Source organism: Mobula birostris, chromosome 8 (assembly GCF_030028105.1).
Source record: "Mobula birostris isolate sMobBir1 chromosome 8, sMobBir1.hap1, whole genome shotgun sequence".
Classification (NCBI taxonomy): Eukaryota; Metazoa; Chordata; class Chondrichthyes; order Myliobatiformes; family Myliobatidae; genus Mobula; species Mobula birostris.
In genome coordinates this window covers 18578916-18867273 of record NC_092377.1, presented here as the reverse complement: position 1 = coordinate 18867273, position 288358 = coordinate 18578916, and the positions used below count along the sequence as shown (strand labels likewise).

Here is a 288358-nt window from a genome sequence, read left to right as displayed (position 1 = left end):
CTAATGCCTCTTCTTTCCTTTTCAACGTGGCTGGGGTCCTGCTGGAGTCCAAGATCTGCAGCTGCGCTCAAACTGCGGTTCATCACGGCAGTGAGTTCCTGCTCCCAGAGCTTGCCAAGCAGCTTAACATTTTCCATAACACCAGGAGCGGCCTGGAAGACATGCTCCCTCAGGGTGTGGCCCTGCAGCCTTGTGGACGACCCGATTCCTCGCTGGTGTCGCCAACTGAAACTTCATGCGAGGTCAGAAAATCAAGAGAGCGACGCATGCTGCTGTCAAAATAAGTGATGCTGCTGACTGTAACAGTGTTTTTTTTTAAGATCGTAGTCTTTTGGGGGCTTTGGTATTGCTTTCGTGTGGGTTCTGATGTTTTTGCTGAGGCAGGTAGGGGAGGGGAGGGGAAGGTTGATGCTTTGCTGCTGCTTGTGTATGGGGGAATGGGGGCTTCGGGGTTCTAACTTTTCGGTCATTCATTCTTTGGGGTTTTTCTTCTGTTTCATCGATGTCTGTGACAAGTAAGAATTTCAGGTTGTATACTGTATACATTCTCTGATACTAAACTGAACCATTGAACCATAGGTTACAGCAGGACCACCACAAGCAGTCTGGGTAGCCTTAGTTCTGAACAGAGATGTCTGCCTTGGAGAAAGCGCAAGGAAGATTTACTGAATTGACTTTTGCTGAAAGGCATGAGGAACAGGACACTCCTCCATTCAGAAGTTTATGAATCTTTGCAAGTTGCTCTGCCAGAGGGCTCCAGTGTTGAATCATTGAGTAAATTCATTCTGACTATTGAGAGGTTTTTGGATTCCAGGATACAGGAGGGATATTCGGATCAGCAGGGGAATTATAGTTTATATAGGTAAGTTCTAGGGGCGTAGGTAGTGTAGCAGTCAGCAGAATGCTATTACAACACCAGCGACCTGGGTTTCAGTTCCATTTCCACTGCTGTCTGCAAGGAGTTTGTGCATTGACTGTGTGAGTTTCCTCTGCCTGCTCCAGGTTCTTCCCACATTTCAAAGATGGAATGGTTAGTAGCTTAACTGGTCACACGGGTGTAATTGGGTGCCGCAGGTTGGGAAGGCCTTTTATCATGCTCTATCTCTAAATAACTAAAGTAAAAGGATAATTCGGACGTCAAAGTGTCCCTATTGGACATCAGCGATTCAGGAACAGCTTCTTCCCCTCTGCCATCCGATTCCTAAATGGACACTGAACCCATGAACACTACCTCACCTTTTCAATATATATTATTTCTGGTTTTGCACAATTTTTAATCATATACAGTAATTTATTTATTGATTTATTTTTCTCTATTATATATTGCATGGAACTGCTGCTGCTAAGTTAGCAAATTTCACAACACAAGCCGATGATAATAAGCCTGATTCTGATTCCAATTGTCTCTATTGGACGTCAATGTGTGTCCTATTTTTGCTTCTCATTTTTGGGTTCTAGAACCAGCTTTCCTGCTCCAGTTGGTGCCCTGGATAAGGGGCTGGTCCAGGATTAACTACTTCTACCTTAAAATAGTCCCAGGATGGGCGGACACTAGGTAATTTAATATTGTTAGGATGGGCACAAACTGTAAAGACTAACATACTGTGTCCTGAATTACAAAGTGCTAACTGCACAGACAGACCACTCAGCCCAACATTAACATAGATGACATAACATTAATCGACATTCATTTCCATCTGCCATATTCTCTCCCACTCACTTGTTCCCTTGAATCATCTTTATACCCTTCTTCCTGCTTACCACTCCATCTAGTTCTGTATCATCAAAAAATTTTGATATATTACATTGCTTTCCCTTAGACAAATCATTAATATTGATTGTGAAAAGCTGAAGCCCAAGTCACTGCCTACCATTCTGAAAACGACAGTTATTCCCACTCTCGGCTTTCCGTCTGTGAACTGTCTCACAGTCCACACCAATTCAGGCTCCTGAACTTGTGGACTTGCTTTCAAGGACTCTACAACTCATGTTCTCAGTATTATTTATTTATTATTATATATTTTTTTTCTATTTACACAGTTTGTTTCTTTTGCACATTAGTTGTTTGTCAGTCTTTGTGTTTAGTTTTTCATTTATTCTATTGTGTTTCTTTGTATTCACTGCAAGTGCCCACGATAAAGTGAATCTCAGGATAATATACATGTACTTTGATAATAAATTTACTTTGAACTTTATTTTGAATCTATCTTCCCCAGTTCCATGTGATTTAATCTTGTTGACCAGCCTCCTGCATGGAGCTTTATCATGGGCTAACACAGTACAGAAAGACGCCCTCCAACCCAAATCACCCACGTTGACTAAAATGTCTGTCTGAGCTCGTTCCATTTGCCCATGTTTGATTGACATGCCTCCAAGCCTTTCCTATCTGTCCAAAGGTCTTTCAATGTTGTTATCAAAAGCCTTCTGAAAATATAAATATATCAAATGTACATCAAATAATTTCCCTTCAACTATTCCCCCTCACCACATCCTCAAAGAGCTGTAATAGATTAGTCAAACATGATTTCACTTTCAAAGCTACATCCTGTTTTCTTTTTCTGGATGTTCTATTCTAATATTCCTCCAGTTTTTTCCGTACTGTATTAGGCTGACAAGTCAGTAGTTCCCTGTCTTTCTCTCTCTCTCTCTCTCCTTTAAATAGTAGGCTCACATTTGCTACCTTCCACTCTGCAGGGTGGCTCTTGACGTGAGTGGGCAACAGCACATGGCGAACGTCCACCTCTATGACAACCTACCAGTGCTCTCCACTAAAATCGAGGCGAGAAGACTGCAACTAGCGGGGCACTGTCTATGCCACCCCGAGCTACCTGCCAGCCTAGTCATCATATGGGAGCCCAAGCATGGAAGGGTGAACCCTGGGCGCCCTCCCAAGACTATGGTCAACACGCTCCTAGAAGACAGCGGCGCGGCTAATGTAGATGAACTGAACACACCGATGAGGGAGAGGGAGAAGTGGAGAGTCCATCATCGTGCCCGACGCTGGCCGCCCAGGCCTGAGTCAACATAGTAGTAGTACTCTGCAGGGAAAATTCCAGAATTTACTGTATTTTGGGAGATGATAAATTACAAAGACTGACCAGCAAACAATTGTTTGCACAATTGGTTATTTGCCAGCCTTTGCTATATGTAGTTTTTTTTGATAAGTTCTATTGTATTGCTTTATTTTCCTGTAAATGCCTGCAAGAAAATGAATCTTAAGTTAGGATATGGTGACATATATGTACTTTGAAAATAAATTTGCTTTGAACTTTGATGACAACCAAGGTACATGTTTTCTCAGTAGCCCATTCATAAACTCTGGGGTGTAGATAAACAAATCCCTGATGTTTTCCTGATTTATTGAGAGACAGCACTGAGTAGGCCATTCTGGCCCTTTGACTCATGCCACCCAGCAACCCCCTCAATTGAATCTGAGCCGAATCGCAGGACAATGTACATTGACCAATTAACTTACCAACTGGTTTATCTGTGGGCTGTGGGAGGAAACCCATGTGGTCACGGGGAGAACGTACAAACTTCTGACAGGCAGTGACGGGAATTGAACCTGGGTTGCTTGTACTATGAAGCGTTGTGCTATCCACTACACTAGCAACAAGACTCTCCAGCTCGTCCAACACTGTACTGTCTTTTTACAAATACTCATTCTGTTCTTTTCTCATTTGATCCTTGAGTTTTGTATTTCTGCAAGTCTTATTACATCTTTCGTGAAGGCAGACATAAAATCCTTGAAAGGCTCGATGCAGGATTTCAACCCAAAACGCCAACAATCCGCTCCCCACTGATGCTGCTTGATCACTGTGCTCCTCCAGCAGATTGTTTGCTGCACAAAATCTTTGTCTGCTCTGCCATTTCCTATTCCAACTAGTCCAGGGCAGTTTACACTCCCCACAAGCCCCCTACCACCCTGCATCATTCAACTCCATCTGCAAAACCATCTGTCCTATATCCCCCCCATACTCTGTTAAATATACTGATACACCATAACCACTCCACGTGGGAGTGAGTTCCATATTCAAAGTGTTCTCTGGACAAACAGCTTTCTCCAGAGCTCTGAGATGGATTTAATAAACCATCTGAAAACACATTTTCGAAGGTTATTAGATTGTTTTTGGCACCTGTGTGAATGGAAGCTAGCAAACCAACAGATTGCTTGGGAGAGTTGCTTGGGAAGGAAATTTATTATTGAAAGTCCTGCAGTTTTTGCCGCAAGCCATTGATCATTTGCTTTTCGGAGACCAGAAGTGAAAATTAACTGACAGAATGATAGAAATTGGATATTACTGTAGAATGTTATCCAACCTGACAGCAGTGGTGACCCATCTGCTGTTATTTATATGGCCCTTCTGATTAGTCTAGGGACTATTCCAGGGCATGAATATAACACTGCCTGTCCTGTGTCCTTGCTAAATCCAAATACCTCTTGGTCACAGAGTGTGTGCATTCTTGGCCAGAGCAGCAACATTTCCAAAAAACAAGTGGACACATCAGAGGATAATAGGGCTTTAAATCACCAGAATGGGTGTGCGCAGCAGTTTCCCTTCACTGAAGGACATCGGTGAACCAGATGGGTTTTTATCACAATCAAGCAATTTCATAGTCCGATACTAGTTAATTTTCATTCCAGATTTATTTAATTAGCTGCATTTCAACTCCCCAGCTGCCGTTTTAGGATTCAAACTTGTGTCTTTGAATGCTTATCACTAGTCCTGTATATTAGTTTCTGTGCCATCGTCATCATCGTGTGCCTTGTTGTATGACGTGGGCGACCATGGCCTTTCTATGACTGTGATTGTTCTTGGCAAATTTTTCTACAGAAGTCCGAGGCAGAGTCTTCACAAGATGGGTGACCCTAGCCATTATCGATACTCTTCAGAGATTGTCTGCCTGGCATCAGCTGTCGCATCACCAGGACTTGTGACGTGCACCAGCTGCTCGTACGACCATCCACCACCTGCTCCCCTGGCTTCACATGATGCTGATCAGGAGGAGAGGAGCTAAGCAGGTGCTACACCTTGCCCAAGGGTGACCTGCAGGATGACAGAGGGAAGCAGGCCTTACACTTCCTTTGGTGGAGACGTATCTCCAACCTGCCATCCATCTCTGTGTCAACACATCCAATAAGCCACTGCCACTTCCATTTTGCCAGCCTGGGGTGGTATTCCAGTGCTGTCTTCCTGTTCTTCTGTTTTAACCTGGTCAAATAAAGGTAAGGAATAAAGGTCAGACATGGAATTCTGCAGTAACCTCGCGGAAATGTTGAATGAAGGGCAAACCAAGAAATGAGATCTGCTTACAACCAGAGGCAGCAGAAAAGGTCTCGATACCAACAAAGGAGTTGATTGCGGACTTCAGGAAGGGGAAGTCAGGAGAACACTCAGCAGTCCTCAGTGAGGGTATCAGCAGTGGAAAATGTGAGTAGCTTCAAGTTCCTGGGTGTTGACATCTCGGAAGATATTCCCTGGGCCCAGCATATTGATGCAAGCATGAAAAAGGCACACCAGCAACTTCATTCGGAGTTTGAGGAGATTTGGTATGACACCAAAGACTCTAGCAAATTTCTGCAGATGTACTGTGGAGAGCATTCTGACCGGTTGCATCACCGTCTGGCTCCAATCCATAGGATCACAAGGAAACGAAGAGAACTGTGGACTCATCCAATTCCACTGAATGATTATAAATTTATAATGTTATAATGTTATAAATTTATGATGTTATTTATAGTGTTATAAATTTGGACTGGCCAACATGAAAAATTTTGCACGTTAGGTTTTTCTGTCAAGTCAATTACAAGTCGACAAAAATCCACACAACGGCCTGAGTTGCTTTGTCACTTAATAATACAAAAATTAAAACAACAAGAATTCTGAGTATACACTCAGTGGCTACTTTTTTAGGTACACCTGCACACCTGCTTGTTAATGCAAATATCTAATCAGCCAATCATGTGGCAGCAACTCCATTCATAAGGGGATGCAGACATGGTCAAGAGGTTCAGTTGTTGTTCAGATCAGACATCAGAATGGGGAAAGAATGTAATCTAAGTGACTAAGTGGAATGAGCATTGATGTCAGATTGGGTGGTATGAGTATCACAGAAATTGCTGAGCTCCCAGGATTTTCTTGCGCAATTGTCTCTAGAGTTTACAGAAAATGCTGCGAGAAACAGAAAAAAATATTTGAGTGAGCGGCAGTCCTGAGGGTGAAAATGCCCTTATTGAAGGAGGTCAGAGGAGAATGGCCAGACTGGTTCAAGCTAACAGGAAGGCGACAGTGACTCATAACCACTCATTACAACAGTGGTGTGCAGAAGAGCATCCCTGAATGCACAACATGTTGAACCTTTAAGTGGACGGGCTACAGCAGCAGAAGACCATGAACATACGCTCAGTCGCCACTTTATTAGGTACAATCTTAAAGTGCAATGGCTAGCCCAACCGACTTCCCCGATCTTGTAGGTTTTTATATAACTCTTTCAAGAGGGCTTTGGGATAATTAATGTTTGTAATCCCTGGTAGATTATGTAATCAGGGCACTGACACAAGGGGTTGAATGTGAAAGTACTTCCTCATCTTTTGAAAAACAAATCATTCAGGAAAAAATTTTTGTTCATTTCATCCAGCTCATCTTCAGTGCCTCATCGATCATGTGTGGTAACATAACAGTTAATTTGCTAGACTAAAGGCTAAGGCCTGAGTTCAAATCCCATGATGGCTGTTGTGGAATTTATAATTCAAGTAATTGAATAAATCAGGAGCAATAAAACCTATCAGTAGCAATAGGGGCCATGAAATTATTTGATTGTCATAATACTGTATATGGCTCATTAATATCCTTCAAAGAAGAGAATTTGCTGTCCTAACCTAGTCTGACCTATATGCAAGTTATGTGATTCTAGACTCAGAAACATGGTTGAATTTCAACTCCTGCATTAATTCAGGGGTTTGAGAGATGTGCATAACAGATGCTGGCATTGTCTGTACTGTTTGCATTCTGTAAGCTCATAGGTCATTGGTTACTAGCTGCCTTATTATTGTCTCACATAGTGAGATACTGTACAATGAAAATCTTCGACTGGCAGATCATTCCACATCGAGGTGAAACAACGGAAGACAATGCAGAGCACCATGTTACCAACACAGAGAAAGTACAGCACAGATAGTCGATCAAGGAGACTGAGAGACCAAGATTTCTTCTGGGTAAGTGGACAGAGGGGAAGAAAGAATAATCAGCTTCTCTCTCCCCCTCCTTCTTTCACACTACCTTTCTCTATCTCTATACCACACTATATCTCTCTCACTTCATCTTTCTCAATCTCTCCATCTATATCTCACCATCTCTATCTCCCCCTCTCTATCTCTTTCCTCTTCCTCTGTACAGTATCTCTTTCTATCTCTCACTCTTTCTCCTTTTCTATCTCTCCAGCTCTCCCTACCTCTCCCTCTTACACTACCTTTCTCTATCTCTCTGCCACGCTATATCTCTCTCATTTCATCTTTTTCAATCTCTCCCTCTACATCTCACCATCTCTATCTCCCCCTCTATCCCTTTCTTCTCCCCCTATACAGTATCTCCTTCTATCTCTCACTCTTTCTCCTGTTCTATCTCTCCATCTCTCCCTCTCTATATCACTCTATTTCACTTTCTCCATCTCTCCCTCACCCTACCTCTCCTTCTCTCTCTTTCACTCCCTACAGTATCCCTCTCTCTCTCTCTCTCTGTCTCGCTCTCTCTCCTTTCTAGGACTTTGGGTTATCAGCTCATCAATGACTTGGGTTTTATAGGTTTGGTGTTGCTTCTCCGGAGTGCAGGAGAATGAGGGATCTTCTAGGATTATACAAAATGATGAGGGCTATGGTTAGGATGAATGCATGCAGACTCTTCCCTTCAGATGGGTGGCACGTACTTTCAGGGGTTTGTGTCGTCTGCCTGATGGAAGGGGCGAGGAGAAAGTCCATCCAGACTGGGTGGGGCAGTTGATTATGTTGGTACCTTGACCAAGGCAGAGGGAATTGTAGACAGGGGAGAGGCTGGTTTCTGTGATGTGCTGAGCTGTGCTCACAAGTCTCTACAGTTTCTAATGGCCCTGGGCAGAGTACTCACTGTAACAAGCTGTGATGCATCTGGATATGAGCTTTTGATGATGCACTGATAAACATTGGTGGGGGTCAATGGGAACATGCCACATTCCTTTAGCCTTCTGAGTCAGTAGAGGTTAGTTAGTGCACTTCCTTCGTCATGGCATCTCTGTGGCTCCTGTTGTTGATGAGTACTTGGACAAGCACTCACAGCAAACAATTGCCAGGAGGGTGGGGAGAGTTCCTGAAGGATGTTCTCACAGTCTCCGTGGATAAATGTAACCTACTCACCCAGTCATAGCCTGTGCCTGATCAAATTCAGAATGGAACTGAGCACCTTGAGCCCCTGCTTGTAGTGGAAGGAACACATGACCTATCCCAGTCCATCCACCGACCCAGACTCTACCATATTGGTCTGATCAGCCAGAGAGTGAGAGTGGAAGCAACACTCCCTTCATCCTGAGGGACTGGGTTGCAAAGGACGGGAGGGCTTAGGGATACAAAAATGCTAGTAAGACTGGCTGGAGTGAATGGCAGCTCCTGGGTCATGTAACGGGACATAATTCTCTGCATTGTCACCCTAAGAGACAGGCATCATTGTTTACTGTACACATTTGATTGGCAGTAGCTCAGTAGCTAGATGGGTATATGATTTTGACCAATAAAACACACATTACTATTAACAGGAGAACAGTGTGGTAAGGGGTAGGAGAGAGAGCACACAGTCAGCCAGGATACAGGTCACATCCGACACACACAGACCGTAACCTTGCTCTCCAAACGGCAAGGAGATGGAAGTGCATGTGAGTGATTTCCAGGGGTTGAATATGCGTACAGTGGGGCAGCTTGGGATTCCCCAGAATTCTGTAGTTGTGATGTAACTTGCTGCATCTGACACATCTCTGTCAATCACAAGGCTCGGCAGGAGCATTCAGTTCCAGATGTCGGGGCTGTCATTCTCTGCAATGAGTCACGGTTTCCAGTTCATTGCAATTCACAGCACTAGTACAATGCCTACACCAGCAAGCCGTGCCTTGAATGTGCACTTGCAGCTTTTTAAGCAATGGGAGAGAGATATAAAAAATTGCAACTTTCACAAATGCATTTGATCACAAAATCCTCACAGCTAATTAACGATTTCTTATGTGTGGTCACTGCTTCGTGTAGGAATTACATTACTAAATCTGTCAACTGCAAGCTCCCATTAGAGTAATAGTGACCATATCATGTGCTTGCTCTAGTGAAGATAATTGAGGGGTAAATGTTAGGGAAACTCTTGCTGCCCGATGAGCTGAATGCCTTTTATACACACTTTGAAAAGGCAAATATACTGTACCTACAACTGTGTGAATCCCTGCAGCATCTGGTGATCCTGAATAAATATCTAAGGCATCCGTTAGTCTTGCGAGACCATGGATCTGTGCCTGGAAAGTCCTCACTCACCAGGACGCAGGCCTGGGCAAGGTTATATGGAAGACAGGCAGTTGCCCATGCTGCAGGTCTCCCCTCTCCATGACACCGATGTTGTCCAAGGGAAGGGCAGGGGCCGATACAGCTTGGCACCAGCGTTGTCGCAGAGCACTGTGTGGTTAAGTGCCTTGCTCAAGGACACAACATGTTGCCTCAGCTGGGGCTTGAACTCACAACCTTCAGATCGCTAGTCGAATGCCTTAACCACTTGGCCACGTGCCCACAGTATGAATTAATATACATACTGTATATCTATATATTCACCATCAACGTTGGTAAGATGGAGGGGCGTTACGCCGCAGTGGCATCTCTGGGATGAACAAAAGTGTTTTTGTCTTTTTAAATGTCATTTTTATGACCTCAAGACAATGCTGAGCATTAAGAACGTCAAGTACCGCAGGTCTACCCAGTCTGTAAGCTGCTCTGTGGCGCAAGAGCTGGACTTGGTGCCTGCTACAGAAAGGTATCAGAGTCGACGATGGGTAAAGTGAGATGGAAGTCAATTGTTTTGATAATGGAAATTTCACATGATTTAAAGCTCAATTAATTCATTAAGAGAACAAATATGTTTAAGGATTGGTCATATTGGTAATTACATCAATAAACTCCATATGGTTAGATGGTGTTGCAGATGCAATGGGACAAATGGTCTAATTGTGATCTGATGGTCTTAAGGATTAATTCACTAAATAAGAAAGAGAAACAGGAACTCGCCACTCAGAGCCTCAGTAGCACCTGCGGTACGGTGAATTCCAAAGATTTATCAGTCCTTCAGTGAGGGAATTTTTCCATATTTTTGCCTTACGTAGTCTATTCCTTATTTTTAGACAGAGATCCTGAATTCTAGATTCCCAGACCAGGGAAAAAATCCTTCCTGCATCTACCCTGTTGAGCAAAATGAGTATACTCCTCTCCTACACATGAGAGAACAGAAGCTGGGCTGATCAATCTCTACTCGTGAAGGATCTCCCATCCCAGGAACCAGTCTGTTAAAGCTTTGCAACACTTCCTTTGAGCTATGTACAGTATGTCCTCTTCTAAGAAATTTTCAAAGGGAAGAAGGATACTATTGCGGCTGACAAGTGAAGTCAGAGCCAAAGTAAAAGCAAAGGAGAGGGCATACCAGGAAGCCAGCGCTAGTGGGAAGATAGAGGATTGGGAAGCTTTTCAAAACTTGCAGAAGGAAACTAAGAAGGTCATTCGGAAGGAAAAGATGAATTATGAGAGGAAGCTGGCGACCAACATCAAAGGAGATACTAAGAGCTTTTTTAAGTATATAAAGGGTAAAAGAGAGTCGAGGGTAGATATAGGACCAATACAAAATGACGCTGGAGATATTGTAATGATAGATGCAGAGACGGCAGAGGAACTGAATGCATATTTTGCATCAGTCTTCACAGTGGAGGACATCTCCAGTATACCGGACATTCAAGAGTGTCAGGGGAGTGAAGTTTGTGCCGTGAAAATTATGACTGAGAAGCTGCTCAGGAAGCTTAATGGTCTGAGGGTGGATAAATCTCCTGGACCTGATGGAATACACCCTCTGGTTCTGAAGGAAATAGCTGGAGAGATTGTGGAGGCGTTAACGACGACCTTTCAAGAATCGATAGATTCTGGCATTGTACCGGATGACTGGAATATTGCAAATGCTACTCCGCTATTTCAGAAGGGTGGGAGGCAGCAGAAAGAAAACTATAGATCTGTTAGCCTGACATCAGTAGTTGGGAAGTTATTGGAATCGATTGTTAGGGATGAGATTACGGAATACCTGGAGGCACATGACAAGATAAGCCAAAGCCAGCATGGTTTCTAGAAAGGAAAATCCTGCCTGACATACCTACTGCAATTCTTTGAGGAAATTACAAGCAGGGTAGACAAAGGAGATGCAGTAGACATGGTGTACTTGGATTTTCAGAAGGCCTTCGACAAGGTGCCACACAAGAGGCTGCTTAGCAAGATAAGAGCCCATGGAATTACAGGGGAGTTACTAGCATGGGTGGAGCATTGGCTGGTCAGCAGAAAACAGAGAGTGGGAATAAAGGGATCCTATTCTGGCTGGCTGACGGTTACCAGTGGAGTTTCACAGGGGTCGGTGTTGGGACCATTATTTTTTACGATGTATGTCAATGATTTGGACTATGGTATTAAGGGATTTGTGGCTAAATTTGCCGATGATACAAAATAGGTGGAGGAGCGGGTAGTGTTGAGGAAACAGAGAGCCTGCAGAAAGACTTAGATAGTTTAGGGGAATGGGCAAAGAAGTGGCAAATGAAACAAAATGTTGTAAAGTGTATGGTCATGCACTTTGGTGGAAGAAATAAATGGACAGACTATTATTTAGATGGGGAGAGAATTCAAAATGCAGAGATGCAAAGGGAGTTGGGAGTCCTTGTGCCGAATAACCTAAAGGTTAACTTGCAGGTTGAGTCGGTTGTGAAGAAGGAGATTGTAATGTTGGCATTTATTTTTAGACGTAGAATATAAGCACTGGGATGTGATGTTGAAGCTCTATAAGGCACTTGTGAGACCACACTTGGAGTATTGTGTGCAGTTTTGGACTCCTTATTTTAGAAAGGATATACCGACATTGGAGAGGGTTCAGAGAAGATTCACGAGAATGATTCTAGGAATGAGAGGGTTACTGTATGAGGAACGTCTGGCAGCTCTTGGGCTGTATTCCCTGGAGTTCAGGAGAATGAGGGGGGATCTCATAGAAACATTCCAAATGTTAAAAGAGCTGAACAGATTAGATATGGCAAAGTTATTTGCTATGGTAGGGGATTCTCGGACAAGAGGGCATGACTTCAGGAATTGAAGGATGTCCATTTAGAACAGAGATGTGGAGAAATTACTTAAGTCAGAGGGTGGTAAATCTGTGGAATTTGTTACCACGGCTGTGGAGGCCAAGTCATTGGGTGTATTCAAGGCAGAGATAGATAGGTTCTTGATTAACCAGGGCATCAAAGGGTATGAGGTGAAAGCAGGGGAGTGGGGATGACTGGATGAAGTGGATCAACACATGACTGAATGGCAGAGAAGACTCGATGGGCCAAATGGCCTACTTCTGCTCCTAAATCTTACGGTCTTATGGTCTTATGATCTTTTAAATAAAGAGGCCAGGATATTACATGATGCTCTGGGTGTGGACTCTCCAAGGCCCTAAGAGATTGTAGTTAGATATCTCCTGCACTAAAATCTTCTTGCAATAAAGGTTAATATATCATTTTTTTCCTAATCACTTTCTGCACCTGTATGTTAGCCTTCAGGAAACACAGCTCCCTTTGAACATCAACATTTCTCAGTCACTCACCATTTAAGTACACTCAGTGGCCATTTTATTAGATACCTTCTGTACATAAGAACATAAGAAATAGGAGCAGGAGTTGGCCATCTGGCCCATCGAGCCTGCCCTGCCATTCAATAAGGTCATGGCTGATCTGTCCGTAACTCAGCTCTATCTACCCACATTTTCCCCATAACCCTTAATTCCCCTACTATGTAAAAACTAATCTAACTGTTTCTTAAATATATTTAGTGAAGAAGCCTCAACTGCTCCCCTGGGCAGAGAATTCCACAGATTCGCCACTCTCTGGGAAAAACAGTTTCTCCTCAACTCCATCCTAAATCTTCTCCTCTGAATCTTGAGGCGATGTCCCATAATAAAGTGACCACTGAATGTATGTTTGGGGACTTCTACTGCTGTAGCCCAATGGATGACAATCATTCCATGGTCAAAGTAACTTGGATCACATTTATTCCCCAATGGTTGTTTGGTCTTTTATGCATTGAATTCTATAGATGTGTGTTGGAGAGTTTACTGACTGGTATGGAAACACCAATGCCCTTGACTGAAAAAGCCGACAAAATGTCAAGGTTACAGCCCAGTCGATCACAGGCAAAGCCCTTCCCACCATTGAGCACATCTACATGGAGCACTGTTGCAGGAAAGCAGCATCCATCATCAGGGACTTCCGCCACCCAAGTCATGCTCTCTTCTCGCTGCTGCCATCAGGAAGAAGGTACAGGAGCCTCAGGACCCACACCATCAGGTTGAGGAATAATTATTATCCTTTGATCATCAAGCTCTTGAACCAGAGGGGATAACTTCATTTAACTTCACTTGCCCTATCACTGAACTGTTCCCACAACCTATGGACTCACTTTCAAGGACTCTTCATCTCATGTACTATATATTTATTGCTTATAAAAAAATTATTATTATTATAATTTCTTTTTCTTTCTTTTTGTATTTGCACAGTTTGTTTTCTTTTGCAATTTGGTTGTTTGTCCGACCTGTTGGGTGTGGTCTTTTATTGATTCTATCATGTTTCTTGTACTTATAATGAATGCCCGCGAGAAGGTAAATCTCAAGGTTGCATATGGTGACATACAAGCACTTTGATAATAAATTTACTTTGAATTTTGAGTTGCTGCTACGTGATCGGCTGATTAGATATTTTTGCATTAATGAGCAGGTGTACTTAATAAAGTGGCCGCTGATTTTAATCATCAGTGCCCCAGACTCTCTGCTATCACAGCATAAGATAAACACAGAATGAAAACTTGCTGTCACAAGCCCGTTTGTTATCACCTTCTTCACTGGGTTTGCCTTGTAGCCTGGGCCGTGATTGCATCAATCTTGGGATGAAATGAAAGTTACACGCTACGCTGCATGTTTTCCTTGCCGGTTGGAAAGGTGAACATCAAGGAACTGTGAGAAGTAGGTATTTGAATAATTTATAATGAGAGGATTTTGCACACACCCAGTTATCATCTGCTGCTGGAAACAGACCTTCAGGCTATAATCAAACTCCATGAGCACAGAAGCTGAGGTCTTATTTACATTTATGTCAGAAATTTATTCTTCATTTTTACTAGAAATGTTTGTTTTGGCAATTGTCTCTGGCTGATTGCTTGGGGGCAGATGCTTTCAGCTTAGTTCAATTGTATTTTTGCTTCATCACGATCACCTTGCGTGGGGCTCAGGCCTACAAGGTCCTTGCTGATTATCATTTCTAGTGAGTGCCTTGTCACCAAGAGCCGGTCTCTCTGTGGATCTTAGCAATCTCTTTGTACACGAAGTCCAATAAGTGACGATCACTGGGTAACGCAGTTACCCCTGTTTAGGGTTGGGGGCTTTCCCCACTCCAAAGACTCTAAGACCAAAAATTTAAGCAGCTGCTGCCGTGAAATATGGCTGCAGAGGTGTGCTGTCAGATTTCAAAATCCGGCCCTGTCTGCCCGATCTACTGAATGCTCGTTCACTATCTTTGTCCATTGTTTTTCACACACTGACCAGATCAGGAATGTCTCCTTACCCTCCATCATCGGATTACTGAACGGATAATGAACCCATGAACAATACCTCAGTAGTTTTGTTCTCTTTATACAAAAATAAATCACTTTGTTCGAACTGTATTTCTAACTGTAATTTGTAGTATTTTTTATGTACTGCAGCCACAAAACAACATATTTCGTGACATCTGTCATCGAAAATAAACGTGATTCTCATTCTGTCATGGACTGCATGGTAACATTTCAAAGGAAAAAGCAGGAGAGCTATTCTCAGTGCCTTACCTAACGACACAACAATGTCAAGCACGATGAGGAGACGGAATATATGGAGGAAGTGGAGCGGCTGGTAGATTGGTGTGAGAAGAACAACCTAAGCCTGAACATGGAAAAGACAGAGGAAATCGATCTGGGCCTCAGGAAGGTGCAGATGAACCACCACCCCTCCCCCCCCGGCAGAAACATGGCTCGTCTGTAGAGAGAGTTATATTCCATAGGTTCAATGGGTACATTTAATGTCAGGTACATTCTGAGATTTTTATTCTTCACAAACATCGACGAAAACAGAGGAATGCCCCAAAGAATGAATGACAGTTAAACTTTAGAACCCCAAAGCCCCCCCCAGCTCCCCCCTCCCATGCACAAGCAGCCAGCAAAAAAAAGCATCAGCGCCCTCCACCGAGCACTCAAGCATGCAGCAAAGCATTAATAAAGACACAGACTTTCAGTACCCAAAAGACTACTCGTTCACCCAGTAATTCAACATACCACAGGCTCTCTCGCTGCCAAATGAGGGAAAAAGAGATGTCCACATTACACAGTGAGAGAGGAGACATAACAAACAACTCACTGATTTATGATGTTAAAAGTCTGTTTCGTCGCTTTTTCCAGGCTCTGTGCCCAGAGAATGGGCCCCAGAAAGGCTCAAGTCTCTGGACACATGGCCTGCAGCCAAGTCGCTGCTCCTGATGTTCCGTGTCTTCCCGCAATGCCTCAGTCAGGGGCAGCGGCCTTGAATTAGCCCGTCTCCAGAGCCACGAGTATCCGACACCCTGAAGGTGCCCTAGTCTTCCAGGCCGCGTCCTTGGGAAATCAAAAAGTGGCCGGTCGTGAGGCCCTGAGAGTGGGTCCCATTGCTGCAAAGAACCAAAGTCAGAATGTAACTCCAGATCAGGGTCTTCAAAAGAAGCTTGAAAAGAAAAAAAAAAGATATCAAAGATAGAAAAGGATCTGTTGCTGAAGATACAAGCAAAGGAGTCGCCATTTAGCGCCATCTTGACCTTACTCCACCCTCCCTCCACACCAGGTTCCTGAGATGTCACATCACAGATGACCTCACCTGGTCCCTTAATATCATCTCCCTGAACAAGAAGGTACAGCTGCACCTCCACTTCCTAAGAAGATTGAGGCAAGCAGGGCTCCCCCCTTCTTCATCTTAACTGCATTTTGCCGGAACACCATTGAGAACGACGTGACAAGTTGCATCTCCATCTGGTACAGAAGCAGCTGAGCATCGGACCAGAAGTGCCTACAAAGGACTGTGAGAACAGCGGAGAGGATCATAGGGGTCTCCCCACCATCCATCGGAAACATTTATCAGGCTCTTAGTATTATTAAGGATCCCACACATCCATCCAGCATCCTCTTTGTCTTTCCACCATCAGGCAGGAGACTCTATGAGAAACAGTTTCTGCCCTCAGGTCATAAGGTTTCTGAACCCCCTGCCACTTCACAGTGTCATTGGTTAATCTGTTCTGTATCTTACAATATTTAATTTATGCACTTTAGTTTGTTTATTGATGTGTAATCAATCTGTAGATTTTATCCTACTTTATAAGTTACTGTGTGTAATGTGTGCTACTGAACTTTACACCCTGGTTCGGAGAAAAGTTGTGTTGTTTGATGGTATGCGTGGATGTAGTTAAATGACAATGAACTTGACTTGACTTGACTTGAGTCAGCACCACTAAACTAATAGAACATCTTGTCTGATAAGGCTCCTTTGGAGAACCCAGGAGACTCTACAGGAGCAGAGCCCTTTACTGCATTAAAGATCTGTCGTTAGTTGAATCTGAACAATGCATTTCCTTATACTCAGTGATTCACGCTGAAACTGCATTGCACTGTGCCATTTCTGTAAGAATTGGATAGAAATCTGGTAACAAAGTGAGAGATAGGGTAGGCCAAGGAAAGCTTCACAATCATGGGGATTACCATAGGACATAGGAGCAGAATGAAGCCATTCAGACCATCAAATCTGCTCTCCCATTTGATCATAGCTGACTATTTTTCCTCTCAGTCCCATTCGCCTGCCTTCTCCCCACAATCTTGCCATCCTTGCTAATTAAGTACCCTTCAACCTCCACTTTAGATGTGCCCAGTGACTTGGTCTCCACAGCCGTCTGTGTCAATGAACTCCGCAGGTTCACCTCCCTCTCTCTAAAGATAATCACAGGAAAGTTTATGGGAACATGCTTGTGGACAAAGCCAAATTGAAGTTTATTGTCACCTACACAGATGCAATGAAAAATATATTTACAGTAGTGTCACGGAGACATAGCCTCGTATAAGCAGCGTTCACAAAAAAAATGCAAGTTTAACGCAACGTTTACAAGAAAACACATTTAGAACAAGAAGTCCATTTTGGTGCAAAGTAGTCTAAATGGCCATGGTGTTGTAAAACTGTCGTGATTGTTGAAGGGAAGTTGCTGTTCTTGAACATATCTGTCTGGGATTTCAGGCTTCTGTACCTTCTGTCTGATGGTAGCTATGAGAAGCTGGCCTTGTTTTATGAAGTACACTAGAGAATGCACATAGTTACTTCAGAGGCTTTGGTATATTTTGAAGTACCCAGGTGAAACCTTAGTATTTTGTTTCTCGTTATTCTTCAGTGTCTGTTCAGTAATAGTGTAAAAATCAAACAGTATCCCACCTATTTTCTTGTTCAAATTGCCTGCCTCTAATTCCCAGGAATGCTAAGGAGAGAAGGACCCCCAAGAACACGGGGAGAAGTGACGATATTCCTCGTAATTCCCAGCTTTGTTTGGAAACAGCACAATGTAGTGCACTGGAAGTGTGAAGCACAACCAGGTAGCAGTCAGCACGTTGCTTAGATCTCACCCTGCCTGACAACAGGACCCCAACGCAGGATCAGAGCAGCGTCTCCTCTTGTAGTACACAGAACTCCCCAAGGTGTATCGCAGGAGTCATATCAAACAAAATGGGAGCATTATAGAGCAAAACAAGGAGCATATTGCACTCCAAAACCTCAAGTATTAGGATAAGCAGAGAAATCCTGGATGAGGCCACAGGCACAGAGAAATTAGAATGGGATGCAAATCTGAATCAGTTTCACTATCACTGAAATGAAGAGACTGAAGAGAAAAGTAAAACAAAATCTTTGATTTTCTCCAGTGCACCTCAAAACATCTCAAGACCACTGAAATAATTCTGTGCAGTCTCTGGTGTACTTTAGAAAACAAGGCCATCTTCTCACAGCTACCATCAGACTCCACAGTTTCACCACTCTGGCGAAAGAAATTCCTCCGCATCTCATACTAAAAGGACACCTCTTTATTCTGAGGTTGTGTCCTCTGGCCTTAGACTCTCCCACCATAGGAAACATCCTCTCCACATCCACTCTATCAAGGCCTTCCACCATTCGATAGGAGTCAATGAGGTCACCCCTCATTCTGCTGAATTACAGTGAGTACAGGCCCAGAGCCATCAAATGCTCTTCATATGACAAGCCATTTAATCCTGGAATCATCTTCATGATCCTCCTTTGAACTATCTCCAGTTTCAGCACATCCTTTCTAAGATAAGGACCAAAAACTGCTCACCGTACTCCAAGTGAGGCCTCACCAGAACTTTATAAATTCTCAACATTACATCCTTGCTTTTATATTCTAATCCTCTTGAAATGAATGCCTTCCTCACCATTGTGGTGATATCACGTGCAATGACGTTCCAGTACGTGATTGGACAGAGCACTGCGTATGCGCGAGATTGCTAGAATGTTCCGGCATGTGGCTGGGTTAAGACGTGTTTGTTTATTACTGTAAATAAAAGTTCTCTAATTCTTCCAGAATATGATTCATTACTGTTAACCCACAGTACGTTTAAACAGATGTAACATAACAACCATAGACTCAACCTGCAAATTAACCTTTAGTAAATCCTGCACAAGGACTCACAAGTCCCTTTGCACCTTAGTTTTTTCTATTTTCTCTCGAATTAAAAATAGTCAGCTCTTTCATTTCTTCTACCAAAGTGCATGACAGTACACTTTCCAACAAGGTATTTCATCTGTTACTTCTTTGCCCATTCTCCTAATCTGTCTAACTGCATCTATAGCCTCTCTACTTCCTTAAAACTACCTGCCCCTCCACCTATCTTCATATGTTCTGCAAACTATGCAACAAAGCCATCAATTCCATCATCCAAATCATTATCATATAACATAAAAAGAATCGGTCCCAATACAAACCCCTCTGGAACACCACTAGTCATTGGTAGCCAGCCAGAAAAGGCTCCCTTTATTCCCACTCTTTCCCTCCTGCCAGTCAGCCACTGTTTTATCCATGCTAAACTCCTCCCAGCAATACCATGGGCTCGCAGCTTATTCAGCAGCCTCATGTGTGGCACCTTGTCAAAGGCCTTCTGAAAATCCAAGTACACAGCCTCAATCAATTCTCCTTTGTCTATCCTGCTTGTTATTTCTTCAACGAATTCCAACAGGTTTGTCAGGTGAGTTTTCCCTTGAGGCCTATTTTATCATGTACCTCCAAATACCCTGAGACCTCATCCTCAGTAATTGAATCCAACCACTTCTCAACCGTTGAGGTCAGACTAACTGCTTTAGAGAATCCTGCACAAGGACTGCCAGGAACCTTTATAACTCTGATATTTAAATTTTCTCCCATTTAGAAAATAGTCTACACCTTTATTCCTTCTACCAAAGTGCATGACCTATACTCTATTCCATCCTGCACCTTTTTGCCCATTCTCCCAATCTGTCAAAGTCCTTCTACAGACTCTGTGCTTCCTCACCACTACCTGTCCCTCCACCTATCTTTAAATCTTCTGCAAACTTGGCCACAAAGCCATCAATTCTGTTATCGAAATCATTGATATAAAACAAGAAAAGAAGCCATCTTAATACCATCCCCTGCGGAGCATTACTCATTATCAGCAGCCAACCAGAAAAGGACTCCTTTATTCCCGTTCTTCACCTCCTACCAGACGGCCAGCCTTCTATCCATGCTGGTATCTTCCTGTAGCACCATGTTCTTTTATCTTGTTAACCAGCCTCATGTGCGGCATTTGTCAAAGGTCTTCTGAAAATCCAGGTAAGCATCTACTGACTCAATTTTGTCTATCCTGCTTGCTAGCTCTGGAAGGAATTCCAACAGATTTCTCATGCAAGATTTCTCCTTAAGAAAACCACGCTAACTTTGGCCTGCTTTATCATGTGCCTCCAAGTACCCCAAAACTTCATCCTTAATAATGGCTTCCTACATCTTCCCAACCACTGAAGTCAGGCTAACTGGCATATAAATTTCATTCTTCTGCCTCCCCCTCTTCTTAAAAAGTGGAGTAACATGTGCAATTTTCCAGTCCTCCAAAACCATTCCACAGTCTAGTGATTCTTGAAAGATCATTACTAATGCCTTTACAATCTTTTCAGCCACCTCTTTCAGAACCCTGGGGTGTAGCCCATCTGGTACAGGTGGCTTATGTACCTTCAGAACATTCAGCTTCCCAACCACCTTCTTCTTAGTAATAACAACTACACACGCTTCTCCCCACGACACTCATGAATTTCTGGCATACTATTGGAGTCTTCCTCAGAGAAGACTGATGCAAAATACTTATTAACTTCTTCTGTCATTTCTTTGTCCCCTATTTCTACCTCTCCAGTGGTCTAATATCCACTCTCACCTCTCTATTACTCATTATACATCTGGGGGGGTTTACTGGGTGTCAGGGAGGAGTAGCACCTCTGATGAGTCAGGCATGTCGTGATCCCTTGGACGTAGCTCGCCCACCATTGCTCCATTGGCATTCAGCTCTCACCTGTGGCTCCGAGCAGACGGGGTGAAGCAGGTCTATTTCATGGCCCATGACTTCAGAGAGGGCAATGTAGTAATCCCTTCAACCTCAGGAGACTCCAAGCAAAAACTAAGGCTACTTCCCACTCCACTTTACCCCTGAGAAACATGGATAACCATCCTATTAAAAGGAAAGAAGTTTTTAAAGTGTTCTGGAGACTTAAAGCACAAATTCTATTTTTACAACAGACCCATGTGCGGAGGGGGGACAGACTACGTTTTTTAAATTCTGGAAGGAACAGCAGTTTCATTCGAACTCTAACGCTAAGATTCGAGGCGTCTCTATTTTTATAGACTCCTCAGTTACTTTTATACAACATGATATTATCTCTGATCCAAATGGTAGATTTCTACTGGTTAGTGGTCTACTATTTAATAAAAAGGTAGTTTTGGTTAATGTTTATGCTCCCAATATGGACTGTCCGGAATTTTATAAATCATTATTCAATCAGTTCCCGAATTTGAATGAGTTTTCATTGATCTGGGGCGGAGATCTTAATACCTGTTTATCTCCAGCTTTGGACCGTTCGGCTCCTCTACGGACCTTACCTAATAAATCTGCAACTTTGATTAATTCATTCCTCTCTGATTCTGGGTCAATGGACATTTGGCGTTTTTTGCCTCCTCAGGAAAAAGATTTTTCTTTTTTTTTCACATGTTCACCATTCCTATTCAAGAATTGATTATTTCTTTATTGACTCTCGTCTTATTTCTTCAGTGATTAAATGTGATTATGACTCTATAACCATTTCGGATCATGCTCCACTTAAGCTTTCTATTAAAATTCAGGCCAATACACAAAATAATAGACAATGGCGTTTTAATTCGCTGTTGCTTCAGGACTCGGACTTTGTTAACTTTATGAATGAACAGATTGATCTTTTTTTTACAATCAACTATACAGAGGATATTTCTGTGAACATTCTTTGGGATACTTTTAAAGCTTATATTCGTGGTCAGATTATCTCGTATTCTGCTGCTTTGAGGAAGAAGCTGAAGCAGGAGGAGTTGTTAATTGTGGACAAGATTAAGGAAATTGATAAGAAATATGTTACAGCTCCCTCTGAGGAGTTATATAAACAAAGAACTGAACTTCAAATGGAACACAGTTTATTACTTTCGTCCTCGATTGTAAACCAATTAAAGAAAACAAGAAATGAATTTTATGTACACAGTGACAAAATTGGCAAACCGTTGGCTAACCAATTGAAGTCTAATTATGCTAAATCTCAAATTAATCGGATTTATAATCAAAATGATCGACTGATACTTGATCATACGGGGATTAATCAAACCTTCTTTGATTTTTATTCTTCCTTATATCAATCAGAGTCTTCTCGAGACTCTAAGTATATGAATGATTTTTTAGATAACCTAGACTTCCCTGAGATTTCACAGGATATGTCTTCTATGCTAGATACTCCCATTACCACTGATGAGATTAAGAATGTTATTTCCTCTATGAACCTGGGGAAAGCTCCTGGCCCTGATGGGTTTACCGCAGAATTTTATAAATGTTTTGCACCTTCATTAATCCCTTGGTTCTGTAAGGTTTTCGAGGTTTCATTAAAACTTGGTAAACTTCCCGAATCTTTCAATAGAGTGTCAATCTCTCTAATATTAAAGAAGGATAAAGATCCTGCTCAATGTGCATCTTATAGACCAATATCTTTATTAAATGTTGATTCTAAAATTTTTTCTAAATTATTAGCAAACAGATTAGAAAAAGTACTTCCTTTTATTATTTCGGAAGACCAAACAGGTTTTATTAAAGGTCGTTACTCTTTTTATAACATTTGCACACTGTTAAATATTGTTTATACCCCCTCACAAAATGTTCCTGAGTGTGTTATCTCTTTAGATGCTGAGAAAGCTTTTGATAGAGTAGAATGGCCTTACTTATTTAAGGTGCTTGAAATGTTTAATTTTAGCTCGAAATTTATATCCTGGATCAAACTGTTATATCATTCTCCTGTGGCCTCGGTCCGTACTAACTCTTTAAGCTCACCTTTTTTCCCTCTTTTTCGAGGTACTCGACAAGGTTGTCCTCTTAGTCCTTTATTATTTGATATTGCATTAGAACCTCTTGCAATTGCCATTCGAGAATCTCCAAATATTACTGGGATAACTCAGGGCTTAAAATCCCATAAAATATCACTCTATGCTGATGACTTACTTTTATATATTTCTAATCCTCAAAAATCCATCCCTGCTGTTTTAGATCTATTAGCACAACTTAGTCTTTTTTCAAGTTATAAATTAAATCTTAGTAAGAGTGAACTTTTCCCGATTAATAAACAACTTCCCTTATACCATAACTTTCCGTTTAAATTGATCAATAATTATTTTTCATATCTCGGGATTAAAATTACTTGTAAACACAAATATTTATTTAAGATTAATTTTTTACCCTTAATTGACCATATTATTCAACTTTCGTCTAAATGGTTTCCATTATATTTAACTTTTATTGGTCGTATTAATGCAGTTAAGATGTTTTTTCTGCCAAAATTTTTATATATATTTCAGGCATTACCGATTTTTGTTCCAAAATCTTTTTTTGATAAAGTTGACTCAAAAATTCCTTCATTTATTTGGCAAAATAAAAACCCGAGACTGGGTAAAATACATTTACAGAAAGCTAAGAGAGATGGAGGTTTAGCATTACCTAACTTTAGATTCTATTATTGGGCAATTAATATTCGACATATGAAATTTTGGTTATTTGACCAGGATATACTATCCATTCCTAAGATATCCATCTAAATTTTTAGATGGTTCCCTTATGTCTTTTGAACAATTATCTAATAAATATAATTTATCAAGAATACATTTTTTTAGATATCTACAAGTTAGAAATTTCCTAAGTACTATACTTTCTTCCTTTCCTATGCTTCCTCCTACATATATTTTAGATAGTATAATTAACCTTAATCCATGTCAGAAAGGTGCATCGGCTATGATTTATAATATTATTATGAAACTTAGGAAAGCTCCATTTGATAAGATTAGGGTAGATTGGGAACAGGAATTGGGTTCTATCATTTCCGTGGATGACTGGGGGCAGATTTTACAATCAGTCAATACTTCCTCTATCTGTGCTAAACATTCCCTAATTCAATTTAAAGTTGTTCATAGAGCACATTTTGGACATATGGATAAATTAGCTCATTTTTATTCTCATATTAATCCTTTTTGTGATAGATGTCTGGGACAGATAGCCTCTTTAACTCATATGTTTTGGTCTTGTCCTACTCTGGAAACTTTTTGGAGAGACATTTTTAATATTATCTCAAAGGTATTGAATATGGATATCGTTCCTCACCCTATTACTGCTATCTTTGGATTACCTAAAATTTCCCGTAATCTTTCTCCTTCAGCCTGTAGAATGATTGCATTTCTTACTTTAATGGTGAAAAGATGTATCTTACAACATTGGAAAGAGCTTAATGCTCCAACTACTTTTTTTTTGGTTTTCTCAGACGATAGTATGCTTGAATTTGGAGAAAATTAGAAGCAATCTCTATGAGTCCTCACTTAAATTTGAACAGACCTGGAGATCTTTTATTCAACATTTTCATTTAATGTAATTTTTTTTTCTTCTCTTTTTTGCTCCATATTTATATTCCCTTCTTGTTTTTTTTTACTGTTTTTAATGGAGGTCGGGTTTGAGGACGTGATTTTAAGTTCTTTAACTCTACTTGGTTCCAAGTTAGCCCATTGCTTTGCTTTGCTTTTAGTTTGGTTGCACGGTGGGTTTTTTTGGGGGGTTTTTTTGGGGTTTTTTTTTCCTTTTCTCTATTGATTAATTTTATATAAAAATTAGTATACTATTATGTTACCTTATTATGTTATGTTTAAATTACATTGTATCATTTTTTTATCTCTATTAATATCTCCTGTAATTTTAATATATTCTAACAGTGTATTAGTGCCTATATGGCTTACCTTTTTGTATACTTATTCAATAAAAAGATTTAAAAAGAAAGAGAAACATGGACAGTGTGCCAACAGCGTGTCAAGAAACTAAACCACTTCCATACAGTCTGCCTCAGAAAGTTCCTCAACATTAAGTGGCAAGACAGAATCCTTGACATTGATGTATGTACCAAGGCTAGTCTGCCCAGCATCTACACCATCCTAAAGCAGTCCCAGTTACGCTGGGCAGGCCGCTTAGCTCTAATGCTAGACCATCAGAGACTATTTTTCAGTGAACTACAGGAAGGAAAGAAAAGCATTCCTGTAGAGGGTGAAGTAAATTCTATAAAGATACCCTGAAATCTTAACTAAAAGCCTTTGGCATCAATCTAGACACTTGGCAACATATCATCCAGGATAAGGCTGAATGGCTCTCCACCCTCTATATGGGTGCAGTGACACATGAGGCAGAACGAACAATAGCAGCAGAGTCATGAGCTGACCAGGAAATCCAATGTGGCTGCCATCTTTTGTCCACACTGCCAAAAGACTTTTCCAGCCACCTGCATACCCATAGACAAGTCCAACCCGTAATAAATGCAGATGACTACAGTGGCTCTCATCTTTGCACAATGGATGAATGAATGAATGAATACCTTTATATCTGAAAAATCTTTTGGTATCCTCTTTTATATTATTGGCTAACTTACTTTCATATTTCATTTTTTCTTTCCTTATGTTTATTTTTAGTTGCCTTCTGTTGGTTTTTAAAAGCTTCCCAATCCTCCCAACTTTCCACCAAATTTTTGCTCTATTACATGCCCTCTCTTTTGCTTTTATACTGTCTTTGACTTCCTTTGTCAACCACAGTTGTCTCATCCTCCCTTTAAAATGCTTCTTCGTCTTTGAGATGTATTTCTCCTATGCCTCCTGAACTCCCCCCACCCCCAGAAACTCCAATCATTGCTGTTCAGCTGTCATCCCTGCTAGTGTTCCCTTCCAATCAACTTTGGCCAACTTCTCTATCATTCCTCTGTACTTACTTTACTATAATACTGATATGTCTGACTTTACCTTCTCCCTCTCAAACTGCATGGTCAATTCTATTATATAATGATCACTGTCTCCTAAGGGTTCCTTTGCCTTAAGCTCCCTGATCAAATCTTGTTAATTACACAACACTCAATCAAGGATTGCCTTTCCCCTAGTGAGCTCAACCACAAGCTGCTCTGAAAAGTCATCTCATAGGCATTCTACAAATTCCCTCTTTTGGGATCCAGATCCAACCTGATTTTCCCAATCTACCTATATATTGAAATCCCCCATGATTATCATGACATTGCCACTTTGACACGTCCTTTCTATCTCCCATTGTAACTTGTATCTCACATCCCAGGCTACTGATCAGAGGACTATATATAACTCACATCAGGGTCTTTTTACTCTTGCAGTTTCTTTACTCTACCCACAATGATTCTACATCTTCCGATCCTATGTCACCTCTCTCGAAGGATTTGATTTGATTTTTTACCAACAGAGCCTGCCCACCCCCCCCCACCCCACCTACCTGCCTGTCCTTTCGATACGATGAGCACCCTTTGATATTAAGCTCCCAATTCCGATCTTCTGTCAGGCATGACTCAAAGATGCCATAGCATCATATCTGTCAATCTCTAACTGTGCTACAAAAATCATCCACCTTGTTCCATATACTGCATGCATTCAAATGTAACGCTTTCAGTCCTGTATTCATTGACCTTTTCGATTTTGTCCTCTTGTTACACTTCACCTCATTCCATTGATTGCAATTTTGCCCTATCGTCTGCCTGTCCATCCTTACTATTTTACTACAAGTCCTTTACAAGTTACAAGTTCAAGTTTAATTATCATTCAACCATACACGAATACCCGTGAATACAGCCAAATGAAACAGCGTTACTCTGGGGCCAAGGTGCAAAACACTTTACCAACGGTCGCACACAGTGCAGAGACCATATAAGATGGCAAGATACAAGATACAAGATACAAGATATCAGTAAAATACAGTCACATTAAAAAAAACACAGTGTATCGACTCGTATAGCAACTGCTCCATCCTCAGCCATGTCACTCTGGTTCCCATCCCTCTGCCAACTTAGTTTAAGTCCTCCCCAACAGCTCTAGCAAAGGTCTACAAAGTCAAAGTAAATTTTATTATCAAAGTACATAAATGTCATCATATATGTCAACCTGAGATTCAGTCTTTCTGTGGGCACGCTCAACAAGTCGATAGAATCGTAACTATAACAGAATCAATGAAAGATCAACCGGAGTGCTGAAGACAACAAACTGTGTAAATGCAAATATAAATAAATAGCAATAAATAATGAGAACAGGAGACAATGAGATAAAGAGTCTTTGAAAGTGAGATCACTGGTTGTGGGAAACGTCTTAATGATGGGCGAGTGAGTGTAGTTATCCCCTTTTATTCTGAACCTGATAGTGACTGTTCCTGAACCTGGTGATGTGAGTCCCAAGGCTCCCTTACCTTCAACCTGTTGGCAGCAGTGAGAAGAGAGCATGACCTGTGTAGCAGGGATCTCCAATGAAGGGCACCGTTTTCCTAAGGCAGCACTTCATGTAGATGGTCTCAATGGTTGGGAAGGTTTTTCCCTTGATGTACTGGGCTGAATCCACTACCGAATCCACAATCTGAATTCAGTGACAGCGATATCAGTTGGTAATTTTGGGTCAGGCCTGTGGTATAAATCCCACCACAGCAATGTCAGCACAAAAACCTCCAATGCAGAGCTGAGCCTACGTCCACACTAGACTGGATAAATCCATAGCCAAAGCTTCTTCTCTTCGTTTTGACTCTCCATCCACAATGAAACGGTGTTTTCCTCCCCCGAAAATGGAGCTTTTCTAAAAACCTCTCCAGAGTGTTTAAATCTGAAAATGCCGGTTGGCCATTGTAGTGTGTACAGGGTAACTGGCTTATTTTTAAAACTGCTGTCATGACGTGCCGGAACGAACGGTGGCGGCAGCGCAGCATTTCATTGTTTTCTTGAACGCAACCTCCAACACAACAATATCTGACAATAGATGTGTAACAGCCTAATGTAACATTGTATGGAAATACAAGATAACACTGATGCAGACATGTTTTATACATTTAACAAGGTGCTTTATTAATGTATTGCTTGTACAAACATTCAATAGATGCAATTGTCACCTTTGCCCAGTAACTCGTTTTGTTGCACATTTTAAATACAGCAAAATAATACACAAAGACATGGCAAAAGTAAAGGCAAACAAATGAGGTAACAGCAAATTTCACTTTTGCCCAGTAACAAGCCTTACTGCATTTAGTTGTAGCTGTCGTCCCTTTCATCGGTGAAGAGACTATGGCTCTAGGAAATGTTTCTGGACAAACGCACACCAAGTCTTTCGTTTGGCAATTTCCTTTTAAGTTTTTCTAGTCTGTAACTGGGCAAACGCACACCAAGTATACTGTTCCATCTTCGCTTGTTTTCTGTGTGTCCTGCGCATGCCCAGTAGGAGGAGATTTCGCCAAAATATCCATTTTAATGTGGACGGAGATATTTTCAAAAACGCCTGGTATGGACACCTATCGTTTTTACATGAAACCAACGTTTTCAAAATTATCCGGTCTCGTGTGGACGTAGCCTGAGAAAGGATTAATATTTATCCTACCATCAACATAATTAAAAACTGATTATCAGGTTATCATCACATCGTCCTCCACATTATAACATTGACTAAGCTTTAATAGTCAGGATATACATGAACACAACCCTTTATATCTCCTTTGAAGTATTAATTAGATGTAAAGTTTGACCCTTTGACCTTGTGTATCGTTTCTTCCTCCAACATGCCATGGGTGTGCTTTCTTGAAATAGAGAGTCAATCATGAGGAGTACAATGATAAGAGACACAAGAAATTCTGAAAATGCTCGAAACCTTGAGCGACACACAAAATGCTGAAGGAACGCAGCACTTCAGGCAGCGCTTGTGGAGAGAAATCTAGTTCCCTGCATAGATGCTGCTGTATCTCCAGCAATTTGTGTGTTCTCCTCTACATAGCTTTATAATATTTCAATTGCCTGTGTGCAGATGAAATTTATCCAATGATCCTCCTCTTCTAAAAGCTCGTGACTCAGACTTTTATGCAAAAGAAATTAATCGGATTTGATTAATTAGTCTAACCTGCTCTCTTAGATCCTGCTTTAGAAAAACAAGGCTGCTCTCTTTGGTCCTGGTCAATAAGTCATGAAAGAGAAACAGATTATCTGGTCATTACTACAGAGCTGCTGGTGCAGTCTTGCTGTGTGCCAACAGCATGCTGCATGTTTGATATTACAACAAAGATTGAGCCTGAAAAGTATTCATTGACCATGAACGGTATTCTGAATGTGTTTTATGAAGAAGCAGAGCGTAAATATCAATGCACTTTGACTGTGAATGTCACTCTAATCACGCTCATTTGAATTCTCTTTCTGCACATAGATCATTTTAACTTGCTGGTTAAGAAGAGCCAGGGCAATTCCAACCCAGTTTACTCTTCACTGTCAGCTAAGTGGCAGAAGATGCCATGGACGGTGTAATCTAGCGATTAAACATTAGCTTTATTTGTCACGTGTACATTGACACATTAAAACCTACAGTGAAAACGCGTCACTTGCATCAGCCACCAACACAGTCTGTGGATTGTGCTGGGGGAAACCCACACTAACTCTCACCTGTACACCTTTGAAATGTGGACGAAAGTCAGGCATCCAAAGGAAACCCACCCAGTCACAGAAAGACTATACAAACACCTTACAGACAGCAGCAGGAAATGAGCCCAATTAGTAACTGCTGACACTGTAAAAAATTGCACTTACCAGTATGCTACTGCGGCCATCCTAACAACCATGGCTCATCAGAAGTTATTTTACTAACTCTTAGTCTGGATTTCTTCAGAACCACACAATTCAAAGATTCAAAGTACATTTATTATCAAAATATGTATGCAGTATTCAACTCTGAGATTCGTCTTTCCACAGACAGCCACAAAATAAAAAAACATGGAACCTGTTTACAGAAAAAGTCAACACCCCCACTCCCCCCTCCAAGCAAAAAAACATGCAAATGGCAAAAAAACAAGTGAGAAGCACAGAATATTCTTTCTTTCTTTTTAAATCTTTTTATTAATTTTCAAAGTTATAAACAAAATAACAATGTTGATGCAAAGAGATTGGAATCATCTTATTGTTAATAAACATATACAAAAAAGACTTCAAATAACACAGGTATAATGGACTTCCAAATTCATGATGTAATTAATCATAAAGAAAAAAAGAAATAAAAAGAAAAAAATATACAAAGAAAAACCCCCCAAAAAAAGAGAAAAAAAGAACTAAATACTAAACCCAAAAAAAGCAAACGGAACAAAATAGGGCTAGACCAATATCTTAATTCGAACACATTCAGTAATGTTGTCAACTATGCTCCTCTATTCAAATATTTTAAGTTAATAAGAAAGATTCAGAAAGGTCAAATTACATCATATGAAAATGTTGAATAAATAGTGTGACAAGAATACACATAGATTAAGATGTAGCTGTCCTGTGCTGGCACCAGTGGAATCAGCAGTTGGTCTGCCACCTGTCTTCAGGAGAGAGAGAGATAAGGAAAACAATGGAGCAGCATTTGGAGATGTTAATGAAGGAAGGAGAGCTGTCAAGAGCGGCTCCCCCTTTGAACCCTGAACTGTTTGAAGTGATGGACAGGCGATACCCCAGCAGGGGGATAAAAAGGGACAGGTTCGCTAAGGCAGGACACACACGACACCCGAGGTAACGAGACCCTGGAAGCGGTGCGTCTCTCACAAGTCGGTGGGAAGTTTTGAAAGGCACGATCGGCAGGAACCTGGTGTGTGTCCACCCTTGCCTGGGTGCCAGGTTCACCGCAGGGAAACGATTCGTATCTGGAAACGGAGGGGTCACGGTCAGTGACCTCAGATGACATCACAAAGGACTCGCCCGAAAGCTGACTGCGAAGGTCTGTGTGGAAGTCGTTTTGAATATTCATTCGTTTTGCTCTCTCTCTCCTTCCCCCCACTGTCCATCGCCACGGCAGCGGTTACTGCGAACTGAACTGAACTAAATTGAACTGAACTTTGCGTCACTTTGAAACTGGTCACTTACCCCTAGACAACGATAGAGCTTGATTGATCCTGTTATCTTAATTCTGTGTACATGTATGTTTATCATTGCTGAACTGTTGCATTCATTACCCTTTTGATTAGAGTACTGTGTTGCTTGTTTCTTTAATAAAACCTTCTTAGTTCTAGTAATCCAGACTCCAACTGAGTGATCCATTTCTGCTGGTTTGGCAACCCAGTTACAGGGTACATAACAATGGTTTCCAAGTTTCTTCAAATTTAACCAAAGGATCAAAAATATCACTTCTGATTTTTTCCAAATTTAAACATAATATAGTTTGGGAAAACCATTGGAATGTTGTAGGAGGATTGGTCTCCTTCCAGTTCAATAAAATGGATCTTCTGGCCATTAAAGTAACAAATGCAATCATCCGACAGGCTGAAGAAGACAAAGATCTATGTTCTACCATAGGCAATCCAAAAATTGCTGTAATAGGATGGGGTTGTAAATCAAAATAGTACTGTTGAGATAATATCAAAAATATCTTTCCAATATTTTTCCAGGAGAGAACAGGACCAAAACATATGAGTTAAAGAAGCCACCTCAGAGTGACATCTGCCACAGATAGGGTTTATATGGGAATAAAAACGGGCTAATTTATCTTTGGACATATGGGCCCTATGCACTACTTTAAATTGTATTAATGTATGTTTAGCACATATAGAGGAAGTACTGACTAATTGAAAAATTTTATCCCATTTCTCTATAGGTAGGCAAAGTTGAAGTTCTCTTTCCCATTCATTTTTAATTTTATAAGATATACCTGGCTGTAATTTTATAATTATATCACAAATAGATACTATTAATCCCTTCTGATGAAGATTTAAACCTAAAATTTTATCAATGATATCAGTAGGGTATGAGGTCGGAAAGGTAGGCAACATAGTATTTAAAAAAAAATGTTATTTGTAAATATCTAAAAAAATGGGATCTAGTCAAATCAAATTTCTTAGATAACTGTTCAAAAGACATGAAACAATTATCCAGAAATAAGTCACGAAAACATGTTATACCTTTCGTTTTCCATATCAAAAAGGCTTGGTACATAACCGAGGGTTGAAAAAAAATAGATGTAATAGGCTTGATAATATAAATTTGTTCAAACCAAAAAATTTGCGAAATTGAAACCATATTCGCAATGTATGTTTAACTATTGGATTAACCATATGTTTATTCAATTTAGATAGTACAAAAGGAAGTGAAGTTCCTAAAATGGAAGCTAATGAGAACCCTTGTACAGAGTAGCCTTCAAGGTTTACCCAATATGGGTTTGGAGTTATATTCCAATCTTGTGTCCAAAATATTAAATATCAAATATTGATTGCCAATAATAAAATCTTAGGTTAGGCAGTGCTAAACCAGCACAAAATCAAAGGAGTCCAGGCATATTCGGTTCAGCTCAGTTCTAGTTCAACCTAGTGGAACGTAGTTCATTATCTACAAACCCAGAACTCTGACAACATTGAAGGAGAGAAAGAGAGACCATTCAAGCACAAGGACTTTCCTCTGGGAGCAACAAGCTAGAGGGAAAGAGACAGACCATCACACCCAGCACGCTCCTCCAACAGCTGGTAGACAGCGCTGAACACCCATTCACCTTCTGCTCAAGCTTTGATGATTTCAGTCATTTTTGACACTTTAATCAGGGAGAAATGGTGTTGATCATGAATGGCCCCACCTCCAAGCTTCTTGGCTTTGAGGCTGCATGCCTCACGGAACACCCACGGAGACAGCGAAGTGCCAGATCAACCAGCCGGAAAATAAACCACCAAAATGTAGATCATGGTCTCCACATTTCATCACAGGTCTACCATTGAGCACATCTACACAGAGCGCTGTAGCAGGAAAGCGGCATCCATCGTCAAGGAGCCTCACCACCCAAACCATGCTGTATTATCACTGGTTCCATCAAGGGGAAGGTACAGGAGCCTTAGGAACCTCAGGACCCACACCTTCAGGTTCAGGAACAGCTTTTACCTCTCAACCATCGGGCTCTTGAACTATTGGGGATAACTGCACTCTCTCCATCACAGAACTGTTCCCACAATCTGTGGACTCATTTTCAAGGACTCTTCATCTCATGTTCTCAATATTTATTGCTTATTTATTTATTATTATTAGACCTTTTTTTGTATTTGAACAGATTTTTGTCTTTTGCACTTTAGTTGCCTTTCCATTCTGTTGGGTATGGTCTTTCATTTGTTACATGTCAACGTTGTTTTGATTAACCGTAAGCGTCATTTCGGTGCACCTGGACGAGGCGTGTGGATGGCGTCATATAACAAAGGAGTAGAGGCTTTTTTTTCCTATTCAATTCAGGAGGTTTCTGGAAATTTCAGCAGCTAAGCGATGCAACGGACTGTGAGTTGCCAGCGAGAGAGTGAGTTGAGTTGAGTTAACTGAAGAGTTCATTACAGCAGTGGGCATTCCCAATATTTCTCCGTGTCCAGAAGATTGTGATAATTCGCGGCACACAGTGTATATTGGATACATGACTGTCACCTTGTATGATCCATACTTGGATTTCTGGAGTATTCTGTGGCGAGCACTTTTTGTTAATCCATACATGGATTCGGGTGTGTTCCGTGGCGACCACTTGTGTTAAGGAATATTCCGTGACTGTCACCTTGTGATATCCTTACGTGGATTTTGGAACTTGGGCAGCACTTCGTTATCCCTGCGTGGTCTCTAGTATTTAAGTAGTGACCACTCGACTTCTGGAATCATCTGAGACTGTTACCTTGTTTTCCCTGCATGAATCCAGTGTGCTACGTGACAATCACTTGTCCTCTGGAACCTTTCGTGATCGTCACCTTGTGTCATCTTAATGTGGATTTATGAACCCTTCCTCACAGACACTGTGCCTGTTCCCGTGGATTCCAGAACCTTCTGGATTGCCATCCTAGGACTCTGTTTGAGTAGGACTTGGGAAGGACTGTTTCCAGACCTCCACAGTTTGTGAGCTAAGATGCATTGCACTATTAATTTTTGGTTAGGGGAGCAATTGTTTTAATTGTCTATATTATGGGTAGATATTGAAAATATATTTCTTTAACATTAAAATCTGTGTCAGTGGTTTATTGCTGCTGGCACGTAACACATTGATTCTATTATTTTTTGGATTTACTGTATATACCCATAAGAAAATGGATCCCAGGGTTTTGTACGATGGCATATATGTATATAAATAATAAATTTACTTTGAAATTTGACCGAAACATAAAATTCCATAGATGAAGTGAGACTGACTATCGCTTTTGGGATTGGCTTATTATTGTCATTTGTACCAATACAGAGTGAAAATCCTGTCTTTTATACTGTTCATACAGATAAAATCATTACACAGTGCTTTGAGCTAGACAAGATAAAGCAATAACAATTCATAATGAAGTGTTACTGCTACAGAAAAAGTGCTCTTTGCGTAAACAATAGCATGCAAGATCATAATATAGCAGATTGTGAGGCCAAGGGTCCATCTTGGTATGCTCAGGAACCATTTATTCATCTAATAACTGCAGGGTAGAAGCTACTCCTGGTGTGGGCTTTCAGGCTTTTGGAAGAAGGGAGAAGGGAGAATGTCTGGGGTAGGAGAGGTCTTTGATTATGCTGATTGCTTACCGAGGCAGTAAAAAGTATTGACCGAATCCATAGAGAGGAGGTTGGTTTCCTTGATGGGTTGAGCTATGGCCACAACTCTCAGCAGTTTCTTGTGGTCACACACTTTCTATGGAGCATCTATAAAAATTGGTGAGGGTCAACGGGAACATGCCAAATTTCTGTAGCCTCCCAAGGAAGTAGTGGTGTTATTGAATTGAATTGATTTGAGTTTATTTCTTGCATCCTTCACATACATGAGGAGTAAAAATCTTTATGTTACATCTCCGTCTAAATGTGCAATATGCAATCATAGTAATTTACGATAATTTATAATAAATAGAACAGTCAATGTAACATAGAAATACACTCAAATCAGCGTGAATGAATCAGTCTGATGGCCTGGTGGAAGAGGTTGTCCCGGAGCCTGTTGGTCCTGGCTTTTATGCTGCAATACAGTTTCCCGGATAGTAGCAGCTGGAATAGATTGTGGTTGGGGTGACTTGGGTCCCCAATGATCCTACAGGCCCTTTTTACACACCTGTCTTTGTAAATGTGCTGAATCATGGGAAGTTCACAACTGCAGATGCGCTGGGCTGCCCACACCACTCTCTGCAGAGTCCTGCGATTGAGGGAAGTACAGTTCCCATACCAGGCAGTGATGCAGCCAGTCAGGATGCCCTCAATTGTGCACCTGTAGAAAGTTCTTAGGATTTGGGTGCCCATACCAAACTTCCTCAACCATCTGAGGTGAGACACTGTTGTGCCTTTTTCACCACACGGCTGGTGTATATAGACCATGTGAAGTCCTCGGTGAGCTTTCTTAGTCAAGACATCAATATTGCTGGCACTATTGTGGTGGGCCATATCTCAAATAACAATGAACTGGAGTACAGAAAGGAGATAGAGAGTCTAGCAACATGGTGTCATGACAACAACCTTATCCTGAATGTCAACAAAAGAGCTGGTTATTGACCTCACATATTCCTGTCTGCAACTGTTAACAAATTTCACACCATATGTCAGTGATATTAAACCTGATTCTGATTCTGGATTTTCTTGTTTGTCTTATCGACTACACAAAAGCACTTGATAAAGTGAAGCACAATAAGTTATTTGAAATATTACAGAAAACTCTAGATCTAGATTCGAAAGACCTCTGCCTAATCAGAAATCTGTACTGGGAACAAACTGCCACTGTAAGAATAGTTGGAGAAGTGAGTCAGTTTACGAAAATCAAGAGAGGCGTTAGACAAGGGTGTGTTTTCTCCCCTGATTTATTTAATGTGTACAGTGAAACAATATTACAAAAAATAAGAGACAATTTGGGAATCAAAGTTGGCACAGTGAAAACCTCAATAATTTCAGATATGCAGATGACACTGGGTTAATTGCAAGTACGGAGGAAGAACTACAAAACTTAGTTGATATATTTGTTGAACAAAGTGTAAAAATGGGTCTATCTATCAATTGCAAAAAGACAGAATGTATGCTGATATCCAAAAGAAGGAGAATCCTATCTGCAGGCTGAGAATAAACAGGGAAGACATAAAACAAGTACAGAACTTTTGCTACTTAGGAAGCTGGGTGACATCAGATGGCAGGTGCGACATGGACATCAAAAGAAGAATAGGGATGGCAAAAGACACCTTTACGAGAAGAGTATACCGACCAATACGAAACTAGGCATGACAACCCGCCTCAGAATACTGAAATGTTTCATTTATCCAGTTATCCAGTTATGTTATATGGCTCAGAATGTTGGACACTATCTAGTAACACGAGGAAACGAATTGTAGCAGCAGAAATGTGGTTTTTGAGGAGGATGCAAAGAATATCATGGACAAAATGAATATCTAACGGGGATGTCATGAACAGAGCAAACACAAAAAGGGAAATAATGTATGAGATCATGAAAAGGCAACGTAACTTCATTGGACGTGTGATTAGGAAAGAGGAGTTAGAATGCACGGTAATTATGGGAAAGATTGAAGGGAAGAAAGGAAAAGGAAGGCAAGGACAAATGATGATGGAAACAGCAGCCAGAGAACTGGAAATGAATACCAATGAATTGATCCACTTGACCCGAAACAGGAGTATGTGGACCATGACAGTCAGAGCTCAAACTGGGCATGGCATCTGATGATGATGATGACCATTTGCCAGACAGAATTAGCCCAGACGGTTTATGATTGGGGTGATTGGTGTACCCGATGATCTTCCGGGTCTTCTTTTGAACCTACAGCTATAAAGGTCCTCAACAGAGGAAAGTTCAGATCCACAGATGTGATGGACTGTCTGTACCGACCTCTGCAGTGCCCAACGATCAAGGTTGGTGCAGTTCCTGTACCAGGTACTGATACAGCCAGTCAGGATGCTCACAATGGTGCCCCTGCAGAAGGTCTTAAACATTTAGGGGCTTATGCCAAATCTTATCAGTCACCTGAGGTGGAAGAGATACTGTTGTGTTTTTTTTTGCCACAAAGCCATTGTGTTTAAAGTCCAGGTTGGATCTTCATTGATGTGTACACCGAGGAACTTGAATTTACTCACCCTCTCAACCCCAGACCCATTGATGTTAATCGGTGCGAGCCTGTCTCCATTCCTCCTATCTAATCCACAATCAGCTCTGTTGCTTTTTGGATACTAAGGGGGAGGTTGTTATCTTGGCACCACTATGTCAGGGTGTCAACCACTCCTCTGAGAATGAGTGGCTAAGGAACTGCTTCAGGGAGCAGGGTATCAGGTTATAAACATAGAAGCAAAGAAAACCCACAGCACAATACAGGCCCTTCAGTCCACAATGCTGTGCCAAACATGTGCTTACTTTAGAAATTACCTAGGGTTACCCATAACACACTATTTTTCTAAGATCCATGTACCTATCCAGGAGTCTCTTAAAAGACTCTATTGTATCTGCCTCCACCACTGTCGACGGCAGTCCATTCCATGCACTCACCACTCTCTGCTTAAGAAACTTACCCCTGATATCTCCTCTGTACCTACTTCCAAGCACCTTAAAACTGTTCCCTCTTGTGTTAGCTGCTTCAGCCCTGGGAAAATGCCTCTGACTATCCACACAATCAATGCCTCTCATCACCTTATAACATCACTATCAGGTCACCTCTCATCCTCTGTCTCTCCAAGGTGAAAAGGCCAAGTTCACTCAACCTATTCTCATAAGGCATGCTCCCCAATCCAGGCAACATCCTTGAAATCTCCTCTGCACCCTTTCTAGAGTTTCCACATCCTTCCTGTAGTTAGGTGACCAGAACTGAGCACAGTACTCCAAGTGGGGTCTGACCAGGGTCCTATACAGATGTAACATTGCCTCTCAGCTCTTGAACTCAATCCCATGATTGATGAAGGCCAATACACCATATGCCTTCTTAACCACACAATCAATCTGCCCAGCAGCCTTGAGTGTCCTATGGACTCAGACCCCAAGATCCCTCTGATCCTTCACATTGCCAAGAGTCTTACCATTAATTCTATATCCTGCCATCATATTTGGCCTACCAAAATGAATCACTTCACACTTATCTAGGTTGAACTCCATCTGCCACTCCTCAGCCCAGTTTTGCATCCTATTAACGTCCCGCTGTAACCTCTGACAGCCCTCCACCCTATCCACAAAACCCCCAACCTTTAGCAAACTTACTAACCCATCCCTCCACTTGCTCATCCAGGTCATTTATAAAAATCATGAAGAAAAGGGGTCCCAGAACAGAACCCTGAGGCATACCACTGGCCCCCGGCCTCCATACAGAATATGACCTGTCTACAACCATTCTTTGCCTTCTGTGGGCAAGCCAGTTCTGGAGCCACAAAGCAATGTCCCCTTGGTTCCCATGCCTCCTTACTTTCTCAAGAAACCTTGCATTGGGTACCTTATCAAATGCCTTGCTGAAATCCATGTACACTACATCTACTGCTCTACCTTCATCAATATGTTTAGTCACATCCTCAAAAAATTCAATCAGGCTCGTAAGACTTGACCTGCTTTTGACAAAACCTTACTGACTATTCCTAATCATATTATGCCTCTCCAAATGTTCATGAATCCTGCCTCTCAGGATCTTCTCCATCAAATTATCATCCACTGAAGTAAGACTCACTGGTCTATAATTTCCTGGGCTATCTCTACTCCCTTTCTTGAATAAGGGAACAACATCTGCATCCCTCCAATCCTCCAGAACCTCTCCCATCCCTATTGATGATGCAAAGATTATTGCTCAGCAATCTCCTCCCTAGCCTCCCACAGTAGCCTGGGGTACATTTCGACCGGTCCCGGAGACTTATCCAACTTGATGCTTTCCAAAAGCTCCAGCACATCTTCTTTCTTAATGTCTATATGTTCAAGCATATCAGTCCGCTGTAAGTCATCCCTACAATCGCTAAGGTCCTTTTCCATAGTGAATACTGAAGCAAAGTATTCATTTAGTACCTCTGCTATCTCCTCCAGTTCCATACACACTTTTCCACTGTCACACTTGATTGGTCCTATTCTCTCACATCTTATCCTCTTGCTCTTCACACACTTGTAGAATGCCTTGGGGTTTTCTTTAATCCTGCCCACCAAGGTCTTCTCAGATCTGCTTCTGGCTCTCCTAATTTCATTCTTAAGCTCCTTCCTGCTAGCCTTATAATTTTCTAGATAGCTATCACTACCTAGTTTTTTGAACCTTTTGCAAGCTTTTCTTATCTTCTTGACTAGATTTTTGACTGTCTTTGTATACCACGATTCCTGTACCCTACCATCCTTTCCCTATCTCATTGGAATGTAACTATGCAGAACGTTACACAAATATCCCCTGAAAATTTGCCACATTTCTGCCGTACATTTCCCTGAGAACATCTGTTCCCTATTTATGCTTCCAAGTTCCTGCCTGATAGCTTCATATTTCCCCTTACTCCAATTAAATGCTTTCCTAACTTGTCTGTTCCTGTCTCTTTCCAATGTCATGGTAAAGGAGATAGAATTGTGATCACTATCTCCAAAATGCTCTCCCACTGAGAGAACTGCCACCTGACCAGGTTCATTTCCCTATACCAGATCAAAGACTGCCTCTCCTCTTCTAGGATTATCTACATATTGTGTCAGGAAACCTTCCTGAACTCACTGAACAAACTCCACCCCATCTAATAGTCCATGAGCCAGTAGGGTTGGTTGGTACCATCTGAGGGGAGTAATGCTCATAGTGGTTTTTGGGAAGGTATACATCTCTGGAGTTAGAAAATGTGTGATAGCATTGCACCAGTGGTAGCTTTTTTTAATCATGCCTTTTATAAAGCTACCCTGAAATAAGCATTTCTGAAAAATGGCCAATATAAAGTACAACATATATATATTCAACCTAGTGGTATTTTGTCATCAGTGATCCCTCAACATTGAAATTTGTCACAATGATAGCTGAGTTCAAGCACTTTTCATCAAATGTTGTTATAAAATTCGACATTGAAAACTATGTCATTGGTAGCACTCGCAGTACAGTGTCCAATTTCAGTAGAGTGTATCATTTCATTTTTTGAAAAAATATTTGTCTGTTGTTTATTTTGGAAAAGTCAATAAAAACCTTAGGACACATATAATCACATGGATTTGTGGAGAATTTATTCAGGAATTCAAATAAGTAATCACTTTTTGTATATATTCCATATTAACATCAGTACAGCAGAAGATGTTACCTCACCGCCCCCACCCCCAAAAAAAAAAGTAAATAACCTCATTTGGAGAGATTTCTGGAGTTTTATCAATGGCATGATATTTTCCATATTGTTGTATAAAATCAAAACAATCTTAAGATTTTGTCGTAGCATATAGAATTACAGTACAATAATTCAAATGTGGGGTTCCACACGGCCATAACCAAGGCCCCATTTGGTTGTAAAATGAATATATTTAATCAAAGACTGCTTTCCATACTTTCATAACCTATCAATAATCTTAATAATTTTCCAAGTCTTCCACATCTTCCACATCTTCACCTGAACTTTCCACACTCTCTGAGGTGGATGCCTGGTTCTCACAGTCTGCCAGTCTACACATGTCAGTACACCTGAGGCCATTTCCAACACACATACATCTTGGGACTGAACATTTTCTTTGACAGTTACAGGCCAGTAGATCCAGGAGGACGGCATCAGGTGCTGGCTGGCCTTCGATCCAGTGCACCACCAACTGTTCAGCTTCCTCTTCTCTCTCCATCTTCCATCCTCTGCCAACAGGGCTTGGCACTTGTGGGTCCTTCTCCAAACATCTTCTCCATATACCAGCCTGGTAGTTGGCTCGCTGTGCATGTTTTGTTAAGCAGTCCTTGCATGGTGGGAGTTGATGACTTTCGATTTCACCTTTTCTGGCACAGAAAAGGTGATACCTGAGCTCATTAACCTTGGTGGTCAATGCTTTTGGGGCATACAGGAGACCTGTAAATACCTCCAGTTTGTCCATCAGTTCTGGGGAGAGGTCCTGTTCCTGACCCAACTCTAAGAATGTGTCCTGAGTTTCTCTGTTGCTGGTCAGAAGTTTTAGGGCACTTGTCTTCCCTTTGCCTGCAAAAGCGCTCACAGTGTCACATCCTGTATATGCGTGCAACTCGATGAGAGCCCTACAAACCTCTATGCCAACAGTGGCAGCAACCTTCCTGATGTTTACTAGCCTTGTACGGGTTCTAGTGCTACACTTCTGGAACAATGGGGCCTCAATCTTGTCACAAAATGCTAAAGATATGATAAAGTCACCTGTGTCTCCTGAGCAGATCACGACAGATTGGTATCCCTCTCTTGCGGCAGCATGGAGAAGTAGGCGGCCATCTGCTTCTTCTTGTTGACACTGAAGAGCTGACACCTCCTCACTATCTTGAGATGTGATTCTGTAACATTTATCATTCACAGTTGCATACAGAATCTTTTCCTGTAGCTTTGCTCTGTACTCTGCCTTCCTCCATTCATGGACTATGAAGCTAATGAGAGCTACCACCGCTGCAATGCTATCACATATTTTCTAGAACTAGAGGTGTATACCTTGCCAAAAATCACTATAAGAATTATTCCCCCCAGATGGTACTGGTGGCCCAAATTTGGGGTCCCGGCTCACGGACTATAAACTCTTCACTCTAGGGAGATGCCAATCAATATTGGGGAAATTAAAATCTCCCATCACAACAACCCTGTTATTATTGCATCATTCCAAAATCTGTCTCCCGATCTGCTCCTCGATGTCCCTGTCACTATTGGGTGGTCTATAAAAAAAAACCAGTAGAGTTATTGACTGCTTCCTGTCTGTGGAATTCTCTGCCACAGGAAACAGTTGAGGCCAGTTCATTGGCTATATTTAAGAGGGAGTTAGATATGGCCCTTATGGCTGTGGGGATCAGGGGGTATGGAGGGAAGGCTGGGGCAGGGTTCTGAGTTGGATGATCAGCCATGATCATAATAAATGGCGGTGCAGGCTCGAAGGGCCGAATGGCCTACTCCTGCACCTATTTTCTATGTTCCTATGTTTCCTGTTTCTAACTTCCACTCACAGAAACTCCATAGACAATCCCTTCATGACTTCCTCCTTTTCTGCAGCCGTGACACCATCTCTGATCAACAGTGCCACACCCCACCTGTTTTGCCTCCCTCCCTGTCCTTTCTGAAATATCTAAAGCCTGGCACTCTAAGTAGCCACTCCTGCCCCTGAGCCATCCAAGTCTCTGTAATGGCCACAACATCATTGCTCCAAGTACTGATCCACACTCTAAACTCATCCGCTTTGTTCATCATACTCCTTGCATTAAAATAGACACATCTTAAGCCATCAGTCTGAGCACATCCCTTCTCTATCATCTGCCTATCTTCCCTCTCACGCTGTCTACAAGCTTTCTCTATCTGTGAGCCAACCGCCCCTTCCTCTGTCTCATCAGTTTGTTTCCCACCCCCCAGAATTTCTTGTTTAAACTCTCCCCAATAGCCTTAGCTAACCTCCCAGCCAGGATATTGGATCCCTGGGATTCAAGTGCAACCCGTCCTTTTTGTACAGGTCACACCTGCCCCAAAAGAGGTCCCAATGATCCAGAAATCTAAATTGCTGCCCCTGCTCCAACCCCTCAGCCACACACTCATTCTCCACCTCACTCTATTCCTATACTCAGCGTTGCGTGGCACAGGCGGTAATCCCGAGATTACTACCTTTGCGATCCTGCTTCTCAACTTCCTTCCTAACTCCCTGTAGACTGTTTTCAGGACCTCCTCCCTTTTCCAACCTATGTCGTTGGTACCAATATGTACCACAGCCTCTGGCTGTTCAACCTCCCACTTCAGGATATCGTGGATGCAATCAGAAACATCCCAGACCCTGGCATCTGGGAGGCAAACTACCATCCGTGGTTCTTTCCTGCGTCCACAGAATTGCCTGTCTGACTCCCTAACTATAGAGTCTCCTATCACTGCTGCCGTCCTCTTCCTTTCCCTACCCTTCTGAGGCACAGGGCCAGACTCTGTTGCTTCCCCCAGGTAGGTCGCCGCCCCCCCACCCCCTCCCCCAACAGTACTCAAACAGGAGTACTTACTGTTAAGGGGGACAGCCATTGGGGTACTCTCTAGTATCTAACTCTTGCCCTTCGCTCTCCTGACTGTTACCCACTTATCTGTCTCCCGAGGCCCCATTGTGACTACTTGCCTATAGCTCTCCTCTATCACCTCTTCACTTTCCCTGACCAGACGAAGGTCATTGAGCTGCATCTCCAGTTCCCTAATGCGGTCCCTAAGGAGCTGCAGCTCAACGCACCTGGCATAGATGCGGCCCTCCGTAAGGCAGGGAGTCTCTTGGACATCCTACATCTGATACTCAGTACAGAACACTGGCCTTACAGACATACTTCCTATTCCTACTCTTCTCAAATAACTTACCTCGCCTCGACCCATTGAGCCAAAGCCCTACTACTCTGACTCCCTCTCCTCCATCACCCACTGGCGCCCGTTCTATAGAGCTGTCTTCTTTTTAAATTCTTCCTGCCGGTCTAACTCGTTGACATCCATATGCCTGCGCATTCATGCCTAGATCTTGGATCATTAGAGATTTTTCTGGGGCAGGAGTGACCTGTACAAGAGGGACGGGTTGTGCCTGAACTGAAAGGGAACCAATATTCTGCCAGGGGGGTTGCTAGTGTAACTGGAAGGTTTAAACTAATTTGGCAGGCGGATGGAAACCAAAGCACCAGGTCAGAAAGTGGAGGGATGGAGAGGAATGTAGATGCCGGGACCAGTAAAAACGGAGAAGCAAAGTTATAGATACAGTGGGATGGATAGTTAGAAGTTTGTGTATTTTAATGTTAAGAGTATTACGGATAAAGGCGCTGAACTTAGAGCATGGATCAGTACATGGATCAATGATGTTGTGGCCATTACAGTCACACTGATGGGATTGTACTACAAAACCCCCTAATAGCCACCAGGATATTGACGAACAGGTGTGTAATCAGATCAAAGAAATGTGTAAAAATAATAGGGTTGTTGTCATGGGGGATTTCACTTTCCCTAATAAAAACTGGGACCTTCTGAGTGCAAGAGATTTAGATGGGACAGAATGTGTTAGGTGCATCTAGGAGGGTTTCTTAAATCAAAATCTTGATAGTCCAACAAGAGGAGGGGCTATTTTGGACCTGACATTAGATAATGAGCCTGGTCAGGTAACCGGCCTCTCAGTGGGTGAGCAGCTACAAAACAGTGAACCCTATCTCTTCACTTTTTGAGTTAGCTATAGATAAGGTTAAGTATGGACCTTGTGGGAGAGCATTAAATTGGAGAAGGGCAAATTGAGAGAGTTTTAGGCAGGAACTAGGGAGAATTAATTGGGAATAGCTGGTTTTGAGCAAGTGCACATTTTACATGTGGATAGTGTTCAAAAACCAGCTGCACAGATTACAGGACAGGCATGTTCCAGCCTGAAGGTAGGACAAGGATGACAATGTAAGAGAACTTTGGATGTCGAGAGAGGTGATGAATTGAGAATCTGGTGCTTTCCCGGTGTGTATGATGAATAAACTCTTCTCAGGCTTCAAGCCGGGTACAGGTACTAATTTTAACCAATGTTTCGATGACAAACTCTGCCATCTTCATCAGGGATGATGCCTAGATATATTTGGTCTGGTGGTATTTATAACCCCATCATCCCTAATATGCTCAGGCGTCATCCCTGATGAAGATGCAAACACACTGCCACCTTAGAGGGGAGCAGTCTATGGGGAAAGCCATCACCCAGGTTTCCAAGTCTCAGGTCACTCTGACTTGGAAATAAATGGTTGTTACTTCACTGATGGGTCTGATCACCACCCAGTCAACACTGTGGGAGAAGGCTACAGTGATTCAAGAAGCCAGCTCATGGTGATCTACTTAGGGGCAATTAGTGACAGCTAATAAATTTGACCTTGGCAGTGAAATCCCCATCTTGCAAAATGAATAAAACATCTCTGAAGCCCACAGGTTCACTGGTTGATTATAGCATCTCCTCACTGCTCTTGCTAACAGAACAGACCCTCCTCTTCCCTATACTTCCTACCCTGTGCCCGCCACCCGGTACAAACTGGCACAGCTTGGTTTTGTGTTTAGTGCTAAAATATATAAAGGCACTGTTTCACTAAATATTTCCACACATTTAGCATTACCAAGCATTCCTGCGGGTACATTCACATTTATTTATTGAGGAAGAGTGTGGAATAGGTCCTTCTGGCACTTCAAGCCGTGCCACCCAGCAATCCTCCAATGTAATTCTAACCTAACCACGGGACAATTTGCAATGACCAACTAACCTACTAACCGGTGAGCTATGGGTGGAGACCGCAGCACCGGGAGGAAACCCGCGCAGTCACGGGGAGGACGTACAGAATCCTTACAGGCAGCAGCAGGAATTGAACCCAGGTCACTGGAACTGTAAAGCTTTGTGCCCATGATGTTAACATCCCGCCCTTGACATCTGGAACAAAGAAGGCTCTGCAGATGCTGAAAATCCAAAACAGCACACGCAAAATCGTAGAGAAACTCAGCAAGTTGAGTAGCATATATGGAGAAGAATAAAAACTTGATGTTTCATGCCAAGACCCTTAATTAGGTGTCACCAGGACTTGGAATCTGTAATATTTCTTTCACTCCCCAGTAAATGATACCACAACTCCAGAAACAATCCAAGGGCCCTTCACACTTTACCACAACCTGCTGGAATCCATTACATAAACAAATTTCTCCGTTTAGCTTTGAATTAACAAATAGTTTCAGTTACATCACTTACAACCCGCGTTTTTGTACTGGGCAAATACACTTAGTGGCTACTTCATTGAGTACAGGACTGAAACCTGGTATGGTCTTCTGCAGCTCTAGCATGTCAGCTTCAAAGTTCACTGTGTGAGCATTTGGAGATGCTCTTCTACACAGCACTGTTGTAACACGTGGTTATTTAGTTACTGCCTCCTTCCTGTCTGCTTGATCCAGTCTGGCCATTCTTCTCTGACTTCCCTCATTAACAAGGCACTTTTAACCACCAAACTGCTGCTCACTCAATGTTCTTCTTGTTTCTCACACCATTCTCTGTAAACTCTAGAGACTGTTGTGCATGAAAAATCCAGGCGATCAGCAGTTTCTGACATACTCAAAGCACCCTATCTGTCACCAGCAAACATTCCATAATCGAAGTCACTTCAATGACATTTCTTCCCCATTTTGATGTTGGCCTGAACTTTAACTGATCCTCTTGGCCATGTCTGCATGATATTATGCATTGAGTTGCTGCCACATGATTGGTTGATTAGATATTTGCATTAACGTGCGGGCAAACAGACATGTCTAAAAAAGTGGACGCTGAGTGTATATTTTCCATTACATTTCTTGGTCTGTGGAAAAAAAATAAAAATCAGCTTTCTTTCTTTATGAACATGAGTCCAGAAGGAGAAGTCCACCTGCTTGTATAATACTTTCTGATTAAGTTAGATTAGCATTTAAGTGTAGGACAATCTTTTGGCTGGTGGCTGTACATTTCACCTACCTCATGCCTCCCATTGTTTGAGCTGATAATTTCTGCTGGCAGACTTCTTTGTGTGACCTAAAGTGTTAACCCTTCCCATCCTGGTTCCAGCAACGAGTAAAATCCAATGCCAATTTTTTTTTAAATCAACATGGGCAAGAATCCATAATAGCTCAAGGCTGTAATGTTTTGAATTTAGGAACGATATTTGTTTTAGAAAGTATTTTTTCCATTCACAAAGGCATTTACTGCCGTGCCCATCTGCAGCTAGTTGGGACATTTCATAGGGCAGTGAGCATTCAGAAATTGGACCAGATGATAACAGTTGTTTTCCTTCCTTTATGAGATTCTGGATTTTTTTATTTGTCACACATACTGAGGTAGAGACTTGCATACTGTTCATACAGATCAATTCATTACACAGTGCATTGTGGGAGCGCGAGTTAAAACAGTAACAGATGCCGAATAAAGTTCACAGCTACAGTGGAAGTTCAGTACAGATAGACAATAAGGTGCAAGATAATAACAAGGTGGATTGTGAAGTTCAAACTCCATTTTATCATACTAGGGAATCATTTAATAGTTTTATAACACTGGTGTGCAAGTTGTTTTTGAGCCTGGTCTGACCTGCTTTCAGACTTTTTTTATCTTCTGCCTCGGGGAAGGGGCAGAAAGAAAATGTCCAGGGTGGGTGGAGTCTTTGATTATGCTGGCAGCTGTACTGAAACAGCAGGAAGTATTAACAGTGTCCATATGACGATATGACACAGGAGCAGAATCAGGCCATTTTGCCTGTCGAGTCTGCTCTGCCATTCAATCATGGCTGATTTATTTTCCCTCTCGATCCCGTTCTCCTGCCCCTCCCTGTACCATTTGACACCCTTACTAATCAAGAAACTATCGACCTCCGCTTTGAATACAGCCAATCATCTGGTCTCCACAGCCGGCTGTAGCAATGAATACTATGGATTTACTACCCTCTGACTGAATAAATTCCTCCTCACCTCTGTACTTCTATTCTGGGCTTTGCCCGCTGATCATTGACTCTCCCGCTATTGGAAAGATATTTTTTACTTCCCAGGCACCTTGAAGGTGATCTTGTGCAGCACAGCTTGATGGATACAATTAAATATTCCCATTTCAACCTGATACAGCTGAGAATAGTCATAGTCATACTTTATTGATCCGGGGGAAATTGGTTTTCGTTACAGTTGCATTCGAATCACAACTGTTTCCAAGGTCTGTACAGTTAATAAGGATGTCTTAAAGCAACTGGATAATCTATCACTGCTTAAAAATGATGGAAACAATGTGACCGTACTTCTCACTGTCTCCTCATATGAAAGGTGGCCGCCAGTCTGGGATATGGGATCATTTAAGAAAATGGGGTTTTCAACTCCCAATACTGGCTAACTTGCTGGCAAACATACAGTCTCTAGTAAATAAAATTGATGATCTCAGAGCTAGGGTGCTGTATCAGAGGGACATTAGGACTGTGTGCATCCTTTGTTTCACGGAATCCTGGTTAACCTCTTCCATACCGGATGCAGCGGTTCAGTTTGATGGTTTCACTGTACACCATCAGGATCCGACTGTCAAGGCTCTCGGAAACAGAGATGGAGGTGTATGCCTCGATCAACTCCTCTTGGTGCACAAATGTATCAGTGTTGTCCCATTTCCGCTCACCTGACCTGGAATATGTCACAATTAAGTGCTGTCCATCTTACCCTCCATGGGAGATTTCAGCAATCATTTTGGTAGTGGTGTACATTCCACCTCAGGCCAATGTCAAGCAGACTTTAGATGATCCAAGCAATGGGATCAATATGCATGAAACAGCGCGCCCTAACACCTTCACCATCATTCTGGGAGATTTTAACCAGGCCAGCTTGAAAACAGTCACTAAACAATTACCATCAACAAGTCACTTGTTGATTTGTTGATGGTAATCAACAAATTACCACTTTAGGAAACAACACACTGGACCACTGTTACACCACCATCAACAGTGCTTATCGTGCTATTCCAAACGCACACTTCAGAAGGTCTGATCACCTGGCAATACTTCTCCCTGAGTACAGGCAGAGACTGACGACTGCAGCACCAGTAGTGAGGACCAAGAAGGTATGGACAAGGGAAACACAGGAGTGCCTACAGGACTGCTTTGAATTGGTGGACTGGACTGTATTCAGGGATTCATCTTCAAATCTGGATGAGTATGCTGCAGTTGTTACTGACTTCATTAAAACCTGTGTGGATGACTGCGTGCCCATGAAAACTTGCTGTACATTCCCAAACCAAAAGCCATGGATGAACCAGGATGTTCGTTGTCAGCTGAGGGCTAGATCAGTGGCATTCAAGTCTGGTGAGCCAGATCTGTACAAGAAAACTAGGTATAATTTGTGGAGGGCTATTTCAAGAGTGAAGAGACAATTCCGAGTGAGGTTGGAGGCGACATCGGATGCACAACTCTGGCAGGGTTTGCAAGACATTACTTCCTGCAAAGTGAAACCCAATAGCATGAATGGCAGCGATGCTTTGCTACCAGATGAACTCAACGTCTTCTATGCCCACTTTGAAAGGGAGAATATATCTACAGCTGTGAAGATTCCTGCCACACCCAGTGACCCTGTGACTTCTGTCTCAGAGGCTGATGCCAGGCTGTCTTTCGGGAGAGTGAACCCTTGCAAGGCGGCAGGCCCCAGTGGAGTGCTTGGTAAGGCCCTGAAAACTTGTGTCAACCAACTGGCAGGATTATTCAAGGACATTTTCAGCCTCTCACTGCTACTGTCAGAAGTTCCCACCTGCTTTAAAAAGGCAACAATTATACCAGTGTCTAAGAAGAGGAGTGTGAGCTGCCTTAATGACTATCACCCAGTAGCACTCATATCTACAGTGATGAAATGCTTTGAGAGGCTGGTCTGGCCAGAATCAACTCCTGCCTCAGCAAGGACCTGGACACACCGCAACTTGCCTATCACCACAATAGTTCTACAGCAGATGCAATCTCGTTGGATCCTCGACTTCCTAACCAGAAGACCACAATCTGTACAGTTTGGTGATAATACCTCCTCCTCGCTAACGACCAACACTGCCACATCTCAGGGGTGTGTGCTTAGCCCTCTGCTTTTCTCCCTCTATACCCATGACTGTGTGGCTAGGTATAGCTCAAATACCATCTATAAATTTGCTGATGATACAACCACTGATGGCAGAATCTCAGATGGAGATGAAAGGGTGTAACCTTGTATTCAATGTCTAAGGCAAAAGAGCTGACTGTGGACTTCAGGAACGGTAAGACGAAGGAACACATACCAATCCTCATAGAGGGATCAGAAGTGGAGAGAGTGAGCAATTCAAGTTCCTGCTGTCAAGATCTCTGAGGATCTAACCTGGTCCCAACATATCGATCCAGCTATAAAGAAGGCAAGACAGTGGCTATATTTCATTAGGAGTTTGAGGAGATTTGGTTTGTCACCTAAAGCACTGGAAAACTTCTATAGACATACCATGGAGAGAATTCTGACAGGCTGATTCAGCGCCTGGTATGGGGGGAGGGGGGCACTACTGCACAAGACTGAAAGAAGCTACAGAAAATTGTAAAATTATTCAGATCCATCTTGGGTACTAGCCTCCGTAGTATCCAAGACACCTTCAAGGAGCAGTCTCTCAAAAAGGCAGCATCCATTATTAAGGACCCCCATCACCCAGGACATGCCCCTTTTCACACTGTTACCATCGGGAAGTGAGTACAGAAGCCTGAAGGCACACACTCAGCGATTCAGGAACAGCTTCTTCCCCTCTGCCATCCGATTCCTAAATGGACATTGAACCCGTGACCACAACCTCATTTTATATACAGTATATATATAATTTCTCATTTTGCACTATTATTAATCTATTTTGTACATATATATACTTACAGTAATTGATTTAGTTTTTTTTTCCTGTATTATTTTGTATTGCATTATACTGCTGCAACTAAGTTAACAAATTTCACAACACATGCTAGTGAAAATAAACCTGATTCTGATTCTGATCCTCTCTACATCAGCTCTATCGAGGCCTTCCAATATTTGGTCCTGACAATTGTAGTAGTTTCCCAGCTACTACGATGATCCTAATTTTTATTTTCAGGTTTTATTTATTTGAAGTTAAATTTCTCAACTGTTATGCTGGATTATAACTCAGATCCTCGACAATCAGGCTTCAGGATCCAGAGTGAAGTAACACAGCTGTTGCCCTCTTCTTTAAAAGCCTCCACAGTTCACATACCCAGCCTTTGACGAGGCATTGCGATCTCACCTACACTGCTTCCTTCCCGGCAACTGAGATTGGCCTCACATTCCCCCGCCCCTCCGGTATGATTTTCAATTGGTAAAACAGCTTGATAAACGAATTGGTTGCTGACATGTATCGATTGTCCTGTTGCCCCTCCAGAGGCTAAGATTTGACAATAACAGGTACATTTCTGCAGATTATAATGGATTCTCCAGCAGCAAACAGAGAGCAGCTTCAGTTGAGAAATTACTCAGGGAATCACAGATTATGAAAGAGGGGATGCAGACCCAGAGTGGTACTTATCATATCAGCAATCATGAGAGCAGTTTTTTTAAAGTTTCGTTGTATGCACCCTAACCTTGGGCATTAGAGTGCTGTGCTCCAAGACTACAAAGCTGGCAAGAACTTACGATAATAAAATCACAAAGCCTTTTGCTGTCAAATGGCCTGTGCCGAAGTCTGTAATGTCGCCCACTATCTGATGGTTGAAAAAGGGACCTGGTTTGTCAAAGCACCTCCACTCCATTTCCATGTTTGCCTCAAGCACTGTGATTCTGTGGCCAAAGCAATGGTTTTAAACAATGGATATAATAAATAGTTCTCAGTCACTCTTACTTGTAGTGTTATGAAAATGCAACCATCAGACTCCTGAACGAGCATGGAAAGTCTCACTCATCTCAACTCAGAAATGATTCCACAACCTATGGGCTCATTTTCAAGAATTCCACAACTCGTGTTCTCGGTATTATTTACCTACTTAGTTATTTTTATTTGTACAGTTTGTCTTCTTTTGCAGATTGCTTGTTTGTCAGTCTTTGTGTGTACTTTTTCAGTGATTCTATATTCTTTCTTTGTTTTACTGAGAATGCCTGCACAAAGATGAATTTCAGGGTAGTGTCTGGTGACATCTACGTACCTTGATAATAAATTTACTTTGAACTTTGAGTTATTTGGAGCTTTTCAGCACTGAGACAGCCCAATTAGTTCACCTGCAAATGCCAGAATTCATAGTGGCTATTCTCCTCCTCCCATCTTTGCTGAGATCTGAAAAGCTTTCACTCTTTCTCCTGCATTCCTCTGGTTCCCTGACATTCGATGTCCACCCCGCAGTGAAATGCTGGCTCACAATGGATTGCTTGTTGGAGAATGCTGCTCCTCATTTTGCTTCAGCTTCTCCCTACATCCCAGCATCATGCTGTTAGGTTAAATCGTCATCATTATCATAATTGCCGTGTCGTATGATGTAGGTGATCATGGTCATTGACCAAGATTGTTCTTGGCAAGTTTTTCTACAGGAGTGGCTCGCCATTGCCTTCTTCTGGGCAGTGTCTTTACAAGACAGGTGACCCCAGCCATTATCAATACGCTTTAGAGATTGTCTGCCTGGCGTCAGTGGTTGCATAACCAAGATTTGCGGTGCACACTAGCTGCTCATACGACCATCCACCACCTGCTCCCTTGGCTTCACATGATCCTGATTGAGCTAAGCAGGTGCTACTCCATACCCAAGGTGACCCGCAGGTTAGCAGAGGGAACGAGTGCCTTCCACCTCCTTTGGTGGAGATGTATCACCCCCACCCCCATCCCGCCACTTAGGTAGGTTAAATGGCTATCACAAAGTACCCCTTGGTGGATAAGTCCAAAGGCAAGCCGATAGACAGCTGTAAGAGGGAGTAAGATGCAGGGATGTGCAGGACTAGATTGATCTTAGAGTAGGTTGAAAGGTCAACACAACATTGTCGGCCAAAGGGCCTGTACTGTGCTGTAATGTTCCCTGTTCTATGAAATAAGATGAGAGAATGGGTGGAGTGGTATTGGTCTCAGGAGACAGCTCGGACTTGCTGGGTTGAGTGAGCTCCTGTATTGTTATGAAATAAGGTTTACATGTTACTTTTGAGTGAGTGACAATTTACAATCAAACCTACTGACACCAAGCATGTTGTCCTTCCAGACAAAAGGGTTCCTTGCTCAAATTTTCTTGCAAGTTGTCGGTAGAATCTTTCCAGCCATTCGAAGAAAGGTTCATTTTGTAACCCCCTCATACAAACACTTTCAACCTCCACTACCCCCAGGATCTGGGCTAGATTTAGACAGATGTCCCTAAAGAGAATAAGTTTACCGTGTCCCAGGAATCTAAAATAATCACTTGTGTTCCCTGTTCATTCCCTGCACACTCAGTTTTCTAGTATTTGCAGATTTGTTTTCCTTTGATCAAGGGCATATTTTAATCCTTTAATAAAGCATGTATTTTTAGCATTAACTGAAGTGTCAGCACTATTTTGATGGAGGACCTCGACTGTTTATTTCCCTCCATAGATGCACTCTGACCCGCTGAGCTCCTCCATCTTTTTGTGTGTGTTGACCTGTCAAAGGTTGTGGATTCAACATGAATTACAGAACAGTAACACTTTAATCAGTGTTAAGGTTATGGAGTACAGTTTTCAGATAACAGATTGAACTGAGGTCTCACTATCCCTCCAGATAGAATGACTTGTGACATGATTTCAAAGCAAAGCAGAGGAATTCTTCTTGGTGTCCTGGTCTAAAAATAAAAATTAGCTTCATTTGTCACATATACATTGAAACATACAGTGATATGCGTTCTTTTGCGTCAATGACCAACACAGTCCAAGATGTGCTGGAGCAGCCCGCAAATGTTGCCATGCTTCTGGCATGAATATAGCATGCCCACAACTCATTAACCTAACCCATAGGTTTTTGGTATGTTGCGGGAAACTAGAGCACCCAGAGGAAACTCATGTGGTTGCAAACTCCTTACAGATCAAGATATTAAGGATATTAAAACTGTTAGTCTTTTAGAGCAACCCACCTATTTAACACTAGCCTAATCACAGGACAATTTACAATGACCAGTTAACCAACTAACTGCTACCATAAGACCATAAGACCTTAAGATATGGGAGCAGAAGTCAGTCTGCTCTGCCATTTCATCATGGCTGAATGACATCCCTCTCAGCCCCAATCTCCTGCCTTCTCCCCATGTCCCTTCACGTCCCGACTAATCAAGAATCTATCAACCTCTGCCTTAAATATACATAGAACATAGAATAGTACAGCACAGTACAGGCCTTCGGCCCACAATGTTGTGCCGACCCTCAAACCCTGCCTCCCATATAAGCCCCCACCTTAAATTCCTCCATATACCTGTCTAGTAGTCTCTTAAACTTCACTAGTGTGCCTGCCTCCACCACTGACTCAGGCAGTGCATTCCACACACCAACCACTCTCTGAGTAAAAAACCTTCCTCTAATATCCCCCTTGAACTTCCCACCCCTTACCTTAAAGTCATGTCCTCTTGTATTGAGCAGTGGTGCCCTAGGGAAGAGGCGCTGGCTATCCACTCTATCTATTCCTCTTATTATCTTGTACACATCTATCATGTCTCCTCTCATCCTCCTTCTCTCCAAAGAGTAAAGACTTGGCCTCCACTGCTGGCTATGGCACTGAATTTCACACATTCATCACTCTCTGCCTAAAGAAATTACATCTTTGGAGGAAACTGGAGCACCCAGAGGAAACCCACATGACCACCATAAGACCATAAGATACAGGAGCAGGATTAGGACCTTTGGCCCATTGAGGCTTCTTTGCCATTTCATCATGGCTGAACCAATTTTCCTCCCAGCCCCAATCTCCTGCCTTTTCCCTGTATCCCTTCATGCCCTGACCAATCAAGAATCTACCAACTCTGCCTTAAAAATACAAACTACTTAAAGAGGATCCAGAATTGAACATTGAAATCCAGCGCTCCAAGCGGTAATAGCATTGTGCTAACTGCTACTCTTCTTAATCAATGGAGAAAAAAAATACCAGCGACCTGGAAAATATATGAACTGTGAAAGTGTTTGCAATGCCTCAGCAAGGTGAACAACCCAGTAGAGCAATTCTAAATATTTGGTGTTATCCATGTTTAGACCAATGCTAATACTTGAATAGATAAAGTGTGACAGCTGAAAGAATAATTGTTATTTGATTTCCCATGTACCTTTGAAAGGACTAATTATGCAACATAAGTAAAAATGCATGAATCCCAGATACACCAGACAGACATGAACAGACTCATTTCACATATAATCTTCATTTACAGTACAACCATTCAAAACAGTATAAAGCAAATGTGTCTTTTTAACAGGCACAATGATTCTGGGTGCAAACTTCAAAAAACAATAATATCTCAGCAGGGGGATTAAGTTTCTCAAACCAAATTGGAAATGTGTGGCTCGAAGTGCAGATTCTTACTGATGCAGTAGCTGTTTCAAGTCTCAATTTGTATGGGAAATGTGCCATTAAAAAGGTTCCGAGGAACTAATCCAACAGCATGAATTTTTTGAATAGAATTTTATGGGCTCTTTTGACAATTTCATTGCTTGTGTCGATTTTTTTTCAACATGACTCCTTTTTGCCAGCTTTATTTTCTCTGTCAATGGAAGTGAAGAATATCAGTTCCAGGAAATTAATGTTTCCCAGTTTAAGCCCCATGTGTCGCTAACAGATCAAGAGACTCTCCTCAGGTGTTGAATTTTCTTTGACATCCCTCTCTCTGACAACACTGGGCAGTTGCTGTTGGATTGCTTCCAGCTTGTACTGCACTATTGCCTTGCAGAGACTTGAAGCTTCAGTCAACTGGCCCTGTCTCAATGGAAGACCCTTACAAATCAGTTTCAGATTTGGAAGAAAAGCTGGACATATGAGAAGGGACTGGACATTAACCCAATGCACCACACACTTGGAGAGTGTTGTTGCTTTCTATATTGTAAAATTATTGAAGGGTTAAACAATTGATGTCATTGGAGCCTGTGCCAAGGAGACATGATAATGCAGTGCTTACTGAGCTAGTAATCCAGAGACTTGGAATAATCATCTCCAAACCAGGTTTAAATCCCACTAGAGCAGTTAATTGGATAAATCTTGTATTAAAAATGCAAGCCATGTTTCTTTCTCATTGAAGATCAGCAGTGTTAAAATGAGAACAGGTTGGGGAAATGGAAACAGTAAATTTTGTTTGCTTTGACATCTCTTCGGTGTAGAAGGTTATCATAGGTTACAACAGGGCATAGATTGGATGCAGATCTGGGCCGAGATGCGGCGGATGGAGTTCAATCTGGAAAAGTATAAAGTGATACACTTAGGAATATCAAACTTGAAGGTGGAGTTCAAGGTTAATAGGAGGACTCTTAGCAGTGCAGAGGAACAGAAGGATCTAGGGGTCCAAGTACATGGGTCACTCAAAGTTCCTGCGGAACTTGATAGGTGGTTATGAAGGCGTATGGTGTTTTGATTTTCATAGTTGGGGAACTGAGTTCAAGTCTCACGAGGTAATATTGCAGCTCTGGTTCGACCACACTTGGAGTATTGTGCTCAGTTCTGATTGGCTCATTATAGGATGAATATGGAAGCTTTATATAGGATGAAGAGAAGATTTACCAGGATGCTGTTTGTATTAGAGTGCATGCCTAATTAAGAAAGGTTGAGTGAGCTGGGGCTTTTCTCACTTTTCCCCTTGTAGTGAAGTGAAGGAGGATGAGAAGAAACTTAATGTAGATGTATATGATCAAAAGAGGCACAGATAGAGTGGACAGCCAGTGCCTTTTTCCCAAGGTGGTAATGGCTAATAGACGTAACTGTAAGCTGGAACATGAGTGCAGGTGCCCGTGGTATAAGAACCATTGTTTCGTTGGAATATGAGTGTGGGTGCCTGTGTTCTGTGAACAATTGTTTCGCTGGAATATGAGTGTGGGTGCCTGTGGTCTGTGAACAATTGTTTCGCTGGAATATGAGTGTGGGTGCCTGTGTTCTGTGAACAATTGTTTCGCTGGAATATGAGTGTGGGTGCCTGTGCTCTGTGAACAATTGTTTCGCTGGAATATGAGTGTGGGTGCCTGTGGTCTGTGAACAATTGTTTCGCTGGAATATGAGTGTGGGTGCCTGTGGTCAGTGAACAACTGTTTCGCTGGAATATGAGTGTGGGTGCCTGTGGTCTGTGAACAATTGTTTCGCTGGAATATGAGTGTGGGTGCCCGTGAGAGTGATAGATCTTTCTAAGCTGTTATGGACCATGAATCAGAAACCATAGGTGAACTGGGAGATCCAATCCCTACTGAAGTGACTTGGACTGCAGTGTTCAAATTGGGTGACCCTGACCGTTACAAGAAAACAAGATGTGATCACCATCAAGATACCAGGGATTCCAAGAGACAATACCAATCCAAAACTGGGTTCCAGAACAGCTGACAGTTCTGGCAGGGGGATGGGAACCGAAGTAATAGGGCCGAGGATGGGCTATTTGCTTTACAAACGGAGGCCATGTGTAGTGAGATTGTCAGCAAGGACAGGCTGATGATAGGGCAAAATTACAGTCAATAGGAGGAGCTGCAATGTAAAAAACATGGACAAAGTCGCAAAGGGTGATGAATACAGGACTGAAGGTATTGTATTTGAATACAGGCAGTATACAGAATAAGGTTGATGAACTTGTTACATATTAATGTGTATGAGGTTGTGGGCATCAAAAACCATGGTTTGAACCATGGTTGAAAGAAGATTATAGCTGGGAGCTTAACGTCCAAGAATACACGTTGTATCAAAAGGACAAACAGGTGGGCAGAGGGGGTGGCGTGGCCTCTGTTGGTAAAAAATGAAATCAAATCATTAGAAAGAGGTGATATAGGATCAGAAGGTGTAGAATCATTGTCAGTCGAACTAAGAAACTGCAAGGGAGTTATATACAGACCCCCAAACAGTAGCCAAGATGTAAATTATAACAGGAGATAGAAAAAGCACATCAAAAGAGCAATGTTACGATAGTCATGGGGGATTTCAATATACAGGTAGATTGGGAAGATCAGGTTGGTGCTGGATGCCAAGAAAGGTAATTTGTAGAGTGCCTGTGAGTGATGTTCCCTCTAAGGTGAGTGTATGCGCATGCACACACCTCTTTTGCTACTAGCTCACAAAAGAATTTAAACTGCATACAAAAGGTTGTCACCCACTATCTCGTTGGCTTGTTAACAATATATCACGATCATACACAATCACATTTCCTTTTCCGGTTTCTGATGTGAATGGTGTTGATAACGTGGAGTTTGCAATGAGTTGTCTGTAAATTTTAGAACTGGCTTATTCATACTGTTTTTATTGAACAAATTATTGATTCACTATGTCAAATTCCAAAGAAGCAAGGAGTGTGAAGCGCATAAGAACAGCGAGTTCATTTAAAGTGGAATGGCTTAATGTAACAGTAGAAACTGCTACACTGAAAGCTCACAGTTTTGCTAGCTGTTAAAATGGGTACTCCTATATATAAAATTCAGTGGACCCATGTTTTTGTTACTAGACAAAAAAATTGCACAGCCCAAGATTTTTTGAGCACACCGAGGTCAGGAATGTGTGGCTACAAGAAATATTTATCTACAATACAGAAACTGGTGTTACCTGTATGTATTGTCATGATGCAAAAGTTGCTGGAGAATTTGCAAATGGGAAGAAGTGGATTGAGATTTGGAAACTGGACTTTTTAATGTGTCATTTAGCAAGCAAATCACATATGAACAGGGTATAAAAGCTCTGACGAGAAAATCCTTCATTACCTGCTATGTATGTTTTGTGAGCGTGCAGATGAATGAGAATGAAAATGATCAATCCCAGAGGAGATCAAAGTTCTTATTGACAGTGTTTTGCTACCTGTTATAATGGATACTTCTATATATAAAATTCAGTGCTCACATATTTTTGTCACTGTGCAATAAAATTGCTCAGCACAAGATTTTTGCACACACTGGTCATTACAAATTAGAGGGAACATTGCTTATGATATAGAAACATAGAAACATAGAAAATAGGTGCAGGAGTAGGCCATTCGGCCCTTCGAGCCTGCACCACAATTTATTATGATCATGGCTGATCATCCAACTCAGAACCCCGCCCCAGCTTTCCCTCCATACCCCCTGACCCCCGTAGCCACAAGGGCCATATCTAACTCCCTCTTAAATATAGCCAATGAACTGGCCTCAACTGTTTCCTGTGGCAGAGAATTCCACAGATTCACCACTCTCTGTGTGAAGAAGTTTTTCCTAATCTCGGTCCTAAAAGGCTTCCCCTCTATCCTCAAACTGTGGCCCCTCATTCTGGACTTCCCCAACATCGGGAAAAATCTTCCTGCATCTAGCCTGTCCAATCCTTTTAGGATCTTATACGTTTCAATCAGATCCCCCCTCAATCTTCTAAATTCCAACGAGTACAAGCCCAGTTCATCCAGTCTTTCTCCATATGAAAGTCCTGCCATCCCAGGAATCAATCTGGTGAGCCTTCTTTGTACTCCCTCTATGGCAAGGATGTCTTTCCTCAGATTAGGGGACCAAAACTGCACACAATACTCCAGGTGTGGTCTCACCAAGGCCTTGTACAACTGCAGTAGTACCTCCCTGCTCCTGTACTCGAATCCTCTCGCTATAAATGCCAGCATACCATTCGCCTTTTTCACCGCCTGCTGTACCTGCATGCCCACTTTCAATGACTGGTGTATAACGACACCCAGGTCTCGTTGCACCTCCCCTTTTCCTAATCGGCCACCATTCAGATAATAATCTGTTTTCCTATTTTTGCCACCAAAGTGGATAACTTCACATTTATCCACATTAAATTGCATCTGCTATGAATTTGCCCACTCATCCAACCTATCCAAGTCACCCTGCATCCTCTTAGCATCCTCCTCACAGCTAACACTGCCGCCCAGCTTCGTGTCATCCGCAAACTTGGAGATGCTGCATTTAATTCCCTCATCCAAGTCATTAATATATATTGTAAACAACTGGGGTCCCAGCACTGAGCCTTGCGGTACCCCACTAGTCACCGCCTGCCATTCTGAAAAGGTTTTTAGAGCAGCTCATGGTTGAGCCCTCCAATGGATCAGCTATTCTGGATTGGGTGTTGTGCAATGAACCAGAATTGATTAAAGAGCTAAAGGTAAAGGAACGGTATGGGGAGAGTGATCATAACCTGATAGAATTCACTATGCAATTTCAGAAGGAGAAGGTATTACACTGGAGTAAAGGGAATTACAGAGGCATGAGATAAGAGCTGGCCTAAGTGAACTGGAAGGGGACATTAGCAGGTATGATGGCAAAGCAGCAGTGGCTGGAGTTTCTGGGAACAATCTGGAAGGCGCAGGATAAATACATCCCAAAGAAGAAAACATTCTAAAGGCAGCATGAAGCAACTATGGCTAACAAGGGAAGACAAAACAACGTAAAAGGGCATATAACAGAACAAACATTAGTGGGAAGTTAGGAGTTTGGGAAGCTTTTAAAAACTAACAGAAGGCAATTTTAAAAAATCATGAAGATGGAATATGAAGGTAAGTTTGCCAATAATATTAAAGAGGATACCAAAAGTTTCTTCATATATATAACAAGTAAAAGAGAGCCAGGAGTGGATATCGGACTGCTGAAAAATGATGCTAGAGAGGTAGTAACTGGGGATGAAAAGTGTCAGGGGGCAGAAGTGAGCCAACAAGAAAAGGCTCCTTTTATTCCCACTCTTTGCCTCTTGCCAGTTAACCAATGTTCTATCCATGTGTAATGTTCAATCAAGCTTGCGGGTCTGGCAAGTGAGATACCACATGCACCGTCTTCAAATATGTATATTAATAATTAATTTACAAATAGTAAAAATTTGACCAAGCATTCATGTTTCCCAGGTTACAGAAACGACAAAGCTGACTCAACAAACATACCAACATTCAATAAACATACTTCGTTAAAAGTGTGCACAGAACATACCTTCCCAATGGTCCTGCCTTAAACAAAGGAAGAAGAGAGCAGGCCCCTTCCACGTGCTATTTTATATGCCCAGGATATTTGAAGCGGGACACCTGGCCTCTATCCAATGGGAAAAACAGCTGCAGCTTCTAAACTAACCAATCATAATGGACGCGACTTTCAACTATCAGAAAAAGGCATGCCCCCACAGGACACCAGGATAGTATCTTTCCTGTAATACAATGGGCTCTTAACTTGATAAGCAGCCTCATGTGTGGCACCTTGTCAAAGGCCTTCTGAAAATCCAAGTACACAATATTCACCGATTCTCCTTTGTCTATCCTGCTTGTTATTTCTTCAAAAAATTCCAACAGATTTGTCAGGCAAGAATTTTCTTTAAGGAAACCATGTTGACTTCAGCCTATTTTATCATGTCCTGCCAAGTACCATGAGATGTCATCCTTAACAATCAATTCCAACATCTTCTTAATCACTGACATCAACTAACTGGCCTATAATTTCCTTTCTTCTGCCTCTCTTCCTTCTTGTAGAGTGGAGTGCTGTGTAATTATGAAGAGAGCACAGCAGTGCCTCTACTTCCTTAAGAGTTTGGAGATTTGGCATGGCATCTAAAACTGTGACTAATTTCTACAGATGTGTAGTGGAGAGTATGTTGACTGGTTGCATCATAGCCTGGTATGGAAACACCAATGCCCTTGAATGAAGAAATCCGACAAGAAGTAGTGGATATGGCCCAGTCCATCACAGGTAAAGCCCTCCCAACCACTGAGCACACCTACATGCATCGTTGTCGCAGGAAACCAGTATCCATCATAGTAGTCATAGTCATGGTAGTCATACTTCATTGATCCCGGGGGAAATTGATTTTCGTTACAGTGGCACCATAATTAATAAATAGTAATAGAATCATAAATAGTTAAATAGTGATATGTAAATTATACCAGTAAATTATGAAGTAAGTCCAGGACCAGCCTATTGGCTCAGGGTGTCTGACCCTCCAAGGGAGGAGTTGTGAAGTTTGATGGCCACAGGCAGGAATGACTTGCTATGACGCTCTTTGCTGGATCTCGGTGGAATGAGTCTCTGGCTGAATGTACTCCTGTGCCCACCCAGTACATTATGTAGTGGATGGGAGACACTGACCAAGATGCCATGCAACTTAGACAGCATTCTCTTTTCAGACACCACCGTGAGAGAGTCCAGTTCCATCCCCAAAACATCATCGGGGACTCCCACCATATGGGACATGCTCTTTTCTTACTGCTGCCATCAGGAAGGAGGTACAAGAACTTCAGGACTCACACTACCAGATACAAGAACAGTTATTACCTCTCTACCATTAGGTTCTTGAACCAAAGCGTATAACATCACTCAACTTTGCTTGCTCCATCATTGAAATGTTCCCACAAAAATTAGACTCACCTTCAAGGACTCTTCATCTCATGTTCCTGTTATTTATTGTTTACTTACTTATTATTATTATTATTATTTCTTATTTTTATATTTGCACAGTTTGTTGTCTTCTGCCCTCCAGCTGATTGCCCTAGTTGGGCAGTCTTTCAGTGATTCTTTTATGGTTATGGTTCTGTAGATTTACTGAGTATACCCACAAGAAAAGGAATCTCAGGGTTGTATATTGTGACATATATGTACTTTGATAATAAATTTAATTTGAACTTTAATTGCACTTACATGCTGGGCGCAGGACAAGTTCTCCAAAATTATAACACTGAGGAATTTAAAGATGCTGATCTTCTCCACCTCTGATGCCCCGATGAGGACTGTCTCATTGACCTCTGTTTTCCTCCTCCTGAAGTCCTTGGTCTTGCCAACGTTCAGTAAGAGATCATTGCTGCGGTACCACTCAGTCAGATTGTCAATCTCCCTCCTATATGCTTATTTGTTACCAGCTTTGAATCAGTCTACAACAGTGGTGCCATCAGCAAACTTGAATATGGCACTGGAGCTGTGCTTAGCCACATAATCAAAAATGTACTGCGAGTAGAGCATGAGGTGAAGCACACAGTCTTGTGGTGCACCTGTGCTAATGAAGGTTGTGGAGGAGATATTGTTGCCAATCCAGACTGACTGGGGACTGCAAGTAAAGAAATAAAGGGTCCAATTGCACAATGAGGTATTGAAGTCAAGGTCTTGAAGCTTGGTCAGAAGAGCTGGTCATCTTCTTCAGAAAGAGACCATAAGACCATAAGATATAGGAGCAGAAGTAGGTTATTCGGTCCATTGAGTCTGCTTCACCATTCAATCATGGGCTGATCCAATTCTTCCAGTCATCTCCGCTCCCCTGCCTTCTCCCCATACCCTTTGATGCCCTGGCTAACCAAGAACTTATCTATCTCTGCCTTAAATGCACCCAATGACTTGGCCTCCACAGCTGCTCGTGGCAACAAAATCCACAGATTTACCACACTCTGACTAAAGTAATTTCTCCGCATCTGTTCTAAATGGACAATCTTCAATCCTGAAGTTGTGCCCTCTTGTCCTAGACTCCCCTACCATAGGAAATAACTCTGCTATATCTAATCTGTTCAGGCCTTTTAACATTTGGAATGTTTCTATGAGATCTCCCCTCATTCTCCTGAACTCCAGGTAGTACAGCCCAAGAGCTGTAAGACGTTCCTCATATGGTAACCCTTTCATTCCTGGAATCATTCTCGTGAATCTTCTCTGAACCCTCTCCAATGTCAGTATATCCTTTCTAAAATAAGGTGCCCAAAACTGCACACAATACTCCAAGTGTGGTCTCACAAGTGCCTAATAGAGCCTCAACATCACATCCTTGCTTTTGTATTCTATACTTCTAGAAATGAATGCCAACATTGCATTTTCCTTCTTCACCACCAACTCAACTTGGTTAACCTTTAGGTTATCCTGCAAATGGACTCTCAAGTCTCTTTGCATCTCTGCATTTTGAATTCCCTCCCCATCTAAATAATAGCCTGCCATTTATTTCTTCCACCAGCTAGCCGCCTGTCACCTAAGAAGCGAATCTGTCATCTAAGCAATTGTTACCAGCAGTAAATCACGGACACTAAACCAAGAACAACATGGCCTGCGCAAAAAAGCACAAGGTCGACCAGAAAAACCGTCAGTTCAAATCTGACTGGACTGATCAGTTTTCTTTTATTTTACCGGACCATGCCAATGCTAAGCCAACATGCTTAATATGCATGCAGTCCATAGCTGTCTGCAAATCAGAAAATCTAAAGCGGCATTTCAACACTATGCATGCTGCCAGTTTTAATGCCAACTACCCTGCAAAATCAGATCAACACAAACAAAAAATTGTAAATATGATAACATCATACAAGCACTCCATTTCTACTATCTGTAAGTCAACATCTGTACAAGAGAGCACAACAGCATGTGTCATGGAATCTTGCCAAAGCTAAGAAGCCATTCGCTGATGCTGAGTTGATTAAAACGTGTGCGATTGATATGGTTGGCGAAGTTTTAAGTCATGATGAGAAAACCAAGAAAACGGTTGTGGAGCTATTAAAGATGGTGCCATTGTCGGCTAACACGGCAGCAAGAAGAGTAGAAGTTTTAGCGGAGGAGTGTTTTTCCAATCTACTCACCGATTTGGAGAAAGCAGAAGCCATATCACCAGCCATAGACTTGTTCTGTGACCAAACCGATATGGAAGAGCAATTGCGTTCGCAAGATTTTTTGATGGGAAGACCTTTCAGGACGAGCTTCTTTGTTTTCTTCCTCTGCCTGGCGCACAACTGGGGAAATACTTTTTTAACAAATTGACACAGTTCTTTGAGAAGAATGACTTGGATGTGAGCAAAATTGTGTCCGTTGTCACCGATGGGGCTCTGTCCATGGTGGAACAACGCAAGGGCTTGGTAAGCAGGTTTGTCGTTGTTAACCCAGCACTCTTGGCATTTCATTGCATTATTCACAAATCAGTGTTGTGCGTTAAACTGTGTGGGGAAATGAAAGAGGCGATGGATACTGTGACCAGACTGGTAAATTTCGTTTGTGAGAGTTCTAGTCTGCAACATCGTCTTTTCAGAGCATTGCTGGAGGAAATTCAGCGGAACACAAAGATCTTTTGCTGCATAATGATGTTCGCTGGCTGAGAAAAGGCCGTGTGTTGGAGAGGGTGTGCGATCTGCACGATGAGGTTGTGTCATTTTTATCCAGCTTGCAGAGCAAAAAAGCCCAAGGATTTAAGAGGTTTTTAAGTGACAACAAGGTGATGGCACATTTTTTTTTGTGTGACATCATGTCTCACCTAAATCAACTTAATCTGCAATTACAAGGCAACAACCACAATGTTACGGACATGTACAAGGCGATTGAAGCATTCCAGTCAAAGCTGAACCTTTTGGAGCGAAACATTCATGGGAGAAAGTTGCATTTTCCACATCTGCAGGAGCATTGCGAGAAGAACGAAATGCGGGAGGATCTAGCGATGAAGGATTTCGTGACAAGCCTGGCAGAAAACTTCAGGGAACGATTTGAAAGTTCCCCTAAACTCTCAGGTGACATCCTCCTCTTCCTGAGACAGCCGTTCTTCATTTCAGCTGACGGCCAGTGGACTGCAGAGGCCAAAAGGCTGGTGCCTTCCATAGGTGAGGCAACTCTTCAGATGGAGGACTCGGAAATGGGAGCATCTGATTTGCTCAAAACCAGGGCCGGATTTAGTGGGGCCGGGGCAGCTGCCGACAACGTAAAATGCTGCTGTACCAGGCCAAAAAAGGCAAAAACAAGAGCAAAGGTCGTACTGGTCTAAATATCAAAGCTGTGGACCAAGACATTGATTTAGTACAATACGTAGGCTATAAACATACAGGCCTTAAGAGGGAGGACAGAAAGTAATGCAGTTGAAGGACAGCACCTAAAGCACTCAAAAATTGACCTAGGCTTAGTTGGCTTAGTAAAGTTATGAGGGAGACGAAGTATGATGTACCCAATCCTAAATCTTCATTTAGCTATTGCTGCACATACCATAAGCCTTATTTCTCAACGATGCCAAAGCATTTTTATCTAGGTATTTTTCTCAACCGTGTGTTCTGAGAAAGCAAAATGGAAATGAGAGACAAAAAGGCCAAGAGAGATGGCACTATGGCAAACTGGGAAGCTTGACAATGCTCCAACAATCATTTTGAAAAATGAGATCTAGCACATACTAACCTATTGCTGTGCTGTGTGGCTTGCAGAGTAAAGACCACTTATTACTTACTAAACAGTCAACTATTAGCCTATTGCCACAAAAACAGGAACAGCACTGACACACAAGCCTAGATATTTACAAAGTCAGGCGCTTGTTTTTCAAAATTAAAGCCTAGTTCTTCTGGATCTCTTCACAGCAAAGTCCTTGATCAGTTCACTAAAATCCAGTTTCTGAACAAGATCACTTTCAAGTGATATCAGAGGAAGATGATTCAGCCTGTCCTGTCCCATTGTGGATCTGAGCCTATGTAGTTGCCGTTATCCGGTCTGCCAAATATGTCACTGGAGCCTCGGACAGCCAGTCCCCTCTCGACCAAAAACTTCACAACCACCAACACTCTTCTCAATACGTAGACACACTCTGACTCGAAATGTTTTTGCAGTTCTGTATCTATTCTTCCGCTGTCAGACGCTAGTGTAACGTAGGTCAGTATCGTTTTCCTGCGTGTTCGCTATTTTCATGCTCTCCTATGCTCTCATCGGCATGTTTCCAGTCGCTAAAGCCAGTTTCGAAGATGGACTGACAGTTACCATCATTGAAGATGCGGCATGCAAAACAAAACACACAGCCGGTGGGAGGGGAATATAAGAGCCATTGCCTTGATATGTACTCACCATTTACCAGCTTGCACTTGAAGTGAAATTTGGAGAAAAAACATCTCTGCTGTTTGTATACTCGTTCTGAAGTTTTGATATCCACATCCTTATTCTGGCAGGACTCCGGCCTTTTCTTAGCCTAGTATACGCGGACTGAATCATCTAACGTTTCCTTTCCCCAGCGAGCAGGATCAGTGCTGTAAGGATCCTCAGTAGCGGTAACGTTAACATCAATGGTGGCCCGACTTGGTTGTTCGGAGACCTCTGTGGTCGGGAATCCGAAAGTCATGCTCTCTGCCTCTTCAACGTTAGCTGCTGACTGTGGCAAGGACGGTGGTCCTGTGCTAACGCTGGTGCTAGCGCTAGCTGTTGAACAAGTGTCCACTTGTCCACCGGTCTCAGACTGTGACAAGAGCGATGGTGCTGCTGCATCATCGAGAACAGGTTTAAAAAATTCTGTCAATTTCAATGTCTTTTTTAATGCTTCTTTCTCACGGTCCTCTTTTTCTTGTTTCTTTTTTCTTTTCTCTGCTCCACTCTCGTATTTTTTTTGACCGCCATAGCTACCTATTTTGGGCTCCTCTGCAGCTTGGGCCCCTGGGCTGCAGCTCAGCCTAGCCCTGCTTAAGGTCCAGTCCTGCTCAAAGCACAACACAAGGATGTTGGGGTGAGTGACTTTTGGATTAATGTGGTTCCCCAAGCTCAATTCAAAAACACGAGAGCTATTGCAATGCTTCTACTCGCACTGTTCCCCTCCGCGTACATATGTGAGTCATCGTTTTCTTCAATGAACTCTATCAAGAACCAGGACAGAAACAGACTCTCCGATGCACATCTGGGCCAGTGCCTCAGGATTGCCACAACAGAATACAGGCCCGACATCAGAACGGTTGCCTCATCCCGTCGCTGTCACTTCTCTCACTGATTGGTAGAGTGAATCAATTTATTTTTGTCCACTTGTCAATCTTATTGTGGTATAATAATATTATAACAACAATAATACTGATAATTTCATTTATAGCTACACTTCATACTTCAAATGCTACATAGCTTAATTAAAAAGAACAAATAGATTAAATGAGGGAACAGAGACAGTGGAAAAGGCAGTACTACTAAAACACTTTGTGTGGAAGAGAAGTAGTGAAGACTACCATGTTTACTGTGTGTGTGTGTGTGTGTGTGTGTGTGTGTGTGTATGTATTTTAAGTCCCAGATGAGTTCTCAATGTGACAGCTGACAGTTGTGATAGCTAGAGTCATAATTAAATGGTTGGTTTTGGACTTATTTTCTCAAGAGTGCATTTTTTTTTCTTGTGTGACCCATAACACAGGCTTTGAGAATCTCAGGCCTAATCTACTACTACTACTACTACTAATAATAATAATAATGGTAATAGCAGCAACAACAACACCTGCCATAAAACAATTTACTGGGCAATGAAAAAAAACCCTGGACGTTTTGGCCTTTGGCTTGGCATGCTTGACATAATTTGGCCCTTGTGGAAAACTAATTGGGGAACCCTGCTTTATATACTTAAAAAAGCTTTTAGTATCTCCTTTGATATTAGTCGCCAGCTTCCTTCTCCCAGTCCTCTATCTTCCCACTAGCTTTGGTTTCCTTGTATGCTCTCTCTCTTGATTTTACTTTGGCCTTGACTTCACTTGTCAGCCACGGTAGTGTCCTTCTTCTATTCGAAAATTTCTCCTTATTTGGAATATATCTGTCTTGCACTTTCCTCATTTTTCGCAGAAACTCCAGCCATTGCTGCTCTGCCAGTTTCCCTCTCACGCCAGTGCAATTTCCCTTATTCCACTGAAATACCAACACATTGGAATTTAGTTTCTCCTTCTCAAATTTCAGTGTGAACTCAATCATATTGTGAGCACTGTTCCCTAAGGGTTCCTTAACCTTAAGCTCTCTGATCACCTCCAGATCATTGCACAACACCCAATCCAGCACAGCTGATCCCCTAGTGGGCTCAACAACAAGCTGTTCTAAACAGCCATCCCTTAGACATTTTACAAATTCTCTCTCATGAGGTTCAGTACTGGCCTGGTTTCCCCAGTCCACTTTCATTTTAAAATCCCCAGCGATTATCATGACATTACCCTTCTGACATGCCTTTCTAATCCACACCCTGACTGCTGTTTGGAGGTCTGTACACAACTGCCAGTAGGGTCCTTTTACCCTTGCCATTTCTTAACTCAACCCATAGAGACTCTACACCTTCTAATCCTATGTCTTCCCTTCCTAATGATTTAATATTATTTCTTACACTCAGGGCCACACCACCCTCTCTGCCTACTAACCTATCTTTCCAATACACCATATATCCTTGGACATTCAACTCCCAATGGCAGCCATCCTTTAGCCATAACATCATACTTGCCAATCTGTAGCTGAATTTCCAAGATTGTCCATTTTATTTCTCATGCTGAGTGCATTCAAATACAACACTTTCAGTCCAGTATTTGTTGCTTTCTGTTTTAACTGCACCACACCTCTATTGCCCTGTAACTCATCCCACTGGCTGTGATTATGCTTTATCTCCTGTGTGTCCTTTGTATCATCTCTGTTGCATGCTACCTTTGATTTATTTCTGTTTTCTCCTTCCTCAGCCCTATCACTCTGGTTCCCATCCCCCTGCCAAATTAGATTAAACCTTCCCTAACAGCTCTATTAAACCTGCCTGCTAGGATATTGGGTTCAGGTGTTACCCATACTTTTTGTACAGGTCGTACCTCCCCCAGAAGATGCCCCAATGATCCTGGAACCTGAAGACCTGCCCCCTACACCAGTCTCTCAGCCACGCATTAATATGCCTAATCATGCTATTCTTGCGCTGGTTAGCATATGACACAGGCAGCAATCCCGAGATTACAACCCTGAAGGTTCTGCTTTTCAGCTTCCTACCCAACTCCCTGAATCCTCTCTTCAGACCTTCTCCTTTTTTTCTATCTATGTCACTGGTACCTACGTGTCCGCGAGGCAGTGTCTCCCTTTGATGCTTGAACCTTCCTTACTATCTAACTCACGATTGGTGCTCTGGTTATAGCCGCTGATAGGCCACGTACAATGGACAAACGGTCTCGAAGCTCCCTTTTTAAGTAAGTGCCTCTGGCTTGCGAGAAATCCCTCTTGGTAAAGCTTGGTAAAGAGGTCAATGCACATTCTCCTGTTTGCTGGTATTAAGAGGGTTGAGAGCTGCAAGTTCTTAGGAGGAAACATCACCAACAGACGGTCCTGGTCTTTTGTCGCTGACAGTAAATAACAGAGGGCCAAATAGCCTAATCCTTCTTCCATTCTTATGGTCCAGACATGTAGATGCCACAAGCAAGAAAGCTCACCAGTGTCTCTATTTCCTCTTGGGATGTCCCCTTTGACCCTTATTGATGCACCACAGAAATCGGCCAATCTGGAGACACTGCTCTGGCCACACAAAACTGCAGAGAGTAGTGGACACAACTCAGCACTTCACAGGAACCATCTTCCCCTCCGTGGACTCTGTAATTCTTGCTGCCTCAGTGAAGCAGCCAGCACAATCAAAGACCCCACCCATACTGGACGTTCTCTTTTCTGCCTCCTCCCTGCACTTTCTTTGTAACTGTAGCACTCTATTCTGCAATCTGCATTGTTGTACCTTACACTACCTCACTGCACTGTTGGAATGCAATGATCAATCTGAACCGGATGTAGGACAGGTTTTTCACTGTACTTCATCCTTGTGACAATGATAAACCAATTTAGCAGTTTACCAACCCAACGTGCTCGAGAAACTCAACAGGCCAACTAACCTACAACCAACACATCTTCAAAGTCAAAGTAAATATTATTATTAAAGAATGTATATGCTACTCTATACTATATACTTGGGAATGGTGCCATTGAACAATGCAGCCAGAGGCGACGTCCTTCAGACAGTTCACAAAACTACTTCTTTTAATTCTTTAACATATGATTCTGCTACTATTGGAACCAGTGGTTTACATTTCGATTGGTGTGCTTTTTAGGCTGATTGAACAATTTGGTGCTTTGCTGTCCCTAAGGGATTTCCATTAGACCATAAGACATAAGAGCAGAATTAGGCCATTTGGCCCATTGAGTTTGCCCCACTATTTCATCATGGCTGATCCATCAGCCCCAATCTCCAGCCTTCTCCCTGTATCCCTTCATCCCTGACCAACCGAGAACCTATCAACCTCTGCTTTAAATATTCATAGTCTTGGCCTCCACAGCTGCCTGTGGCAACAAATCCCACAGATTCACCACTCCCTGGCTAAAGAAATTCTTCCTCATCTCCATTCTAAAAGAACGTCCGTCTATTCTGAGCCTGTGTCTTCTGGTCTTAAACTCTTCCTTCATCGGAAACGTCATTTCCACATCCGCTCAATCAAGGCCTTTCACCATGTGATAGGTTTCAATGAGGTCACCGCTCATTCTTCTGAATTTCAAATGAATACAGGCCCAGAGCCATCAACTGCTCTTCATACGACAAGCAGTTCAAAATTGAAATCATTTCTGTGAATCTCCTTTAAACCCTCTCCAGTTTCAGTGCATCTTTTCTAAGATAAGGGGCAAAAAATTGCTTACAGTACTCTAAGTGAGGCCTTACCAATACTTTATAAAGTCTTAATATTACATCCTTGCTTTTATATTCTAGTCCTCTTGAAAAGGATGCTAACATCATATTTGCCTTCCTGATGACAGACTCAACCTGCAAATTAACTTTCAGGGAATCCTGCACATGGACTCCCAAGTGCCTTTGCACCTCTGTTTTTTTTAGTATTTTTTATCCATTTACAATATAGTCAACCCTTTAATTTCTTCCACCAAAGTGCATGGCCATACACTTCCTGTGCCATTTGTAGCCAATCTTCCATTTCTTTGCCCATCCTCCTAATCAGTCTAGGCCCTTCTGTAGCTTCTCTACTTCCTCAAAACTACCTGCCCCTCCACATATTTTCATATCATTCACAAGCATTGCAACAAAACCATTAATTCCATCGTCCAAATCATTGACCTATAACAGACAACCCCAGTAGGTGGACTGCTGGCCAGGTCTGGACCGCGAGAACCAAGTGTCTGGACCACGCCAACCCATTGGCACTTACGTGAACGCACCTGTCATAACATGTAAATAAAGCACGTGCTGCTCTAATTTATTTTAACCTCATCTCACACCGTACACTTGACCTACGCCCCTGTAAAGCGCGCTGCCTACAGTCCTTGACCAGACAGCGGCACGCACCAGCTACCTGTCTGCTATCTAAGAAGCGAATCTGTCATCTAAGCGAATTGTTACCAGCAGTAACTCACGGACCCTAAACTAAGAACAACATGGCCTGCGCGAAAGAGCACAAAGTCGACCGGAAAACCGTCAGTTCAAACCTGACTGGACTGATCAGTTTTCTTTTATTTTACCGGACCATGCCAATGCTAAACCGACATGCTTAAAATGCATGCAGTCCGTAACTGTCTGCAAATCAGAAAATCTAAAGTGGCATTTCAACGCTATGCATGCCGCCAGTTTTAATGCCAACTACTCTGCAAAATCAGATCAACGCAAGCAAAAAATTGTAAATATGATAACATCATGCAAGCACTCCGTTTCTACTATCTGTAAGTCAACATCTGTACAAGAGAGCACAACAGCATGTGTCATGGAATCTTGCCAAAGCTAAGAAGCCATTCGCTGATGCTGAGTTGATTAAAACGTGTGCGATTGATATGGTTGGCGAAGTTTTAAGTCATGGTGAGAAAACCAAGAAAACGGTTGTGGAGCTATTAAAGATGGTGCCATTGTCGGCTAACACGGCAGCAAGAAGAGTAGAAGTTTTAGCGGACTGTTTTTCCAATCTACTCACTGATTTGGAGAAAGCAGAAGCCATATCACCAGCCATAGACTTGTTCTGTGACCGAACTGATATGGAAGAGCTACCTGTGTTCGCAAGTTTTTTTGATGGGAAGACCTTTCGGGAAGAGCTACTTTGTTTGCTTCCTCTGCCTGTGCGCACAACTGGGGAAATAATATTTAACGAACTGACACGGTTCTTTGAGAAGAATGGCTTGGATGTGAGCAAAATTGTGTCCGTTGTCACCGATGGGGCTCTGTCCATGGTGGAACAACGCAAGGGCTTGGTAAGCAGGTTTGTTGCTGTTAATCCAGCACTCTTGGCATTTTATTGCATTATTCACATATCAATGTTGTGCGCTAAACTGTGTGGGGAAATGAAAGAGGCGATGGATACTGTGACGAGACTGGTAAATTTCGTTTGTGAGAGTTCTAGTCTGCAACATCGCCTTTTCAGAGCATTGCTGGAGGAAATTCAGCGGAACACAAAGATCTTTTGCTGCATAATGATGTTCGTTGGCTGAGCAAAGGCCGTGTGTTGGAGAGGGTGTGCGATCTGCACGATGAGGTCGTGTCATTTTTATCCAGCTTGCAGAGCGAAAAAGCCCAAGGATTTAAGAGGTTTTTAAGTGACAGCAAGGTGATGGCACATGTTCTTTTTTTGTGTGACATCATGTCTCACCTAAATCAACTTAATCTGCAATTACAAGGCAACAACCACAATGTTACGGACATGTACAAGGCGATTGAAGCTTTCTGGTCAAAGCTGAACCTTTTGGAGAGAGACATTCATGGGAGAAAGTTGCACTTTCCACGTCTGTGGGAGCATTGCGAGAAGAACGAAATGCGGGAGGATCCGGTGATGAAGGATTTCGTGGCAAGCCTGGCAGAAAACTTCAGGGAACGATTTGAAAGTTCCCCTAAACTCTCAGGTGACATCCTCCTCTTCCTGAGACAGCTGTTCTCCATTTCAGCTGACGGCCAGTGGACTGCAGAGGCCAAAAGGCTGGTGCCTTCCATAGGTGAGGCAGCTCTTCAGATGGAGGTCTTGGAAATGGGAGCATCTGATTTGCTCAAAGCACAACACAAGGATGTTGGGGTGAGTGACTTTTGGATTAATGTGGTTCCCCAAGCTCAATTCAAAAACACGAGAGCTATTGCAATGCTTCTACTCGCACTGTTCCCCTCCGCGTACATATGTGAGTCATCATTTTCTTCAATGAACTCTATCAAGAACCAGGACAGAAACAGACTCTCCAATGCACATCTGGGCCAGTGCCTCAGGATTGCCACAACAGAATACAGGCCCGACATCAGAACGGTTGTCTCATCCCGTCGCTGTCACTTCTCTCACTGATTGGTAGAGTGAATCAATTTATTTTTGTCCACTTGTCAATCTTATTGTGGTATAATAGTATTATAACAACAATAATACTGATAATTTCATTTATAGCTACACTTCATACTTCAAATGCTACATAGCTTAATTAAAAAGAACAAATAGATTAAATGAGGGAACAGAAACAGTGGAAAAGGCAGTACTACTAAAACTCTTTGTGTGGAAGAGAAGTAGTGAAGACTACCATCTTTACAATGTGTGTGTGTGTGTATTTTAAATCCCAGATGAGTTCTCAATGTGACAGCTGACAGTTGTGATAGCAAGAGCCATAATTAAGTGGTTGGTTTTAGACTTATTTTGTTTCAAGAGTGCATTTTTTTTTCTTCTGTGACCAATAACACAGGCTTTTAGAATCCCAGGCCTAAATTATTACTGCTATTACTACTACTACTACTACTAATAATAATAATGGTAATAGCAGCAACAACATCTGCCCATAAAACAACTTACTGGCGCAATGGAAAAAAACCCTGGACGTTTTGGCCCTTGGCTTGGCATGCTTGACATAACTTGGCCCTTGTGGAAAACTAATTGGGGAACCCTGACCTATAAGGTAAAAAGAATCGATCCCAACACAGACCCCTATGGAACACCACTAGTCACTGGTAGCCAGCCAGAAAGGCTCCCTTTATTCCCACTCTTTGCCTCTTGCCTATCAGCTACAGCTTTATCCATGCTAGAATCTTCCCTGTATTATCTTGGGCTCTAAACAGCTTAAGCAGCCTCATGTGTGACACCTTGTCAAAATGTCCTTCTGAAAACTCAAATACTGAAAATCAACCAATTCTCCTTATTTCTATCCTTCTTGTTATTTCTTCAAAGAATTCCAACAGATTTGTCAAACAAGACATGGTTTTCTTGAGGAAACCATGCAGACTATGGCCTATTCTATCATGTGCCTCGAAGTATCCCAAAACCACATCCTTAGCAATTAGCTCCAACATCTTCCCAACCACTGAGGTCAGACTAATTGGCCTATAATATCCTATCTTATGCCTCCGTACCTTCTTGAAGTGACATTTGCAATTTTCCAGTCTTCTGGAAACATTCCAGAGTCTAGTGGGTCTTGAAAAATTAGTACTAACGCCTCCGCAATCTCTGCAGCCACCACTGGGGTCAACATTTACTTGTTCAATAGACTGTGAACTTCCTCCAAGTGCATCACAAGTTTGAAAGAGAGATATGTTCTTTGGTCAGAAGATAATCAGAAAGCTTTACGCTGCTTTGCTGAGTCACTGCAGCTCTCTTCTGCTTTTCATTGCCTGTAGAATGGTGAAATTATTAAAAGTTACTCATTGTTAGGGCAGGTGGAGGAAGTGTTGATCTTCTGAACTCCTTGAAGGTTTGGACTGTATAGTCGGACTAAAAGCACTGGAGAGACACCATGAACAATGCCTCCATGAAATTCTGCAAATTCATTGACTCAATAACTGAACCAACAGCACAGAAACTGTTTCAAGGATTTTCTCTTTGAAGCGACGGAGGATGAGAGGTGACCTGACAGAGGTATGCAAGATAATGAGAGGCATTGATTGTGTGGATTGTCAGAGGCTTTTTCCCAGGGCTGAAATGGCTAGCATGAGAGGGCATAGTTTTAAGGTGCTTGGAAGAAGGTACAGAGGAGATGTCAAGGGTAAGTTTTTTATGCAGACAGTGGTGAGTGAGTGGAATGGGCTGCCAGCGGCAGCGGTGGAGGCAGAAACGGTAGAGTCTTTTAAGAGACTCCTGGATGGATACATGGAGCTTAGAAAAATAGAGGGCTATGGGCAAGCCTAGGTAGTTCTAAGGTAAGGACATGTTTGGCACAGCCTTGTGGGCTGAAGGGCCTGTATCATGCTGTAGGTTTTCTATGTTTCTATGTTTCTGTGTTCTCAAAACCTACGTGAAAAACTGTAATATTCTGAGAGGCGTGCAAACCCCTGACCTGGAGTCAATCAGAGTGCAGAGCAGCTTCTAGGAGGGCACTGCGAATATTGGGTTTCCATGTCAGGAGAATGGAGATGTCCAGTGAAAATGGTGGAAGGACCAAGACAACACCCGCACATCCTTGGACTCTGTTGGTCGTTGAAGCAAACAATGCACTCACTATACGTTTCAATGTACACTTGACAAATAATCTTCTTCACCTTCACATAGCATGCCACACTGCTCGGCAGAAAACACAGAGCACAACAAAACAGAACGCAACAAGCAATAAAGCAATAACAGCGAAACAAGCCCCATCCCTCCCACACATGGACACACACAGCCCTCCCACCCCAGGTGTACTGTGCACCTTGTGAAGTAGGAAGTACACAATTCAGCAGTTAACCAAACCTAGCTCACCAGAACACAGGAGACAGGATAGAACATCCAAGATCCAGGTGTTTTATTTGGCAGCATGCACACATACAATTAAGTCCAAGTAAAACTGAGAACGCCTCTCAAGGTCCAACCCTACGTCCCCGTTGTTAGAGGTGGAAACAGATAAGGCCAGCCAACAAGACTCTGGTGAAGCTGTACAGGCCAATCTCCTGCACGGTGAATACAATGAATTACAGAAACTTTGATGAACTCCAACCACGCCATCGACTTTGGACAATTGAGTTGGGACATCAACAATGGTCTTTGCTCCACTGGGAGCTAAGTGCCCAAGAAGAAGAAGAAAACTGAGAGCAAACCAGAAAAATAGTGCAAGTACTTAATGCAGCAAACTTATGATGATTAAATCACACATTCATCAGAGTTAGGAATATGAAAGTAGACACATGTAAAATATCCATAACTATACACAACATGATTAAGCAAAGTTTTAAAGATTGCAAGAAGATTAATATCATGTAAGCATTCATTACCTTACCAAGGCTGGTCGATCACAATACCGATAATCGGGAATAAACTTTCACAGAACATCAACACTCAACATTGCTCAGGTAGCATTCCCCTTTACGAACTAAGCCAACACTTACAAATGATGGCTTGTGATGGTGCAGACAAGGGAAAGATGACACAGGGCTGTGTAAATGTGCTTTAGTCTGACTCAGAAAACTCCGCCACAACAAAATGACTACCCTCACGTGATCCAACTGAATTTCAAATTTAAAGGCGGTCTTGCAATCAGAATAAAAGTCAGCAGCACTATATTACATCAGCATAGAGCATCTTCAGCCTCCGGCTGACTCACTCGCAGACACTGGGCTTCGATTTCTCCAGGGGCCCCGCAGACCCAGGCATCCACAGACTTCCAGACTGCCGATTGACCTTCGGGCTTTGATCTTCAGTATCGACCCCAGGACTTGCCGATACGACGGATGAATGAGTGTAAAGAAGTCACCTCTGTCCTCTTAAGAGACACCGTGACACTATTTGACAAAGAGTAGGGGAATTTTCTGCTGTGGCTAAGATTAATCCCCCTATCAATAGTACTTCAAGAATAGTCTGACCATTAATCGATTTCTGTTTGAATGCTAAGACTCATAGATATAAGAAAAATGGAGGGTTATAGGCTGTGTTGGAGGGATTACATTGATCATGCAGTAGGCTCATATTGGTCAACACAAGATTATGGGCTGAAGGGCCTGTACTGGGCTGTACTAGTCTAAGTCTAACTCATACTGGCTGCTCAGTCACCTCCTAAGGCAGCAGAGTACTTAACTGCCTGGAAGATATTTTATAGTGTGCTAAGGTTATTAAAGACATGGTATAAATTATTTCTTCCTTTAAGATGATGGTAAACATTCAAACATTATTTCCCTACAACATAGGAGTGGCTATTTGGTTCATTGGCATATACGATCTCTCAGAAGATTCTCATCAGTCCCATTCACCCATTCCTGTGGACCCTATTCTTCCTCACACGCCCATCAACACTCAGTTCTCCTGCCATCAATCTTCATCAGGGATAACTGACAATGGTCAGTTTATCTCCAAAGACAAAGTAAAATTAAGGTATGCATATGTTACCATATACTACATACTTGGAGATGTTGCCGGTGAACAATGCAACAAAAGACAACATCCTTCAGACAGTTCACAAAACTACTTTGTTTACTTTTTCTTTTAAATATGATTCTGCTACTACTGAACCCTTTAATTTACATTTTGATGGTGTGCTTTTGGGCCAATTGAGCAATCTGGCACTTTGCTGTCTCTGAGGGAGTTCGGTGAGCTTTGGAGCGGAGGTTAAAAACCCTGGAGATGGGGCGCAACCCCATGATCGACTCCATTTCTTGCCGGTCTCACCGATTAAAGAGCCGAGCAAGATTGAAATCAACTAGAGTGGAAGGTGGGCGGGTGTCCAATAGTTTCTCACTGCATTTGACCAATCCCTTTCTCTCTCTCACACACTCACTGCAGCCGGGAGAAGGTACCTGCATTTGACCAGTCTCTCTCTCTCTCTCGGTCTCGCTTGATGCTGCCGGGGGATGATGCTGGAGTCTTGGGTCTTGGGCAAGATTTTATTAATGCAGTTTGTGGATTAGCTCTGCATTTCATATGACATGTGTTTCTGATTTCTGGTTACTCCTTTTTATTGCTATTTGATGTGATTTCGATTGGGACTGACTGGCTCTGCGGCCTGTAGTGAACAAATGACAAATCACTGAATTGAACTGAGCTGAACTAAACAGAATATATCTAGACTGATTTTGATGTTTATATTCTTTGTGTTTTTCGCTCGTTTTTTGCTGTTTGCAGAATTTGTTCTTTTTTTTTGCGTGTTGCACGTTTGATGTTTTCCTTGAATGGGTTCCAATGGTGTTTCTTTGTTTTGTGGCTGTCTGTGAGAAGAAGAAACTTAGGGTTGTATACTGCACACGCACTTTGATAATAAATGTACAGCTGAAGTCAAAAGTTTACATACACCTGAGCAAAATACATTTAAACTCAGTTCTTCATAATTCCTGACATTTAATCCTAGAAAACATTCCCTGTCTTAGGTCAGTTAGGATCACTACGTTATTTTAAGAATGTGAAATGTCAGAATAATAATTGAGAGAATGATTTATTTCAGCTTTTATTTCTATCATCAGTGGGTCAGAAGTTTACATGCACTTTGTTAGTATTTGGTGGCCTTGCCCTTAAATTGTTTAACTTGGGACAACCATTTTGGGTAGTCTTCCACAAGTTTCTCACAGTAAGTTGCTGGAATTTTGTTCCATTCCTCCAGACAGAACTGGTGTAACTGAGTCAGGTTTGTAGGCCTCTTTGCTCGCACATGCTTTTTCAGTTCTGCCCACAAATTTTCTATCAGATTGAGGCCAGGGCTTTGTGATGGCCACTCCAATACCTCGACTTTGTTGTCCTTAAGCAATTTTACCACAACTTTGGAGGTATGCTTGGGGTCATTGTCCATTGGAAGACCCATTTGCGATGAAGCTTTAACTTCCTGGCTGATGTCTTGAGATGTTGCTTCAATATATCCACATAATTTTCCTTCCTCATGATGCCATCTATTTTGTGAAGTGCACTAGTCCCTCCTGCAGCAAAGCACCCCTAGAACATGATGCTGCCACCCCCATGCTTCACAGCTGGCATGGTGTTCTTCGGCTTGCAAGTCTCACCCTTTTTCCTCCAAACATACGATGGTCATTATGGCCAAACAGTTCAATATTTGTTTCATCAGACCAGAGGACATTCCTCCAGAAAGTAAGATCTTTGTCCCCATGTGCACTTGCAAACTGTAGTCTGTTTTTTTTATGGCAGTTTTGGAGCAGTGACTTCTTCCTTGCTGAGCAGCCTTTCAGGTTATGTCGATATAGGACTATTTATACTGTGGATAGAGATACTTGTCTACCTGTTTCCTCCAGCATCTTCACAAAGTCCTTTGTTGTTGTTCAGGGATTGATCTGCACTTTTCACGCCAAAGTACGTTCATCTCTCGGAGACAGAATGCATCTCCTTCCTGAGCGGTATAACGGCTGCGTGGTCCCATGGTGTTTATACTTGTGTACTATTGTTCGTTCAAATGAACGTGGTACCTTCAGGCGTTTGAAAATTGCTCCCAAGGATGAACCAGAATTGACATCATTTTCTGACCTCAATCCGATAGGAAATTTGTGGGCAGAACTGAAAAAGTGTGTGCGAGCAAGGAGGCCTACAAACCTGACTCAGTTACAACCAGTTCTGTCTGGAGAAATGGAACAAAATTCCAGCAACTCACTGTGAGAAGCTTGCGAAAGGCAATCCAAAATGTTTGACCTAAGTTAAACAATTTAAAGTCAATGCTACCAAATATTAACAAAGTGTATGTAAACTTCTGACCCACTGGAAAAGTAATGAAAGAAATAAAAGCTAAAAAAAAATCATTCTTTCTACTATTATTCTGACATTTCACATTCTTAAAGTAAAGTAGTGATCCTAACTGACCTAAGACAGGGAATGTTTTCTAGGATTAAATGTCAGGAATTGTAGAAAAACGGAGTTTAAATGTATTTGGCTAAGGTGACTATAAACTTCTGACTTCAACTGTACCTTGAATCTTTGAATCATTGAATCTATACCATCTTGAGATTTATTTTCTGGTAATCAAGAAAATAAAGAAATACAATTGTATTTATGAAAAGCTTTGCATAAACAAAGACTGATAACCAATGTGCAAAAGTATATAAATTGTCCAAATAACAAGAAAATAATATTGAGAACATGAGTTGTAAAGAGTTCTAAAAGTGAATCTGTTGGTTGGGGATTGATTCATCTTGCAATGAGAGGAAAATGGAGAACCCAGCAGAAACTCAGCCAGTCACCGGGGTGGGAGTTGGGGGAGGGGGTGATGTGCCAACTCCATATACAGTTCCATGTAAAAATCTTAGGTACATATATATAGCAAGGGTGCCTAAGACTTTTGCACAGTACTGTAGTAATTTTAAGTATTGCACTGTACTGCTGCAAAAAAATAACAAATTTCATGATGGTGATAAATCTAATTTTGATAAGAGTCTCTATTGTGGTCTGAGAGTTGGAAGGGACAGGGAGAGGGGAATCATGGATAAGGAAAGGGAAAGGGAGAAGGGAGGAACCATCTCTTTGGAATTAGATGACATTCCCTGGTGTCTCTGAGCTGGGTGTGTCTGCATCTACGCCACCCCCCACCCCGTCACTTCTTCTCTGCCACCTGTCCCACACCCCTTCTGCGGTGCTCCACCTCACCATTCCCGACGTCCTTTGCTTCCACCAGATTTACAAACTCACTCTCTGCTCCATATTGACAAACACAGTACTGTGCAAAAGGCTTAGTCACCCTATGTCATGGTCCGGTCCGGTCCGGTCCGTGTAGTCCGCATTCCAGTTCACGGTCCAGTCCACCAACCCTTGCTCCAGGTTTTCCTGTCTACCTTGTTTCTGTTCCTGTTGAGCACTAATTGAGGCAGCTGATTCTCGTTGGGGCTGGCTGCATAAATACCTCCAGAGACCAGGGCATGGCTGCTGGATTGTTCTTGTCCTTATCCCTTCCCCTGCCTTCTGCTTCCTCGCCTTGCATTGCCTGAAGCTTTGCCTTGTCTTGCAGGTAACTCTCGCCTCGTCTGAAGTTCTTATCTCGCCTTGCATTGCCTGAAGCCTTGCCTTGTTTTGCTGGTAACTCTCGCCTTGTCTTACTGGTAACTCTCGCCTCGTCTCGCCTGCAGTCTTGTCCTGAAGCCACCCTGTACCTAGCCCCCTTCCTTTCCCTTGCCTCCGTCAGGTAAGCCAGGCCGTCTTGCCGTTACCCTACGGTTGGTTCTGTCCCTTCCTGTCCCTTGTCTCCGTTGGGTAAGCCAGGCCAGATTGCCGTTACCCTGCGGTGGGTCCTGTCCCTTCCTGTCCCTTGCCTCCGTCGGGTAAGCCAGGCCATCTTGCCATTATCCTACGGTTGGTTCTGTCCCTTCCTGTCCCTTGCCTCCATCAGGTAAGCCAGGCCAGATTACCGTTACCCTGCCGTGGGTTCTGTCCCTTCCTGTCTCTTGCCTTGGTCGAGTGGAGATCCGCGCCCTGCCCAGGTGATCTGCGCCCTGCCCAGGAGGAGCTTCAAGACCCCAAGCCTCTAGCCAAGCCTCGCCTCAAGCCTCTGGTCTCAAGCCTCAAGCCTCTGGTCTCAAGCCTCAAGCCTCTAGTCTCAAGGCTCGCCTCAAGTCTCAAGCCTTGCCTCAAGTCTCTGGTCTCCAGCCTCTCATCAAGCCTGAAGACTCCAGCCTAGTCTTGCCTGCCAGCCAAGTCACATCCTTGCCTAGTTCTGGGGTCTGAGCCAAAGGCAAAACCCAGGTTCTGGGTCCTTGTCCAGTCTCTGGCTCGGAGTCCAAGCCCTGGCTCCTAGCTCTCTTGTCCAGTCCTGTTCTGGATTCCCGGTTTTCTTGTCCATGTCCTAGCCCTCACCCTGTATCCTAGTCCTGTCCCTAGTACTTTAGTGTCTGTGTCTTGCACTTGGGTCCATTCCCAGCCACCTCCCTATGACACCCTAGCTATATACGAGGGGTGATTGATAAGTTTGTGGCCTAAAGTAGAAGGAGTCAATTTTAGAAAACCTAGCACATTTATTTTTCAACATATTCCCCTTCTACATTTACACACTTAGTCCAACGGTCGTGGAGCATACCGATCTTGGGCCTCCAGAAAGTGTCCACAGATGGGTGATTGATAAGTTTGTGGCCTAAGGTAGAAGGAGATGAGTTATACAGCTCTCGTTACATGCACATGCAGTTCAACTCTTTGAGTGATTATGTAGAAAGTTTGAAGTTAATAACTATCAGTTAATAACTCAACAGGAGTGATTGATAAGTTCGTGGCCTAAGGTAGAAGGAGATGAGGTACTAACTTCAAACTTTCTACATAATCACTCAAAGCATTGACCTATATGTGCATGTAATGAAAGCTGTATAACTCATCTCCTTCTACCTTAGGCCACAAACTTATCAATCACCCATCTGTGGACACTTCCTGGAGGTCCAAGATCGGTATACTCCACGACCACTGGATGAAGTGTGTAAATGTAGGAGGGGACTATGTTGAAAAATAAATGTGCTAGGTTTTCCAAAATTGACTCCTTCTACCTTAGGCCACAAACTTACCAATCACCCTTCATATATTTGCCTATAACTTTTGCACATTACTGTGGACAGCAGGCAAGGTTGTGATTAAGCTTGGGCCACAGGGGAGGTGCGGCAGCAGCACTACCTGCTGGGTTGAAACACCGCGCTCAGTAACTGTTGATTGCAGGAAGAGATAATCCATAGAATCAGTTCAAAGTTTTTTATTAAAGCCAAGGATCATTTTTATCTGCCTTTAGTAAACAGTTGTGTGAGGAAAGCAACACAGTACTCGCGATAGTTCTTGAGACGTTATCAGTTGGGTATCAATATTAATGGTATTTATTGAGATCAGAGGTCTCTAAGTTCTATGGTAACAAGTTAACCCTAGAGAAGATTAAACAAAAAAAGGAGAGTAACTGATGGGCAAGCTTTGCATTCTCAGTAGTGCAAGGAATATGTCATTTCACTTGCTTCTCTCCTGCTAGGTCATCCAGCTGAGAGGAATGCTTTATTAAAGAGAGGTTTGTTTCGTCCTCACTTTTCTACACAACATCAATGTAAATTTAAAAAAATGAATGTTTAGGCTCAGTTTTCCAACCTTAGGTTTTCTTATTCAAATATTATTGATCCTATTCAACATCCAAAGCAGAGGCAGGTGGACTAATTCTTGTATTTCCAAGGACATTTGTGGCTGATATTTCAGATATTTGTTAATAGAAAAGAAATACATTCTCATCCATTATGTGAAGAGAATAGAGCTGTCCCATTCATTCCCCACTTCTTAGCAAGAATTGCATGCTGCCATTGTGAAAAATTGCAGCCTTTTACAAATATTCTGTTCTTTTCAATTCAGTTCAAGCCACCCAGCCTACTTTATTGAAGACAGATAGGTAGAACAATGCTCTATCTCTCTTGGATGGGTTCCAGGAGAAAGATAGACTTGTTAAGTTCCATTGGTTTGAACCTGAGGCAAACAGAGATTAACCCACATTTACCTGAATGGATGTTCCATGCCTAAAAAATCTAAAGGCCTCCAGTAACAATTTAGCAAGTAAACTTCAAATCACATCAATGATCCCTGTGGAATTTAAATCTGGAACATTAAAAAATGTCAGTCATCATCTGCAATCACCAAGTTCATCTGGTTTACTAATGTCCTCCAAGGAAAGTCATTTATTGAGGCTTTATGAGGGATTGGTTAGATTGCCTTTAGGCATTGTGAGCAGCTTTGGGCCCCGTATCTAAGATAGGCTTTCTTTGGAGAGGGTCTGGAGGAGGTTTATGAGAATGATCCCAAGAATGAAAAGGTTAATGTATGAAGAATGTTTGATGGCTCTGGGCTTGTACTTGCTGGAGTTTAGAAGAATAGGTGTGGGGATTCTCTTTAAAACCTACTAAGAATTGAAAGGCCTTAATAACGTTGACATGGAGAGGATGTTTTGTAGTGGGAGAGTCTACGACCAAAGAGCACAGCCACAGAATAAAGGGACATCCCTTACAACAGAGATAAGGAAGAATTTCTTAAACCAGAGGGTGATGAAGCTGTGGAATTGACTAGGCCTCCACAGCCATCTGGATGGAGGAGTTGCCCCTCAGGGTCCTGTTAAATTTCTCACCTCTTATGTTAAGCCTATGCCTTCTAGTTCTTAATTGTCCAGTCTTGGGGAAGAGACAGTGTGCGTTGACCCTCCCTAAGTGGTGGAAGAAACAGTAACAACATTTCAGAGATATCCTGACTGTACTGGAGCAACCAGGGCACAGAAGGGTGGGGAGTTAATGCAGGCAGGCAGGATTAGCATGATGGGTGCATTGATGTTGGGCTGTAGAGCCTGTATAACTCTACCGATCACTATCAGCAGTTGTAACAGTTGTATTAGCAGTGCGATGATTATTCTAAGCACAAGAGATTTTGCAGATGCTGGAAATCCCAAGCAACATATACAAAATGCTGGAGGAACTCAGCAGGTTAGGCAGCTTCTATGAAGGGGAATAAACAGTCAAAGATTTGGGCCAAGACCCTTCATCAGGATCTGCATAATCACACATGATCCATACCAGCATTTTGTATGATAATTATTGTTTCAGTTTTGAACACCCTGCTGTGAATCTCAGAAAGGGCACTGTACATTTTCATTGATGAAGATATGCTGGTCCAGGACCAGGAGGTGGGTGTGGTGTGATGGGGAAAAGAGAGGGCAAGGGGCGAGGGATCAGGGTCAGGGTCAGCGACTAAGCAAGGTAACTGGTAGTCAGTCAGAGGTTGGAGACCGGATTAATAGTGGGAGAGTTGGGTAAGGTGCAGAGGCCAAGATCTTACCTGTGGGCTGATGTCAGATATTCAGAAAATGGGCAGGTAGCAAGGGGACTGCTTGAAGGATATTTATCTTTCACGAGCCCCAGAGCAGGAGTCCACTGTGAAGATCCAATTGCCAAGGAAGTTCTCAATGGTGATCACTCCCAAATGGATGGAGGCTAAGTCATGACATCATAAGGAAGGAAACCTGTCACCTTTACCTGGAAAACACAAGAGATTCTGCAGGTGCAGGAAATCCAGAGTAATATACACAAAATGCTGGAGGAACTCAGCAGGACAGGCAGCATCTATGGAGAGGAATAAAGAGTCAATGTTTCAGGCTGAGAGCCTTCATTAGGACTGGAAAGGAATGAGGAAGAAGACTGATTAAGAAGGTGATTAGTTGAAAAGAATGGGTAAGAGTGGAGCTAGAATGGGGAATGAAAGACGAGAGCAGAGAGAGAGAGGACAGAAATTTCTGAACATTGAAGGAATCGATGTTTATGCCTCTAGGTGAGATCAAGGCCAATTAGGGATGGACCAAATCATTGCCGGAAATATCCACATCCGTAAAAGAATAAATAAAAAGAAACTTCTGCCAGCAATAAACAAAGAACAGCAACGTCCCATGGAAATCCTGTCAGCCACACTGTAGTGAACCGCCCTGGGAGAGAACCTCTGAACTTCAAGAGAAGTGCAGGACAGTTTGATACCTGAGATTCCCTCTGATTAAAATTGGTTTAATCGCATAATGTTAAAAGTGCATTATGCAATTGAATTTCTCAGCTAATCTGATGAGTGATAATGGTCAGGATACAGTACATAAAGAATTTACTTGCAAACACATCAGAATTTTTGTATCCAAATTGAAGGGCAAAACCTTTCCTATCCATATACCTGTCCAAAATATTGTTCATGTATTTGCCTCCAACAATGTAGCACTTCCTCAAGGATGTGCTCACCAGAATTAAATTTCAGCAGAGCACGAACAGGAGCGAGATATACCAGCTGGTAGAGTGGTGTCACAGCAACAACCTTGCACTCAGTGTCAGTAAGACCAAAGAACTGATTGTAGACTTCAGAAAGGGTAAGATGAGGGAACACATACCAATCTTCATAGCGGGATCAGAAGTGGAGAGAGTGAGTAATTTCAAGTTCCTGGGTATCAACATCTCTGAGGATCTAACCTGGTCCCAACATATCAATGCAGCTATAAAGAAAGCAAGACAGTGGCTATACTTCAACAGGAGTCTGAGGAGATTTGGTATGTCACCTTGAATACTTGAAAAATTCTACAAATGTACTGTTGAAACCATTCCGACTAGCTGGTATTGGGGGGGTGGGGGGGCTACTGCACAGGATCAAAGAAAGCTGCAGAGAGTTGTTAAATTAGTCAGCTCCATCATGGGCACTAGCCTCCGTAGTATCCAGGACATCTCCAAGTATCAGTGCCTCTAAAAGGTGATATCCATCATTAAGGACCCACACCCGCCAGTCAGAATCAGAATCCGGTTTATTATCACTGGCATGTGACTTGAAATTTGTTAACTTAGCAGCAGCAGTTCAATGCAATACATAATCTAGCAGAGTGAAAAAAATAATAATAAAGAAAATTTTAAACTAACGATAAATAAACAAGTAAATCAATTATATTAGATTAGATTAGATTATGAAGACTCTTTTATTGTCATTTAGCAATGCATGCATTAAGAAATGATACAATGTTCCTCCAGAATGATATCACAGAAACACAAGATAAACCAAGACTAAAAAAACTGACAAAAACCACATAATTATAACATATAGTTACAACAGTGCAAAGCAATACCGTAATTTGATTAAAAAAAACAGACCCTGGGCACTGTAAAAAAAAGTCTCAAAAACTCTCGAAAGTCCCGTCATCTCACGCAGACGGTAGAAGGAAGAGAAACTCCCCCTGCCATGAGCTTCCAGCGCTGCAAACTTGCCGATGCAGCACCCTGGAAGCACCCGACCACAGCTGACTGGAGTCCATCCGAAAACTCCAAGCCTACGACCTGCCCTCCGAGATCGAGCACCGAGCACCATCTCTGCCGAGCGCTTCGACCCCAGCCCCGGCAACAGGCAATAGGCAAAGCAGAGGATTTGGGGCCTTCCCCTCTGGAGATTCTCAATCGCACAGTAGCAATGGCAGTGAAGCAGGCATTTCAGAATTTTCTCCAGATGTTCCCCTGTGCTTCTCACGTCTGTCTCCATCAAATCAGGATTGTGCATGGTACGTACTTAACAAATACGATATCATTCCGGAGCGGCCGCACGCACTGCGTCGCACCGCCATCTTCTCCTCTCCTCTTTTACATTGAATAGATTAAAAAATATGCAAAAACAAATAGTGCATATTAAAAAAAAAGTGAGGTAGTGACTGAAGCTTCAAAGTCCATTTAGGAATCGGATGGCAGAGGGGAAGAAGCTGTTCTTGAATCGCTGAGTGTGTGCCTTCAGGCTTCTGTACCTCCTACCTGATGGTAACAGTGAGAAAAGGGCATACCCTGGGTGCTGGAGGTCCTTAATAATGGACACTGCCTTTCTGAGACACCACTCCCTAAAGATGTCCTGGGTACTTGGTAGGCTAGTGCCCAAGATGGAGCTGACTAGATTTATGACCTTCTGCAGCTTCTTTTGGTCCTGTGCCCTCCATACGAGACAGTGATGCAGCCTGTCAGAATGCTCTCCACGGAACAACTATAGAAGTTTTTGAGTATATTTGTTGACATGCCAAATCTCTTCAAACTCCTAATAAAGTATAGCCACTGTCTTGCCTTCTTTATAAATACATCAATATGTTGGGACCAGGTTAGATCCTCAGAGATGGAACTAAACTGAACTGCACTTGCACCTGAACTGGAGGGGAACTAACATCCTTGCGGGAAGGTTTGCTAGTGCTGCTCCGTGGGGTTTAAACTAGATTTGCAGGGGAAGGGGAACCAGAGTGTTAGAGCAGATAGTGAGGTGGAGGAGGAGAAAGGTCATGCGAGAACTGCAAGTATAGTGCATGGAGTAAAGCCAGATCTAACATATAAAGAGGCTTTGAGGAAAGAGAAGCAGAATAAAGGGTGTAAAGACAATAAGGTAGAAGGGCTAAAGTGTGTGTACCTCAATGCAAGAAGCATCAGGAACAAAGGTGATGAACTGAGAGCTTGGATACCTACATGGAATTATGATGTAGTGGCCATTACAGAGACTTGGCTGGCACCAGGGCAGGAATGGATTCTCAATATTCCTGGATTTCAGTGCTTTAAAAGGGATAGAGGGGGCGGAAAAAGGGGAGGAAGGGTGGCATTACTGGTCAGGGATACTATTACAGCTACAGAAAGGGTGGGTAATGTAGCAGGATCCTCTTTTGAGTCAGTATGAGTGGAAGTCAGGAACAGGAAGGGAGCAGTTACTCTATTGGGGGTATTCTATAGGCCCCCTGGTAGCAGCAGAGATACCAAGAAGCAGATTGGGAGGCAGATTTTGGAAAGGTGCAAAAATAACAGGGTTATCATGGGTGACTTTAACTTCCCTAATATTGATTGGCACCTGATTAGTTCCAATGGTTTAGACGGGACAAAGTTTGTTAAGTGTGTCCAGGACAGATTCCTGTCACAGTATTCTGCAGGGTTCTGAGTTGGATGATCAGCCATGATCATACTGAATGGCGGTGCAGGCTCGAAGGGCCGAATGGCCTACTCCTGCACCTATTTTCTATGTTTCTATGTTTCTATGTATGTTGACAGGCCAGCTAGGGGGAATGCCATACTAGATCTAGTACTGTATTAGGTAACGAACCGGGTCAGGTCACAGATCTCTCAGAGAGTGAACATCTGGGGGACAGTGACCACTGCTCCCTGGCCTTTAGCATTATCATGGAAAAGGATAGAATCAGAGAGGACAGGAAATTTTTTAATTGGGGAAGGGAAAATTTTGAGACTATAAGGCTAGAACTTGCGATGTGAATCGGGATGATGTTTTTTGCAGGGAACTGTACTAAGGACATGTGGTCGATGTTCAGGGATCTCTTGCAGGATGTTAGGGATAAATTTGTCCCAATGAGGAAGATAAAGAATGGTAGAGTGAGGGAACCATGGGTGACAAGTGAAGTGGAAAATCTAGTCAGGTGGAAGAAGGCAGCATAAATGAGGTTTAGGAAGCAAGGATCAGATGGGTCTATTGAGAAATATAGGGTAGCAAGAAAGGAGCTTAAGAAGGGGCTGAGAAGAGCAAGAAGGGGGCATGAGAAGGCCTTGGCGAGTAGGGTAAAGGAAAACCCCAAGGCATTCTTCAATTATGTGAAGAACAAAAGGATGACAGGAGTGAAGGTAGGACCGATTAGAGATAAAGGTGGAAAGATGCGCCTGGAGGCTGTGGAAGTGAGTGAAGTCCTCAATGATTACTTCTCTTCGGTACTCGCCATTGAGAGGGAACTTGATGATGGTGAGGGCAATATGAGTGAGGTTGATGTTCTGGAGCATGTTGCTATTAAGGGAGACGAGGCGTTGGAGTTGTTAAAATACATTAGGACGGATAAGTCCCCGGGGCCTGACGGAATATTCCCTAGGCTGCTCCATGAGGCGAGGGAAGAGATTGCTGAGTCTCTGGCTAAGATCTTCATGTACTCGTTGTCCATGGGAATGGTACCGGAGGATTGGAGGGAGGCAAATGTTGTCCCCTTGTTCACAAAAGGTAGTAGGGATAGTCTGAGTAATTATAGACTAGTGAGCCTTATGTCTGTGGTGGGAAAGCTGTTAGAAAAGATTCTTAGAGATTGGATCTATGGGCATTTAGAGAATTGTGGTCTGATCAGGGACAGTCAGCATGGCTCTGTGAAGGTCGGATCATGTCTAACAAGCCTGATAGAGTACTTTGAGGAGGTGACCAGGCATATAGATGAGGGTAGTCCAGTGGATGTGATCTACATGGATTTTAGTAAGGCATTTGACAAGGTTCCACAAGGTAGGCTTATTTAGGAAGTCAGAAGGCATGGGATCCAGGGAAGTTTGGCCAGGTGGATTCAGAATTGGCTGCCTACAGAAAGCAGAGGGTCGTGGTGGAGGGAGTGCATTCGGATTGGAGGGATGTGACTAGTGGTGTCTCACAAGTATCGGTTCTGGTACCTCTACTTTTCGTGATTTTTATTAACGACCTGGATGTGGCGGTAGAAGGGTGGGTTGGCAACTTTGCAGAAGACACAAAGGTTGGTGGTGTTGTGGATAGTGCAGAGGATTGTCAAAGATTGCAGAGAGACATTGATAGGATGCAGAAGTGGGCTGAGAAGTGGCAGATGGAGTTCAATTCGGAGAAGTGTGAGGTGGTACACTTTGGAAGGACGAACTCCAAGGCAGAGTACAAAGTAAATGGCAGGATACTTGGTAGTGTGGAGGAGCAGAGGGATCTGGGGGTACATGTGTACAGATCCCTGAAAGTTGCCTCACAGTTAGATAGGGTAGTTAAGAAAGCTTATGGGGTGTTAGCCTTCATAAGTCGAGGGATGGAGTTTAAGAGTCGCGAGCTAGTGATGCAGCTCTATAAAACTCTGGTTAGGCCACACTTGGAGTACTATGTCCAGTTCTGGTCGCCTCACTATAGGAAGGATGTGGAAGCATTGGAAAGGGTACAGAGGAGATTTACCAGGATGCTGCCTGGTTTAGAGAATATGCATTATGATCAGAGATTAAGGGAGCTAGGGCTTTATTCTTTGGAGAGAAGGACGATGAGAAGAGGCATGATAGAGGTGTACAAGATATTAAGAGGAATAGATAGAGTGGAAAGCCAGCACCTCTTCCCCAGGGCACCACTGCTCAATACAAGAAGGCGTGGCTTTAAGGTAAGGGGTGGGAAGTTCAAGGGGGATATTAGAGGAAGGTTTTTCACTCAGAGAGTGGTTGGTGCGTGGAATGCACTGCCTTAGTCAGTGGTGGAGGCAGATACACTAGTGAAATTTAAGAGACTATTAGACAGGTATATGGAGGAATTTAAAGTGGGGGGTTATATGGGAGGCAGGGTTTGAGGGTCGGCACAACATTGTTGACCGAAGGGCCTGTACTGTGCTGTACTATTCTATGTTCCATGTTCTATGTAGATACCAGGAACAGTTCTATGTTGACACCAGGAACTTGAAGCTGCGCACTCTCTCCACTTCTGATCCTGCTATGAGGATTCCTTCGTCTTACCCTTGCTGAAGTCCACAATCAGCTCTTCCGTCTTACTGACGTTGAGTGCCAGGTTGTTGCTGCGGCACCATTCCACTAGTTGGCATATCTCACTGCTGTACGCCCTCTCGTCACCATCTGAGATTCTACCAACAATGCCTTCTTCTCATGCTACCATCAGGAAGGAGGTACAGAAGCCTAAAGCCACACACTCAATGACTTAGGAACAGCTTCTTCCCCTCTGCCTTCTGATTGCTGAATGGTCATTGAACCCATGAACACTACCTCATTGCTTCTCTTTTCTTCGTGCACTACTTAGTTAATTTTACTATTTAATATACATATATATACTTACTGTAACTTACAGTTTTTCCTCTATATTATCATGTATTGCATTGCACTGCTGCCACAAAGTTAATAAATTTCCTGACATACGACAGTGATATTAAATCTGATTCTGACAACGGTACCAAGGAAGATGCCTTACCTCTGCAAAAACTGTAAGTACATGCAGAACATTGTAAATGCGGCTGCTTATTTGATTCACTAGTTGACTTGGTAAACTATATTTCCATTGATACATTTTTCACCCAGCAAACTTTTTAAAAACTCATGCCCCATTTAAAATGTCATCAACAAAACACATTTTATTAAGGACCTCTTTTCTTAATTTATGAAGGAATTGCCAGGGGCAACACATTACAGTACTCAGTCCATCAGTTGATTTAACACACATTAAGATGAAATGACACCCAATAAATCTACCAATAAAGTGTCACTGAATGCAGAAAAAGCAGTTTCAAGTAGATGTTCATCAGAAATTGTGTCTGGAATACCGAAAATTACAAACCCACTTCTTAATAACTAATTGCTTTTGTACAATCATATATGTTATGGTTTTTCATTTAGTCAATGGGATTGATTTTCCCCTGCAAATTTAGCTGTCTGTTTGTGCTATCCTTCTGCAGTGACAGAAAACAGCAACTTGCATTGCATTACACGGACGCCACACCACGCAAACAGTTCTCTGGCCCCTCTGCTCGTGTTCCCCAAGAGCATCCTCTCAGTATATTCCTGTCACCTTTCTCACTTATGTATCCATCTAGCTTCCCCTACGTGTATTTGTGCAATTTATCCTAATCACCTCTGAAAATTGTAATATCATAGTTTAAACACAAGAGATTCTGTAGATGCTGGAAATTCAGAACAACATACATAAAATGTCAGAGGAACTCAGCCCGTTGTCACTTTATTCCTCTCCACAGATGCTGCCTGGCCTCCTGAATTCCTCTAGCGCTTTGTATGTGTTACTTAGAAACTCAGCTGGTCAGGTAGCATCTATGGAGGGGAATGAACAGTTGACATTTCAGGCAGAGACGTTTCAGAAGTTCTGATGAAAGGTCTCGGCTCAGAAAGTTGACTGAGTTCCTCCAGCCTTTTCTGAATGTAGTTCTATATTTACTCCATTATCTCAAATCTGCAAATTCCGCCCCCTCCCCAAATGCTTTAAATTATTCCCATTAATTCATATGGAAAGAATTTTGATGTTGAAATTTATCCAGTGATTTCCATTGTTCCTTCTTTCCCTGCAACCATGACTCAGCATATGTGGCTCACTGGGGGGCAGAAGGGCTCCAGCCTCTCACCCCAGTGGTCATTCGACACACGATGTGGATCGGGAAAATGTCATCAGACCCTTCAGTCACAGTAAACAGTGCTTCGAAACCAATTCCGTCTGCACATCACACACTTACACTGTCCAGAAGGAAGGTTAGAAACCATCAGACTGCTTTCCCATTCTGAAGCCACGAAAGATTTAGTTTTCTTGTATATAAGCTGGACTGGAATTATAATGCAGTGCTGGAGTAGTGACACGTCACTGGAGAAGCTGTCAAGCTCAGTACCTCTCAGGGAGTAAGGCTCCCACATTCTTTAAACAACAGGGTCGCTTTCTCTAGTTTATTCCTCAACCTCAACAGGATATCCGGTGACGTATTCAGTTGTGGTATGCAGAAGATATGGGAGCAGAATTAGGCCATTCTGCCCATCTAGTCTGCTCTGGTACTCAATCATAGTTGATTATTTTCTCAACTCTGTTCTCCTGCTTTCTTGCCATTATTCTTAACTCCTTTAACAATCAAGAAGCTATCAATCTCTATCTTAAATACACTCAATGACTTGACCTCCACAGTCCGCTGTGACAACAAATTCCACAGAATCACCATCCTCATCATAGTTCTGTCAGGCTGTGTCCTCAGATCCTAGACCCTCCTACTAATGGAAGCTTCCTGTGCATGTCCACTCTATACCAGCCTTTTCTTCTCCGTGGATTGTCACCTTGTCGCGGTGGAGAAGCTTGTGTAGTCCTGTGATCCTGAGAGCGATGCTGTCTGGAGCTATGCTCCTGGTAGGGTCATCCATGGCGCTAAGGTCGAGGATGAGGTCCCTGACAGAGAACAATCCAACCAAGACCTCAACGGTGGAACAGGTGGATGAAGTTACTTTAAACTCAATGGCTGTGAAGGCGGATGAAGGCTGCAACAAATCCATCAGCTCTAGTCATCGTGGTTTCCATGCCATTGGAATCAGTTAGTTGATTTGTGAAATATCGTGTGCTTCTTTGAGTGCAACATCAAGTACACGTTAAACAAATACACGCACAGGCGTCTTTGCTCTGTGGTCACTGCTTCAGAACGAAGACCATCATCCTCGACCTCGAAGGATAGCCACGACGACAATGACCATACCAGCCTTTAAGTTTTCAACAAGAACCCATTCTCATTCTCTCTCTCTATATATAAATACACATCCTTGTACATCATTCTTGAGATTATTCTTGTGAACCCCCTCTGGACTCTGGACTCTTTCCAGGCCCAGCATACCTTTCTTCTGATACAGGGTTCAAAATTGTTTCCAATATCTCGAATGCAATCTGAAAAATTCTGTGATATTACTGTATGCAAATTAAAACTTTTGTTAGGCTCAGAGCCCTCCTTTGGTCAGAGTCAAGCGTGGATGTGGCATCCTAGCTATCTAAATAGACAAGCCTGGGCTGTACAATATGAAGAGTGAGCTGTTGCCCATGTAGCAAGCTCTCCCTCTCCATAAATCTGATGGACCCCGAGGAACTGCAGAGACCGATGCAGTCTGGCGCCAACAGTGTCACAGGGGTTGCCAGTTGAACACAACGTAGGCCTGCCTTAGCTACTCCAGCTCCAGACTTTTCCCTCAGGGTTTACTCCGGAAGCTTTCCCCGTGAGTGGTATAGCCACAATGCAGTGGAGGTTTGAGATCGGAGTTTTCCTTCTCCTAGATGAGCTGCAAACCATGGTTGGTGAGCCCCATCCGCCCGAAGTGATTGGTTAGGCTGCATCTGGCCTACTGCATTAAGTTCTGGTTTTCCCACTGTGAGAAAAATATGAGGTGATGCAAAGGGTTCAGGAGAGGTTGACCGAGATACTGCCTGGATTAGAGAGCCTGTGCTACATAGACATTGAGCATACTAGAGTTGGTGTCTCTGGAGTGGTGGAGGCTGAAGATGGGGGGGAAGGGATGGTATGATCAAAATTAATAAAATAATAAAAGACATAAATAGAGTAGGTCCCTCACGGCCGCTCCAAATTGATATCATATTTGTTAAATAGGGGCCGTGCACAATCCTGATTTGATGGAGACGGACGTGAGAAGCACGGAGGAACATCTGGAGGAACTTCTGATATGCCTGCGTGGCTGCCACTGCTACTGTGCGATCGAGAATCTCCAGAGGGGAAGGCCCCAGATCCTTGGATTTGCCTATTGCCAGGGCCGGGGTCGAAGCGCTCGGCAGAGATGGTGCTCAGTGCTCGGTGTCAGAGGGCTGGTCGGAGGCTCGAAGTTTTCAGACGGACTCAGAGTCGGCTGTGGTCGGGTGCTTCCAGGATGCTGCATTGGCAAGTTTGCGGCGCTGGAAGCTCATGGCAGGGAGAGTTTCTCCCTTCAACCGTCTACATGTGATGATGGGACTTTCAAGAGACTTTGAGACTTTTTTTTACCGTGCCCATGGTCTGTTAGAAACATAGAAACATAGAAAATAGGTGCAGGAGTAGGCCATTCGGCCCTTCGAGCCTGCACCGCCATTTATTATGATCATGGCTGATCATCCAACTCAGAACCCCGCCCCAGCCTTCCCTCCATACCCCCTGACCCCCATAGCCACAAGGGCCATATCTAACTCCCTCTTAAATATAGCCAATGAACTGGCCTCAACTGTTTCCTGTGGCAGAGAATTCCACAGACTCACCACTCTGTGTGAAGTAGTTTTTCCTAATCTCGGTCCTAAAAGGCTTCCCCTCTATCCTCAAACTGTGGCCCCTCGTTCTGGACTTCCCCAACATCGGGAACAATCTTCCTGCATCTAGCCTGTCCAATCCCTTTAGGATCTTATACGTTTCAATCAGATCCCCCCTCAATCTTCTAAATTCCAACGAGTACAAGCCCAGTTCATCCAGTCTTTCATCATATGTTCTTCATCAAATTACGGTATTGCTTTGCACTGTTGTAACTATATGTTATAATTATGTGGTTTCGTCAGTTTTTTTTAGTCTTGGTTTGTCTTGTGTTTCTGTGATATCATTCTGGAGGAACAAATTGTATCATTTCTTTATGCATGCATTACTAAATGACAATAAAAGAGGACTGTGTGTCCTCATAATCTAATCTAAATCTAATCTAGACAGAGAGTATCCATTTCCTAAGGTCAAAATTTCCAGAGGGCATGCACTGAAGTTGAGAGGGGCTAAGTTCAAAGAGATGTGTGTGGTAAGATTTTTTTTGCACAGAGATGCTTGGGATGGCGGTGGAGGCAAGTACAATAGAAGCATTTAAGAGGCTCTTAGAAAGACAAATGATTGTGAGAGAATGGAAAGATATGGACCATTGTGCTGGCAGAACAGTATTAGGCATCATTCGCTTCATTAATTTGACATAGCATTGTGGGCTGAAGGTTCTGTTCCTATTGCATATTGTTCAGTGTTCTCTGTTCTAAGTAGACCACACTTGTTCCCAGGTCAGTGACTACATTTGGCAGGGAGATGTAACTGCTAAAAGTCAAAGTAAAATTTATTATCAAAGTGCATGGATGTTGCCACATTCTACCTCAAGATTCATTTTCTTACACGAAAGTAAAGAAATACAATAAAATTTTACAAAAATCAATACATAAAGACTGACAAAAACACAATGTACAAAAGATAAATTGTACAAATAATAATAAAATTATCATCCGCCAATTTTTCATGAACCCATGAAAACCACTTCATTATTCCGTTCTTTCACGCTATTAATTTATTTTGTAATTTATAGTAATTTTATGTCTGCAGTGCACTGCTGCCACAAAGCAACAAATTGCACATTATATAAGACAGTGGTAATAAAGATGACTCTGAATCTGTCCGAAAGAACACCACAAAAGAGGGTCCAGAGGTTCACAAAAATGATTCCAGGAACCATTGCAGAAATGGTTAACCTGAGGGCCTGTACTAACTGGAGGCTAGAAGAATGAAAGGGGATCTTGCTGAAACCTGTTGAATACTGAAAGGCCAAAATAGAGTGTATGTGGAGAGGATATTTCCCATAGTTGGAGAGTCTAGGACCAGAGGGCACAGCCTCGGAAGAGAGGGACATCCCTTTAGAACAGCGATGAGGAGGAATTTGTTTAGCCAGAGGGTGGTAAATCTGTGGAATTCATTTCCACAGATGGCTGTGGAGGCCGAGTTATTGGGAATATCGAAAGCGGAGGTTGATATGCTCTTGATTAGTATGGATGACAAAGATTACAGGAAGAATGCAGGGGAATGAGGTTGAGAGTGATTATAAATCAGCCATGATGGAATGGCAGAACAGACTCAATAGACCAAATGGCCGAATTCTCCTCCTATGGCCTTTTGGCCTTACTCCAAGCCATTCTCTCATACACTTCCAGGGAGCCAGTTTAAATTTCACCAAGTCTAAGAATGGAATTCACAAACCTACTACCAGAGGAGATTTTCCCCAAGCTAAGCATGGCTGAAGGTACATCTCGCGCCCTATACAAAAATAAATAGACTATTAAAGTCAATCCTAAACCTGTTTATGTGAAATCTGCTCAGGATTAGCATAATTCCCCATTGAATAGTGCAGGTTAAGAGTGCTGAATGAGCATTATGTGGAACAAGTCAACTTAACATTACTTTTCCATCTACAATGTGCAATATTTACTGAAATAATCTTGTATTTCAATAAAATTGAAAGTGAACATACAAAACACATGAAATCTTAAAGGTTAAGAATAGAGAACTCCTCCTTAATTACCAGCTCCTCGTGGTTGCTTTTTTGCAGTATTATAAGCCATTCGATTGAGATATAAAACCAGTACAAAATTTTCTGTCCTTTGAGTCTTGAATTACATGCACACAATGTGCTTTATGATGTGTACAAGTTAGCTGACCTCAAAGAATATATTCCAAATCTTTGGAGTGACATGGAATGCAAATTGGGTTTACATCTTCAGTTTGAGATCTTAGCTTGAAATATTTAAAACTCCTGTAACATATTACAATTTTCTCATATAAATTAGCTTACTGGCATATTGAATCTTCTTTGCAGATCAAGTTCTGATTCATATCAGAAATGAAATTTTATCATAAATACAAGAGATTCTGCAGATGCTGAAAATCCAGAGTAACACACACAAAACGCTGGAGGAGCTCAGCAGGTCAGGCAGCATCAATGAAATGGAATAAACAGTCAATATTTCAGGCCAAGACTTTTCATCAGGACTGTAAAGAAAGAGAGGAGATGTCAGAATAAAAAGGTGTGGGGGGAGGAAGGGTGGGAAGAAGAACAAGCCATAAGGAGCAACACACATCAAAGTTGCTGGTGAACGCAGCAGGCCAGGCAGCATCTCTAGGAAGAGGTACAGTCGACGTTTCAGGCCGAGACCCTTCGTCAGGACTAACTGAAGGAAGAGTTAGTAAGAGATTTGAAAGTGGGAGGGGGAGAGGGAGATCCAAAATGATAGGAGAAGACAGGAGGGGGAGGGATGGAGCCAAGAGCTGGACAGGTGATTGGCAAAGGGGATGTGAGAGGATCATGGGACAGGAGGCCTAGGGAGAAAGATAAGGGGAGGGGGACCCAGAAAATGGGCAAGGGGTATAGTCAAAGGGACAGAGGGAGAAAAAGGAGAGTGAGAGAAAGAATGTGTGTATAAAAATAAATAACTGATGGGGTACGAGGGGGAGGTGGGGCATTAGCGGAAGTTAGAGAAGTCGATGTTCATGCCATCAGGTTGGAGGCTACCCAGACAGAATATAAGGTGTTGTTCCTCCAACCTGAGTGTGGCTTCATCTTTACAGTAGAGGAGGCCGTGGATATGTGGCCACTTTGATGTGTGTTGCTTGAATTTCCAGCATCTGCAGAATTCCTGTTGTTTGCGTTTTTTAAAAGCCATAAGGAGATAGGTAAAGCCAGGTGGGTGGGCAAGGTGGAAGGTTGGAAAAGAAAGAATCTGATAGGAGAGGAGAGTGGGCCATGGAAGAAAGGGAAAAGGAGGGGGAGGTGATAGTTAAGAGGCAAGAGTGGAGAGTAGAGGAAGAGGGAAGGGGGAGGGAAGAGGAAAAAAATACCATAAGGGGAAATCGATGTCCAAGCCATCAGTTTGGAGGTTACCTAGATGGAATATGGAGTGTTGCTTTCCATCCTAAGAGTGGCCTCATCATTGCAAAAGCAGAGGTCATGGGCCCACATGACGAAATGGGAATGGGGATAGGAATTAAAATGGTTGGCCACTGGGTAATTGTGCTTTTGGCAGATGAAGTGGAGGTGCTCAACAAAGCGGTCAAAACTTTATCAGTATTTTAGAAAAAGATGTGAAGGTGAGAACAAAACATTGCACACATAGACTGCATAACTAATACCACAGTTCCCATATGCAGCAAAACTGTCAAGTCAAGTTTGTTGTCAAGGCAAAAGAAATATTGACCAAGGAACCCTGGAGTCTGTTAAAGCAGTGGAAGGCTTGAGAAGAATCAATAATGTTGGCCAAAATGTTAAGGAAAAGTACTGAGACTGGTGAAATCAGGCCCTTGGGGCAAGAACACGGTGAAATAATATCGTTAGAAGGGTAATCTATTTGCAGCTCTTGAGAAGGGCGAATGGTCTTGCAGGTAAATGCAAGCAAGCTTCTTCCACTGAGGTTGGTTGGGACTACAACTAGAAGTCATGGGATAAGTGCGAAAGGTGAAAATAATAAGAGGAACATTAGGGGAAGCGTTTTCACTCAAAGAGTCGTGAGAGTGTGGAACAAGCTGCCAGCACAAGTGATGCATGCAAGCTCGGTTTCACAATAAAGAGAAGTTTGGATAGGCACGTGGATGTAGGGGTATGGAGGGTTGTGATCCTGGTGCAGGGCGATGGGAGTAGGCAGTTTAAATGGTTCAGCATGGACTAGAAGGGCTGAAGGTCCTGTTTCCGTGCTGTACTTTCCAAAGACTCTATGACTCAGTGTTGGAGACAACGGCTGATTGGACACAATGGAATATCCTGCTTTATCAGTCCAGGATATAAGAACGTAAGAAATAGGAGCAGGGGAAGTCTATTTGGCTCATCAATCTGCTCTACCGTTCAATAAGGTCATGACACATCTGGACTTGGACTCCACCTACTTACCTTTTCCCCATAACCTTTAATTCCCTTGTAACACAAGATTCTATCTAATTGTGGGCTTAAGTATACTTAATGAGCTCATCGCTATTTCTTCCCTGGGCAGAGAATTCTACAGGTTTACACCCCCCTGAGGAAAGCAGTTTCTCCTTATCTCCAACCTAAATCTGCTTCCCTAGGTTATGCCCCAGTTTTATACTCACCTACCAGTGGAAACTATGTTCCTTCCTCTATCTTACCTATCCCGTTCATAATTCTATGTAAGCATTCCCAAATTCCTCTGCACAATGGCATGCTGCAATCTTTCAATAACAAAGTGACTTCCAGTTTTCCTTCTAAAGTGGAGTAGATTAGATTATGAGGACACTCAGTCCTCGTTTATTGTCATTGAGAAATGCATGCATTAAAAAATGATACAATGTTCCTCCAGTATGATATCACAGAAACACAAGACAGACCAAGACTAAAACTGACAAAAACCACATAATTGTAACATATAGTTACAACAGTGCAAAGCAATACCGTAATTTGATAAGAGCAGACCATGGGCACGGTAAAAAAAAAGTCTCAAAGTCTCTTGAAAGTCCCATCATCTCACGCAGACGGTTGAAGGGTGAATCTCTCCCTGCCATGAGCTTCCAGCGCCGCAAACTTGCCGATGCAGCACCCTGGAAGCACCCGACCACAGTCTGACTCTGAGTCCATCCGAGAACTTCGAGCCTCCAACCGGTCCCCCGACACCAAGCACTGAGCACCATCTCTGCCGAGCGCTTCAACTCCACCCCAGCCATCGAGCAACAAGCAAAGCCGAGGATTCCGGGCCTTCCCCTCCGGAAATTTCGGATCACACAGTAGCAGCGGCAGCGAAACAAGCGTTTCAGAAGTTTCACCAGATGTTCCTCTGTGCTCTCATGTCTGCCTCCATCAAATCAGAATTGTGCACGGCATCCTACTTGACAGATAACAGATATCATCACCGGAGAGGCCGTGCGCGCTGCGTCGTGCCACCATCTTCTCCTCCTCCTCCTATTTACTGATGACCTCACATTTAACAACATGACACATGCCCAATCAATTAACCTATCTATATCTTTCTGTAGACTTTACATATCCTCTGCACAATTTGTTTCTCTAATCAATTTAATGTCATCAGCAACTTAGATACACCACACTTCGTCCCCACTTCCAAGTCATTCACGTATATCGTGAACAGTTGCAGGCCCAGCACCAATTCCTGCAATACTCCGTTCACCACCAAATATCAACCAGAGACACACCTAGTTAACTCAACCCCGTGCCTTCCATTGGTTAACCAATGCTCTATCCATTACCCACCCAATTCCATGAACCCTTTGCTTTTATGTGGCACCTTCCACACTCTTTCCGGAAAATCCAAATATAAAACATCTAAGCAACACACAGAAAACGCTGAAGGAACTCAGCAAGCCAGGAAGCATCTATGGAAATGAATAAACAATCGATGTTTCAGGCCAAAACGTTGACGATACACTTTTCCACGGATGCTGTCTGGCCTGCTGAATTCCTCCAGCATTTTGTGTGTGTTGCTCGGATTTCCGGCGCCTGCAGATTTTCTCTTGTTTGTGTTTGGAGTACAACATCTAACTGTTCCCTACCATGCACTGTGCTCATTATATCCTCAAAGAATTCCAATAAGTTTGCCCGACAGGATGCGTCCTTCATGAATCCATGCTGTGTCTGCCTCATGGAACAACTTCTATCCAGATGTCTCCCTCTCTACTTCTTCCTTAATAATGACTTCACATATTTTTCTACTACAGACATTAAGCTAACTGGCCTATAGTTACCCACTTTTTTAAACAATGGCACGATTTTCACTGCCACAGATGTCAGCAATGATCAGTTTCTCATAATTCTGACTTCACATAGCAAGACTAAATTGCTGGTGCACTGTTATTTATTAATTTTGGCTTACTGACTAGTGTAATTGCCTTATTTTGGAATGCCAGCTTTCCAAGATCATTTATTTTTCCTGAATTACACACCAGCATTTCACTTCCTTCTCCAGCACGTCATGTTTGTAGTAGTGCCAATTAGTTGGTCAATTTTTGAAAGCAATTTGTAATTTAACTGCACTATAATATTGCTGCAATTATGTCAGACTGATCAACACCCCCGCCCATTAACCTAACCCACCACTATGACATACACATCAACTAATGTCACTTCATGTACGTACAATCAGTCTTTGTATATAACAGTGACTTGTACTTTGTGTTTTATAGTATTGCTATTCTATTTATATTTATAGTGTTTTTTTGATTTTTTTATTGTGTTCTTGATGCTTATTGTGTTGTTTTATGCTGCATCAGATTGGGAGTAACAATCATTTTGTTCTCCTTTACACTCATCTACTGAAGAATGACAACAAACAATTTTGAATCTTGAATTTTATACAAAGTAACTATCATATTTTCAATACAATTACTTAATATTTTTAATTAAAATTTGACTGGCATACACAATGACCTGAAGGCAGGTACCGGTTACCCAAACGGTAATGGTACCAAACCTCTGAAATGAATCAACAAATAGAAATCGCAACATTTTCTGGAAGTATATCATTGCTGTTAGCCCGTGACATTTAGATGAAAGCTGTAAGTACAGGCACAAAAGGCCAAATGTCCTCTCCTGTGGTGATAGATTCCACTTCACCAAGACCAGCAAAAGGACCGCTGTTGTCATCATGGACTCCAAGTACCCGAGTAGTTTTCGAGACCTTCTTCATTCTTCTGTAGTATTGCGATTCTCAGCGTCAATCAAGGGATGATGCGAAGTTGGTATTTCACTAAGCCATCTGGAACGCAAAGGCAAAGAAAGTTTGTTAGAGGGTGATCCACAGAAAGTTGGAGATTACTCTCATTGGGTCTCCTTTGATGATTAAAACATGTTTTTATTGGCATTATTTCACTTTAGATTAATTTATTAAACATTAGGGTGCCGTGAAATTCCCTGTTCTTCTGAAGCTCACAGATCAAACAGTATATATGGTAATAGAAAATGTAACACTAAATACAATATTGTGCACAAAAGAGAATAGATACAAGGTTCAAAATCAAGATCTTGGACTAACATTACAGTGCAATATGAAATCATGCAAAAAGAAATGCTGAAATGACAAGAACGAGGTAAAGTTAGGAGTACAAGAATGTGGCAGCATCACCAGTGAAGGGGTGGGAGAGAGGTCAGTGATTCAGAAGTCGGATAGGAGTGGGGAAGCAGATTCAAATTATATTTATTATCAAAGTATGTGTGCAGTTTACAACCCTGAGATTACTCTTCCCCACGGACAGCCAGGAAACAAAGAAGAACAATGGAACCAATCCGTTCAAAGGGAAACATCAAACCGCGCCGCCCCCACCCCCCACGTGCACAAGTGGTACGATCAAAGATGCCTGCTATCCTGCACATTTTGTTCTGTCACCTGGGAGATGACACAGGTGCTTAAAAACAGATGTCTAATCTTAAGCAGCAGAACTGAAAGATGTCTTTTGATTTTGTGTTTTATATTCTGTGTTTTTACCACTTGTGCAGTCTTGCAACCACAAGGAAAGTGTCCAAGACAATCACTGGCTGTTAGACTGCACAACAACTTTATGCACCAACTCTAAGGTCTGTGTACAGGCAACAACATGGTCCGCACCAGATCCAGCTCCTTCAGCAACTGCTGATGGGGGCAGGCCTGCAGTACCTGAAGTTCTTAGTGTCCAGCAATGTCTAGCAATCATAAAAAAAAGATGCTAAAAAAAGACCAAAACAACTTTGGTTGGCCCCAGAGTGACCACTACATCCGAGCATGCTGCCATCTTACCAGAAGGGTCAGGCCGTTAACAGGCATGTGGCTGTCCACTGCAATCTCAGTAATTCAAGCATTCTGCAGTGAGCTTGATCACACCAAGAAGGGAGTGAAAAACTCCTCAAAACCTCCTTGAAAGATGTTGTAGCACCTTCAGTGACTCCTGGGTTTGCTAGGACCATGACTGCAGAAAACTGTACAGAAGCGTCCAGATAGGGAGAGAGCACTTTCAGCCCCGTCAGCAGAGGCCAAGCATAAACAGTGTGCATGAACCTAGTAAGCAACTCCCTTTCCAGCACACTTGCCCCATCAAGTTCCGCCTGGAGAGACTAGAACTAGAGGTCATGGATGAAGGGTGAAAGGTCAAGTGTTTAAGGGGAACACGTGGGGGAACTTCTTCACTCAGAGAATGGTGGAACAACTGCTAGCGAAAATGGTGGATGCATTGTTGCTTTCAACATCTAAGAGGAAATGGAATAGGTACATGGATGGGAGGAGTGATGAGTGCTTTGTATGTCAATGGGACTAGGCAGCATAATAGATTGGCATGAACTAGATGGGCTGAAGGGCCTGTTTCTCTGCTGTAGTGTTCTATGATTCTATTACTCTGTTAGATATTTCAACCATGGGAAAAAAAGTACCAACTGTTCACTCTGTCCAAACCTCTCATAATCTTACAGATTTCTATTAGGTCTGTCCTCAGTCTCCATAACTCCAGAGAAAACACATCAAGTTTGTCCAACTCCTCATTATAATTCTCTGTACTCCAGACAGCATCTGGTAAACTTCTTCAGCAGCCTTTCCTTATCGTGGAGTGACCAGAACTGAATGCAATATTGAAGATGAGGCCGAATCAGAGTTTCAAAAAGCTGCAACATAACTTTCTGCTTCTTGAATTCAATGCCTCCACTAAAGGCATGCCATATGCCTTCTTTACCACCCAGTCAACCTGTGCAGCTGTGCACGCAGCCCTGAGATCCTGACCTCACTATCTGTCTCATCGTGGCCTTGCATTTCATTGTCTGCTTACACGGTACCTTCTCCATACCTGTGACAATTAATTCTTCGTGCTGTTATTGCTTCTCTCTTCTACTAGCTCAATGTACTGATGTGATGAAATGATCTGTACGCTGGCATGCGAAATGAAGATTTTCCACAGTACCTCAGTACCTGTGACATTAATAGCCCTCTGACCTGCTTAGCATATCTCAGGTAATGATGAGTTTGAGTACAGAGAGGAAATTAAGAACCTGGAGGCATGGTGCGAAGACAATAACCTATCCTTCAATGTCAGCAAGTTGAAGGAATTGGTTGTTGACTTCAGAAGGAGTAGTGGACCGCACGATCCAATTTACATCGGTGGTGCGCAAGTGGAACAGATCAAAAGCTCTAAGTTCTTCGGGGTCAATATCACAAATGACATGACTTGGTCCAACCAAGCAGAATCCACTGCCAAGAAGGCCCACCAGCACCTTTACCTCCTGAGAAAGCTAAAGAAATTTGGCCTGTCCCCTAAAACCCTCACTAATTTTTATAGATGCACCGTAGAAAGCAATCTTCTAGGATGCATCACAACCTGGTATGGAAGTTGTCCTGTCCAAGACCGGAAGAAGCTGCAGAAGATGATGAACACAGCGCAGCACATCACACAAACCAATCTTCTGTCCTTGGACTCACTTTACACCGCACGCTGTCGGAGCAGTGCTGCCAGGATAATCAAGGACACGACCCACCCAGCCAACACACCTTTCGTTCCTCTTCCCTCCGGGAGAAGGCTCAGGAGCTTGAAGACTCGTATGGCCAGATTTGGGAACAGCTTCTTTCCAACTGTGATAAGACTGCTGAACGGATCCTGACCCAGATCTGGGCCGTACCCTCCAAATATCCAGACCTGCCTCTCGTTTTTTTTTTGCACTACCTTACTTTCCCTTTTCTATTTTCTATTTATGATTTATAATTTAAATTTTTAATATTTACTATGGATTTGTAATCCAGGGAGCGCGAAGTGCAGAATCAAATATTGCTATGATGTTTGTGCACTCTAGTATCAATTGTTTGGCGACAATAAAGTAAAGTATTCCCAGCATCTTCCGCCCATGTTATAAACTTCGCCTCACTATTCAACACTTGGATGTTACTCTTTCTGAAATGTCTCCACAATACATTTCAGATGCTGGGTGAGATGAAAGGTTCAGAGTTACAATTAGTCAGAACTCCATGGTGGGTTTTCTGCTGTTAATTAGATCGGCCCCTGTAGTCTTCAGCTACAAAATACTTTTCTTCCCAAAAATTGCTTAAAATGTGAACAATGAATCTGAGAGCCAAATCAACAATTTATTTCTTCAACCAAAGGCACTGAAGGATTGATGGTAAGCAGCGAGAATTAAAGGCTGTGAATTTTATGTCAAAAGAGGCATGAAGAGGAGAAAGAAGAGCAGAATAAAAAAAGAGACTATAACTCTGTGACTGAGCAAAAAAAGACATAAATAAAATACAGCTTTTCAATCTAAATATCGTATGAATTGCAAAATTAGAATCTGAGGCACAGCTTCAGAATAGAGATGTCTTTTTAAAACTAGGATGTGGAGATGATGTTTCCTATAATGGGGAGTCTTGGACCAGAGGGCACAAGCTCAGAATGGAGGGGACGTCCATTTAGAACCAAGATGAGGAAGAATTTCTTTAGCCAGAGGGTGGTGAATCTGAGGAATTGCTTGCCATACATGGCTGTAAAGGTCAGGTCATTGGGTGTATTTAAAGCGGAAGTTGAGAAGTTCTTGATTAGTAATGGGGTTAAGGGAGAAACGGGGTGAGAACGGGATTTAAAAAATCAGCCATGATATAAAGGTGAAGCAGGGTCGATGGCTTACTTCTGCACCTATATCTTATGGCCTTATTTTCATATCCTCCTTAAAATAGAAATCTGAAAGCACGGGTCCGAGTAATTAAGATTCACAGCCAACCATACTGATTGGCAGTAATTAATAATTTTCACTTGGTACCAAAGCTACTTGCACCAATTACTGAACTGAATATTTCCAGCACCTTTAGTTAGCATCTACTGCACAAATGTATCAACTTCACAGCAGTCAGTGATAAGGCAAAGATGTCGCTTTTGTGAAGAAAGTAGCAGAGCAGTGCAACTCAGAGTGCAACCTCTGGGCATTTCACTTCACATCTGCAGCTGCTCTGGCATTTACATGTGAATAATGACAAGTGCTGTCACAGGCGCGTTATTTTCAAACCTAATTCATTAACACTGTGGGCCAAAGGACGTGCACTGTGCTGTACTGTTCTATGTTCTAATTCGCGCCCGTTATTAACCATCACGAGGTTTACCATCACAAAGCATCAACTTGCTGCACCATTTTGTGGACCTTGCGCATGCGGACCATCCAGCTGTGCCATTGGAGGCTAGTTGGGTTTCAGAGCCAGGCTATTTTCCGGCTCCATCTTGCAGCCCACCTTTCACTCCTGCCTGCAGAGGATCACGACCTCTGACCCCGCACTATGGCGGCAGTGAGCTTTTGGAAAAGAGGAGTTAATCGTGCGGCTGAGGCACAGGTCAATAACTGGCTCAGTGTGCCAGCCAATGCATGAGAGGAAGATTACTATTCAAATCTTGGCTAAGATAAAGAGGACATAGAGAGATTGATTCCTATAGTGGGAGAGACTAGGGAAAGTGGGCACTCAGAATAGGGGGACATCCCTTTAGAACAGAAATGAGGAGGAATTTCTTTAGCCAAAGGATGGTGAATCTGTGGAATTCATTGCCACAGATGGCTGTAGAGGCCAAATCAGTGGGTGTATTTAAAGCTGAGATTTGATAGGCTTTTGATCAGTTTACAAAGAAAAGGGCGGAGAACATGGTTGAGAGGGAAAATAAAACAGCCTTGATGGAATGACAGAACGGACTCAGTGGGCTGAATGGTCCTTTGTCATATGGTCTTATGGGTAAAGGGTAGATAATTCTGCAGTCACTGTCCCCAGCCCTGAGAGCTGAAGTAACCCAGTTATTTATAATATTATTTATTTGTTTAGAGATATAGCAGGGGTAACAGATCTTTCCAGCCTAACAAGCCCAGACTACACAATTATACTCATGTGACCGACTAACCTACTAACCCGTAAACCTTTGGATTGGAGGAAGAAGCCTTAGCTCCTGGAGGAAACCCGACTGAAGCAGCAACAGGAAACTGTATTTATATTAGCAATTTAAGGACATGATAAGATGGCGCTGGCAAGACACAGCGACGCTCTGCAGGCAGCAAACAAAGGTATTATTTCATTTCCTGGACTATGATCACTGCAGTCCGCAGCGTGTAATTTTCCTTCGTGAGTCATGCTTTTCTATCAGCTTTACAACTTGCCATTTTTGTGGTATCCTGAAGGATTTGGCAAAACTGGACTCTAAAGAACGCGGGTACGGCCATGCCGGCCATTGCCGGGATGGATGTGGGGCCGGAACAAAGCGACGGGGCCCAGGCCCCAGAGCAAAAAACAAATCAATGTTTGACGGATTTAAGCCCTAAACCAGATTAAAAAGATCAAGGCGTCAAGGCCGAGGGTGGAAGGACTCCATGAGGTTTACTCGACCCAGTGCTGAACTGACTCTGCAGCTGTGGCCTGCACCCATCAGGGATCCTGGACTGGCTGCAGCACTGAACTGGTCCCTTGGCTGTGGTCTCACAGCCGCAGACTCTCTGGTTCATGTTCTGTGTGCTATTTGTTTACTTTCTTTTATTATTTACACAATTTGTTCTTTTTATCACATATTAGGTGTTTGACAGTCTTTGCTGTGTGGGGTTTTTTAATGCTTTCTATTTTTTTTGGTTTGTGGCTGTCTGTAAAGAGACAAATCTCAAGGTTGTATATAGTATGCATTTTGCAATTTTAGCTCATTTCTTTCTCAATTCCTGCTAAAATATTGTTTACATTGTTTACATTTACATCTTGTATTATTATATTGTAATTTGTCCTTTATCATGCCTATTGTCTTGTTTATTAATTATTGTGCTGTCTTGCACTGTTTTGTGCACTTTATGTAGTCCCGTGTAGGTCTGAAGTCTAATGCAGTTTTATATTGTTTCAGGTAGTCTAGTGTAGTTTTGTGTTGTTTCATGTAGCACCATGGTCCTGGAGGAACGTTGTTTTGTTTTTACTGTGTACTGTACCAGCAGTTATGGTTGAATTGAAATGACAATAAAAGCAATTGACTTGACTTGCGCAGCACTTGCGTAGATTAGCGCAACACTTTACAGGTTGGGGCTCGGAATGGGGGGTGGGGCAGAGGAGATTATGAGGGGCCAGAGATCAGAGCCCACCTAGGGGCTAAGTGGGTGGGTGAGAGATCGGGGTCTGCATAGGGCTGGGGTTTTGCTGGTGGAGTTGGAGGGAGACAAATATCGGAGGGTTCAGACTGAGGATTCAGTGTGACAGGTGGAATCCTAGATCCCTAGCTCTGTTACTCAGGCACCTTCATCATCTCAGTCCCTGCAGAGCACAGCCACTTGTCTTTCAGCTGAGCATTTGTAGGCGCCTCTGGAATGACCTTCACAGTGGCAAGTGAGGAAGGGAAGGAGAAGTAACTCAGAAACTCATTCTACTCTTTTCAATTCTGCTGAATATTTATATTTAAATATGGAATGTCAGGGATCATCGCAAGTAGTGACTTGCAAAAGTTAATGAGCCTGCCAGTGTGCAAGAATCAAGTTAAAATACACAGACAATGCTGAAGAAGCATATTGCTAATGGCTATGTCTTTCCTGATGTTCCCTTCCATCATGTTGTCCAGCCCTATCATTACAAGTGTGAGAAGGAATAGAGGGAAGCAAGCTCAGATATGGGTGTGCAACCCTTTCCTGACCAGTTTCATGGGTGCCGAGCCTGGCACTTTGGGTAACCAACATAGAAAAATGGTGAAATTTGGGGAAGACCACAGTTAAAGCTTGCTGGGGCTGGTTATCAGCCATAATTGAGTCTTAAGATTTGACTCTGTGCAGTTCCTGATGACATCAAAACATCCATCACAAAGCAGGCATGGCAGCACCTCTACTTTCTTAGAAGTTGGTGCAGATTTGGCAAGCTATCTAAAACTTTGACAAACTTCTATTAGTGCACAGTGGAGAGTATCCTGACTGGTTGCATTGTGGCCTGGTATGAGAAATTCCAATGCCCAAGAATGAAAAACCCTACAAAAATGGTGAACAGCCTAGTCAATTACAGACAAAATTCTCCCCACCATTGAGTACATCTACAAGGAGCACTGCTACAAGAAAGTAGCATCAAAGACCCTCACCAACCAGGTCATGCTCTCCTCGTGCTACTATCATCGGGCAGGAGTACAGAAGTCTTAGGACCCCACCACTAGGTTCGGGTACAGTTAATACCCTCAAACTATCAGGCTCCTAGATAACTTCACTCACCTCAACTTCTACAACCTATAGACTCACTTTCAAGGACACCTTACAACTCATGTTGTCAATATTATTTATTTTTGTATTTGTACAGCTTCTTTTGTACACAGGTCGTTTGTCAGTCTCAGTTTGCGTGTAGTTTTTCAATGATTCCATTGTATTTCTTTGTTCTACTGTGAATGCCTGCAAGAAATGTATCTCAGTGTTGTATATAGATATTTTGATAATAATCTACTTTGAAATTTGGCATTTAGAGATCACAGCTGCCATATCCCTATTATCCTGGTCAATTGGTAAATGCACGGAGATTGAATGATCTCCCTCCATGGCAGCTGCAGACCAGCTGCAGGAAATTTGCCATGGTGGCAAGGAGAGACATGGGGGTGGGGGTGGAATGGTGATCTGAAATATGTGGGACCTTCCCCTCAAACACGGGTAGACAGTGATTTCCAGTGTGTGTGGTTCTCCCCTCTGCCATGATTTACATCCTGTGCCAAAGGATGGCCACCCTCCTCTCTGAGGTTCAGGCTACTCGATTGGTAGACACAACAGCACCTCACACTGAGGAGTGCATCAAGGAGTCACACAGAGATGCCTCAGCACAAAGACCAAGCAGTGAATATAATGGTTGTGTGCAAAACATCAACGTCACATTGACCAACAAACAAGATGCTGGAGAAACTCAAGAGAATTAGACAGCATCTGCGAAGGGAAACCAACAGTTGACACTTTGGGTCATTTCTGAAGGAAGGTCTCAACCTGATGCTGCCTGACTTGCCGAGTTCCTTCAGAATCTTGATTCTTGCTCCACGTTCCAGCATCTACAGTCTAGTGTCTCCACGTGACATTGAGGACCCTTTCATTTATGTAACTTTGGCAATCTTGTGTGGAATTTGTTCCTTGCTTGATGGCAAACCTTAAAGCTTCAAAATACTTAGAAAGTCGCAAGGTCAAAAGATAGTCAGCTGGCGGGGTGGAGATACTTCTCTACCAAAGGAGGTGTCCCCGTTAGCCTGCAGGTCACTCTTGGGCAAGGTGTAGCACCCTGCTTAGCCCACCACCACCATCTCCACCAATCCAGGTCACCTGAAGCCACGGGAGCGGATATGAGCGGCTGGCGCATATTACAAATCCTGATTATGCGACCACTGACGCCAGGCAGACAATCTCTGAAGAGTATTGATAATGGCTGGGGTCACCCATCTTGGAAAGACACTGCCCAGAAGAACGCAATATGGCAAAGCACTTCTGTAGAAAAAATTGCCAACAACGATCATGCTCATGAGATCATGATCACCCCCATCATACAACACAGCATATAATGATGACGTCACAAAGAGTTGCAGTGTACATGATGACATCAGCACATTTGTGTTTGATGCAATACAATCATCAGAAGCAGCTTAGGCACTATTGGCTAGAAGTACCTGGTATATTTTCCCTTTGAGCTTGTATTCACTTAGAATGGACCACTAACACACTCTACCCTAGAGTATATTGCTTTTATGTACTATTTGTATTGCTGGTGAGATCACAATTTGACTATTGTGTACACCTCTGGTTACCAAACTACAGGAGTGATGTGATTGTACCGGAGAGTGTACAGGTGAGATTTATGAGGACTGAAATTTTTTAGCTATAAACTGGGGTTGTTTTGTTTGGAAGTGCGGACACTGAGGAGTGACTTCAGTGATTTGTATAACATTGTGAGAGGCCTAGAGGGAGTAAATAGGAAAGACCTATTTCCCTTGGCAGAACCAAGTACCAAGCAGAAGGAAAAGAGAAAACAATAATTTCACCCAGAGCATGTTAAACATCTGGAATTGACTGTAAAATAGTGGTAGACGTAGAAACTCTCACATTTAAACAGTTCTTGTATGTGCACTCAAAGAGCCATGATCTGTTGTACTAATGACCTTAATTGGAAGGTAGAATCAGGCTAGATAGCTCCTTTTCAACCAGAATAAACATAATGAACTAAAAGCCCTCCTTCTATTTCATTATTTTTCAATAATTCAATGATAAGAACGTTTTCAATCCAATATCCAGGTACTAAATTACACTGTGTAACAGTAATAAAACTTTGATTATAAAAAAATGCAGACCTTAAATCATGGGAGTCCTGTTATATATTATTGCTGGACTTTTATTTTCCTCAGAAGGCTAAAGAAATTTGACATGTCCCTGTCGACCCTTATCAATTATTATCTATGCACTGTAGAAAGTACACTATCCGGATGCGTCACGGCTTGGTATGACAACCACAAGAAACTGCAGAGAGTTGTGGACACAGCTCAGCACGTCACAGAAAAAAGATCTCCCATCCATGAACTCTTTCTGTACTTCTCGCTGCCTCAGTAAAGAAGCAGCCAGCATAATCAAAGACCTCATCCATCCTGGACTTCCTCTCTTCTCCCTGCTCCCACTGGGCAGAAGATACTAACGCCTGAAAGCACATACCACCAGGCTCAAGGATAGTTTCTACCCTGCTGTTCCTTAGTACGTTATGAAAGGTTCCCTAGTACATTAAAACAGACTCCTGCCCTCACAGTCTACCTCATTACAATCTTGCACCTTACTGAGTATTTGCACTGCACTTTCTCTGAAACTGTTCTGCTTTATTCTGCACTCTTGTCATTTTTTTTTCTTGTTCTACCTCAATGTAATTAGATAAGATAAAATCAGCTAAAGCTTTATTTATCCCAAAGGAAGTTATTGTTGCACGGTTGCTCAGTGAGAAACATATACTTCAAAATACAAAATGTAAGCATTGAGGTGCAAAAGAATACAAAAAGTGCACTAAAAAGTAATAGTGCAAAATACAGATGTGGAATGAAACCATGTACTTAAATACTTATGGAGGAGGAGAATTTGTAGAGTCTTATAGGGCACAGGGAGCAAGGATCTCCTGTGGCTTTCAGTGGTGCACCTCGGAGGAATCAGCCTGTTACTAAAGGTGTTCCTCTGTTTGTCCAGTATGTCATGGAGGGGGTGGGAGGGACTGTTCATAATGCTCCGTAGCCTCTGCATCAGACACAACCACCAGGGAATCCAGTTCCACCCCCAGAACAGAACCAGCCTTCCTGACAAGCTTAGCAGCTAAGATGAGAATGTAGCGTGTTTTCACCTTCCTGGTCAACCACCAACTCCTTAGTCTTAGTGATGTTGAGCTGCAGGTGATTCAACCCACACCACCCAACAAGGTTGGCCACCTCTCTTCTGTACTCAGCCTCCTCACCCCGGCTGATGCAGCCCACAACTGCTGAATCGTCTGAAAACTTCTGCGGGTGGCAGGACTCCGAGTTGTACCTGAAGTCCGAGGTGTAGACGGTGAACAGGGAGGGGAACAGGACAGTCCCCTGAGGCGCCCCTGTGCTGCTAACCACAGTACCTGATACACAGCTCTGCAGTCTCACATACCGTGGCCGTCTGGACAGGTAGTGTGTAGTTGAGGACACTAGTGGAGCATCCACTTGTATCTCCGTGAGCTACTCCCTAGTGAAGCAGGTCATATGGTGTTAAAAGCACGGGAGAAATCAATGAATTGATCTGTATGAACAGTATATTCATTTATTTATTGAGGTACAGCACACAGTAGGCCCTTCCAGTCCTTTGAACACCCCCCACCCCGCAGTTAAACCCTGGCCTAATCATGGGACAATTTACATTGACCAATTAACCTACCAACCGATACATCTTTGGACTGTGGGAGGAATCAGCACCAGGAGGAAACCCTCGCTGTCATGGGGAGAACATATAAACCCCTTACAGGCAGCAGTGAGAATTGAACCCGGCTCACTGGTACTGTAAAGTGTCATGCTAACCACTACACTACTGTGACACCCCCGAATACAAGACAAGCTTTTCACTATACTTCAGTACATCAGGCAATAATAAACCAAATCCAATTCCAATAAATAACATGCTACAACTATACAGTTGAGGGAGGGTGAGCCTCGATGTAGTGGGGTAGACCAGTAAACCTCACATGGACCTCACTGCTGAACAACTTCAAATCCAGACAAAGGATAAAACCTTTTAGTTACTGCTGTCTCCTCATAAAATCAAAGGAAGCTCCTTGAGTTTAGAAGAACTGGACCACTGGTCCTAATATTTTGATCACCTATAATCAGGGGTTCGTCCCACTCTAGCGTCCATGGGTCTTTACTGCGCATAAACTGGCTGTTTCCGACCGTGAAAACATTTCAAAGATCCCTTATGAAGAATTTACAGGTATCTGATATTTTGAAAGGAAGTACAAATGCAGCTCTTATTCTGCAAACAACAAACTCACTTTCAGGGTCTTATGTTGGCAGTGTTACTTTTTTTTAATTTAAACAAATTTTCCTTTTTTGCACAGTGGTTTTTTGTCAGTCTTCCTTTAAGGAGTCATAGTCAAGACAAAGTATAGCATAGATACAGGGCCTTTGGCCCATCTAGTCCGTGTTGACCCAGTTAATCTGCCTACATTCATTGACCTGCACTGGGACTGTCGCCCTTCACACTCCAACTATCCATGTACCTATCCGAACGTCTCTTAAACATTGAAATCAAGCTCACATGCACCACTATGTATAGTTTTCCATAAATTCTATTGTATTTCTTTATTCTCCGATAAATATGTGAAAGAAAATAAATCCTAAGGTAGTATGTGGTAATACAGTATATACGTACTTTGATAATAAATTTACTTTGACTTTGATATTTGCTTTCTAAGCCAATAACTGATCCAAGGGAATAGGGGTGAGTGAAGTGGAGAACAGTTGAATTAACTGCAAAAAGGAATCACTGATGCCGAAGTGCTAGAACATTCTTTACAAATGATAACCATAAATTTTAAATCAGTTTACTGGATTTTTATTATTTGCAATTTTTGCAAAATTTAGGGTACAGACAGGTCACCTGAGTTAGATTATGGATGAACTGTGGCAGAATAGAATAATAGATCTATTTTCATATCTATTGGCTTATTACATGCCAATTAAATCCCAATTTCAGAGCGACACACACAAAATGCTGGAGCAATTCAGCAACTCAGGCATCTACAAAGGGAAATAACCAGTCAACGTTTCAGCCTGAGAGGCTTCATCAAGAACTGGAAAGGAAGGGGACAGAAGCCAGAATAAGAAAGTAGTGGGAGGGGGAGAAGTATAAACTGGCAGGTGATAGGTGAGACCAGGTGAGGGAGGAAGGTAAGGTGGTGGGGGGGATGAATTAGGAAGCTGGGAGGTGATAGGTGAGACCAGGTGAGGGAGGAAGGTAAGGTGGTGGGGGGGATGAATTAGGAAGCTGGGAGGTGATAGGTGAGACCAGGTGAGGGAGGAAGGTAAGGTGGTAGGGGGGGATGAAGTAGGAAGCTGGGAGGTGATAGGTGGAAGTGGTAAAGGGCTGAAGAAGAAGGAATCTAACTGGAGGGGACAGTGGACCATGGAAGAAAGGGAAGGAGGAGAACCAGAGGAAGGTGATGGATGGGTGAAGAGAACAGAAGGGTGAGAGGGGAATACAAATTGGGAATGGAAAAAGAGAGAAGGAGGGAAGGGGGAGAAATTATCGGATGTGGGAGAAATCAATATTCATGCCATCAGGTTGGAGGCTACGGAGCCAAATTATGTGGTGTTGCCCCTCCAACCTGAGTTTGGCCTCACCAAGACAGTAGATGAGGTCATAGACAGACATGTCAGAATAGGAATGAGTAGTCAAATTGAAATGGGTAGCCACCAGGAGATACGTCCTTTGGCAGCCGGAAAAGCAAAGGTGTTTGAAGAGAGTATTGCTTTTAAACTGGTATCAGAGCTCCATTCAGAACATAAATGACTTTCATTTGGAATGCAAGAGTCGTCCATTTGTCTTATTCTTCAAATACCACTGGAGGAAATCTGTTCAAGAGGGAGCTGCACTACATGAGAACAACCTCCACTGTGATGCAGGGAACAAGTGGCAACTGTGAAAGGAGAGACTGAACAACCAAATATCCCGACCCCTAACCACAGCCACCACCGAGTCTTACCCACACCACACAGCACCAGAATATGTGGATCCTGGATCAGCCTCTACAGTACCAGAGGACCCACCAATGGACAACCCCTTAGGAGGACATCACACTCAACTCGAGTGGTTTGTAAATACACTATTGAGTTTGTATACCCACATACACTATTTGCAAAAGAATTGTAGAATATGGAAAATTAAGAACACAAAATTCAAAGACAGTCACAGATTTAAACAGAAGTGCAGGACGTAAGTAGGCCCCTCCACCCACAGATTTCATGCCGACCATCACCCACCTGTTTAAGCTAATTCTGTTTCAATCTCATTTTGTATTCTCCCCACATTCTCATCAGCTATCCCCAGATTCAGTCACTCACCTACATGTGTAGCAATTTACAGTGAAGGAGGGAGACTGAAAATCGGTCAGAGAGGTGCCATAGCAACAACTTCTTACTCGATGTCAGCAAGACCAAGAAGCTGATTATTGACTTCAGGAAGAGGAAACCAGGGGTCCATGAGTCAGTCCTCAATGGAGGATCAGAGGTGGAGAGGGTTAATAACTTTAAATTCCTCAGCGTTATCATTTCAGAGGAACGGTCCTGGATCTAGCACGTAAGTGAGATTACAATGAAAGCATGACAGTGTCTATACTTCCTGTTAAATATATTTTTATTGAAGGAATGACACAATACAGAATACATAATGGATTACATTTTCCTCCATTTTGCTTTTATATCTTACCCCTAAACAAACCTCCCCTCACCCACCCTCCCCGAACATACCATGGCAGCTAATGTATTTACAATACAACAATTCACAAATACAAGTATGGACATCTCACAGCCATACCCCCACACTACTTCAAGACAAAGGTCCACACACATCCACAACATGTCAGATGATCCAAAATACACCCATATTACAATTCATCAGTCACCCTGCGTGGTAAAAGGAAGGCAACTTCCCAAGTACACTCAACTAGTAGGTAATTCCTTAAGACTCCCAAAATATGACAAGAAAGGTCCCCATTTCGAATAGAACTTTTTCACAGACCCCCTCAAAGCGAATTTAATCTTTTCTAATTTCAGAAAAAACATTACATCCTCTAACCAAGCAGCAGCAGATGAGGGAGTGGCAGATTTCCAGACCAGCGATGTGTGGTGGAAAGTGTATTGACGGGCTGTGTTACAGCTTAGTATAAAAACACCAATGCCTTTGATTGCAAAATCATACAAAAAGTAGTTGATACGGTCCAGTCCATCATGGGTAAAGCCCACTGAGTACATCTACATGGAGCATTGTTGCAGGAAAGCAGCATCCATCATCAGAGACCCCCACCATCCAGGGCCTACTCTCTTCTCACTGCTACTATCAGGAAGAAGGTCCGGGAGACTCAGGACTCACACCACCAGGCTCAGGAACAGTTATTATCCCTCAACCATCAGGCTCTTGAACCAAAAGGGATAACTTCACTTAATCTCACTTGCCTCATCACTGAAATGTTCCCACAACCTATGGACTCACTTTCAAAAACTTATCATCTCATGTTCCCAATATTTATTGCTTACTTATTTATTATAATTGTTATTGTTTCTTTCCTTTTGTATTTGCAGTGTATTTTCTTTAGCACACCAGCTGTCTGCCACGTTGATGCAGCCTTTCATTGTTTCTACTATGATTATTAGATATATTGAGTATTCATGAAAATGAATCTTGGACCACTAATTGTATATGGTGACATATATGTACTTTGATAACAAATTTACTTTGAACATTGAATATTTAAATACAACCCCGTAACTGTCTGCAATATGGGTAGATAAATGGAGAAAGCAGAAGAAACCATACAGTCACAGGGGGAGCATTCAAACTCTCCATAGAGAGCACCGTAGGTCAGAATCGAACCCAGAACTGGCACCATGAGGCAGCGACTCTGCTTCCTGCACGACTAGGCCACCCTAACCCCTCTGCCCTCATGGTGCCACCAATGCTCTCCCACGAGCAGCCAGTACAATTGAGGAGTGCAAAGCGATGGAGGCGCAAGGAAGCTTGGCATCTCACCATGCCCTCATGACACAACCTCGAAGAGTAGGTACAGATTCCCATCTGCCCGACGACGTGGATCGATTTGTCAACTAAAGCTAAATAGACAGAGAAGACCACTTCTCTGTTGCACGTTACTGTCATGAGAGGACAGAACTGAGATCACAATTTGATCAGCCATGATCATATTAAGCAGCCAAACAGTCCTGAGGGGCTGAGTAGACAACCTTGTTCTAAAGAACAAATTGTTATCACATTCTACATCCTCACCTCATGAGTTGCTATGAGTGGCTAAAGGGGACAGTGTTACAAAAGGGAGAATCCATTACATAGAAACATAGAAAATAGGTGCAGGAGTAGGCCATTCGGCCCTTCGAGCTTGCACCGCCATTCAGTATGATCAAGGCTGATCATCCAACTCAGAACCCTGCACCAGCCTTCCCTCCATACCCCCGATCCCTTTAGCCACAAGGGCCATATCTGACTCCCTCTTAAATATAGCCAGTGAACTGGCCTCAACTGTTTCCTGTGGCATTCTTGGAGTGAAGAAAACAAGGAGAAAATGCAAACAAGAAATGCACCAAATTGTTCTGTCTTAGTGTTTCTCTCACCGATCAGAGAAGCAGGAGTTCGTAGAATCAGAGAAGTGATGGAGAGGAAAGGGAGCACACAGACTAAAGACTGAAATGATTGAGTAGAATTCCAAGAGTCACGCTACAGCCCACACCACATTGTCTTTTCCAAAAATATCACTCCCTCCACTCAAATGCTAACATATAATTAACAAATCTTGAAGCTACACAACACATTTCTGCCAAATGCCACTTTTGAAAAAGGGAGTAATTTTGTGTTGTCATTGTTGTGGTTAATTACATGTCCCTCAATTTTCAAATTTGCCTACCCTCTAAGGTAGCGCAATGATTAGTGCAACACTATCACAGCTCGGGGCATCAAAGTTCAGAGTTCAATTCCAACGCTGTCTGTAAGGAGTTTCTGCATCCTCCCCATGAATGTGTGGGAATCCACCCACCAAAGACATGCCAGTTAATAGGGTAATTAGTCATTGTAAATTTGTCCTGTGATTAGGCTAGTGTTAAGCAGCATCCATCATCAAGGACCATCACCATCCATGCCATGCTCTCTTCTAACTGCTGTAATCAGAAAGAAGGTACAGGAACCTCAGGACCAACACCACCAGGTTTAGGAACAGTTATTACCCCTCAATCATCAGCCTCTTGAACCAGAGGGGATAACTTCACTCTCTTCAACACTGATCTGTTCCCACAACCTACGGAGTCATTTTCATCTCATTTTGTTGATATTTATTATTTATCTATTTATATAATAATACAATATACAAACTGAGTAAGTATTTTGCATCGGTCTTCATGGTGGAAGACACTAGCAGTATGATGGATGCTCCAGGTGTCAGGGGTCAGAGGTCATGAAGTGTGTGAAGTTACCATAAATAGAGAGAAGGTTCTTGGGAAACAGAGAGGTCTGAAGGTTGATAAATCACCTGGACCCCACAGTTCTGAAAGAGGTGGCTGAAGGGATCGTGGAGGCATTAGTAATAAACTTTCAAGAATCACTAGATTCTGGAATGGTTCTGGAAGACTGGAAAATTGCAAATATCACTCCACTCTTCAAGAAGGGAGAGAAGCAGAAGAAAGGAAACTATAGGTCAGTTAGTCTGACCTCAGTGGTTGGGAAGATTTTGGAGTTGATTATTAGGGATGAAGTCTCAGGGTACTTGGAGGCACATGATAAAGTAGGCAGTAGTTAGCATGGTTTCCTCAAGAGAAAATCTTGCCTACCAAATCTGTAGGAATTCTTTGAAGAAATAACAAGCAGGATAGACAAAGGAGAATCAATTGATGTTGTGTACTTGGATTTTCAGGAAGTCTTTGATAAGGTGAACACATGAGGCTGCTTAGCAGGCTAAAAGCCCATGGTATTACAGTAAAGATTCTAGCATGGATAAAGCAGTGGCTGATTTGCAAGATGCAAAGAGTGGGAATAAAGGGAGTCTCTTCCGGCTGGCTGCTGGTCACTAGTGTGTTCCACAGGGGTGTATATTGCAACCAATTCTTTTTAAGTTATATGTCAATGATTTAGATGATAGAATTGATAGCTTTGTTGCAAAGTTTGCAGATGACATGAAGATAGGTGGAGGGGGAGGTAGTTTTGAAGAAGTAGAGAGGCTACAGAAGGACTTAAACAGATTAGGCAAATGGGCAAATAAATGGCAGATGGAATACAGTGTCAAGAAGTGTATGGTCATGCACTTTGTTTAGAAGAAATGAAATGGTTAACTATTTTCCAAATGGAGAGAAAATACAAAAATCTGAGGTGCAAAGGGAATTGGGAGTCCTTGTGCAGGATTCCCTAAAGGTTATTTTGCAGGTTGAGTCTGTGGTGAGGAATGCAAATGCAATGTTAGCATTCAATTCAAGAGGATGAAAATATAAAAGCAAGGATGTAATGTTACGGCTTTATAAGAGACACAGAGTCACACAGCACAGAAATAGGCTATTCAGCCCACCTGGTCCATGCCAACCCTGGCAAGAAGGCTGTGTGCATTGACCAATCAATGTGACAGTGGAAAAATGTGTATGGAACCGGAGGAGATAGCAGAGGTACTTAATGAATACTTTACTTCAGTATTCACTATGGAAAAAGACCTTGGCAATTGTAGGGATGATTTACAGCGGACTGAAAATCTTGAACATATAGACATTAAGAAAGATGATGTGCTGGAGCTTTTGGAAAGCATCAAGTTGGATAAGTCACCAGGACCGTACGAGATATACCCCAAGCTACTGTGGTAGGTGAGAGAGGAGATTGCTGAGCCTCTGGTAATGATCTTTGCATCATCAATGGGGATGGGAGAGGTTCCGGAGAATTGAAGGGTTGCAGATGTTGTTCCCTTATTTAAGAAAGAGAGTAGAGATAGCCCAGGAAATTATAGACCAGTGAGCCTTACTTCAGTGGTTGATAATTTAATAGAGAAGATCCTGAGAGGCAGGATTTATGAACATTTGGAGAGGCTTAAAATGTTTAGGGATAGTAAGCATGGCTTTGTCAAAGGCAGGTCATGCTTTACAAGCCTGATTGAAATTTTTGAGGATGTGATTAAACACGTTGATGAAGGTAGAGCAGTAGATGTAGTGTATATGGATTTCAGCAAGGCATTTGATAAGGTACCCCATGCCAGGCTTATTGAGAAAGTAAGGAGGCATGGAATCCAAGGGGACCTTGCTTTGTGAATCCAGAATTGGCTTGCTCACAGAAGGCAAAGAGTGGTTGTAGGTGGGTTATATTCTGCATGGAGGTCGGTGACCAGTGGTGTGCCTCAGGGATCTGTTCTGGGACCCATTCTCTTCGTGATTTTTATAAATGATCTGGATGAGGAAGTGGGGGCATGAGTTAGTAAAAATGCTGATGACACAAAGGTTGGGGGTGTTGTGGATGATGTGGAAGGCTGTCAGAGTTTACAGTGGGACATCAGTAGGATGCAAAACTGGGCTGAGACGTGGCAGATGGAGTTCAACCCAGATAAGTGTGAAGTGGTTCATTTTGGTAGGTCAAATACGATGGCAGAATACAGTATTAATGGTAAAACTCTTGGCAGTGTGGAGGATCAGAGCTTGACTGTGTGGTTAAGAAGGCATTCATCAACCGTGGGATTGAGTTTAACAGCTGAGAGGTAATGCTGTAGCTGTATAGAATCATGGTCAGACCCCACTTGGAGTACTGTGCTCAATTCTGGTCACCTCACTACAGGAAGGATGTGGAAACTATAGAAAGGGTGCAGAGGAGAGTTACAAGGATGTTGTCTAGATTGGGGAGCATGCCTTACGAGAATAGGTTGAGTGAACTTGGCCTTTTCTCCTTGGAGCGACGGAGAATGAGAGGTGACCTGACAGAGGTGTATAAGATGATGAGAGGCATTGACCGTGTGGATAGTCAGAGGCAATTTTTTTCCAGGGCTGAAATGGCTAACACGAGAGGTCACAGGTTTAAGGTGTTTGGAAGTACTTACAGAGGAGATGTCAGGGGTAAGTTTTTTTGCAGAGAGCTATGACTGTATGGAATGGGCTGCCGGTGACAGTGGTAGATGCAGATACGATAGGGTCTTTTAAGAGGCTTCTGGATAGGTATACGGAGCTTAGAAAAATAGAGGGCTATGGGTAACCCTAAGTAATTTCTAAAGTAAGTACATGTTTGGCACAGCATTGTAAGCCAAAGGGCCTGTATTGTGCTGTAGGTTTTTGTGTGTTTTCTATGAGTTATCCACGCCGATTCAGATGCCTGATGGTTGTAGGGTCCATGCAGATGATGCTCGCATATGTAAATGCTGAGCAGTTGAGCTCCAGCAGGATCAGGGTATTCACCGAAGCATCTCTGTGCTGTGCAAAATGGAGAGGGTGGTGCGCCAAGGGCGTGGTGTGAGACGGGTGGCAGAGAAGAAGTGCCAAGGGCAGAGGGTGGCACGGGTGCAGATACACCCAGCCCTGAGACACCAGGCAACGTCATATGGTTCCAAACAATTGGTTAATTATTCATTACAGAATGTCTCTCTGGTGCTACCCACTCCCTCCTCTCTCCCTTCCCCTTTTCCCAGCCATCATTACCCTTCTCCCTGCCCTCTCCCCATTTTCGGTCCACAATAGAGACCTATATCAGAATCAAGTTTATCATCACTCACGTATGTCATGAAATTTGATTTTTTGCAGCAGCAGCAGCAGTGCAGTACAATACATAAAATTACTTCAGTACTATGCAAAAGTCTTAGGCATCCTTGCTACATATAGGTGCCTGACTTTTGCACAGTACAGTCACAGAGTCATAAGGAAGTACAGAACAGAAATAGGCCCCATGGACCCATCTGTCCATGCTAAAACAATTTAACCTGTCTACTCCCATTGACCTGCAATGGGACCATAGCCCTCCATATTCCCTACTATCCATCTACCCATCCAAACGCCTCTTAAGCATTGAAATCAAACTCATATGCACCACTTGTGCTGGCAGCTCATTCCACACTCCGAGTAATATCTCCACACTCAATATTCCACACCCCTAAATATCTCACCTTTCACACTTAACCAATGTCCTCTGGTTGTAGACCCACCCAACCTCAGTGGAAAAAGCTTGCTTACATTTACCCTATCTATATCCTTCATAATTTTGTATACCTCTACCAAATTTTCTCTCAGTCTTCTATATTCTAAAGAATACAGTCCTATCCTATTCAATCTTCCCTTATACCTCAGATCGTTCAGACCCAGTAACATCCTTGTAAATTTTCTCTGCACTCCTTTAACCTTGTTTACATCTTTCCTGTAGGTCGGTGACCAAAACTGCACACAATACTCTGAGTTAGGCCTCTCCAACGTCTTACACAACTTCAACATAACATCCCATCTCCTGTACTCGATACTTTGATTTATGAAGGCCAATGGGCCAAAAGCTTCCTTTAAAACCCTATCTGTGACGCCACTTTCAACGAATGATGGATCTATACTCCTAGATCCCTTTGTTCTACAACACTCCTCAGTGCCCTACCATTCACTGTGTAAGAACTACCATGGTTGATCCGACCAAAGTGCAAAACCTTGCACATGTCTGCATAAAATTCCATCTGCCATTTTTCAGCCCATTTTTCCAGCTCATTTTGTAAGCCATGATAGCCTTCTTCACTGTCCACTTCACCCACAATCTTGGTGTCAGGTGACAAACAACAAAGGACCCAGCACCGATATGGTGGCACACCACTAGTCGCAGGCCTTCAGTCAGAGAGGCATCCACCTACTGCCACCCTCTGGCATCTCCCACAAGGTACTGCAGATTGCACTAAATGTCTGCAGTCAAGGTCCTGTACTAACCTGAGTCACTACACAATGCCCCAACCTAACGTAAAGACCAACGCTGCAACATACATCATTTCTTTGCAAGGGCAGTTGATGAACATGGAATTCACCTCCTCATTCAGGAGGCCGGAACAGCTATTGGTCACCTGAGGAAAAGAGTGAGGACTGAAGAGATTGAAGATGATGGAATCTGGAGCAACAAACTGCTAGAAGAACTCAGAAGGTCAAGAGGCAACTGTGAAAAGAAAGGAATTGTCAATATTTTGGGGCAGGGCTCCCAGATCTGATCCTGATCAAAGCAAGGACCAACATCTGATGCAGTATTTCAACCCAAAATGTCAAAAATTCTTTTCCCTCCACAAAATCTGCTTGGCTTACTGAGTTCCTCCAGCACATTGTTGGCTTCTGAGAAAATGAACGTTTGGTTTGAAGATCATGATCTCAAATCCAACATGAAGTTTATGATCCACTGGGAAAGTTGATCTCTGTTCCTAAAGTAAGGATTATATATAGCAAGTATCTCAAAGCCCTGGAGAGACATCAGAATCAGAAAGAGAGTCAGATTTATTATCAACACAAGAGGTCTTTGAACTGCTGGGAATCCGGAGGAACAGACACAAACTGTTGGATGAACTCAGCAAGTCAATCAGCATCTTCTAGCTAGTCCTCCTTCCCGTCCATCCACCTTTTCATTCTGGAATCTTCCCCTTTCCTTTCCAGAAGGGTCTTGGCCTAAAACATCGACTATTTATTAATTTCCATAGATGCTGCCTGACCCGCTGAGTTTCTCCAGCATCCCGTGTGAGTTATTCTGGATTATTATCGTTAGATCATTAATATCTAGTGTGAAGTTTGTTGTTTTGCAACAGCAGTATAGGGCATACATAAAATTACTACAAATTACAGAACAATTTATATGCATGTCAGGACGCTGAAGCAGAGACCCAATCGCAGACCAAGTACTGTGTGCACTGTGATATTTACTGAGTAGCAAATCCAGGGGAGCAACAAGCCAGCGTCAAAGTTCAGGCGGAGATCAAAAATTCCAGAGAACTCCAAAATACCAGAATCGGGAAACAGGCAGAGTCGATATTCAGACAGACAGGGTTCAGATGCAAATACTGGAAGAGCTCAGGAAAACTCATTGGTACAATCTGGCAACAAACAGGTGAAAACACAGGACTGAAATACACTCAGCAATAAACAGAGAGGCAGATGATAGGTGGAGCACAGTGAGACACAAGTGGCAGCAAAACAGGTAATAATGAGAAACAGGTGAGAGACAGAGTACTCAGTAATACAGGGGTCAGAGTAGAGCAGGAGCAGGGACAGGAACACATGGCAACAAAAAAAAAAACACGGAATGATGGCTAGGGGGGAAAACACACGAAAGGACAGAGTTCAAGTGGAGGTACTGACAATGCAATACACATGATGGAGGACCTTCACAAGTCCTGAAGAAAGGTTTCGGCCCAAAACGTTGTCTGTTTACTCTTTTCCATAGATGCTGCCTGGCCTGCTGAGTGCCTCCAGTATTCTATGTACGTTGCTTTGGATTTCCAGCATCTGCAGATTTTCTCATGTTTGAAAATAATTTATATTCCAGCCCAATGAACCCGCACCATTCAATTACACCCATGTAACCTGTGCATCTTCGGAATGCTGAGAAGAAACTGGGGCACCGGGAAGAAACCAGCGTGGTCAGGGAGAGAATTCCTTACACACAGCAACGGAATTGAACCGTAATAGCATTGTGCTAACCACCATGCAGCCGTACTGCAATCTTGTGCTGGTCTCTAATACCATTTATAATGATGAAGGATTATCTAAGTGGGCACTGAAAACCTAGAATCTCTTCACTGGGAGCACACAGAAACTCAATAAAAGTGGCAGAGGCTACACTATGGCCTACACTACCCATGCATCCATTCCCTTGAGCATTCCCTGCCCCGCCTGTGACTGCTTCTGAAGGGTCCTCACCCTCCCTCTCAGAACATATGGAACTGAAATGGAAATAAGTCACCCTCTCTGCAGAGGGACTGCCTACACAGAAACTGCACAGCAGCTTCCCTTTGACATTTCATCACTGCTTGGTGGGTTAAGGACATATGCCTCTGCACACTCAGGAACCAAGCTGAGATTTACTGCTAGTATAAAAGAGAAGCACTATTAAGGCCAGTGCGAAAAACTGCGAGTGTTTGTCAGCTATTGTAATTGACTTTTAATTTGAAACATGAAAGCCAAAAATATTGCACACCAGTGAACGATAAATTTCATCTTGCTTGACAATGCCAAGTCATCTGCACTTCACATCACATCTTTAATATTGAGTCAGGATGCAGCCTGGTTCTGTACAATCAAATGCAGGCCATTTGACTCGAGCAGTAGGAACTCTCCTCAGTAACAGTTATCCACTGAAACCATGAACCATTCATTATTCCCAAACAAGTTTTCAAACGGAATATGAAATTCTGCTTTGTCCTGCTGGTAGCTTAGATGTATTAAGCTGGATTCTTGTCAGTATTTAAACCCTTACACTCCTGGGTTGGGTGCTCAAGCTTGGGCCACAACCTATTTTTCTCATTTTTCTATAAAATATCGATAGTTTGACTTTATTGTTGTGGTGTGCTATCTGTTGCACATATTGGTATGTTTTTTTCAGAATTAGGTCCAACAACAGACACATTGGAGAGAGATGGTGCAGGCCCCACAAGGCCACACTGCCCATTTATATCTATGTGAGCAATTAACCTACTAACTCGTACATCTTTGGAATGTGGGAGGAAACTGGAGCACTGAGAGGATCTTTTCATTGCCTTCTGTTGGTTTTTAAAAGCTTCCCAATCCTCTAATTTACCACTAGTTTTTGCTCTATTATATGCCCTCTCTTTTTGGCTTTTATGTTGGCTTTGAATTCTCTAATCAGCCATGGTTTGTCATCCTCCCTTTAGAATTCTTCTTCTTCTTTAGGACATATATATCCTGTACCTTCCGAATTACTCCCAGAAATTCCAGCCATTGCTGCTCTGCCATCATCTCTGCTAGTGTTCCTTTCCAGTCAATTTTGGCTAGCTCCTATCTCACACCTCTGTAATTCCCTTTACTCCACACAGTCAGAGGGAGAATCTGCAAAGTCCTAACAGACAGCAGTGGAATTGAACCTGGGATGCTGGCACTGTAACGGTGTTAGGCTAACCACTACACTAAAGTGCCACCCTCGTACTTAGGGAAGATTGTGGAAACTTCTGAAGGATGAGGAACAGTCTCATTATAAGTATCAGAGGGATCTTGGGGTCCGAGTCCATAGGACACGCAAAGCTGCTACACAGGTTGACTCTGTGGTTAAGAAGGCATAAGGTGCATTGGCCTTCATCAATCATGGGATTGAGTTTAAGAGCCGAGAGGTAATGTTGCGACTATATAGGACCCTGGTCAGACCCCACTTGCAGTACTGTGCTCAGTTCTGGTCGCCTCACTACAGGAAAGACATGGAAACTATAGAAAGAGTGCAAAGGAGATTTACAAGGATGTTGCCTGGATTGGGGAGCATGCCTTATGAGAATAGGTTGAGTGAACTCGGCCTTTTCTGCTTGGAGCGACAGAGGATGAGAGGTGACCTGATAGAGGTGTACAAGATAATGAGAGGCATTGATCCTGTGGATAGTCAGAGGCTTTTTCCCAGGGCTGAAATGGCTAGCACGAGCGGGCACAGTTTTAAGGTGCTTGGAAGTAGGTACAGAGTAGATGTCAGGAGTAAGTATTTTTACGCAGAGAGTAGTGAGTGTGTGGAATGGGCTGCCGGTGGCAGTGGTGGAGGCAAAAATGATAGGGTCTTTTAAGAGACTCCTGGATAGGTACATGGAGCTTAGAAAAATAGAGGGCTCTGGGTAAGCCCAGGTAGTTCAAAGGTAAGGACATGTTCAGCACAGCTTTGTGGGCCGAAGGGCGTGTATTGTGCTGTGGGTTTTCTATGTTTCTATGTTTCATTGATACCTACTGAATGTTGAATGTTGAAAGGCCTCAACAGAGCGGATATAGAGAGGATGTTTCCTGTAGTGGGGGAGTCTAAGACAGAGGACACAGCTTCAGAACAGAGGGGCATCCATCTAGAATGAAAATGAAGAGGAATTTCTTTAGCCAGAGAGTGATGAATCTGTGGAATTTATTGCCACAGGCGGCTGTGAAGGACAAGTTATTGGGTATATTTACTGTAAGACCGAGGTTGATAGATTCTTGATTGGTCAGGACATGAAGGGATACAAAGAAGGTAGAAGACTGGGGCTGAGAGGGAAATGGATGAGCCATGGTGAATGGTGCTCAGACTCAATGGGCCAAATGGCCTAACTCTGCTTCTATATCTTATGGTCTTATGGAAAGACCTGGATAGAGGGGACATGGACAGGATGCTTCATTAGTGGGTGAGTCTTGGATCCAAGGGCACAGCCTCAGAATAAAGGAGGAATTTCTGCTGCCGGAGGGTGCTGAATCTGTGGAATTCATTACCACTGGGGGCTTTGGAAACCAAATCATTGTGCGTATTCAAAGCAGAAATTGATAGGTTCTTGTTTTGTAAGGGGGTTACGGAACACAGGCAGAAGGCAGGAGAATGGGTTGGAAAAAATAAGCGATGAGTGAATGGCGAAGCATTTTCAACCGGATTCTGCTCCCCCATCTTACAATTTATGGTCTACGTTTATCCTCCTGCATCAGCTTCTAACATCCCGAGCATCCTCCACAACCTCCAGGGCCTATTGCCTCACTAAACACCTCATTAGAGTTGGTCAAAATCCACTGTTTCAGCAATACCCTTACAAAGCCTTTACAATTCCTCATTATCTCCACTGCTGAAAAACGAACTCACGAAAGTGTATCCCACAAAACAAGTAAAGCTTATATTATGAAATTTTAAAAAAGAAAATGCCTCACCTATCCAAACAGTACCTTTGTAAGGACAAATATCTCCCACTCAAAGATTAAGGTCAAAAACTCTTTACCAGAATTGGGAACACGTCAAAACAAACTAATGAGTTTGCAAAGAGGAAAGTGGGATTATGGAGAACACAAAGATGGGTGAGGCCAGCGTCATTTAGGTGATTACAATGTTTATAGAACGATCTGGTTAATAGGTTAATGAGGGGATTAAAGAAAGAAAACAAACAAGCAAAGAACCTTGTAACAAGCTTCCAGGCAGCACGCAGAACTGCTGCTGAACCGTAGAAGCAGAACACTGCTGGAAGTGTCCAGGGAATCAGGCACATAGTTGTCTAAGGTGTTTCGGGCTGCTGAGGGGAGGGTTACTAAAGCAGCAGTCTCTGCCAGCAGGAGAGTGGGAACTATGAAGAACACCTTTCAACGCCCAAAACTTCAATTGTTCAGTTCCCTCCACTGATACTGCCTGACTTGCTGAGTTCCTCCAGAATTTGTGTGTGTCACCTAAATTATTTATTTATTTTGTAATTTATTATAATTCTATGTCTTTGCACTGGACTGCTGCCGTAAAGCAGCAAATTTTATGCTATAGAAGACATTGACAAAAATTTTGATTTATCTTGATTCTAGACCATGACATAGGAGCAGAATTAAGCCATTTAGCCCATCAAGTCTGCTCCACCATTCAATCATGACTGATCATTTTTCTCCCCTCCTCAGCCCCACTCCCCTCTTCTCAGCCTTCTCCCTGTAACCTTTGATGCCATGTCCAATCAACAAACTAATTAGCACCTTAAGTATACCCATACAGCTGGCACCCACAGGTGCCTGTGGTAATGAATTCCACAAATTCACAAATCTCTGGCTAAAGAAATTTCTCCACATCTGTTTTAAATGGATGCCCCTCTATCCTGAGGCTGTACCCTCTTGTCCTAGACTCCCCCACCATGGGAAACATCCTTTCCACATCTACTTTGTCTTGGCCTTTCAACATTCAAAAGGTTTCAATGAGACTCCCCCCTCATCCTGCTAAATTCCAGCAACTACAGACCCGGAGCTATCAAATGTTCCTCGAATAATGACCCTTGCATTCCTGACATCATCCTTGTTCCCAGGTATTCCCTGGGATGAAGTCTCAGGGTATATATACATACATACCTTGATTTTATAAAGTACTTTGAACTTTGAATTTTAAACCCAAAAGAATCTGCAATGCACACAAAATTCAGCAGGAACTCAGCAGGTTAGACAGCAAGTATGAAGAGGAATATTCAGTTGACTTTCGGGCAGGAAAATAATTAATTCAGATAATTTTTAAAAATGTTAAACTTGCTTTCAAATAAACAAGCTAGAAAAGGAAAACTTAAATATTAGTTTTTGTGATGGCCTTGAGTAACAATTGTCAGAACATGGCAAAATCTTTCCTAATCTCAGAATTATAATCAGGATCAATATAGATGTGGTGAAATTAGTTGTTTTGTGGCAGCAGTACATTGCAATACATAGTAATGAAACTATAAATTACAATATGTATACTTAAAAAATAGGAAATTAAAGAAGTAGTGCAAAAAGAGAGGGGACGCTTTTAGAGGTTTCCCTTTCGAAGGTGTCCTTGATGCTGGGTGTGGTGATATCACGTGCAATAATGTGCCAGTACAGGATTGGACAGAGCGCTGAGCATGCGCAGGATTGCCAAAATGTTCCAGCACATGGCTGGGTTAAGACGTGTCTGTTTATTACTGTAGATAAAAGTTCTTCATTTCTTCCAGAATATGATTCTTTACTGTTAACCCATGGTACATTTAAATAGAAGAAATATAACATCGTGTCAGAAGTGTTTCTGGAAGAATAATACGGGAGAATCGAGAGTCGAAGGTAATGGAGAAAAGAAGAAGGAAAAAGTTCGAACTGCAAACGGTAAAATGGAAGGTTTACAAACCCCACCAGAACTTCAGCTGACTGGGAATGTAGCAGAGAACTGGAGGATCTTCAAGCAACAGTTTGAACTGTACTGATCGGCCATCGATTATGAAGAGAAATCGGATAAAACCAAAGCTACGCTTCTGCTCCATATAATCGGGAATGAAACGGTAGAGGTATATAATAATTTTGTCTTTGAAGATGGAAATTATTTCAATTTAAAGTCAATAAAGGACAGATTTGAAGTATTTTGTATACCTAAGCAGAACTTAATGTATAAACGATATAAATTCTTCACATGTGCACAAAGGTCTGCTGAAACAATTGACCAGTATGTGACTGAGGTAAGAAAGCGTAGTAGAACATGAGAGTTTGGATTTCTCATGGACTCTCTCATTAAAGGTAGACTTGTTTGTGGCATTTGAGATAATGCACTGAGAGAAAGACTGTTGCGTGAGCAAGATTTAAATTTTGAAAAAGCTTTCGTGCTCTGCAAAGATCTGAGACCATAATGTCGCAGGCTGAAGAGCTTTTTGTTGAAAACTGCAATGTAAATGCTGTAAAAAGTGCAAATATATCAAGAAATGTAATAATACATCGACAAATCCAACGGAGAGCAAGTCGGCATTTGAAAAAAAAGGTCATGTGATTGCTGTGCGCGGGAACACCGTCTAAATCAATGTTTCGCATATGGCAAACTTCGCTACAACTGCAGTAAGAGTAATCGTTTCCACTGTTGTTGAAGTAGAAAGAAGGAAAATGAAATGAAACAAGTAAATGCAGTGATTGAAGATGACCGTGAGGAATCTTATATAGGTGCACTTTATGAAAATGCTGTCATGGGGAATATAAAAGCAGTAGCTGCAGTGTCTGAGACGACCAAACAGGAGGCAACTGATGATGTGAAAAAGCAATGGCAGGAAGAGGTTGCCTTAATGCAAGCGATAATGAACAAGACACTGAGAGAATATGAGATTCAGTCTAATCACACGGTGACGCTCGCAGTGGGCACAGTATAAGGAAGAAGTGAAAACACAAGTCGAAGGAGTTGAGAAGTTGTGTTGAAATGATAAAGTCTCAGCTTAAAAAAGAGATTACACAGTTAATGAATGGATTAGATGAAGAAAGGAAGATTCGTATTTCATTACAAATGGAAGTGGAAGGAGTTAGGAAAGATAAAGCAGGGAAGCAGATAGCTGAGGAGGATAGCATGAACTGCTTACCTGAAATTCCAGATTCTAACCAGGAGGCATGTGAGAGTATACCAAAAGGTTTAGCTGAGATACGTAAAGAAAAGCTTAAAGCAGAAAAGAAGCAGAAGAAGAGTCATGGCCCAGATAGCGAAGAGCCAACTTCAGAGTTTCAGTTAGCTGATATAGATTTGTTTATTGGTTAATGTTGTTATTTGTTTTTCTTTTTAAGGAAAGGAAGATGTGATTCTTCAGAGATTCAGTTGACGGATGCAGACGAGACAAAACATGTAAATAATAACAAGGAAACATAAGATCTGTGTGTACCACTTGGAAGGTCTACCCGTGTTCGCAAACCCTCAGAGAGACTGATTGAGACTTGTTGAATTATGCCTTTGCTTTGATTAATGTTATTTACTTTTTCTTGTTAAGGAAGGGAAGATGTAGTGTCATCACATGCAAAGACATGCCAGTACACGATTGGACAGAGCACTGAGCATGCGCGGGTTTTGCCAGAATGTTCCAGCATGTGGCGGGTTTAAGACGTGTTTGTTTATTACTGTAAATAAAAGATCTCTAATTCTTCGAGAATATGATTCTTTACTGTTTACTGTTTAAATAGAAGAAAGATAACACCGGGGGAACTGGCTGAGCTGATAACTTTCTGCAGCTTTTCTTATTGACCTCTCCCCATACCAGACCCTGATGCAACCAGTTAGAATGCTCTCCACAGTACACCCATAGAAATTTGCAAATGTTTTTGGTGACATAACAATTCTCTTCCAACTCCAAATAAGATATACCTACTGATATGCCTTCTTTATAAATGCATCAAAATGCAGGGCCCAGGATAGATCTTCAAAGATGCTGACACCAAGGAACTTGAATTTGCTCACCCTTTCCACTTCTGACCCCCTCCAATGAGGACTGGTGTGTGTTCCCTCAACTTCCCCTTCCTGAAGTTCACAGTCAATTCCTTGGTCTTTCTGACATTAAGTGTAACATTATTGTTGGCACACCACTTGGCCAGCTGATCTATCTCTCTCCTGTATGTCTACTTCTCACCATCCAAACAATAGCTGTTCTCAGCAGATTTATAGGGTGTCATTTCAGCTGTGCCTAGCCACACAATCGTGGGTGTAGAGGGAATAGAGGAGTGAGCTAAGCATGCATCCTTAAGGTGCGCCAGTGCTGTCTGTCAGCGAGGAGGAGGTGTTATTCTTGATCTGCATGGACTCCGCTCTTCCAGTGGGGAAGTCAGGGATCGAGTTGCAGAGGAAGTACAGAGGCCTGGTTTTGAAACTTGTTGATTAGAACTGAGGGTATGAATGTGCTGAACACCGAGTAGTCAATAAACAGCAGCCTGATGTAGGGGTTACTATTGTCCAGGTGATCCAAGACCGATTAGAGAGCCAGTGAGTTTGCATCCACTGTCGCAATAGGCAAAATGCAGCAGGTCCAGATCCTTGATTAGGCAGGAGTAGATTCTAGACCATGACCAAAGCATTTTATCACTGTAGGTGTGTTTCGGAAAAAGTCTGATCTATCCTAATTTGCTGTGCTAGTGCTTCAACTGTGGCGACACAGTCCTCGAACTGTGTTGGTCGTTAGCGCACTATAACACATTTCCCTTCATATTTCAATATATATTTGACAAATCTTTATCTTTATTTTGTCTACCTGCACTGCACTTTCTATGTAACTGACACTATACACTGAATTCTGTTTTCTTTTGAACTGCTTCCATGTGCTTATGTATGGAATGATCTGTCTGGAAGGTAGGGGAACAATAGCTTTTCATGGTATCTCCATACAGGTGACAATAATAAACCAATACCAATTATAAATTAGAATATATGGCACAATCAGAAAGGGTCTGCAGTAACAAAGGGATCATACAATTCTGAGGCATAATCTTTAACTTCAGCAAACTGTGTTGAAAAAGTTGTTCATAAAACATACCAAATCCTGGGATTCCTAAGCAGATACTCATAGGACAACAGAGGGAAGTTATAATGAACTTGTATAAAACATTGTTGGCCTCCAAGCTGGAATTCTGCTTCCAGCTCCAGTCACCACACTTTAAGAAGGATGTAATCGTCTTAGAGAGGGTATATTTACCAGAAGAGTTCCATGGATGAGAAGAACACTTAGACTGGAGCAGATGCGATTACAATAGCTTTTGGCCAAGGACATGGGAATTCAAAATTTGGGGCAAAAGATACAAGGGCAATGTCAGATGTGTTCCTCCACCAAGAGTGACTATGTTCAGAACTCTGTATGGAAATAAAATCAAGCAGTGCCGCTGGAAGATAACAGGATAGGCAGTTGTGGGATAATTATTTGCAGAGTTATGGAAAAGATCAAGGCAATAGGAGGGTTGATCCACAGTGTAGACCCAGTGAACCTGAACCACTGAGCACATCTACAAGGAGTGCTTCCACAAAAAAGGCAGCAGTATTATTAAGGACCCCCACCATCTGGTCCATGCTCATTTCTTGTTGCTTCCATCAGGAGTCTTAGGTCCTACACCACCAGGTTCAAGAACAGTTATTATTCTTCAACCATCAGGCTCCGGAACCAGTGTTGTCAGAGGAAAGCAGCATCCATCATCAGGGACCCCCCACCACCCAAGTCATGCTCTCTTCTCGCTGCTGCTATCAGGAAGGAGGTACAGGAGCCTCAGAACCCACACCACCAGGTTCAGGAACAGCTATTACCCCCTCAACATCAGGCTCTTGAACCAAAAGAGATAACTTCACTCAACTTCACTTGCCCCATCACTGAAATGTTCCCACAACAAATAGACTCACTTTCAAGCACTGTTCAGCTCATGTTCTCAATATTTATTCCTTATTTATGATTATTCTTTCTTTCTTTTTGTATTTACCCAGTTCATTGCCTTGGGAGAAGTCAATTAAGATGAGTTCTCCAAATCTGCTGGCAGGACATGAACCAGCTTCAGTGTCCTCTCCCAGGATAGCATCCCCAGCATTGAGATTAATCTCAGCTGGTTACATTAAAAGCTCATAATGAGGCTTATTCTTATGCTATTACAGGAGAAGTGGAGTTAAGAGAGAAATGGATCAGCCATGATGGAATGATGGCACAGACTCAATGGGCCAAATGGCCTAATTCTACTTGAATGTTTTATGGTCCATGGCCTTAGATAGTGCAGTCAGGAGTCCATCTTAGGGAAAGATTCAATAATCTTCTAACAGTGAGATAGAACCTGTCCTTGAGCCTGGTGGTATATGCTTATATGCTTCCAGGCTTTGTAATTTCTGGTCAATGGAAGAGGGGAAAAGAGAGGGTGTTTGGGGTGGGTGGAATCTTTGATTATGCTGGCTGCTTTACTGGGGGGGAGGGGGGAGGGGGAAGAAGGGGGTCTTTAGAGGAAATGCTGACAGGAGATCAGTACATTGATGACCACAATGGAAACTACTGTTCAATTCCACCCCTTTCTCTTCAGATTCAAAGCAGTTCTATATTTAGAATGATTATCCGTGGTAAATGTGAAAAAATAGGTTTCATGAGTGAAGTGCTCTTTTCTCATCCCATTCTTATATTCTGCACACTCCCACGCACTTACACCAGCAGCATATAACATTCAAATCCCCCCAACCAAGAAAATAATCCAGATGTTCGGCTCTACAAATTAATCAGTCAGCTATAATCTCATTACTTAGCTAGTCACACAGATCGCAGGGCCAATTATTTTTAATATACAAATAGGCAATGAGCGCTACTATTTGTGAAAATGCAATTAATCTTGAGAAAAATGACAAACCACAGGCAAAAGTTTAAGAAGATTAAACTGTGAAATATTGCCTGAGTTCCTTAGTAATCTAATGAAAATTTTCCAGGATCTTGCATTACAGGCTATATTATTCAACAAATTGTTCACACAGATGAGATCTCAATAGCCTCAACTGCGCAGAAATCATTACTTTTTTAATATTCATTTGTGGAATAAGGCTGTCCTTAGTTCAGTGAGAACCGCTCTATAAAGTTCAAGAGAGAGGGAACTGAAGCAAGCAGATATTGTACAATGCAAGAAAAAACTCCCAAATTTTCAATGCAATAACTGAAGCGATGAATACCAAAACTAGATGATACTTGACTAGAACACATTTTTTATTTGTTAGAAAAGGAAAGCTGGAAAAGGGAAGCAGCCACTATGCGACAAAGGGAGATTTTCGGAGGAGACCAAGGCAGGTAGAGTAACATCGTTTAAAATACATTTGGACAGGTCCATGGATCAGAATCAGAATCAGAATCAGGTTTAATATCACTGGCATATGTTGTGAAATTTATTGTCTTTGCAGGAGCAGTACAATGCAATGCATAGTAATACAAGAAAATTGAAGTATACTGTATGTATATATTAAATAGTTAAATTAAATTAGCACAAAGATAGAAATTAAGAAGTAGCGAGGTAGTGTTCATGGATTCAATGTCCATTCAGAAAATGGACATGAGGGAAAGAAGATGTTCTGGAATTGTTGAGTGTGTGCCTTCAGACTTCTGTACCTCCTTCCTGGTGGTAGCAATGAGAACAAGGCATGTCCTGAATGATAGGGAGTCCTTAATGATGGATACCGCCTTTTTGAAGCATCGCTGGACACTACGGAGGCTAGAGCTTATGAGGGAGATGACTAAGTTTACAACTCTCTGCAGCTTATTTCGATCCTGTGCAGTAGCACCTCCCCCTCCCCACGGCAGACGGTGATGCAGCCAGTTGGAATGCTCTCCACGGATAGGATAGATTTAGACTCAAAACTGTCAAGTGGATTTAGCATATATGGACTTCTTGGTCAACGTGAATGAGTTAGCCAAAGGGCCTGTTTCCGTGCTGTATTACTCTGAGTTTATGACTCTCAGAAAGGAGAGGCTCAAAGTTCCTATTAGCCTGAGCCTCACTGGCAGTAAAAAGCGCATTGCAAAAGTTGGTAGAAAATTAAAATTTAAGGGAAGGTCTAGAATCATATGAGATACAGTGCAGAATAGGACCACACCGCCCAGCAACTCCCCAACCTATTCACAGGACAATATACAGTGGCCAATTAACTTACCAATCAGTACAGCTTTGGACTGTGGGAGGAAACTGGAGCACCCGGAGGAAACCCTCGTGGTCACAGGGAGAACGTACCAACTCCTTACGGGCAGCGGTGGGAATTGAACCTGGGTCGCCTGTACTGTAAAGCGTTGTGCTAACCACTGTGCTACTATGCACCCATTATGTCACGTTTCTAATATATACAACTCCATTTTGTTTTACTAATGGAAACGCATAATGGAGATGCATAAAAATGATGAACACGCAGTCAAGAAGGAAGAGTATGCAAAAGGAAAATTATGTTTTTTTTTAAACACAAGGAAAAGGATGAGAAAGTTCAGGCTAAATTGGGGAAGTTAGAGACCAAAATGTAACCTTTCATAGAGGATAAGTGAAAGGTGTTGCTTTTAAATGCATGTTTTGTCTGTTTTCTCAAGGGAAAAGATAGTGGTAAATAATGAGCACAAGAGAATGGAATGGAATTGCACAAGTCAGAGGAGCAGCTAGTCATGATTTATAGGCCTTCGACTGACACGAGATGTGGACAAACCACTTCAGGTCATTGTAAGGTCAATATCGCTCACGTAGAATGATCAAAGTTATTATGGACAGCCAGTGAAGATTTGCTGAAGACATGCCATAAGTAACAGAGTTCCTTGATCAAGGGAAAGTGTATTGAGAGAGGAAATATGATGGATAAGGAGGATTTAGAATTGATACTGTTAACAAAATGAAGGCAGGGGGTATTAGGACTATTATTGAATGGACCATCACTTTTTCCTTTGTTGCCCATTATTTCACATACATAACACAGACACATACATGAGGAACCCAATAATAATGAGCTACTTACTGTACAAGAATCAATAGGATCACTTGGAACCCTGCCATCACAATGAAGCTGAAACCAGGCAATGTCGAGAGTGTTTCAGGATAAAGTGCGTAAAATGCAGATGACCCAATTATAATACAGATTGTATCTATAGAAGCGATACAAGAATACATCGCACCTATTCATAAAAGAAAATTAAACAGATTTATGAAGTCACCAATATAAGTTCAGAATAATGACCAGCAAGCAAACACAGCAGCAGATGAAATGTTGTCAACTATTAACCTAGATCATAAACTCGAGAAATTCTGCAGATGCTGGAAATCCAAAGCAACACACATAAAATGCTGGAGGAACTCAGCAGGCCAGGCAGCATCTATGGAGATGAATAAATAGTTGACATTTCAGGCCAAGACCCTTCTTCAGAACCTATTCCGCATTGTCATTTGACTTTTGTGATGACATACAAGGCTATTCGGTGCACTGAGTTCAATGCTGTCACTTCTTTCCTTGAGTCTACTGACGGGTTGCATCATTGGCTGGTATGGAAATGCCAATGCCATGGAAAAGCCTACAAGAAATATTGGATAGGGCCCAGTCCCTCCCTCCCTTTGAGCACATCTGCAAGGAGCGCTGTCCAGGACATACTCTCTCTCACAGCTGGCATCAGGAAGAAAGTACATCCACACCACCAGGATCAGGAACGGTTACTAACTTTCAACCATCAATCTCTTGAAACAGAGGGGTATAACTTCACAAAGTTACTCACCCCCACATTGAACTGTTCCCTTAACTTACAGAGTCACTTTCAAGGACTCTTCACCACATGTTCGTGATATTTATTACTCATTTATGTGTTTTTTTTAGCTCTTTTTCCATTTTCGCAAGTCTGTTGAACATTGACTGTTTGCCCACTTTGTGTGTGGTTTTTCACTGATTCCAGTGTGTTCCTTTGTAGTTACTGAGAATGCCTGCAAGCAAATGATTCTCAGGTGACATATACTGTATGTACGTTGAAGTTTGATATATAAAGCCTATTCCCTTACTTTTGCCTGTCAGGTGGCTTTGCCACTACTTTTCCCGCATTCCTATACTGGGGGCATTTTACAGTAGCCAAAATTAACACAGCAGCACATGTCTGGAATGGGAGAAGAAATCAGAGCACCTGCGGGAAACCTACGCATTCATAAAGCACGTTCCAACTCCACACAGACAGCACCTGAGATCAGGATCAAACTTGCGTCACTGAAGCTGTGAATGACTTGCCACAGAACATAGAATAGAACAGCACAGCACACTAACAGCCCTTCGGCCCACTATGTTGTGCTGACCTATATAAACCTACTCCACAGTCGAACTGATTCTTCCCTCCTACACAGCCCATAGGCTGTCTACAAGAAGGGTCAGAGCCGTCTCTATTTCCTGAGGAGACTGAGGTCCTTTAACATCTGCCGGACGATGCTGAGGATGTTCTACGAGTCTGTGGTGGCCAGTGCTATCATGTTTGCTGTTGTGTGCTGGGACAGCAGGCTGAGGGTAGCAGACACCAACAGAATCAACAAACTCATTCGTAAGGCCAGTGATGTTGTGGGGATGGAACTGGACTCTCTGACGGTGGTGTCTGAAAAGAGGACGCTGTCTAAGTTGCATGCCATCTTGGTCAATGTCTCCCATCCACTACATAATGCACTGGGTGGCCACAGGAGTACATTCAGCCAGAGACTCATTCCACCGAGATGCCTCACAGAGCGTCATAGGAAGTCATTCCTGCCTGTGGCCATCAAACTTTACAACTCCTCCCTTGGAGGGTCAGACACCCTGAGCCAATAGGCTGGTCCTGGACTTATTTCATAATTTACTGGCATAATTTACATATTACTATTTAACTATTTATGGTTCTATTACTATTTATTATTTATGGTACAACTGTAACGAAAACCAATTTCATGTCTATGACTATAAACCTCCACATTTTTACATCCATGTGCATATCCAAGAGTTGCTCAGATGTTCCTGTTGTAGTAACCTCTACCACCCCTCTGACAGTGTGTTCTAGGCATCCATCGCTCTCTATGTAAAAACCTACCTCTGACATCTCGCTTAATCTTTCTTCCACTCACCTTTTGTCTATAAAGGTTTAAGGTGAGTAACGCAAAATGCTGGAGGAACTCAACAGGTCAGGCAGCATCTATGGGAGGCAGACGTTCCCAATCTTTTTTTATGCCATGGACCCCTACCATTAACCAAGGTCTGTGGACCCCAGTTTTCAAACCCCAGATGTGAAGGCATAAAGAGCTAATGTTTTAGGCTGAGACCCTTCAACAGGACTAGAAGGGAAGCAGGGAGAAGCCAGGAGGAAGGTTGGGAGGGTGGGGGTAAGTGGCAGATGATAGGTGAAACCAGATGAGGGGGGGATTGGGGAGGGGACTGAAGTAAGAAGCTGAGAGGTGATAGGTAGAAAAAAAAAAGTAAAGGGCTGAAGAAGGCATTGGAGAGTTAAAGGAGGTGAAAGGCAGGTGAGGAGAAGGGGTAACAGTGGAGCCACATTGCAGAATAGAAAAAAGAGAGGATGGGAGATGGTAGAAGTTACTGGAAGCTACAGAAATCCTGTCAGGTTGAAGACTACTCAGACAGAGTATGAAATTTTGCTCCTCCAATCCGAGAGTGGCTTCATCATGGCAGAAGACAATTTAGGAGGCTCTGAGATATGTACATGGATGTAAGAAAGATGGATGGTTGTTGGCTGTGTAAAAGAGAAGAGGGTGTGTTAAATGGAGTAGATTTATCTGGGTCTGCAGAACATTGTGGGTCAAAGAGCCAGTACTGTGCCGCACTGCTTGATGAGAAAATACACAAGCCTATTTAGAATTCATAAGCAGAACAGAAAAGTCTGCGGCAAAGTGGAATACTAAAACGTAGAAAAACGGGTTCACTTTTGATGCCTTAATGATCAGATGCATTTGGTGGCATTGCATTTGGTGGCAATGCAAATAGCTGGAGCGTTGTCAGGGAAAGAGCATTATACGAGCTGGAATGAGTTAAGAAGCACAGTGATCCACAGTGCAAACGGCAAGAAAAGAAAGTATGAAACTGTGGTAAACCATATATATGTGTTGTAACTGGGTTAATTCTCTGGACACGCCCCTCCGCTGACTGCCCCTGTGGCTCCTCCCACAGAGTCCTGTATAAAGGTGTTTCGCCTTGCCCCTCCCTCTCAGTCCAGGGGCAGACACTCACCGTGGAGGTCGTATTGTACAGCGAATAAAAGCCTTTCAGTATTTTACCCAACCTCAGTCTTTTGGAGTTATTGAAGGTGCTTCAGAGACAAAATAAAAAGTGGATAAAAAGCAAGATATTTGGAGAGGTTATTTCTTATAGTGTGAGAATCTAGGTCCAGAGGGTACAGAATCAGAATAGAAGGATGTCCCTTTAGAACACAGATGAGAAGAAATATCTTTAGACAGGGGGTGGCAAATCCACAGACTACTGTGGAGGCAAAGCCTTTGGGGATATTTAAAGCAGAAGTTAATAGGTTCTGGATTAATAAGGGTGTCAAAGATTATAGAGAGAAGGCAGAGGAATAGGGTTGAGAGGAAAAATAAACCAGCCATGATCGAATGGCAGAGTAGCCTCAATGGGCTGAATGGTCTAGTTCTACTCCTGTGGCTTATGGGCGTATGTGCTGATTTGTAAATGCAAAATAACTCCGAAATAATCAGAATCGGAATCGGGTTTATTATCACCGGCATGTGTCATGAAATTTGTTAACTTAGCAGCAGCAGTTCAACTCAATACATAATATAGATGAAAAAATGTAAAGATAACTAAATCAGTTACAATATATTTATATTGAATATATAAAAAATGCAAAAACAGAAATAATATATATTAAAAAAGTGAGGTAGTGTCCAAGGGTTCAATGTCCATTTAGGAATCGGATGGCAGAGGGGGAGAAGCTGTTCCTGAGTCGCTGAGTGTGTGCCTTCAGGCTTCTGTACCTCCTACCTGATGGTAACAGTGAGAAAAGGGCATGCCCTGAGTGCTGGAGGTTCTTAATAATGGATGCTGCCTTTCTGAGACACCGCTCCTTGAAGATATCCTGGGTACTTTGTAGGCTAGTATTTGAAATACTCAGCCAGTCAGGCAGCCCCTTGTAGAAATAATGTTTTTTCTTCAGAGGCTACGTGACTGCTGAGTGCTTGTAGCATTTTAGAAGTTATATAGCGTGGAAACAGGCCCTTCATCCTACTGACTCTGGGCTAACCTTGCAGTACACATTTATAATAATCCTACACTAGTACCATTTAATGTTTTCCTTCAGCCCTCACCACACACTAGAGACAACTCACGGTGGCCAGTAAATTTACCAAGCTGCAAATCTTCAGGGTGTGGGAGGTGCCCAATCTCACAGAGAGATGTTCAGGGAAGTGTGCAAACTCCACACAGACAACACCACAGGTCAAGATTGAACCTGGGTCTCGGGAGCTGTGAAGTAATTTATTTTTTTATTGAGTTACAGCATGGGTTAGTCTCGTCCACCCCTTCAAGCCACACTGCCCACTAATCCCCTGATTTAATCCTAGCCTAATCACGGGACAATTTACAATCACCAGTTAACCTACCAATTTGTACCTCTTTGGACTGTGGGAGGAAACCGCAATACACAGCGGAAACTCACAAGATCACGGGGAGAACGTACAAACTCCTTACAGCAGGATTTGAACCCAAGGAGCCCATACTGTGAAGCGTTGTGCTAACCACTACGCTACCATGCCGCTTACGTGAGACCCATTTTACATTTCATATTTCCAGCATCAGCTGTCTTCCAATTTCCAAGATAGGTCTGATGCAGAAAAAAATCCAAAATTAAGTTAAAAATACTGGAACTAGTCAGTAGTTTGAGAGATACACACAAAAAAAAACTTTTCAGCTTGGTGAATTTCCATGAAAGATCACTGACCTGAAATAATATGTCCATTTGTTTCTCCACAGTTACTGTTCACCTGCTGAGTACTTGCAGCATTTTTGTTCTTATTTCAGAATTTCTTTCTAGTTTCACAAAAACAGTCCCTTAGATCTTTTGGAATGTGTAATAAAACACTTCAGGACTTCAGGGCCTTTCTTCATACATAGACAAACAACCTGGTAAACCTCCAACTTTTATTTTTTTCTAGATTTTGCTTAAATAGAAACAGAACTGATGAAAGGGCATCAACCTGAAATATTGACACTGTTTCTCTCTCTACAGCTACTGCCTGGTGCACCGAGTATTTCCAGCATATCCTGTTTTATTTCAGACTTGGAGCAATTTTTCAAAATTATCAAAATCAAAACAATAGTTTTGTTGTGTACTTTGGATCAGGGTGAGAGTGAACATGGCTGCGTTACCATTTATCTTGTGCACAGCACAAAGCAATCATCTATGCCTTTGTTTGACTTGATTTACAAGATTTATGAGGGAATATTGAACACTTGTGAAAGTTATAATGGTATAATATGAAAGGAATCAGATTAAGATCACATTTCAAGCCATTTGTAATGAAAGCAAGTCAAATCGAATTATAACAAAATCATTAAATGTAATTATTTTGCAAGCTAAATTGCAATATTGACCTTGCTCATTTTGTTCCACAACACTTGACGCCATAGAACGCAGTACCGGTCCAGGGAATCCAGAGAAACTATTCATCACGGCACCTGAAAGATTATTATTTCAAGAAAACAATCACTGCATTTTGTTCATTAAGAAGTGCAGATCAATTTTGCTTCTTCCTACACAGTTGATACTGTAACAAGAGAGTGTTGCAGTTGAAACTGAAGTAAAAGATATTGCATTTTCAGAGCATAGAACACAGATCAGTATAGCACTGTATGGGCCCTTTGGCCTACAGTGTTGTGCCAACTTTTTAAACCTACTCCACAATCAATCTAACCCTTCCCTCCTACAAAGCCCATAACCCTCCATTTTACCTTCATCCATTCAGCATCATCATCTAAGGGTTTCTTCAATGACCCCAATGCAGCAGCCTCTACCACCCCCCCTCCCCCAGCGGTGCATTCCAGGCACCTACTGCCCTTGGTAACCTAACACCGATTGCTCCCTAAATTTTCCTCCACTCATCTTCTCTAGAGCTTTCTGACATCAAATTAGTAATGCTGCATTATGAGCTAAAATTTCAGAAATGGAGTGTAACATGCATTAGTCAGTACATTTCATTAGGAGTTTCACGAGATTTGATATGTTACCAAAGATACTCACAAATTTCTAATCAACAAGCTCCAAAACCTGGGCCCCCATACCTCCATCTGCAACTCGAATTTTGACTTCCTCAATGGGAGACCACAGTCAATGCAAATTGGAAATAACATCTCTGCCTGACTGACAATCAACATTAGTGCACCTCAGGGATGCGTGCTTAGCCCACTGCTCTACTCTCTCTACACCCATGACTATGAGGCTAGGCACAGCTCAAATGCCATCTATAAATTTGCTGACAATACAACTATTGTTGGCAGAATTTCAGATGGTGACGATAGGGTGTACAGGAGTGAGATATATCAGCTGGTTGAGTGGTGTCGTAGCAACAACATGTGTTCAACGTCGATACGACTGACGAACTGATTGTGGACTTCAGTAAGGCTAAGATGAGGGAACACATACCTGTCCTTATAGAGGGATGAGAAGTGGAAAGAGTGAGCAATTTCAAGGTCTTGGGTATCAATATCTCTGAGGATCTATCCTGGACCCAACATATTAATGCAACTACAAAGAAGGCACAGCAGTGGCTATATTTCATTCAGAGTTTGAGGAGATTTGGTATGCCACTAAAGATACTTGCAAATTTCTACAGATGTACTGTGGAGAACATTCTAACTGGCTGTATCTCCGTCTGGTATGGGATGGGAACTACTGCACAGAATCAAAATAAGCTGCAGCTCAATCAGCTCCATCACGGGCACTAGCCTGCCCAGTACAGGACATCTTCAAGGAGCGATACCTCCAAAAGGTGGTGTCCATCATTAAGGACCCCCATCACCCAGGTCATGCCTTGTTCTCATTGCTACCATCAGGAAGGAGGTACAGAAGCCCAAAGGCTCACACCCAACGATTGTCAGGGCGCTGGAGCAGGGTTCCAATTGCAGACCCAGTACTGTGCACAGAGTGATATTAATTGAGTAACAAATCCTGAGGTGCAAACAAAGTCAGTGTCAAAGTTCAGGCAGAGATTAAAACACCCACAGAAATCCAAAAACCAGAATCGGGAAACAGGCAGAGTCGATACTCAGACGGACAGAGTTCAGATGCGAATGCTAAAAAGGCTCAGGAAAAATTCACTAGTACAACCTGGCCACAAACAGGTGAAAACAGAGGACTGAAATACACTGAGCAATAAACAGAGAGGCAGATGATAGGTGGAGCACAATGAGACACAGGTGGCAGCAATACAGGTTATAGTGAGAAACAGGTGAGAGATGGAGTACTCAGTAACACAGGGGCCAGAGTAGAGCAGGAGTGGGGATGGGAGCACATGGGGCATGAAAACAAACAAGAGCACATGGCAATACAAAACCACAGACTGACGGCTAGGGGGAAACACACAAAAAGACAAAGTTCAACTGGAGGTACTGACAACGATTCAGGAAACAGCTTCTTCTCTTCTGCCATTCGATTTCTGAATGGGCATTGAACCCATGAACATTACCTCACTACTCACTGTAACTCCCGTTTTTTTTCTATTATTATGTATTGCATTGTACTGCTGCTGCATAGACAACAAATTTCATGACATATGCCAGTGATATTAAACCAGATACTGATTCTGTATATTTAACACATCTCACCGAGGACTATTTCTACCTTGGTCTCTAAGATGCACAAAGAGAGGGATTGACCAAATAGTGTGCTTTGGTTATACTGAAATACAAATATTTTCCAGAACATCAGAGAAAATCCTTTACTCCCCTTCCATTTTGGCAATGAAATCTTTTATGCATTAACGCCACACTTGAAAGCTTTAATCAAAAGTACTCATTCAGTATTGCATTAAAACTTCATCCTAAATTGCATGAAGCCCCAAATAGGATTTGAAATGAGTCAAGAGGCTCACCAATGCCTCTTTCTGTAAACTATCTAATCCAACTCTCACTTTGAGGTTCTTACCTATGGATGGGGATTAGCTTTCACCTATGCTGTGGTTTGGATAGAATCAGAGACTCCAAGAACTGCACAATGTTCAAACATCAATTTGATTTCTTCAAAGGAGAAGATGGCGAACAAGCCAGCCACCACTGACATCAACTAGTGTACTCCCACATATTATATCAGAAAGTGATTACAAATTTACTTCATCACCTGCTTTAATTGAGACATTTGTTTTCATTCATTTGCACTCTCAAGATTAAATTCCATCTGGAAATCCTCTGTGCATTTCTCCATCTAATCGGTATCATGCTATACCATTGGGCAACCTTCTTGCCTATATACAACACTACCAACTTAACACTGATAACCTATATATATCCACAAACATACATATTCGTCCCTGGACTTATGATGGAACTTAGAACATAATACAACCATTTAGCCCACAATGTTACAAAAAGTACTGGATATGGCCCAGTCCAACACAGGTAAGGTCCTCTCCACCATTGAGCACACCTACATGAAACACTGCTACAAGGAAGCAGCATCGATCATTAGGGACCGCCATCACCCAGGACCTGCTCTCTTCTCACTGCTACCATCAGGAAGAAGACATGGGAGCATAAGGACTCACAGCTCCACTTGTCCCATCATTGAAATGTTCCCACACCCAATGGTCACACTTCCTCGGACCCTTAATCTCAAGCTCTCGATTTGTATTGCTAATTTATTTATTGTTATTAATATTTCTTTTGTATCTGCACAGTTTTTTATCTTTTGCAAAGGATATGTGTGAGGCCAGTACTAAATGCCCAAGTTGGTGTGGTCTTTCATTGATTCTGTTATGGTTAATGTTCTCTGGATTTATTGAGTACGCCCACAGGAAAATGACTCTCAGGGTTGTATATGGTGACATATATGTACTCTGAAAATAAATTTACTTTGGACTTTGAATTAATTAAACTAGCAATTAAAAGTCTACTAAACTAGCTCCTTCTGCCTACACATGCCCATATCCCTCCACTCTGCATATTCATGTGCCTAAGAGCTTTCTAAACACCTCCATCACAGTTGCTTCCACCACCACCCCTGGCAGTGCATTTCAACCACCTGCTACTTTGTGGAAAAACACTTGCTTCACACATACCCTTTGAACTTACCCTTCTCTTTTCTTTATTAATCTTTTTATTGATTTAAAAGGAACATAAATACAATCAAGAGGAGAATTATTTTAAATATATATATCAATAACAATACAAACCGAGATTAAGATAGACCTTGTCAAAATCATACATATTGTTAAGCTAGTATATAATAAAAAAAAATGAAAAAAGCAATTCTCCTGTTATCAGTTCATGAAGAGGAAAGAAAAAAACATTGAGTTTTAAATGGAGAGGGAAAAAACCCACTACACTATATAAAAAAAGAAACCAAAAAAAAAAGAAAGAAAGACTTTCTGATCAAATCTAAAACTTAGAGACAAAAAGATTGGAAGAGTAATAAATCAAATTTAATGAAAATATTGGATAAAATGTCGCCAGATTTGCTCAAATTTAAAGGATGTATCAAATGTCCCACTTCTTATTTTCTCTAAACTTAAACAGGACATAATGGAGGACAGCCAATAAAAGACCATAGGTGGATTAGGAACTTACCCTTCTCACCTTCAATGCACGTCTTATAGTATTAGGCATTTCAATCCTAATTTCATGTACTTCTGACTGGTGAATACAGTTGAGAAGCGTTCATTTAGGACCTTATCCACGATGCCTGGTTCCAAAAGCAGATGACTCATTTGGTCCATAGGGACACCAATATTTCCCTAACTCAGGGGTTCACAGCCTATTTTATGACATGAACCACTACCATTAAGCAGGGTCTGTGGATCCAGGTTGGGAACCCTTGCCTTATCTACCTCTTGAGTTTCATCAAAGCTAAAATGGAGGAGTTACTTCTCCATTTTTACTTGACTCTAGGGATTTCACTGGATGACAGACTGAAGTTCCAGCAGCATCTTTTGTCGATGAGAACCCAAACCAAATCCAAAGGTTTTCAGCGTCTGCAGGTTTTTTTCTTTAAAGCCCAGAGGATATTAAACCCTACTTTAGCCCTTCCCGGCAAAACATGACAATGAAAGCAGATAGTGTAGTGGTAGAAAGACCTGGAGCACAGGGCAGCGTGGTAATGCAGCAGTTAGTGCAATTGCTTTACAGCGCTAGCCATCGTCAGTCAGGGTTCTATTCCTGCCACTGTTGCAAGGAGTAGTACATTCTCCCTGTGGTAACATGGGTTTCTTCCGGGGGCTCAGTTTTCTCCCACATTCCAAAAGTGTACGGTCAGGGTTAGTAAGCTGCATGTATGTTATACTGGTGCTAGATGCATGGTGACACTTGCGGGCTCTCCAGCACAATCCTCGCTGATTTGATTCGAGGCAAACAACGCATTTCACTGTATGTTTTACTGTTTATATGTGCACGTGACAAATAAAGCTAATCTTTATCTAACCTTTAATCTAATGTAGGGTTCTCAGTAATATTAACTGTACTGTTAACTGTCAATTATAAAATGGCTCCTCTGAAGTGTTTGGATAGGTATATGGAGGTAGGGGTATTGTGAGGGGATGGTCCCGGTGCAGATCAAAGGAAGTAGGAAGGTTAAGTAGTTGAGCATGGAATAGGTGGACTGAAGGCTTTGTTTCTGTGCTGTTCTATGACCCTCCTTTCTGCCCCAAAAGACATAGGTTTCCATTTTTCGCATGGACCCCATAACAGAAACTACTGCAATTTTTATTTCTTACCTACCTAGTTATTGGTCAAGAAGGTTGCACTATTAACTCCAAGGAGAATGATATCTGCTGATACGATCAACTTTGAGCATGGGAGAACATTCATTGCAACTAAATTTATAATTCCAAATGTTTCACAGCAATCTTGAATGTGCATCCTGCTGATCTAGGTGCAAAATACTTGAAAGTAATTGCTTTTAACAGTCAGTAAAGGAGAGTCTAGTCATCTGCTATAAAGTAACATCGGATTTACATCAAAAATTTTTTGCTCATTAAGTACATATCCCTGCATGATAATTCAAGTGTCTGCAATAAATTGGTCGGACAAAAAGTCCTGCTGTGTTCCAGCTTTATTTACTTGACAGTTTTCTAGCCTGGATGATACAATAAAAATTGCACTTGGATACACTTAATACTACAGCTCATTCCTGGAATGCAGTCATTGGGGTTCCACATCCACATCACTTCCTCCATGTTCTGAGGGGTCTAAAGTATAGACACTATAAAACATCTCCGCAAACCTCCACAAATAGTTTTATTGGTTACCTGAGAAAATGAATGATGGATCTTGTCTGACCACAATGCTTTCTATCTTCATTCTTGGCTTATGAGAGCATACCTTAATGGTGTAACATTGCATCTGTCACTTGATCGAGTATCTATACTTATCCTGACTTTTAACTACTTGAAGTTAATTAAATCCATGCCAGCAGGCTCGTAATGCATCCACTACAATAGCGGGCTTAAATCAAAGGATGTCCTTTATTAGGTTCTGACATATCCCGTAGCTCATGATCCAGAACATTAGTGACAATCAGCACTGCACCAGAAGTCAGTTGGATTTGTCCAAGATATAATGTCAAGAATCAGACTTCAGTTTCAACATGAAGTCCTCTTGGCGAAAGAGTATGTTCCATGCAAAACTATGACGAAGAGTTGCACCTTTCCAGCTGTCCACATGCAGACAGACAGACAGACACACATCACACACGCACGCACGCACGCACACTTCTGTTTTGTTTTATGCATCCTTAATTTTACCCCCTCCCAACCCTGTGCGTTGTCAGCAGCTGACATCCTGAGATCTAGAACTTTCTCACTAAATCTTCCATCCTCTCTGCTTCTTATTTTATTAGGAGTTTGAAGAGATTTGGTTTGTCACTTAAAACACTAGCAACTTCCTACAGACGTACTGCGGAGAGCATTGTGACCGGCTGCTTCACCGTCTGGTATGGGGGGTGGGGGGGAGAGGGGCTACTGTACAGGATCAAAATGAGCAGCAGAGAGTTGTAAAATTAGTCAGCTCCATCATGGGCACTAGCCTTCATAGAACCCAGGACATCTTCAAGGAGCGATGCCTCAAAAGGTGGTGTCCACCATGAAGGACCCTCATCACCCAGGACATGCCCTCTTTTCATTGTTACCATCAGGGAGGAGGGACAGGAGGCTGAAGGCAGAGACTCGATGATTCAGAAACAGCTTCTTCTCCTCTGCCATCTGATTTCTGAATGGACATTGAGCCAATGAACACTACCTCACTACTTCTTTTATTTCTGTTTTTGCTTATATATATTTACTTCAAATCACAGTTTTTTTCTACTGGTGTTTGTCCATCGTCAACATCGATGAGGACCTTGACACCGTTATGATGGTGTCGAGACCAGCGCGTGATTTGGATTTAAGTGAGGGAGAGTTGCGCAGCGTCAGCCTCACTCTCTTTTCCCAATTCCCATCTGGATCCAGTGGCAAGACAGAGTCTAGACGGCTGGAGATGGGACTAGGCGCAGTGGATGACCAGGACGTCTTCTCTGTCTTGTCCTGCTCTACACGTTCCATGACACTTGCAGAGACCGCCTTCTTGACCATTGGACCTTCCATTGGTCTCGTCCGCTCAATCCGCCGGAGTCTGTCTTCACATGCTGGGATAGACAACTCCCTATCTCACCGAGGGTTTGAGACCCGTCAGCTACCCTCACCTGGTTTAGCCGGCTTGTCGAAGCCGTTGCCCGGGGTGCGGCGGCTGTCGCTACGGGGAGCCACAGGTGAGAGCTGGGTGCCAGGTGGGGAACCACCTTTTTTCTACTATTATGTATTGCATTCTAGTGTTGCTGAAAAGTTAACAAATTTCAAGGCACATGCCAGTGATAGAACATAGAACAGCACAGCACAGTACAGGCCCTTCGGCCCACAATGTTGTGCCAACCCTCAAACCCTTCCTCCTATATAACACCCCATCTTAAATCCCTCCATATACCTGTCTAGTAGTCTCTTAAATTTCACTAGTGTTTCTGCCTCCACCACTGACCCAGGCAGTGCATTCCACGCACCAACCACTCTCTGAGTAAAAAAAATCTTCCTCTAATATCCCCCTTGAACTTCCCACCCCTTACCTTAAAGCCATGTCCTTTTGTATTGAGCATTGGTGCCCTGGGGAAGAGGCGATGGCTATCCACTCTGTCTATTCCTCTTAATATCTTGTATATCTCTATCATGACTCCTCTCATCCTCCTTCTCTCCAAAGAGTAAAGCCCTAGCTCCCTTAATCTCTGATCATAATCCATACTCTCTAAACCAGGCAGCATCCTGGTAAATCTCCTCTGTACCCTTTCCAATGTTTCCACATCCTTCCTATAGTGAGGTGGCCAGAACTGGATACAGTACTCCAAGTGTGGCCTAACCAGAGTTTTATAGAGCTGCATCACTACCTCGCGACTCTTAAACTCTATCCCTCAACTTATGAAAGCTAACACCCCATAAGCTTTCTTAACTACCCTATTTACCTGTGAGGCAACTTTCAGGGATCTGTGGACATGTACCCCCAGATCCCTCTGCTCCTCCACACTACCAAGTATCCTGCCATTTACTTTGTACTCTGCCTTGGAGTTTGTCCTTCCAAAGTGTACCACCTCACACTTCTCTGGGTTGAACTCCATCTGCCACTTCTCAACCCACTTCTGCATCCTATCAATGTCTCTCTGCAATCTTTGACAATCCTCTACACTATTCACAGCACCACCAACCTTTGTGTCGTCTGCAAACTTGCCAACCCACCCTTTTACCCTCATATCCAGGTCGTTAATAAAAATCACGAAAAGTAGAGGTCCCAGAACCAATACTTGTGGGACACCAGCTAGTCACAACCCTCCAATCCGAATGTACTCCCTCCAGCACTACCCTCTGCTTTCTGCAAGCAAGCCAATTCTGAATTTACCTGGCCAAACTTCCCTGGTTCCCATGCATTTTGACCTTCTGAATAAGCCTACCATGTGGAACCTTGTCAAATGCCTTACTAAAATCCATATAGATCACATCCACTGTACTACCCTCGTCAAGATGCCTGGTCACCTCCTCAAAGTACTCTATCAGGCTTGTTAGACACGATCTGCCCTTCACAAAGCCATGCTGACTGCCCCTGATCAGATCATGATTCTCTAAATGCCCATAGATCCAATCTCTAAGAATCTTTTCCAACAGCTTTCCCACCACAGATGTAAAGGTCACCTGTCTATAATTACCTGGACTATCCCTACTACCTTTTTTGAACAAGGGAACAACATTCGCCTCCCTCCAATCCTCCGGTACCATTCCCGTAGACAACGAGGACATAAGGATCCTAGCCAGAGGCTCAGCAATCTCTTCCCTCACCTCATGGAGCAGCCTGGGGAATATTCCATCAGGCCTCGGGGACTTATCCATCCTAATGTATTTTAACAACTCCAACACCTCGTCTCCCTTAATATCAACATGCTCCAGAACATCAACCTCACTCATATTGTCCTCACCATCATCAAGTTCCCTCTCATTGGTGAATACTGAAGAGAAGTATTCATTGAGGACCTCGCTCACTTCCACAGCCTCCAGGCACATCTTCCCACCTTTATCTCTAATTGGTCCTACCTTTACTCCTGTCATCCTTTTGTTCTTCACATAATTGAAGAATGCCTTGGGGTTTTCCTTTACGCTACTCGCCAAGGCCTTCTCATGCCCCCTTCTTGCTCTTCTCAGCCCCTCCTTAAGCTCCTTTCTTGCTACCCTATATTCCTCAATAGACCCATCTGATTACTGCTTCCTAAACCTCATGTATGCTGCCTTCTTCCTCCTGACTAGATTTTCCACCTCACTTGTCACCCATGGTTCCTTCACCCTACCATTCTTTATCTTCCTCACCGGGACAAATTTATCCCTAACATCCTGCAAGAGATCCCTAAACATTGACCACATGTCCATAGTACATTTCCCTGCAAAAACATCATCCCAATTCACACCGACAAGTTCTAGCCTTATAGCCTCATAGTTTGCCCTCCCCCAATTAAAAATTTTCCTGTCCTCTCTGATTCTATCCTTTTCCATGATAATGCTGAAGGCCAGGGAGCGGTGGTCACTGTCCCCCAGATGCTGGCCCACTGAGAGATCTGTGACCTGACGCAGTTCGTTACCTAACACTAGTTAAACCTGATTCAGATTCCCTTTCACCGTTGTATGTCTCTCCTTCCTTCGTGACAAAGTTTTCAGTGATTTGCTCCAATACCTTCTTGCTTGCTTTTGTATCAAATTTTGTTTGATGACATTCTTGTAAAGTCGATGGGAATATTTTACCATATAAAAGATTCTATAGTGACTTGTTTACAGAACACCTGCACCGGATGTGATCCTTCCTCCAACTATCAAGGAAACTGTCAAGACCATAATCACAGAAGCAGTTTTTGAAGACAAAAGAACTGGGAATTATAAATCAAGGAGCTTCAGTGTTCATGAAGAGCAATAGGTGAATGGATATTATGCATAATAATGGATGTGTGGAGTGCTCAGGGAGAGAGGGACAGCTCCTCTGGTGAAGGGGCTTGTCTTGTCCATTCTGGGAAACCTCACTCAACTTTGGTCCCCACTGGACACTCATCTCTCACCTGTGGCTCCAAGTGGCTGTTTGCATGTGAGTAGCCACACCCCAGTACACTGCTTCGACAAGCAGGCTTAACCATGTGAAGGTAGCCGGTAGGGCTCATGCCTGTCCTAGCACTCGAAGTCAGCTCCAGCAGACTGGCCGGATGAAATCTACAGTGAGATCCAACAGCCAGGAAGGCGGTTCTGCAACACTCCGTGAAGAGCAAGGCACAGAAGACATCATGGTCATCCACTACAACCAAGGAAGATCCCAGTTTGTAGTGCTTGTTCGTACCACTGGACCTGGACCTGAGGTCAAGAGAGTGGAACTTCCCTGGTGAAAGGGCTTTTCCACTTTAAAAACTCTCCCGCACAGGTTTCCCATCATCGTTGGACACAACGGACAACCACCATTATGCATCTGAAGAGATGTGTGCCTGATTCTGGTTGAAGACTGAAAATTCACCATGGCACCGTAACCTTCTGGCAATGGGCTCCACCTGGATACAGGTTTAACAGAAGAATCCATATGACAGGTGGCAACATCCATCTTCAAAGATCTTCACTATCATCAGGGCCATGAATTAATTAACACACCCCTAATCACTACAGTTTAGCAGTGTGATGCCTACTCTGATCACTCTGCAATAAAATAGACTTCCTTGTGATCTCGACAGGTCAGGCAGCATCTATAGAGAGGAATAAACAGTCGACGTTTCAGACTGACACCCTTCATCAGAACGCAACCCCGAAAGGGTCTCGGCCCGAAATGTCAACTGTTTATTCCTCTCCGTAGATGCTGCCTGACCTGCTGAGTTCCTTCAGAATTTGGTGTGGGTTGCTCTGGATTTCCAGGGTGGCAGGGTGGAGACATGTCACTACTGAGGGAGGTGTAAGGCACTCCTTCCGTCCACTAACCTGCAGGTCACCCTTGGGTAAGGTGTAGTACTTGCTTAGCCTCCTGATTATGGTAACATAAGGCCATAGGAGCAGGTGTTGGATGGTCATATGAGCAGCTGGTATTTATCAGAAGTCCTGTTTATGCAACCACTGAGTCCAGGCAAACAATCTCTGAAGAGTATTGTCAGGGGTAAGCTTTTGCGCAGGTTGACTCTGTGGTTAAGAAGGCATACGGTGTATAGGCCTTCATCAATCGTGGAATTGAATTTAGGAGCAGAGAGGTAATGTTGCAGCTATATAGGACCTTGGTCAGACCCCACTTGGAGTACTGTGCTCAGTTCTCGTCACCTCACTACAAGGAGGATGTGGAAACCATAGAAAGAGTGCAGAGGAGATTTATAAGGATGTTACCTGGATTGGGGAGCATTCCTTATGAGAATAGGTTGAGTGAATTCGGCCTTTTCTCCTTGGAGCAATGGAGAATGAGGTGACCTGATAGAGGTGTATAAAATGATGAGAGGCATTGATCGTGTGGATAGTCAGAGGCTTTTTCCCAGGGCTAAGATGGCTGCCACAACAGGGCACAGGTTTAAGGTGCTTGGGAGTAGGTACAGAGGAGATGTCAAGGATAAGTTTTTTTACGCAGAGTGGTGATTGCATGGAATGGGCTGCCGGCAACGGTGGTGGAGGCGTTTACAATAGAGTCTTTTAAGAGACTTTTGGATAGGTACATGAAGCTTAGAAAAATAGAGGGCTATGGATAACCTTAGTATTTTCTAAGGTAGGGACATGTGTGTGAGCTGAAAATCCTGTATTGCGCTGTAGGTTTTCTATGTTTCTATGTTTAGTATTGATAATGACTGGGGTCACCCATCTTGTGAAGAAGGCGGCAACGGCAACCTACTGCTGTAGAAAAATTTGCCAAGAGCATGGAAAGACCATGATCACCACCTCATACAACAAGGCACATAATAATAATAGAAACATAGAAACCCTACAGCACGATACAGGCCCTTTGGCCCACAAAGCTGTGCCAAACAAGCCCTTACCTGAGAAATTACCTAGGTTTACCCATAGCTCTCTGTTTTTCTGAGCTCCATGTACCTGTCCAGGAATCTCTTAAAAGACCCTATCCTTTCCACCTCCACCACCGTCGCCAGCAGCCCATTCCACGCACTCACCACTCTCTGAGTGAAAAACCTACCCCTGACATCTCCTCTGTACCTAATGATGCTCTGGATTTCCAACATCTGTAGAAATTCTAGATTTTTGTATTCTTGTGTTTTTTCTTGTAAAAAATTGTGTATGATTTATGATTAATTTCTGTACTTCATGTCAATGTTGTTTATATTATGCGATGTGAGGCTAGAGAATTTAAATCTGTGGTTATGCTAAATTAAGCTCTAATAAAGTGCAGTGTGTGGTACCCACTGAGAGCAGTGTCTACCAGATGTGGTCTTTGCTTAAGGGGCGTTAAGCTTGAGATTGTTGCAGCCCGTGAGGATGAGAGTGAGGAGCTATCGGAAGGATGAGCAAGCGAATCATGGTTCAGCAAGCCATTCGAGAGAGAGAAGAGAAGAGAAGTATAGTTGTAATAGGGGAATAGACACAATGAAGTGGGTTAATTTGGAATGCGAGGGGAAGGATCCAGCTGTTGTGGTCCATGTGGGTACCAATGACATAGGAAGAACAGGGAAAGAGGTTCTGCTGAGAGAACTTGAGCAGAAAGGGAATAGATTAAAACACAGAATCAAAGGAGGTAATAATCTCTGAGCCACGTTTAAACTGGCACAGGGTTAAAAGGATTAGAGAGGAAGATGTTGGTTCAAAGATTGTTAGAAGTGGTTTGAATTCGTGGGACATTAGCAGCAGTGATGGGGAGGGAGAAACCCGATCCGATGGGACAGGCTCCACTGGGCCAATTTGGGAACAGGGCCCTGGTGAATGGCATACCTAAGGGTTTTAACTAAATAGTTGTGGGGTGGGCTTAACAGCTTGGAAAAGTGAGGATAAAGTAGAAGGGATGGAGAGTGCAGGAGAAGGTACAGAAGTTTCCAGAATAAAAAAAAGATAAAATGTTTATAAAATGACAAACATCTAACTTCCAGTAACATGGAGACAAGATTGAAAAGGGCTATACTGTAAATTCAAGAGTGAAGGTAACCAAAAATGAATACAATTTTCCAAATAGAGTTTCGCTGAGCTGCAACACTACCTCACAGCTCAGCAACTCAATCTCCCAACCAATGACAGCCAACACACCATACACCTTCTTAACAACCCTATCAACTGGCATGGCAACTTTGAGGGATCTATGGATGTAGACATTAAGGTAGTTCTGAATCAAGATTACGTTTAATATCACTGACATTTGTCATTATGTTTTGTTATTATGCAGCAGCCATACAGTGCCTTATATGAAAAAAATCTATCTCAATAAGAAATATATATATATATATATGTATATAACAACTCTCTCACCTGGGCTCATTAGCTAACTCTACTAACAGACATGTGACTCAGTGATGAGAAAGCCACCTTTCATAAGTAATATATGTCTAGGGGTGGTACAATTTGGGGTTCAACCAAACAGGAACATCAGGATGTTCTGATTAAAGGAACCTCAATTTGAGTGAATGCTGTGTAACTACTGCCGGTACACAGCCCAGAAGTGACAGATTGTACACCAGCCTAAAATTATAAAGGAAGTATATTTACCAAAGTTACAGTTATAGAAAAAGGAAAAGAAAAATAAAAGGGCCCATTACAGTTAAACCAGTCCAATGTGCACATAAACATTGGAGCTCATTTTTGGAGTAGTCGGGGCTGTATCGCTTTGCTCATGCACTGGACTCATGGTCTGCATGAAAGCACCCGCCACAGTCCGAATATCCCTTGAAGACAATCTCAAACAAACAGAAGGATTGGCCCTTTCTTCTTGGAGCCACTCATCCGCACAAAGCACTTCTTGCAATGGGGACTCTCTTTCCAATGGTATTCTGCCACACCTTCCCTTGTGCCACGCTCCGCAGCTCCCGCCAAAAGGACCCCAAACCAGATTACAGTCCTTCAGAAATCTCTTGCCCCCCAGCTGTGGAACCTTCTCTGCGTCCCACAATCCTCATTGGCTGAAACAAGGTTCCTAAGTTGGACAACATGGCTCCTTATCTTTAGCCAAAGGCAAAACATTCTTACCAGCAGAACACACTGCTTTTAAAGAAAACTGCTAAAATAAAAAACCTCACAGCACAAAAGAAGAAATCTTAACCAGGGCATTGAGTGCGTGTCTTCAGGCTCCTGTACATCCTCTCTGATGGTAGTAATAAGAACACAGCGTGATGGGGTCCTTCTTGGGCATTGCTTTTTGAAGATGTCCTCAGTACTGGGGAGTCTGGTGCCTATGATGGAACTGGTTGAGTTTACAACCCTCTGCAGCTTTTTCCAATCCTGTGCAGTAGCCCCACCATACCAGATGGTCTTGCAACCAGTTCGAATGCTTTCTGCAGTACATAGGTAGAAATTTGTTAGCTCTTTGGTGACATAACAATTTGCTAAAGTCTTTGGTGATGGAATACAGTGTCGGGAGGGGTATGGTCATGCACTTTAGTAGAAGGAATAAAGGTGCAGGCTATTTTCTAAACAGGAAGCAAGTTCAGAAATTGGAGGTGCAAATGCACTTGGGAGGCCTAGTGCAGGATTCCCTGAAAGTTAACCTGCAGGATGAGTTGGTTATAGAGAGGACTAGAATATAGAATATACTGTAAAAGAAAGGATGTGATGCTTTATAAGGCAGTAGACAGACTAAATTTGGAGTATCACAAGCAGTATTGAGTCCCTAATGTGCTGGAACTGGAGAAGGTCCAGAGAAGGTTCATAAGAATGATTCCAGGAATGAAATGGTTAATGTACAAGGATTGTTTGATGACTCTACACGTGTACTGGCTGGAGTGTAGAAAAACGACGGGGGACCTCATTACAATGCATCAAAAATGGAACGGCCTAGATAGAGTGGATGAGGAGAGGATGTTTCCAAAAGTGGGTGAGTTTAGGACCAAAGGGCATAGGCTCAGAATAGGACATCCCAGTATAATGGAGATGAGGGAGAACTTCTTTTGGCAGAGGATGGTGAATCTATGGAATTCATTACCAACAACGGCTGTGAATGCCAAGTCATTGGGTATATTTAAAGCAGAGATTGATTGGTTCTTGATGAGTAAGGACATCAAAAGTCACCGGAGAAGGCAGGAGAATGAGATTGAGAGAGATAATAAAGCATCCATGATAGAATGGTGGGGCAGAGTCAACAGGCCAAATTGCCTAATTCTGTTCCTATATCTTATGGCTTTGGCAAGGTAGGGCCAATGATGTGTAGTATGAAGGAGGGAGTTTGGTAAGGGTAGGGGAAGGTAGAGACTGGTGGTTAGTAAGTGGAACTAGATGGGAAAAGGATGTTGGAGAGAAATCCAAAGGGATTAATTCATGATCTGATGGTTAAGGAACTATTATAGAACATTGTTCATAATTCAATACAATTATATGTAGTCTGCAAGCAACTTAATTGAAACTGAAGCCAGAACTGTAAATCTACATAAAGCAAGCTGGAGGTATGAAGCATTAGTCAGCTACACTGGACTGAGAAACTACATTAAAGTCGAAGTCGTATATGCATGAGTACACGTATGTGCAAATTCAATGAAAAACTTGCTCGCAGCAGTGCTCACAAGGAAAACTAACTCCTTGGTATTGTCATTTCAGAGGATCTGTCTTGTGACCAGCACCCAAGTGCCATTGCAATGAAAACTTTGGCAAACTTCTACAGATACACAATGGCTGATTACATCATGGGCTGGTATGGAAATACCAATGCCCAAGAATGGAAAAGCCTACAAAAAGTGATGGATATAGATCAGTCCATCACAGGAAAAGCCCTCCCCAACATTGAGCACATCTAGAAGGAGCGTGACCACAAGAAAGTAACATCCATCATCAAGGACCCCCACCATCCCGGCCATGCTCTGTTCTCGCTGCTGCCAGTGGGTAGGAGGTACAGGAGTTTTAGGTTCCACACCACCAGGTTCAAGAACAGGTATTACCCAACAACCATCAGGCTCGTGAACCACCGTGGATGACTTCATTCCCTCAACACTGAACTGATTCCACAACTTATCGACTCACTTTCAAGGACTCTAACAACACTCATGTCCTCAGCGTTATTTATTTATCTATTTGTTGTTTATTTATAGTTGCACAGTTTGTCCCTTTGCACTGTATACAGTATGCACTCTGATAATAAATTTAATTTGAATTTTTGAATTTTAAATTAAATGTAAATGGTACGCAATTTTTACAGAAAAGAGCACTGCGAGGACAAAAATTCTCTGTAGTGCAAGGTAGTCATAGTGTTGCTATACTGAGAGCGTGTTTAGGCTTGTGCAGGTTGGTTCAGGAATGAAATGGTTACAGGGAAGTAGCTCTTCTTGAACATGGTGGTGTAGGACTTGATGCTTCAGTACCTGCTGCACTAAAGGCTATGTCTGCAAACTAGCAATGACATTTTAAAATGTTATTACTGTATGTCTCAATTTATTACACATATATCTCTCTAAACACAAAACCCTCACATTAAAAGCCATCCAACCGTGGCTCTCAGGAGAAGTAGCATTTCATCAAAGGGATCAGCCTTTGAGGGTGTAACAAATGTTGCAAACCTCTGCTTGAGAATGTATCAAGCAGGTAAATAAGGGAGAATCAGTGGATATATTGTAATTGGATTTTTAGAAGGCTTTCTGTTACCACAAGGATTAGTAAATAAAATTGGAGTGTATGATTTGGGATGATCAATTGGCATGGATTAACGATGGTAAACAGACCATCATTAATAACTAATTTGTATTATTAAGTAATATTTTGATTAATAATTTTTTTTTGTTTACTAGACCATAAGATATAGGAGCAGAATTAGGCCATTTGGCCCATCAAGTCTGCTCTGCCATTTCATCATGGCTGATCCATTTCCCCCTCGGCCTCAATCTCCTACCTTCTCCCGTATCCCTGTAACCAGAGGAGTGTTTGTATTTCTCACCAGTCCTTACCAGAGAACTGGGTAGCAAGAGGATGTGCCACATCCATAGTGTTGACCATACGGAGTTGGGTGGCAGTCAGGGCTGTGCAGAAGATGCAGGGAGGTTTTGGTGGGTGGATATGGTCAAGCTAAGAGACCAGGCAAGGACATGGAACATAACGTGGGGGGAAAATGCAAGGTTGTTTTTCTTTATGGGCGGGGGGTTAAGAATAGAAAAGCCAAGTATTTAAATATTGAGAGCATGACAAGTATTGGTGTTCAAGGGAACCCAGTCTCATTGTATTTGAAAGATACAGCAAATAATTAGAAAGTCAATGGCATAATGGCCTTCGAGAGGATTGAGCATAATATTTCTTTCAGCACTTAACAGCTCTTGGAATATTATGAATATACTTGGTCTCTTTAAATGAGGTAAGGCATATTTACAAATTCAGGAGTATAAGGAAGTTTCATCAATTGATTCTTGGGATGCTGGGGGTAATCCTTTGAGGAGGGAATGGTAAACTGGGCATACGACTTCATGAGAGAGGAATTGTACCAAAATGTGATGCGGTTTAGTGGTTTACGTAGATACAGGGATGAACTACTGAACTTCTATGTCCAGGACTAGGGTCACAGTCTTGAAATAAGAGGTCAGTCTTTCTTCAGCCACAGGGTGGTGAATCTTTGAAATTCTCTACTTGAAGGGTGGAGGATCCATCGCCAAGTGCAATTAATACAATGATCCAGGAGTTTTTTTGAATATTCAGAGAAAAAAATGGACATTGGCCTAATGCAGGAAACTGGTGCTGAGGTAAAAGGTCGTCTATTATCTTATTGAACGATGGAAGAGGATTGATAATCTGAAAGGCCTACACCTCCCTCCATTTCTTACATTCTTGGCCATTATATCTTATATCATTATACCTCATTATATCTTTACCCAGCCATTAGGTGGTTGGGTGGGGGAGGGTGGAATGCTGAAGAAGTGGGAAGTAAAAATAAATGAAAAGGAGCCAATGGAATGAGAAGGTTAGGGGTGAAGGGGAATTTCTTCACGAGGAGTTCGCTCGGAATAAAATGGACAAGTTCACAGCACTAGCCAGGCGCCAGAGAACATTTCGGGAGTGCAATGTTATGTGTTTTACTGGATCGGGGCTGCACGAGGACATACCCGATCAAATCTTTTCCATGGACGGCTTCCAGACCAGTCAGGCTGACTGGAAGTGCACTGAGAGCAGTAAGCGTCAAGGAGTTGGGGGCTTGCTGTTCTGGTTAACAATGGATGGTGCAATCCTGGTCATATTATGATTGAGGAACGTGTTTGTAGACTGGATATTGAACTTATTGCTGTTGGACCCCGGCCATATTCCACCGAGATACAACACTGGGCTTCATGGGAGGTTGTTCCTGCCTGTGGCCATTGAACTTTGCAGCTCCTCCTGTGGAAGGTCAGACACCCTGAGCCAATAGGCTGGTCCTGGACTTATTTCCACCTGGCATAGTTTGCATTTTGTTGTTTAATTGTTTGTGGTTTTTGTATTGCTATATTTATGCTCTATTCTTGGTTGGTGTGACTGTAATGAAACCCAATTTTCCTCGGGATCAATAAAGTATATCTATCTATCTATCTATCTAAAGAATGGTGAGCGTGTGGAACGAGCTGCCAGCAGAAGTAGTGAACGAAAGTTTGATTTCAATATTGAAGAGAAATCTGGATAGGTATAGTGTATGGATGGGATGGGTATGGAGGGCTATGGTCCGGGAGCTGGTGAATGGAACTAGGCAGATTAATAGTTTGGCATAGGCTTATCTAAGAAAAGATGTGTTGACATTGGAGGTGGTCCAGAGGAGGTTCACGTGAATGATTCCAAGAATGAGAGGGCTGACATATGAGAAGTATTTGATGGCTCTGGGCCTGTACTGGGCATATAGAAGAATGAGGAGCAAACTCATTGAAACCTATCAAATATTGAAAGGCCAAGATGGAGTGGATGGAGAAAGGATGCTTTCTGTAGTGGGTGAGGCTAGGACTAGAGGGCACAACCTCGGAATAGAGAGCGTCCATTTAGAACAGAGATAAGGAAGAATTTCTTGAGCCAGAGGGTGGTGAATCAGGCAGCTTTGGATGTACTTAAAGTGGAGGTTGATAGGTTCTTGATTAGTCAGGGTATCAAGGGTTATTGGGAGAAACAGGAGAACAGTTTTGAGAGGGATAATATATCAGCCATGATGAATTGGTGAAGCAGACTTGATTGTACAAATGGCCTAATTTGTTTCCATCTCTTCTGGTATTCTGGTCATACAGATGAGCTGAAGGGCCTGTTTCTGAACTGTAGTGCTCTATGACTCTAAGAGTAAAATCGGGTTGGCTATACACAGGCTCTTTTACATCTCCTCCACTAACTGCGATGGAAAGTTTCATACAGACCCCGGATACTTGTGCCATGTGAACACGGAAAGGTTAACAGTTTATTAGTAGAAGAAGCCCCACAACTAGGTACTTAGAACTGGGAAAACAATTACTCACAGTTAACATGCATCAACAAAAACAGTGAAATATAAAGACCCAGAACAAATCTGAAGGAGAAACCAATATTTAGAGTTAAAAGCAAGGTCAGTTTGAAATTATTTTCTTAAGTATTAACTGACCAGGAAGCAGCAGCTGTGGATAATTGTGCATATTTATTTAAGGATTTCCAGTTTTCACAAGCCATTCGTTTGTTTCTGAGATCTCTGCCACAATTATAAATAATCCTAACTTTTTTTTAAATTGAGAGAAAATGTTGCTAATTCTCAAAATGGTGGAAAAACCTGATTCAAACTCAGGTAGCCTACAGCTGGGGTAGCTATGAAAGCTGCTTACAGTGATGTTGTTGATGATAAGGGAACATTGTGGTTCTGAGCAAATCAAGTTGTACCTCCAGCCCTTGTGCCTCAATTTGTAACATTCGTGACCTGAAAGAATTCAAACCGCTGATATGCTGGAGACCAACTCATTGAAAAAAAGCAGATATCTATTCAGTCATTGATTGCACGTACACAAAGAGCATACAGGGTGAACAAAACCAACACAAGAATGGAGTGGAAGGAGGAAATTATTACCAATTTATCTCCTGTATGTCTCAAGACAGTTGTTGGATGCTCTGGGCTGAATCATTTCAGAATCAGAATCAATTTTTTGCCAGTATGTGAAACATACCAGAATTAATTGTGGTTTGGTACCAAGCATAAAACACAGGACAATTCCATAACAGACAACACAATAGCAACCAACAGTTTACAAGACAATAGTGTAAATGGCCATGAACAATCGACAATTAGCAGAACCAGTCACATGAGCAAACATCAATAATCAAACTGCGTGAACATATGAACAGACTCAAAAATTATCACAGAACAAGGAGAGCAGGAAGGACCATCTAATGGATGTTGTGCAGGGACAGTGAGGGTATTACACCTGAGTGCATTTTGTTGAGAAGCTAGATAGCTACAGGAAAGAAGCCTTGGAGATGATGGTGGTTATGGACTTGTAGCGTCTCCCTGATGGCAGTTTGGTGAGTAGGGCGACTGCTAGGGTGGGTGGAGTCAGCAGTAATTTTTTTTCAGCTCTTTTCTTCGCTCAGGCAATGAACAGGACTTCTAATGTCGGCAGCTGACACTCAACGATCGCCTCCACTGAGGGGGCCACTCACTACAACCTGGACTTGGAGAGGGTGGAAGCCAAATGGTGATAGAGGTGGTCACAACATCCTCAATGAAGGCTGAGTAAAAATTCATCAGGATACGCCCTGAGGTGTTAAGTTTCCTTAATTGCTAAGTTGTGATTCCAGTGCATGGGATGCCATGCAGAGCAAACAGGTGCTGAAGGGTTTTTGATTTATTCTGTATATCACAGCTATTGATTTACCCTCACAGGAGAGTCGGCAACATGTCAATAGCAGTACTGTTTCCACCCTTCCTTGCCACCAGTGCTGCAAACCTAACTTGCATGCTCTCCACGTATTTGATCAAATAAATCTTCTCCATGTCAAACCATAATGTTCCACCCCAGCAAACGTTCAGAGGTGAAGTGGGGAAATACAATGCAATTATGTGATACACAGCCAAACAATCTTAGCTCCATGTCTCTGCTGCAACTACTGCTGCAAAGTAAATTCCTAATCAAAGTATATATATGTCACTATATACAACCCTGAGATTCATTTTCATGTGGGCATACTCAGTAAATCCATAATGGAATAATAACCATAATAAGATCAGTGAAATACCACAACTTGGGCATTCAACCAGTGTGCTAAAGACAACAAACTGTGCAAATACAGAAAGAATCCACTCAGAGTTAAGGGCTTTCTTCTTTTATCAAGCTCTTGAACCGGAGGTGGATAACCTTACTCACCATCACTGAAATCTTCTCAAATGAATGTTTTATGAGGATAGGTTGAGCAAGCTAGGGCTTTTCTCTCCAGCGTGAAGGAGGATTAGAGGTGACTTGACAGAGGAATATTAGAACATAGAAATCGACAGCACATTACAGGCCCTTCCGACCACAATGTTTTGCCGACCATGTAACCTACTCTAGAAACTGCCTAGAATTTCTCTAGCACATAGCCCTTCTATTTTTCTAAGCTCCATGTACCTATCTAAGAGGCTCTTAAAAGAACCTGTTGTAACCGCTTCCACTGCCGCCACCACCAGCGCATTCCACGCATCCACCACTCTCTCAGTGAAAAAATTTGCCCCTGACATCCCCTCGGCACCTATTTCCAAGCACCTTAAAATTATGCCCCCTCACGTTAGTCATTTCAGCCCTGGGGAAAAGCCTCTGACTATCCACACGGTGTACAAGGAGAACCAGAGATCCAGACATTTTCCCAGGCAGAAATGGCTAATAGCAGCGGGCATAACTTTATGCTGATTGGAGGAGAATATCTGGGGCTGGTGGGGGTGGGGGGGGTTGTCAGAGGTAAGTGTTTTGCACAGAGTGAATGTATGAAATGCCCTGTCAGGAGTGGTGGTTGAGACAGATGCATTAGGGGCATTTACTTTGCAGGGGAGAAGGGTTAGATTGATCTTAGAAGTATGTTAAAAGGTCAGCATAACATTGTAAGCTCTATGGCCTATACTGTGCTGTAATATTACTTTTCTATGAATGGATAAAGTGAAAAAATAATCATAAGAAATAATGTCCCTGTACTCCAAGGCCCAAACTATCGAAAGTAATTTGGAATAGAACAAATAAGTGAAATTGTGGAGTTCATCTATCTTTTCTTATTCTTCTTTATTTAAGCACACCCAACCTGATTTGTATACCTCAAATTACAAGTGCCATATGCCAGAAATATACATATTTCTGGTAAATGCAAATTTATCATAATACATTTATAATTATTTTATGTATTACTTATTATATATATATATATTAATATTTATTTGATTTTATTAAAAATAAATTAATTTATTATAATAAATAAATGGTAATTATAAATAATTATTTCTCTCTCTCTGTCTCTCTCTCCTCCCCCCACCCTCCCTCACTCTCCCCGCCAACCCTCATTCCCCATTCCCTGGATTTTGATGCACGAATTCAAATGTCACTCATGCTGTTTGAAATCATCGTATTCTGCAAGCTTGGTCAGTCTGCATTTACTCACTCTTCCTTCAGTTAGCCCTGACGAAGGGTCTCGGCCTGAAACGTCGACTGCACCTCTTCCTAGAGATGCCGCCTGGCCTGCTGCGTTCACCAGCAACTTTGATGTGTGTTGTCAGTCTGCATTTGATGCCCAGTTAACAGCTATTCTTCTCTGTGGATGCAGCACAGCTTGGTTCGGTCCAAGACCACAAGAACTTGCTGAGAGTTGTGAATGCAGCCCAGTCCATCATGAAAGCTAGCCTCACCTCCAGTGAGTACCTACACTCCCTATTGCCTCAGAAAGGCAGCTAACATCCCTTCCACTTCGTCCCCCTTATCATCAGGCAGAAGGTACTAAGGGGTTGAGTCGATATTAAGGATGCCATATGCAACGTTAGCATTCGTTTCAAGAAGACTCGTATATAAAAGCAAGTATGTAATGCTGAGACTTTATGGTCAGACCATATTAGGAGTATTGTGAGCAGTTTTGGGGTTCCATGGCCGGCTTTGGAGAAAGTGCAGAGGAAATCCAGAGAATGTTTACAAGAATGACCCTGGCAATGAAAGGATTAACATCCGAGGAGCATTTGACTTGAGCAACCGGAACTTGCTGCAGTTTAGAAGAATGATGCGGAAATCGCACCGAATCCCACTGAATATTGTAAGGCCTAGATAGAGTGGACAGGGAGAGGATGCTTCCAATAGTGTGAGAGTTTAGGACCAGAGGGAACAGCCTCACAGTAGAAGGACGTTCCTTTAGAACAAAGATGAGGAGAAATTTCTTTGGCCAGAGAGTGGTAAAGCTGTGGAAATCATATGCACAGACAGTTGTGGAGCCCAAGTCTTTCAGTATGTTTAAAGCGGAGGTTGATTAGTTTTTGTATAATAAAGGTGTCGAAGGTTACAGGGAAAAGGCAGTAGAGCAGCATTGAAATGGAAAATAAATCAGCCATGACTGAACAATGGAGCCAAGTGACCTCATTCTGCTGCTATGTCTTATGGTCTAAAAGACTCAAGGTCAGCTTCTATCCCACTCTTATCAGACGCTCGAATGGACTTCTCAAATGCTAAAGATGCACTCTTGATCTCCCAGTTTATCTCGAGTGTTGTTGCCCTTGCTTATTATAAAGATTAATTGATTTATTGATTGGCTTATTTATTGAGATACAGTGCAGAAGAGGCCCTTCTGAACATTCGAGCCGTGCTGCCCAGCAACCCCTGACTTAACCCTAGCCTCATCACAGGACAGTTTACAATGACCAATTAACCTTACAACCGGTGTATCTTTGGACTGTGGGAGGAAACTGGAGCACCCAGAGGAAACCCACATGGCTAGTAAAGGCATCCATTAGTCTTGCAAAACCATGGATCTGTGCCTGGAAAGTCTTCACTCTCCAGGGCGCAGGCCTGGGCAAGGTTGTATGGAAGACCAGCAGTTGCCCATGCTGCAAGTCTCCCCTCTCCACGACACCAATGTTGTCCAAGCGAAGGGCATTAGGACCCATACAGCTTGGCACCAGTGTCGTCGCAGAGCAATGTGTGGTTAAGTGCCTTGCTCAAGGACACAACACACGTTGCCTCGGCTGGGGCTCGAACTCACAACCCTTAGGTCGCTAGTCCAATGCCTTAACCACCTGGCCACGTGCCCACAGGGAGAACATACAAACTCCTTACAGGCAGTGGCAGGAATTGAACCCTCGATCACTGGTCACCAGCACTGAAAAGTATACAGCACCTACTGCCATGCTGACTTTGTATTATTTACCCGTACTACACTTTAGGGCCATAAGGAAAGCTTTTGGCACATTGGCCTTCATAAATCAAAGTATAGAGTACAGAAGATGGGATGTTATGTTAACGTTGTGCAAGACAGTGGTGATGCCTAATTCGAAGTATTGTGTGCCATTTTGGTCACCTGCCTACAGGAAAGACATACATAAGATTGAAAGAGTACAAGAGAAAATTTGCGAGGATATTGCGGGTCTGGAGGACCTGAGTTATAAGGAAAGATTGAATAGGTTAGGACTTTATTCCTTAGACCGTAGAGGTTTGACAGAGATATACAAAATTATGGGGGGTATAGCTACGGTAAATTCAGAAGGCAGTTGTGAGAGTGTGGAGCAAGCTGCCCAGTGCAAGTGTGCGTGCAAATTCGATTTCAACATTTAAGTGAAGTTTGGATGGGTACATGATGGTAGGAGTATGGAGGTGCAAGTCAGGAGTAGGCAGTTAAATGTTTTCAGCATAGACCAGATAGGCCAAAGAGCCTGCTCCTAGCATCTACTTTGCTATAACTTTCCCTGTAATTATAACAGTATATTCTGCATTCTGGTACTATCTCAACGTACTTCCTGTGCATACAGCATGCAAACAAAAGCTTTCCACGATTATCTCGGTACATACGACAATAATAAATGATTTACTAACATTTATAACTTGGTCGCCATTTCGTTGACCACTCCTCTAAGTCAACATTCCTGAATGAAACCAAATGAGATCCAACTCTGTTCAATTCCAGTCATGAAATTTTCTTCTTAACTACCCTTCTATTCTAGGGAAGTGAAATAGAGGAATTTTTATGTCTCCTCTGTAGCATTTCTCTGGTATTAATGAAATCATTAGAGTCATCTCAATTTACTTCCTATTGGAACTAAAATTAAGCAGCATTACAGAACTAAACTTATACAACAACTTTTAAAGTTCAGTTGGGTTACGTCAAGGAATTATATCGAAAAACCATTTCCTTAAGCATCCACACAACTATTTATTTGCTATTTTGTTTAAATTATTAATGCCTTCATTATCCAGTTGCTTTGAAGCAGTAATTTACAATATACTGTAGGTTGGCACATGTGTTTATTAAACTCAGGACTTGAGTTCAGTCCTGACCTCCAGTGATACCTGTATGGAGTTTACACATTTTTTCCTGTGACCGTAGTAAGTGCTCTGGTTTCCTCCCACCTCCCAAGGATAGGTCAGTTGGTAGGTTAATTGGCCAATTAAATTGCACCTCATGTAGGTTTGAGGTAGGATCTCAGGAGAGTTGGATCAAGATGGCACTGGATAACCATGGCAATGTTCTGCAGGCTACATACAAAACTTCTTGTTCAGGAACACTTATTACATTTCAGCCACCAGGCTCTTTAACCAAAGGGGATAACTTCACTCAACATAAATCGCCAGGGCCAGATGGTCTGCATCCCAGAGTGCTTAAGGAAGTAGCCCAAGAAATAGTGAATGCATTAGTGATAATTTTTCAAAACTCGTTAGATTCTGGACTAGTTCCTGTGGATTGGAGGATGGCTAATGTAACCCCACTTCTTAAAAAGGGAGGGAGAGAGAAACCGGGGAATTATAGACCGGTTAGCCTAACGTCGGTGGTGGGGAAACTGCTGGAGTCAGTTATCAAAGATGTGATAACAGCACATTTGGAAAGCGGTGAAATCATCGGACAAAGTCAGCATGGATTTGTGAAAGGAAAATCATGTCTGACAAATCTCATAGAATTTTTTGAGGATGTAAGTAGTAGAGTGGATAGGGGAGAACCAGTGGATGTGGTATATTTGGATTTTCAAAAGGCTTTTGACAAGGTCCCACACAGGAGATTAGTGTGCAAACTTAAAGCACACGGAATTGGGGGTAAGGTATTGATGTGGATAGAGAATTGGTTGGCAGACAGGAAGCAAAGAGTGGGAATAAACGGGACCTTTTCAGAATGGCAGGCAGTGACTAGTGGGGTACCGCAAGGCTCAGTGCTGGGACCCCAGTTGTTTACAATATATATTAATGACTTGGATGAGGGAATTAAATGCAGCATCTCCAAGTTTGCAGATGACACAAAGCTGGGCGGCAGTGTTAGCTGTGAGGAGGATGCTAAGAGGATGCAGGGTGACTTGGATAGGTTGGGTGAGTTGGCAAATTCATGGCAGATGCAATTTAATGTGGATAAATGTGAGGTTATCCACTTTGGTGGCGAGAACAGGAAAACAGATTATTATTTGAATGGTGGCCGATTAGGAAAAGGGGAGATGCAACGAGACCTGGGTGTCATTATACACCAGTCATTGAAAGTGGGCATGCAGGTACAGCAGGCGGTGAAAAAGGCGAATGGTATGCTGGCATTTATAGCAAGAGGATTCGAGTACAGGAGCAGGGAGGTACTACTGCAGTTGTACAAGGGCTTGGTGAGACCACATCTGGAGTATTGTGTGCAGTTTTGGTCCCCTAATCTGAGGAAAGACATCCTTGCCATAGAGGGAGTACAAAGAAGGCTCACCAGATTGATTCCTGGGATGGCAGGACTTTCATATGAAGAAAGACTGGATGAACTAGGCTTGTACTCGGTGGAATTTAGAAGATTGAGGGGGGATCTGATTGAAACGTATAAAATCCTAAAGGGATTGGACAGGCTAGATGCAGGAAGATTGTTCCCAATGTTGGGGAAGACCAGAACGAGGGGTCACGGTTTGAGGATAAAGGCGAAGCCTTTTAGGACTGAGATTAGGAAAAACTTCTTCACACAGAGAGTGGTGAATCTGTGGAATTCTCTGCCACAGGAAACAGTGGGGGCCAGTTCATTGGCCATATTTAAGAGGGAGTTAGATATGGCCCTTGTGGCTAGGGGGATCAGAGGGTATGGAGGGAAGGCTGGTGCAGGGTTCTGAGTTGGATGATCAGCCATGATCATAATAAATGGCGGTGCAGGCTCGAAGGGCCGAATGGCCTACTCCTGCACCTATTTTCTATGTTTCTATTACTTGTTCCATCACCGAACTGTTCCCACAACCTATGTACTCACTTTCAAGGAAACATCATCTCATGTTCTCAATATTTATTGCTTATTTATTTATTGTTTTTATTTACTTTTTCCATTTGTTTTTGCACACTTTGTTGTCCTTTGCACACTGGTTGTCCGCCCTGTTGACAACGGTCTTTCCTTGATTCTGTTATGGTTATTGGAGTTACTGTGTATGCTCACTAAAAATTGAATCTCAGTGTTTTGTATGGTGACATACATTTACTTTGATAATAATTTTACTTTTAACTTTGAGTTGAGAAGAACATGGGGAGAATTTAAAAAAATGGGATGGCAAAAGAATTGTTGTAAATGGGTCCTTAATGATTGGCGTGCACTCATTATTTTCTGTGCTGTATTCCACTTTGACTATAATTCTTCTTTTAAAAGTTCATTCTTTGAACCATGACATTTTGCAAGTGCAAATCTACAGTATAACCTCTTTAGCTGATTATTCATCCAGAGCACTGTATTCAGGAACAATCTCTCCTGTGGGTTAAAAGTTAATCTAAACAGATAAACAAACTAAATTTGATGGGGGGAGGGGGGTTGGTCAGACGCTAACATTTCCAATGGTCCACAACTGTTGCATTTTGCCCAGGCATTCAACAAAGAAAAACTGCAGCATTCAAAAGCTTTGCTTCTTAAAACATGGCACCACTCCAATGCCTCGTTCACTAACACCATTTTGCTCTTCAATTTGCAGTGTCAAACTGGGCTTTTAAGCTTTGAAAAATCACAAATACTTAGAATAAGCTGGTTTGTTCAGCTATTCCCCATTGTCCAACTATTTCTCTTGCACTGCCAAAGCCTTCATTACTGAATAAATCAAAACCCTGCTTGCTAATAGGGTTAAGGTTCACACACACAAGATGAATAATAACAACAGATCCATTTATCAAGTGAAGTACAGGCTGACTAATAATAACCGATGGATCACCAGGGGATGATCTAGATAAATAGGTAACCAGTCAGAAATGTATTTTCCTATCTGCACACTTGGATGTCTGACGTACACATACACTGAGGCAACATCAGACACTGGCATTTCAAGTTCCCATCATAAATAATTCATTTTGCAGCTTATATAATATTGAAACATAAATTTCTGATGATCACTGCTGGTTAAGAGCAAGCATAATTAATCAAAAATAGAGATCAAAGTCTAAATATCATAATTAAGGAGATGTCATTATGGAAAGTTTAATGCAATTGATGAAATGCTTTTGCCCGCTGTGAGGGAACCTAAAGAATATTATATATCTTTTTTTAAATGAAGTCTAAGTAAAATAACAAACAGATAGTTTTGATATTGGATTATTATTGTCAGAGAGACATCGACAGCCTTTGCTTGCAACATCATTCAGACAGATCATTCCATACATAAGAATGAGAAACAGGATACGGAATGTAGTGTTACAGTTACAGAGAAGTTGCACATGGAGGTACTTGGATAAATGAGATGCAAGGTCAACGACAAGGTAGATTGAGAGATCAAGTGTTCATTTTGTAGGACAAACAAGAGAAAATCTGCAGATGCTGGAAATCCAGAGCAACATATACAAAATGCTGGAGGAACTCAACTAGCCAGGCAGCATCCATGGAGACGAGTGAACAGTTAACGCTTTGGACCAAGACCCTTCATCGGGACTGGAAAAGAATGGAGAAGAAATCAGAATAAGAAGATGGGGGGAAAGGGGAGGAAGAAGTACAAGGTAGTAGGTGATAGGTGAAGCTGGGAGAGAGGGAGGGAGTGAAGTAAAGAGCTGGGAAGTTGATTGGTGAAAGAGATAAAGGGCTGGAGAAGGGGGAATCTGATAGGAGAGGTTAGAAGGTCATGGAAGAAAGGGAAGGGGGAGGAGTACCAGAGGGAGGTGATGGACAGGTAAGGAGATAAGGTGAGAGGGGAAAACTGGAATGGGGATTGGAGAAGGGGGTAGGGGCTGTTGTCATCTGTTCAAGAGTCTAATAACAACGGGATAGAAACCGCCCTTGAACCTGGTGGTACGTGTTGTCAACCTTTTGTATCTTCTGTCTGATCGGAGGTGGGGGGCGGTGGAGTGGATACAGAATAGTCAAGAGGGGGCGAAGTCCTTAATTATGTCGCCAGCTTTAGTGAGCTGGTGGGAAACTTAGACAAAGTCAGTGGAGGAGAGGTTGGCTTTTGTGATGGACTGAGCTGGGTTCACAACTCCCCAAAATGTATTGCAGTCTTGGGCAGCACAATTGTTACTACAGGCTAAGACACATCTGGATAGGATGGTTTCTATAGTGCATCTGTAAAACTTGGTGAGGGTCATCAGGGACAAGTCAAATTTTCTTAGCCTTCTGAGGAGGACAGTGGGGTGCAGGGCCTAGGTCCATTCTGTAACATGCAGGTGGATCCTAATGCTTTGCTGATCCAAAAGTATTTGGGAACTCAGGAATGAGGCATAAAATTTCTTGCTTACAGATATTCTACAAAGATTTAGAAGAACAAAGAGCAAACAGTGAAAGAAGAGAGACAAAGAAATACACAAGGAAAAGAAGTTGTAGTCGTCTCATACTCAAATTAGAGACAAACAAAATTCCACTCATAACAATTAACCTATAAAATAGCCAGAATTAAGTGGTGTGTCACATCCTTCAGAAAAATACAAGAGCAACTGTACCATGACTACTGGAAAATTCAGTAAACAATTACATGTACATACAGTATGTAATCATATAACAATGCAAGCATAGGAAAATTTAAACTCCAAAAAGTTAGAAAAATAACAATTCTAGACCCTAATCCATCAACACTATGATACAAATGTTCGGACAAATACATTGCACAACTTAAATTGCAAACTTTCATTCCAAAAAGTGGACTTACTCAAAAATGCCATCCAGGTATTGGTGGAAAATGCGAGCAGGATGAAAGAAATCACTCTCAGCAATGCCCCCAGTTTGGCCAGGGTTATTTCCTTAATGCAACGCAACAAAAGTGGAAAGAGTCCAACCAAGACAGCTCCCTGTGGAGAGATAACATCACAAAGCGGAGCTGATATTTTGCAAGCCCATCATTGATTTAAATAAGAAATAGCCATTCTATAGCATTTAAACTGGACTTAGGAAATAACTGCCCTCATAATGGATCCATCATTAATATTTTACGAATGTTTTTTTCTGCAAACAAAAGGGATAAAGTAAATTTTAAATAAAATAAGAAATTTCAAAGCAAAAAAGTTACCTAACTGGAGGAGGAGATAGAAAATAGTACTCTACTTGTCTAAGAGTCTTTGAAAAGCCAGCTAGTGGAGGAATCTTGGAGTGTGTAACTATGCAGCAGTTTAGAAAGTGGAGAAGGAGATGTTGGCTGGAATACCAGACTTTCCACGGTACATGCGAAGTTAAGTACTGAGGTTCTTTCCGGGATAATTTGTCAGTAACAAATTAGGTATCCTTTTTTTTTAAGACAAAAAGGCGCAAATATTTGAATATTCAGAGGGAGAAGTTCAAGGTGGAGAGAACGTGACTTCAATGGCAGATGAGTGTGAACTGTTAAGATTACTGGACGGAGTTTGATGGTTGTGCGGTTTAGGTGTGGGAAGGGAGGTAGGTAATTAGTCTGAGACCGGTACACCTCAGCAGTGGGCCATTTGCTGATGGAAAAGTCATTGTCCAACCAGTCTATCACTTTTCCTGCAGTCAGGAGTGATCCCTCCTTTGAGCTGATTAAGGTGCTTTCCCAGGGATCTTAGGTGCCGTGCTTGGAATCCTCTGATTTATATACATAAAATACAAAGCCAGGAAATTAGGTCAGGTCCAGCTCCAGGTGACTGGAAGGTGTGGTGAAATGGGGCATGGGGGAGGTAAGCTAGTGCTGGTAACTCCCAGCACTCAGTACTTGTGCAGAAAGACAGCCCACTCCATTTTCATAGAGAGTCATAGAGTTATACAGTATAGAAACTGGCTCTTCAGCCAACTGACTCATGCTAGTCCCAGTTGCCCATGTCTGGCCCATAATCCTCCAAGCCCTTCCCCTCCATGTTTATATCCAAATGCCTCCTAAATGCTGCATTGTACCCACATCGATCACTTCTTGCAGTAACTTATTCCAGGTCCTCACTAACCTCTGTATAAAGAAATTACCTCTCAAGTCTCTTTTAAATCCTCCCCCCTCTTATTTTGTATCTATGCTCTCTCACTTTGGACTCTTCAACTCTAGGGAAAAGACTATGACCATCCATTCTATCCATGACCCTCATGATTTTATAAACCTCCTTAAGGTCACCCCTCACTCTCCCATGTTCCAAGGAGCAAAGGTCCAACATGGCCCCTCTACCCACAATCAGGCCCTCCAGTTCATGCAGCATCCCTGTAAAGCTCCTCTATGATTAAACACTACCTAGCTACCTCTTCAGGTCAACACAGAATGAGGAGCAGCTATTCTTTTACCAAATGATTTTACAATAGTCTAGAGACAAGTTCCAAAAAGGAAAGTGTCTTTGATGCATTGCTTTTGAAGATAATAGGCAGAGAATTGATCGGAGTGTTTACTCTTGTTTATAGTAGAAGTTTGCTAGAGAGCTGCTCTCTTAATCTCCTTCACAAAAATCAATAAAGGAAATACTTATTTACATTTTCTGTTAAGAGAAGCTGAAATTAGCATCTGATGTACTTATTCTTCACCTCGAGAATATCTGAGTAATACCGTACTTCACTGCCATTTAGGCATGCATAAGAATCAGGCTTTTCATGGACGCATAAAGTTAATGGCACATCTGGATAGGATGGTTTCTATATTTGACAGATGTTCATGCCAGCCAGATATGGCCTTAAGCTTGGTCCCCTTATTTTAGAAAGGACATGCTGACTGGAGAGGGTTCAAAGGAGGTTCACAAAAATGGATTGAACAGCTTGTTACCTGAAGAGTGTTTGATGGCTCTGGGCCTGTATTCACAAGAATTCAGAAGAATGAGGGGTGACCTAATTGAAACTTATCAAATGGTGAAAGGTCTTGATTGAGTAAATGTGGAGAGGATGTTTCCTATGGTGGGAGAGTGTAAGACCAGAGGACACAACCTCAGTATAGCGGGGTGCCCCTTTAGGATGGAGATGAGGAAGAATTTCTTTAGCCAGACATTGGTTGTTGCCACAGGCAACTGTGGAGGCCAAGTCTTTATGTATGTTTAAGGCAGAGGATGATAGATTCTTGATTGGTCAGGACATGAAGGGATACTGGGGGAAGGAAGGAGATTGGGGCTGGGAGGAAAAATGGATTAGCCTTGATAAAATGGTGGAGCAGACTCAATGGGCCGAATGGCATAATTCCACTCCTATATCTTGTGGTCTTATGGTCTTAGTGAGAAACCCTGGCAGTTCCTCCAGTTTCTCCCTATCTGCTCTCAAAACTCCTTAGCAATATTAAATCTCTCCCCAGCCTTCCTTGTTCCCTTGATTCTTTGGCAGCACCATGGCACAGCTACTGGAGCTGATGTCTTCACTACTCCACTATCATTTTTCCATAGTCCATTGTCTCTCCTACTAATAAAAGAAAACCAATTTCAGGTTGAGTTGTTCTCCAATCTTGGCAATTTACTTGCAAACGGTTTGTCACCATACGAGACAACATCATCAGCACATTGTTTATTGTGGTGTCCTCTGAATCCTTTGCCTTTATATACTTATCAATCAACTGATTGGTCATCATTACAGAAACTCAATTGTGATGTAGGGAGGAAGTCTCGCCACTGATTGGCTGTGTGTCAAACCATTCCAAAGTATTTCCAAATTCAATTTTTTTCTATCAGTTGGGGTATCTTCTTAAATGCTCTTAAACATTCTTTATTATACAAAGTCCCTTCATTTATTAATAACATTCAATATTTTATCACAATTTAGAAGAATTCCGGTACAATAATGGTTTATGTTATTTAGCCATACTGCATAGAGTAGGCCCTGCCTCCCAAGCAATTTCCCCCCCCCACAAACCCCAATTTAACCCTAACCTAATCATGGGACAATTTACAGTGACCAGTGAACCTGCCCATTAAGTCTTTGGACTGTGGGAGGAAACCAGAGCACCCAGGAAAAGCATACAAATTCCATGGGAAGGATGTACTGTATGTATCATATGGTGTGTTGCCTCCCGGGTGCAAGGGTCAGAGATGTCTTGGACAGGCTGCAGGGCGTTCTGAAAGGGGAGGGTGAGCAGCCAGCTGTCGTGGTGCACGTAGGTAGTAACGATATAGGAAGAAAGCGGAATGAGGTCCTACAAGCTGAATTTAGGGAGCTAGAAGATAAATTAAAGAGTAGGGCCTCAAAGGTAATAATCTCAGGATTATTACCAGTGCCACGTGCTAGCCAGAGTTGGAATAGCAGGATAGCTAGAATGAATATGTGGCTTGAGCAGTAGTGCAGGAGGGAGGGTTTCAGATTCTTGGGACATTGGAACTGCTTCTGGAGGAGGTGGGACCAGTACCATCAAGCCAGTCTACATCTGGGCAGGGCCGGGATCAATGTCCTAGGGAGATTGTTTGCTAGTGCTGTTGGGGAGATTTTAAACTAATATGGCAGGGGGATGTGAACCCACATAGAAAAGAAGAGGGAAGTGATGCAGAGACCAAAGCTAGAGTTAGTGAAGAAAAAAGTAAGAGTAGAGTGCATAAAAGTAAAAAGAAAAAATTGCATAGGTCACTAGATTCTAAAAGGACAATGAGTATAAGGGCACTTTATCTAAATGCCTGTAGTAGTAAAAACAAGGTTAGTGAACTTGTGGCACAGTTCAGTACCAAGGCATATGATTTAGTGGCCATTACAGAAACCTGCTTGCAAGGTGGAGACGACTGGGAATTAAATATCCAAGGGTATCACGTAATACGGAAAAATAGGCAGGAAGGCAAAGGAGTTGGGGTGGTGCTTTTAATTAAGAATGAGATCAGGGCGATTGTGAGAGATGATATAAGTTCTACAGAGCAGAACGTTGAGTCCATCTGGGTAAAGATTAAGAATAGTAAAGGGAAAAAAAATCACTGGTGGGTGTCGTCTATAGGCCACCTAATAAAAATATTGCAGTGGCAGAGGTGATTAACCAAGAGATAACAGAGGCTTGTAAGAATGGAACGGCAGTTTTCATGGGGGATTTTAACTTCCACATAGATTGGGTGAATCAGATTGGTCAAGGAAGTTTTGAGGAGGACTTCATAGAATGCATCTGTGATGGCTTTCCTGAGCAGCATGTTAGTGAACCTACATGGGAAAATGCTATTTTAGATCTAGTCCTGTGCAATGAGACAGGTAAAATGAAAGATCTTGTAGTTAGGGATCCTCTTGGAAAGAGTCATCATAGTATGATTGAATTTCACATACAGATGGAGGATGAAATAGTTAGATCTAAAACTAGTGTATTATGCTTGAATAAGGGAGACTACAACAGGATGAGGGAGGAGTTGGCTAATGTGGATTGGGAGCACAGGCTATTTGGTCGGACAGTTGAGGAACAGTGGAATACTTTCAAAGAGATTTTTCACAGTGCTCAACGAAAGTATATTCCAGTAAGTGTGGGGAAAGCCAGCCTTGGATAACTAAGGAAATAAAAGATAGTATCAAATTAAAAGCTCGTGTGTACAAAGTCGCAAAAAGTGGTAGGAGGCTGGAGGACTGGGAAAACTTTAAAAAGCAACAAAGAACAACTAAACAAGAAATAAGGAAAGGGAAGATAGAGTATGAAAGTAAATTAGCACAAAATATAAAAACAGATAGCAAAAGTTTTTATAAATATATAAAGCGGAAGAGGGTGGCTAAAGTCAACCCAAGTCCCTTGGAAGGTGATAAGGGGATATTAATATTAGGTGATGAGGACATGTCTGAGGCATTGAACGAGCACTTTGTGTTGGTCTTCACGGTGGAGGGCACGTCTAATATGCCAAAGAAGGATGTTATGGACGAAACGGGAGGTGAAGACCTTGATAAAATCACTGTCACTAAAGAGATAGTGATGAGCAATCTAGAGGGCCTGAAGGTAGATAAGTCCCCTGGTCCTGATGAGATGCACCCTAGGGTGCTGAGGGAATTGGCAGAGGTTATAGTGGATGTGTTGGTAATCATTTACCAAAATTCTCTCAACTCTGGGCAGGTCCCGGCAGACTGGAAGACAACAAATGTCACACCACTTTTAAAAAAAGGATGTAAGCAAAAGACAGGCAACTATAGACCAGTTAGCTTAACATCTGTAGTCAGGAAAATGCTTGAAACTGTCATTAAGGAAGGAATAGCAAAACATTTAGAAAGGAGTGGTTCCATTAGACAGACGCAGCATGGATTCAGAAGGGGCAGGTCCTGTTTGACAAACGTACTGGATTTCTTTGAGGACATAATGAGTGCAGTGGATAGAGGGGAACAGGTGGATGTCGTATACTTGGATTTCCAGAAGGCGTTCGATAAGGTGCCGCACAAGAGACTTATAAATTATCGATAAGGTACGGCTGCATGGAGTCGGAGGAAGTGTATTGGCATGGATAGTGGATTGGTTAACCAATAGAAGGCAGAGAGTTGGTATAAATGGGTGTTTCTCAGGTTGGCAGTCAGTGGTGAGTGGGGTGCCGCAGGGGTCGGTGCTGGGCCCGCAGCTGTTTACCATTTACATTGATAATTTGGAAGAGGGGACTGAGTGTAGCGTAGCAAACTTTGCTGTTGACACTAAACTGAGTGGAAAAACAAATTGTACAGAGGATGTGGAGAGTTTGCAGAAGGATATAGATAGGTTAAGTGAGTGGGCCAAGGTCTGGCAGATGGAATACAGTGTTGGTAAATGCGAGATCATCCACTTTGGAAGGAATAATAGAAGAGCAGATTATTATTAAAATGGTGAAAGATTGTAGCATGCTGTTATGCAGAGGGACTTGGGAGTGCTTGTGCATGAGTCACAAAAAAGTTGGCTTGCAGGTACAACAGGTTATTAAGAAGGCAAACGGAATGTTGGCCTTCATTGCGAGAGGGATTGAATTCAAGAGCAGGGAGGTCATGCTGCAACTATACAGGGTGCTGGTGAGGCCACACCTGGAGTACTGTGTGCAGTTCGGGTCTTCATACTTGAGGAAGGATATACTGGCTTTGGAGGCAGTGCAGAGGAGATTCACCAGGTTGATTCCAGAGATGAAGGGGTTAACATGAGGAGCAATTGAATCGCCTGGGACTATACTCTCTGGAATTCAGAAGAATGAGAGGGCATCTTATAGAAACATACAAAATTTTGAAAGGGATAGATAAGATAGAAGTAGGAAAGTTGTTTCCATTGATGGGTGAGACTAGAAGTAGGGGACATTGCTTCAAGATTCAGGAGAGAAGATTTAGGACGGAGATGAGGAGAAACTGCTTTTCCCAGAGAGTGGTGAAGCTGTGGAATTCTCTGCCCAGGAAAGCAGTTGAGGCTTCTTCACTAAATATGTTTAAGAAACAGATAGATTTTTACATAGTAGGGGAATTAAGGGTTATGGGGAAAAGGCAGGTAGGTGGAGCTGAGTTTACAGACAGATCAGCCATGATCTTATTGAATGGCGGGGCAGGCTCGCTGGGCCGGATGGCCTACTCCTGCTCCTATTTGTTACGTTCTTATGTACAGAGACTCCTTACAGAATGGCACTGGAATTGGACTCCGAACTCCGATGCTCCGAGCTGTATAAACGTTGTGCTAATCACTCCAAGACCATGGTGTTTTATGTTGTGAGACTCACCTAATTTTAACCCCAATGCAAGTCCTTTAATGGACGCAAAGTCTCACTTTAGTACCTATTCTCAGACTCATCCGTGTGAACTGACCAACCTCATTCTGTTGTACCCACCAGAAACACCTGGGGTCGGCAATGAAACAAATCGCAATCACAGAGGGAGGAGAGAGGCTGCAGAGTATGGTGTGGAAAAAGAGAAGGGCGAGAGGAAATTACTTCAATGAATTAGTGCAAAATTATTAGATTGAAAACCATTTTAACTTAGGGGCAAGGGCCTTAGACAGGATAATGAGAACAATTCTCATACCTTAGGGTAACAGGACCCCTGGAGAAGATACTGAAGCATTTTACCAGAATGGTACAAGAGAAGCATGTCAGTTACATTAAGCTAGAATTAGACATTGAGCCATGTACCACAGACTCAGGCCCTTTGGACCACAAAATCTGTCAATCATATCCATCCACACTATTTTTGCATAATAATCTTGCTGCCGTCTGTAAGGAGTACGTACGTTCTCCCCGTGACACCATGGGTCTCCTCCCAGTGCTCCAGTTTCCTCCCACATTCCAAAAGGCGTCCAGTTAGGGTTAGATCAAGTGTGCTGTGGGTATGCTATTTGCTTATTTATTGACATACGAGCCACACTGCCCAGCTATCCCCTGATTTAATCCTAGCCTAATCGCAGGACCAATTAACTCATCAACCGGTACATCTTTGGACTGTGGGAAGGAACTGGAGCACCCAGAAGAAATCCACACAGTCACGGGGAGAACGTACAAGCTTCTTACAGGCACTGAGGGGAATTGAACCTGAGTCACCTGTACTGTAAAGCGTTGTGCTAATTTTTGTGTCTGTGCACAACTACATATACAGTTGAAGTCAGAAGTTTACATACACCTTAGCCAAATACATTTAAACTCAGTTTTTCACAACTCCTGACATTTAATCCTAGAAAACATTCCCTGTCTTAGGTCAGTTAGGATCACTACTTTATTTTAAGAATGTGAAATGTCAGAATAATAGTAGAGAGAATGATCTATTTCAGCTTTTATTTCTTCCATCACTTTCCCAGTGGATCAGAAGTTTACATACACTTTGTTAGTATTTGATAGCATTGACCTTAAATTGTTTAACTTGGGTCAAGCGTTTTGGTTAGCCTTCCACAAGCTTCTCACAGTAAGCTGCTGGAATTTTGTTCCATTCCTCCAGACAGAACTGGTGTAACTGAGTCAGGTTTGTAGGCCTCCTTGCTGGCATACACTTTTTCCAGTTCTGCCCACAAATTTTCTATCGGATTGAGGTCAGAAAATGATGTCAAGTCTGATTCATCCTTGGGAGCAATTTCCAAGCGCCTGAAGGTACCACGTTCATCTGTACAAACAATAGTACACAAGTATAAACACCACGGGACCACGCAGCCGTCATACCACTCAGGAAGGAGATGCATTCTGTCTCCTAGAGATGAACGTACTTTGGCGTGAAAAGTGCAAATCAATCCCAGAACAACAGCAAAGGACCTTGTGAAGATGCTGGAGGAAACAGGTGGACAAGTATCTCTATCCACAGTATAAATTGTCCTATATCGACATAACCTGAAAGGCTGCTCAGCAAGGAAGAAGTCACTGCTCCAAAACCACCATAAAAGAGCCAGACTACAGTTTGCAAGTGTACATGGAGACAAAGATCTTACTTTTTGGAGAAATGTCCTCTGGTCTGATGAAAAAAAAAATTGAACTGTTTGGCCATAATGACCATCGTTATGTTTGGAGGAAAAAGGGTGAGGCTTGCAAGCTGAAGAACACCATCCCAACCATGAACCATGGGGGCGGCAGCATCATGTTGTGGGGGTGCTTTGCTGCAGGAGGGACTGGTGCACTTCACAAAATAGATGGAATGATGAGGAAGGAAAATTATGTGGATACATTGAAGCAACATCTCAAGACATCAGCCAGGAAGTTAAAGCTCGGTCGCAAATGGGTCTTCCAAATGGACAATGACCCCAAGAATATCTCAAAAGTGGTGGCAAAATTCCTTAAGGATAACAAAGGCCATCACAAAGCCCTGACCTGAATGCGATAGAAAATTTGTGGGTAGAACTGAAAAAGCGTGTGTGAGCAAGGAGGCCTACAAACCTGACTCAGTTACACCAGTTCTGTCTGGAGGAATGGAACAAAATTCCAGCAACTTACTGTGAGAAACTTGTGGAAGGCTACCCTAAATGTTTGACCCAAGTTAAACAATTGTAAGGCAATGCTGCCGAATACTAACAAAGTGTATGTAAACTTCTGATCCACTGGGAAAGTGATGGAAGAAATAAAAGCTGAAATAGATATTCTCTCTACTATTATTCAGACATTTCACATTCTTAAAATAAAGTAGTGATCCCAACTGACCTAAGACAGGGAATGTTTTCTAGGATTATATGTCAGGAATTATGAAAAACTGCGTTTAAATGTATTTGGCTAAGATGTATGTAAACTTCTGACTTCAACTGTATATTAAATAAAGGCACACACGCTGCATAAAGATCCAGCATGACATCATTGCTACTCAGCCAGTAATGCCAGGTATCACATAAGCCTTCTGAGTTTACCTGTTACAGTGGGGAATATCTTAACCGGTTACATCACAGCCTGGTATGAAAACACCAATGCCCAGGAACAGTAAAGTCTACACAAAAGTGGTGGATACTCCCCATTACCGGCAAAGCCCTCCTCACCACAGAGCTTATTTACAAGAAGCACTGACACAAGAAAAAAGCATCCATCATGAAAGACCCCCAACCATACAGGGCATGCCCTTTTATCACCTCTACTGCCAGGTAGAAGATACAGGAGCATTCGGCTCCACACAACACAGTTCAGAAACTATTGTTACCCCACAAACATCAGGCTCCTGAACGACACTCACCTCAATTCTGAATTCTACCAACTTACAGGAGTAGATGGCATCAGTGACTAGCTACATCAGCAAGTGCATTGATGATGTCACTGTGGCCAAGACCATCACTACACACACTAACCAGAAGCCATGGATGACCGCAGACGTGCGTGCGCTGCTGAGGACCCGTGACTCCACCTTCAGAGCAGGCGACAAGGCAGCCCGAACAACAGCGAGGGCCAAACTGTCCCGGGCCATCTGACAGGCAAAGCGTACACATGCCCAGCGGATCCACAGCCACTTCCAGGACAGCAAGTGACATGCGGCGCATGTGGAAGGGCATTTAGGACATCACCAATTACAAGACAACACCACCTACCTGTGCTGGTGACGCCTCCTTCCCAGATGCGTTGAATAACTTCTACGCTTGCTTTGAGGCGGAAAATGACGTGGCGGTGAGGAAGACCACTCCTCCTCCTAATGACCAGGTGCTGTGTCTTACTGTGGCCCATCTGAGGAGAACCCTGTGCAGGGTCAACCCACAGAAGGCTGCTGGACCAGACAATATTCCTGGCAGCTTGCTTAAAGGATGTGCAGACCAGCTAGCGGAGATTCTCACTGGTATCTTCAACATCTCCCTGAGCAGCACCGTCGTTCCTATGTGCTTCAAGGCTGCCACCATCATCCCCGTGCTGAAGAAGTCTTCAGTGTCCTGCCTCAACGACTACTGTCCCATCGCACTCACATCGATCATCATGAAGTGTTTCGAGAGGCTCGTTATGAGGCACATCAAGACCCGGCTGCCCCCCCTCACTGGACCCCCTGCAGTTCGCGCACCGTCCCAACCGTTCAACAGACGGTGCAATTGCCATCACCCTCCACCTGGCCCTAACCCATCTGGACAAAAAAGACACGTACGTTCGAATGCTGTTCATAGACTTCAGTTCAGCATTCAACACAATCATTCCTCAGAAAGTGATTGGAAGGCTGAGTCTACTAGGCCTGAACACCTCCCTCTGCAACTGGATCCTAGACTTCCTGACTGGGAGACCTCAGTCAGTCCGGATTGGAAGCAGCATCTCCAACACCATCACACTGAGCACGGGGGCCCCCCAGGGCTGTGTGCTCAGTCCACTGCTGTTCACTCTGCTGACCCACGACTGTGCTGCAACACACAGCTTGAACCACATCATCAAGTTCGCCGATGACACAACCATGGTGGGTCTCATCAGCAAGAAAGATGAGTCAGCATACAGAGAGGAGGTGCAGCAGCTAACGGACTGGTGCAGAGCCAACAACCTGTCTCTGAATGTGAACAAAACAAAAGAGTTGGTTGTCGATGTCAGGAGGACATGGAGCGACCACTCTCTGCTGAACATCGACGACTCCTCCGTAGAGATCGTTAAGAGCACCAACTTTCTTGGTGTTCACCTGGCGGAGAATCTCACCCGGTCCCTCAACACCAGCTCCATAGCAAAGAAAGCCTAGCAGCGTCTCTACTTTCTGCGAAGGCTGAGAAAAGTCCATCTCCCACCCTGCATCCTCACCTCATTCTACAGAGGTTGTATTGAGAGCATCCTGAGCAGCTGCATCACTGCCTGGTTCAGAAATTGCACCATCTTGGATCGCAAGACCCTGCAACGGATAGTGAGGTCAGCTGAGAAGATCATCGGGGTTTCTCTTCCCACCATTAGAGACATTTACACCACATGCTGCATCTGTAAAGTAAACAGCATTGTGAAGGACCCCATGCACCCCTCATACAAACTCTTCTCCCTCCTGCCATCTGGCAAAAGGCACCAAAATATTCAGTCTCTCACGACCAGACTATGTAATAGTTTCTTCCCTCAAGCCATCAGACTCCTCAATACCCAGAGCCTGGACTGACACCAACCTACTGCCCTCTACTGTGCATATTGTCTTGTTTATTATTTATTGTAATGCCTGCACTGTTTTGTGCACTTTATGCAGTCCTGGGTAGGTCTGTAGTCTAGTGTAGTTTTGTGTTGTTTTATGTAGTTCAGTGTAGTTTTTATATTGTTCATGTAGCACCACGGTCCTGAAAAACATTGTCTCGTTTTTACTGTGTACTGTACCAGCAGTTATGGTCAAAATGACAATAAAAAGTGACTTGACTTGACTTGAATTGATTGCACAACCTTACAGACTGATTTTCAAGGACAACTCATCATGTTCTCACTATATTTACTGATTTGCATAATTTGTCTTCTTTTGCCCATTGGATGTTTTTCAGTCTTTATTTATGTGTAGGGTTTTTTTCATATAAATTCTTTGGCATTTCTTTATTTTCCTACAAATGCCAGAAGAAAATTAATGTCAAGGTAGTGTATGATGACATTCAAATTATATACGCAAACACGAGGAAATCTGTAGATGCTGGAAATTCAAGCAACGCACATCAAAGTTGCTGGTGAATGCAGCAGGCCAGGCACCATCTCTAGGAAGAGGTACAGTCGACGTTTCAGGCCGAGACCCTTCGTCAGGACTAACTGAAGGAAGAGTTAGTAAGAGATTTGAAAGTGGGAGGGGGAGGGGGAGATCCAAAATGATAGGAGAAGACAGGAAGGGGAGGGATGGAGCCAAGAGCTGGACAGGTGATTGGCAAAGGGGATATGAGAGGATCATGGGACAGGAGGTCCGGGGAGAAGGAAAAGGGGGGGGGGGGAACCCAGAGGATGGGCAAGGGGTATAGTCAGAGGGACAGAGGGAGAAAAGGGAGAGAGAGAATAAGAATGTGTGTATATAAATAAATAACGGATGGGGTACGAGGGGGAGGTAGGGCATTAGTGGAAGTTTGAGAAGTCAATGTTCATGCCACAGGCTGGAGGCTACCCGGACGGAATATAAGGTGTTATTCCTCCAACCTGAGTGTGGCTTCATCTTTACAGTAGAGGAGGCTGTGGATAGACATATCAGAATGGGAATGGGACATGGAATTAAAATGTGTGGCCACTAGGAGATCCTGCTTTCTCTGGCGGACAGAGCGTAGGTGTTCAGTGAAACAATCTCCCAGTCTGCATCTGGTCTCGCCAATATATAGAAGGCCACATTGGGAGTACCGGATGCAGTATATCACCACAGCCGACACACAGGTGAAGTGTCGCCTCACCTGGAAGGACTGTCTGGGGCCCCGAATGGTGGTAAGGGAGGAAGTGTAAGGGCATGTGTAGCACTTGTTCCGCTTACAAGGATAAGTGACAGGAGGGAGATCGGTGGGGAGGGATGGGGGGGACGAATGGACAAGGGAGTCACGTAGGGAATGATCCCTGCGGAAAGCAGAGGGGAGTGGAGGGAAAGATGTGCTTAGTGGTGGGATGCTGAGCTCATTGATTTTATTAACTTTGCCTCCAACTTTCACTCTGCTCTCAAGTTTACCTGGTCCATTTCCAACACCTCCCTCCCCTTTCTAGATCTTTCTGTCTCTATCTCTGGAGACAGCTTATCTACTGATGTCTACTATAAGCCTACTGACCCTCACAGCTATCTGGACTATTCCTCTTCTCACCCTGTCTCTTGCAAAAATGCCATCCCCTTCTCGCAATTCCTCCGTCTCTGCCGCATCTGCTCTCAGGATGAGGCTTTTCATTCCAGGACGAGGGAGATGTCCTCCTTTTTTAAAGAAAGGGGCTTCCCTTCCTCCACCATCAACTCTGCTCTCAAACGCATCTCCCCCATTTCACGCACATCTGCTCTCACTCCATCCTCCTGCCACCCCACTAGGAATAGGGTTCCCCTGGTCCTCATCTACCACCCCACCAGCCTCCGGGTCCAACATATTATTCCCTGTAACTTCCACCACCTCCAACGGGATCCCACCACTAAGCCCTTCCAGATGAGGCGACACTTCACCTGTGAGTCAGCTGGGGTGATATACTGTGTCCGGTGCTCCCGATGTGGCCTTCTACATATTGGTGAGACCCGATGCAGACTGAGAAATCGTTTTGCTGAACACCTACGCTCTGTCCGCCAGAGAAAACAGTATCTCCCAGTGGCCACACATTTTAATTCCACATCCCATTCCCATTCTGACGCATCTATCCACGGCCTCCTCTACTGTAAAGATGAGGCCACACTCAGGTTGGAGGAACAACACCTTATACTCCGTCTGGGTAGCCTCCAACCTGATGGCATGAACATTGACTTCTCTAACTTCTGCTAATGCTCCACATCCCCCTCGTACCCCATCCATTATTTATATACACACTTTCTTTCTCTCTCTCTCCTTTTTCTCCCTCTGTCCCTCTGACTTTACCCCTTGCCCATCCTCTGTGTTTTTTCCCTGCCCCCCCCCTTTTCCATCTCGCTGGGCCTCCTGTCCCATGATCCTCTCATATCCCCTTTGCCAATCACCTGTCCAGCTCTTGGCTCCATCCCTCCCCCTCCTGTCTTCTCCTATCATTTTGGATCTCCCCCTCCCCATCCCACTTTCAAATCTCTTACTAGCTCTTCCTTCAGTTCGTCCTGACGAAGGGTTTCGGCCTGAAACGTCGACTGTACCTCTTCCTAGAGATGCTGCCTGGCCTGCTGCGTTCACCAGCAACTTTGATATGTGTTGAGAGAATGAAGATGTTCTTGAATACTCCCGCCAGTTGATTGGCACAGACTTTCAATGCCCTACCGGGTACATCATCAGGACCTAACATTTGGGTAGATTCACCGTCATGAACATTACTCAGTGATATTCTGAAATCAGCCTCCGAGACAGAGATGACAGGGTCACCAGGTACCTCAGGGATTCGCACAGGTGTGTAGTTTTATTCTTCCTTTCAAAATGTGCCTAAAAGGTTTGGAGCCCATATAGAAGCGAAGCATCACAGCCTTTCGTGATGTTAGATTTCACCCTGTAAACCCTGCCAGAGCTGACATGCATCCAATTCCGTCTCTAACTTCAATCAGGATTCTTTTTTCACTCTTAAAATAGTCTACCATAGGTCATACCCGGACTTCCTTTACAGTTCTGGATTACTGGTGTTGAATGCCACAGATGTAGCCCTCAGCAGACTATGAATCTCTTCGTTCATCCACGACTTTTGGTTTAGGTATGTCCAATATAGGCACACCATCTTTTGGGATCCAGTACCCACCTAATTTTTCCAATTTACATTACCTGCATATTGAAATCTCCCATAACTATCGTATTATTGCCCTTATGACATGCCTTTTTAATCTCCTGTTGTAATTTATATCCCACACCCCGACTACTGTTTGGGGGCCTGTATGCAAGTCCCATCAGGGTCTTTTTAACTCTACCCACAAGGATTCTACATCTTCAGACCTTATGTTACTTCTTTCTTAAGATTTGATTTCAATGTTTTACCAACAGGCCATCCCATACCCTTTGCCTGTCCTTTTAATACAATGTGCATCCTTGGATGTTAAACCCTCAGCTCGCCACAGATACCACCTGACCCGCTGGGTTTTTCCAGCATGTGCTGTTTTAGCTCCTGACGTGGAACATCTACAGCTTTTGCTCCTCCAGTACATCCCCAGTCTGGTTATGGTCGATCAGAAATTGGCCTCAGTTCTATTTTACCTAGAACATAAAACCCAGGACACAGGACAGACGCTTCAGCCCACGATGTTGCACCAAACTTTTAACCTACTCTGAGATCAATCTAACCTTTCCCTCCTCCACAGCCCTCCATTTTTCTATCATCCATGTGTCTATCTAAGAGTTTCTTAAATGTCCCGAACGTATCTGCCTCTACCACCATCCCTGGCAGGAAATTCCACATACTCAGTTCTGTGTATTTAAAAAAAGCTACCTCTGATATCCTCCCTATATTTTCCTCCAGTCACCTTAAAATTATGCCCCTTCATATTAGCCATTTCAGCCCTGGGAAAAAAAGCCTCTGGCTGTCCACTCGATCTACGGTTATTATCATCTTGCACAATTCTGTTAAGTTGCCTCTCATCCTCCTTCGCTCCAAAGAGAGAATCCCTACCTTCATAAAACATATTCCACTGCAATTCAATTTGCAATTCAAATACTGAATTCTTCAGTCAGTGAAACAAGGAACATAATCATTTCTAAGATACACTTTTTGATCCATTAAACGCTATATAACTGAAACAACTCAGAAGCCGCTGAAGTCAAAAGTAGATTTTACACTACATGTTGAGAAACTATAGCATTTGGAAATCTAAAATAGAAACATAAAGTGCTGGAGATACATCCACAGAGAGAGAAGCTCCTTTATCAACACTAAAAATTACAATGTTTTACATTGCAGAGAATGGAATGGGTGAAGAAAACAAAAGGGAAGATGTGTGATAGAGGGGAGAGCAGGAAAAACAAGTGGAGGTGCTGGCTGAGATATGGTGATGAAAGATTGTGAAGAAAAGGAAATGAAAATGCAAAGGAAATGAATGAAAACACAGGAAAATAATCAAAAATACCAGATGCTGGAACTGTAAGATATGTACTGGAGAAGCAAAAAGCTGCAAATTCTCCAAATCTGAAATAAAAACAGAAAATAAACACAAGAGATCCTTCAGACACTGTAAATCTTCAGCAGTCCCTCCATAGATGTTGCCTAACTTGCTTAATTCCTCCAGCATGTTGTGAATTTTGCGGAGAAACAGAAAATGCTCTCAGCAGGTCAGGCAGCATCTGCGGAGAGGGAAACAGTCACTGATTTTGGTCAATGACTCCCCAGCTGGACTGTTTTCATTTTTATTAGTACTACATTATGTCTGGATTCTTTCTGGCTTTCATCAACATCAAAGAATATATGAAAACACTTACACAAGAAAATCTGCAGATGCTGGAAATCCAGAGCAACACACACAAAATGCAGGAGGAACTCAGCAGAAAAAAGGTCTCGGCACGAAACAACGACTATTTACTCTTTTCCATAAGTGTTACCTGGCCTGATGCATTCCTCCAACATTTTATATGAAAACACTTCTCTTAAACTAGAACTACCAGTTTTGAACTGAGGAGAAAATCTTTTTTTTAATACTTTTCTCCCTCCCCCCGCACTCAATTCCGGAAAACCACTGTAAAAGTCATATCATCTCCATGTAGCTTAGCCTTTACTTTCAATTTGTTCTTTATTCAATATGCTATTAAACTTTGACGAATACCCTTTAAAATTAGGCAGATTAATGGCTGGAACATTGGATTTTCAGTCAATCATTCAGCTGGCTGGACCCAATGAATTCATTTTCTCTGCTGCTACCTCATCAGAAAACCGGGTATAAGCAATTGTTAATCTATTGATAGCAATTCCATTCATAATATCATGGATTTTACTCAAAAAAAAACTGCCAGTTCAACACATTTGAAATACAAAGGCTCAGATTGATACCAGACTGTAGCTCCACAGGGAGAAAAATAATGGACATAAAATTCCAGCTTAGACCATAAGACCAGAAGATAAAGAAGCAGAATTATGCCATTTGGCCCATCGAGTCTGCTCCACCATTTCATCATGGCTGATCCAATTTTTAACTCAGCCCCAATCTCCTGCCTTCTCTCCGTATCCCATCATACCCTGACCAGTCAGGAATCTATCAACCTCTGCCTCAAATAAACATACAGGCTTGGCCTCCACAGCTGCCTGTGGCAAAGAATTCCACAGATTCACCACTCTCTGGCTAAAGATATTCCTCCTTATTTCTGTTCTAAAAGGATGCCCCTCTATTCTGAGGCTGTGTTCTCTGGTCTTGGACTCTCCCACTACATCCCATTCACATCCACTCTGTCAAGGCCTTTCACCATTCGATAGGTTTCAATAACGTCACTCCTCATTCTTCTGAACTCCAGTGAATACAGGCCCAGAACCATCAAATGTTCTTCATAAGCCAAGCCATTCAATCCTGGAAATCATTTTCATGAACCTCCTTTGAACACTCTCCGGTTTCAGCACATCCTTTCTAAGGGGCACAAAACTGCTCACAATGTTCCAAGTAAGGCCTCACCAGTGCTTTATGAAGTCTCAACATTAAATCCTTGCTTTTATATTCTAGTCCTCTTGAAATGAATACTAACATTGCATTTGCATTCATCACCACAAACTCAACCTGCAAATTAACCTTTAGGGAATCCTGCACAAGGACTCCCAAGTCCCTTTGAGCCTCAGCTTTTTAATATTTTATCTACATTTAGAAAATTGTCAACTCTTTCATTTCTTCTACCAAAGTGCATGACCATACAATTCCCGACACGGTATTGCATCTGTCATTTCTTTGCCCATTCTCCTAATCTGTTTAAGTCCTTCTGTAGCCTCTCTACTTCCTCAAACTGGTTGCCCCTCCACTTATCTTCAAATTGTCTACAAACTTTACAACAAAGCTATCAAGCCCGTTATCTTAAATCACTGACATATAATGTAAAAAGACTAAATCCCATCACAGACCCCTGTGGAACACCACAGTCATCGGCAGCAAAACAGAAAAAGCTCCCTTTATTCCCATTCTTTGCCTCCTGCCAATCAGCCACTGCTTTATCCATGTTAGAACCTTTCCTGTAATACCGTGGGCTCGTAGCTTGTTAAGCAACCTCATGTGTGGTACCTTATCAAAGGCCTTCTGAAAATCCAAGTACACAACATCAACCAATTCTCTTTTATATAATCAGCTTGTTAATTCTTCAAAGAATTCCAACATGCTGACTACGGCTTATTTTATCACGTGCCTCCAAGTATCCTGAGACCTCATCCTTAATAATGGACTCCAACATCTTCCCAACCACTGAAGTCAGTCTAACTGGAGTATACTTTCCTTTTCTCTGCCTCTCGCCCTTCTTAAAGAGTGAAGTGACATTTGCAATTTTTCAGTTTTCCAGAAGCATTCCAGAATCTCGTGATTCTTGAAAGATCATTACTATCACCTCCATAACCTCTTTAGCCACCTCTTTCAGAACCCTGGGATGTGTACCATCTGGTCCAGGTGACTTGTCTATCTTCAGACCTTTCCGTTTCCCAAGAAGCTTCTCTTTAGTTATGGTAACTTCACACAATTCATGCCCCCTGACACCTGGAACTTCCACCATAATGCACAGTGAAGACTGATGCAAAATACTTATTTAGTTCATCTGCCATTTCATTATCCCCCATTACTACTTCTTCAGAATCATTTTTAATATCCACTCTTGCTTTTCTTTTACACTTTATGTTTCTGAAGAAACCTTTGGTACACTCTTTAATATTATTGGCTAGCTTGCCTTTGTATTCCATCTTTACCTCCCTAATGACCTTTTTAGTTGCCTTCTGTTGGTTTTTAAATGCTTCCCAATCCTCTCACTTCCCACCAGTTTTTGCTCTATTATATGCCCTCTCGTTGGCTTTTATGTTGGCTTTGACTTCTCTTGTTAGCCACAGTTAGGTCATCATTCCTTTAGAATACTTCTTCCTCTTTGGGATGTATATATCCTATGCCTTCTGAATTGCTTCCAGAAATTCCAGACATTGCTGCTCTGCTGTCATCCCTGCCAGTGTTCTTTTCCAATCAATTCTGGCCAGCTCTTCTCTCATGCCTCTGTAATTCCCTTTCCTGCACTGTAATACTGATACATCTGCCTTTAGCTTCTCCTTCTCAAATTTCTGGGTGAATTTGATTATATTCACTTCCCTTAAGGGTTCTTTTAGCTTAAGCTCTCTAATCAGTTCTGGTTCATTGCACAACACCCAATCCAGAATAGCTGATCCTCCGCAAACAACAGGAATTCTGCAGATGCTGGAAATTCAAGCGACACACATCAAAGTTGCTGGTGAACGCAGCAGGCCAGGCAGCATCTCTAGGAAGAGGTGCAGTCAACGTTTCAGGCCAAGACCCTTCGTCAGGACTAACTGAAGGAAGAGTGAGTAAGGGATTTGAAAGTTGGAGGGGGAGGGGGAGATCCAAAATGATAGGAGAAGACAGGAGGGGGAGGGATGGAGCCAAGAGCTGGACAGGTGATTGGCAAAAGGGGATACGAGAGGATCATGGGACAGGAGGTCCGGGAAGAAAGACAGGGGGGGGGGGACCCAGAGGATGGGCAAGAGGTATATTCAGAGGGACAGAGGGAGAAAAAGGAGAGTGAGAGAAAGAATGTGTGCATAAAAATAAGTAACAGATGGGGTACGGGGGGGAGGTGGGGCCTAGCGGAAGTTAGAGAAGTCGATGTTCATGCCATCAGGTTGGAGGCTACCCAGACTGAATATAAGGTGTTGTTCCTCCAACCTGAGTGTGGCTTCATCTTTACAGTAGAGGAGGCCGTGGATAGACATGTCAGAATGGGAATGGGATGTGGAATTAAAATGTGTGGCCACTGGGAGATCCTGCTTTCTCTGGCGGACAGAGCGTAGATGTTCAGCAAAGCAGTCTCCCAGTCTGCGTCAGGTCTCGCCAATATATAAAAGGCCACATCGGGAGCACCGGACGCAGTATATCACCCCAGTCGACTCACAGGTGAAGTGTTGCCTCACCTGGAAGGACTGTTTGGGACCCTGAATGGTGGTAAGGGAGGAAGTGTAAGGGCATGTGTAGCACTTGTTCCGCTTACACGGATAAGTGCCAGGAGGGAGATCAGTGGGGAGGGATGGGGGGGACGAATGGACAAGGGAGTTGCGTAGGGAGCGATCCCTGCGGAATGCAGAGAGAGGGGGGGAGGGAAAGATGTGCTTAGTGGTGGGATCCCGTTGGAGGTGGCGGAAGTTACGGAGAATAATATGTTGGACCCGGAGGCTGGTGGGGTGGTAGGTGAGGACCAGGGGAACCCTATTCCTAGTGGGGTGGCGGGAGGATGGAGTGAGAGCAGATGTACGTGAAATGGGGGAGATGCGTTTAAGAGCAGAGTTGATAGTGGAGGAAGGGAAGCCCCTTTCTTTAAAAAAGGAAGACATCTCCCTCATCCTAGAATGAAAAGCCTCATCCTGAGAGCAGATGCGGCGGAGACGGAGGAATTGCGAGAAAGGGATGGCGTTTTTGCAAGAGACAGGGTGAGAAGAGGAATAGTCCAGATAGCTGTGAGAGTCAGTAGGCTTATAGTAGACATCAGTGGATAAGCTGTCTCCAGAGACAGAGACAGAAAGATCTAGAAAGGGGAGGGAGGTGTCGGAAATGGACCAGGTAAACTTGAGGGCAGGGTGAAAGTTGGAGGCAAAGTTAATAAAGTCAACGAGTTCTGCATGCGTGCAGGAAGCAGCGCCAATGCAGTCGTCGATGTAGCGAAGGAAAAGTGGGGGACAGATACCAGAATAGGCACGGAACATAGATTGTTCCACAAACCCAACAAAAAGGCAGGCATAGCTAGGACCCATACGGGTGCCCACAGCTACACCTTTAGTTTGGAGGAAGTGGGAGGAGCCAAAGGAGAAATTATTAAGAGTAAGAACTAATTCCGCTAGACGGAGCAGAGTGGTGGTAGAGGGGAACTGATTAGGTCTGGAATCCAAAAAGAAGCGTAGAGCTTTGAGACCTTCCTGATGGGGGATGGAAGTATATAAGGACTGGACATCCATGGTGAAAATAAAGTGGTGAGGGCCAGGGAACTTAAAATCATCGAAAAGTTTAAGAGCGTGAGAAGTGTCACGAACATAGGTCGGAAGGGATTGAACAAGGGGTGATAAAACAGTGTCGAGGTATGCAGAAATGAGTTCGGTGGGGCAGGAGCAAGCTGAGACAATAGGTCAGCCAGGACAGGCAGGTTTGTGGATCTTGGGTAGGAGGTAGAAATGGGAAGTGCGGGGTATGAGAACTATAAGGTTGGTAGCAGTGGATGGGAGATCCCCTGAGCGGATAAAGTCGGTGATGGTGTGGGAGACAATGGCCTGGTGCTCCTTGGTGGGATCACGATCGAGGGGTAAATAAGAGGAGGTATCCGCGAGTTGTCGCTGTGCCTCAGCAAGGTAGAGGTCAGTACGCCAGACTACAACAGCACCCCCCTTATCGGCGGGTTTAATAATAAGGTTAGGATTAGTGCGGAGGGAGTGGAGAGCAGAGCGTTCCGAAGGAGTGAGGTTGGAATGGGGACAAGGTGCGGTGAAGTCGAGACGGTTGATGTCCCGTCGGCAATTAGCTGATCCTCCAGTGGGTTCAACCACGAGCTGCGGTAAAAAGCCATCTCGTAGGCACTCCAGAAACTCCCCCTCCTGGAATCCAGCACCCACCTGATTTTCCCAGTCTACTTGCATATTGAAGTCCCCTATGACTTTTGTAACATTGCCCATTTGGTACAGTATGTATTTTCTTTCTCCCATTGTAATTTGCAGGCCACATCCTTACTACTGTTTAGGGGTCTGTATACAACTCCCATCAGGGTATTTTTACCCTTGCAGTTCCTTAGCTCTAGCACAATGATTCAACACCTTCTGACCCAATGTCACCTCTTTCTAATAATAAGATTTCATTTTTTACCAACAGAGCAATGCTGCCCCTCTGCCTTCCAGCCTGTCCTTTTGATACAATGTGTATCCTTGGACAGCAAGCTCCCAGCTATAACCTTCTTTCAGCCATGATTCAGTCATGCCTACAACATCATACCTGCCAATTTGCAACTGTGCTGCAACTTCATTTACCTTATTCCACATACTGTGCACATTCAAATACAACACTTTCAGAACTGTAAGCTTCTGCTTATTCTGTTTATTCTGGCTTCTGCCCCCTTTCTCCAGTCCTGATGAAGGGTCCCAGCCTGAAATGTCAACTGTTTGACTTCCCCCCATAGATGCTGACAGACCTGCTAAGTTGCTCCAGCATCTTGTGTGTGTTGTTCACCAGCCTCATAAAATGCCAAATTCAGAGGGACACCATTAGTACCTGTTCAGAATATCTGGCAAAGTTTTCCAGAAGTTCTTCTCTTCTCCAAAGCCATGCATTTACCACCAGTTGGAAATAACAACTCTACCTCGCTGACAGTCAACACTGACGCACCTCAGGGATGTGTGCTTAGTCCACTGCTCTATTTTCTCTATACCCATGACTGTAGTTAGGCACAGCTCAAACTGCATCTGCAGATTTGCTGATGATACAGCCATTGTTGGCAGAATCTCAGTTGGTGATGAGCAGGTGTACAGGTGCAAGATATACCAACCGGTTGAGTGGTGTCACAGCAACAACTTTGCACTCAGTATCAGTAAGATGAAGAAACTGTTTGTAGACTTTGTAAATGAGGGAAAACACACCAATCCTCATAAAGGAATCAAAAGTGAAAAGAGTGAGCAATTTCAAATTCCTGGGTCACAATATTTCTGAGGACCTAACATATCAATGCAGCTATAAAGAAGGCAAGACAGCGACTATATTTCATTTGGAGTTTCCGGAGATTTGACATGTCACCAAAAGCACTCGCAAATTACTACAGATGTACCGTGGTGAGCATTCCAACTGTTTGCATCTCTGTCTGGTTTGGGGGCGGGGAGCTACAGAGAGTTGTAAAATTAGACAGCTCTATCATGGGAACTAGACTCCATAGTGTCCAGAACATCTTCACAGAGCTGTGCCTCAAAAAGGTGGCATCCATCATTAAGGACCTCCACCACCAAGAGCCTGCCCTCTTCTCATTGCTACCATCAGGAAGGAGGTACAGGAGCCTGAAGGCACATACCCAGGAACAACTTCTTACCCTCTGCCTTGCAATTTCTGAATGGACATCGAGCCCATGAACAATACTTCACTACTCTTTTTTAAATTTCCTATTTTTACACTACTTATTTTATTAATTATTATATATATATATATATATATATATATATATATATATACACACTACGATTCACAGTTTTCTCTTTCCTTCTATTATTATGTATTGCATTGTACTGCTGTCACAAAGTTAACAGATTTCACGACATTTGCCGGTGATATTAAACCCGATTCTGATTCTGACTAACTTTGTTAGCATTGCCCTCCTGATCACAATTCACGGTACAAAGTTGCCTATGTTTTCTCTTGTCCTATTACCAGTTCTGGTTCACTGGTGTCTTTCATAGGGTTATAGAGCATTACAGCACAGAAACAGGCCCTTTTGGCCCATCTAGTTTGTGCTAGCCGGTCCTCTGCCTCATTTCATCTACCTACCCCCAGACCATAGCCCTCCATATCTCTCGCGTTCTCCTCTCTCTTTTACCTTTATAAATTCTCCCTTCATTCTCCTATGCTTCAGTGCATAAAATCCTAACCTATTCTGCCTTTCCCTACAACTCCTATATTCCCTATATTCTCCATCCCAGCAAAATTCTTGTCAATTTTTTCTGCACTCTTATTGATATCCCTTCTGTAGGTTGATGGCCAGAACTCTAAATTCAGCCTCACCATCTTATACGGCTCGAACATCACATCCCTACACCTGTATTCAGTGCTTTGGTTTATCAGGGTCAATGTGCTCTTTTTATGACTTTTTCTACCTATGATGCCACTTTCAAGGAAGGATGGATCTGTATTCCCACATCTCCATTCAGCCAAGGAAATTTCCCATCTTGATCCATTCTGTCTAGGCCCATCAATATGGCTGACTCCTCAGGTCAGCAATAATTGAGTATGGAAGCTCCAATGCACAAGAACACAAGATCCTATAGAGAGAAGAAGACCCAGCAGTTCCATTACAGGTACAGTCTCCCCATTACTGAGGATAGCTACAAGAGACAATGTGTCAGGAAGGCAACATCTATCATCAGAACCATAGCCTCTTCTCAATACTGCAATCAAGCAGGAGGCACAGGAGCCTCTAGACCCACACCTGAAGGGAAGATTCTTCCCCGACTGCCATCAAGTTCTTGAACTGATCTGATTTGCCCAAACACTGCCTCAGATGGTATTTATTTTTCTCTCACAACTTGCACTGATATCATCAACTTACATTTGTCATGTCACTTATGTTTGTCATGCACTGTGCTGTTGCTGCTATAAGGAGCTAATTTTCATGGCACTTATACTCTGTGTATGTATTCCTTTGACAATAAACTCGAACTAGAATTAGAAATTTATGTTACATAAAGCTGGGATTAGTCATAGAACTGTACAGCACAGAAACAGGCCTTAAGGCCCAGCAAGTCCACGCCCACAGCCCACAAATACTTTTTTAAAAATGTAAATCTAAGCAATTATCAAACCTACACTTATCAAAAGCTCCTTGCTTACCAAACACCTAGGAGAATAAGGAAAAGCCAGTTCCACTCAGCTGAGAGAAAGGAATGTGTAGAGATGATGAGAGGTCTCAGCCAAAATTGTCAACCACCCATTTCCCTCCATAGATGCTGGCTGAACTGCTGAGTTCCTCCAGCACTTTGCGTGTGTGTTGTATTGGAATGATAATGAGCTGTTAAAGACCACACCATAATCTATAATAATCTATATTTTTTTATAAATTATAAACTAGATTCCATAAATTATAATAATTTTACAGCATTGAATGGCTGAGTGGAGATACATCTCTACCAAAGGAGGGGCAAGGCACTCCTTCCCTCCACTAGCCTATAGGTCACCCTTAGGTAAGGTGTAGCACCTGCTTAGCCCCCGATCAGAGTGATATGAAGCCATGGGAGCAGGTGGTGGATGGTCGTATGAGCAGCTGGTGCATATCACAAGTCCTGGTTATGCGACCACTGACACCAGGCAGACAATCTCTGAACAGTATTGATAATGACTGGGGGAGGGGGTCACCTGTCTTGTAAAGACACTGCCCAGAAGGCAATGGCGAACCACTTCTGTAGAATAATTTGCCGAGAACAATCATGGTCATGGGACCATGATTACCTATATTACACAACATGGCACATGATGAACGAATGGTGGTGACAGGACAGGACAGGACCATTTGGCCATTTTACCTGCGCCATCTCTTTGATAGTGCTGTTCAATAAGTTCTGTATCTCTGCATGCTCCATGCACCACGGAAAACATACCTCATCCTTATAAAGGATCCACCTCCATTTCACATTAGAGGGTCCCCTTTAAGTTGTACAAAAGATGGCATCTCATTTCTACTGAAACAAAACTGTTCCAGGCATGTCCTCTGACAATACCAGGAGTTCCCAATCTGGAGTCCATTGGCCCCTTGCTTAATTTTATTGGTCCATGGCATAAAAAAGGTTGGGAAGTTCTGGACTACACAGACATGGACGTAACTACAGAGAGTGCAACGTGTACCTTAAAGTTCTGCGATGTGCGTATGTCCTAGAGTCTAGACTTCCATTACTTAAAAATTAAATTCCATTTATTGTTGCCAAGGAAAATTTTTCATTGCCATAAAAGAATAAAATTTTAAAAACTGGATAAATGGGCATCTGTTTCATTGCTGTATTGCTCAGTTTCAATTCTGGAAGCATTAGAGGAGGTGCAGAGGTGATTTACAAGGATGCTGCCTGTCTTATGGGGAAAGGTTGAGTAAGATAGGGCTTTTCTCGTTGGAGTGAAGGGCGATGAGAGGCAACTGGATAGAGGCGTACAGAATGAGAAGAAGCATTGATAGAGTGGACAGTCAGAGATTTTACCCCAGGGCGGTAATGGATAATACAAGACAGCATAATTTTAAGGTGATTGGAGGGATTTATAGGGGAGATAGCAGAGGTAAGTTTTGTTTTACACGGAGAGTGGTAAATGCATAGAACGCACAGCTGGGTTTGGTGGTAGATGCAGATACATTAGGGATATTTAGTACTACTTAGAGGGCACTTGAATGAAAGAAAACTGGAGGGCTAGGCGGAAGGGAAGGGTTAGATTGATCTTGGTGTTGGTTAAAAGGTCAGCACAACGTCAAAGGCCGAAGGGTCTATATTGTGCTGTTCTATTTTCTATAAATCTGCCCATTCATACACAAAGTTTCTGATCATCATTCACATTTTATCCTTTGTAGAAAATGGATTCCACAGCACAGAAAAAAAAATTGCCACTAAGCAATTTACTTTGTCAGCTTATATTCTTCCATTAATAAAAAGAATCAAATATTCCATGTTTTTCTTAGGAAAATATTTGTCCAACTACCTTCAAAAGTGCAGCCAGATCCTCAAGTTCCTGCACTACTTCAGCAAGAAAGGAGCATTTCACACGAAACCCCTTATTTCACTGTTTTCAATAAGCGTGCCACAGTTTTTTCAGTTACACAACCTGCCGTGTTTACAAGCTGTGTCAGCTGCCTGGTATTCCTGAAAGTCGGCTGAACACACAACACATACCTGAACACCTGGAAGAATTCATGCTTCCAGCAAACATGCCTCAGGAATCTAATTGGAAACATTCCGCCGAGTGGGATTTTATTATTTTTGGATTAAACATAAAACTAATGGGAGTTTGATATTCAAAACCAGGTTGTGGACATTTCCTTTCTGTTTTTCCCCTGCATTTAATTCCACTGATAGAGGCCGCAAAAAGGGTGGCTTCCTCCACAGGGAGGAGAATTTCCACCCAACTCTGAAGGTTATTCTACCAGTGCGATGGATGGATTGATAAATTCATAAACCGGGAAGCCTGCAGACTTTTATTTGTTAGTTTACAAAACTACTGCATCTCTGAAGGAGCCAGAGTGCTGTGGGACAAGAGGAAGGGGAGTTTTTTCCTCTTAGCTTTATGAAATTGGTATTATTATCATTCTTAAAGTATAGCCTGATGGCAAATAAAGTCCCGAACTGTGCACCATGTGATACTAATAACAGGTTAGTTAGAAATTCCTCACCCTGCTTTAAACTGAAGCATTAAGTCATTTAATTTTCCAAGCTAACCTCTGTTAAAATAGCATGAAAGGAGATTTTAGATTAAAGCATTAGTGTGTTCAGAATTTTAAAAATCCAGCAAAAGGAATCAAGAGAGGATCAAAACAGAAAGGGGAAGCATTTTATTTTATCCCTTCAAAAACAATTCCTCAAAGCCTTCCTGGGAACTACAAAGTGCACGCCAGAAGCAAGATGGAAGGTCAACGTTTTTCTGGGTGAGGGACAACCTGAATGTTGTCCCTCAGGGATGATCACAGGCATCCATCCCTGCCACTTTGATACCCCCCTAGTCAACAAGGCAGAGTATACAGAGAGGCCTGAGAGAGGATGAACCATCACACTCAGGAACTGCTTCAACCCCGCAATTATTGCACCTCATTTGTCTAACTGCACTGCACTTTATCTGTAATTGCAAAACCGTATTTTGGTTTCTGTTTTCTTTTTAAAATCTTGATGTATTTATGTATGGAATGACCTGTCTGGATTGTATACAAAACAAAAACAAAACATCTCGATACAGATGGTAATAGAACATAGACCATAAGACATAGGAGCAGAATTAGGCCATCTGGCCCATCGATCCTGCTCCCTCATTCAATCATGGCTGATTTTTTTCTCCTCCTCAGCCCCACTCCCCGGCCTTCTCCCCGTAACCTTTGATGCCGTGTCCAATCAAGAACCTATTAATTTCTGCCTTAAATACACCCAACGACCTGGCCTCCACAGCTGCATGTGGCAACAAATTCCACAAATTCACCACCCTCTGGCTAAAGAAATTTCTCCGCATCTCTGTTTTGAAAGGGCGCCCCTCTATTCTGAGGCTGTCCCCTCTTGTCCTAGACTCTCCCAACATAGGAAACATCCCTTCCACATCTACTCTGTCTAGGCTTTTCAACATTCAAAAGGTTTCAATTAGATTCCCCCTCATCCTTCTGAATTCTGAGTACAGATCCAGGGCCATCAAACATTCCTCGTATGATAACCCTTTCATTCCTGGAATCATCCATGTGAACCTTGTCTGGACCCTCTTCAATGCCAGCACATCTTTTCTAAGATGAAGGGCCTAAAACTGTTCACAATACTCAAGGTGAGACCTCACCAGTGCCTTACAAAGCCTCAGCATCACATTGTTGCTGTGATAATAATAGAATCATAGAAACATAGAAAATAGGTGCAGGAGTAGGCCATTTGGCCCTTCGAGCCTGCACCGCCATTCAGTGTGATCATGACTGATCATCCAACTCAGAACCCTGTACCTGCCTTCCCCCCATACCCCCGATCCCTTTAGCCACAATGAAGCAATTGTCATCATCATCATCATCATGTACCATGTTATATGACCATGATTGTTCTTGGTAAATTTTCTGCAGAAATGGTTTGCCATTGCTTTCTACTGGGTAGTGTATCAACAAGTCTGGTGACCCCAGCCGTTATCAATGCTCTTCAGAGATTGTCTGCCTGGCGTCAATGCTCACATAACCAGAACTCTGTGATGTGCACCAATTGCTCATACGACCACCCACCAGCTGCTCCCATGGCTTCATGTGACCCTGCCCAAGGGCAGCTAAGCAGGTTCTAAGTAGCAGGTGGAATACAGTGTTGGGAAATGTATGATAAAGCATTTTGGTAAAAGGAACAATAGTGCGGACTATTATCTAAATGGGGAGAAGGTTCAAACATCAGAGGTGCAGAGGGACTCAGGAGTCCTCGTGCAAGGCTCCAAGAAGATTAATTTACAGGTTGAGTCTGTGGTAAGGGTGGCAAATGCAATGTTGGCATTTATTTCAAGAGGAATAAGAGATCCCAAGTCAGGAACAGTTGCTGCTACTTGGCGACTTTAACGCCAGAGTGGGTGCCGACCATGCTCCTGGCCAAGCTGCCTGGGGTGGTATGGGATAGGCAGCATGAATGACAACGGGCAATGACTGCTTGAACTTTGCATGCTCCATAAATTGTGTGTCACCAACACCTACTTCCAGACCAAAGCTCAGCACAAAGTGTCTTGGCGACATCCCCGCTCCAAACACTGGCACCAGCTAGACCTGATAATCACAAGACGCCGTCACCTGAGAAACGTGCTCATCACTCGCTCCTTTCAGAGTGCCGACTGTGACACGGATCACTCTCTGGTTTGCTGAAAGATCAGACTTCGGCCAAAGAAGATGCACTGCGCCAAGCCTCCAGGCAAGCAGCGCATCGATGCCAGTAATACACAACACCCAGACAAAGCTGCGGAGTTCATCAAGTCACTGGAGGATGCTCTCCTTGTCAAGTCACTGGAGGATGCTCTCCTTGCCAACCCACCAGAAGGAGATGCTCAGCAGAGATGGGACTCTCTCAGGGACACTATCCACAGCACTGCACTCAAGGCCTTTGGGAAGAAACGGGGCAAGACACAGGACTGGTTTGAAGCGAACTCAAGTAAGCTCACCGCTGTCATCGAGGTGAAGCGTGTTGCACTACTAGAGCACAAATGCCACTCTGCCCAGGTAACACTGCAGGCGCTAAGCACAACAAGAAGCAAGGCCCAGGAAACAGCCAGACACTGTGCAAATGACTACTGGCTACAATTGTGCAAAAGCATTCAGTCATCATTTGACGCAGGCAACATCCATGGAGTGTACGAGGGGATCAAGAAAGCCATTGGGCCAACCCAGAGCAAGACAGCACCATTGAAAACCATGACAGGCGAGACAATCAACGACAAAGGCAGGCAGATGGAGAGACGGGTGGAGCATTACTCTGAACTCCTCTCCAGAGAGAACAGCATCTCAGACAGAACGCTAGACGCTGTGGAACGCCTGCCTGTCATGGAGGAACTGGATGCATTGCCGACTGCCAAAGAGCTGAGTAAAGTCATCGACAGCCTGCCCACTGGGAAGGCACCAGGACTGGATGGCATTCCACCAGAGGCCATCAAATGCGCAAAGGGCATCCTGCTAAACCACCTGCATGAACTACTGTGCCAGTGCTGGACAGAGGGAGCAGTGCCACAAGACATGAGAGACTGCAACATTGTCAACCTATATAAGAACAAAGGGGACAGAAGCGACTGTAACAACTTCAGGGGAATCTCCTTGCTGAGCATCGTTGGGAAGGTCTTCGCCCGAGTGGTCCTGAACAGACTGTAGAAAATATCCAAAAGGGTATATCCCGAGTCTCAGTGCAGTTTCAGGTCAAAACGCTCCATAATCGACATGATCTTCTCCCTTTGACAGTTACAAGAGAAATGCAGAGAGCAAAGACAACCATTCTATGTTGCTTTCATTGACATCACAAAGACCTTTGACATGGTGAGCAGAGACGGCCTGTTCAAAATCCTCGCCAGGATTGGTTGTCCCCCAAGGCTCCTCAGGATGGTTCAGTCATTCCAGACAGACCTAAAGGGCACCATTCAGTTCGACGGCTCTTCTTTGAAGGCCTTCTACATCCGCAGCGGTGTGAAGCAGGGCTGTGTGCTTGTCGCCACCCTGTTCAGCATCTTCTTCGCAGTCATGCTGAAGCACGCCTTTGGAACATCAACTGATGGTGTCTACCTCTACACCAGATCAGACAGGAGGCTGTTCAGTCTGTCCCGTCTGAGGGCGAAAACCACGGTTCGTGAAGTACTCATCAGGGACATGTTGTTTGCAGACAACGCGGCACTGGCAACCCACTCTGAAGAGCAACTGCAACGCCTCATGGACAGCTTCTCAAGAGCCTGCCAGGACTTCTTCAGCCTGAAGAAGACCAACGTGTTGGGCCAAGGTGTTGAGCACCCCCCTGCCGTTACCATCAACAACTACGAGCTGGAGGTAGTTCATGAGTTTACATACCTTGGCTCCACCATCATGGACAGCCTCTCCCTAGACCCTGAGATCAATAGACGGATCGGACGAGCAGCCTCAACATTCACCAGGCTGACAAAGAGAGTCTGGGAGAACAGAAAGCTGACGACGCACACCAAGGTTGCAGTCTACAGGGCCTGCGTCCTCAGCACACTGCTTTACGGCAGCGAGACCTGGAGCCTCTACTCCAGACAAGAGCGGCGTCTCAACGCCTTCCACCTTCGCAGACTGAGACGCATCCTGGACATCACGTGGACTGACCAAGTCACCAACAATGAGGTCCTGGCCTGCTCCCAGATACCCAGCCTTTTCACCCTGCTCCAACAATGCCGTCTCCGCTGGCTGGGCCACGTACACCGCATGTCAGACGTGATGATCCCAAAAGACCTGCTGTAAGGGGAACTGGCCTCCAGCAAGAGAGCACAAGGGCGGCCCCATCTTCGTTTCAAAGATGTCTGCAAGAGAGACATGAAGTCACTGAACATGAACGTCAAGAGGTGGGAAGACATTGTAAGTGATCGCTCTCGCTGGAGGCTGCAACTACGCAGAGGACTAAAAAGAGAAAAGCTGAGGCTTGCTGCTGAAGAAAAACGCACTCATCGGAAAAACAGCACCAAGGCAACACTGGAGGACAGCACCTTCACGTGCAGTCGTTGCAGCCGAGACTGTCACTCCCGTGTGGGCCTCTACAACCACAACAGATGCTGCTCTAACACAGACTGAAGCAAGACTTTCCAGGCACAGATCCATGGTCTCGCAAGACTAACGGATGCCACCACCACCAGAATATAAAAACAAGGAGATAATATTGAAGCTAGTCAGGCCACACTTGGAGTATTGTCAACCGTTTTGGGCCCCATATTTCAGAAAGGATGTATTGTCACTGGAGAGAGTCCAGACGAGGTTCACGAGGATGATTCTGGGAATGAAGGGGTTAACATATGAGGAGCATTTGGCATCTTTGGGCCTGTACTCACTGGAATTTAGAAGAATGCGTGGGGATCTCATTGAAACCTACCGAATGTTGAAAGGACGAGATAAGGTGATAATGGGTCAAGGAGAGGTAGGGTACCTGTGAAGAATAGAAACAGGAAGTATGACTGTGAGGCTGGTGTTCTGGACTGGGTGTCAGTTGTGGGAAGTCCAGGAAACTCCCAGCCTCCCGGACAGCCACATCTGCGCCAGGTGCATCGAGCTGCAGATCCTTAGGTACCACGTTAGGGAACTGGAGATGCAATTCGATGACTTTCATCTGGTCAGGGAAAGTGAGGAGATGATAGAGAGGAGCTATAGGCAAGTAGTCACAATGGGGCCTCAGGAGACAGATAAGTGGTTAACAGTCAGGAGAGGGAAGGGCAGGAGTCAGATGCTGGAGAGTACCCCTCTGGCTGTCCCCATTAACAATAAATACTCCTGTTTGAGTACAGTTGGGGGGGAACCGCCTACCTGGGGAAAGCAACAGTGGCCACGACTCTGGCACAGAGTCTGGCCCTGTGGCTCAGAAGTGTAGGGAAAGGAAGAAGGCAGCAGTAATAGGGGGCTCTATAGTTAGGGGGTCAGACAGGCGATTCTGTTGATGCAGGAAAGAAACACGGATGGTAGTTTGCCTCTCAGGTGCCAGGGTCTGGGATGTTTCTGATCACGTCCACAATATCCTGAAGTAGGAAGGAAAATAGCCAGAGGTCATGGTACATATTGATACCAATGACATAGTTTGGAAAAGGGAGAAAGTCCTGAAAACAGACTATAGGGAGTTAGGAAGGAAGTTGAGAAGCAGGACCTCAAAGGTAGTAATCTCAGGATTACTGCCTGTGCCACGCGACGGTGAATACAGAAATAGAGTAAGGTGGAGGATAAATGTGTGGCTGAGGGATTGGAGCAGGGGGCAGGGAATCAGATTTCTGGATCATTGGGACCTCTTTTGGGGCAGGCATGACCTGTACAAACAGGATGGGTTGCATTTGAATCTGAGGGGGACCAATATCCTGGCAGGGAGGTTTGCTAAGGCTACTGGGGAGAGTTTAAACTAGAATTGCTGGGGGGTGGGAACCGAACTGAAGAGACGGAGGAAGGGGCGGTTGGCTCACAAATAGAGAAATCTTGGAGACAGTGCGAGAGGGAGGATAGGCAGGTGATAGAGAAGGGATGCGCTCAGACGGATGGTTTGAGATGTGTCTATTTTAATGCAAGAAGCACCATGAACAAAGCCGATGAGCTTAGAGTGTGGATCAGTACTTGGAACTATGATGTTGTGGCCATTACAGAGACTTGGATGGCTCAGGGGCAGGAATGGTTACTTAGAATGCCAAGCTTTAAATGCTTCAGAAAGGACTGGGAGGAGGCAAAAGAGGTGGGGGCGTGGCACTGTAGATCAGAGATAGTGTCATGGCTGCAGAAAAGGAGAAAGTCATGGAGGGATTGTCTACAGAGTCCCTGTGGGTGGAAGTTAGAAACAGGAAGGGGTCAATAACTCTACTGGGTGCTTTTTATAGACCACCCAATAGTAACAGGGACATCGAGGAGCAGATAGGGAGACAGATTTTGGAAGGGTGTAATAATAACAGGGTTGTCGTGGTTGGAGATTTTAATTTCCCAAATATCAATTGGCATGTTCTGGTCAAGTGTCAGATCTCTCAGTTGGAGAGCATTCTGGAGATAGTGATCACAATTCTATTTCCTTTACCATAGCATTGGAGAGGGTTAGGAAGAGACAAGTTAGGAAACTGTTTAATTGGAGTAAGGGGAAACATGAAGCTATCAGGCAGGAACTTGGAAACATAAATTGGGAACAGATGTTCTCAGGGAAATGTATGGCAAAATATGGCAAATGTTCAGGGAATATTTGCGTGGAGTTCTGCATAGGTACGTTCCAATGAGACAGGGAAAGAATGGTAGTGTACAGAAACCATAGTGTACAAAGGCTGTTGAAAATCTAGTCAAGAAGACAAGAAATGCTTATGAAAGGTTCAAAAAACCAGGTAATGATAGAGATCTAGAAGATTATAAGGCTAGCAGGAAGGAGCTTAAGAATGAAATTAGTAGAGCCAGAAGGGGCCATGAGAAGGCCTTGGCAAGCAGGATTAAGGAAAACACCAAGGCATTCTACAAGTATGTGAAGAGCAAGAGGATCAGACACAAGAGAATAGGGCCAATCAAGTGTGACAGTGGAAAAGTGTGTATGAAACCGTAGGTAATGAATACTTTGCTTCAGTATTCACTACAAAAAAGGATCTTGGTGACTGTAGAGATTTACAGCAGATTAAAAAGCTTGAGCATATAGACATTAAGAAAGAGGATGTGCTGGAGCTTCTGGAAAACATCAAGTTGGATAAGTCACAAGGACTGGACCAGATGTACCCCGGGCTACTGTGGGAGATGAGGAAGGAGATGGCTCAGCCTCTGGCGATGATCTTTGCATCATCAATGGGGATGAGAGAGGTTCCGGAGGATTGGAGGGTTGTGGACGTTGTTCCTTTATTCAAGAAAGGGAGTAGAGATAGCCCAGGAAATGATAGACCAGTGACTCTTACTTCAGTGGTTGGTATGGGATCCAAGGGGACCTTACTTTGTGGATCCAGAATTGGCTTACTCACAGAAGGCAAAGAGTGTGTGCAGATGGGTCATATTCTGCATGGAGGTCAGTGACCAGTGGTGTGCCTCAGGGATCTGTTCTGGGACCCCTTCTCTTTGTGATTTTTATAAATGACCTGGATGAGGAAGTGGAAGGATGGGTTAGTAAATTTGCTGATGACACAAAGTTTGGGGGTGTTATGGATCGTGCGGAGGGCTGTCAGAGGTTACAGCGGGACATCGATAGGATACAAAACTGGGCTGAGAAATGGCAGATGGAGTTCAACCCAGAAAAGTGTGAGGTACTTCATTTTGGTAGGTCGAGTATGATGGCAGAATATAGCATTAATGATAAGACTCTTGGCAGTGTGGAGGATCAGAGGGATCTTGGGTTCCCAGTCCATAGGACACACAAAACTTCTACACAGGTTGACCCGATGGTTAAGAAGGCATACGGTGCATTGTCCTTCACCAATCGCGGGATTGAGTTTAAGAGCCGAGAGGTAATGTTAGAGCTATATGGGACCCTGGTCAGATCCCACTTGGATTACTGTGCTCAATTCTGGTCATCTCACTGCAGGAAGGATGTGGAAACTATAGAATGGGTGCAGAGGAGATTTACAAGGATGTTGCCTGGATTGGGGAGCATGCCTTATGAGAATAGGTTGAGTGAACTCGGCCTTTTCTCCTTGGAGCAGCGGAGGTTGAGAGGTGACCTGATAGAGATGTATAAGATGATGAGAAGCATTGATCGTGTGGATAGTCAAAGGCTTTTTCCCATGGCTGAAATGGCTAAGACGAGAGAGCACAGTATTAAGGTGCTTGGAAGTAGGTAGAGAGGAGGTAAGTTTTTTTTATGCAGAGAGTGGTGAGTGCATGGAATGGGCTGTCGGGCAACAGTGGTGGAGTCTTTTAAGAGACTCCTGGATAGGTACATGGAAAAATGGTGTGCTATGGGTAACCCTTATAGGCATCCATTAGTCTTGTGAGACCGTGGATTTGTGCCTTGGAGGGTTTCCAGGGCGCAGGCCTGAGCAAGGTTGCATGGAAAACCGGCAGTTGCCCATGCTGCAAGTCTCCCCTCTCCACACCACCGATGTTGTCCAAGGGAAGGGTATTAGGGCCAATACAGCTTGGCACCGGTGTCGTCGCAGAGCAATGTGTGGTTAAGTGCTTTGCTCAGGGACACAACACATTGCCTCAGCTGACCTTCAGATCACTAGACCGACACCTTAACCACTTGGCCACTCTCCAACACTAGGGTAACCCTATGTAATTTCTAAAGTAAGTACATGTTCAGAACAGCATTGTGGGCCGAAGGGCCTGTATTGTGCTGTAGGTTTTCTATGTGTCTATGTTTCTAAGGTGGATGTGAAGAGGATGTTTTCTCCAGTGGGGGTATCCAGAACTAGAGAGTACAACGTCAAAATTGAGGGACGACCTTTTAGAACAGAAGTGTTTTTTTTAGCCAAAGCATGGTGAATCTGCAGAATGCTCTGCCACAGACTGCGGTGGTGATCAAGTCTGTGGGTATATTTAAAGCAGAAGTTGATAGTTTCCTGATTGGTCAGGACATCAAAGGACATGGTGAGAAAGCAGGTGTATGAGGTTGAGTGGGATCCGGGATCAGCCATGATGAAATGGTGGAGCAGACTCGATGGGCTGAATGGCCTAATTCTGGTCCTGTGTCTTATGGTCTTCTGGTTCTACACTTTGCCCAAGAATAAAGCAATAAACAAATAAAAAGACATTACGATCTTAATTCTTAACAATTAACTGGTTTCTCTTTGCATTAGTACAGTACAGGCTAAAATGTTGTTATCCAACTCTAAAATCAATTTCACCCTTCCCTCCCACAAGGCCCTCCAATGATGCTGTTTGACTGGCTATGTTAAACTATAAGACATTGGAATATAATTAGACCATTTGGCCCATTATGTCTGCTCTGCCCTTCCAACATGGGTGATTTATTATCCTGCCTCCTCCTCGTAACCTTTGGAGGCCTTATTAATCAAGAATATATCACCATCCACTTTAAATATACCTTCCACACCCAAATGTTGCAATGAATTCCATTGGTTCACCACTGTCTGTCTGAAAAATCCTTTGCATCTCTGTTCCAAAGAGATGTCCTTGTATTCTGAGACTGTACCTGCTGGTCCTAGACTCCTCCACCATGAGAAATAATCTCTGCACATCCACTCTATCTTCCCTTTTCAACATTCCATAGGTTTCAGTAAGATCCCCTTCTCTTTCTTCTAAACTCCAGTGAGTACAAGGCCAGAACGATCAAATGTTTCTCATACATTAACCCTTTCATTTCTGGGATCAGCATTTCAGCAACGTTCTTCCAGCATTTTTATTTTTGTGTCATTACTACAGTGCCAGCTCCCGTGGTCTTGCCACATGTAGGCCAAGATCAATAATGCTATGAGCGACACGGTAGCATCGTGGTTAGCGCAATGCTCTACAGTACCAGCCAACCAGGTTCAATTCCCGCCACTGTCTGTAACATTTTGTACGTTCTCCCTGTGACAGCGTGGGTTTCCTCCGGGTTCTCCAGTTTCCTCCCACTGTCCAAAGACATGCCTGTTGATCCTTGTAAATTGTCCCATGATTAGGCAGGTGTTGCTGGGCAACGCGGCTCGAAGGGCTGGAAGGGCCAACTCCACGCTGAATGTCGATAAATAAATGAATGAGAACATCACCAACTCCGAGCCTGCCTCGACATCACTTCCTTTCCCACCTTTCCCACCTTTCCCAGCAGCTGATGAACATCTGGAATTACTGTAGACTCCAAATCCATTTGCACAAGGAAGGTGACCATTGAAGAAGGGCCAACACTACGTTCTCAGCAAGACAGGGGAAAAGCAATAATGTGGCCCCACTGGAACCACCCACATCCGGAGAACAAACAGAATCAACTGCCACAAATCTGCATCTCCTCTGCCTCCAGTGTAACCACAGTATTGTATAAAGAGGGAAAACAACACAATGTGAGATCACCGTACACAGTAGAGCAGATTGACACAACATCCTTCACTTACAAGGCAGAAAAATTATTTTCTTCACTTTAAGAGATGCTGCAATTTCATTTTAAATTTTCTTCTCATCTTGAAATGACATTGCTCACACTGGGTGCTGGATTGTGATAGATTGTGGCAGTCTTACAACAGCTCTTGGACATTCCCCTTCCATCGTGTCTAACAGGGGCCATTTCAGACAGAGCATTCAGAATAGGAAACTCGCCCAGCATGAAACATTACAGTAAGATGGGTCAGCGATCAGCCAGCAGATATGGAGCCCTGAACAAAAAGAAAACAGGATACTAGAAGAACAAGCAGGCCAAGCGGCATCAACGCAAGCAAAATGTGCAAGTCGATGTTTTCAGGCATGATCCTGCATCAGGTCTGGGAGGGAATGGGAAAGACTACCAGGCTACAGCATTACAAGTGGGGGAGTGGAATTGTGAGGATGGAATGTGGAGGCATAGGTCGGAAGAGATTTGGAGCAATGTGAGCAGTTTCGGGCCAAGGTCCTTCCAGGTTCTTATAGCCAGCATGGAGGGGAGAAGAGATCAGAGAACATTTTCCTCTCTGATACCTTAAATGATTGGATTATCTTATGAGGGAAGTTAGGACAGAGTTAGCTTGTAAGCTCCCACTTAAAACCTCCCAATGGCGTGCATCTCAAATAGCCTCTGACAACCAAGTCCAGCTGCTGGCCTTCATGTGTGACTTTGCTACTAAGCCCAGAGGAACCGGTTCTACTGACAGGAGAAAGGGCAAAAGCAGGTCACTTGTGTCTTAAGACCAGTTGTCAGCTCATCTACAAAAGGAAAACCCTGATCTCAAACCTCCACTGCCTTATGGCTATAAGCAACTCAGGGGAAGGCTTCAGGAGAAAACTCCCGGGGAAAGATTTGGAGCTGGAGTCCCAAAAGCAGTCCTACCTTGAGTTCAATGCTGACTGGCAAATCCTGCGACACTGCTGGTGCCAAACTCTATCGGTCTCTGCCATTCCTTTGGATTGAACAGCTACGTGGAGAGGGGGAGCCTGCTCCATGGGCAACAGCTTGCTCTCCATATCGTACTGTTCTGGCTGGCATATCAATATAGCTAGGACACAACTCCACCCAATGGAGGTCTCCTTTAGATCCCATTTCAAAATCATGAAGGGTATAAGTAAGATGGAAGCCATCCATCAACGAGAACAGGGGGCCACAGGTGGAGACTGGTTAAAGGGAGATTTCAGACTAACGTCAGGAAGCATTCTTTACACAGTGAGTTATGGACACATGGAACAAACTACCTGGCTGTGTAGCTAAGAGTAGTGCCTTAGAGACTTTCAAATCTAAACTCAGTACGTATTTCAATGCACTATGTAAATTGGAATTTGGTAAGCTTAGTTGGGCTGAATGGCTTGTACTTGTCAAAACTTTCTCATGGTGAATCTGTGGAATTCATTGCTACAGATGGCTGTGGAGGTCAAATTATTGGGTATATATAAAGCAGAGGTTGATGGGTTTTGATTAGTATGGGTGTCAAAGTTTACAGAAGAAGGCAGAAGAATAGGGCTGAGAGTGAAAATAAATCAGCCAAACCAAGGTAGAACATACAAGGTAAATAGTACGGCACTGAGGAATGCAGTAGAACAGAGGGATCTGGGAATACAGATACAAAATTCCCTAAAAGTGGTGTCACAGGTAGATAGGGTCGTAAAGAGAGCTTTTGGTACATTGGCCTTTATTAATCAAAGTATTGAGTATAAGAGTTGGAATGTTATGGTGAGGTTGTATAAGGCATTGGTGAGGCTGAATTTGGAGTATTATGTGCAGTTTTGGTCACCAAATTACAGGAAGGATATTAATAAGGTTGAAAGAGTGCAGAGAAGGTTTACAAGGATGTTGCCGGGACTTGAGAAACTCAGTTACAGAGAAAGGTTGAATAGGTTAGGACTTTATCCCCTGGAGCGTAGAAGAATGAGGGGAGATTTGATAGAGGTATATAAAATTATGATGGGTATAGATAGAGTGAATGCAAGCAGGCTTTTTCCACTGAGGCAAGGGGAGAAAAAACCAGAGGACATGGGTTAAGGGTGAAAGGGGAAAAGTTTAGAGGGAACATTGGGGGGGCTTCTTCACACAGAGAGTGGTGGGAGTGTGGAATGAGCTGCCAGATGAAGTAAATGCGGGCTCACTCTTAACATTTAAGAAAAACTTGAACAGGTACATGGATGGGAGGTGTATGGAGGGATATGGTCCAGGTGCAGATCAGTGGGACTAGGCAGAAAAATGGTTCGGCACAGCCAAGAAGGGCCAAAAGGCCTGTTTCTGTGCTGTAATGTTCTACGGTTTCTAGGATGAAATGGCAGAGGAGACTCAATGGGTTGAGTGGCCTAACTCTGCTCCCCTGTCTTACACTGTAGAGGCTGCTAGGCGGCAGCAGTAACTAGATGGGGGGGGGGGGGGGTGAAAAAACCGGATGGGGAAATGATGCAAAGGATGAACACAGAGGGAAGTAGGTGGACAAGTGGAAAATTCCATGTTCATATCTCTGTTCAGTCCCACCCCACTTGTACCTGGTTCTATCTACCCAACATCCCTTCCCCAATTGGTTCCGCCTATCACCAACCAGCTTTCCACTCTCCATTCCACCATAACCTGGCAACTTTTCCTGTTCTCTTCCAATCCTGATGTAGGGTCTTGAATCAAACCAGCGATTTCAATCTTTTGCTTCCAGAGATGCTTTTTGATCCTCTGAGATCTTCCAGAATTCTGTTGTATATACTCTTCTAATCTAGAAACTCACCTGCATGTATTTTTCCTCCTCACTTGCACTGCAGTTTCAGCTTGTCTGGTCTATATGCAATTGGAAGTGCCCCATTATTACTGCTTCACTCTTGATACCCGTTTGACCATTGAGATCTTCCAGCATTCTGATTCTTTGTGCTGGAGTCCTCCACCTACCTTCACTTTGAACAGACATAGAACTCCATTTTGACTGTGAGACCCCATACTTTTCCCGAAACGCAGTGAATATTTCCCAATATACCAAGAGCAATCAAGAATCTTAACACTGAATAAAGACTGGGCCAGGAAGAATTAAATGCCATTATAACACATTGTGTTACATTTCCTTACTCAGCCATCTGAGGAACAGAGTATGAATTTTTATTGACAACACTTCAATCAGTGGAGTAATCTTAGGAATTTGGCTGATGAAAATTACGATCAGTCAGTGGTATCAGGAAATATTTCATAAAAATCTACAAATTAGGTTAGTCTCAGAAAAGCTCAAACCATGTGCAGTGACGTGTTTCCACAACATTCTTCACTGCAAGTGTGTGATTACAAACAAGAGACAATCTGCAGATGCTGGACATCCGAGCAACACACACAAAATGCTGGAGGAACTCAGCAGACCAGGCAGTGTCTATGGAAAAGAGTACAGTTGACATTTTGGGCCCAGACCTTTCGGCAGGGCTCAGCCCAAAACATCAACTGTTTACGCTTTTCCATAGATGCTGCCTGGCCTGCTGAGTTCCTCCAGCAGCCTGCGTGAAGAGCGTGATTACTTGGGTCTCCGCATCTTCCTCTGTTCTTCATTATTACAGCTGCTACAACTCCCACTTGTTACATTTTTTTTTGCTGAAAAAAAGACATTAAAGGCAATGGAGCTCAAGAATTTCCTGGCTGGCTCATGAGTACACCCGATTTAGAACACAGAACATTAGAGCACAGTACAGGCCTTCCAGCTCATACTGTAACCTACTCTAAGATCAATCCAACCCTCCCCTCACACATGGGCCTTCATTTTTCTATCATCTATGTTCCTATCTAAATATTCCTGTGAACAGGTTTTCTCGAGGTGTTGGGAGTGGTTTAAACTAATATGACAGGAGGATGGGAACCAGTATGATAGAGCTGAGGATGAGCCAGCAGGGTTGCAAATAGATGATGGATGTAACGTGAATGAAAGGAAGAACATGCCAATGACTGGGTAAAATGCAGACAGAGCAAAGAGTTAAATTGTTCCAAAGAGTTAAAATTCAAAAGAGCAAAAAATACAGGACTGAAGGTGCTGTATTTAAAAACATGTAGCGTTCAGAATAAGGTGGATGAGCTTGTGGGACAATTAGAGATTGGTTGATATGATGTTGTGGGTATCACTGAGTCATGGCTGAAAGAAGGCCATAGTTGGGAGCTTAGCATCAAAGGATACACTTTGTATTGAAAGGACAGTCTGGAAGGCATAGGCGATGGTGTGGCTCTGTTGGTAAGAGATGGAATTACATCTTTTTAAAGAGGTGACGTAGGGTCAGAGAATGTTGAATCTTTGTGGGTGGAGTTAAGAAACTGCAATGGTAAAAAAAACATTGTGAGGATCATATATAGGCCTCCAAATAGTAGGCAAGATGTGGGGTTGAGATTGCAAAGGGAGCTGGAAAAGGTATGTAATTAGGGTAATGACACAATTGTAATGGGGGACTTCAATATGCAAGGGAATTGGGAAAATCAGGTTAGTGTCAGATCACAAGAGAGGTAAGTTGTTGAATGCCTGCGAGATGGCTTTTTAGAGCAGCTTGTACTTGAGTCTACTTGGGGAAAGGCTATCTTTGATTTGGTGTTGTGTAATTACTCAGACCTTATTAGGAAGCTTAACGTAAAGGAACCCTTCGGAGGCAGTGATCATTATATGATTTAATTCATTCTGCAGTTTGAGAGGGAGAAGCGTAATTCACATGTATCAGTATCAAAATGGAATAAAGGGAATTACAGAGGCATCAGAGAGGAGTTTGCCCAGGTGGATTGGAGGAGGAGACTGGCAGGATTGACGGCAGAGCAGAGATGGCTGAAATTTCTGGGAATAGTTCACAAGGCACAGGATAGATATATCCCACAGAGGGAGAAGTTCTCAAAAGCCAGGGATAGGCTACCATAGCTGATAAAGGAACTTAAGGACTGCATAAAAGCCAAGGGAAGGGCATATAGGGTAGAATAAGTGAATAGGAAGTTGGATGATTGGGAGGCTATTAAAATCCAATAAAAGGCAACTAAAACAGTGAGCGTTGGGAAAGTGTTGAAGTTGTTATTAAGGATGAGATTTCAGAGTACTTGGAAACTATTGATAAAATAAGTCAAAGTCAGCATGGTTTCTGTGAAGGGAAATCTTGACCGACAAATCTGTTAGAAGTCTTCGAAGAATTAACAAGCAAGGTAGACAAAAGAGAGGCAGTGGATGTCATTTATTTGGATTTTCAGAAGGCATTTGATAAGGTGCCATAAATGAAGCTGCCTAACAAGATAAAGTCCTATGGCATAACAGGAAAGGTACTGACATGGACAGTAGAATAGCGGACAGGCAGGAGGTAGTGACAGAGAATAAAAGAGGCTTTTTCTGGTTGGCTGCCGGTGACTGGTGTTGTTCCCCACGGGTCAGTATTGGGACCACTACTTTTCACATTGTTTGTCAATGATTTAGATAATGGAATTGATGGATTTGTAGCAAAGTCTGTGGATGATACAAAGATAGGTGGAGGGGTAGGTGTCATGGTCAGGATCGGGGTCCCTTTAAATTTACCTTGTTTATGTTACAATCCGGACCGTTGATTCCCTGCTTTCCCGTGTCCCTCGGCTTTGGTGATTAGAGGCAATTAGTGCTTAGCTGAACGAGTAGTTTATAGTCTCCGGCTTTCAGCTGTTCGGCGTGGGAGTGTCTGCGAAGTCATCAAAGGTAAGGTGTGCTGATGTCATCTGGCCGGAGCAAGCCTAGCCTCTGCCGAAGCGAGTGCCGGTAATTCGCCCTTCCTCACCGGAGCAACCCTGTCCAGTTACCTCGCCGAAGCGAGCCTGCAAAGTTTCCTCATCAAGGTGGGTCCGTCAGTTAACCCGCCGGAGAGAATCAGGAGCCGCTGTCTACTGTTCCCAGGTCGAGTCGAGAGCTCGCCACTACCCAGAGGTTCCAAGTACCACATCCTGGCTCCAGCGGTATTCAAGTACCACATCCAAGTCCTGGCTCTGGCAGCATCCGAGTACCAAATCAAGTCCTGTCCCTAGCGGCATTCAAGTACCAAGTCAAGTCCTGGTCCTGGCAGCATTCAAGTACTAAGTCAAGTCCTGTTCCTGGCAGCATTCAAGTACCAAGTCAAGTCCTGGCCCTGGCGGCTTCCCAGTTCCGAGTCAAGTCCTGGCCCTGGCGGTCTATGATTCCTGTCCTACCCCCCTGTCTGAATCCCTTCTCTGCCCCTCTCGCCTCTAGCCATCATCTGCAGCCCTCGCCTGCACTTTGGTCTAGTTCTATCACCAGAGCTAGATAGGTACTGTCTGGTGTGCTTTCCTGTTGGTCTTGTCCTGTCCTCGCCTCCGTGGGGTAAGTCTGGCCATCTTGCTGTTGCCCTGCGGGGGGTCATGTCTTGTCTGGTCCTCGCCTCCGTGGGGTAAGTCTGGCCATCTTGCCGTTGCCCCGCGGGGGGTCATGTCTTGTCTTGTCTGGTCCTCGCCTCCGTGGGGCAAGTCTGGCCGTCTTGCCGTTGCCCCGCAGGGGCGTCATGAGTCCCGGCCCTATGTCCTGTACCCAAGGAGAGGTCCCAACTTTGTGTTCTGTGTATGTGTCCATGGTTCCATGTACCTGCTCTCACGAGACCGAGGCTCTGTTTATCCATGTTCCTCCTCTCCCTAGTCCATGTCATGTCCATGCCTGGTTCTGAGGTCCGAGCCCCAGGCAAGACCCAGTTACTGGCTCCTTGCCCAGCCTCGGGCTCAGAGTCCATACCCTAGCCTCTTCATGTCTCCTCTAGTTCTGGGAGCCGATCCCGAGTCCTAGCCCAGACCCTTAGTCCCAGCCCAGTCGTAGTCGTCAGTCCGCTATTCCTACTCCTGCCTTGCTCTCCTGGTTTCGAACAATAAACTAAATCTAAGTAACCTCACAAGATGTGTCTTGCATTTGTGTCCACCCTTGCTCCCAATGCCCCCCACCATTGTGACAGTACGTAGTGCTGAGGAAGCAATGCGATTGTAGCAGGACTTAGACAAATTGGAAGAATGGGCAAAACGTTGCGGATGGAATACAGTGTTGGGAGATGTATGATAATGTATTTTGGTAAAAGGAACAGTCATGCAGACTATTATCTAAATGGATGGACTACTACCCATGTCTTATGGTTCAAAAATCATAGGTGCAGAGGGACTTAGGAGTCCTCGTGCAAGACTTCCAGAAAGTTAATTTACAGGTTGAGTCTGTGGTAAAGAAGGTAAATGCAATGTTGGCATTTATTTCAAGAGGAATAGATTATAAAAGCAAGGAGATAATGCTGTAGCTTTATAAGGCACTAGCCAGGCCACACTTGGAGTATTGTCAACAGCTTTGGGTCCCTTATCTCAGAAATTTAGAAAGGATGTATTGTCATTGAAGAGCATCCAAAGGAGGTTCACGAGGATGATTCCAGGAATGCAGGGGTTAACATATGAGGAGCCCCTGGCATCTTTGGGCCTGTACTCACTGGAATTTAGAAGAGTGCGTGGGGATCTCATTGAAACGTACTGAATGTTGAAAGGACTAGATAAGGTGGATGTGGAGAGGATATTTCCTGTGGTGGAGGTATCCAGAACTAGAGGGCACAGACTCAAAATTGAGAGGTGTCCTTTTAGAACAGAGGTAAGGAGGAATTTCTTTAACCAAAACGTGGTGAATCTGTGGAATGCTTTGCCACAGACTGTGGTGCAGGCCAAGTCTATGGCTATATTTAAGGCGGGAAGTTGATTGTTTCCTGATTGGTCGGGGCATCAACGGAAATGGCAAGAAGGGGGCAAGGGCATGCGGTTGACTGGGATCTGAGAAAAGCTATGTTGGAATGGCAAAGTAGAATCGATGGGCTGAATGGCCTAATTCTGCTTCTATGTCTTGTGGTCCCTAATGTATCTGCCTCTACCCCTGCCCTAGCACGACATTCACAACATCCACCACTATGGCCCCTGACATCCTCAATCAGCTTAAAATCACGTCCCCTCATATTAGCAAGAGGATTTATATTCTTTGTAATTTCATAAGCCATCAGTAAAATATAACCAAAAGAAATTGCATTGTTTCTCCCCATACCTCACCCTCACTTGTTAATTGATTCCTTGGTACGAATAGTTCAGCTACTTGTTGCTGTTTATCTTATTCTAAAAGAGTTAGGATAACGCGAGTCGGCATAATTTTAAGGTCACTGTAGGAAAGTATAGGGGGGAAGCCAGAGATCAGGTTTTTTTTAAAACAGAGTGTTGGGTGTGCAGAATGCCCTGCCAGAGGTGGTGGTAGATACAGATACATCAGGGGCATTTAAAAGACTCTTAGATAAGCTTTGGCAAAGCCTCAGAGATTTCAACAGAGGCTGATAATTCGGAATAAAGTTTAATAGCACCAGCACATTTATGAAATCTGTTGTCTTTGCAGCAGTACAGTACATAATAGAGAAAAAACTGTGAATTACAGTAACTATATATATCGAATAGTTAAATTAAGTAATTAGTGTAAAAATAAAAAGAAAAAAAGTAGTGAGGTAGTATTCATGCATTCAATGTCCATTCAGAAATCGATAGCAGAGGGGAAGATGCTCTTTGTGTCACTGAATGTGTACCTCCTTCCCGATGGCAGCGATGAGAACTGGGCTTGTCCTGGGGGACGGGGGACCTTCATGACGGATGCTGCCTCATTGCATTGCTCCAGGGAGTTCAGTCAGGGGAGCCAAATTTTAGACCAGGTATTAAACACTATGATCCCTCTCAGGTGGGCCTACGTAGTATTATAGGATTATCTGAGCAAGGACATCTGAATGCCCATGGAGTGCCGGATGGAATTTATTTACCTGCCATCAGCTAATCAATCATTCATCACTCTCACATTTGCGGAGCTTAGCTTGCTGTGTATAAATTGACTCCTGGGTTTATGTGCATTGCTGGAGTGACTACAGTAAAAAAGGAATTCCACAGGCATATTAGTTTACCTGAAGATCGTGAAAGATGCTGCCGTGCTTGGATATCAAGTTCTTGATGATCAAGGGATTGCTACACCAGACTTCTGCCAATTCTAATACCATTCTCAACCCTCCGCGCCACTCTTAGCAAGTTTTGTTGCTACGGTGATAGCCCCATAGGTGCAACAACCCACTGCTACACCAATTCTCCTTGAGAGTGTGGACCACAAGCACCGGTGGGCCATCTGACCATGAAGGGAAGGCATCCATAGCGGACAATGACAACTAAAGAGAGGCTCCAGATCATCGCCAAGCTGAAATGGTACTGTTCACCATTCCCACCTGCTCAGGTCAACATGCTGTGCTTTATGCGGTTGTTCCTCAAACCCATCAGAAGAAGCAGTAAGTATTGTCCTGTCCTGGTCCTGATGCAGGGTCTCAATCTGAAATGCTGACACTTCCTTTCTCCCAACAGATGCTTCTCAGTCTACTGAGCTCCACCAACAGACTATTTTCTACTCCAAATTCCAGCCGCTACAGCCTCTTGCATATCCAAACAACACCTAATACTGTCCACAGCCAGGAAGAATACAGAGATATTATAAATAACATTCTTCACCCATTCTCAAAAGGTTCACAGATAGTATTTAGTGACCAATGATTCTTTGGAATCAACAAGGCATACAAGGCAAATGCGATTACTGTAGGTTGGCACAAGGAGAATCATGAACACGATGGGCTGAAGGGCCTGTTTCAGTTGTGTAGGACTCTATGAGCACAGTAACTGATTACCCCACTTTATATTGCCTTGCCCTTCATAGCTCTGATGCAATCTGTAAAAGGCTGAGGGGAGATCTTAGAGGTGCATAAAACATGAGGGGCACGGTTTAGGAAAATGCACACTGTCTTTTTCTCAAGGTTTGGAATCCAAGTACAAGGGCATTCATTTAAAGAGAAAAAGAGATTTAATAGGAACCTGAGGGGCAACTTCTTCTCCCAGAGGATGGTCAGTATATGGAACGAGCTGCCAGAGGAAGTGGCGGAGACAGGTACATTAACAAAATTCCAACTATGCTTGGATAGGACAGGTTAAGAGCAGGGTGCTTAATGGTATTGGTTCATGGCATTAAAAAAAAGGTTCAGACCTTAGAGGCATCTTTGTTAATATGGACCTTCTTAGGCATCTGTTAGTCTTGCAGGACCATGGATCTGCACCTGGAAAGTCTTCACTCTCCAGGGCGCAGGCCTGGGCAAGGCTGTATGGAAGACAGGCAGTTGCCCATGCTGCAAGTCTCCTCTCTCCACGACACCAATGTTGTCCAAGGGAAGGGCATTAGGACCCATACAGCTTGGCACCAGTGTCATCGCAGAGCACTGTGTGATTAAGTGCCTTGCTCAAGGACACAACATGCTGCCTCGGCTGGGGCTCGAACTCACGACCTTCAGATCGCTAGTCCAATGCCTTAACCACTTGGCCACGTGCCCACACTGACATGGACTAGATAAGCAGATAGGACTGTTTCTATATTGTATAACTCAATGACAACTGAACTCACAAGCGGTAACTGCTTTTCCACTGATCAAGTCATTTGTGACAGGCATCTCTCACGACAACACCAGGTTCATCGATCTGTATCCTCCAAAATAAAACACTCCTCCCCCCTCTACAGATCATCAGCTCCTTGCTCCATCCCATCTCTCGTGTCCAGAGAAAATCTTCCTACATGCACAAATTACCACTGGTACTTAGTAACAGGGGAAATTGTCAAAGCATTAACATGACAGCAGCTCACTGCAACCCCTCTTTTCTCCATGAAAACACACAAAAATCAGACATATCGCTGAATATTTATAGCAGACCAAATAAGATCTGCTTGAATATTCTAATCTTTTCTGGATTATGCATGCACATCAGTGTGGGATTTACTGCAGAGCAAATCGAGAGAACATATACGCTATTTTACGAGTTTATACACTTGGGTAAATAAACCAGGGAGAAGGCATTTTGCTTTGAGTAGTTTTACATAAACTAAATGCAGTTGTTGGTCTCCACCTCACGCTAGAACCTCAACTATAAAAGAACAATAAAGGACCAAGATGCTTCATTTCTCTGCTTAACTGCCTCAGCACCAGATGCTACACGAGATTGCTCAGTTCAACCGAACTGCAAACCAAAATCAGTTCAATTGAGCGTGATCAACCAAATCAAATTGTGAGCTGCTATAGTCTAGTGCAAACAGGATAAATTCAGTGAAGAATTGTCATGTAAAGGAGGCATAATGCTCCTTTATGTTTTAAAAAAAACTATTAAGATGACAGCAAAAATATCAATGTTACAAATGGAAATACAGAAAAATAAAATCATGCTGGATGAAAACCCTCCCCACCATTGAGCCCATCTACGTACCATAAGACACAGAGGCAGAATTAGGCAACTTGGCCCATCAAGTCTGCTCCACCATGCAAGCACAGCTGGTCCTTTTCTCCCCTCCTCAGTCCCACTCCCCGCCCTTCTCCCCGTAATCTTTCATGTCATGTTCAATCAAGAACCTATCAATCTCTGCCTTAAACACACCCAACGACCTGGCCTCCACAGTTGCCTGTGGTAACAAATTCCACAAATTCACCACCCTCTTACAAAAGAAATTTCTCCGCATCTCCATTTTAAATTTATCCTGAGGCTGTGTTTCAATGAGAACCCCCTCACCCTTCTAAGTCAGAATCAGCTTTATTTATCACCGGCATGTGACGTGAAATTTGTTAACTTAGCAGCAGCAGTTCAATGCAATACATAACACAGAAGAGAAAAAAAAATAATAAAATAAAATAATAATAATACATAATTAACAGCATATGTATATTGAATAGATTTAAAAAACATGCAAAAAACAGAAATACTGTATGTTAAAAAAGTGAGGTAGTGTCCAAGAGTTCAATGTCCAATTAGGAATCAGATGACAGAGGGGAAGAAGCTGTTCCTGAATCACTGAGTGTGTGCCTTCAGGCTTCTGTACCTCCTACCTGATGGTAACAGTGAGGAAAGGGCATGCCCTGGGTGCTGGAGGTCCTTAATAATGGACGCTGCCTTTCTGAGACACCGCTCCTTGAAGATGTCCTGGGTACTTTGTAGGCTAGTACCCAAGATGGAGCTGACTAGATTTACAACCCTCTGCAGCTTCTTTCAGTCCTGTGCAGTAGCCCCTCCATACCAGAAAGTGATGTAGCCTGTCAGAATACTCCATGGTACACCTATAGAAGTTTTAGAGTATATTTGTTGACATGCCAAATCTCTTCAAACTCCTGATGAAGTAAAGCCACTGTCTTGCTTTCTTTATAACTACATCGATATGTTGGGACCAGGTTAGATCCTCAAGGATCTTGACACCCAGGAACTTGAAACTGCTCACTCTCTCAACTTCTGATCCCTCTATGAGGATTGGTATGTGTTCCTTCATCTTACCCTTCCTGAAGTCCACAATCAGCTCTTTTGTCTTACTGACGTTGAGTGCCAGGTCGTTGCTACAACACCACTACACTAGTTGGCATATCTCACTGCTGTACGCCCTCTCATCATCATCTGAGATTCTACCAACAATGGTTGTATCATCAGCAAAGTTATAGATGGTATTTGAGCTATGCCTAGCCACACAGTCATGTGTATATAGAGTAGAGCAGTGGGCTAAGCACACACCCCTGAAGTTCACCAGTGTTGATCATCAGCGAGGAGGATATGTTATCAGCAATCTGCACAGATTGTGGTCTTCCGGTCAGGAAGTCGAAGATCCAATTGCAGAGGGAGGTACAGAAGCCCACGTTCTGCAACTTCTCAATGATGGTATTAAATGCTGAACTATAGTCGATGAATAGCATCCTGACATAGGTGTTAATGCTGTCCAGGTGGTTTAAAGCCATGTGGAGAGCCATTGAGATTGCATCTGCCATTGACCTATTGTGACGATAGGCAAATTGCAATGGGTCCAGGTCCTTGCTGAGACAGGAGTTCAGTCCAGTCATGACCGCCCTCTCAAAGCATTTCATCACTATTAATGTGAGTGTGACCGAGCGATAGTCATTAAGGCAGCTCACATTATTCTTCTTAGGCACTGATATAATTGTTGCCTTTTTGAAGCAAATGGGAACTTCCATCTGTAGCAGTGTGAGGTTGAAAATGTCCTTGAATACTCCCCCTAGTTGGTTGGCACCGGTTTTCAGAGCCATACCAGGTACTCCATCAGGACCTTCCACCTTACAAGGGTTCACTCTCTTTAAAGACTGTCTAACGTCAGCCTTTGAGACAGAGATCACAGGGTCATCAGGTGCAGCAGGGATCTTCACAGCTGTAGTTGTGTTCTCCCTTTCAAAGCGTGCATAGAAGGTGTTGAGTTCATCTGGTAGTGAAGCATTGCTGCCATTCATACTATTGGGTTTCGCTTTGTTGGAATTAATGTCTTGCAAACCCTGCCAGAGTTACCGTGCATCCAATGTTGCCTCCAACCTCATTCCAAATTGTCTCTTCACCCTTGAAATAACCCTCCTCAAATCATACCTGGTTTTCTAGTAGAGGCCTGGGTTGCCAGATTTAAATGCTACAGATCTAGCCTTCAGCAGACAAAATACCTTCTGGTTCATCCACGGCTTTTGGTTTGTAGGTAAGTAAGTCCTTGTAGGTACACACTCGTCCACACAGGTTTTGATGAAGTTGGTAACAACTGCAGCATACTCATCCAGGTTCGAAGATGAGTCCCTGAATACAGTCCAGTCCACTGATTCAAACCAGTCCTGTGGCGTTTCTGTGTTTCCCTTGCCCATACCTTCTTGGTCCTCACTACTGGTGCTGCAGTCTTCAGTCTCTGCCTATACTCAGGGAGTAGAAATACAGCCAGGTGATCAGACTTCCCATGGTGAGGGTGTGGAATAGCACAGTAGGCATTCTTGATGGCAGTATAGCAATGGTCCAGTGTGTTGTTTCCTCTGGTGTCACAAGTGATCTGTTGATGGCAATTGCTTAGTAACTTTTCAGACTGATCTGGTTAAAATCTCCCAAAACAATGGTGAAGGCATTAGGGTGTGCTGTTTCATGCATGTTGATCCCATTGCTCAGATCATCTAAAACCTGATTGACACTGGCCTGAGGTGGAATGTACCAAAATGACCCCAGAGAACTTCTGTGGTTCGTAAAAAGGACGGCACTTAACTGCTAGATATTCCAGGTCTGGTGAGCAGAAATGGGACAGCACTGATATATTTGTGCAACGAGAAGAGTTGATCCTGAGGCAAACTCCTCCACCTCTGCTTTTGAGAGATTCTATAGATCTATCCTGACAGTGCATAGTAAACCCATCGATCCGAATCACTGCATCCAGGATGGAAGGTGTTAACCAGGATTCTGTGAAACGAAGGACACACATGGTCCTAACATCCGTCTGATTCAGCACCCTAGCTCTGAGATCAGCGATTTTGCAAGAAAATACAAAGCAGAGCCATCAAACGTTCCTCATATGATAATCCTTCCATTCCTGAAATCATCCTTGTGATGCTCCTCTGAACACTCTCTAATGCCAGAATATCTTTCGTAGATGAGAAGTTCAAAACTGTTCACAATACTCAAGGTGAGGCCTCAGCAGTATCTTACAAAGCCTCAGCATCACATCTGTACGCTAGTATTCTAGACCTCTTGAAATGAATGCTAACATTTCATTTGCCTTCCTCATCACCAACACAACCTGCAAGTTAACCTTCAGGGTGTTCTGCACAAGGACTCCTAAGTCCTTTTGCATCTTACACTTTAAGATTTTCTCCCTGTTCAGAAAATAGTCTGCACATTTATTTCTACTACCAAAGTACATGGCCATGCATTTTCCAATGTTGTATTTCATTTTCCACTTTCTTGCCCATTCTCCTAATCTGTCTAAGCCCTTCTGCATCCGACCTGTTTCCTCAACGCTACCTGCCCCTCCACCAGTCTCCGTATCATCTGCAAACTTGGCAACAAAGCCACCTGTTCCATCATCTATATCATTTATATACAGCATAAAAAGAAGCGGTCCCAACACCGACCCCTGCGGAACACCATTAGTCATTGGCAGCCAACCAGAAAAAGATCCTTTTATTCCCACTCGCTGCCTGCTACCAGCCAGTGCTTTAACCATGTTAGTAACTTTCCTGTAATAACATGGGCTCTCAACTTGGTAATCAGCCTCATGTGTGGCACCTTGTCAAAGGCCTTCTGAAAGTCCAAATATACAATTTCCACCTCATCCCCTTTATCTATCCTACTTGTAATCTCCTCAAAGAATTCCAACTGGCTCATCAGGCAGGATTTTCCCTGATGGAAACTGTGTTGACTTTGTACTATCTTGTCCTGTGTCACCAAGTACTCTATCACCTTATCCTTGGTAATCGACTCTAACATCTCCCCAACCACTGAGGTCAGGCTAACTGGTCTATAATTTCCTTTTTGCTGACTTTCTCCTTTCTTAAAGAGTGGAGTAACATTTGCAATTTTCCAGTCCTCTGGCACCATGCCAGAGTCCAATGAAGTTTGAAAGATCATTTCTAATGCCACCACAATCTCTAACGCTACCTCTTTCAGAACCCTAGGGTGCAGTTCATCTGGTCCAGGTGACTTATGTACCTTTAGGTCTTTCAGCTTTTTGAGCACCTTCTCTCTTGTAATAGTAGCTGCACCCACTTCTCTTCCTTCACACACAACATCAGTCATACTGCTAGTGTCCTCCACAGTGAAGACTGACACAAAATACTCATTTAGTTCATCAGCCATCTCCTTGTCCCCCGTTATTATTTCTTCTGCCTCATTTTCTAGTGGTCCTATATTCACTCTCAACTCTCTTTTATTTTTAACATACTTGAAAAAAATTTTACTATCCACTTTGATAGTATTTGCTAGCTTGCTTTCATATTTCATCTTTTCCCTTCTAATGATTTTTTTAGTTGCTCTCTGTAGCTATTTAAAAGCTTCCCAATCCTCCACCTTCCCACTAATTTTTTCTTTGTTTTATGCCCTTTCTTTTGTTTTTACAATAGTTTGCCTTGCCTTGTCAGCCACAGTTGTATTATTTTACCATTTGATATTTCTTCATTTTTGGAATACACATGTCCTGCACCTTCCTCATTTTTCCCAGAAATTCACACCACTGCTCCTCTGTTGACATCCCTGCCAGCAGGTCCTTCCAATTTACTTTAGCCTACTCCTCTCTCATACCACTGTAATTTCCCTTACTCCACTGAAATACTGCTACATCAGACTTTACTTTCTTCTATCAAATTTCAAGTTGAACTCAATCATATTGTGATCACTGGTTCCTAAGGGTTCTTTTACCTTAAGCTCCCTAATTGCCTCCGGTTCTTTACATAACACCCAATCCAATATAGCTGATCCCCTAGTAGGTTCAACAACAAACTGCTCTAAAAAGCCATCTCGTAGGCATTCGACAAACTCACTCTCTTGAGATCAATTACCAACCTGATTTTCCCCAATCAACCTGCATGTTAAAATCTCCCATGACTACCATAACATTGCCCTTTTGACTCACCTTTTCTATTTCCTGTTGAAATCTGTGGTCCACCTCCCAGCCACTGTTGGGAGGTATATAACTGCCATCAACGTCCTTTTACCTTTACAGTTTCTTAACTCAACCCACAAGGATTCAACATCTTCCGATCCTATGTCACATCTTTCTACTGATTTGATGCCATTCTTTACCACCTCCTCTGCCTACCTTCCTATCCCTCCGATACAATGCATAACCTTGGATATTCAGCTCCCAACTACAACCATCCTTCAGCCACGATTCAGTGATGGTCACAACATCACACCTGGCAATCTGTAATAGTGCAACAAGATCATCCACCTTATTTCTTATACTATGCACATTTAGATACAACACCTTGAGTACCGTATTTGCTATCCTTTCTGATTCTGTATCGCTGATGCTTGATACTCAGTCTGTTGGCTGCAACTAAGTCCCATCACCTGCCTGCCCTTCCTGACTGTCTGACTGCACACTATCTTTACTTTTATACCATCCATCCTATCCTGAGTCTCTTCACTCCAGTTCCCACCCACCTGCCAAATTAGTTTAAACCCTCCCCAACAGCTGTAACAAACCTGCCCGCAAGAATATTGATTCCCCTCGGGTTCAGGTGCAACCTATCACTTTTGAACAGGTCATAGCTCCCCAAGAAGAGATCCCAATAATCCAAGAACCTGAACCCCTGCCCCCTGCACCACTTCTCAGCCTTGCATTTATCTGTCAGTTCATCCTGCTTCTACCCTCACTGGCACATGGCACAATTAGGAATCAAGGAATTTCTACCCTGCTGTCATACTCTCTTCTCGCTATTGCCATCAAGGTGGTACGGGAGCCTCAGGACTCACACCACCAGTCTCAGGAACAGTTACTACCTCTTAACCGTCAGGGATAACTTCACTCAACTTCACTTGTCCCATCATTAAGATGCTCTCACAACCAATGGTCTCACTTTCAAGGACTTTTCATCTCATATTCTTGATATTTATTGCTTATTTATTATTATTATTGATTCTATTCTTCTTCTTCTAGTTTGTGCATCTTGATCTGGGGAAGGTACATTTAGTTCACTAGAGAATTCCCTTATTAATTCTTCTATTGCTCCCTTGACGATCTGATCTCTCATCTTGGTATCCTCATCTGCAACATCATCTGAATAATGCTCTGTTTTTGTATCTCCGTTGACTCCTTTCTTTTCGGCCTTCCATTCATCCTGCTGGGCTTTGGTCTTTGCATCAACTTTTACAGGTGGCTTTTTGTCTCAATCCTGAAGTTCGTGCAATAACTTTAATGCAGGAAGAGTAGATTCTGGTTCTTTATACTCACAAAAGCTGAATGCTTGCAACTTTCCTGAAACTCCATAATCTCTCTTCCAGCTTAAAACCAAGCCACATTTTGCAAGTAACTGCCCGATTAACATATTGCAGTCGATTATTAAGGATGAGGTCTCAGGGTACTTCGAGGTACACGATAAAATAGGACATAGTCAGTATAGTTTCCTCAAGGGAAGTCAGTAAGTCTGGTAAGTCAGTTGGATTATTTGAAGAAATAACAAGCAGGATAGACAAAGGAGAATCAGTTGATATTGTGTACTTGGATTTTCAGAAGGCCTTTAAGAAGGTGCCACACATGAGACTGCTTAACAATTTACATGCCCATGGTATTACAGGAAACATTGTAGTATGGATAAAGCTGTGTCTGATTGGCAAGAGGCAAAGAGTAAGAATAAAAGCACCCTTTTCTGGTTGGCTGTTGGTGTTCCACAGAGGTCTACGTTGAGATCAATTCTTATTATGTTGTACGTCAATGATTTGAATAATGGAATTGATAGCTTTGTTGCAAAGTTTGCAGACAATACGAAGATTGCTGGAGGGGCAAGTAGTTTTGAGGGAGTAGAGAGACTGCAGGAGGACAGACAGGTTTGGAGAATGGGCAAAGAAATGGCAAATGGAATACTGTGTTGGGAATTTTATGAGCATGCACTTTGGCAGAAGAAATGAAAGTGTTGACTATTTTCGAAATAGAGAGAAAATACAAAAACTTGAGGTGCTTGGGAGTCCTTGTGCAGGATACCCTAAAGGTTAAATTGTAGGTGGAGTCTGTAGTGAGGAAGGCAAATGCAATGGTAGTATTCATTTCAAGAGGACTAGAACATAAAAGCAAGGATATAATGTTGAGACTTTATAAAGCACTGGTGAGGCCTTGCTTGGGAGTATTATGAGCAGTTTTTGGCTTTGACAATGGTCTTAGATAGGGTGTGTTGAAACTGGGGAGGGTTCAAAGGAGGTTCACGAAAATGATTCTAGTATTGAATGGCTTGTCATATGAAGAGTGTTTGATGATTCTGGGCCTGTATTCACTAGAATTCTGAACAATGAGGGGTAACCTCATTGAAACCTATTGACTGTTGAAAGGCCTCATTAGAGTGGATGGGGAGAGAATGTTTTCCTCGACGGGAGAGTCTAAACCAGAGGACACAGCCTCACAATTGATGAACGTCCTTTTAGAATCAAGAAGAGGAGGAATTTCGTTAGCCAGAGAGTAGTGAATCTGTGGAATTCGTTGCCACAGGTAACTGTGGAGGCCAAGTCTTTATGTATTTTACAGCGGAGTTGGGTAGATTTTTGACTGGTCAGGGCATGAAGCGATACAGGGAAAAGGCAGGAGACTGAGGCCAAGAGGAAAACTGGATCAGCCATGATGAAATGGCGGAGCAGACTCAATGAGCCAAATGGCCTAATTCTTCTCCTATATCTTATGGTCTTATTCTCTATTAGAAACTTTCTCAAATATGTTGCCTACCAGAACTGCTGTAGTCTGACACTGCTTTCATCACTTTCCTGATTCCTCTGAGCAGCACGCTCTGCCTTTATACAATATGCTTTCCAACCACAGGCACAGAGGTTGGCACCAACACCTGTTTGTCCTTTGTTAGGCAGTCATTCGTGGTGATGGCATCATCCTGCACACTTCTTAATTCGCTGTTAGTTGGCTTCATTGCAGGGGATGTGGCATGCAAATAGTGGATGGATCGCCAAGCAATTTGTAGTTGTCTCAGCCAAGCATGCCCCCACAATGCTGGTGCTTCTGTTTTTGCCACATGCAAGATCAATGTGGTTTATTGGTTGTTGTATTTCACAGTTCCAAATGTCATTCCCTCAGAAGTCATCTTCTCTCCAGAATTAGTTGGATATCTGCAAGCTTCAATTTAGTATCTTTGAAATGCCTCTCAAACTCACTTGAGGGAACAACTGAAACAGCTGAGCCAGGGTCCAATTCAATTTTAATTAATTTGCCGATCACTTCTGGTGCAAGCCATATTGCTTGTCTACTGTTAATTTTCACACTGTAAATCTCAAGGCCAGAAAGCCCTGTATCACTCCCATCATTATCAGATTTTTCATCAACAGCATGCAGATTAGTGCTCTTTTTTCCTCTTCCCTGTGTAGTCCACTTACTTCTGTCTGCCCAACATGACCTTTGTTGCATTTTCTGCAAGTTTCACCCAAACCTGTATTGGTCTGGTGTATGAGAGTCCCTGCCACAATGGTAACACTTGTTTGACCATGCTTGTTTTTGTTTAGACATTGCAATTTTGTTCACACCCACTCTCATTCCTGATTGCAAATCAATTGTGTCTCTGTCTGCAGTTTGCATTGAAACAGCAATTTCAACTGCTCTCTTAAATGTAAATTGTGCTTCAGTTAGGTACTGTTATCAAATGCTTTCTTGTAAAGTTCCACAAACTAAACGATCTCTCAATGGATCAGTCAGCCCATTACCAATCTGACAAATTTCAGACAATCTCTTCAATTCAGCCACGTACGCTGAAAAGAACTCCCTTTATTCTTGATTCCATTTATGAAATCAAAAACATTCTGCAATCAACAATGGCTTTGGTTCTAAATGCTCCTGCATACTTTGACAATATCAGTAAAGCTCATTTTTGCAGGTTTGGTTGGAGAAGTCAAACCTTGAAGCAAACTATCTGTCTTTAAACCCAATGCACTCAGCAAAACTGGTATTTGTTTCTCACTGGCTATTTCATTTCCGACAAAATACTATTCAATTTGCTCAGTATATAAAATCTAGTTATTTGTTGTGTATTCAGACAGGTCAAACTTTCTAATGTAGCCAGCCATTTCTGCTCCTTTTTATGAATATTATCACCCAATAGTCACTATTTATGAAGCCTGAATTCTTCCATTTTCTGCCTTTTATTTAACTCCACTGTCTCCGCACATTATGTGCTGCTTCTTTTTAAACTGCACTGTTCCTCACTGCATTATTTTTTAGTTTGAATGCCTCGCTGCACTTCAACAGGTCGACAGCTGTCTCAGGTTCATTTTTAAAAATGCCTCATCGCCAATGTTATGTTTGTAACTTCAAAACATTAAACTAACTCAAAGGAAGATATGGGAGTCCAAAATGTGTCTAACTTCTTTACTTTAAGTGAGGTGTGCACGTATCACGTGGTAGTGTGATGATGTATGCAATTCATGTATTCACACATACAACCCACAATGAATCATTCAAACAAACAAGCACCAAAAGATGAATGTGATAGTAAACTTAAAGTTAGTCCAATAGTCTCCAGGAAACTGAATAGCTACATCATCAAAAATATTTGGGGGCAATGCAAGTGGGTTTATCTGTCCATCTGCAACAGTAATAATGGGCAAAACTCTACAACTGTGTTAGTTTAAAGTGGATCTTCAACTGCTAAAATAGTTACACTAACTGTAAATGGCTTTAAGCAGAACCTTCTGTTGAAAAAGTTATGTGCATATTGCAACAGTATGGTGCAAAAAAGCAGATTGCTGGTTCATTCTTTTCATTCTGGGAGTGATAACACTTTTACCTTTCCAGAATGTTCACTTGAAAGATGGTCCCAGAAGGGAATCATTTGTCAAAAGTGCAGTGTCGACATTCAAACGCATTGCTAAAGTCAAGAACTGCAAAACAACGTGTCCCCTCCCCCAACACTGTGGGACCACCGTTTGACTGAAAAATATTGACCTCAAGTAAAACAAACAAGACATCATCGTCCAGTTGATGAAGAATTAACTTCATGTTGGATTTTTTGATTGTGGCAACAATGCAATGGAGGGAAAATTTTGAAGAACGGTTTGCATTGGAGGCTGTTTCCTTCTTTTACACAACCAATTTACTGAACCCAGGTCAATCCCATTTTCCCTGCCACCTTTGGGCTACACAAGGCACCTGGCAACTGAGACCTTCTCATGACTGATACTCCCAGGGTGACAGTGATTCTCAGTATGAAGGAAGTATTTGACTTCTGTGAGATCCCCTCTCACATAGGCACTTTTAGGTGCTATGGTATGGCTGCCCAGGATATAAAATGAGGGTGATGTTGAGCAATGCAACTCAAAACACAAACCGACAGCTTATAATCACCCAAGGACAAGTACATTCTCGATGGAGAGTGGATAATCCATCACCTCTGTCCCAGTGAAAATTGGATATTTCCTCCGAAAGGTAAACAGATGTATTTCAACACACTGTGAAGTCCAGTCCCTGGAAAGAATTTGTTGACTGGACCAGACTAAACATGAAAAAAAAACAGAAGATACTGGGGATTTCCAGCATCTGCAGTCTTCGTTTTGGCTTTTCAAACAACACATATTTGTGTAAAAACTGAACTGAAAGTGCCAGGTTAACTGAATGCAAGCAAATCACAAAATGGTCCACTGTGCAAAGACACTGCCAGGGACAGTAATAGTAGCTGAAAAGGTTGTTGGCCATAGATATCCACTACATCTTGCATTTCCCGATATCAGTGTCGTTGACCATTTTATGAAATGTTTCAGAAACACTAAGAAAGGTGAAAGTATTTTGCAATTGTAACAGGCATTTTGAACACCAGTAAATAAATTCTGCGTATGGTACTGTGCCAATCAAGACCTTACTGGGTCAAGGAAGGGATAACAGAGATAACACAGCTGGCCCAACAAAAATCAGAGGAACATGTCAGTCCATAGCCTCCTCATGCCCCAATGAGGCCACACCCTCAGAATGGAGGAGCAGCACCTTATATTCCATCTGGGTAGCCTCCAACCTGATATTACAGATATCCTTCTGGTTAATAAATAAACAAACAATTTCCCTCCCCTCCCCTCCTCTTCTATTCCCCACTCTTGCCCCTTATCTCTTCTCACCTGCCTATTACCACCCACTGGTGCCCCTCCTCCTTCTCTTTCTCCTATGCTTCACTCAATTCTCCGATCAGATCCCTTTTTCTCCAGCCCTTTACCTTTCTTCACCTATAGGCTTCACCTATCACGCTCTAGCTATCCTCCTTCCCCTCCCCCCACCTTTTTACTCTGGCATCTTCCCCCTTCCTTTCCAGTCCTGAAGAAGGGTCCTTTGAGGGAGTAGAAGGATCCTTTTCTGGTTGGCTGCCGGTGACTCGTGGTGTTCCACAGGGATGTTAGGATCTTTTCTTTTTATGCTGTATATCAATGATTTAGATGATGGAATAGATGGCTTTGTTACCAAGTTTGCAGAGGATACAAAGATTGGTGGATGGACAGGTAGTGTGGAAGAAACAGGTAGGATTAGACAGATTAGGAGAATGGGCAAGAAAGTGGCAAATGAAATACAACGTCGGAAAATGCACGGTCTTGCGCTTTGGTAGTGGAAATAAATGTGCAGAATATTTTCTAAATGGGAAGAAAATCCAAAAATCTGAGATGCAAATGGACTTGGGAGTTCTTCTACAGAAGACCCTAAAGGCTAATTTGCAGGTAGAGTCAGTGGTGAAGAAGGCAAATGCAATGTTAGCATTCATTTCAAGAGGTCAAGAATACCAGAGCAGGAATGTGACGCTGAGACTATATAAAGCACTGGTGAGGTCTCACCTTGAGAATTGTGAACAGTTTTGGGCTCCTTGTCAAAGAAAAGATGTGCATCGGGGAGGGTTCAGAGGATGTTCACAACGATGATTCTGGGAATGACAGGGTTATCATACAAGGAACATTTAATAGCTCTGGGTCTGTACGCTGGAATTTAGGAGGATATGGGGGGATCTTGTTGAAACCTTTTGAATATTGAAAGGCCTAGGTAGACAAGATGTGGAAAAGATGTTTCCCATAGTGGGTGAGTCTAGGACAAGAGGCACAGCCTCCGAATAGAGGGGCGTCCATTTAAAACCAATGCACAGAAATTTCTTTAGCCAGATGGTGGTGAATTTGTGGAATTTATTACCACAGGCAGCAGTGCAGGACAGGTCATTGGGGGTATTGATAGGTTCTTGATTGGTCACGGCATCAAAAGTTATGGGAAGAAGGCTAGGGAATGGGACTGAGGAAGGGAAAAAATGGATCAGCCCGGATTGAATGGTAGAGAAGACTCAATGGGCCAAATGGCCTATTTCTTCTCCTATGTCTTATGGTCTTATGTACACAACCTTTCCTATCCATTCTCCTGTCAAAATGCCTTCGAAAAGTCGTAATTGTATCTGCCTCTAGCATTTCCTCTGGCAGCTTGTTCCACATGCCCCCCCCTACCCTTTTGAAAGAAATATTTGTCCCCCTGGTCCATTTTAAATCCTTCCCCTCTCACCTTAAACCTATGTCCTTTAATTTTAGATCCGTTTTACCTTGGGGGGGAAAAAGACGGACCATCCACCTTATTGATACCCCTCAAGATTTTAAATGCCTCTATAAGGTCACCCCTCAGCCTCCTTTGTTCCAGAGGAAATAGACTCTCTATTGGTCAGGGTCAACTTTGGATGTTGCGTCCCAGCCCTGGAGGTGGTATGCAAGCCAGGGCAGTACAATATGTAGAGTAAGCTGTTGCACTGATAGCAGGCTCCCCGTCTCCACACAGCTGACGAATCCAATGGATGACAGAGACCAGCGGCATCGCGGGAGTTGCCGGTCAGTAATGAACACAATGCAGGACTGCGTTAGGGACCCCAGCTCCAGATATTTCCCCAGGGTTCACTCTCAAGGCTTTCCCCATGAATGAGCATAGCCGTAAGGAAGCAAAGGTTTGAGATCAGAGTTTTCGTCTTCCTAGATAAGCTGTCAACCACAGCAAATGAGCCCCATCTGCCCGGCGACTGGTTTTAAGGCACCAGTAACCCAGCCTTGCCCCTTCACCTGTCAGTAGTAGTAGTTCCGCTGGGCTTAGTAACTAAGCTGCACGTGAAGGTCAGGAGCTGGACTTGGTTGTCAGAGGCTATTTGAGATGCATGCCATCGGAAACGTTTAATAGGTCGTGCTAGTTTATCCCCACTCCCTCCACCGACTATACCAACTTAAGGAATCAAGGGAAATAATCCCAGCCCTTTTGCAAGAACAAATTTCAAGCAGACTGCATTTTTAAGACTGGCCCCTTTTACCCCAAATGAAACCAGAGTTACCAACGTTTAAGTAAACGACTTATTTTGATATCAGGACTTGAGAGTATGTAACTTGTCAGTTGTCTCCCTGTGCTGTGCATAATTAGGTTGTACTGCTAAATGAATTTAACCCAGAAGAAAAGAAAGGCAAAAGAAGCAAGATCCCTACACCTGATTGCTGTCAAATACTCTATAGGAATGCATATGTGTAATCATCTACATGCTTCAAACAAGAAGATTTTCTAAACAGGAGAGGAGGGGGAAAACAGAAAATTGGATAAAGGGAAAGGATACAGGTGAACACATTGATCTTTAAGTAATTATCAAAAGACAGCAAAGCCAAAACAATAAAGTGCAAACATATCTGTAAGTGCTTTGGAATGCAAGAATACGTGCAGCTCTGTTTGGATTGTATTCTTCACGCAAGGCTTCTCCAACAAATGTACACGGGATTTACAGCACAAAAATCACCCATTCAGCTCAACCATCTCATATTGGGAACCTTACATACCTGAGCTGGCGATAGGAGAATCAAACATAGGCAACATGCAGGGGAGGCCAATACCCTTGCCCAGTACTTACACCAAGAAACATCTTCATTGCGTTGTACACTCCATATAGTTCTGGTGAAAAGTGCTGTGGTGGCAACGTCAGGAATAAAATCAGAATAGCTTGTTCACCTGCAAAATATTGAAAATGATTTAACATGTAGATAATTTTAGGACATTGCATCTTTTTTTTGATAATCGATTGTAGTAGAGAGAAAATTTTAAGTACCTGATGAGGAAAAGTCATGGTAACATTAGTCCTGAAGCTACTTAAACTATATTGACATAATCGAAAACAAGAAAATAATAATTGCCTTTCTCATCCAATTTTATCTTACCACATATAATTTTCCTTCCACCATAGACATAACACTCAAATTTCTCTGACATCACAAAACATGATTGGTCAATCTTGGCCTAACCATACCCTCTGCAACATAGCAGCACTGTGGTTAGTGTTACTATCTCACAGATCTAAAGATCTGGGTTCAGTCCTGGCCTTGAGTACTGACTGTATACATTCTGTTCTTTCTCCACAGAGCTACAAGAGTTGCCCATGTGAGTCATAGAGTCACAGAAAAGTACAGTTTAGAAACAGGACTATCGGCCCATCTAGACCATGCTGAACCATTAAAACTGCCTACTCCCATAGACCACCCCTTTTTGGGACTTTGGTAACTTACCTATACGCAGTTTACAATTAAACTTAGCACATCCTCAGGAGATGAGATGTTATATTGCCGTTGTATGAGACGTTGCCAAAGCCTAATCTGGAATACAGAGCAAATTTACAAGAATATTGCTAGGTCTGGAGGATCTAATTTATAAAAGAGGGATTGAATAGGTTAGGACTATATGCCTTAAAACGTAGAAGATTGAGGGAACATTTGATAGAGGTATACAAAATTACGAGGGGCATAGTTAGTCTTTTTCCACTGAGGTTGGGGTGGAACTACAATCAGAGGTCATGGGTTAAGGATGAAAAGTGAAAAGCTTAAGGGGAACATGAGGGGAAACTTCAGAGGGTTGTGAGAGTGTAGAATGAGCTGCCCACAGAAGTAAAGCATGCAAGCTCAATTTCAACGTTTGAGAGAAGTTTGGATAGGTACGTGGATAGACATTTGGAGAGCTATGGTCCCAGTGCAGGTCAACGGGAATAGGCAGTCTAAGTGGTTTCGGCACTGACTAGATGGGCCAAAAGGCCTGTTTCTGTGCTATACTTCTCTGATTCTATAACAGCAATTTGTTTTTCATCTCCATTTCCTTCCATTTCCCTGAGACCAATGTCCCTGATCTCATCAACTTAACGAAGTTTACTGCAAATCTTCCCAATGTGCAACAGAAGATTTTATTTAAATATAATTGAAATGGAACAAAGGTCCACTTTCATTTCTTAATTAATAAAGAACACCAGCCAAGGGAAAAAACCAAATGAGATTAAACAAGAAAAAAATTAAGATCAGTTACATTCTCTACAATGACTAGCATTGTGACATCAGACACATGAACTCAAACACAAGCCCAGCCCAAACGGATTCGCACTCTAGGACATCAAGCTGCCTTGAACATAAAAAATAAATTGCAACTTACCAGTGCTGCAAACACTTATCAACGTGCCACAAAAGAAAATGAGATAGAGCTTCAATCGATTTTGTCCTTCTCGTGCCTTCGAAAAAGTTTTCCATGTTCTTGAGGCATATAATAACAAGGCCATTTTTAGGGTTCTACCTGTGCTGTCCAGAGGTGTTTCATCAGACAAATGCATCCGTTCACTGGAATGACTTGACTCCTTCAGCCACAGAAGTACGTAGCAAATAGTCAGTACTTGGCATCCACAGTACACACCAAAACAATATGTTAAGGTAAAACTCTGGAACAACCATCCACTCAGTAGAAAACCAACAGTCCCCCCGATATAAATCATTGCTTCTACAATGCCATTGTACTTGGTTCGATCCTCAACATTAGTAATGTCAGAAATATAACTGAGGACACTGAGAAAAATAACAGCATAATTTCCAAAGATTGCGATCAAAGCAGACGCTAAAATGCACCAGTACACGGACATTTCTTTCACGCACACCATCACTATCAAAGTTACGCCACCAATTAATGCGCCAACACAAGGCAATATCATACCAAGCTTACGACCTCCTTGATCAGACCAGGCACCAAGCAGGATTGACATAGGTATAGACAAGAAGGAAAGAACAGCTACGTAGAGTAGCATAACATACGAGGCTTTACTTTGAATCATGAGCGATTCCTGTGAATTGTGTGAGAAGTTGCTACACACTTCTTTTTTGAAATGCAGCTCTTCACAGACCTGGAAGACATAAACACTTCAATTATTCAACATTATGAAGTGAACATAGTGGCTACCACAACACTTTACAGTACAAGCAACCCAGGTTCAATTCCGGCTGCTGACTGTAAGGACTTTGTACGTTCTCCCCCTGACCGCGAGGGTTTTCTTTGGGTGCTCCAATGATGTACAGTTGGTAGTTTCATTGGTCATTGTAAATTGTCCTACGATTAGGCTGGGATTAAGTCGGGTGATTGCTAGGCGGTGTGACTTGAAGGGCCAGAATGGCCTATTCGGCGCTGTATCTCAATTTAAAAAAGGAATAATAAACTTGCTGCAAGATAAAGGCCATTTGGCTCAATAGGTTTATAGCAGCTTCAATTAGAACAATCTCAAGGTCATGATAGAGAAGCAAATTAGGCCATTCAGCCCATCAGATCTGCTCTGCCATTCAATCGCAGTTGTTTTTTTCTCTGTATTCTATTTTCCTGCCTTCGCTCTATAATCTTTACCCCCATTACTGTTCAAGAACTTATTGATATTTGTCTTAAATACACCCAAATTCTTTAATGCTAACCTTTATCAATGACGGCCTCTCCAATCCCATCAATGCCAATTCTAGCTCTTTTCTCCATGCAGAGCAGAGGTTCCTAACCTTTTATTTGCCATTAATCCAGGAGTCCATGGACCACAGATTGGGACCCCTTGTTATAGAGGGAGTGCAGTAAAGGTTCAGCAGACTGATCTGTAAGGTGGTAGATCAGTTGGATGGGGGGAGATTGAGTGAAGTAGTTCTGTATTGGCTAGAGCTCAACAGAATGAAAGGAGAAAGTTCCCCTTAGCTGAGGTGTCCCGAAAAGTATCATGGTTTAAAATCACAGGGCAAGAGATTAAGGATTGGGATAAGGAGGAATTTCTTCAGTCAGGGAGTGGTGAACTGTAGAATTTGCTTCCACGGCAAGCTATAGAGGCCAAGTTACTTAGTAAGAGAAAAGACAGACAATTCCTAGAAGCACTAAGCATCAAAGGGTATAGGGAAAAGACAGGAATGCAGCATTAATAAAGTGGATTGGCCGTGACTGGAATGAAGAATCACATTTGAAGAATACCAAGGCCTGTAGCTGAGTCATGTTTATTTTTGCACCAATCCAGCTTTGTAACTAAAATCTCCCATCAATGAAATGCTTGAATAATTTGTTTTTCTGCACCTTCTCGGGGACTTTAGTGTCCTAAGAACAAAAGGTGTCCAGAAAGAAGTTAAAAAGTAATGACAAATTTGAGGTGGGGGAGGTGGTTAGGAAAAAATTCTTCTGTAGAATATGATTCCTAGAGACTGTTGTGCATTAAATCCGAGGAGACCAGCATTTTGAGACACTCAATCCACCCCATCTTTCCATGTTCTGAACGACTGAACATCTTGATCATGTCTGCATGCTTATATGCATTGAATTGCTGCCACATGATTGGCTGATTAGATACATGCTTTAAAGAGCAGGTGTACAGGAGTACCTAATACAGTGGCCAATGAGTGCAAATACTGCATGCAAAGTGAAAAGTCTTTAGCTAACATAATCAGGAAAAGTAATATGGATTCCAACTCCTTCAAGAGCCAAAGTAAATCTGTCGGTAACATTCAGATAAAAACAGCATCTGTTTACAGGAATATCAAAGCAATCAAGCAGCCTTAAGCAGACTTGAATTATCTTTTATTTTGTCAATTAGTTTAAAAATATTAATTAATTAGCTTAAAATATTTAAATTGAAACTGTCAGTAAAATTCAAACTAAGCTGTTAAAAATGAGGTGATTTTTTGGGAAATGATATTAAGTTTGAAGCAGTTTTCACTTGTTTGAGTACAGCTATTGGCTAATTTCACTAACCCTATTGATCTATTAGTACGCCAGGGTTTTGATATTTGGTCCTCCATCCAAATCAGACTAAGAATGTCTGAAATAATAACTATGTACACACAAGTCATGGACAAAAGACAATGAGCTACTGAATGGCTTCAGGCACTGAAAACTGTTTGATATTTGAGTTGCTTTCAGGGGCAAATCAGACTATCAATTTCATACTGGTTCTATGCCAGAACTAGTCCCATTCCTCCACTTACCGTTTTGCTGAACACCCTCGCTCTGTCCGCCAGAGAAAGCAAGATCTCCCAGTGGCCACACATTTTAATTCCCACATCCCATTCACACTCTGATATGTCTATCCATGGCCTCCTCTACTGTCAAGATGAAGCCACACTCAGGTTGGAGGAACAACAACTTATATTCCGTCTGGGTAGCCCCCAACCTGATGGCATGTATATTGACTTCCCTAACTTCCGTTACTGTCCCTCCTCCCCTTCACATCCCATCCCTTATTTGTTTATTTAATTTTTTTAATATATTTTTTATTTTTCCCCCTTTTTTCCTCTCTCTCTTTTTTCTCCCTCTGTCCCTCTCACTATAACTCCTTGCCTGCTGTCCACCCTCCGGGCTCCCCTCCCCGCTTCTCTCTCTCCCCAGGCTTCCTGTCCCATGATCCTCTCCCTTCTCCAGTCTGGTATCCCTTTTGCCAATCAACTTTCCAGCTCTTAGATCTACCCCTCCCCTCCTGTCTTCTCCTATCATTTTGGATCTCCCCCCCTTCCCCTCCCACTTTCAAATCTCCTACTATCTCTTCTTTCAGTTAGTCCTGATGAAGGGTCCCAGACTGAAACGTCGACTGTACCTCTTCCTAGAGATGCTGCCTGGCCTGCTGCATTCACCAGCATTTTTTGATTGTGCTCCCTCACTTACTTACTCACTTCCCAAAGCCCTATGGTTTCAGCAATTTATCCAGCTCCCTTTCAGACATCACAATAAATCTGCATCCACTTTGACCACTGGCAGTGCATTGCAGATCCAGATCCTCATTCTGAAATCAAAATACTCTCACAACATTTAAGAATCATCTGGGTGAGCACTTGAATCGCCTAGGTACAGTGGACTGTGCACCAAATCCTATTAAAGGGGATTAGTGTAAATAGGTATATTATCAAAAACAGACTCATCTGCCGCGATGTCCATGTAAGCCATTATAATTGATAGCATGGGCATGGCAGGCTGAATGGTCTGTTTCTATGCTCTGTCACTTTCCCAGCACGCTATTGAATTTTCATCACCTCACTTGCAGCGGATTTTCATTCTATTTTTCCTAGACTCTGACCCCTTCCGTCAATGAGAGAATGTTCTCTATCTACCTTCTTATTCTGGCTTCTGCTCGCTTTCTTTCCAGTGCCGAAGAACAGTCACAGCCTGAAAAGTTAACTCTTCATTCCTCTCCATAGATGCCAGCCATCTCCATCATGGACAGTTCCAAAGGAGAAGGGTCAGGCATGGGTCTAGCAAACACATCCCATAAAAACCCAGCACTACAGAAACGCCAACAGAAGCTACAAAGATACCATCGCTGGGAGAGGAAGGGTATTCAATGATGGGCTACATCTGGAGACAATTTGAAAGACTGGCCCAGGACAGCGGACTCCGGTGAGCTGCTGTTGGTGGCCTACGTCCCAATGGGGGGGATGGGCTCAAGAAGCAGAATAGATGCTGTCAGACTCGCCATGTCCCTCCAGCATTTGTTGCGTGTTGCCCAAGATTTCCAGCATCCGTGGAATCTCTTGCGTTCTCTCTGTCTGTGACTTTCACGAGAATCCCTCACCTACTCAGTGGAGAACAACCAAGATCACACACGTATTTTAATATGTCACAGAGGATAGCATGACTGCCCAAATCAGGTCACAGGTTCAGGGTTCTCATAGGAGATCTGAGCACCGAAATCCAGAAGGTAGTAACAAGGAAGAGAAACACTGTCATCTTTTGGATGAAATTTTGAAACAAGGCGTAAGAGATCTCTCGATACAAATTGAAAGCATCTTCTGTCCTGAATGTTTAACCCTAAACCTACATTTCTGATTCAGACTCTCTGGTCAGCTCGGCGGAAAGTGTTACGCGAAAATTGTTTCCTGTATTTTAAACAGTAACTGCACTCCACACCACATCAACTACATATTGAAAAGGGAAGTGATACAACAAGCCGGACCAGAATATACACTGAACGGCAGGGACCTGGAGAGCGTTGTAGAAAAGAGACATTCAGAGAAAACAAGTACAGAGTTCTCCGAAAATGGTAGACAGGGTGGTGAAATGTGCTTTCCATCATTGGTCAGCGGACCGAGTACAACAATTGTAATGTTCAAAGTAAATGTATTATCAAAGTACATATATGCCACCACATATAACCCTGAGATTCATTGACTTGTGAGCATACTCAATGAATCCATAGTAGAATAATAACCAAGTTGGCCATTCAACCAGTATGCAAAAGATAACAAACTATGCAAATACAAGAGGAAAGAAATAATAATAATAATAAATAAGCAATAAATATCAACAACATGAGAAATAGAGTCCTTGAAAGTGAGTCCATATCACCAGCATGTGAGCACAGGAGGCTGAGGAATGGTTACAGGATTGCCTTTTTTTTATTGCCTTGAGTCAGTGGACTGGGCCGTGTTCAAGAATTCGTCTGAGGACCTGAATGATTACACCGGAGTCATTATAGACTTTATTTAAACAGCTGTGGATGAAGGTGCCCCCCCCCCCAAAATCATTCAGGGTTTTCAACAATCAAAAGCCCTGGGCAAACAATGAAATCTGGAACCTGCTGAGAGCCAGATCAGAGGCACTCAAGTCTGGAGATCAAGAATGCTACAAGAAGTGGAGATTCCAGACTAAACTGGAATCAACGAGGGATGCTTGGCCTCTATGGCAGGGTCTGAATGCCATAACCACCTACAAAGTTAAATCTTGCGACATGGGGACAGCAGAGCTTCGCTTCCAAATGAGCTCAGTGCCTTCTATGCTCGCTTTGACCACCAGAACAGGGAGGAGCCATCGCGCAACCCCATGTTTCTCTGTGATTCTTTGGTCTCAGTATCTGAAGATGGCGTGCATGCTGCTTTCAGGAGAGTGAATTCAAGGAAAACATCCAGTCTAGATGGAGTATCTGGCTGAGTAATGAAGAGTTCTGCTGACCAACTGGCTGGTGTGTTCATGGATATCTTCAACCTCTTGCTCTGGAAGTTTTCTTCAAGCAGGCTTCAATGGTACCTGTCCCCAAAAAGAACATAGTATCCTGTCTAAATGACTAGCTCCCAGTGGCAATTACATCCCCAGTGATGAAGTGTTTTGGGAGGCTGGTGTTAAAGCATATCAGCTCCTGTCAGAATGGTGACTTGGATCTGCTCCAATTCACCTAACGAAGCAACAGGTCTACAGCAGATGGCATCTCATTGACTCTTCACATAACCCTGGGACATCTGGACAACAAAGATGCATACATCAGGATGCTCCTTATCGATTACAACTCAGCATTTAACACCATCATCCCCTCAAAACTAAACAGTAAACTCCAAGACTTGGGCCTCATTACTGCCGTGTGTAATTTGATCCTGGATTTCCTCACTTATAGACCCTGGTCGGTTTGGATTGGCAAGAACAGCTCCATCAGTACAGGAGCACCGCTGGGACGTGTACCTAGCCCCCTGCTCTACTCGCTTTACACCTGTGACTGTGAGGCCAAGTACAGCTCCAACACCATATACAAGTTTGCTGATGACACCACTGTTGTGGGCCATATCACGGGTGGTGATGAATCAGCATACAGGAGGGAGATTAAAAACTTGGCTGGGTGGTGTAATTCCAACAACTTCTCACTTAATGTCAACAAGACCGAAGAAATGATTGTAGACTTCAGGAGAGGGATACCAGAGGTCCATGATCCAGTAGTCATCGGAGGATCAGAAGTGGAGAGGGTCAGTAACTTTAAATTTCTGGGTGTTACTATTACAGAGGACCTGTCCTGGATCCATTATAAAAACATTATTGTGAAGAAAGCAGGACAGTGCCTTTACTTCCTCAGGAGTTTGTGGAGATCTGACATGTCATTGAAAACCTTGGCAAGCTTCTATAGGTGTGTGGTGGAGAGTGTGCTGACTGGCTGCACCATGGCCTGGTGTGGGAACACCGATGCTTTTGTGCAGAAAATCCTACAAAAGGTAGTGGATTCAGCCCAGTATATCACAGGTAAAACCCTCCTAACCATTGAGCACATCTACATGAAACGTTGCTGTAGAAAAACAGAATCCATTATCAGGGATCCTCACCAACCAGGCCGTGCTCTTTTCTCACTTCTACCTCCAGGTAGAAGGTGCAGGTGCCTCAGGACTTGCGTCACCAGGTTCAAAAACAGTTACTACCCCTCAACCATCAGGCTCTTGAACAAAAGAGGATAACTACATACATTAAAGGAATCATTAAAAGATTCTGTTAGATTGCTATTTTATGCTTGTTATTTATTGCTATTTATTGATAGTGTTGGTGAGTGGCCAAGTGGTTAAGGCATTCGTCTAGTGATTTGAAGGTCGCTAGTTCGAGCCTTGGCTGAGGCAGTGTATGTGTCCTTGAGCAAGGCACTTAACTACACAGTGCTCTGCGACGACACTGGGGCCAAGCTGTATGGGTCCTAATGTCCTTCCCTTGGACAACATCGGTGGCGTGGAGAGGGGAGACTTGCAGTGTTTGAAAATGAACGGGAGGAGTTTCATATAGATGTGCTTTGTGAAAACGAACAAAATAAGAATGACTGGACTTCCATTGCAGGTGAACCAAAACAATATTCTGTTTAAACTGGATACTGGAGCACAAGTAAATGTTCTGGCAGAATCTGAGTTTAATGCATTAAAGCCTAGACCAAAGTTACATCAGACAAATATAAGAGTGACTGGGTATTCAGGTGCAGACATTTCAGTTAAAGGAACATGAGTGGTAAAAGTATCACACAAAAATATGGTGCACACGCTTTCATTTGTGGTCGTGCCAAAAAATGTACAGTCAATACTGGGTTTATCTGCTTGTGAGAGACTGAATTTGGTAAAAAGATTCTTAGTCCTGGACAGTGACACAGAGTCAGAATACAGTGACTTGATGAAAGAGTATGAGGACTTGTTCAAAGGGCTTGGTTGTCTTCCAGGAGAGCACACGATTGAAATTGACAACACAGAGCCACCCGTAGTACATCCATGTAGAAAAGTACCTTTTGCATTACGTCATCAACTGAAAACAGAGCTTGACACAATGGAACGGCTAGGAGTCATAAAAAAAATTGATGAATCGACTGAATGGGTCAATTCGCTTGTCATTGTTGATAAGAAAAATGGAAAACTGGGGATTTGCTTAGATCCAAGAGACTTGAATTGAGCCAATAAAAGAGAACATTTCAAATTGCCTACTCGTGAAGAAATTATGTCACAGTTTGCTAATGCAAAGTACTTTAGTAAATTAGATGCATCCTCTGGATTCTGGCAACTTAAACTAGATGAACCGAGTTGAAAGTTGTGTACCTTTACACTCTTTTTGCCAGGTACTGTTTCCTTAGTCTTCCGTTTGGAATTGCATCAGCTCCTGAAATATACCATAAAACCATTCACATGCTGTATTAGCACATTGAGGGCGTGGATACTTCCATGGACGATATTATTGTTCGGGGATCATCTAAACAAGAGCATGACGCCAGAGTTAGACAAGTCTTAGAGGCAACACGCAAGGCAAACCTGAAGTTGAATAAAGACAAATGTCAGCTAGGAGTGACTGAACTTACCTTTGTGGGTGATATCATCAGCAAAGAGGGTGTGCACCCTGATCCACTGAAGGTTCCTGCTATTCAGAACATGCCAAGACCGCAATGTAAGAAGGATGTTCAAAGGTTTATGGGAATTGTCAACTACATGAGTAAATTCATACCGGATCTTTTGGAACAGCTTTCTCCATTGAGGAAGCTAGCAGAAAAGAAAAATGAATGGAGCTGGAATCATGAACAGGAGAAGGCATGGCAAAATCTCAAGAAAGTGCTCTCAAAAGAACCTGTGATGAAATTCTATGATGCTGAGAGAACCATCAAAATCTCATGTGATGCATCTCAAGCGGGCTTCGGGGCAGTATTACTCCAGAAACATGATCAGGAATGGCTGCCAGTGGCAGATGCACCTCGTTCATTATCTGATCCAGAAACAAGGTACGCCCAAATCGAGAAAGAATTGCTCAGCATTATGTTTGCTTGTGAGAGATTTCACCAGTTTGTGTCAGGTCAATCTATTAATGTTGAAACCAATCATAAGCCTCTGATTGCATTGTTTCGCAAACCTTTAAGCGACTGTCCTTTGCGAATTCAAATTGCAAAGGTATGCACTGAATGTGTCATACACACCTGGAAAATTCATGTACACGGCTGACACACTTTCCAGAGCTGTGGATCCAACAACAAAAGACATTCAAAGGCATGCTGTTGATGTTCAGACATTTGTTGATATGATCACAGAGACTGTACCTGTTTCTGCTGAGAAGTTGAAACTGCTGAGTCTAGAGACAGAGAAGGACAAAACTCTCAGTCAGGTAATACAAGTGGTGATGGATGGATGGCCAGATAATAGGCAGAACTGTACCTCAGAAGTACAAGAATATTGGAACCACAGATCAGAACTGTCTGTTGTGGATGGGATATTGTACAAAGGTTGCAGAATTATGATACCTAAAAGTCTCCAAAAATAAATGCTTGGGAAAATTCATGAAGGCCACTTAGGTATTGAAAAGTGTAAGAGAAGGGCGCAGGAAGAGATGTTTTGGCCCAAGATGAATCAAGAAATTGCAGAGTTGGTATCTTCTTGTCGAATATGCTTTAAATACCAACCTAGCAACCCTAAGGAGCCATTGCATCCACATCCTAGACCTCAGAGACCTTATCAAAAGGTAGGCATTGATCTTTTTGTAACTGACAACAAAGATCATCTAGTAATAACAGATTACTACTCATTGTACCCTGAAGTGTGTGGTTTGAGCAGAACAACAGCGGAGAACGTAATTACATGCATGAAATCAGTTTTTTTCAGACATGGTGTACCTGATGAAGTTTTCACAGACAATGGTCCACAATTCAATGGTGAATGTATGAGACATTTTGCTCATGAATGGGGCTTTGTTCATACAACATCTAGTCCATTTTTCCCTCAGTCCAATGGATTGGTTGAGAAGTCGGTAGAAATTATCAAGAAACTGATGCACAAAGCAAAAGATAGTGGAGGTGATTTTTATAAAGCTTTGTTAACCTACCGTAGTACTCCACTTGAAGTGTGGATTTTCACCTGCTCAGCTCTTGATGGGACTCCATTTGAGATCCAATCTACCAATAGATGAGAGCTTTCTGAGAACAGAGGGAGGTGACCAAGTGAAAAGATGGAAAGATGAACACAAAGCAAAGCAGAAAACTTACTTTGACAAATGTTCTCATCCATTACCTGAACTACACCAAGGAGATGAAGTGAGGAATCAAGACAAAATGAACACATGGACACAGAAAGCTACAGTACTTGAAGAAGTCCAACCCAGATCATACATGGTCCAAACAGAAGAAGGAGCAGTGTTAAGAAGAAATCGGAAAGACCTCAAGAAAGAGCCAACTTCAAAGTTTCAGTTAACTGATGCACACCAGACAACACATGAAAATAACAACGAAACACAAGAACTGTGTGAACCACTTAGAAGGTCTAGTGGTGTTCGTAAACCCCTAGAGAGACTGATAAAGACATGTTAAATTATGCATGTTTTGATTAATGTTGCTAATTGTTTTTAAGGAAAGGAAGATGTGGTGATACCACGTGTCACATGTAAGAACGTCATTGGACAGAGGTCGGCGCATGCGCAGAAATGACAGAACGATCTAGAAACTGTATGGTGAAGATGTGGTTGCTATTTGCTGTTGTAAATAAAAGTTCTAGTTCTTATTCTTCCAACATATGGTTTGTTCTTAGTAACCCACAGTACATATAAAAAACACAACACAGGACATGTCCTCTTCTCACTGTTACCGTCAGGAAAGAGGTACAGAAGCCTGAAGGCACACACTCAACAATTTGGGAACAGCTTCTTCCCCTCTAACATCCAATTTCTGAATGGACATTGAACCCATGAACACTACCTCACTATACGCATACATACTTACTGTAATTCACAGGTTTTTTTCCTATATTATCATGTATTGCATTGTACCGCTGCCGCAAAGTTAACAAATTTCACAACATATGCTAGTGATATTAGACCTGATTCAAATGCCAATTCTGAAATTAAGGCAGGCTTCTTCCTTTAAAAGTAATGTTAAAAGTAAGAGGGAACAGATTTAGAATTAATTAAATTTTTTTTTTTAAAACTTGCAGAAACTGGAAATCTGAAATAAGAACATAAAATGTTGCAAGCATTCACCAAGTTAGGCAGCATCTTTAGAACAAGAACCAGAGCTAACAGTTGTCATTGCTGACAAAGGGTCTTCAACCTGGCATGATAACTCTGTTTCTCTCTCTCTGTAGATGCTACCTGACCTGCTGAGTGTTTCCAGCAACTTTTGTCTTTCCTTTTTACTGTAGACATGAAGTAATTTTAGAAGGGTGGAGGGGAGGTGGGGGGCATTGTATTTCACCCAAGTGGTAGGGGTCTAGACATCACTGCCTGAAATAAGATGAAACAGCCATCAGATTTAAGCAGCATTCTACCATCAGTAGTCACATTATTAGTTACCTGCTGTATCTGGTAAAGTGGCCACTGAATGTATGTTTGTGGCCTTCTGCTGCTGTAGCCTACCCACTTCACGAGTTGACATGTCGTGCGTTCGGAGATGTTCCGCCTACCACTGTTGCACAATGCTATATAGCTCAGGGCGTCAGATTTTCGGGGTACAATTGCGACGTCCTCTGTAAGAAAGCTTGTACTTTCTTCCCGTGTGCATATGGGTTTCCTCCAAGTGCCTCGGGTTTCCTCCCACAATCCAATGGAACTGGTTAGTAGATTAATTGATCATTGTAAATTGTCCTGTGATTAGGCTAGAGTTAAAATATGTGGGTTGCAGAGCAGGGTGGCTTGTTGGACGAGAAGGGGCTATTCCACACTGTATTTCTAAATAAATTAAGAGTGGTTACTTGAGTTACTGTCGCCTTCCTGTCTGTTTGAACCAGTCTGCCCATTCTCCCACAACCTCTCATATTAACAGGGGGTTTTCATCCACAGAACTGCCACTCACTAGATGTTTATTTGGGTTTTTTTTTGCGCACCATTCTCTGTAAATTCATGAGGCTATTGTGTGCAAAAATCCCAGGAGATCAGTAATTACTTAGATACTCAAACCACCCTGTTTGAAATCAACTATCATTCCATGGCCAAATTCACAGATCACATTTCTTCCCCATTCTGATATTTGGCCTGAACAACAACTGAACCTCTTGAAGGTATCTGCATGCTACCACAGGATGGGCTGGTTAGATATTTGCATTAACTAGCAGGTGCACCTAATAAAGTGACTGCAGAGTGTCTGTGCTCTGGGCTGGAAAGATGAGCCTAGTACATGTAAAGTGTGAGTGAGGGACCAAGTTACCACCTTCCCAGACTGACGTTTCCCTTATTCTAACTGGTGGTGAATAATTAATGTTAACGCTCTCTCATCTCTAAGTAACAGATCCCAGGAAGTGTATGGGTCTGATCAAAGTTTATTCCTCAGTTATTTTCCAGCGTGAAAAAAGTGGTTAAAACTTTTATTTGCTGAATTGTTGTTTATTAATTGGCTCCTATGTTAAATATTGACTACACTTCAAGAACAAAACGGTATTGCTGCCGTTACGGTACTTTGGGAGGATATGAAAGCGAATACTTAAGTCTAAGTATTTTGCAGCACACCTTACCACCTCATAACGGTGGCAACTTTTGAGGAAGTGCGTTTGCCTCTGGATTTGCGGCTGGTTCCTACGATGTTTTTTGGCAAAGAATGGAAGCAGTCGGACCAAACCGCGGCGCCGCTTAGCAGCTTCAGACTCACCTTGACCAACACCAACTGCTGAACAGCGAAGGAGTTGAGAAAGCCGGACATCAAGTATAGGAACACCACCGGCTCGACCGTGACGATGGTCCTCAGATCCATTTCAAAGCCACTTGCAACCAACGCCTCCAGCGAGTAAGGGAGACAGGTGAGGGAGGTGGGTTAACTACCTGTCCAGCGCCGGTCGTGCTTCAGACGGACCCGCCCTCCGCTGCCTCCAGCGCCAATGGCAACGTTCACGCAACCTTGGCGAACAAGTCGGCGGCTAAATTTTACTGGATGCCTGGAGGAGATTTTGCACATTGTCCGCAAAGTACAACACCGCGGCATGAGTGAATCACATGTTATCCATTCCTCTGGGTTCGAGAGGTTCACTCCAATAAATAGTCGTCATGACATTTTTTATTTCTCTCTCGCCTTCACCCCGAGTCAGAAGTCAATGTCAGCGTCAACTTTTGTGCTGACACTCCCCTGAGATGAAATTTGATTAGTTTCAAAACGCACACACGGGCTCCCCCCGAGGAGACGTTTGACTACATGGCTCACACCTGCAAATATAATTTCTGTATTTTCTGTCTGTTGACTGAACCCATGCACCTGTGATGATGCGGCAAGCAAGTTGTTTTTTTTTTCCCACTGTACCTCTATTTCGCCATACTTGTGCATATTACAATGAATGTGACTTGATTTGACTTCCATTGCAGAAGTACTTGGGATCACACATGACAAGAAAATCCAGACGGGTTTTAAGGTCGCTTGTTCTTTGATGCAGATGCATCACATCCTATAATGGACCATGGATCTATGCACTTCCTTACCTGTAACAACTGTGAACTCCAATTTTGAAAGCCCACATGGGCTCTTCCTACAAAGGGCTTCTTGCCCTTTTGCTCTCCTGTTTCACAAAATGTGGAACAAGGAGAAAAGGCTTCGAAGCATGAAAAATTGGAATTCTTTATCAAGGACCCTTGGACATGGGGCTACTCAATACTACCAAATGGTAATTCATGAGGGAATTTCTGGACGTCTCTCTATGTGGTAAGATGGGATTGTTTAAGGACACAGCCACCATGTCCTTTCACAATGTTGGATCACCACCAGACCCAGTCACCAGAGTTTCCTGGCCTGAGGATTTGAAAGGAAATATTTTCTCTTTCTGGGAAAGAAACCTTGGTATCCTGGAATTGCAACTTCACTCTCAGGGGCTGTCAGTGTAATCTGAGAAAGTTGGCAGTCTCCATTGGTTCCAATGGTTACAAAAGCTTGGTGCTCCAGAGCAACAGGGACTTTTTTTATCTGTTGCATCAATGTGAACAAAGTTTGCCGAATGACACGAGGGATAACGATGGACGACACGGGGGAGAGGCTGATAACTACACGTGCAAGCACTGAGCAGGAAAGACTTACCAGGATGCTGGAGGAATCAGGTGATAGGAAGAGATTGAACAGGCTGGCACTTTATTCAGTGGAATGTGGGACAATGATGCTGATTTTATAGAAGTTCCTAATTCAGGAGGGGCATAGATAGGTTGAGTGCACATGGTCTTTTTTTTTCCCAGGGTTGGGGAATCAAGAGCAAGCGTGTATAGGTTTGAGGTGAGATAGAAAAGATTTAATAGGAATCTTACGGACAACTTTTTAAATTTATTTGTTGAAATACAGCATGGTTTCTGTAAAGGGAAATCTTGCAAAACTGTTAGAATTCTTCAAGGAAGTAACAAGTAGTGTGGATAAAGGAGAGGCAGTGGATGACATTTATTTAGACTTTAAGAAGGCATTTGATAAGGTGCCTCACGTGGGGCTGCTGCACAGGATAAAATCTTATGGTGTGACAGGAAATATACTGGCCTGGAGAGAGGAATGGCTGACAGGCAAGAGGCAGCAAGTGAAAATAAATTGGGCCTTTTCTGGTTGGCTGCCAGTGACTATTGGTTTTCCTCAGGGGTCAGTATTGATACCGTTACTTTTCACATTGTTTGTCAATGATTTAGATAGTGGAATTGATGACTTTATGGCAAAGGTTGCAGATGATAAGAAGACAGTGGAGGGTAGGTAGTGCTGAGGAAGCAATGCGATTGCAGCAGGACTTAGACAAATTGCAAGAATGGGCAAAAAAGTTGCAGATGGACTACAGTGTTGGGAAATGTATGATAATGCATTTTGGTAAAAGAAACAATAGTGCAGACTATTATCTAAATGGGGAGAAAATTCAAACTTCAGAGGTTCAAAGGGACCTATGAGTCCTTGAGCAAGACTCCCAGAGGGTTAATTCACGGGCTGAGTCTGTGGTAAAGAAGGCAAGTGAAATGTTGGCATTTATTTCAAGGGGAATAGAATATAAAAGTAAGGAGATAATGCTGTAGCTTTGTAAGACACTAGTCACTTGGAGTATCGTCAACAGCTTTGAGCCCCTTATCTCAGAAATTCAGAAAGGATGTGTTGTCATTGTAGAGCATCCAAAGGAGGTTCATGATTATATGTTAATGAAGGGGTTAACATATGAGGAGCGTCTGGCAGCTTTGGGTCTGTACTCACTGGAATTTAGAAGAATGCGTGGGGATCTCATTGAAACCTACTGAATGTTGAAAGGACTAGATAAGGTGGCTGTGGAAAGGATGTTTCCTCTGGTGGACATCTCCAGAACTAGAGGGCACAGCCTCAAAACTGAGGGGTGACCTTTTAGAACAGAAGTAAGGAGGATTTTTTTTAACCCAAGTGTGGTGAATCTGTGGAATGCTTTGCCGCAGACTGTGGTGCAGACCAAGTCCGTGGCTATATTTAAAATGGAAGTTGATAGTTTCCTGACTGGTCAGGGCATCAAAGGCTGGCGTATGGGGTTGAGTGGGATCCAGAATTAGCCATGATGAAATGGCAGAGTGGACTCGATGGGCTGAATGGCCTAATTCTGCTCCTATGTCTTAGGATCTTATACAGCCCTTCAAGCCATGTGCCCAGCTATCCCCTTGATCTAATCCTAGCCTAATCATGGGACAACGGACCAGGGCCAATTAACCTAACAAATGTACGTCTTTGGACTGTGGGAGGAAACCAAAGCGTCCGGAGGAAACACACGTGGTCACGGGGAGAATGTGTAAACTCTTTACGGGCAGCGGCAGGAAGTGAACCCCAGTCGTCTGTACTGTAAAGTGTTGTAGGAACCACTACGCTACACTGAAGAAGGTTAGTATATGATATGAGCGACCAGAGGAGTTGGTTAAGGCAAGTACAGTAACAACATCAAAGTGACATTGGGACACATAGATGGGAAATATATAGAAGGGTATGGGTCAAACACAGGCAAATGGGAATTTTTATCAGCATGGTCATGCCATGCCAATGTTGTGTCTACTTCCATACACTGTGATCCTATGACTCTGAGTCCAACAATGTAAATCGCATCCATTTTTACGAGCTCCAGAGGGAAATATTCTTCTTTTCCTCTCTCCAGCCAGTGATGCAACTGCTTGCCTCTTGTCTCATTTCTCCTGTGTCTGTCTTCCCCTCATGATTCTTCATCTAGATACTTCCACAAAAGTCTTTTGTGCTTCTATCAGCAAGTTTCCCTTCTGCTGTCTCTTCCCTGTCTCTGCTCCTCAGTGTGTCTCGCGCACACTTCCTCCTTGTTGCTAAGTGTACGTGTCTATGGAGCAATTCCATCAAATGTAAACCTTACGTAGAATTCTGTCAGTAATATTACCATAAGACAAAGGAGCAGAAGTCGGCCATTCGGCCCATCGAGTCTGCTCCGCCATTTTATCATGAGCTGATCCATTCTCCCATTTAGTCCCACTCCCCCACCCTCTCACCATAACCTTTGATGCCCTGGCTACTCAGATACCTATCAATCTCTGCCTTAAATACACCCAATGATTTGACCTCCACTGCCGCCCGTGGCAACAAATCCCATAGATTCGCCACCCTCTGACTAAAAAAATTTCTTCGCATTTCTGTTCTGAAAGGGCGCCCTTCAATCCTTAAGTCATGCCCTCTCGTACTAGACTCCCCCATCATGGGAAACAACTCTGCCACATCCACTCTGTCCATGCCTTTCAACATTCGAAATGTTTCTATGAGGTCTCTCCTCATTCTTCTAAACTCCAAGGAGTGCAGTCCAAGAGCGGAAAAACGTTCCTCATATGTTAACCCTCTCATTCCTGGAATCATTCTAGTGAATCTTCTCTGTACCCTCTCCAACGTCAGCACATCCTTTCTTAAATAAGGAGACCAAAACTGCCCACAGTACTCCAAGTGAGATCTCACCAGCGCCTTATAGAGCCTCAACATCACATCCCTGCTCCTACACTTTAGTCCTCCAGAAATGAATGCCAACATTGCATTCGCCTTCTTCACTACCGACTCAACCTGGAGGTTAACCTTAAGGGTATCCTGCACGAGGACTCCCAAGTCCCATTGCACCTCAGAAATTTGAATTCTCTCCCCATTTAAATAATAGTCTGCCCATTTACTTCTTCTGCCAAAATATTCTGTTAACTGTAAGTAAAACACATTTTATTTCTTGTGTTGGAGAAAGGAAAGAATCTAATCCAGTGGAGTATTGGTTTAAGATTTCTTGGAACTATGGAAAGTTGTGTCACACTGCACACTTTAGATGTACACTCAGTGGCCACTTTACTAGGTACATCTATGCACCTGCTCATTAATGCAAATATCTAATCAGCCAATCACATAGGAACAACTCAATGTATAAAAGCATGCAGACATGGTCAAAACATTCTTCAGATCAAATAACAGAATGGGGAAGAAATGTGATCTAAGTGACTTTGACTGTGAAATTGGTGCCAGACGGGGTGGTTTGAGTATCTTGGAAACCGTTGATCTCCTGGGATTTTATGCACAACAGTCTCTAGAGCAGGGGTTCCCAACATTTTTATGCCATGGCACCCTACCATTAATTGATGGGTCTTTGGAGTTTACAGAGGAAGGTGTGAAAAATAGAAAAACATCCAATAAGCGGCACTTCGGTAGACAAAATTGCCTTGTTAATGAGAGAGTTCGGAGAAGAATGGCGAGACTGGTTCAAGTTGAAAGGAAGGTGACATTAACTCAAATAACCAGATGTTACAACAATGTAGAAGACCATCTCTGAATGCACAACACGTCGAACTTTGAAGTGGCTGGGCTACAGCAGCAGAAGACCAAACCAGGTTCTAATCCTGTATCTGATAGAATGGCCACTGAGTGTACACATAGGTTGTGTTGAGAGCTATTAATAATCCGTGCCAGAGACTCTGCTTCAGTCCGAAAGTGGACTGCTATCAGTGTAGAGCTTGCACACTCTTCCTGTGAGTGTGTGTGTGTGTGTGTGTGTGTGTGTGTGTATATGTGCTTGTCCTTTAGTTCTGGTTGACCCCACATTCCAAAAGCTTGCAGGTTGGAAGAATAACTGGGCTATGTCACTTTCCCAGGTCTGTCGCTGAGAGCTGGAATCTGTGTGAAGTTGATGAAAACATGGGGAGCATCAAATAATGAGATGAATGTACAATGGGATTAATGGATAGTTGATGTTCAATGAAGATGGGGTGTGACAAGAGGTCTAGGCGAGGATGGTAAGGACACAAGTGCTAGAGAATCCAAGACTAGAATCGAGTCATGATTTCGAGACTGAGACGAGAGCAGGATACTTGACTAGGTGTTAGATGAGGGTGCATGGGACTACAACTGGAGGTTACGGGTTGAGAGTGAAAGGTGAAAGGTTTAGGGGGTCATGAGGGGAAGCCTCGTCACTCAGAGGGTCGGGCGAGTGTGGATTGAGCTGTCAGTGCTGGTGGTGCACATGAGCTCAATTTCAATGTTTAAGAGAAGTTTAAATACATACATGGATGATAGGGGTATGGAAGCCTATGATCCCAGTGCAGGTCAATTGTAAGTAGGCAGGTTAAGGACTAGATGGGCCAAAGACCCTGATTCTGTGCTGTACTTTTCTATGATTCCATGACTAACCTGACAAGACCAGCTGAACATCCAAAAGGGACAAAAACCCTGAATGCAATCGCAGACTGAACCAAAGTTGAGTTGACAATTGAGCCCTGAAACTGAGTTCAGATGATTTCTAAATATCCAAATCTTGGCGTGAAAACATGGCCACCAATTAGTGGAGTGGGCCAGAATCTTTAAGTGGAGGATTGCCAGAGGCTGGCACAGTCAGATGCATACCGTAACACAGAGTGATCCAAAGGGACTGTTTCCTTGCTGTTTATAAGTCTATTATCCTTAAATTCCCTCTGTAAACATCTTCGCACCTTCTACCTTCTTTTTCCCTTTGAGGTAGTCTCGTTTATACCCTGAGAAGGACAAGGACAGCAGGGGCAGGGGAGCATCATCTCCAGCAAGCTCCCTGCAAAGGTGCACACCATCTCAACTTGAAAATATATCACCACTCCTTCATCGTTGCTGAGGCTAAAGCAACAAGGACTTTCCTCAGCATTGTGGGAGCACGTTCACTGGTAGGATTGCAGATCAGGACGCTGCTTCGCTATTACCTTCTCAAGGCCAATTAGCGATAAATGTTGGCTTTGCTGTGAAAGCCAGTTCCAGAAAATTAATTTCAAAAGAACTGACCAAGCTTTTCTCAAACTTCCAACATCTGCAGAAATTCTTGTGTTTAAGCTTTCGTTCTGAATTCCTTTGTGATTTGATGTCAATTTTCTCAATAACTCTACTGTGATGCACGTGGGATGATTTACTGCTGCACATACCAGACCTCAGAAAATCCTGACCACAGAAAATGCCCCTAATCAGCTTCCCCTGAGAAAGAAAACTATTCATTTCATATATAAATACTCAAGGGTCACGTAAGTGTTCTGAGAACCACTGATAACCCAAAGTTTCTATAAGTTAGAAAGACCATTGTCTGAGATCACAAACACAAGAGATTCTGTAGATGATGGAAATCCAAAGCAAAATATACAAAATGCTGGAGGAACTCAACAGGTCAGGCAGCATCTATGGAAAGGAATAGAGTTGACATTTCAGGCCAACACTTCATCAAGATTGGAAAGGGGAATAAGCCAGAGCAAGAAGGTGGGGGAGGGGTGGAAGGAGAAGGTGTACTAGATAGGTGTTAGGTGAAGCTAGTTGAGGGAGAAGGTAGGTGGGTGGGGATGGGGGATGGTGAAGTGAGAAGCAGGAAGTGATAGAGTGAAAAGGAGATGCATGGGTGGCGCGATAGCATAGTGGTGACACAACACTTTAAAGTACAGATGGCCTGGGTTCAAATCCCGCCACTGCCTGTAAGGAGTTTGTACGTTCTCCCATATGGGTTTCCTCCGGGTGCTCCAGTTTCCTCCCACAGTCAAAGACGCACAGGTTGGTAGGCTAATTGTCGTTGCAAATTGTCCCGTGATTAGGATTAAATTTGGGGGTTGCTGGGTGGCACGGCTCAAAGGACCAGAAGGGCCTGTTCCATGCTGAACCTCAGTCAAATTAAAAAAAGAATAAATCAGAAGGAATTTGATAGCAGAGGAGAGTAGACCTTGAGGTGAAGGGAAGGAGGAGGAGTACCAAAGGGAGGTGATGGGCCTGTTGTTGTCAGAGCATGAAAGACTGAAGTTTCAGAGAACCAGAGTGCAGAGTAATTCACCCACAGTGCTGACAGCAGCAACTGTAAAATAAAACTCCATGGATTCTCACGCCAGGCTCTTATACAGTGAAGAAGCGAGCCAGAATGTTGAATGGAAGAAGAGAGAAGGGGTAGAGGGTGACATTGCTGGTTAATTAGCTACAGTTTAATATAGATCTTAGAACCATAAGACAAAGGAGCAGAAGTCGGCCATTCGGCCCATCGAGTCTGCTCCGCCATTTTATCATGAGCTGACACATTCTCCCATTTAGTCCCACTCCCCCGCCTTCTCACCATAACCTTTGATGCCCTGGCTACTCAGATACCTATCAATCTCTGCCTTAAATACACTCAATGACTTGGCCTCCACTGCCACCTGTGGCAACAAATTCCATAGATTCATCACTCTCTGGCTAAAAAGGTTCCTTCGCATTTCTGTTCTGAATGGGCGCCCTTCAATCCTTAAGTCATACCCTCTCGTACTAGACTCCCCCATCATGGGAAACAACTTTGCCACATCCACTCTGTCCATGCCTTTCAACATTTGAAATGTTTCTATGAGGTCCCCCCTCATTCTTCTGAACTCCCAGGGATACAGTCCAAGAGCGGACAAATATTCCTCATATGTTAACCCTCTCATTCCCAGAATCATTCTAGTAAACCTTCTCTGAACCCTCTCCAACGTCAGCACATCCTTTCTTAAATAAAGAGACCAAAACTGCCCACAGTACTCCAAGTGAGATCTCACCAGTGCCTTATAGAGCCTCAACATCACATCCCTGCTCCTATACTCTATTCCTCTAGAAATGAATGCCAACATTGCATTTCGCCTTCTTCACTACTGACTCAACCTGGAGGTTAACTTTAAGGGTATGCTGTATGAGGACTCCCAAGTCCCGTTGCATCTCAGAACTTTGAATTCTCTCCCGATTTAAATAGTAGTCTGCCCATTTATTTCTTCTGCCAAAGTGCATAACCATACACTTTCCAACATTGTATTTTATTTGCCACTTCTTTGCCCATTCTTCCAATCTATCCAAGTCTCTCTGCAGACTCTCTGTTTCCTCAGCACTACCGGCACCTCCGCCTATCTTCGTATCATCAACAAACTTAGCCACAAAGCCATCTATTCCATAATCCAAATTGTTGATGTACAACGTAAAAAGAAGCGGCCCCAACACGGACCCCTGTGGAACACCACTGGTAACCAGCAGCCAACCAGAATAGGATCCCTTTATTCCCACTCTCTGTTTCTTGCCAATCAGCCAACGCTCTATCCACGTATGTAACGTTCCAGTAATTTCAAGAACTAGTTAATGAGTATATAGATCTGTGCTACAATTCAAAACATGCCAGGTCAGGGGTGTTGACAGACCACAGAGAGCCAAACTGAACAGGTTGAATGTTATTGCTATCATTGTATTGTGCAGGGGAAAAAAAATCTATTCACCATTGGAAAATGTGAACTTCAGTTTCTAGATTTTAAATGTGCATGAATTAAAGAGACTGATGTCTCCCCATTCGGACGCTGGGTATCTAGACACATTCTAACTCCTCCACAGATGGTGATTGTCATTTATAAAGTATTGCAGCACTTCACCATATAAGAGCCTGGCGTGCAAATCCATAGTTTTATTTTACATTTGCTGCTGTCAGCACTGTGAGTGAATTGCTCTGTCCTTTGGTTCTCTGGAACTTCAGTCTTTCATGCTCTGACCACAACATGACAGATGTGCTCTTTTCTGTCGAGTCAGTTTGATGAAATAATGATCAGGAGACCTAGTGGAGTGACAGCCAGTTCAGACGGAAGTGGGCCTGAGGAACCATTCAACACAGCACAATTAGGCCTTGGCTTGTTTGCTTTCAATGTTTTAATTCAGTTTGTGGGAGTTTTTTTCTGGTTTTCATTTATGCTGGGCAAAATTAAACATTTTAGCAAATTAAAAGCAAACTTGTTTGACAAGTATAACTTTTGGTCTCCAGAAAATCCAATTCAATTGAAATTAATGCAGTTCATTCATATTATAGATCACAGCACAGTACAGGCCCTTCAGCCCAAAATATTGTGCCACCTTTTAACCTACTTGAAGATCAAACTAACGCTTCCCTCCTACACAGCTCGCCATTATTCTGTCAGCTGTGTGCCTATCTGAAGTTTCTCAAATGCTACTACTAATGTATCTGCCTCTACCACGGCACCCAGCAGAGCTCTGCACACACCCACCACTCTCTGTGTAAAGAATTTACCACAAATGTTCCTCCTCAATTGTACTTTCCTCCAATCTGCTTAAAATCATGATCCCTCGGATTAAGCCATTTCCATCCTGGGGAAAAAGAGACTCGATCTATGCCTCTTATCATCTTTTAAAACTCTTTTAAGTCACCTCCCATCCTCCTTCACTCCAAAGAGAAATTGCCCTGTTTTGCTCAACCTATCCTCATAAGATATGCTCTCTAGACCAGACAGCATCCTGGCGAATCTCCGCTGTACTCTCTCTAAAGCTTCCACATCCTTCCTATAATGAGGCAACTAAAACTGAACACAATATTCCAAGTGTGGTTTAACCAGGTTTTTATAGAGCTGCAACATTACTTACCGGCTCTTGAACTCAATCCCCCCAACTAATGGCAGTTTGTTTTTAATTTGCTAAAGTGTTTAATTTCGCCAAACATAAATGAAAAAACAGAAAAAAACACCCATAACCTGAAATAAAAATTAAAAGCAAACAAGCTAAGGCTTAATTGTGCTGCATTGAATGGTTCTTTAGGCCATTTTCATCTGAACTGACTGTCGCTCCATGTCTCCTGATCATTATTTCACCATAAGCCTTCATAACAACTCTATCAGCTTGCGCGGCAAATTTGAGGGATCTATTAGCAGGAACATTAGCACTAAAATTCATCGTTCTCTGTCAGGTAACATCATTGTCATGGCAATGAGCAGTACATCCCATGCAGAAATGAGAAGAACCATTAGATGACATACTTGTGTTGAAACCCATTTGCAATAATCTTAGAGAAAAAGAGAAATACAAAGACATAAATAGGACAGAATCCCAGAAACTTTTTCCCAAATGTGAGTTGCCTAGTACTACAGAGCATGCAGTTAAGGTGAGAAAGTTCAAAGGTGAAAGTTCAAAGGCCAGGCTTTTTACAGAATGGAGGGTGTGCAGAATGGACTTCCAGGGTAGAAACAGATATAGTAGTGGTGTTTAAAAGGAGTTAGACATATGAATATGAAGGAATGGAAGGATATGGATTGTGTGCAGACAGAAGGAATGCAATTTATTTTGTTATCACACTCAGCATAGACAATGTAGACTGAAGGCCTTGTTCCTGTTCTGTAAGGTTCCATGTTCTAATTCCTGGGATGTGTTCTGCACTATCATAAATAATTAAAGAATTTGGATCTGTATTCTTTGAAGTTTGAAAGAATGAAGGATGTCTTTGTGGAAACAGAAATTCCTTAAGGGGTCATGACTAGAGATTGAGAAGTATATAAAATTTTGAGGGGTGAATGCATGTAGGCATTTTCCCCTCCAGTAGACTAGAACTGGAGGCATTATACTTAGGGTGAAATGTGAAATATTTAAGGGGAATCTGAGGAGAAATTTTGTCACACAGAGAATGAGGTGGTACAAGCTGCCAGCAGGTGATAGATACGGGTTCAATTGTACCAATTAATAGAAATTCGGATACGTACATGGATGGGAGGGGCTTGGAGAGATATGCTCCAGGTGCAAGTAGATGGGATTAGGCAGAAAATCGGGTCAGCATAGACCAGGTAGGCCAAAAGCCCTGTTTCTGTGTTGTAGCACCTTATGACTCTGTATTTCATTAGTGGGACAGACATGAAGAAGGGATCATAGTTATAAAATAAGGGGTTACGGACTTAAAACTGAGATGGGTGGGAACTTCTTGCAGAGGGCGGTGTATTCTTGGAATTTTCTACCCCAGAGGACCATTGGAGGTATTTAAAAAAGATTACGTATATTATTACACATCAGTGTACTAAGAATGATGGGGAACTGACACAGAGGAGTATTTGAGCTCAGGGGAAGATCAGCCATGACATATTGTATAGCACAGCACATGTGAGAGACCAGGTAGTCTCTGTTTCAATCAATAGAGCTGAGGTGGGGAAGGCTGAGTTCTTCAAGTCCCTATAGTAGGTGCAACCATCACCAATAGCCTGTCTTGGTCCAGCCACATAGGCACAATGGCCAGGAAGACACACTGTGCCTCTATTTCCTCAGAAGGCGAAGGAAATTCGGCATATCCCCATTGTCTCTCACCGGTTCTATCAATGTGCCATTAAAAGAATCCTAGGTGCACTGCAGCTTGATCTAACAGCTGCCCTACTCCCTTTATTTGCCTCTTGCTGAAGGCTGTGTAGATAAATGCTTTGTCTCATCCACATTATCTTAATGTTTTAACTATTTATCAATTTTAGTTATGTTTTAATGTGTTTAAAGTTTATTGATGGCATATTCTTCCTGATAGGTTGGAGTGTTGAAATTGCAGAGTAGTGGACATGCATGAAAACCAGCCTCCCCTCTATGTACTCTGTCTACACTTTACACTGCCTCAGAAAAACAGCCTGCATAATCAAAGGCACCCCCCCACACTGACATTTTCTCCTCTTTACCCCCACCCCCCTTTCTATTGGACAGAAGATACAAAGGCTTTGAAACATGCACCGTCAATCTCAAGGACATTTACAAGGGAACATTTACAAGGATGTTGTCAGGACTGGAGCACCTGAGTTACAAGGAGAGTTTGACTAGGTTAGGTCTTTATCCCTTGGAATGTAGAAGATTGGCGGGAAATTTGAAAGAGGTATAGAAAATTATGAGGGGTATAAATAGGAACTACAACTGGAGGTTGAGGGTGAAAATTGAAAAATTTAAGGGGAAAATGAGGGGAAATGTCTTCACTAATAGGGTTGTGAGAGTGTGGAATGAGCTGCCAGCACAAGTGGGGCATGCAGTCTCGACTTCAATGTTTAAGAGAAATTTAAAATGGATGTGAGGGCTATGGTCCCAGTGCAGGTCGATGGGAGTAGGCAGTTTAAATGGTTTGGCATAGACTAGATGGGCCAAGGGGCCTGCTTTTGTGTTGTACTTTTCCATGACCCTATGGCTTTATGATAGTTTTTTATCTTGCCATTATGCATCCAAGGCATGCGGGGTCTTTGATGATGCTGGCTGCTTTACTGAGGCAGCGAGAAGTATAGACAGAGTCCTCAGAGGGGAGGTTGATTTTCGTGATGTGCTGAGCTTTGTCAAAAACTCTGCAGTTTGTTTTCCCCCATCATCTTTCTGAAGGAAGGTAATGGTCATCTCCTGATTCCACTTGGCCCATGCGCCCTAATTTCTGTTTACAGATTGTGACGCACCTTAACAGAAGTTTCATTTTCTGTGCTGTTTTGTGGTATGTTTATTATCTCACCTTTGAAGAACGGTGTCATTGAAAATGTTAAACAATGATAGATAAGCTTGTGTTAGGCAAGGATATTATGGGTTACAGAACTGAGGCAGGGAGATGGCTTTCAGATAGAGATAATTGAATGGTGGACCAGGCTTGAGGGATTGAATGCCTGTTTCTGCCTTGCTCCGAATGGGGAAAATTGATTGCCGGTGCGTACACCATCCTGATGGCTGAAAGATTACACTAGCAGCGCAAACGTGGACATTGTCCAGACAGGAGGAGTCAAAGCAAGCTCTGCCACGAGATGGTTACAGCCCATAAGTCACCAGGTGAAACATAAAGATTAATGAAATTTTAAAACAACTGATGGGAAAACAACAATACATGAGAATAGCTGATGCTAAAGCCATTAACATTCATCAGTTCTGCAGAAATCATCTATCAATTTCAATTCTTTAAAAAGAAATCTTCTTTCAAAACAAGGCTGGGATAAAGCATGCAGCTACTGAATATGTTACTGAATATAAAAACTAACGTAACCTTGGAGACAAAAGTGAGAAGCATTCCCTGTCTCAGAAATTTCCCTAAAGCAGAGCAACAATGATATTTTCTACTCCTGCCAGCACACCTTTCCTTAGAATACAATGGGTATGGCAAAGGAGGTAGATTCGAATTTAAACAGGTGCAGAGAAAGTGTTGCACAATTAACTGTGCCGACTCGGGAAAATGCAGAGAACTACCTGTGGCATGTTGCTTGCTAGTCACAGTAATTCCTGTGTTAATTGTTCTGCCTAACTGCTGCCTTCTTTTGCAAGGGTCCAGCATTGTGGGTGACCAACACCAGTAAAGGCGATCAAAACAGAAAATGCTGAGCATACTCAGCAGGTCAGGGTACACCTGTGAGGAGAGAAATAGTCGACATTTCAGGTCGGAGACTCTACACCCATTTTTATTTTGGCTGAGAATAATCATGGATTACCAACTATTGCAGCTGGACTTCGGTCCTTTCATATAGTTAGCTTCTTATCACATAATGCAATGTGTTGAACCATGACGGGGTAGATTGAGAGATCAAGATCAAGTTCTAGTTTATTGTCATTCATGCATACACATGCACACAGCTAAACGAAACATCATTCCTCTGGGGCCAAGGTACAAAACACAGTACGTATAGATCCGACACACAGGCGGGAGGAGAAGATGGCAGCGCGACGCAGCACGCGCAGCTCTCCGGTGAAATGATATCGTATCTGTTAAATAGGGGCCGTGGACAATTCTGATTTGATGGAGACAGATGTGAAAGCACAGAGGAACATCTGGAGAAATTTCTGAAATCCCAGTTCGCTGCCGCTGCTACTGTGCGACCGAGAATCTCCGGAGGGAAGGCCCCAAAATCCCCGGTTTTGCCTGCTGCTGGTGACCGAGGCTGAGGTCGAAGCGTTCGGATAGAGATGGTGCTCAGTACTCGGTGTCGGAGGGCTGATCGGAGCTCGAAGTTTTCGGACAACTCAGAGTCGGACTGTGGTCGGGTATGGCGGGGAGAGTTTTCTTCCTTCTCCCGTCTGTGTAAGATGTGGGACTTTCAAGAGACTTTGAACTTTTTTACTGTGCCATGGCCTGTTCTTCATCAAGTTATGATATTGTTGCACTGTTGTAACTATATGTTATAATTATGTGGTTTTTGTTAGTTTTTCAGTCTTGGTCTGTCCTGTGTTTCTGTGATATCACACCAGAGGAAATATTGTATCATTTCTTAATGCATGCGTTACTAAATGACAATAAAAGAGGACTGCACATCCTCATAATCTAATCTAATATAGTTACGATCCGGCACATATGGTCACAAAATAAAATTAGCACAGGTCCCTGAGAGCCATGGCCTGAAGATTGACCAGTTGACATGGAGCGCAAGGCGCATGTTCATGTAAATCAGCATAATATTATTGACAGTATTGTAATAAAACAAACAGTCGTGTAAGTATATGCAACAGCAGCAACAGAAGATGCAAAGTGCCCAGTGTGTCTGTGCGTTGGGGTGTGGGGGAGGATGGTGTATCAGACAGGGTGTGCATGTGGGCTGGGTGTTACATAGTCTAACAGCCCGGGGGAAGATGCTGTTCCGCAGCCTGACAGTTCTGGTTCTTGTGCTGCGGTTTCTTCTACCTGATGCAGGAGGTCAAAGAGATTGTGGGAAGGATGGGGGGGGGTGGGTAGGGGGGCCTTTAACAACGCTATAGGCGCTGCTGACATGTTCGTCTTTACCATAGGATGTCCTTTCCGCAGTCTGGTAACAGCCGCTCCTTGAGCTTTAGTATCTTCTGCCCATTGGGAGGGGAGACAAAACGAAACGTTGGGGTGGAGGGCTCCTTGGTTATGCTTTCCCAGGGGAGTGGAAATCATAAACAGAGTTTAATGTAGGGGAGGCTAGATTTCCTAGGACCAGGGACGTTTTATCCTTCTTCCATTTCTGAGAAGTGAAATGAGAACAGAGGCACGGGAAATGGCTGAGTTCTGGTCAAGGGCTTCGTTAACAATGGTTCGGGGAAAATAAAAAGTATTTCAGAAGCATGAGGCAAGCATGGCCCAGTCCATCGTGGGTAAATCCCACCCAAGCATTGAGCACATCCACATGAAATGCTGTCACAGGAAAGCAGCATCCATCATCAGGGGCCCCCACCACCCAGGGCGTGCTGACTTCTCGCAACTGCCACGAGTCAGGACTCACACCACCAGGTTCATGAACGGTTATTACCCCTCTACCATCAGGCTCTTGAATCAAAGGGGATAAATTCACTCAACTTCACTTGCCCCATCACTGAAATGGTCCCACTACCTAGGACTCACTTCCAAGGACTCTTCATCTCATGTTCTCGATACCTATGGCTTAGTTATTTATAATTATTATTTCTTCTTTTTGCAATTGCACAGTTTGACATCTTCTGCACTCTACTGAACACCTTAGTTGGACCATCTTTCATTGATTCTGTTACGGTTACTATTATATAGATTTATAGAGTATGCCCACAAGAAAATGAATTTCAGGCTTGTACGTGGACACATATACATACTTTGATAATTTATTTACTTTGAACTTTGATGTTCTCTTAAGGGGTTGTCAGTGGATTCTCGTAATGGAGAATGGCTGTGTGTGACTTTGTTTAACATGGGGAGGCTGACGTGCAGGCAGCCATCACACGGTCCTTGACAGATCCACGTCAGGGCCCAGTGGCATGGAATGCAAGATGATGGGGGAAACCTTCACTGCCATTCTCTTGGGTCATCATCTTCCATCTGCTCCACCATCGAGGTCTTGGTTGGATCACCCTTTCTCTGGAACCTCCCCCTTGACCTGATCACTGTGGGTGACCCTACTAGGAGTTAAGAGGCCAGTGGCTAAACTCCAGGAGGCATCACTCTCAGGATCGCAGGAACACGCAAGTCTCTCCTCCGTGACAAGGTGATGATCCTCGGAGAAGATTTCACAAGCACCCAGATCTGACTGAGTGAAGGTGATTGGCAAAAGAACATGGAACAAACGGTTAATGTCTTGACAAGCTGCCTGGGAGTTTATGTGGAGACAGAATCAGTTGGGGGGGGAGGGGTGGAGCTGGATGACTATCTGAATGGATATACAAGGCTGAATTAGCAGGGTTTTGGCTGAGGGTCTCCCACCTGACATGTTAACTCTGTTTCTTTTCCCATAGATGCAGCCTCGCCTGCTGAGTATTACTAGCATTTTTCATACTTGTTTTCTGATCTTCAGCATCTGCAGATCTCTTTAGATTTTCACCAGATGAAGGTTTTACTTCAGCTGAGCAAACGACTGGAGAAATGGCCAAGCAGTCAAGGCATCACAGTTACAGCAGGAAGAGGCCAGACACCAGCTCTCCTCACAAATGATGGTGATCCATTGAAACAGTGCGAGGGAGGATCTTGGCCCCTACTGAACACCTGCTTGGCCATGTATCCTCACTGACAAGAGTCAAGCTCCACAGTAGTAGACCCTAAATCATTGCTAAAGCATTCTACATCACCTGCATGTGCCAATAGCTGCCAGAAAAAACCAGCATCCTCTCCATTAACTCTGACTACATTAAGCAAAGCTGCCAACAGAATTCGTGACCTCTCCCACCCCAGTAACTTCCTTTCATCTCACCTCCCAACAAGCAGAAGATATAAAAGCTCAAGGACCCATTGCTGTTATCAGACTCTTGAATGAACATCATACGCTAAAGGTGAACTCAATCTATCCCCTTTCTCATGTCTCAACACTTTAGATGGTGTTATACTAACTAACAATATGAATGGTCTGAATCCCTGGATATAGTGGATGACAATCTGTCTTGCTGAGTCTATCTGCCTTTGTTTTGTTTCTCTTACTTCCCTGGACTGGTTTTCATGTCTTGCTAGAAGTAGGCTTATTTCAAAGTTCAAAGTACATATATGTCACCATATACTACTCCGAGACTCATTTTCTTGCAGGCATTCACAATAAAATAAAGAAATATAATGGAATCAATGAAAAATACTACACCCAAAGACTGGCGAACATAAATTGTGCAAAAGAAGACACGCTAAATCCTTATATTTGTCTACCATATTTGTCGACCCGCACTTCACTCTCTCTGAAACTGTGACACTGTATTTTATATTTTGTTATTGATTTACTTTTGTACTATCTTGATGTTTTTAGGATTGAACCAATCTGTCTTACAGATTTAAAGCTTTTCACTTTCTCAGCACATAGAGCTGAGCAACAGAGAAACAGGACCTTTGGTCCATCACGTCTATGCCAACCAACACACCCTTCTATCCAAACCCCACTTACCTGCATGAACTCCATGTCCCTCTGTGACCTGGTCAGTCAACTATCTGTCCAGATGCCTCCTAAATGTTGTCCCTGCCTCCACCATCACCTCTAGTAACATGTAAAACATCCTCCCTCTAACCTTGAACATAGCCTCACTCCCCTACTCTGTGAAACAGACCCTGCCTACCTAGCTGGTATGTGCCACTCAATTTTATTGAACTCTGTATCACAATAGTAAGCCAATTAACAATGACCAGATACAGTCACACACATGACTTGTACCTCTGGTCAGTAAGCATGCTAAGAGAAACCACATCCATATCAACCAAACGACAGATGCTACTGGCCGAAATTTCATTCTCTGTGTGTAGTAATTAATTCTGTGTGGAATTACAAAAAATACAATTACAAATTGTGTGGGGGAAAAAATTGAAGTGAAGAGTTTAAGTCAGCAGGTTTCATTGAGAAGGATGCCTCGGCCATGTGAGCCGAGCAGTTTATTCTCCTAAAATTAGATTATCTGCTTAGTAATCACTGCTGTTGATGTGTTGTAACAATTTATGGAGTGGATTTGTTTAGCCTTGAGTTAGTCTTGATGTCAGCAACTGCTGTCACAGCTTGTTGGCCTTCAGTGTCAAGGCCACGTCACTGATGTGCGATGGCATTCAGAATGAAAGATTAACAATAGCAGTAATGGCAGGCTTATTGAAAAATTATTTATGATTCATTGTAGAGAATGCCCATAAGATTTTGTATGTTATCAATTAATAATTTGACTGTTGCTATTTGTTTCCTTTTCCTCCTACTTCTCTTCCCATCCGCTATCCTCTGGGGAACTTTGATATGCCAATCCTGCTATTTCTAAAGGATGTTTTACTTTTAAAACACAAGGAATGGAGAAAAATGGCATTTGATTAGACACACAATTGTGCTGTACAGTCATTTCTTCTAAGCCCTCAGTATATTCACAAGAGATCACAAGGCAAATATACCACCTGGTGGGACTTGTGTCTCTTAAAGATCCAGGGTTTAAGGAGAGCTCAAATTTGACAAGCAATACTTTGCAATGCACTTTTTTTGAAAGCATTTTCAATTTATAATGTTACTGCCTGCTTGGGTTTAACCCCTTTCTTGTAGCTATATTTTATCTCAAACTTTGAAAAGTGAATCATTGTGAACCAGTGTAATGTATTTGTATCTGACCCTTGGTTCGTATCAGAACAGAAAGGTTATTTTTGAGTTTGGTGCTGACAAGTGAAATAGTATTTCCATTCTCAATCGAATTGCTAGTTCATCACTTTCATTACGTATTTAAAGTTCAAATGACAGCAGATTTTTCATTAGTGTACAGAAAAATCAATGCAGATGACCTCTTTCATGATAGGGGTTTCTTTGTTGATGAAGCACTGTACTGAGGTCAAGAAAATATGCCATGTTTTTCTGGTTTCAAAACCTCATCTGAATGATACAATGGGCCGGATACACCCAGTGGCCACTTTATTAGGTACACCTGTACACTTGCTCTTTAATGCAAATACCTAATCAGCCAATCATGTGGCAGCAACTCAATGCATAAAAGCATGCAGACATGGTCAAGAGGTTCAGTTGTTCACGCACAAAACGCTGGTGAACGCAGCAAGCCAGGCAGCATCTATAGGAAGAGGTACAGTCACCGTTGCTTGAATTTCCAACATCTGCAGATTTCCTCGTATTTGAGGTTCAGTTGTTGTTCAGACCAAGCATCAGAGCGGGGGAAGAAATGTGATCGAAGTGACTTTGACCGTGGAACGATCGTTGTTGCCAGATGGTGTGGTTTGAGTATCTCAGAAGCTGCTGATCTCCTGAGATTTTCATGCAGAGCAGATATAGAGTTTACAGAGGATGGTGCGAGAAAGGAAGAACATCCAGTGAGCAGCAGTTCTGTGGGTGAAAACACCTTGTTAATGAGAGAAGTCAGAGGAGAATAGCCAGACTGGTTCATGCTGACAGTAATGCATTGCAACAATGGTATGAGGAAGAGTATCTCTGAATGCACAACACGCTGAACCTTGAAGTAGATGGACTTCAGCAACAGAGGATCATGAACATACACTCAGTGGCCACTTAATTAGATACAGGAGGTACCTAATAAGGTAGCCACTGATTGTATATTTGTACCAAATGGTTATGGATTTTTAATATTGTTTACTGCACAGCAGACAAGTCTGTTCTTTGCTTGTTTGTTTATTATTATCATTTTTATTTTTTTTTCTGATTCTTTACACACCGTAGGGTTGTGAAACTCTACCAGGAGCATTTTACTGTTTGATTTCATCTCTGTTCAGTGAAAGGTACTCGTATGGAAGTGACTAGTCCCATTTCAGAGATTAGAGAACATGATCCAGGCTGATACTTCACTGCAGCACAAAATGGATGAATGCCTCAAGTTTTGTTTTGAATGAGAATTTAAATCAAAACTAAATCAATAATACATTAAAGATCCTACACCACAATTCAAAAAAGAACTCTGAGTCAGATTCAGGTTCAATTATTACATGTACGTTGAAACATGCAGTAAAATGCACTGTTTGCATTAACAACCATCACAGCCTAAGGATGAACTGAGGGCAGCCCGCAAGTGCTGCCACCTGTTCTGCTGCCAACAGAGCATGCCCACAATGTTCAGCAGATTAATAATGTCAAATAATCCCCGATTCTCCCTCACACACACAGAGAGACTTCTAAACCCAGGACAGGCTGTTCCTGGGCCTCCAGTGGACTTACAGACTTGCAGACCTGCAGACCCTGACCTTCGGCCATCAAGCCTCAACTTCCACACTTCTGGACTCGCCTACTCCAGCCTTCGGAATCAGCCCCAGGACTCGCCAGTGACAGAACCCCAAACTCAAGGCCTCGAACTCCAACTTGCCAACTCAGTGACTTTAGGGGGCCATCAGTCCTCATGCCTCCTGCCCACACACACCGCCAATCCTGGGACCCACCATAAGAACATAAGAAATAGGAGGAGGTGTAGGCCATCTGGCTCGTCGAGCCTTCTCCGCCATTCATTAAGGTCATAGCTAATCTGGCCATGGACTCACCTCCACCTACCTGCCTTTTCCCCATAACCCTCAATTCCTCTACTATGCAAAAATCTATCCAAACTTGTTTTAAATATATTTACTGAGGTAGCCTCCACTGCTTCATTGGGCACAGAATTCCACAGATTCACGACTCTCTGAGAAAAGCAGTCCCTCCTCATTGCCACCCTAAATCTACTATTCTGAATCTTGAGGCTATGACCCCTAGTTCTAGTCTCATCCATCAGAAGAAATAACTTTCCTGCCTTTATCTTATCTATCCCTTTCATAATTTTATATGTTTTTATGCGATCTCCTCTCATTCATCTGAATTTGAGTGGGTACAGTCCCAGGCGAATCAATCGCTCCTCATAATTTAACCTCCTCATCTCTGGAATCAACCTGGTGAACCTCTTCGAAATTGCTTTAAAAGCCAGTACGTTCTTCCTCAAGTAAGGAGACTAGAACTCCAGGTGCGGCTTTACCAGTACAGTTACAGCGTACCCTCCCTGCTCTTACATTTGATCCCTCTAGCAATGAAGGCCAGCATTCCATTTGCCTCCTTGAGAGCCTGCTGCAACTGCAAGCCAAGCTTTTGTGACTCATGCACAAGCATGCCCAAGTCTCTCTGCACAGCAGCATGCTGCCATTTTTTACCGTTTAAATCTGATCTTCCATTTTTCCTTCCAAAGTGGGAAACCTCACAATTACCAACATTGTATTCCATCTCCCAGACACTTGCCCACTCACTTAGCCTATCTATATCTCTCTGCAAACTCTCTATATCTTCTGGACTATTTGCTTTTCCACTCAATTTAGTATCATCAGCAACCTGGGGAACCTGCCATCCTAGATAGTCACCAGCTCTCATCCTCGTTGGATTCGAACATAGTGCCCTTTGGACATGGTGTGCTTTGACCTGGATTCTGGTCTGGCTTCTAACTTCCCCATATCCCTGTCCCTAAACCCTAACCTGACCCCTAACTCCCCACTATGTCCCCAGAATCATTCCCATGAACCTCAAATACAGTAAGTCTAAGCCATGCCCCCAATGGACATCACAGTTTGCACCATCTTGACTGGAAGCTTCTTTGACTCTTTACAATAAGAACTCAATTTTCCCATCTTAGCAAACATTTATTCCTGAATTAAAATCAGTAAAGCAAATTAACTACCCATTTATCTTTGTTATTTGTGCTGCAATGGCTGATGTGATTTCTACATTTACAAAATAATGATAATTACATTTCAAAATCACTTGGGAATGTGTTGGGGCTCATTGAGATGGCGAACAAGGCAAATCCCCACTCTCATTCCCAAATATTATTCAATGCGCCAATAATTCTTTCATTCTGCACGTTGAGATCAACGCAAAATCAATGGAAACATTCTTCATTGTCCCTCCAAAGCACCAGTCTATTGAAAATGAATCATCATTTAGCCAATTAGAAATTCAGTAACTACAACTCCGGCAACTTGCTGATTCAATTTCAAAGCTTCCCCAGAGAAAATTCATGGCAATGACAGTTTGGGTATTAGCTATGTGTCACCTCCTTTAAGGTTTGACCTATCTAAGCTCCAGCCTTGTTTGAACTGCGCATAAACTTCGGAACAATACTGCATTTTGTACAACAATACAACACGTATGCCATACAGATTCAACACCACTACATAAATGTATGGCTTTTCATTTTGCTTGGTTACGATAGTCTGAACTAGCACACAAAGAAACAGATTTAGAAGGAAGCTGAAGACTAAATGTCTTTTGCTATCTTCCATATGAATCTTCATACTCAGCTTTGAATTTTGTGCTTTGACTGGTGATACAATTTTTGATCCTTCAGTCTTCTGCTTTCTCATAAATCTGTTTGTTCCCCAGCAATCATTCCTCATTTTTTTTTATCCAGCCTGGCTACTCTATATTCCACATCCGTGACCTTCAGTAAATCCAAAGGTTAGAAGGCTGTCTTTCTATTTCTCTATTAGTTAATGACAACATAATTTTCCTTTGGTTCTCACCTGAAGTTGCCACTGGGAGCAACTGATATTTTGCTGGACATTTTCCAAATTGGAACATTGCATAAAGAGCATTCCATTAGTTTTCCTCAGCTTTACACCAATATGATGCTCTTCGTTATCTCTGTTTACTCCTGAAAAGAAAGGACATTAAGGCCTATGGAGCTCAAACGTTTCCAGGCTGGGCCATCTTATTTAGAAAATAGAACGTCAAACATTACAGCATAGTACAGGCCCTTCAGCCCACAATATTGTGCTGAACTTTGAACCTACTCTAAAATCAATGTAACCCCTCCCTCCTACTTGGCCCTCCATTTTTTCAATCATCTCCAATAATAAAAAAAATCAGAGAACTTCTTAAATAACCCTGTGTATCTGTGTCCAAATTCTGCCAGCCACAGTTTCTGAAGAGACATTGGACTGCGTCACAGGCGAGAGTTCAAAATAAGCAAGCAGGGGCAATTAGGACATTCTGCGAGCCACAGTTCTAGAGGAGATGTTGAATTGTGCAGTGGGAGAGAGATTTGAGGAGGAATGGGGGCTGTCAGGTCATTCTGCATACCACAGTTCCGAGGGAGACTATGGATGTGTAATAGAATAAAGATCTCAAAAGAAGCAAGCAGTCACAGTCGAGACATTCTGCGTGCCACAGTTCCCGAGGAAACATTGGAGCATGTGCATTTAGACACTTGGCAATTTGCAATAAATAGGATTAAGTGGAGTGGCCATTGTGGGAGTGGGTGAGTGTTAGAGTGAAGAGATCAGGCTTTGGCTCATAGAGGCTTCAGTAACTTTCCACATATTAATTGAGGCTCCCAAACTGTAAAAGTTTTTCAGCTGTGTTCAGGAAAGTTTCCTTAACCAGTACATAGAACTCCCAACTAGAGAGAGTGCAATACTTGATCTCCTATTAGGGAATGAAGTAGAGCAGGTGACAGAAAATTGTGCAGGGGACCACTTTGCTCCTAGTGATCATAATGCCATTAGTTTCAAGATAATTATAGAGAAGGATAGGTCTGGTCCTCAGGGTGAAATTCTAAATTGGAGAAAGGTCAATTTTGATGGTATCAGAAAGGATCTGGCAAGTATAGATTGTTTTCTGGGGAAGGTGTACCTGGTAAGAGAGAAGTCTTCAAATGTGAAATTTTGAAAGTACAGACTTGTATGTTCCTGTCAGAATAAAAGTCAAGGTTAACAGATGTAGGGAACCTTGGTCCTTGTGAGACCCTGATTAGGAAAATGAAGGAAGTACATAGCAGGTATAGGCAGGAAGGAGTAAATGAGGTACTTGAGGAGTTTAAGAAACGCAAGAGGATGCTTAAGAAGGAAACTGGGAGGACTAAAAGAAAGCATGATCTTGTTCTAGCAGACAAGGTGAAGGAGAATTCCAAGGGTTTAGACAGATAAATTAAGAGCAACAGGATAGCAAGGGACAGCATTGGCCCTCTGGAAGATCAGAGTGATCATCTATGCATGGAGCCAAAAAGAGATGGGAGAGATTTTAAATGGATTTTTTGCATCTATATTTACTTGGGAGCTGGACAAAGAGGCGGTAGAAATGAGGCCAAGCAGTAGTGAGATTATGGGCCATATACAACTTACTGAGAAGGAGGTGTTTGCTGTCTTCAGGAAAATTAGGGTGGATAAATCCCCAGGGTTTGATAAGGTGTTCCCTTGGATCCTGTAGGATCTGTGTGCAGCAGTAGTGGAGGCCCTAGCAGAGATACACATTTAAAAAGTCCTTAGCCACAGATGAGGTGCCAGAGGATTGAAGGATAGTTATTTTTGCTCTGTTGTTTACCAAAAGCTCTAAGATTAAGCTGGGAAATCATAGGCCAGTGAGCCTGACATCAGTCATGGGAAAGTTATTGGACAATATTCTAAGGAACCAAATACATAAGTATTTGGATAGACAGGAACTGATTAGGAATAGTCAGCATGTTTTGTGCATACTCAGTCACATCTAACCAAACTTATATAGATTTTTTGAGGAAGTTGTCAGGAAATTTGATGACGGCAAGGCAGTTGATGCTATCTACGTGGACTTTGGCAACAACTTTGACAAGGTCCCGCATGGGACGTTAGTCAAGAAGGTTCATTCGCTTGGTATTCAAGATGAGATAGTAAATTAGATTAGACATCGGTTTTGCAGGAGAAGCCAGAGAGTGGTAGTGGATGGTTGCCTCTCTTACTGCAGGCCTGTCACCAGTGGGGTGCCGCAGAGATCGGTACTAGGTCCTTTGCTGTTTGTCATCTACCGTATATCAACAATCTGGATGAAGATGTGGTAAACTGGATCAGCAAGTTTGTGGCTGACACCAAGATTGGGAATGTTGTGGACAATGAGGAAGACCTTCAAAGCTTGCAGTGGGACACGCAAAATGCTGGAGGAACTCAGCAGGCCAGGCAGCATCTATGAAAAAGAGCGTAGTTGACGTTTCGTGCCAAGACCCTCCATCAGGATTGTAGTGGGATTTGGACCAACTGGACAAAATGGGCTGAAAATTGGCAGATGGAATTTAATGCAGACAATTGTGAGGTTTTGAAATTTGGGAGGACAAAGCAGCCTAGGACTTACACAGTGAGCTGCAGGGCACTACGGAGTGCTATAGAATGAAGGGATCTGGGAATACAGGTGCATAATTCCTGTAATAACTGGGGTCACTTTGATAGGGTTATAAAGAAAACTTTTGGCCCTGGGCATCATAAATCAGAGTATTGAGTACAGGAGTTGGGATGTTATGCTGAAGTTGTATGTGATATTAGTGAGGCTTAGTTTGGAGGATTGTATACAGTTTTAGTCACCTACCTACAGGAAAGAAGTCAGCAAGATTGAAAGAGTGAAGAGAACGTTGTCAGGACTTGAGGACCTGAGTTATAGGGAAAGATTGAATAGGCACTTTATTCCCTAGAGCATAGAAGAATGAAGGACGATTTGATAGATGTATACAAAATTATGAGGGGTATCATTAGGGTAAATGCAAACAGTCTTTTGCAACTGAGTTTGAATGAGAGTAGAACTAGAGGACATAGGTTACAGGTGAAAGGTGAAATATTTAAGGGGAATATGAAGGGGATTTTCTCCACTCAGAGGATGGTGAGAGTGTGGAACAAGCTGCCAGTGGAAGTGGTAGATGCAGGTACAATTTCAACATGTAAGGGGAACTTGGATAGGTAGATAGATGGGATGGGTGTAGAGAGCTATGGTCCAAGTGCAAGTTGATGGGACTAGACAGATTAGTAATCCATCATGGACTAAATGATCTGACAGGCCTGTTTCTGTGCTATATGTTCTATGACTCTGTCTGTTTCTACCACCATCCCTGGAAGTGTGTCCCAAGCACCTACCACTCTTTCTGTAACAAACCTAACATCCTCCACATACTTCCCTCAAATCAGCTTAAAATTATGCCCTCTTGTATTAGGCATTTCCAGCCAGGGAAATAATATCTCTGGCTGTCCATTCTAAATATTCCACTTATCATCTTGTATACCTCTATCAAGGCAGCTTATCCTCCTTCACTCCAAAGAGAAAAGCCAATTGCTCACTCTACCTAGTTTTATAAAATATGTCTCTAACCCAGCCAGCACCCTGGTAAATCTCCTCTGCACTCTCTCTAAAGCTTCCACGTCCTTCCTATAATGAGGTGACCAGAACCAAATACAACATTCCAAGTGTGGTCTAAACTGGATTCTATAGTGCTGTGACACTGGGCGTCTACTTTGAATTGACTTCATAGACCAGTATGAAGGGACAATCACCACACACCATGGTAATAAGGCTCTTTATATGGGTTGCAAGCTAATTTGCTACTGGTACAAAGCCAAAAGTCTAGTGTAAGTTCAGAGTGTTAGGGTGTATTCTGGAGTTACGTGAATATATCAGATATTAATTCAAACGAGAACCAGTCTTCAGTTCTTAATACGCAGTACTATGCAAAAGTCTTAGGTACATATATATAGCTAGGGTGCCGAAGACTTTTGCATATTACTGTAGTAATTTTATGTGTTGCACTGTACTGCTGCCACAAAATAAAAACACATTTCATGAAATATGTGAGTGACAATAGATCTGATCGTGATATGGGTCTCTGTCGTGGGCTGAGAGTGGGAAGGAGGCAAGGGGAGAGGGAATCATGGTTGAGAAAAGGGTAAAAGAGAGGGGAAGGAGCAGGAAGCACCAGAGAGGCATTCTGTAATGATCAATAAACTAATTTGGAATCAAATGACCTTGCCTGGTGTCTCAGCGGTGGGAGTGTCCACACCCATGCCACCTAACCCCTCCCCACCCCTGGCACTCCCCTGCCATCTGTTCCACACCCCTCCTGTGCTGCTGCACACTCGCCATTCTCAATATCCTTTGTTCACGCCAGATTTACAAACTTGCTTTCCAATCCATATCGACAATGCAGAACTGTGCAAAGGTCTGAGGCTTCCTACTTCTATATGCCTCAGACTTTTGCACAGTGCTGTAAACTGTAAATTGCAAGCAGTAAATTGAATTTAAGATCACACCTTTGCAAATAAACAGTACCGGCTATGAAGCACAGGCTGGCTGCTCAAGAGATGAAATACAAAACAATGGGGCTATGTAAATTGGCCTGCACCAAGCCAGGCAACTACAGCTGAGTTATTTGCACCATAGTAACCAAGCTCAAGGAAGCTTGCAGACCAGACTGACATTATCACTTAGCACAGCTGATCTATTAATAGTTGGGAGATTTGTATGTATTCAGAGAGTCAGCCTCGGGACACTAATCTTGGGCATCTGGCTTTCTGCCCTCAAAAGTTCTCAGACTACCTATGTGAAGTAATTTGTCCCAAAAAAAAAAGATGAATGGACCTTCAGAGAACTCAAGCAAAGTACAGGAGGAAGTCATCAGGGCAGGCAGCACAAACAGGAGAAAATCAGCAGATGCTAGAAATCCAAGCAACACACACAAAATGCTGGAGGAGCTCAGCAGGCCAGGCAGCATCTATAGAAGTGAATAAACAATTGCTGTTTTAGGCCAGGATCTTCATGAAATTCAGAGGTGTCTTATTCATTACAATGTACTTCCACTGTAAATATGAATGTACCTCAAAGGAACCATTTGTCCACACAAAATACTGAAGTAAATGTAACAATGGAAATTGCTTCCAATCACCTGCTATACCTTTGACCTTTAGAGTACAAGAATGGGATGTATTCGACTTTTGGAGACTCGACCGAGAGTGTCTCCATGAGAATGTCTGTTTGTTGTGATGAATGAAGACTTTTATATCCACCAGCTCTCCAGTATCTCCAGTGACTTAATCACAGTCACAACAGAGAGCTGGGGGCCGCCTGACACCAGATAAAAGTAGAGCATCTCCTCTCTTTTAGGTGCTTTAATCTGAAATCATATTGAGTGCATACATTCCAAGATCCTTCTGTCAGTCTCTTTGCAGGGATCATTTGTTTTCACCTGCAAAGAGTGTACCTGGTCTTGATCTATTCGTTCCAGTCACCCCTCAAATCATGGGCTATTAAAGCAAGCTGACAGGCTGAAATTGTGCTCAGTTGGTGTCGTGATGCACTGCCGTCTAACAGTTCATTTCAATTTCCTGAGATGTGAGGATATTTTTTAGGATATTACAGGCTGCTTACATTTGAGGTCCAGAACTGACTCTACGCCCTGTAGACTCACTATCAAGGACTCGACAACTCAGTATCATCTATGTACTTCATTTTTATTTGCAAGAGTTTGTCTTCTTTCTCACATTGGTTGTTTGTCAGTATTTGTTATTTATAGTTATTTTCATAAATTTTATTGTATATCTTTATTTTTCTGTAAATAGCTGCAAGGAAATGTATCTAAAGATAGTATATTTGAATTTATTTAAATCTTACATCCATCCCACAACGTGAGGGAGTGTTATGACATGTGAATTTATAAGTCCAATGGTTTGTAGAAAGAAACTATCCCGTATGTAAATAGTGGTGCCATTTACATAATTTGATAATGAATTTACTTTGAATTTTGAATACACTTCCTGCCAGGGATTCCCTGTAGACAACTACTGATGGGTTTTTGAAAGGAAACTCACTCTCAATGTTGTATCTTATTGTCCAATATTACAAACCAGAGAATACTGGAGCATAGATTTTATGAGAGGCAGGATAAGCCAGGATGCAATCTTTGACCTCAAACCACTGGTAAAACAGCTGATGCATTGCCTGTTCTCAGATTAAATGCTCCTCAAATGTTGTGGTGCAATAGTGTTCTAATGTTGCGTCTTACCCTTTGTAACTACATATAAAGTTGCATGTGAAATTATACCATTAGATCCTATCTTTATGTTACCTTTCTCACAGTGCACATAACAGGTTTTTGCACACACAGGACTTTCTTTCAACCCTTTACCCTCCCTCTTAATGTCAAGGAAAAAGATTTGACAGGGCAATTAGTAGATCTGAGGACAGATGATTTACAACCGAAATACCACTGGATCAGATTGTCACATGATAGAAAGTACCCGAGTGAACTTTAGTGCCAAGCCTCTCTGAGTAAAAGGTAGGGCTGGATTAGCTATAGACTGAACATGAACACAGCCTCAGGGTATGAATATTGGAAATTACTGTAATTCCTAAAGACCTGAAGGAAAACAGAAATGAACAGTGGGTTTACCAATTTCACATTTATTATCACTGACATATTCCTGAAATCTGTTGTTTGACAGCAGCAGTACAGTGTAATACATACTTTAAAAAAAAACTATAGGTGATGGTAAGAAATATCAAAATAACTAGTGCAAACAGAGACATAATATTGAGGTAGTGTTCCTGGTTTGTGGATGGTGAAGATAAGAAACTGTTCCTAAATTATTGAGTGTGCATCGTCAGTTCCTGTACCTCCTCCCGATGGTCGTAATAAGATGGGGTGGTATGTGTCCTTCATGATGGATGCTGCCTTTGTGAGGTGTCTTCTTTTGAAGATGTCTTTGACCGTGGGGAGACTAGTGCCTGTGATGGCGATGGCTGAGTCTAAAGCTCTCTACAGCTTCTTCTGACCCCGTGCAGTGGCCCCTTCATACCAAATGATGATGCAACCAGTCAGAGTGCTCCTCCCGTGGAGAACAGACTCCGACAGAACCCTGGCTACCCTGAAAAGAAAGAAGAAAATGAGAAGAGAAGAGTAGGCTGCTTTGTGGATGAACTGGAAGAAGTAACTTGGGCCTGCAAAGTGCCATCTTTAGCTCCTCCCACTCCTTTTTCTCTGAAATATTGAAATTGAGCCAGTTCCACATGGTAGCCCATTCCACCCACTCACCACCCCCTGAGTGAAGAAGTTCTCCCTCATATTCCCTTAAGCATTTCACTTTTCACCATCGACCTATGACCTCTAGTTCTGGTCTGACACAACCTCAGTGGGAAAAGGCTGCTTACATTTACCCTATCTATACCCCTCACAATTTTGTATACAGTACTCCAAATTTTCTGAGTTTCAGAATACACTTATTATCAAAGAATTTATAAATTATACACCCTGGAGATTTGTTTGCTTACAGGCAGCCACAAGGCAAGAAACGTGAAAGAACCCAATAAAGAAAATTAAATAAATATCAACTCCTGATGTGCAGAGAAAGTGGGGAGAAAAACACAATTCATACGAATAATAGAAGCCAGCAATACTGATAAAGTAGTGGTGGTGGGGGTGTGGAGGGGTGGGTTAATGGGTGAACGTGTTGATCACCCTTGCTGCTTGGGGAAAGTGACAGCTTTTCAGGCCGGTCATCCTGGGTTGGATTCTACGTAGCCTCCTCCCTGATGGGAGTGGAACAAACGGTCCATGAGTGTGGGGTGGTGGGAGGGGGAGATGTTTTCCTTCAGGATATTACTGGCCCTTTTCCGGCATTTTTCTGTATATACAATATGTCCTCCCTCGTTGGTGGGTCGGCGGGTGCCAGTGACACGTTGGACAGTTTTGACTACCTGTTGTAAAGCCCTCCTGTCCACTGCCGTGCACTTTCCGTACCAAGCAGTAATGCAGCTTGTTAGGTTGCTCTCTCCTCAGAATGACCTGAGCATAAATGTGCAGAGTCCAGCTTGTTTCAGCCTCCTCAAAAAACAGAAGAGTTGGTGAGCTTGCCTGACTGTGTATGATATGTTCTGAGACCATGAGAGGTAGTGCGAGAAGTGCACACTCCCAGGAGCTTGTAACTGCTGGCCAAGGTGAACTGCGGCTGCCCTTCTAACATAGATATCCCCACTAAGTTTATAGGTTAGGACAGCCATGCCCTGTTCTTGGATGTTTGAAATCGCAAGCCCCAATATTAGCACATCACTAAAGTCAAAGTCCTACGTGCATCAGCCACGCTGAGTTGAGTACTTTTGCCATTGCTCACAGTTAATATAAAATAATAAATAACATTGGTAAAGCTGCATGAATGTGTAGGACAAGGCAGTTAGAGCTCAGTTGTTTGATGGATGTCATTTGTACAAAGTAATCTTGGCAATCTTTTACAAATAAATACAAGTACAGCTCCTTGCCATGTTTTTATGACCACCACTCAATCCCGGTGGGGATTTTAGCCCTTCCGCTGCCACAGCTCGCTATGCTGCTCATTCAGATGCAAATGTACTGTACTTGAGCTATGCAGATCACAAATACTCGACAGTCCCAATGAAGGGTCTTGGCCTGAAACGTCGACGGTCTGTTTCTGTCCATAGACGCCGCCTGACCCACCGACCTCCTGCAGGATTTTGTGTGTTGCTCCAGATTTCAAGCATTTTGTGTCTACAAATACTCCAGGGATGGAACGTAGAACAGCTCAGTATAGGCCCTTCATCCCATGATGTTGTGTTGACCTTTTGACCTCCTCCAATATCAATCTAAGTCTTCTCTCCTACATAGCTCTCCATTTTCCTTTTATCCATGTATCTAGGCAACACACACAAAATGCCGGTGGAACGCAACAGGCCAGGCAGCATCTATAGGAAGAAGTACAGTTGACGTTTCAGGCTGAGACCCTTTGTCAAGACTAACTGAAAGAAGAGATAGTAAGAGATTTGAAAGTGGGAGGGGGAGAGGGAGATCCGAAATGATAGGAGAAGACAGGAGGGGGAGGGAAGAAGCTAAGAGCTGGAAAGTTGATTGGCAAAAGGGATACGAGGCTGGAGAAGGGAGAGGATCATGGGACGGGAGGCCTAGGGTGAAAGAAGGGGGGGAGCCCAGAGGGTGGGCAAGGAGTTATAGTGAGAGGATCAGAGGGAGAAAAAAAGAGAGAGAAAAAGGGGGAAAAGAGAGGAAAAAAATAATTAAATAAATAAGGGATTGGGTACAAAGGGGAGGTGGGGCATTAATGGAAGTTAGAGAAGTCGATGTTCATGCCATCAGGTTGGAGGCTACCCAGACGGAATATAAGGTGTTGTTCCTCCAACCTGAGTGTGGCTTCATCTTTACAGTAGAGGAGGCCGTGGATAGACATGTCAGAATGGGAATGGGACGTGGAATTAAAATGTGTGGCCACTGGGAGATCCTGCTTTCTCTGCCAGATGGAGTGCAGGCGTTCAGCAAAACGGTCTCCCAGTCTGCGTCCCAGCCAGGTGGCTAGGAAAGGTAAAGGGCTAGAAAAGGAAGAATCCGATAGGAGAGAGGAGTGGATGATGGGAGAAAGGGAAGAAGGAGGGACACCAGAGGGAGGTGATAGGCAGGTGAGGAGAAGGGGTAAGAGGCCAGAGTGGGGAATAGAAGTGGGAAGGTGGAAGGAAAGAAAATACAGGAAAGAGAAATCAATATTCATGTCATCAGGTTGGAGACTACCTCGACAGAATATGAGGTGTTGCTCCTCTATCTGAGAGTGGCCTCATTGTGGCAAAAGAGGAGGCCATGGACCGACATGTGGATAGGAAAGGGGATGGGAATTAAAATGGCTGGCCTCTGGGAAATTCCCTTTGACAGGTGGAGAGGAGGTGCTCAACTCCATTAATGTAAGGCTGTCCTGTCAGTTCAGTCTTTGTCACCTGATGCCTGAGTAGCAAAGTTGTCAAATGAACACCTTTTGCACAGTACATGATAGTTTCCTCATTCCCTTGTGCACTTGTTGTTGCTATAACCTAAAGGACCCATTTTTGTTTCCTGTATAGTGATCACAGACCTACATTATGGTGTGAAATATTCACTCTAATTTTATTGTACAGCTACGTGGACCAACTATTGCTGAGAGCAAGAAATTTTTACACAGCCTGAAAACTGCATAGCACTTTAAATGTTTTTATATAGTATGTATACTATGAAAATTGAAAAATCATATACATTGGATTTTATTTACTAATTGAAGGGTATATTGAAATACAGTACATCTTTCACATTTCGTAAACTTTTTCTTTCTCTCTTTATTCCAGTTGCGTGCTAACAAAGGCTATGTGCACAGAAGCATTGCTGTAACTGCGTGGCCACACACCCACACAGCTTAAAGAGAACTGTGATAGTATGGTACTGCTTACTGAGGAGTCGGGTATTGCTTAAGTGGAAGACTTGTAATTCCTGCAGAAGTTGTGGTATGCAAAATGCCAATAGATACCAAAATGAACACCCTGATCCAACCACCCCAACCTTCACCACATTGTGGTTCGGGTAATCGACATTGAAATGCTTTGTAAAAGGAAACATCACATATGGGTATCAAAACTTCAAAAAGAGTGAGAAACACAGTGATTTTCTCGATTCCCATCTGCCTGGTTCCCTTTTGGCCATGAAACCATGGAGACAATTCACTGTAACAAAGCCAGGTGGGGTCAAGGTGGGGCCCGGCCCAAGATCGAGGGAAGACCTGAAGTTTGATCGGTTTAAGCACTAAGCTGAACGGAGGCCGTGGGACCCAAGCTCACGAGCGTATCAAAGCGGGAGGGCCCGAGTCCAAGAGTGAGGAACAACCCAAGGTTTGGACGATTTCAGCTCCAAGGCAGATTGAAAAGGTCAGGGTGTCGGGGTCAGGGGTGAGGGACAGGCCAATGTTCAGCTCACTGCTCCGTGAGGTTTACTCTTCTCTGCACTGAACTGACGCTATGATCTGCAACTAATGGATTTCTGAATTGGCTGCAGTGATGCCTGACTTCATAAATTTCAGTTATGGATACTACTTAGTACATAGAACAGAAATCTACAGTACATTACAGGCCCTCCGGCCCACAGTATTGTGCTAACTATGTAACCTACTCTAGAAACTGCCTGGAATGCCCCAAGCACACAGCCCTCTATTTTTCTAAGCTCCATGTACCTCTCTGAGAGTCTCTTAAAAGACCCCATTTTATCCGCCTCCACCACCGTCGCCAGCAGTACATTCCACGCACTCACCACTCTCTCTGTGAAAAATTTATCCCTGACAGCCCCTCTGTACCTACTTCTAAGCAGCTTAAAACTGTGCCCCCTCCTGTTAGCCATTTCAGCCCTGGGAAAAAGCCTCTGACTATCCACATGATCGATGCCTCTCATCATCTTGTACACCTCTATCAGATCACCTCTCATCCTCCGTCACTCTGAGGAGGAAAGGCCAAGTTTACTCAACCTATTCTAATAAGGCACGCTCTCCAGTCCAGGCAAAATCCTTGTAAATCTCCTCTGCACTCTTTCTATAGTATCCACATCCTTCCTGTAGTGAGGTGACCAGAACTGAGCACAGTACTGTCCTCACAGTGCGGTCAGACCTGTTTGCTTATTTTTACTGTTTGCACACTTTGTTTCTTTTTCTGCACATTGGTCGTTTGATGTCTTCCTTTGTTTCAATGGGTTCTATTGAGTTTCTTTATTTCGTGGCTGCCTGTAAGGAGACAAATCGCAAGGTTGTATAAAGTATGGACACCTTGATCATAAATATGCTTTGAAGTCTTTGAAATTGTTTAAATGCTAGGCTATCTGTACATATAGGTTTATTGTGGGCAGCAGAGTTGAATGACTGATGGAGTTGCTCTCTCCACGGCACCAGAATCTCAGGGCTTGGCCACCGTCTGGTGTTTGCACAACATCTGTTGCCATAAACACGAGAGATTTCACAGATGCTGGAGATCCGGAGTAACACGCACAAAGGCAGGATAGATCGATCCCTGTGGAAAGTGGAGAGCGTGGAGCGGGGGGGAGTGATGAGGGGAAGAGAGTGGAAGTGGGGGAGAATAATGTGCGGGATTCTCATTACTAGGCAGCATTCCTCTAGTATCCTAAAAACGCGTAGTTTGGTCGGTGAATTGGCCAGTGGAGTGAGTGTCAGAAATTGAGGGGGGTTGATGGGAAGAGATAAAATAGGATTAAGGTAGGATTAGGTTAAGTGGGTGGAAGACAGTCAGTGTAGTGGACTGAATCTCTATTGATGTGATGGTTTCATCAGGAAAATTTTCAGTGAATTTGCAGCTTTCAATAAGCAAATATTGAAATGAGAATAACCATCTGTTGAGCAGCAATTAGATGTGGACCTTTGGTTCCTCAGAGAATTAGACAACATTCAGTGCAGGCTAAATGGGAAATCCTATGCATTACTGTAATCAGCATCTGCACAGCTCCTCCGATGCTAAGCTGAGCGAGTGTGACAGCGAAGGTGCTTCTTTCATCCAAAGAGATATAAATAAAATGTCCCCGTCACTGTCTATGGTCTCCCACTGCGGCAGGGCAGTTTACTGTGGTGGCAAATCAGTGGAATTCCAACCAGGAGTTTAGATTCATAGATTGACTGAGTTAATTGGTACAGAAATAGACCCGTCATCCCAGTTGGTCTGTGCCATCCAGGATGCCCATCTAAACTAGTTAAATCAGCCAGTATTTAGTCCACATCCACTCCAACTCTCTCTATCCATGTAGCTGTCCAAGTGTCTATTAAACATTGTAATTGTATCCACAATTCCCACTTCCTCTGGAAGGTCATTCCAAAAAAATCATGGCCCTCAGATCCCCTTTAATCTTCCCCTTTCTCCTTAAACCCCTGCCCTTCAGTCTTAGATAGGTAGATACTTCATTGAGCCCAAAGGAAATTACAGAGTCACAGTAGCATTGCAAGTGCAACAGATATATAAATATAGTCATAGTCATAGTCATACTTTATTGATCCCGGGGGAAATTGGTTTTCGTTACAGTTGCACCATAAATAATAAATAGTAATAGAACTATAAATAGTTAAATAGTATGTAAATTATGCCAGTAAATTATGAAATAAGTCCAGGACCAGCCTATTGGCTCAGGGTGTCTGACCCTCCAAGGGAGGAGTTGTAAAGTTTGATGGCCACAGGCAGGAATGACTTCCTATGACGCTCAGTGCTGCATCTCGGTGGCATGAGTCTCCGGCTGAATGTACTCCTGTGCCCTACCAGTACATTATGTAGTGGATGGGAGACATTGACCAAGATGGCATGCAACTTAGACAGCATCCTCTTTTCAGACACCACCGTCAGAGAGTCCAGTTCCATCCCCACAACATCACTGGCCTTACGAAAGAGTTTGTTGATTCTGTTGGTGTCTGTTACCTTCAGCGTGCTGCCCCAGCACACAACAGCAAACATGATAGCACTGGCCACTACAGACTCGTAGAACATCCTCACCATCGTCCGGCAGTTGTTAAAGGACCTCAGTCTCCTCAGGAAATAGAGACGGAAATATACAAATATTAGAAGAGAAGAGAAGGAAGAAAAAATAAAAAATAAGTTACGTCAAACAGTCCAACAGGAGGAGGTCATCACTAGGTAACCACAAAGAAGACTCCCCTCCCTGGGAAAAAAGACTACAAATTATTGACTTTTCTTACGCCCCTCATAACTTTCTGCATTTCTATAAGGTCACTGCTCAGATTCCTTCACTGCAGAGAAAATAATCCCAGTTTACCTGATTCTTCATTCTAACTGAAACCCTCGTGAATCAGTCCTTGCCTTTCCAAATGCAACTAAACCCCATCTCCCAGAATCCCCTCCAGGAATTTTTCCACCGAGTTCACAGTTGATGTCATCTGACTGTACATTTATACAAA

At 43.0% G+C, this 288358-nt stretch overlaps 1 protein-coding gene and 1 long non-coding RNA gene across 3 annotated transcripts; one reads left to right on the top strand and one right to left on the bottom strand.

The window, feature by feature from the left end:
* Window positions 1-75191: 75191 nt before the first annotated feature.
* LOC140202151 (uncharacterized) lies at window positions 75192-91656 on the top strand. Its single transcript, XR_011887013.1, has 3 exons — window positions 75192-75319; window positions 77557-77740; window positions 91185-91656. It is a non-coding gene; the product is annotated as an uncharacterized lncRNA (long non-coding RNA).
* Window positions 91657-102215: 10559 nt separating this feature from the next.
* On the bottom strand, window positions 102216-251670 carry LOC140202149 (lysosomal proton-coupled steroid conjugate and bile acid symporter SLC46A3). Of its 2 annotated transcripts, XM_072267019.1 has the most exons (7): window positions 251500-251670; window positions 238845-239580; window positions 237289-237386; window positions 174073-174211; window positions 143632-143715; window positions 138040-138196; window positions 102218-102766 (listed from the first exon to the last, which is right to left on the bottom strand). In XM_072267019.1, the coding sequence occupies exons 1-7, from the start codon at window positions 251599-251601 to the stop codon at window positions 102694-102696; spliced, it is 1389 nt and encodes a 462-aa protein (XP_072123120.1). In that variant the 5' UTR covers window positions 251602-251670; the 3' UTR covers window positions 102218-102693. The 2 variants fall into 2 exon arrangements, with proteins under 2 accessions (XP_072123121.1, XP_072123120.1); XM_072267020.1 differs by lacking the exons at window positions 138040-138196; window positions 143632-143715 and having other exon boundaries at window positions 102216-102766.
* Between the last annotated feature and the right edge of the window lie 36688 nt (window positions 251671-288358).

Coding starts and splice junctions, on each gene's coding strand:
- LOC140202149 (XM_072267019.1), bottom strand. CDS start 251,601: ATGGATCTGAGGACCATCGTCACGGTCGAGCCGGTGGTGTTCCTATAC. Junction 237,387..238,844: donor GATAAGTGTTTGCAGCACTG/GTAAGTTGCAAT, acceptor AATATTTTGCAG/GTGAACAAGCTATTCTGATT. Junction 138,197..143,631: donor TGTGGAACAAAATGAGCAAG/GTCAATATTGCA, acceptor TTTTATGAATAG/GTGCGATGTATTCTTGTATC.